At 37.0% G+C, this 288,358-nt stretch overlaps 1 pseudogene; it reads left to right on the top strand.

Annotated features, from left to right (window-relative positions):
• Nucleotides 1–285,590: 285,590 nt before the first annotated feature.
• On the top strand, nt 285,591–286,820 carry LOC136168831 (E3 ubiquitin-protein ligase makorin-1 pseudogene; annotated as a pseudogene).
• The last annotated feature ends 1,538 nt before the right edge of the window (nt 286,821–288,358 follow it).

A 288,358-nucleotide genomic window follows, 5' to 3' on the forward strand; every position in this document is an offset into this window, starting at 1 on the left:
ATCTATAAATTCAACAAATATGTGCTGATCCCTATTATGTACCAGTCACTATTATAGGGCCTAGGAGTGCATTGATAAATGTATCATAGAAAGTTCTTATCCTTTTGGAGTTAACATTCTATTAACAGAAACATAATAAATAATTTTTTAAAAATTCAATACTTTATAAAGGATTGAATAAGACAATATGGTAAATAATTAGGGAAGCCACTCGAGATATTTCATTTGTATACATATATGTATGAGTAATATATAAAAGTTTACTGAATATCTCAGTATAAATTTATTATATTTTTTAAACAAACAAGAGTGTAATAACTTTATTTTTAAGGAGTGTATAAGTAATTATGGGTTGTTCCATGTTTAGACATTTAAGAAGTCAAATATTTTAATTAACTCTAGTATAGTGAAAAAAATCAGATGATTGCCAAGTTCAGATTTTTCTAAAACTGAAGATGAAACTGCTATTAATGTGCTTTAGAAAGTCATCCCAAGTGTGACTTTGATAAGAATTATATGAGGTGTTTTTGTAAAATATGGATTCTGGTTGCCCATCTTAAGATATACATAATCATATTTTTGTGGATGAGAGCTGTGACTGTAAGTGCTTAAATGCTCCCAAGGTGATTATGATAACTGGCCAGATTTAAGATATGTTCATCTAAAATATTCAATGTATGCAAATTCAGAAAACATTCAATAAAGAGCTTTCCAAATTCAGAGAAATAAACATGTTCACTTGGTAAAAATGCAGCCTACAGTTTCCAGCCTAGAGATTTGGACTCACTAGGCAAAGCATGCTGTTTGTCCAGCTTTTATCAAACTCCCTAGAGAATTCTGATGTACAAATAAGTTTCTGGAAATCATTGTTTGGAATAAAATGTATTAGACAGGAAGAACTGCCTACAGGTACAAGTATGGTAATTCTTTGAACCAACCTGGGGCAGCCTACCAGCAAAATTTCAAATAACTTCTTCCTATGATGAAATGCTATACAGACCATGTCAACAACTACTATGGCCTCATAAGAAAATGTTGCTTTGGAAAAACACAGGAATAGATGTGTATTATATCTGAAAGTAAAGGATATTTGGCTGGTTTTCATGAGCATATTCTGGTTATTGCATCTAAGTGACAACAAGGTTTTTTATTTACAAATAAGGCGACTTAAGGATTTTTCTGACATGGTTCCTTATGATAATTATTGGGCATGAAGACCATAATCATAAACACAGCATTCATTCAGACATGAAAACAGCCTGCTTTGGGTTACTTTTCTCATGTTTATTTTCCTATTACTTGGAAAAATAATTCTGCTCTCCATCCCTTTTCCATATTCATCTAGCTTCATCTTCTAATGAATTTTTACTCCTCTCAACTAATGACTCACACCTATTAGAACAAGACATTCGTATCCTGATCTTGGAATTAGAGAGAAGGAAAGGGTTTGAAGAAGCATCAATGTTGGACCAGATGTAAGAAATAATGAAGGAGAAACGTGTAGATGGTCAAAGAGCATCTACAAAGCCACCAAACATGGCTTCCTCATAGCACTCAACTGGGAACTGTCTTAGTGGGAAAGTATATCACAGTGGCTTACTGTGAATCTAAGAGATTTGTCATGCCTTAGGTATCAGGATTTGGAAAAGGCAGGTGACTACAAGATGCTCAACGAAAAGGAAGAAAAGAAATAGAGTGTAGCACACCCTATAATCACTGAAAAGTAAACACATCATTAACCTACAGTGATTTAAACTGTATGGCACTAAGGATTTACCCACAACTTAATGAAAGGAATTAGAGCTTTTAGAAAAAGAAGCCACAACATGTAAAAATAAAGAAGTCATTTCAATTCAACTTAATATAGATTGCTATAAGAATCAGAAATTGGGTGAGTAAATCAGCATAATTCAACATGTTGCTATTGTTAAAAATGATATCAAACATAAGGAAATGTGTAACAACCCTGGGAGAGGAACATGGAGAAGAATTTGGAAACTGTAGGTCCTTATCCCATTCTTTCATCTTGGTTCGGGGACTATATATCTTGAACTCACCAAATAGTTCACACCTTTGATGGCAACTCCCTGCCATTATTGTTTATTGTTCAGGCTTTCTTCTTTCTCCAAAGCTCCATTCCAGGAAGCCAAGTCACTATTTTGAGAAGCACACTGGTTTCCCTGATGTAGAACCAAAGAATAGAAAAAGAGGTAAGGATTACTATACCCTTTCCCATTACACAGTCACTTTCAGAGGGAAAAAAAAAAATGCTTGCATTGACCTAAGGTCTACAATTATTAATTAAAAAAATCTCAGATTATTATTACATCATATATTTGGTTTAAAAAGCTTTTAAAAATTATCATGAACATGAAATAAATTATAAAAAGTCACTCCATAATACTACCTAATAACATATAGCGTGCTGCTTGATTTCTCTCAACCATACCATCTTTAGGTTTGCACTTACACTGAGCAACAAGTGAACTTGATGTTGCTTAGCTTAAAATAGTAGCAATTCTATCACATATTCAAGAATGCTGAGAATCATTGTGTTTCTTGGACACAAATTTGAAAAATGGCAAGAGCATGATGTTTCTAAGGAAGATGCCTTTAAGTGACTCTGAAGCAATCACCATTTCTAGTTTTGTACTGAAATGAAGCCAGAAATATAATTTTATTGTAGACGTTTGCCAAATAGTAGAAAATAATCCTCCGCAAAAAAATGAAAGAAAAAAAATCCTATTTGCTTACGTTCCTACAGCATCATATCAATGTATAAAGCCTCACACATTTATACATAATGTTTTTATCTGAGCACTTACTCATTCCAGGTACCTATAAACATGTACAAACAGATTAAAGAACAATATTTATCCCAAGTTGCCTATTTTCTGGCAGATGCAAACATAATAAGACTTTCTTCTTATATCCTACATTATTACATGATTTTAAAAACACACACTTTATGATTTGTTGCAGGAAACTGCTGTGAGCAATCCACAGTTAATTAAAAAAATTATTCAACCAGAACTTTTTAAAATGGTAATTATTAATGAATCTATAACTGATTTTTCCAAAATGGCTTAATGACAAAGAAGAATATATTTATAATTAAATAAATAGCTATTTTAAAATAGCATCCATTGTGTGGCCTCATTTCTCCAGTTCTAACAAAGATGTTTTCTCATGATAGTGTTTTTCACAATGAACATTAAACACATCATTCCAACATAATTTCATACTACAGTCCTGCTCTATTTAATCCTTTCACTTTTTCAAATATAAAAGCTGAATATACTAACCATATATATCTGTCCTTCTCTCTGACAGATTCAACAAGCAAAACAAACTTTCTGAAAACTTTCTTGTAAATGGGCCAAAGAACTAAACAGACATTTCTCCAAAGAAGACATACAGATGGCTAACAAACACATGAAAAGATGCTCCACATCGCTCATTATCAGAGAAATGCAAATCAAAACCACAATGAGGTACCATTACATGCCAGTCAGGATGGCTGCTATCCAAAAGTCTACAAGCAATAAATGCTGGAGAGGGTGTGGAGAAAAGGGAACCCTCTTACACTGTTGGTGGGAATGCAAACTAGTACAGCCACTATGGAAAACAGTGTGGAGACTTCTTAAAAAACTGGAAATAGAACTACCATATGACCCAGCAATACCACTTCTGGGCATACACACTGAGGAATCCAGATCTGAAAGAGACACGTGCACCCCAATGTTCATCGCAGCACTGTTTATAATAGCCAGGACATGGAAGCAACCTAGATGCCCATCAGCAGATGAATGGATAAGGAAGCTGTGGTACATATACACCATGGAATATTACTCAGCTGTTAAAAAGAATTCATTTGAATCAGTTCTAATGAGATGGATGAAACTGGAGCCCATTATACAGAGTGAGGTGAGCCAGAAAGATAAAGAACATTACAGTATACTAACACATATATACGGAATTTAGAAAGATGGTAACGATGGCCCTATATGCAGGGCAGAAGAAGAGACGCAGAAGAACAGAACAGACTTTTGAACTCTGTGGGAGAAGGGGAGGGTGGGATGTTTCGAAAGAACAGCATGTATATTATCTGTGGTGAAACAGACCACCAGCCCAGGTGGGAGGCATGAGTCAAGTGCTCGGGACTGTTGGGCTGGGAAGATCCAGGGGAATCGGGTGGAGAGGGAGGTGGGATGGGAGACCGGGATGGGGAATTTGTGTAACTCTATGGCTGATTCACATCAATGTATGACAAAACCCACTAAAAAATTTAAAGAAAAAAAAAATGAAAACTTTCTTACACATGAAAAAGAATTAAATCTTCTATTTAGTTTTCTAAAATATTTTTCAACTTCTGCTTGGAAAACTTTTGACAATTTTCAAAAACTTACTCTCTATGTGATTTTTTCTCACTCCTTCAAAGCTCCTAAAAGACTAAGGATAGAAAATGGAAATCTGCTGCATTAGCTTGTGTACATATCAGCTGGTGCTATCCATACTGGGGGACATTGTTTCATCTATTTTACCAGGTTTAGAGTGCATTGAAAGGTAATTGGAAAAGTATTTCATAAGAAGGATGGTGGCATAAGGTGAACCAGATTTCAAAGATATGAAGTTTCATACTTCTTAAAACTGAAATAGATACCCCATTAAAGAAACATTTGCTAGTTACTAAAGAACATAGGGAAAATTCTACCTATCTAAAAGCTGACTATAATGTGGAAAAATCTGCAGATCCACTTTATTGAGTAGGTTAAGAAGTATTTATGATTATAACCTTCAAGGTCCCTAGTACATGAGCTTGATCTTTAAAGTGCCCTTCACAACATTCTTTACTAATAAATTAGGACCTGCTGTATTCTTGCTTGTATTTTTCTCTCTGTGTATTTTCTCTTATTCCCCATCTCCACATTCTAACATGCTCCATATTCAAGGACATCATCTCAAAAACTTCCTCTCTCAGGTCACCTTCCCTGGCTGCCTAACTGGGTATTATATTTTCTTGCTGATACTTACAGCTTAATCTATATGTGATTATGCATACACTTGTCCTATGTATTCATCAATATTTTGAAATTTTGAAGTCATTGATATATCTGAGTTATATAGCTTTTATAGTACATTTTTTTTTTTCAAGTTCTAAGTCTAGCCCACCTTCAATGGAGCTAAGGAAGATGTAGTTCCAACAATAGATGAGGGAACATTTACGTATAATAAACTGAAAGTGAAAGTGAAGTCACTCAGTCATGTCTGACTCTTTGTGATCCCATGGACTGTGGCTACCGGGCTCCTTCATCCATGGGATTTTCCAGACAAGAGTACCAGAGTGGGTTGCCATTTCCTTCTCCATTATAGTACATTTATATGCACAAAATAAACATACTGTCTTAATGAATCCGAATATGATTCCTTAACCGGTGGAAAGAGAATGAAGTTATGACTAAATGTATTCTGTTCACCAATGAGAGCCAAACCTATTATGTGTGTACCTGCAGGCTTAAATGAAGCTCCAACTTGGAAAAAAAATATTCTCAGTTATTATGATTCGATCCAATGTTGAAGTGTTTCAAACTATTGTCAAATCTCTTTATAGGGTTAAAATTGAGTGACCAAGAAGAAACAAAGACAGAAGGAAAAAAATATCTGAAGTTCATGAAAATGTTTTAAGTGATCTTAAAAGTGAAAATGTACTAAAGTACATCTAGTACTATGAAGAAGCTATGAGACTATAAGTAATGACTATACCAATAGTTACTTTTCTGAGAGAAAGTAACAATGTAATTATTTCTTTAGTACTTGCTCTATAACAAATGTGCTAAGCAAATTAGATCTATAATTTCATTTGTTATATACTGGTCCTAAATTACTATATAGCACTAATTTGTAATAATCCTATGCATCATGGTGCACATACCTATTACAGAGATGAGAAGCTGAGAATGACAGAGAAATTGTATATTCACTGGATATGCCTCTCCCAATTCCCACTGTGCCTATAGGAAGCAAGGTGATGTGACTAGTTCTGGACCATGGACTTTGTATGGAATTGATGGGTGCTACTCCAAATAATTAGGATGGATGTGAGTTTGCATAGCTCTTTCTTCCCATGGAAGCTAGCTCTTGAGATGATGATGTGACAAGATTGAATCTTACGGGGTTGCCGAGTTTCACGTGGCATTCAGCTGCCCTGGAGTCACCAATCTGCAACAGATTAAATGAGCAAGAAACAAATCTTTATTATCCGTTCAGTCACTCAGTCATGTATGACTCTTTGCGACCCCATGAATAACAGCACGCCAGGCTTCCCTGTCCATCACCAACTCTCGGAGTTTACTCAATCTCATGTCCATTGAGTTGGTGATGCCATTCAGCCATCTTATCCTCTATCGTTCCCTTCTCCTCCTGCCTTCAATCTTTCCCAGCATCAGGGTCTTTTCCAATGAGTCAGTTCCTCATATCAGGTGGCCAAAGTACTGGAGTTTCAGCTTCAGCATCAGTTCTTCCAAAGAATATTCAGGGCTCATTTCCTTTAAGACTGACTTGTTAGGATCTCCTTGCAGTCCAAGGGACAATCAAGAGTCTTCTCCAACACTACAGTTCAAAAGCATCAATTCTTCGACACTCAGCTTTCTTTATAGTCCAACTCACACATCCATACATGACTACTGGAAAAACCATAGCTTTGACTAGATGGACCTTTGTTGGCAAAAGAATGTCTCTGCTTTTTAATATACTGTCCAGACTGGTCATAGCTTTTCTTCCAAGGAGCAAGCGTGTTTTAATTTCATGGCTCCAGTCACTATCTGCAGTGATTTTGGAGCCCAAGAAAATAAAGTCTGTTACTGTTTCCATTTTTTCCCCATCTATTTGCCATGAAGTTATGGGATGCCATGATCTTAGTTTTCTGAATGTTGAGCTTTAAGCCAACTTTTTCACTCTCCTCTTTCACTTTCATCAAGAGTCTCTTTAATTCCTCTTCACTTTCTGCCATAAGGGTGGTGTTATCTGCATATCTGAGGTTATTGATATTTCTCCTGGCAATCTTGATTCCATTGGATGGCAATGCTTCATCCAACCTGGATTTCGTATGATGTACTCTGAATATAAGTTAAATAAGCAGGGTGACAATATACAGCCTTGACGTACTCCTTTTCCTACTTGGAACCAGTCTGTTGTTTCATGTCCAATTCTAACTGTTGCTTCCTGACCTGCATACAGATTTCTCAGGAGGCAGGTCAAGTGGTCTGGTATTCCCATCTCTTTCAGAATTTTCCACAGTTTGTTGTAATCCACACAGTCAAAGACTCTGGCATAGTCAAGAAGGCAGAAGTAGATATTTTTCTGGAATTCTCTTGCTTTTTCAATGATCCAGCACATGTTGGCAATTTGATTTCTGGTTCCTCTGCCTTTTCTAATTCCAACTTGAACATCTAGAAGTTCATGGTTCATGTACTGTTGAAGCCTGGCTTGGAGAATTTTGAGCATTACTTAGCATGTAAGATGAGTACAATTAAACATCCTCTGGCATTGCCTTTCTTTGGGATTGGGATGATAACTGACCTTTTCCAGTCCTGTAGCCATTGCTGAGTTTCTAATTTTGCTGGCATATTGAGTGCAACACTTTCACAGCATCATCTTTCAGGATTTGAAATAGCTCAACTGGAATTCCATCACCTCCACTAGCTTTGTTCATGGCGATGCTTTCTAAGGTTCACTTGACTTCTCATTCCAGGATGTCTGGCTCTAGGTGAGTGATCACACTATTGTAGTTATCTGGGTCATGAAGATCTTTTTTGCATAGTTCTTATGTGTATTCCTGCCACCTCTTCTTAACATCTTCTGCTTCTGTTAGGTCCATAGCACTTCTGTCCTCTATTGTGCTCATCAACATGAAATGTTCCCTTGGTATCTCTAATTTTCTTGAAGAGATCTCTAGTCTTTCCCATTCTCTTGTTTTCCTTTATTTCTTTGCATTGATTGTTAAGAAAGGCTTTCTTGTCTCTCCTTGCTATTCTTTGGAACTCTGCATTCAAATGGGTATATCTTTCTTTTTTTCCTTTGCCTTCAACTTCTCTTCTTTTCTTAGTTATTTCTAAGGCCTCGTCAGACAACCCTTTTGCCTTTGTGCATTTCTTTTTCTTGGCAATGGTCTTGGTCACTGCCTCCTGTACAATGTCATGAACCTCCGTCCACAGTTCTTCAGGCACTCTGTCTATCAGATCTAATCTCTTGAATCTATTTTTCACTTCCACTGTAAGGGATTTGATTTAGGTCATATCTGAATGGTCTAGTGGTTTTCCCTATTCTCTTCAATGTAAGTCTGAATTTGACAAAACCACCAATCAGGGGCCTTGGGTCGGGAAGATTGCCTGGAGAAAGGAATGGCTACCCACTCCAGTATTCTTGCCTGGAGAATTCATTGGACAGAGAAGCCTGATGGGTTACAGTCCATAGGATCGCAAAGACTCAGACACGACTGAGCAACTTTCACTATTAGTTACTGCAACATAAGCTACCTACCCTGACTGATATGTGGACACTCCAAAATACAAGTTGGAATTTTGGGGAAAATGTTAATTAATTTTGAGGGAAGTTCAGAGTTTACAATCTTGCACAGTATGCTTCTTTGAAGAAAGCAGTTCCAAGTGGCTCCTCTTGGACAGGACTGCTCATGTCATATGCACATCAAAAAACATTTCCTGGTTTTCTTTGGTTGAACCAGTGAATAGTGCCTAAGCCAAAGTCACTCTGGGAACACTGGATATGAGGAGAGCCAATGCTCCCTGAGATGGCACACTACCCAGTGAGATTGACACTCTGGGAGATGTAAATTCCAGGGGCCCAGGAAGAAACAGACCACTGGCACTTGGATTGAATTCTTTGACCAACTCTGAGCTCAGCTTCCAGTTCTCCATGAAACCACCCATACTACCTGGGAAGTCTGAGATGAAAAAAAAAAAAAAGTTAAGGTGCTAAGGTGGTTTCCCCTCCTCCTTTTCTTTCTTTGTGTCCTCGTTATAAGTCCCTAGCAACAAAACAGTCTGGGTTTGACTCTCCTTGAAAATCGTAGAGTTTAAATTATGAATATACTATTCCGTTTCTAAACAACATGTTTTCAAAAGCTGGAATGATATTTGCATGTTCATTTAGTCTAGATGTCCTACAAAGTCATAGTCTAAGTACTCTGCACTTTTAAAGTGGTGTTTCACAATTACATTTCCTAGGGCGAATATCGATTTGCAGTTAGTTGCAAAAAGATAGGCTTTCCTGTGGCTCAGATGGTAAAGAATCTGCCTGCAATGCAGACTGACCGGGGTTCAATCTCCGAGTCAGAAGATCCCCTGGAGAGGGGAATGGCTAACAAATGATAATCTGGGGATTCAGAAATGTTATGTGTTGCTTTTCTAACTTCCAAGTTTGCCCCTGTGTGTGTGTGTGTTGTGTGTGTGTGTGTTTATATCAGAAACTAGAATGAATGCTGCTGTTTCTTTTCACAAGAAAGCTCAGTTTATCTTTAAAAAGACAGCTTTGCAACTAAAATGACCTAGAAGGACATGTGCTTCTTAGCATGCTAATTGCTTTTGCCTGAGGTGGGATAAATACTTTGTAGCTGGCTTTACATTTCCTAAGCTACATATGTAGACACTCTACATTCAGGAGGGAAATTCACTTAATGTGCTTTGTAACTTTTAGAACTGATTACACAGCTGACCTGTAGGTACCACTATGCTTTCAGCATGTAGTTTTGCAAATGCAGTAATTATTTTTAAAGATATGTGACTGCTCTGTTGAAAAATACTGAGAGAACGGAGAGGAATTCAAGGTGTATTGGGGCCATGGCAAACTGGAAAAGTGATTCCATTTTTTAAAAACTTTTAATTAACAGTATTTAGTTTCTTCAAATATTCAGATGAAAATCATAGATGCTAAATCCTCATTAAAACAATGAGTTTACAGGGATTGGAATAAAAGTTATACACAATGATAAAACCATTAAAAACCCAACAGCTTATATTTTCTTTTATAACAAAGTGAGTACCCACCTCAGGAAATTTTAAAACTCCCCCATACGTTATAATCAAGAGCATGGCAGGAGCTATCCTCTTCAAGTAACTGATTTACCATTTTTGTCCATCAGAATCCACTCCCACTGCTACTGGTAACAGAAGGAGTTTTATTTGAGAACCTTCTTCTCCACTCTCAGTTAATGTAACTTACTTTATCTGACTACCTCTTGTTCAAGGAGATAGTATATGACCAAGGCTTATAAATGACAGCATAATGATCCCCTACTATGAATGGTTAGTTCAAGCATAGAAACAATCCAACTCATACTAATGAAGTTCAAGACATTTGTTGCCATGAAGAAAAGAAACTCTATTGGAGAATGATTTGTCTCACTGAGAAGCCAACATAAAAGGAAGACAAAAGACAGAGAAATAGCTCTTGGTGTCACATGAGCCCCTAGATACAGATACTAATGGACCACCTGTAGTTTTTTAGTGACTAGAGGCAATAAATCCTATTTTTATTAACTCAGCTTGATGTCAGTTTTAGTCACTTTTATTTGTGTTTTGATTTGTGCAATTAAGAAAATCTGCAAGTAAAAGTACACTTGACTACCATGCTTTTTTGGATAGAATCTGAAATTCACTACTACATGTCAATCAACTTCTGAAAAAGCCCCACTGTTATTGATAAGACTGATCTCCTCTTGCTGTTTGCTGTTCAGTCACTCAATCATGTCTGACTCTTTGCGACACCATGGACTGCAGCATGCCTGGCTTCCGTGTCCTTCACCAACTCTGAGAGCTTGCCCAAACTCATGTCCATTGAGAATGTGATGCCATCCAACCATCTTGTCCTCTGTCATCCCCTTCTCCTCCTGTCTTCAATCTTTCTCAACATCGAGGTCTTTTCTAGTGAGTCAGCTCTTTGCATCAGGCGGCCAAAGTATTGGAGTTTCAGCTTCAGCATCAGTCCTTCCAATGAATATTCAGGACTGATTTCTTTAGGATTGACTGGTTTGATCTCTTTGCAGTCCAAGGGACTCTCAAGAGTCTTCTCCAATACTACAGTTCAAAAGCATCAATTCTTCGGCAACTCAACTTTCTTTATAGTCCAACTCTCACATTCACACATGACTACTGGAAAAACCATAGCTTTGATTAGATGGACCTTTGTTGGCAAAGTAATGTCTCTGATTTTAATATGTTGTCCAGGTTGGTCATAGCTTTTCTTCCAAGAAACAAGCGTCTTTTAATTTCATGACTGCAGTCACCATCTGCAGTGACTTTGGAGCCAAGAAAATAAAGTCTGTCACTGTTTCCATTGTTTCTCCATTTATTTGCCATGAAGTGATGGGACCAGATGACATGATCTTCATTTTTTGAATGTTGAGCTTTAAGCCAACTTTTTCACTCTCCTCATGACTTGCTATAAATGGTCCATCTCCTGTTGTTCTTTCCTTCATTCATTGAGGAAATAAATATTTGAAGTCCCCTACACACTAGGTACTTATACTGTCACAGGTAATAAAAGTCTGTGAACAATGCCTTAAAATCCAGCCCCTCACATAGTTTTATATTCAGTGAGGGAGGCAGAACATGCTTAATGATAAATAAGACTAGATAGAAAATGTTGTTGTGGAAGCATGGGAGCACATAGGAGAGTGCTCAGCAAAGGGACTGACATTTATACACTACCAAGATCGACAACTAATGAGAACATACTCTGTAGCACAGGGAACACTACTCAATGCTCTGTGGTGACCTAAGGGAAGGAAATCCAGAAAAGAGGGGATATATGTATACATATAGTTGATTCATTTTGCTGTACAGTAGAAGCTAACACAACATGGGAAAGTATATTCTAAAAAAGAATATAAAGAAAAAAGAATATAATGAAATATATTCTTTATAAAGAATATAAAGGAAAAAAAAAGTTCCAGGAGGAGGTACCACATAAGACCAAAGGATGTATACAAGCTGTCAGTAACCGTATGCATGAGACAGTTTTGAAAGAGAAAACATAAAAGAAACAGCAGGTTTGAGGGGGTTCCAGAAGCAGGGAAGAAATAATGATAGGGAAAGATATCCAAGAGTAAATACTGGATATTTAGCTCTAGAGCTCCAGAGATGAGAAGGGTGAATCATCAGCAAATCTTTGGAATCTGAGGCCATGAGAGTAAAGGAGTTTTCCTAGAGAGTGTAGAGACGGAGAAATGTAGAGTGTAGAGTCTCAAGATTGCAGACAAACACGATCAGAGGGTACTGAAAAGAAAGGATAGAATTATCCACAGAAGGAGATCCAAGAACAAGGAGCCTAGCATCACAGGGGTCAAGAGAACATGCTTCAAGGAAAAAGCAGTTGCTCTTAACAGTGACAAACAGTGTAGAGAAGTTAAATAAGTTAAGGCCTGAATAGTGGTCATTACATTTAATACCTAGAGAATGGTTCATATCTTGGATGAGATCAGTTTCAATGGAGTGGTGAGTACAGAAGACAAATTATCATGTGTTGAATGTTTGGTGAATAAGAGAAGAAGCAAAGATATTCTTTCAAGTAGTTTGATCCTAAAAGGGAAGAATAAGAGATTTTGGTGGCTTGATGGGAGGCAGTATTAGATTGGGAAAATTAAATATGAATACGTATTTGTTCAAGTTGATAGTTATTTGAGGATTTTTAAATTTTTCTTTAAAGAAGAAGTTGGCAGAAGGAGAGGTTTAAGATCTAGGAGAGGAAAAAAAATTGTTAGTGGATAATTAGGCATGAGAAACACCAGATGGAGACACACGGAAACTAGCTTACTTTTCCTTTGTACTGAAAAATAGCATGGCATTTCCATGAGCAGTACTGAGTCTTCACATATCTAAATATTCCAGCTCAACTCGGTAATCATCCCTTTGTTGTATGCTTTGTCTTCAAAATTCCTGAAGGCTTCAGGCATCAGACATTGGTCCATTATGCCCTGAGTGGTTTTATTTGTTCTCTTAAAAGAATAGAAGACAAAGAGAATCTAGGTAAGCAGAAATGCTACTTTCTTATCATACTTTCAGAATTTATACAGACAAGCCTCTTTTTTTTTTTTAAATAGAAAAATAAGTGAAGCAAGCGTTTCAAATTGCATGGTTCTTTTCAACTTAACCATACAAAACCCTTATTTCTTTGTTTTTATCTACTCTGTCTTTCTACCCTACCTATCATCTACATTTCCAGCTATCATCCATCTACCTTTACCCACTTATTTTCTGTTTCAGATGAGAAAATTTAACTCTATAATTGCCCCATATTTTATGGAGGAATTGTGTTTGCTCGGTAAATCTCTATTCAATATATTAAACATAAAAATGTGGAAATATTTCTTCAGTTAAAGAAAAGGACAATCAGGAATGAAACCTTTAACAGATCCTTAAAAATATATTTGAGGAAGTTACTCTATTAAAAACATAAACAGGCAGATGTCCTCTGTAAATACAAGTATCTGACTGATTTTAGAAATATCCTTTACTCTCTTGGCAAAAACATTTGGGTTCTGAATTAAAGCATTCAAGTACAGATGGATTAAATTCAGCAGATAATTAGCTCTTTATACAACTATCTCATATTCCTATCCACAAAAAATCATACAGGATGCAATATACATTTAATTTATGAGTATCTCATTAATTCCACTGTTGTTTTAACCAGTGCTCAAAAAGAATATTGAAGACTTTGCCACTATATGGCTTAAAACTAAAAATATCTTCCACATTCAATCTAAAAGACATTTCATGACAGATGGAAATAAAAAAATGACATGGAATGGCAACAATCTGAAAATGACCTTATATTTCAGTAAATTTATAAGCTTCTGCCATTTAAAGTAGTTTTTAAAAGTATCACGGACATTTTAAATTTCTTCATACATCTTTCTTTGGGCAGATGCAAGAAAGCCAAATAATCACTAACAATCCATCAACCATATAATGGAATTCATGTTTTAACAAATTGACTAAATAATGGCTCACATTTAGGAAAACGGACCTTTTAAATGGCCTAACTCTAGTCCTCATCTATATTTTAGAGCTCTTTCTTCTGAAGGCTTTAAACACTGTATAATTGGGTTGATAAGTAATGCATTATATCATGTGTTTGCTCTAGGGCAAACAAAACAAACTTACCAACTAGTCTAGAAAAACAACTCCCAAGAAGAGTGAGAGAGAAAGAAGCTGGGACACTTCCTAGAAACAAAATGAATTTGGCATATTCCAGCCTCAGGCAGCCAAGGAAGCCACAAGAAAATCAGAGAAGCTTAGGACAGGTGGAACTCAGTTGTATAATAACTACAATTTAGCCTACTTGGAGGGGAATGTAAATTAAATGTCACAGACTTTACAGGCAAAATTAAAAAGCATTGCAAAACCAGCAAACATTCTCTTCAGGCTAATTCATGTTACTGGAGTCTAGGAGGCACTATATACATGAGACTACCCACCCACAAAAATGGAGAAATGAGACTCAGTGCAGCAGGTAATGTGTTCCTTCAAAGGAAATCAGAACATATGGTGGTAGCCAACTCTACTAACATGAAAGTGATAGTTTCTTTTGATTGTAAGTTAATATAACCCTTGACTTTTATAGTCAGAGAAATATAACGACTTAGGTCTTATTTTATCCCTCATGACCCATTAAGACAGAGAAAACAAAGCACAAACCCCATATTGCAAGATAAGTCATATAAATTATTGCAATCATATTCCACTTTGCTTGGCCTTATTATGACAGATTTTGGTCTGGTTTTACTCTTAGCAGTTGCCTCTTTTTAAATAACCCACCAAGTTTACCACGTATGAGACAGTTGTTCAACAGTCTTGCCCTTGATTATCAACAATACAATTCAGTAGCCCATATAGTAATTTTTGAGGAAATTAAAGTCAACATCAACTAAGCTAAAAAATCATCAGCATCAGGTCAGCCAGATTCACAGATCAGCTAAAGAAAAGGATTATTTTTTCACAAATAGGTCACCTATCAGAATTAAAAAGCTTTGTGTGATCTTGCAAAAGTAATCCAACTGGACTCATTTAATAATTTTTCTTTTTTTTTGAGGCAAAAGAATTAAGAAACCAGTAATATTTTTCTTCATCATGGTTTTTATTTATGTACTGTAACTACATTTGGAAAGGGTTGTTGGGAAACTCTGAACAGAAAGCACCTCTACTGGGGTAAGTCAACTGACACTTCCCTGGTGGTCAAGCAGTTAAGAATCTGCCCTACAGGGCAGGGGACATGGGTTTGATCCCTGGCTGATTAACTAAGATCCCACATGCTGTGGAGCAAGCAAGTCTACAGACTGCAACTACTGAGCCTATACTCAGAACCTGGGCGACACGACTAGGCAGTCCATACACTACAACGAAAGATCCTGTGCAAAGATCCCAAAGACCACAACCGAGACCCCATGCAACCAAGTAAATCAATAACATTTTTAAAAAAGAAAAAAAAGTATGAGGCACCAGACTTCCAAAAGGGCAGATCCAAGAGAAGCTTGAGGAATCTAGGGAGCAGAAACAATTGGATAATGACCTTAGTCCATCCTTCCATGAATGACTCAAGATTCAATTTCTCAGGAGCAAAACCTGTACTTAGGTTTCATGTCCATCTCTTGGCTGGTTGAGCATGGGATACTTTGCTTTGGTTGAGCATGGGTGTACCTATGGCTGATTCTTGTTGATGTTTGAAAGAAAACAAAAAAATTCAATAAAGCAATTATCCTTCAATTAAAAAATAAGTAATTTTTTATAAAAGCACCCCAGAGATTATACATAATGAAGATAGGCAAAGGAGAGAATTTATAATCAAATATCTGGCCTATAACTTACACACATTCTTGGATAAATTAATTCTCTATAAAAGTCATCCACATTTTCTTTTCCTTGAAAATCTGAAGAGAGAATAATCAGCTTTCACACTAGTAAGCCAATATTGTACTTGCCTACAAAGTACCAGGTAATACATAATATAAATGGGGAACTGGAAATTAAGTCAAATTAGGTTTTGTGAAAATCAAGGCATTAATAATAAAAATAGGAAAGGCAACTAAGTTGACAGTACAATAAGATCTATGCTAGATGCATATGAATAATGGAATTTTTGATGAAGCAATTTGTGATTATTCTACAAGAAAGAGAAAACAGATCTTTAAACAGAGAAATGTTACAGGACCCACCATGCATGCCAGTGTGACACTTCATTGTTAGAAAGCAATGATAAGTGCTAGCAAATTGACTCTAAACTGAAATTTAAGGTTGCCTACCTTCTTTTGTCATAATATACCTGGTACACTAAGGGAATAGCAAAGCACTCCAGTATCCTTGCCTCAGGGAATCCATGAACAGTATGAAAAGGCAAAAAGACAAGACATCAGAAGAGCACATAAATAGATCCAGAAAGGATGAAGAGGTTCAACCAAAGCAGAAATGATGCTCAGTGTAGATGGGTTTGGAGGTGAAAGTAAAGTCTGATGCTGTAAAGAAAAATATTGCACAGAAACCTGGAATGCTAGGTCCTGTGGACTGTAGTCCGACAGACTCCTCTGCCCATGGGGTTCTCCAGGCAAGAATACTTGAGTGGACTGCCATCTCCTAAATTGAACCCTCATTTCTTATGTCTCCTGCACTGAAAGGTGGGTTCCTTACCACTAGCACCATCTGTGAAGCCCCACATGCAATGTACATCACGCAAAATGCCAGGCTGGATGAATCACAAGCTGGAATCAAAATTGCTGGGAGAAACATCAAGAACCTGAGATATGCTGATGAAACCACCCTAACGGCAGAAGGTGAAGAACTAAGAGCCTTTTGATGAGGGTTAGAGAGCAGAGTCAACTGCGTATCTGAGGTTACTGAGATTTCTCCCGGCAATCTGGACTCCAGCTTGTACTACACCCAGACTGGGACTTCACATGAGGTACTCTATATATAAGTTAAATAAACAGAGTGACAATATACAGCCTTGACGTACTCCTTTCCCAATTTGGAACCAATATCTTGTTCCATGTCCAACTCTAACTGTTGCTTCTTGACCTGCATACAGATTGCTCAGGAGGCACATCAGGTGGTCTGATAGTGTATCTCTTTAAGAATTTTTCACAGCTTGTGATCCACACAGTCAAAGGCTTTGGCATAGTCAATAAAGCAGAAGTAGATGTTTTTCTGGAACTCTCTTGCTTTTACAATGATCTAGTGGATATTGGAAGTTTGATCTCTGGTTGCTCTGTCTTTTCTAAATCAAGTTTGAACATCTGGAAGTTCAAGGTTCAAGTATTGTTGAAGTTTGGCTTGGAGAATTATGTGCATTACTTTGTTAGTGTGTGGGATGAGTGCAAACTTGCAAGTTTGAGAATTCTTTGCAATTGCCTTTCTTTGGGATTGGAATGAAAACTGATCTTTTCCAGTCTGAAAAGCAAAGAAGAACTAAAGACCTTCTTGATGAAAGTGAAACAGGAGAGTTAAAGTGTTGGCATAAAACTCAACATTCATAAAACTAAGATCATGGCATCTGGTCTCATCACTCCATGGCAAATAGATGGGGAAAAAATGAAAACAGTGAGAGACTCTACTTTTTTGGGCTCCAAAATCACTGCAGATGGTGACTGTAGCCATGATATTAAAAGAGGCTTGATCTTTGGAAGAAAAGCCATGACCAACCTGGACAGCATATTAAAAGGCAGAGACATTACTTTGCCAATAAAAGTCCATCTAGTCAAAGTTGTGGCATTTCCAGTAGTCATGTATGGATATGAGAGTTGAACTATAAAGAAAGCTGAGCACTGAAGAATTGAAGCTTTTGAACTGTGGTATTGGAAAAGATTCGTGAGCATCACTTTGACTGCAAGGAGATCAAACCAGTCAATCCTAAAGGAAATCAGTCCTGAATATTCATTAGAAGGACTGATACTGAAGTTGAAACTCCAGTACTCTGGCCACCTGATACAAAGAGCTGACTCATTGGAAAAGACCCTGATGCTGGGCAAGACTGAAGGTGGGAGAAGGAGACGACAGAGAATGTGATGGCTGGATGGCATCACTGAATCAATGGACATGAGTCTGAGCAAGCTCCAGGAGTTGGTGATGGGCAGGAAAGCCTGGCGTGCTGCAGTCCATGGGGTTGAAAAGAGTCAGTTAAGACTGAGCAACTTAACTAAACTGAACTGAACTGAAAGAGTAAAGTGAAAATGCTGGCTTAAAACTCAACGTTCAAAAAACTAAGATCATGGCATCTGGTCCCATCACGTCATTGCAAATCAGTTCACCTCAGTTCAGTCGCTCAGTCATGTCTGTCTCTTTGTGAACCCATGGAATGTAGTATGCCAGGCCTCTGTGTCCATCACCAACTCCCAGAGTTTACCCAAACTCATGTCCATTGAGTTGGTGATGCCATCCAACCATCTCATCCTCTGTTGTCCCCTTCTCCCCCCGCCTTCAATCTTCCCCAGTGTCAGGATCTTTTCAAACAAGTCAGGTTTTTGCATCAGGTGGCCAAAGTATTGAAGTTTCAACTTAAACATCAGTCCTTCCAATGAACACTCAGGACTGACTGATCTCCCTTACGATGGAATGGTTGCATCTCCTTGCAGTCCAAGAGACTCTCAAGAGTCTTCTCTAACACCACAGTTCAAAAGCATCAATTCTTCAGCACTCAGCTTTCTTTAGAGTCCAGCTCTCACATCCATACATGACCACTGGAAAAACCATAGCCTTGACTAGACAGACCTTTGTTGGCAAAGTAGTATTTCTGCTTTTTAATATGCTGTCTAGGTTGGTCATAACTTTCCTTCCAAGGAATAAGCGTCTTTTAATTTCACGGCCTCAGTCACCATCTGCAGTGATTTTGGAGCCCCCCAAAGTAAAGTCTGCCACTTTTTCCACTGTATCCCCATCTATTTGCCATGAAGTGATGGGACTGGAGGCCATGATCTTAGTTTTCTGAATGTTGAGCTTTAAGCCAACTTTTGCACTCTCCTCTTTCACTTTCATCAAAAAGCTCTTTAGTTCTTTACTTTCTGCCACAAGGGTGGTATCATCTTCATATCTGAGGTTATTGATATTTCTCTCAGCAATCTTGATTCCAGCTTGTGCTTCATCCAGCCTGCATTTCTTATGATGTACTCTGCATAGAAGGTAAATAAACAGGGTGACAATATATAGCCTTGACATACTCCTTTCCCTATTTGGGACCAACTTGTTGTTCCATGTCCAGTTCTAACTGTTGCTTCCTGACCTGCATACAGATTTCTCAGCAGGCAGGTCAGGTGGTCTGGTAATCCCATCTCCTAAAGAATTTTCCACAGTTTACTGTGATCCATACAGTCAAAACTTTAGTGGTGAAAAACTGGAAACATTGACAGACTTTATTTTCTTGGGCTCCAAAATCATTTTGGATGGTGACTGCAGCCATGAAATTAAAAGACGCCTGCTCCTTGGAAAAATAGGCATGACAAATCTAGACAGTATATTAAAAGCCAGAGACAAAGGTCCATATAGTCAAATCTACACTGTTTCCAGTAGTCATGTACGGATATGAGAATTGAACTATAAAAAAGACTGAGAGTAAAAGAACTGATGCTTTTGAACTGTGGTGCTGGAAGCTGGAGAGGACTTTTGAGAGTCCCTAGGAAAGTTAGGAGATCATACCAGTCAATCCCAAAGGAAATCGACCCTAAATATTCATTGGAAGGATGATGTTGAAACTGAAGCTACCATACTTGACCACCTGATGTGAAGAGCTGACTCACTGGAAAAGACTGATGCTGAGAACGACTGAAGGCAAGAAGAGAACGGGACAGCAGAGGAAAAGGTGGTTGGATGGCATCACCGACTCAATGGACCAGAATTTGAGCAAACTCTGGAAGACAATGAAGGACAAGGAAGAGTGGTGTCCTGCAATCCACTGGGTTCCAAACTGTTGGACACAACTTGGTGACTGAACAATAGCTAACTCTTCCCCTCTGTCAGGTTATTTCTCCATTTATTGCAGAAGAGATCACTTTATTGCTAAAACATGGAGAAAACAATGACAAAAACTCTCTTGAACTTTGAAGGACACTGAAGAATTCCCTATTGCACAATGGTATGTGTGGGTGTGTGTTGTGTGTGGTGTGTATGGGAATGACATTTCTCCTATGTAAATATACCCTCTGAGATTTATCTAAAATTATCTAGCTATGCAAAGCCTCTAAACATTTGCAAAACAAAGTCTGGATTACATACTAAAGAGGTAATATTTTAATACTTTCAGTGCAATAAAGGAACTCACAGTCTATTAAACTTCAAAACTTGCTCTAATCCAGGGCATCCCCTATGACTTTTTAAATAAATTTTAAGTATATATTTGTGTTTAAAAGTAATAACATAGCAGGGCATATTTAAAACACAATAAAAGGTTTATTATACATCAGTAAATTGCTTGGGATTCTTCAGGGAAAGTTCTTTTCCTTCTCCTGAACTAGTACTCTCCTCTGCAGAGTTTCATCAGCTTCACTCCCCTTGAATGGGATTAGAATTCCTGCTGCTACAGTAAAAAGCTTCTCTCAAGGTGTTTTTCCATAAATGGCTAGTGTCCCAATAGAATAAATTGAAAAGGTCACTGAGAAACCTTTGGAGTCCCAGCAGAAAAGGCAGCAGTGAGGCAACAGAATCCTAAGAAGAATCTGACCATTTTGGTTCACACTATTTTTCATCCATTCCATCAGGAAAGTTAACATAGCAACAATATTTTCTTTTTCTTGGAGGGTGTTACTACTCCTTCTCTAAAAAACACACACATTTTCCTCCTGATGAAGCCAGTTTGCTAATCAGCCAAGGTGCACTAAAAAGTCAAGTGCAATCAGGTATTAAGAGACAAGTGATTACAGAAAGTATTTAAGAATCAGAAGCAGAAGTCATATTAAATGTAAATGCTTCTGTTTCTAAACTTAGCAAGTTTTTCTTTGTGACATTTAATTTCTGTTCTCGCCTATATTACCCATCTGCTTTTCTACTTAACATTTTGCATTTAGTCCCAGCATCAGCTTCTCCTATTGGTTTATGTCAATATGAAGCTGGTTCCTCTCCAGCAAAGTTGGTCTTGAAGGAGTTCTAGTGAATCATAGCCGGGTAGAGATGAGTTATTTAGCCACTAGCCAATATGCTTTATGTTCAGTTCATTGATTAGAAAATGGAAATACCACTTTTTAAAATATGAATCTTTAATATGGTCAAATCAGGGTATATTTCATGGGAACCAATCTATGTTCAATAAGTCTTCAAGCTAACACTTGAAAATAATGATTGAGCCAGACATACTTAAAGACTATTCTAATATGGAACCTTGGGAACTACATGTGGATCATGTTCATAGGCTTATTCTCCCATACAAACAGCATGGGTTTAAGATAGGCATTCATCATACAGGGACTTCACACTACCTTGCCTCTGACAATGTATAGAGAAATAAAATTCATCAACATTTGGGAAAGTTTTAAGGATTTCAAAGCTAAATGAAAATTGTTTTTTCCTAAAACACTGTTTCTCAACCATAATAGAATATATATCGTTTTAAATGTGGAGGCTTTTTAACAGTACTCATATCCAGAGTACAACAAACAAACAAACCTAAAAGTTAAGGTTTTCTGGAGATAAGCCCCAGGTCCTGGTATTATTAATATCTCAAAGTCCACAGGAGTCACCAAAGTGCCACTAGGATTGAGATTCACTACCCTGGAAAGCACAGAAACACACTCAACATCCAAAGTAGTAATTTTAAGTTTCTGGTGAAGGGGGATTTAAATATTTTTCCCTGAGTTTCTAAGAATAATAGGCATAGATGTATCAAGAATTAATAACAGTGAACTTTCTCATCAACTTTTTGTTGAATAAGAAATGTTTACACATTTTCCAAGATGCATTAAGTGGCTAATATACAAAGATGAAAAAGTCCACATTTTCACAAAATATAGAGTAAGCACAAGCATTTGTCAGTTTAGAGCCATTAGGGGAAACCCAATATGTCCTCAAGAACCAAGGGATTTGTGTAGCAGAAACAGGTGGCACTAGTGGTAAAGAACCTGCCTGTCAATGCAAGCGACATAAAAGACGTGGGTTTTATCTCTGGGTCAGGAAGACCCCCTGGAGAAGGAAACGGCAACCCACTCCAGTACTCTTGCCTGGAGAATCCCGTGGACAGAGGAGCCTGGTGGGTTACAGTCCATAGAGTCGCAAAGAGTCACATAAAATTGAAGTGACTTAGTACACATGTGATATTATAGTTGCTTTCATTTTCTCTTAATACTTTCAGATATTTTCTAAATATTTCTCAAAATGCTACTTAAACACAGAGGATTATATTCTTGGAAGACATCTGAAATATGTTAAATAGTAAATTTATCCTACCATTAAAAGAAATTAGAATATTAACTTTTACTTGTTATTTCTGTCAGAGTTTTCTCCATCTATCTTGAATTTGTTATCAGAGGTGTTTTCTAGATGTGATTTTTCTATTAGCTGAATGAATTATTCACTTAGAATACTTCTTTTTCAGTTCTCTTTCCTCTCTCTTGATTCTCCTTCATAAAACACTGTCACTTATATCTGTTGTCCTCCTGTTCACTATTTCCAAAATTCTTTTATAGTATCTAAAGTCTTATCCCATTGGCCTGTGTTTGGATCTTTTGCGATTCCTGGTGTGGGTGAGGAAAGCAGGAATGGTTCAGATTATTTATGGCACATTTGCCAAAAATGAATGTCTAATGTCATTGGAATACTAACAAAGACAATGAGACCCAAGTGGCCCAGATTAGCCTAATTCACAATTAAGGAATCCACAGGTGTGAATGCAAAGATAAGGACACAACCCATTAATTGTAATACTTTTTTAAAAAAATTATCTTAATGTTCCCACATCCCATTAACTCTTGAACATATTGGGTTGGCCAAAAAGTTTGTTCAGGTTTTTCTGTTAAGATGTTACAGAAAAACCCAGAAGAACTTTTTGGCTAACCCAATGCTACCCAATTTTTGCTGGCTCCAGACCCCCTTTCCCATTCATGGGATACAGAATCCCTTGCAAAATCCAACCAAAATAATTTTGGATGTTTCCATGCACTTGTATTTACTTAAAAATAATTCTTGGATTTTAATGCTGCTGATGTACCTCATTTATGCTTCAATCCTTATATTCCATAATAATCCAACAATCTTTAATTAAACAAAGATTCCCTTCACTGGTTACCCACAGCAAAGTGCTCTGACATGTTGCAAAAGATTAAGATCTTTTAACTAACGAACTCTATTTCGCCCACAAGATGAAAAACTGTTTATCATTTTTCTTGATCAGAGTAGTGTTAGTCACCATAACACATCTAAAAATCTGCTTACTTTTGAAGATACTGTTCTGTTGTGAAATCTAGTTAAAACAGACCACATATTCTTTTAGTTTCCTTTGCCATATAAATGACACTGTCTCCCTTCTCCCCAGTCCACAGTACAATAGTTAAACCTGTATCTGTTTGTCACCGATAGAGTTTGAGTTATTATCCTTATGCAAGTCATTGCACGCAAATAACTATGAGAGTTGATAGGGGTTGCCTAGCTCTACCTTTGAGTTATATAAATCAAAATTATGATACCGGTAACGCTGCTACATGATTTTCTTTCATACACAATAGCAACTCCTTGAGAAGGACTGTACACCCAAAGTTTGACTCCTTACTATAGTTCAATAAAGATGTATGGGATAGTCATACAAATGAAATACCAGAGGATTATTAAGAACTAGGAAAAGGTTAGGTATATCTGAAATATACTTGTGTATGTTCCATAGCATTCTTTTTCACTGAGAACCTGGTTTCTCCCCTAGTCTAAAAAAATACAAAAGATATTAAAAAATTCATTACGTCCTCTTTTTTCTCCTCTACCTCAGCCAACACAGAGGGCACGGCTGCTCTTGTTTCCCTTGGAAGAGGATTTCCCTTAGATCCAGCTTATCAGAGCACTTCTTCCAGCAATAAAGGTTAAATTTATCTAATGCTAAGTCGCTTCAGTCGTGTCTGACTTTTTGTGACCCTATGGACCACAGCCCACCAGGCTCCTCTGTCTATGGGATTCTCTAGGCAAGAATACTGGAGTGGGTTGTCATGCCCTCTTGGGAAGGATTGAACCCTTGTCTCTTTATGGCTCCTGCATTGGCAGGCAGGTTCTGTACCACTAGCACCACCTGGGAAGCCCATCTATCTTGAGTACCATCAATTCTGCACAAGTAGGGTTCACTGTGCAACAGTGACCTGTTATCAAAAGAACATTGGAAAGGTTGATGTGATCATTTTGTTCAGTCTGATTTCTAGATGCTAAACCTGATAACCTGATATACAGCCTCTCTTCTGAGTAAAAGTATGACTGATGAAAGCATATTCAAGCTCCATTCAATCAGATTCATGCTCATATCCTTACTTTTCAGGAGGGAGGGGGAAATGATATTTTCTGACATTACAGCAAAGACGAAATTAGTTTTTCTCTTCCTAATTTGCTTTGCAGCTCCTGGTTTCCACTTCAAACTCAGCCAGAGTCGTTGATCTTTCAAAATATAGGCCTAACACAGTGTCCTGCACATTTACATTTTCTTTTCTTCAGTAAGTATTTATTGAGATTCTATTGATTGCTCAATAACTATTTATGACAGTCACATAACTCAAAGTTGGAAAGAAAGTAAATAAGACTCTAGTACAAACATAAGTACAAACATAAGGATAACATTACTCAGTACATGTGGAAATTTTCAAAGCAAGGACCATTTTTAAGCATCTAACAAGGTGACTGTACTCAAATCAATATTTGCAGAAGTGAATTGTGGATCAATCAGGAAATAAGATCTAAACTAAGAAACCAGAGCAAAATTGATTTTATCTGAAAATGAGTAATAAGGGTAGTTAAGTAAAAGAAACCTTTGAAGAAGAACATAGATATCCTATTTGTCTCCCATGCTTACACTTGGAATTCTGTAGGAACATGAGGAACTATGTCCATTTTCTTGCCCATATTACAGTCTTAGTCATAGAAGCAAGACGTAAGAAGGATTTGCTTTGGTTAAGCAGTGAGCACATTTGCATAGGGCGCTATTAGAGAATTCAGGGCTCAGTGTCAAATTAAATACTGCAGACATTGTAAAGTACATAGGACTGCAATATTACTGTTGGTTTCATAAATATGATAAGATTTGGGCTATTCTCATTCAATAAATTATCTAAGTGTTTCTCCTAAATATAGATCTCAACATATTTCCATCTCTAAAAATACAAATAAAATATTCCCCATGAATAACATGAACTCTATGTGTGTGTGTATTTCAGAAACACCAAATATATTTTATGTGTTGATCACAATCTGTCTGCCAACCTGTGAAAAGTTCTACAGGACATGTAATGCTTGTCCAAAATCACTGATTTAAATATTTTGACACAACTTGATTGGTAAAACAGTTGGTAACTCATAAAATAAGTTCTAAAATGTTAATTTCTCACATTTATTCCACATATGATTATTTTGTGATGACTGTAACATAAAATATCTGAATACTGGTAAAACTATTAGATATATTTTTGCTTACAAAGCAGTCTCTGGTATGATGCTTAGGAATCTACTAGTTTACATAAAGATATTAACTGTTGGACAATCTGAAGCTATCTAATCTGATTTCTAGGTAAGCAGATATTCAGGAACCTACCTGGAAAATTCCAAGAGTAGAAAAGGGAATATTTAGTTTTCTATACTTAAAATCTCAATGTTTTTCATAAGTTGACTCAAAAGATTCTAAAACTGCACAACTTCTGCTGACCTGGAAATCATGATAAAAAGATGAAAATAGGTATTACTATTCAGAATTTGGATGCTTGAAATTTATTAGATTATTTCACACTTTGCTCTTAGCAATTAGCTTTACAAATATTTAGAAAATTTAAACAATTGTAAGTATGATTTTTTTTAAGATTTAAATGTGACTGAAGCAATACTGAATTAATCTGCTTTACAACATTGGTAGAAAATAATTTTAAATAAAAGAGCTAGGATTAAGCACTAAAAGAGTAAATGAGTCACATGGGAGTTAGTCAAGTCAGCACAGAAGGCAAAATCGATTATGAAAAAATTGCCTTAAAATTACCTGGAAAATACAGTACACACAATCCTGTGTACTGAATGTAATCCAGAAAATTGTTTGCACACTAAAATTTGAGAAACATTGAACTAGAATAAATTCTACATATCACTCTGCTTTAAATAATGAAATCTGTAGAAATAAGCTGGTTAAGTGGGGATTGCAAAGTGTTTGACCTTGCACATCAATTCAACCAATTTTAACATTAAACCCTTATCTCAGTTTATTTTAAGAGATTTATTATGTGGTGTGAGAGGTTAGATTCTAAAGTTAGCATATCATGTAACTGTACCCTAGTCTATGACTCCACTGATCTAAAAGGACCTCCTGTCCCCAAATTGTTCCTGCTGCCGCTTCAGTGTTCCTGACTATCTCACAGGAAGAAGATGCTTGAAGATCAGAGGAAAGGCAAATGTTTTATAGACAAAGTAATTGCATCCTTTTTGGCTAGGTACCTAATCTCTCTGGATAGTTTAATTCATACTGTAGAGATCTCTATGTATCAGAGAGTCAGTTCAGTCACTCAGTTGAGTCCAACTCTGAGACCCCACGGACTGCAGCACACCAGGCCTCCCTGTCCATCACCAGCTCCTGGAGATTACTCAAGCTCATGTCCATTGAGTCAGTGATGCCATCCAACCATCTCATCCTCTGTCATCCCCTTCTCCTCCAACCCTCAATCTTTCCCAGCATCATGGTCTTTCAAATGAGTTAGTACTTCACGCCAGGTGACCAAAGTTTTGGAGTTTCAACTTCAGCATCAGTCCTTCCAATGAATATTCAGGACTGATTTCCTTTAGAATGGATTAGTTGGATCTTCTTGCACAGTCCAAGAAACTCTCAAGAGTCTTCTCCAACATCACATTTCAAAAGCATCAATTCTTTGGCACTCAGCTTTCTTTATAGTCTAACTCTCACATCCATACATGACTACTGAAAAAACCTATAGTTAGTTCCATTAAGGGTATTGTTAGGGCTTCCATGATAGCTCAGTTGGTAAAGAATCTGCCTGCAATGCAGGAGACCTCAGTTCAATTCCTGGGTCAGGAAGATCTGTGGAAAAAGGATAGGCTACCCATTCCAGTATTCTTGGGCTTCCCTTGTGGCTCAGCTGGTAAAGAATTTGCCTGTAATGCAGGAGACCTGGGTTCGATCCCTGGGCTGGGAAGATCCCCTGGAGAAGGAAAAGCTACCCACTCCAGTATTTGAGCCTGGAGAATTCCATGGACTGTATAGTCCATGGGATCACAAAGAATCAGACACGACTGAGTGAGTTTCACTTCGCAAGGGTAATGTTACCTACCTGTGCTGTCCAATATGAAAGCTACTAGCCACATGTGTCTACCTAAATAAAAATTATTAAAGAAAGTAAAACTTAAAATTCAGTTCCTCAGTCATACTAGCCACATTTCATGTGCTCAATAACCACATGTGTATTTTGGACAATACAGATTCAGAATATTTCCATCATCACTGAAACTTCTACTGGGTAGCACTGGTATACCATGGATATCAATGAAAGTGTTAGTCACTCAGTTGTGTCTGACTTTTTGCAGACCCCATGGACTGTAGCCTGCCAGGCTACTCTGTCCATGGAATTTTCCAGGCAAGAACACTGGAGTGGGTTGCCATTCCCTTCTCCAGAAGATCTTCCCAAGCCAGGGATCAAACCCTGGTCTCCCACATTGCAGGTGGATTCTTTACTGTCTGAGCCATCAGACAAGCCCCAAAGGTCTCACTGCCTCATGATATCATTTCTGGGGAAAATTCAACAAGTAATTGGGGGTAAATATCATACTATAACTAACAGACTAGTAATTTAATTACCTACAAGAATTCATTTACATATACTTTGAGTAATACCCATTTACAATCAATAATGTCATTTTGTTGATGAAAGAAATGTTTTATTTGTATTCCAGAAATAGAGAAATATTGTGCTCAAGGTTATGGAAATAAGAAGATACAATCCAGCACGTTAAACATTATAAAACATTTATTTCTCTCCTCTATATACTCTTTGGGGAGAGGGTATACTTTATATATAATGCATTGCTATAAACTGACCAGAGTAGTTGAGCCAAAAATAAAATTAAGTATAGTGTCTGCTATTGACAGAAATTGCACAACCCTTTATCCTTCACCCTTGGTGGTTGTTCATTTCTGGGAAAGGGAATTTGAGTACAAATGTCAAAAACATGCTAATCTCTACTGCAGGGAATTCATTTTCAAACACAAAGCTTTCTTGTTTGATTTTCATATTGAATCTGCGGGTTCAGAGAGATAGAACTACATAAGTATGACAGTCTATTGCCTTTTTCCCATCCAATAACACACCTACAGGGCATTGTGTCTCCCTCAGTTAACTGGTTTCCCACTTGTATCCAAAGCATAAAAGTAAATACACAAGGGCAGAGAAATAAATACTAGTAAAAGGACTTAAGTCAACTTTTCATGCTGGGTTCATTATTTTTTTTTGCAACTCTAGTTCATTCATTCAACTATTATTACTGGGCATACTGCATGTCAGACACTGTTGTATGCGTGGGAGAGAAACAGCTCCTGCCCCTCATGGGCCTTTAAGTTTATGGAGCTTGAGTAAGTGGAAGGTAAGGGAAACAAGATAAAAATGTAAATAAATGCATAAATAAGATAATTCCAGTTAATGAAACAAATTCTGTGAAGAAATTAAAACAGGCTAATGGGGAAAAGGGCTTCCTTCCTGGCTCAGATGGTAAAGAATCTACCTGCAATGCAGGAGACCTGGGTTCAATTCCTGGGTTGGGAAGATGCCCTGGAAAGGAAAACGGCAACTCACTCCAGTATTCTTGCCTGAATCCCATGGACAGAGGAACCGGGCGGGCCCCAGTCCTTGGGGCTGAAAGAGTCAGATACAACTTAAGAACTAAACAACAACAACGGGAAAAAAGTAACTAACACAAGGGACGACTTTAGGCAGGGTGCTCAAAAGGTCCCCCATAGTGGGTGATGGCAGATGACAACTGAGTTGATATCAGCTGTGCCGACACAGAGGCAGAGGACTTCAAGAAGACAAAACAGGATGTAAAATCCCTGGAGCAGAAATAGTCTCAGGGTGCTTAAAAAATAATATACTTTTATAAAGGCTAGGGTTGCTAAAGTGCAGGAGAAAAGACAATAGGGAATGAGTTTAGACATAGATAGAAGGAAGATATTAAACTCTTACTGGCTTGGTAATAAGCTAGGAATTTATTCTAATTGCAATACAGAGCCATTAGAAGCACTTTAAACATGGAATTGATACCTTTTGTTTGCTATTTTTAAAAGATCGTGATGACATCTTTGTGCAACTAACAGAAAATGGCAACATGACTAGAATGGTAACAGAGGAGATGGGAAAATATAGAACCAGGATGTATTTTGGATGTAAAGTAAACATAACTTTTTTAATAGTGAGGGGAATGAGGGAAAAAGGGTGGTTAAGGATGAACCCCAGTTCCTGTCCTGAGTAAATGTATGGATGGTGGTTCCAGTGAAAACAAATGCAGTTGTAATAAAATATGCTGCACAATCTTATGAATCTCTGTCCACAGTTCTACATGCACACTGTCTCTATCAGATCTAATCCTTCAAATCTACGTGTCACTTCCACAGTACAATTGTAAAGGATTTGATTTGGGTCCTACCTGAATAGTCTAGTGGTTTTCCCTACTTTCTTCAATTTAAGTCTGAATTTGGCAATAAGGAGTTCATGATCTGAGCCACAGTCAACTCCTGGTTTTTTTTTTTTTTTTTTTTGCTAACTATATAGAGCTTCTCCATCTTTAGTTGCAAAGACTATAATCAATCTGATTTCAGCTGGTGATGTCCATGTGTAGAGTCTTCTCTTGTGTCGTTGGAAGAGGGTATTTGCTATGAACAGTGCATTCTCTTGGCAAAATTCTATTAGCCTTTACCCTGCTTCATTTTGGACTCCAAGGCCAAGCTTTTCTGTTACTCTGGGTATCTCTTGACTTCCTACTTTCTCATTCCAGTCCCCTATGATGAAAAGGACATCTTTTTTTGGTGTTAGTTCTAGAAGGTCTTGTAGGTCTTCAAAAAACCATTCAACTTCAGCTTCTTCAGCATTAGTGGTTGGGGCATAGATTTGGATTACTGTGATATGAATGGTTTGCCTTGTAAATGAACAGAGATCACTGTCATTTTTGAGGCTGTACCCAAGTACTGCATTTCAGACCTTTTTGTTGACTATGAGGGCTACTACATTTCTTCTAAGGGATTCTTGCCCACAATAGTGGATATAATGTTCGTCTGAATTAAATTTGTCCATTCAGGTCCATTTTAGTTCACTGATTTCTAAATTGTCAGTGTTCACTCTTGCCATTTCCTATTTGACCACTTCCAATTTACCTTGATTCATGGACCCACATTCCAGGTTCCTATTGAATGTTGTTCCTTACAGCATTGGACTTTACTTTGGACTTACAGCATTGGACATCACTAGCCATATCCACAATAAGGCATTGTTTTCACTTTGGCTCAGCCTATTCATTCTTTCTGGAGCTATTTCTCCACTATTCTCCAGTAGCATATTGGGCACCTATTGACCAGGGGAATTCATCTTTCAGTGTCATATATTTTTGTCTTTTCATACTGTTCATGGGATTTTCAAAACTACTACATAATTGCACTCATCTCACATGCTTGCAAAATAATGCTCAAAATTGTCTAAGCTAGGCTTCAACAGTACATGAATCGAGAACTTCCAGATGTTCAAGTTGGAGTTAGAAAAGGCAGAGGAACAAGATATCAATTGCCAACATCCACTGGATCACCAAAAAAGTAAAGGAATTCCATAAAAATATTTACTTCGGCTTCACTGACTACACTAAAGCCTTTGACTATGTTCAGTTTTTCAGTTCAGTCACTCAGTCCGACTCTTTGTGAACCCATGGACTGTGTAGCATGCCAGGCCTCACTGTCCATCACCAACCCCTGGAGCTTGCTCAGACTCATGTCCATCAACTCGGTGATGCCATTCAACCATCTCATCATCTGCCATCCCCTTCTCCTCCTCCTTCTATCTTTCCCAGCATCAGGGTATTTTCCAATGAGTCAGTTCTTCGCATCAGGTGGCCAAAGTATTGGAGTTTCAGCTTCAACATCAGTCCTTCCAATGAATATTCAGGACTGATTTCCTTTAGGGATAACTGGTTGGATTTCCTTGCAGTCCAAAGGACTTTCAGGGGTCTTCTTCAACACCAAAACTCAAAAGCATCAATTCTTAGGCACTCAGATTTCTTTATGGTCCAATTCTCACATCCATATGTGACTACTGGAAAAACAATAACTTTGACCAGATGGGTCTTTGATGGTAAAGTAATGTCTCTGCTTTTTAATATGCTGTCTAGGTTGGTCATAGCTTTTCTTCCAAGGAGTAAGTGTCTTAATTTCATGGCTGCAGTCACCATCTGCAGTGATTTTGGAGCCCAGGAAAATCAAGTCTGTTACTGTTTCCCTTGTTTCCCTATCTATTTGCCATGAAGTGATGAGACCAGATGCCATGATCTTAGTTTTCTTAAAGTTGAGTTTTAAGCCAGCTTTTTCACTCTCCTCTTGCACTTTCATCAATAGGCTCTTTAGTTCTTATTCCCTTTCTGCCATAAGGGTGGTGTTATCTGCATGTCTGAGGTTATTGATATTTCTACTGGCAATCTTGATTCCAGCTTGTGCTTCATCCAGCCTGGCATTTCCCATGATGTTCTCTGCATATAAGTTAAATAAGCAAGGTGACAATATACAGCCTTGATGTACACTCCTTTACCAATTTGGAACCAGTCCATTTTTCCATGTCTGATTCTAACTAGTGCTTCTTGACCTGCATACAGATTTCTCAGGAGGCAGGCCAGGTAGTCTGGTATTCCCATCTCTTTCAGAATTTTCCACAGTTTGTTGTGATCCACACAGTCAAAGGCTTTGGCATAGTCAAGAAAGCAAAAGTAAATTATTTTCTGGAATTCTCTTGTTTTTTCAATGATTCAGCAGAGGTTGGCAATTTGATCTCTGGTTCCTCTGCTTTTTCTAAATCCACATTGAACATCTGAAAGTTCATGGTTCACATGCTCTTGAAGCCTGGCTTGGAGAATTTTGAGCATTACATTACTAGCATGTGAGATGAGTGCAACTGTGCTGTAGTTTGAACATTCTTTGACATTGTTTTTCTTTGGGATTGGAATGAAAACAAACCTTTTCCAGTCCTGTGGCCACTGCTGAGTTTTCCAAATTTGCTGGCATATTGAGTGCAGCACTTTCACAGCATTATCTTTTAGGATTTGAAATAGCTCAACTGGGATTCCATCACCTCTACTAGCTGTGCTCATAGTGATGCTTCCTAAGGCCCACTTGACTTTGCATTCCAGGATGTCTGGCATTAGGTGAGTGATCACTCCATCATGGTTATCTGGATCACAACAAACTGGAAAATTCTTCAGGAAATGGGAATACCAGACCACCCTACCTGTCTCCTGAAAAATCTGTATGCAGCTCAAGAAACAACAGTTAGAATCGGACATGGAATAATGGACTGGTTCCAAATTGGGAAAAAAGTATGTCAAGGCTGTATATTGTCACCCTGCTTATTTAACTTATATGCAGAGTACATCATGTGAAATCATGGGCTGGATGAAGCACAAGCCAGAATAAAGATAAGCTGGAGAACTATCAATAACCTCAGATATGTGGATGATACCACCCTTATGGCAGAAAGTGAAGAGGAACTAAAGAGCCTCTTGAGGAAGGTGAAAGAAGAGCACGAAAAATCTGGCTTAAAACTCAATATTCAAGAAACAAAATCGTGGCATCCAGTCTGATCACTTCACGGCAAATAGATGTGGAAATAAAGGAAATAATGAGAGACTTTATTTTAGGGGGCTCCAAAATCATAGCAGATGGTGACTACAATGATAATATTAAAAGACACTTGCTTCTTGGAAGGAAAGCTATGACCAAACTAGACAGCATATTAAAAAGCAGAGACATTACTGAAAAGGTCATATAGTCAAAACTATGGTTTCTCCATTAGTCATGTACGGATAAGAGGGTTAGATCATTAAGAAAGCTGAGCACTGAAAAATTGTTGCTTTTGAACTGTAGTGTTGGAGAAGACTCTTGAGAGTCCCTTAGGGTGCAAGGATATCAAACAAGTCAATCTTAAAGGAAATCAATCCTGAATATTCATGGAAGGACTGATGTTGCAGCTGAAGCTCCAATACTTTGTCCACCTGATGGGAAGAAATGACTCACTGGAAAAGTCCCTGATGCTGGGAAAGATTGAAGGTAGAAGGAGAAGGGGATGACAGAGGATGAGATGGCTGGATGACATCAACAATCCCCGATGAATGTGAGTTTGAGCAAGCTCCAGGAATTGGTGATGGCCATGGAAGCCTGGTGTGCTGCAGTCCATGGGGTCGCAAAGAATCAGACAAAACTAAGCAACTGAACTAAACTGGTATAGTGGGTTTAGTCACTAAGTTGTGTCCGGTCATTGCGACTTCATAGACTTTAGCCCTCCAGCTTCCTCTGTCATGAGATTTTCCAGGCAAGAGTACTGGAGTGGGTTGCCATTTCCTTCTCCAGTTGATCTTCTCAACCCAGGGATTGAACTCTCTTCTCCTCCATTGCAGGCAGATTCTTTACCAGCTGAGCTACTTGGAAAGCTCTAACTGAACTGAACTGAGCACAATCTCTCATGGAAAAAGACTATCAATGTCTATTTTTCTCAGCATACCACAGAAAGAGATGTTTCTTGGTCACCAATTTGGCCATGGCCAAAAAGATCCTCTGACCAGAGATTTGATTTCCTATCAGGATTGATGCAGTTGCTTTTTAGCAAAAAACCACTGTATCATAAATAATTTTATCTCAGCACATCATAATAACCTTAACATGTGCATAAACGTATGAAAGTATTAGTCATTCAGGCATGCCCAACTCTTTGCGACCCATGGACTGTAGCCCAACAGGCTCCTCTGTCCATGGAATTCTCTGAGCAAGAATACTGGAATGGGTTGCCATTTCCTATTTGAGGGAATCTTCCTGACCCAGGGATCAAACCCAGGTCTCCTGCATTGCAGGAGATTCTTTACCATCTGAGCCTCCATAAACTTATATGTATGATCTTAGGCTACCAGAACATTCAGATTGGAAGTAAATTGTAAATATAATCCATTTCAATATCTCACATACCTGAATTCAAAATCTTGCTTTGACACTGTGTAATCTTAGACAAGTTACTTAACCTCTTTAAGTCTCATCTGAAAATGAGGGAACTAACATTGGCTTTAGAGGATTTGTGTGAGATTACATGAGACACTCTATGTAAATCACCTTAAATACTGCCTTTGATATGAGAGATGTTTGATAAAGAAGAGAGCCCCCTTTTCATTTCTTCTTACTCCTCCACTTCTAGGAATTGCCAGGGTGTCCCTTAGCCTCATTCGTCCCATCAACTTAGCAAACTTAGCATAAAATAGTGTCTCCTTCCTGGTCGTTTCAGCAAAAGTTCTAGATTTGTCTTATTTTCATGTGTGCATCCCAGAACTAAATACTGAGAGTTGAGAGATAGAATATGGCCAGATATGGCTCACTTGACAACTCCTGGAGTAAGAGAATGGGCTGAGAATTCCCCAAACCATGTCTAGTGAACATGAGAGAAGGGTGGTTGCACAAAAGGAAATAAAATTGAGGATACAAAAAGAGAGCAATGAATGCTAATCAGAAGAAAAAACACATCCACTATGATGTATATACATTTATTTTTTGAAAATATTTATAAATAGTAATAATTTTTGCCCCAATTCTATTTTAAAAATGCAAATCTTTCAAGCCTCCTGTCACCACTGCACTGCTCAGAGGAGTCTATATCACGCTGTAGGATCGGTTCTAGAGGACAGGTTTGTTGGTCAGTTGCTAAGCTGTGGCTGACTCTTTGCAACCCCATGGGTTGCAGCACATCAGGCTTCCCTGTCGTTCACTATCTTCTGGAGTTTGCTCAAACTCATGTCCACTGAGTCAGTGATGCTCTCTAACCATTTCATCTTCTATTGTCCTCTTCTCCTTTTGCCTTCAATCTTTCCCAGCATCAGGGTCTTTTCCAGTGAGTTGGCTCTTTCAATCAGGTGGCCAAAGTACTGGCACTTCAAGTTCAGTATCAGTCCTTCCAAAGACCATTCAGGGTTGATTTCCTTTAGTATTGACTGATTTGATCTCCTCGCAATCCAAGAGACTCTCAAGAGTCTTGTCCAGCACCACAATTCAAACAGGTTACTAGTGCATTTCTATTACAATCATTGTTCCTATCAGCTCATAAAGTGGAGGCAATAGATGATTTTGTTTGCTACACTCTCAGGATGACAGAATAGCAAACTCAGTTTAAAGACAGACTCTTCTCAGACATCTTCCTTTCAAATAGAACAAGGCATAGGATTCTCATGCTTTATTCTACCTAGTACTAAGCTCACTTAGTATATCTTTAATTGGACCTCTCCCTTTTTTATTACCATTATTATTATATTGAGGGAATCAACTTTTTACAGGCAATGTGAACTGGAAATTCAAATGAATTCAGTTGAATTCATCCTTAAGTCTTCTCTTACACTGTTCTTTTAAAAGGATAGCTACCTGCTTTGACTGCTCAATGACATTTGAAAGAACATCCTTTAAAAATGGACCCAGATTCAACAGCTTGGAAGATTAGATTATATTTCTGTTCAGCTACTTACCGGTGCAACTTTAGGCAAGTCAGTTGACTCTTCTCTGCCTTGGTTTCATCAGCAGCAGATGGGAAATGATTCTTGAGCCTCAAGTATGATAGTTAGATGAGACTATATTTTGGAAAGTAATTTCTAAGCTTTAAAGATGTACACATGTGTGACAGATACTCTTATTCATCTACTCAACAGACATCCCACCTGTCTTCTTTGCTAAGAGAATTTTAATTATGTTCTGCAAGGCAATGTACCCAGCTCCTAAAAATAACTTCTTATTGATCTAATCTAGTCATGGATAGATACTAATTCCCAGCATTGCTTGCATTCAAGGGTTTCCATGTTACTCTCTTCTGGCTGAATGAACAGAACAGGAAGTCTGCTAGGATGTTAATAGGAAAAAAATCTCTGCTCTCTAATGTGAGGTGAGAGATGTAAGGTCCTTACTTTCCTAGTCAATCACTGCTTCCCTTCTTTGAATGAAGTCCTGCAGTCTGAAGTCAATACCCTTTCTAACAAAGGGAGAGAATTTAGTTGAAAGGGGTTGGGTCTTAGAAGAAGTCACTGAAGAACTAAAGAAATCCAGGCAACTTCCAAAATCTACAATTAGTTTTAAGTGAGAAAGACTAAACTATGTTGGCTAAGGACAGTATTACTCAAGATTTCTATTACCCACTGCCAAATGCATAAGACAGGTATTATTATAAGTAAACTTATCACTCATAAGAATGAGAAAACAGAAGCAAGGTAAGTGCTACATTTAAAACAGATTACCAACAAGAGCCTATTGTATAGCACAGGGAACTCTGCTCAATATCATGTGGCAGCCTGGATGGGAGGGGAATTTGGGGGAGAGTGGATATATGTATATGTATGGCTGAGTTGCTTTGCTGTCCACTTGAAACTACCACAGCATTGTTAATCGGTTATATTGCAATACACAATAAAAAGATTTTTTCTTTTTTAATGATAAGTAGTTAGAGAATTTTAATCAAGAGTACATGAATCTCTGGATTCTATGAACTCTGTGGAATTGTGTGCTAACCTCTGTGTGCAAATGTATCACTTTAGAAAATTGCTGAATTAATATTCAAAAAGGTATGTGATCCAACATATCTTCTCCCATCTGCTATATTGGTTGTGTCTGTACAAAGAAGGCTCTCAGTAAATATTTGATGATTAAATGAATGAATAAATGGATAATGTCAACATGTTGCAGTTTATGGGCTGGACAGTGTCTTTTAAATGCTTGCCTAAGGTTTCGAAAGTGTCAGCTCATGCTCCCTCTCCTGAAAAAGCTTATATTCTCAAAGAGAAACACGGAATAGAAATGGCTTTTTCTTAAGCTGATAAGGTAGATTTGTACAAAGATGGGGTCCAGGCAGAATCTGTGTACCCGCAAAAAAAGGACAATATACTTCATACACTCCAGATTATATCAGTGGTAAGAGGTAATCCACTCCAGAGAAATGACAAGAGTGTGAGTTTTGTTGAACTATGAAGAAGAATCCAATACATTGTGTAACAGGTTGCATAATACTACCTCCCCACCAAATTCATGAACACCAGGAATCTCAAAATGTGACCTTGCTTAATAGTTAAGATGAGATCATATTGGGTTAGACATACTCATTTCAATGAGCCGTATACTTACAAAGAGAATAGAGAACACACAGAGAAATGCACAGGAAAGAAGGGCATTAGAGTGGCAGGGATCAGAGTAATGCAGTCACAAGCCAAGCAATGCTAAGGATTACTGGCAACCACCAGAAGCTAGTTCCTCTGGTAGCTCATATAGTAAAGAGTCTGCCTGCAAAGCAAGAGACCCAGATTTGATCCCTGAGTCAGGAAGATACCTTGAAAAAGGGAATGACAACACATTCCAGTATCCTTTCTTGTAGAATTTCATGAGCAGAGGAGCCTGGTGGGCTACAGTCCATAAGGTCTAAGAGTTGGACACAACTGAATGGCTAACACTTTCACTTTTTTTTCCCCCACCAGAAGCTAGGCGAATGGAACATAACAGATTTTCAAAGGCTTTGGAAGGAACTAATCCTGCTGGCATCTTGATTTCAGACTTCTATACTCCTGAACTGTGAGAGAATAAATTTCTGTTGTTTGGGGCCGTTCAGTTTGTGTAATTTGTTATGGCAGCCCTAGGAAGTCAATACAGATGTAGGGCCAACAGGAAGGCTCAGCAGAGTCCTCATAAAGAAAAAAATATGAGCTCAATTTAGAAAGTATTTCACGACTTTTGCATAGGTTCATTCAAATTTAAAACAAAAAGAAATCCACAATACAATATCTCAAACCACTTCATATACTGTAGACTTTTTAATGGTCATAAGAAATCCACACTAGAATCAAAAAACAAATACTGCCAGAGTCTGAGCTTTGTTAAACTATAGGGAGAGCTGAATAACAAGTGTTTCCATTTTCTGCTGAAGTACGAATTCAATAGTCAAAGTGATAAAATTTATTAAAAAGCAAATTCTGTGCCTACTATTGTTCTTAATTTACTAAACCTTAAAACAAACCAATGAGGTAAAACAGCTAACATGACTTGGAAACTCATGGAAGAAAAATACATATCCTACTAAGGGAGTAATATGTTATATATTTCTAAATGAAAACAAAATTGTTTTCTACGTGGTTTTATTTTCTGTTAACAGCTAGGAACATCTCATTCTTGGTGACATGTACATTACTTTCCACATTAATTTTATTTTTAAATTTGCATACAAATAAGTTAATATATATAAAATTTTTCTATAAAATGGTTATAGAATAAACATAGGAAATATAATTATTGCACATTACATATTATACAGCATATTTTCAATAATAAGTGTCTGAATTATACATACTGAGAACTAGTTACATTCTGGTTTTTAAATTTAATAAGATATTTTAAAACAGTCACTAAAATGTAATTAAAAGCAGTTGTTCAGTTCAGTTAAGTTCAGTTACTCAGTCAAGTCCTATTCTTTGTGACCCCGTGGACTGCAGTATGCCAGGCTTCCCTGTCCATCACCAACTCCCAGAGCTTACTTAAACTCATGTCCATGGAGTTGGTGTTGCCATCCAACCATCTCATCCTCTGTCGTCCCCTTCTCCTCCTGCCTAAAAGCAATTGAGAAGCTTGCAAAGTAGTAACTCCAGAAGTTCAGTAAGTTTGGTAAGATTTTCAAAATGTTATTCATATCTGCCCTAAGTACTCTTCCCTAGGAGTTGGAGTAAGAAGCAAAGCCTAAAAAGCTATTCAAATACAGAAAGATGTCTGTATGTCATACCCTGATTTAGGAACTCATTCTACACACTGTGCATTAGTATCATTCTTATAATAATCATTGTTTTTTTTCTTTTCAATGAGGAATTTAAGGTCATTCAGGGCTCTGTTTCTCAACTGAAGGGAAGAAAACAACAGAAGCCCAATCTCTTGGACAAAGAATTTACCACTTGGAAACTGAAGGCCTTTTAACTATTCCTTCCTCCAGTTTATCTAGGTCCAGACTCCAGATCCAGCCTTTTCCTCTTATACCTTGTCAACCACTGTGTTACTGGCAAATAACCACTGGCAAATATGGAACATGACTGAAATATCATGGAGGAGAATACAAGAGATCATTAGCCCTGATCCTATTTTACTATGGCAGGTTCAGTTCAGTTCAGTTCAGTCGCTCAGTCGTGTCCAACTCTTTGCGACCCCATGAACCGCAGCACGCCAGGCCTCCCTGTCCATCACCAATTCCCAGAGTCCACCCAAACCCATGTCCATTGAATCTGTGATACCATTCAACCATCTCATCCTCTGTCATCCCCTTCTCCTCCTGCCCTCAATCTTTCCCAGCATCAGGGTCTTTTCAGATGAGATCGGGCACGTTCAGGGTGGTATGGCCGTAGACATCAGGGTCTTTTCAAATGAGTCAGCTCTTCGCATCAGGTGGCCAAAGTAATGGAGTTTCACCTTCAACATCAGTCCTTCCAATGAACACCCAGGACTGCTCTCCTTTAGGATGGACTGGTTGGATCTGCTTGCAGTCCAAGGGACTCTCAAGAGTCTTCTCCAACACCACAGTTCAAAACATCAATTCTTCTGTGCTCAGCTTTCTTTAGAGTCCAGCTCTCCCAACCACACATGACCACTAGAAAAATTATAGCCTTGATTAGACAGACCTTTGTTGACAAAGTAGTTTCTGCTTTTTAATATGCTGTCTAGGTTGGTCATAACTTTCCTTCCAAGGAGTAAGCGTCTTTTAATTTCATGGCTGTAATCACCATCTGCAGTGATTTTGGAGCCCAGAAAAATAAAGTCAGCCACTGTTTCCCCATCTATTTGCCATGAAGTGATGGGACTTAAGTAGTGTCAAAAGTCAAACATTTTTTGAGTGCTTATTCTGTGCCAGTCACCATGATAAACATTGGATTTTCAGTGCTTAAAACAGACATAATTCCCTATGGAAGACAGGGTTACTTCTCTTAGCACTGGGATGTTTCTATCACAAGTTCAACCTCTCCTATAAAGATTTCTTACTCCAGTGTTCACCATATTGGAACCTTTAATTTTGGAATGCTATGTAATTATTAGTACTGTAACTTCTGTTTTAATTTACATAGCTAATGAAACATTTTAATATTACTAGTATGTTTCCAAATTTAATGTTTTCCTTACCTTGGGGTGTTCTGAGTGTGTACTGTGGAAGGGTGACTGGAATTCTCCCATGACCTCTTGAGCTTCAGATGATGACTCATCTCTTCTATTTGTAGTTGGTCCAAAATCACTGTGAAAAGAGCAGTTTTAAGACACTTAACAGGCTACTTTTCCTCTAAGATTTTTTCATTCTGTCCTGAAAAGTTCAGTTTATTTCACTTCTATAATAGTTACAACCAAATGGCCAAATAGCCTACCTTTCTGCATTCTGATATGTAATTATCTATATAAAACTAAAATAAACAAAGCCTATGCAATAGCAAGAGCACTGAAACCCTCAATCCAGGAAGTGATCTTATACATGTTTTGGACATTTTTCCAGAAATGCTTATGTAATAAAAGGACTATGGCATATAAAATAGCCTTCAACGGGCTAAATCCTATAATCAAGATGAAGAAATCTAAATCTGTCAACATCAGAAGCTTTTATTATACTACTTTTCTCTTAATTCTTGCTATATTCATTTGCTGATGTAATGTGGTAGCTATGTCAAATTGCTCCAGTGTTACCCTTAGGGAACATAAATGAGCTGAGATGTTAAATATATGTGTTTCATACCCAATGATTATACCCACACACACTTTCTATGCTAATGACACTCATTTTTATTTTCCCTTGTTAGAAAGTTTAAAAAGTTTTCTGCCTTTTTCAAATTTAAGAAACTTAATTCAAATCTTCTAAAGTTTTTTGGCATATTTTTATTCATCTCTTATATACTTTATTTAATTAAAGTATCTTTTATACACAAGGCCAAGAAGTTCAGCCTTTAAATAAAAATTGTTAAAGAAATACAACTCTTATCCTGAAGATAAGGAGACATTAAAAGTTCGTAAGGAAATATTTTAAACCTGAATTTATAGGCAATTATCTTCCAGAAGATATCAATGAAAGTCTTTGAGTGATGTAAAACAATAGTAATAGGTAACTGTATTTATTAAAGCCATTTGTTTTGTTTATTGTCTGAAGTTAATTTTGTTCTGTCCAATACTATTTTAATTAAATTTACATTGCAAGGAGGTCAATGTTGTTAGATATTGGGTCAATATAGTTTATGAGTCAGTTTATAATGACTCTCTTGCTCCTTTCTAGCAAAATTTAATAAACTATAAATTAAACCAGCTGAATTGCCACTTGAAAATAGGACTAAGAATTATTTTCAAAAAATGAACATTCAAAGTAGGTTACCATCCCATGAGTGGAGTTGGGAACTGGTTTGCTTCACACATATATAGTATCTGTGTGGGTCTCTATGTACGTATGTGTTCATGTGTATATATGTGTTCAGTCGCTCATTCATGTCTCTTTGTAACCCCATGGACTGTAGCCCACCAGGCTCCTCTGTCCATGGGATTTCCAAGGCAAAAATACTGCAGTGGGTTGACATTTCCTCCTCCTCCAGTGGGTTGACATTGACATTTCCCCCTGCAGGGGATCTTCCTGACTGAGGGACTGAACCCAAGTCTCCTGCACTGGTAGGCGGATTCCTTACCACTGAGCCACCTGGCAGGCCCAGTATTCACACAACCAAGCTAACTTGAGTAAGAAAGGTCCCTTATCAGAAAAAAAAGTTATACAAAAGGCTTATGCTTTCTCACATCAAGAGAAAATATCACCAAAGGTGATAGGCACTTGGTGCTAATAATGAGTTTAAGATGGAAAACCTCAATGGATAAGGAAGTGTGGTACATATACACCATGGAATATTACTCAGCCATTAAAAAGAATACATTTGAATCAGTTCTAATGAGATGGATGAAACTGGAGCCCATTATACACAATGAAGTAAGCCAGAAAGATAAAGATCAATACAGTGTATTAACGCATATATATGGAATTTAGAAAGATGGTAATGATAACCCTATATGCAAAACAGAAAAAGAGACACAGATGTACAGAACAGAATTTTGGACTCTGTGGGAGAAGGCGAGGGTGGGATGTTTCGAGAGAACAACATTGAAACATGTATATTATCTAGGGTGAAACAGATCACCAGCCCAGGCTGGACGCATGAGACAAGTGCTCGGGCCTGGTGCACTGGGAAGACCCAGAGGAATCGGGTGGAGAGGGAGGTGGGAGGGGGGATCGGGATGGGGAATACATGTAAATCCATGGCTGATTCATGTCAATGTATGACAAAAACCACTACAATATTGTGAAGTAATTAGCCTCCAACTAGTAAAAATAAATGAGAAAAAAAAAAAAAGAAAAAAGAAGGAAAACCTCAGTAGCCTCCAAAATTGTAGATACAGAGTCTCAAATTATTATGTCACTTCATTGGCAAGAATCTGTTTTGATTCCTCTCATAGGTCCCATTATGGTATCTACAGCTAAAGCTTCCAAGTCCCACCAACTGGAAGGTCCCATTGACTCAATTATCATATTTTAACCACACAAACTGAGTGCTTGACAAACATATTGAAATATTCAACCACCTTATGACTTCATATCCCTTGATCATTCAGAAAAATAAAGTGCCCCTGAGGCATGGAAAAGGATGGTTTTCCCAATTGGGACATAGCCTGACAGTCTCTTTCATGGTCCCTTGTAATATGGGATTCTCAAATGACAAAAAAAAAAAAAAAAAAGATACTTTAGGTTTTAACACCAGTCTCTTCCTGATGTATAGAAAAAAATAAAGGATAGTCACTTCTTACATAAATCTTGTTTAATAAATGTAAAACTGACTTTTAGATCTACTGAATCATCTTTTTGCATTGTGGGTTTTTCTATTTGAATAAATGCAACTAGTATATCTAATGAATAAGTAAACCATCATCTAAAAGACATCAAGTTTAAAATTTTAGGAAATAGGTTTCCAGAAACTTGCTTAATTAATAAGTACTTTCTGCAGACCTACATTGTATCAGGTATTAAGAAGAACCACAGGGAATATAGTAGCAATATTGGATCAGTGCATTTGAAACAGAAATATCTTGCTTTCATGGAACTATCAATCTAGTAGAGAAGATAAGGAATGCATAACAATTATGATACAAAGATATAAATTTTCAGAACTGAGGGAAAGTGGTCCACTACAATACAAATTTAGGTCACAACAAAGGCATTTCTATTAGCTTTAAAACGCCCACATATGGCCCAAGCATCCATCACAAAATGTAAGATTTTGCACATTTGTATTTTAATATATAAGTCATATAGTTTTGAATTTGTGATGTGCAAATTTATAAATTGTCAATATTTTGACAAAGGAAGAGAATAATATGACAGGAAGGAAGAGTAAACCAGTTGTCTGTTCTTTACAGGCACCGACCCAGATAAAAAATTGACATTCTACAAATGTTAGTTACTGCTTTTATTAGCAATTATTACTACTTCTTAACCCGTGCCAAGGTATATTGAGATCTCTATATTCTGAATATAGGTCAACAATCCCCAAATTGCATTTCTCAAAATACTAACTGTGAAACATGGGTCTTAGTGCTATATTTTTAAAAAGAATCTTCTCTCAGTGTCAAACACACTCAGAAAATGCTTGGTTAGTCCTTCAGGGAGAATCTGCAGGACTCTTCTGAGCCTTTAACATGCTTCTCCAAGAGGACACAGCAGTTGCACAAATTATTTGAGCAGAGAAAATTCTTCTCTCTCAGTTCACTGAAAAATAATCTTTATAAAGTGTGCAATTTGAACCAAGGTGGTTGTTTTTCAGTCACCCAATCATGGCTTCCCTGTCCTTCACCATCTCCCGGAGCTTGCTCAAACTCATGTCCATCGAGTCAGTGATGCCATTCAACCATCTCATCCTCTGTCGTCCCCTTCTCCTTCTGCTTTCAATCCTTCCAAGCATCAGGGTCTTTTCTAATGAGTCACCTCTTCGCATCAGGTGGCCAAAGTATTGGAGCTTGAGCTTCAGCATCAGTCCTTCCAATGAATATTCAGGATTGATTTCTTTTAGGACTGACTGGTTTGATCTCCTTGTAGTCCAAGGGACTCTCAAGAGTTTTCTCCAGCACCACAGTTCAAAAGCACTGAACCAAAAGACTTCTGTTAAGTCCAAGACTGGCTAGAATTCACTCTTTTGCCATCCCTGGCCAAGTTCGTTTTAAATTGATTACTAATTCCTCACTTTTTGCTTCTTTCCCTCTTACCTTTTTCCATTTCTTATGTTGCTCTGTTTAAAAAGCATATGGAAAAAGTACCAGGTTGTACTTGGTAAAGTACCAAGTTGCTTGATGTTAGGGCAGTTAGAGTTTCTCCAGAAGATTTAGTATTTTGAGAACTATGTCAGTTTTCTTAGGATAAGCACATGTTTATCCTGTTTATGACGGTGAATCATGTTCTGCAAAGGAGAGAAGTGGACTAAGGAAGATATAAATTGTGGATGTTTTTGGGTTTCCCAGGTGGCTCAGTGGCAAAAGAATCCACCTGCCAATGCAGGAGATACAAGAGATGTGGGTTCAATCCCTGGGTCAGGAAGATCCCCTGGAAAAGAAAATGGCAACCCACTCTAGTATTCTTGCTTGAAAAATGCCATGCACAGAGGAGCCTGGAGGGCTACAGTCCATGGAATTGCAAAGAGTCAGACATAACTGAGCATGAGCACTTTAGATATGTTCCCTGTTAATTTGTTTTTCTCTCTGGAATAAGCAATTAAACCAGTTGCACTTTTACAAGTGCACTCTATAATATAGATATAAAGAAATACATGGTCAATGTAGCAGTGCCTACTTGTTCTTGAAGGATAGAGAGTGGCATTCCAAATATGCTGAAAACATAATTTATCAATATAAATTTCATTGTGTATCAGATTAAGAATCCTCCAAAGCAAGACACTTCACTTATGATAGTTTTTCTGAGATTTCCATTTCTCTTTCTATCATCCCATCTTATCCCAGTTTTTTCTTATGTTGCCGTGATACAACAGTATTTTTATTTGAGTAACTATCTGGGGGTATGATTAGGATATGAGGAACGAGATACTCATCTTAGGGACCAAAAACAAGGAGATGCCAAAAAAGAAAACACTAATCAAGGTAAATAATATTTTAGTGAATGTTTCTAAACTAAAATTAATATAAAAAATCCACAATGAACAAACCATAAAAATGCTAAATAGGGACAGGAGCATAATACTGATTTTTTTGCTATTGTTCTGTTAATTTAGTCTCCACATAGCTCAGCATGGTACTGGTAGAATGCCTCTTTAATCAGAATTTCCCTGAGTTTGCACTTTGTCACTTTCCACCTGAGGACACTTAGTTTGTAGGAGTTGATTTTTACATAACCCATGTGAAAAAGCACATTTTGAATACAAATGGTTTAATTCAACCACTTATTGTGTTATTTTTCTCAACTATCATACAGTACTTAGTAGCTAGATTAAACTGATTCCTTTTCTTTTTCTCTAAACTTGTGAACAGATACACCCTATGTGACAAGATCAGTGGACAACATAAATATCATTTATTAGAGCTCTGGTAGAAACTTCAAAGCCCAGGAAAGTTAACACAAGGTCAAAGAAAGAGTGCCAGATTCTGAACACTTCCACACTGCCTTATCTTCTCTCACACACACACAAAAACCCAAACAAACATTATTCTAGACAAATAAAAGCAAAACCATGACATTAACTTTTCTTCTTTGGTAAACATATCAGAACTATTTTGATCATTTTTCTAGAGGTTAGAATGAAGGATCTGGTTAGTTTTATCAAAAATAAATTTATGAACCATTATTCTACTGCCCTCTATTGTTAAAAAGTGAACAATAATGTCCTTGAACAGGGTGAAATATAGAGTGGAATGTCTTTTACCAAGGAGTCCTATATATATCTGTCTCCAAAGGATATTGATCACCTCCAGTATTCTTGGGAAGGGAAAACACATGTAGTTTTTCTTTGGAAATTCAAAATCCATTAGGAATAGTTTTTATTTTGGCATGTATACTTCAGTACATAATAAGACATTCTATTAAGCTTTACTAACTTATTTATTTCAATAAAAATACTACACACATTTAAATATAACTGTGCAATACAGAGAAGTTCAAAGAGACTAAAATACTTCCAAATCATATACTCAAAAACACTAGTGGCATTTGATGCTTGCTATACTTCCAGAGATTACTGTATACAATTTTACTTACAAAAAAAATCAGGAATATTCCTAGGAAAACTTGAGTTTTTGCTCAAAGTAAAAGGCATTTCATCTTTTCTTGATTGGTTCTTTCAGATATCTTAGGAATTCAATTGCTCAAGCAAATTGCCTCAAGCTAGGAGCAATGAGGACTATCCTGAAAACGACCCAATAACCTTGAGAAACACATGACAAGGACACAGGAAACAACAGTTACAGAACATCAATGACAGCATAATGTCATGAAAATAAGTTAAAAACTAAAGAAATGAAATAGAGAACAGCAAATGTATTTAGTGGAGCTCACATCTGCTATGAAGATAGGGAAAGTTTGCTGATTTTGGAAAAAGCAAGAATGAAGAGAAGGCATAATGACATTCCTGCATATGTCAAGTGAAGGCTGAGTACAGAGAATGGTGGGTTGTACCACAGTGAGGATAAACACGATTCTAACTCAGGACAGTGAAACACACCCATATACAAAACAAACAAAACAACAAATTGACTTGGCTCACTCTAGACTGTGGGCTCCTTCAGTACATTAACTATTCATAGCGTTTGTGGCATTTTCAGATCAAGATGTAGTAGATAATAAGCAATAAGAAATGTTAGAGAGAAAGAGGAATGATATAAAGGAAAGGAAAGGAGGAGGGCATGATAAATGTGGTATAGGAGGGAGGAGGGAGAGTGGCAAGGAAAACAGAAAAAAAAAAAGGACAAAGAAGAAGATGGATGGAAGGAAGGGGGAAGGATGGGAGGTAGAGGTATAATCACAGGGAATACTTAGAAGTACAAAATTCATATATTCAGATATATGTGCTGCTTTGTTGGATAAAGAACACAGTTAAAAATGCCATAAATGAAAAAGTAAATAAAACTTCAAATTCAATCATTAATATACCAAGGCAGACACTGAATTTTGAGCAGTTGAATGATAGAATGAAAATGTAATTTGCCCTTGAGTGGTAAGTGCAGGTGCACAACAAATCAATGTTGACATTACCTGATCATGCAGAATGATATTTATAATAACACATTATTGCTAATGATAATCTCCCTATAATTGTAATGTACGGGATAACATTTCCAAAACTCCCTAGTCTGCTTAATCTGTCTGCTATTCATTCAAACATTTATTTATAGAGGAAACATCTACTGTATATCTTATGTGAAAGGAGCATTGTTCCAGATCTAACAAGAAAGTGACGATTATTTCTTTGTATATGTACATGTGCTGCACCTTATTCCAAAAAGGATTTAGGGCAAGAAAATGTGATTAATAATGATTGCTTCTCTTAAGAAGGTTATAGTCTCAGTGGTGATTATATGCATGCATAATAAAGCAAAGCAAAATAATTAATCATCCTATAAAAACTCAAAGGAGGCTAAGTTGAATTCCAAGTTGCTGAACTGGGGAAGTCTTCAAGAAAGATATGGCGTAAGAGCAGAAACGTGAAGGAATCCAGAAACCTAACAGGCCCAGCAGACATACATATACTGGGCACTCCCACAGAAGGTGAAGAAGTTGACCAGAAATGGGCTGGTTTCAAGAAACAACAAAACCGAGAACGTGACTACAGTCAGGTGGCCCATGGTAAGCAGACAGTAGTGGTGATATATTCGAAGTGCTGGAGGATATTAGAGAAATTAAGGAGATTTAAATTATTGGCAGTTAAGAATATCAAATGAAGCTTGGATTTTATTTTCTATGAAAATAAGATTTCTATTCAAGTGGAGGAGAATTAAAAAGATTTTATGAAGCAACAAATGCTAACAAGAGTACAAAAGTGAATTACAGAAATAACATGTGGGAGTCAGACAGACCATAGAGAAGTATTATAACACTCCAAAGTAACTATGATTAAGGATTTAATTTGGGTTTCTGTGAGAGAAAAAATGCATAATTTAAAGAATCAACTAAATTTAGTGACCAGTTTATTGAGAGACAGTAAGCACAAGGAGGAGGTTAAAAATACAATATTTCTAGTTTTAGTAACCAAGAATTTAATGACTTCAGAGGAATCTTATACTTTAGAAGAGAAATTAATTAAATTTTTTGGAAAGTGATTTTTTTGGACTAGTGGGATATGTAAAAGAAGATAATACACAAACAGCTATAAATAGAGATTAAAAAGACATTGGGACTGCAGGTACAGATTTAGAAGTCATCTTCATCAAGGAGATTTTAAATCAAGCAACTGGACTGAAAGAGATTTCTCCAGGAGAGGATGTTAAACAAGAAGAAATTAAGATGAAGATACAACCTGGAGAATACCTATACTTTAAGAGCAAATAGAGGCATAAAGAAGATTTTTTTAAAAAAAGATATGGGTCAGTAAAATTTGATTTGTTGCTGATTTATACTGCAGGTTATTAAAATAGACATTTTTATTATATTAGACATATGTGTTATATTATACTGTCAGGAATAAATGTGGCCCTGAGCAACTAGCATGACTTTATCTATAGGAATTATTATATTTTTTGTTCAAAGGAGAACTCAGAGGCAAAATTGTAGCTTGGTTCTTCTAAACGTGTGTGTTCTTTTTTTTATTTTATTTACTAAATTATCATGTAATACAACTGACTTTTTGGTATGTATATCTATGTATTTTAAAATGAATATTTAAGTAAACATCACCATAATCAAGAGACTTAACAGTTTCATGATACGGAAAGCTTTCTCATGTTACCTCATTTTGCAATTGTATCCTTCTTCCACCCCAGCCTCTAGCAGCCACTAATCTATCTCCATCACTACAGTTTTGCTTTCTTCCAGAAAGTCTTCTAAATGAAATGAACCATTACAGACCTCTGAGGACCGGTTTCTTTCCCACATCTTCTTCTCCCACAGAGAACCTCTGTCCCACATCTAAAAGGAATTCCATGGGTAAGAGAATAGGCAGATGTGGAGAAGATATATTCAAAGAGATAATGTCTACAAAATTTCAGATTTTGTGAAAAATATAAATCCTCAGCATGATGCCTTTGAGATACATGCATGATTTTGTATGCATCAATAGTCCATTCCTCTTTATTTCTTAGTAGTATTCCACCGTATAGATATACCACAGTTTTATCTATTCACTCATTGAAGGACATCTGCATTTTTCCAATTTTTGGCAATCACAAATAGAGTTGCTATAACCATTCATATATGGTTTTGTGTGATTATAACCTCATTTATGTAAAGTAAACTCCAAGAAAGGAATTGCTGGGTCATAAAGTAAGAAACTGCCAAACTTTTTTTGGTGGCATTTTATATTCCCACCAGCATGTAAAAGTGCAAGTTGTTCCACATCCTCACAGATATCAGGTACTGGCTATTAGACACTTTAATCAGTATGAAATGGTATTGCATTGTGATTTTAATTTTTATTTCACTAATGGCTAACAGTGTTGAATATCATTTTATTTGTTTATTTGTCATATATGTATATTCTTTGGTGAAGTCGTGTGTAAGGCTAAAGGGCATTTATTTTACATAATATACTAACACTTGGCTCTACTTTTTTCCATATCTTTTTCTCAATTTTTGGCCTGGTTTTAGGTGTATCTATTCTTTATTATATGCCCTCTAATAAGCCACTTTAAATATTTGTGAAACAAGTTTCAGGAATTGGATGAGAGAGAGAAAAATTCATGGTTACATATAAATAGTTAAATATGCAAGAAATGGAATCCCTCCTGCAATTAAAAACTAGGGAAAATTAACTTAATTCTCTCAAGGGCATTTCTAGTTTACCAAATCAGACTTGTAATTATGTAGTCATATGAAGGGAACTTGGATAAGAGATGGGAACAGAAAGAGTCCTAATTTTCCTCACTATCTTTTTATAGAAAGAATTATTTTGATGGATAAAAAAAGACAAAATGGAATCTGGAACATGTTAATCAATGAAATCCACATTTGCACAAAAGTGCTATAAATTCCAACAGAATGCTTAGTTTTTCTTTTTAGGAGAACTGAAAGCCTTAGGGTAAGAGGTGCCTTGTAAATAAATATTATTATTTCCCTAGGCTCTGAACAGAGGTTCTGGAACATCAGCCATAGTTTAATTAAAGAGTCTCAGCGCTGTCTAACCTGTCTTGTGCAGCTTTCTCGGGCTGCTTGAGGAACTGTCCAGTAAATGAATTGTTGAAAACCAATGTGGCATTTATGCTGTAATTAGCACAAATAAACCTGTAATACTATGGCAGACCTTATGACTTCTACTTTACATTTGGTTGCAAATCACTGGGTAATGCAGAGCAGTGAAAATCTCCCAAAGAGATGAAAAATACTAAACCCAAAAAAAGCATATCTCTTTTATCTCCTCCAGTTGATATCACGTATCTTATATCCTAAAAATCAGGCATCACAATCTAATCACTACTTTCTACAGAGCCAATCAGATAATAGCTTTGGAAATTATACAAGAATAAATGCTATACCTTAGAGGAAAACAAAGTACAGGTCAGATAACTGGATTGGAATCATAAAACATATCTTATTCAAATTTTGAGAAGTTTTCAACACTTTACTGTGTAATTTAAGTAGTTATTTTCATCACAACTTCAACAGATCTTCTGCAGAGAGGCTTTCAAGAAAAAAAAAATATTTCAATGGAAATTTCAAATATAATGATAAGAATTTGTTTACAAATAAAAATAAAATGACATTTATTGTGCCTGTGTTTTTCTACGGAAAAATAATGCATTTTGTTGAATTTAATTAAATTGTCTTTATGGAGAGCAATGTTTCTGGCAGCTTCAAACCAAACTTTAACCTGACATCTATTAAAATACACATCTTAAAATTGTTTGCTGATATTAATTTTTCACATTGAGCAAATGCTTAATTTCCCTTTAAAATACCTTTTATATTAATCAGTATTTAAATTAAAATATCAGTTCACATTAATATCTTGCCTGTGGTAAAAATTCCAATCTTCATTACCCATGATTCTATTGGCTAGAGATAATTAAAGGAAGAATGAGATATCACATACCCCTTCTTAAAATTCACAATGCACTTTACAATGACGACTTCAATATTTTCCCATGCACTAGAAAGCTTATGCAGCAATTATTCAGTGTCCTCCATTTTCTGGTGATATTTCATGATTACAAAGTAGAAGGAAAAGAAAACATAATTTGAGCAACAAGGTAAGGCTTTGCATACTAAAAAAAAAAGAAAAAAGACAACAAGACAGGAAAGGGAAGTTCTGCTGTCTTTGAGCTATTCTGAAGGAAATCAAGCCAGGCATATCAGAGTGAATGATCTCAAAGTTCAGGCTTGATACTCACAAAATGTCAGGAGAAGGGAGTGAGCAAGGAACATGAAATGAGACTTACAAAGAGCCTGCCATGATGAGTGATAGCATTTCTTCCTTTTCCTCAAGGCAATGACAAGAAGGAAGAAAAGAATAAAAGAGGGACAGAGGGAGGGAATTATATATATTACATATATGTTATATACATATATAAAATTTAGATAATAAAATGAACAATGATCACACATGTATGACCTCTGTACTCACAATTGTTAGGTGAATACTGAAAACCAAACGGTAAGTGCAAAATTAGTAGGAAATTAGATAACTTGAATATTTCTTCAGAGATAGCATTAGCCTTTTAGCATAATCTTTTGAGACTGACTAGTAGTAAGTTTTTTTTAATGGAACTCTCTTGCTCTTTTGATGATCCAGTGGATGTTGGCAATTTGATCTCTGCTTCCTCTGTCTTTTCTAAAACCAGCTTGAATATCTGGAAGTTCACGGTTCACATATTGCTAAAGCCTCGCTTGGAGAATTTTGAGCATTACTTTACCAGCATGTGAGATGAGTGCAACTGTGCAGTAGTTTGAGCATTCTTTGGCATTGCCTTTCTTTGGGATTGGAATGAAAATGACTTCTTCTAGTCCTGTGGCAACTGTTGATTTGCTGGCATGTTGAGTGCAGCACTTTCACAGCATCACCTTTCAGGATTTGAAATAGCTCAGCTGGAATTCCATCACCTCCACTAGCTTTGTTAGTAGTGATGCTTCCTAAGGCCCACTTGACTTCACATTCCAGGATGTCTGGCTCTTAGTGAATGATCATACCATCGTGATTATCTGGGTCATGAAGATCTTTTTTGTATAGTTCTTCTGTGTATTCTTGCTACCTCTTCTTAATATCTTCTGCTTCTGTTAGTTAAGCCGCACAGTCATGTACAACTCTTTGCAACCCCATGGACTGTAGCCCACCAGGTTCCTCCATCCATGGAATTCTCCAGGCAAAAATAGTGGAGTGGGTTGCCATTTTCTTCTCTAAGAGATCTTCTCAACCCAGGGATCGAACCCAGGTCTCCTGCATTGCAGGCAGATGCTTTAACCTCTGAGCCAGTCTTCTTCCCTTCTGATTCTGTTAGGTCCATACTATTTCTGCCCTTTATTGAGCCCATCTTTGCATGAAATGTTCCGTTGGTATCTCTAATTTTCTTGAAGAGATCTCTAGTCTTTCCTGTTCTATTGTTTTCCACTATTTCTTGCACTGATCGCTGAGGAAGAATTTCTTATCTCTCCTTGCTATTCTTTGGAACTCTGCATTCAAATATGTATATCTTTCCTTTACTCCTTTGCTTTTCATGTTTCAGATCAGTAAGCAACAGGTAGAACTGGACATGGAACAACAGACTGGTTCCAAATAGGAAAAGGAGTACAAGGCTGTATATTGTCACCCTGCTTATTTAACTTATAAGCAGAGTACATCATGAGAACTGCTGGGCTGGAAGAAGCACAAGCTGGAATCTAGATTGCCAGGAGAAATATCAATAACCTCAGATATGCAGATGACACCACCCTTATGGCAGAAAGTGAAGAAGACCTGAAGAGCCTCTTGATGAAAGTAAAAGAGGAGAGTGAAAATGTTGGCTTAAAACTCAACATTCAGAAAACTAAGATCATGGCATCTGGTCCCATCACTTCATGGTAAATAGATGGGGAAACAGTGGAAACAGTGGCTGACTTTATTTTTTGGGGCTCCAAAACCACTACAGATGGTGATTGCAGCCATGAAATTAAAACATACTTACTCCTTGGAAGGAAAGTTATGACCAATACCTAGACAGCATATTAAATACCTAGACAGCATATTGAAAACAGAGACATTACTTTGTCAACAAAGGTCTGTCTAGTCAAGGTTATGGTTTTTCCATTCATCATATATGGACGTGAGAGTTAGACTATAAAGAAAGCTGAGCACAGAAGAATTGATGCTTTTGAACTGTGGTGTTGGAGAAGACTCTTGAGAGTCCCTTGGATTGTGAGGAGATCCAACCAGTCTATCCTAAAGGAAATCAGTCCTGGGTGTTCATTGGAGGGACTGATGTTGAATGTGAAACTACAATACTTTGGTCACCTGATGTGAAGAGCTGACTCATTGGAAAAGACCCTGATGCTGGGAAAGATTGAGGGCAGGAGAAGGGGATGACAGAGGATGAGATGGTTGGATGCCATCACCGACTCAATGGACATGGGTTTGGGTGGACTCTGGGAGTTGGTGATGGACAGGGAGACCTGGTGTGCTGCAGTTCATGGGGTTGCAAAGAGTTGGACACAACTGAGCGACTAATCTGAACTGAACTGAAACCACTTTTTAGGTGCAAATACTAACAAATTGACTATTTGAGCAGGCTTGTACAGGAGAACAAAATGATGAGGACAGGTGGCAGGTGTGGAGGGGTTGTTGGACTGAGTGGCAGAATTTAAACTCAAAGTTGTAGGATTTCAAAAAACTACTGAAACACAGTGTTTTCAAAGTCTTCCATTTTTTGTAATTTTATTGGATTTTGCTATACCTAAATGAGTGAAAATCACTTTGCATCATCCTTATAAAAGTTTGTATTGATAGAAAATGCACTAAAATAAATTAAACAAAATGTTGCTGTTGTTCCATTGCTAAGTCACTTCTGACTCTGCGTTCCCATGGACTGCAGCATGTCTGGCTTCCCTGTCTTTCACTATCTCCTGGAGTTTGCTCAAACTTTTGTTACTGGAGTTGGTGATGCCATCCAACCATCTCATCCTCTACTGCCCCCTTCTCCTCCCACTCTCAGTCTTTCAGAGCATCAGGGTGTTTTCCAGTGAGTTGGCTTTTCTCATCAGATAGCCAAAGTACTGGAGTTTCAGTCTCAGTACCAGTCCTTCTGATGAATATTTAGAGTTGTTCCCTAGGATTGACAGGTTTGATCTCCTTGCAGTTAAGTGATTCTCAAGAGTTTTCTCCAGCACTACAGTTTGAAAGCATCAATTCTTTGACGCTCAACCTTCTTTATGGTCCAACTGTCACATCTGTACATGACTATTGGAAAAACCATAGTTTGACTATACAGACCTTTGTCAGCAGTGATGTCTCTGCTTTTTAATACACTGTCTAGGTCAGACACGACTGAATGACTAAGCACAGCACAGCCCAGATTTGTCATAGCTTCCCTTTCAAAGAGCACGTATCTTAAATTCATGGCTGCAGTCACTGTCTACAGTGATTTTGGAGTCCAAGAAAATAAAATCTGTCACTAAACAAAATAAGGCTATGTAAATCTATCTAGGCACTGTTGTTTACCTGATACTGATGACCACAAATTCTGAGGACAACTCTACAAAATATAAATCTTGTGTTCAAGAAAGTGGAAGCGTTGATCACCAGAGTCATGCTTTCTTCTGGAGTTAATTCTGGCTGAGCAAGATTGAACAGGGAATAATTTTCTCACTCTCAATGTTATCTAATACCAATTCTATAAACCACTTAAACTCTCTTATATTGTCTGGGTCGTGTATCCCCTATGTTGATAATTATTAGATGATATCTTATATTCATATGTTGAAAAACCACATTCCTCACCAAATTTCAAGGAATATGCATACTATCCATCATACCATATATGAGCAGTATTACAGAGGTTAAGAATGGAATCCTGAGTTCAGTACTGCTCTGTCATGTGTTAGCTGGGAAACCATGAATAAATAACTAACTTAAGACATAGTTTCCTAAGGATAATTGGGATAATAAATGTACATAATTGATAGCATTTTGGGGGAGTTAAATGAATAAAAACAGGTAAGATTTAGTATGGTGACTTGCCTAGAGTAAATATCCAATGAATATCATCATAATAATAATTCTATTATCTGCTAACAGTAGGCTAACAGGCAGGAAGCAACAATTTTTTAAAAGTATGCTATTCCTCATATGAAAATTAAGCTATAAAATGACAAGTAAGGACATGTTTTCATTGCAGATTTTAAATATAATTTTCACCAGAAAGGTCATGGTATGCAAATAGGTTATTTGTATGATTATTTTAAAAATGCATGCTGCAATTTTGGAGTGAATTTGGAATCAAATAAGTTTCAATGATACTTGTATTTATTTGATTCTCTCAGCATAGGATACCATTTTATTATTTTGGTTTCTGCTACCAGCCTTCACAGTGCCTCTCTGCCATTGTCCTTAGAATGATACATTGATTTGGTTGATCGTCATGATGAAATGGCTCAAAATTTTTCAGTTGTATATTTAAATTTTTTTTCTAGTACTTCAGACCATGTCAGAAAACCAGAAGAGATTCATTTTAAAGAATCTCACAGATCTCCAAAAAAATGGATTGTTCTGTCATTCATAGGACTATATATAAGAACCACATTATATAAAAAATATCCTTACTAGATATGATTCAAATTGTAACCGTTCAAATGCATCTTTATTAACCCAAACAACACACTCTGTGCATTTGTCTGCTATGTTCCCAGCTCTAGTTATAGGAATAAATAACATATTTGGGGAATTTTTAATATATGGTACACATATCATGACATTAATAAAAATGGCAATATAAAGAATTACTTGTACCATTTCATTCAGTGATAGTTAATATTGAGTCAATACAGTGAACTTGGGTTCTGTTCTAAGCTATGTTATATGTATTAACTCATTTAATCCTCTCTGAAAGTCTATGAGGTAAGTAATCAGATTATCCCTTTTATAGATGAAACATAAAGAGAACAAAAAGCAAACAAAAAAAGAAATACAGCCAAAGTCACACAGCTTGTAAGAGATGGTATAAGGTTTAAACTCAGGCATTCAAACTCATAAATTATTATGACCTCATAATTTTAAAAAATGATATTAATAACACTTTTCAAGTTTTCCTATGTAAGCTAGATTATCAATTTTTACAAACTTCCCTGGACTTCCTTGGTAGCTCAGATGGTAAAGCATCTGCCTACAATGTGGGAGACCCGGGTTCAATCCCTGAGTCAGGCAGATCTCCTGGAGAAGGAAATGGTTACCCACTCCAGTATTCTTGCCTGGAAAATCCCATGGACGGAGGAGCCTGGTAGTCCATGGGGTCACAAAGAGTCAGACACAACTGAGAGACTTCACTTTCTTTCTTTCTTTTACAAACAACCTTCCTATTTATGTCCGAAGTCATGTACATTATAATGGATGGAAAAGCAGGACACAATAGATGTTTCTGAAATTTATTCTCCAAATTTATATACTCCAGTATTGAGTCTAGTCTACTTTCATTTTGATGAACCTTTTTTCTATCCAGAGTATTTAGCTTTTAGGACTCATATCCCTCAAAGCAAATTTCTTCTACATTCAGGCACCTAAGAGTAACCTTACTTAATTCTATACCCAAGACAAGTACCTTCTCTGAGATTCACTTAGATGTCTTCCCAAACTGAAACCCATTCATATTTCTTCATATGGGAGTTTCTGTGCTTTCTTCCTGACCATCTGCCAGACTAATACCAACCTGACTAATAATCATTATTTTTAATATTCACCACTAGTAAGAACTATGGGCTCTGGAACTTAATCATCAGTAACATCATACCTAAGTCATTTTTTTTTAAAATACATGAAAATATACCATATCATCACTTATCAGTAATATTCCATGAAGATGTCAATGCAAATGGCATAATTGTTGGGAATGATCAGAGCACTGATCTCCACTGCCCCCTTTTTCCTCCATGGACTATCCCTGCTACACTAGGTCTGTTACCTCATTCCTCTGCCAAAGTTCACTGATAATTTCAAAGATTCATGTATATTCCCATAAAATAACCTACTCTAACACAAAATATGAAAATAATTAAAAGTAGTGATGGAAAAATCAAGAAAACAAGAGGAAAATTAAAAGTATAACTTAAAAAAAGAGAGAAAATAAACTTTGACTATGTTCAGTATTTCCTATGTGCCAGTCATTAGGAAAAGTACTTTTCATGTATTATCTCACAAAGGCCTTGTGCCATGAATCCCATGAATCCAGTAGTGTGCTTATTCTACAAATAAGAAAACTGAAATTCAGAGTATTTAAGTTGCTTGCCTATTGTGATACATTTGTAAGTATCAAGACAGATATTTGAGTAAGTTGAAGTGAGGTGCATGAACCTGGAGTCTATCATACATGGTGAAGTAAGTCAGAAAAAGAAAAAGTAAATACTGTATATTAATGCATATATATGAAATCTAGAAAAATGGCACTGATGAACCTATTTTCGGGATAGAAATGGAGACACAGAGATAGAGAATGGACTGGTGGTCACGGCAGGGGAAGGAGAGAGAGTAGCCCTGATATATATGCATGTTGAAAATAGAAATACAGAATATACAGAATAATATATAGGGTAATACAGAATAAAAATACAGAATAAAATAGAAATACAGCACCTAGTGGGAAGCAGCTGTATAACACAGGGGAATCACCCAGTGCCCTGTGATGACCTAGGGGGATGGCACCGGGGGGCGAGGTGGGGAGGCAGACTCAAGAGGTAGGAGATATATTGTTTACTTATGGCTGATTCACATCCTTGTGTAGCAAAAACTACACATTTTGCTATATTTTCTTTTACCAAAAAAAAAAAAAAAAAAAAAAAAAACATTGTAAAGCAGTTCAGTTCAGTTCAGTCCCTCATCACATCTGACTCATTGCGACCCCATGAAGCACAACACGCCAGGCCTCCCTGTCCATCACCAACTCCCGTAGTCCACTCAAACCCAAGTCCATTGAGTCAGTAATGCCATCTAACCAGCTCATCCTCTGTTGTCCCCTTCTCCTCCTACCCCCAATCTTTCCCAGCATCAGGGTGTTTTCCAACAAGTCAGCTCTTCACATCAGGTGGCCAAAGTATTGGAGTTTTAGCTTTAACATCAGTCCTCCAATGAACACTCAGGACTGATCTCTTTTAGGACGGACTGGTTGGATCTCCTTGCAGTCCAAGGGACTCTCAAGAATCTTCTCCAACACCACAGTTCAAAAGCATCAAATCTTTGGCACCCAGCTTTCTTTATAGTCCAACTCTCACAACCATACATGACCGCTGGAAAAACCATAACTTTGACTAGATGGACCTTTCTTGGCAAAGTAATGTCTCTCTTTTTTAATATGCTGTTTAGGTTGGTCATAACTTTCCTTCCAAGGAGAAAGGGTCTTTGAATTTCATGGCTGCAATCACCATCTGCAGTGATTTTGGAGTACAGAAAAATAAAGTCAGCCACTGTTTCCACTGTTTCCCCATCTATTTGCCATGAAGTGATGGGACTGGATGCCATAATCTTAGTCTTCTGATTGTTGAGCTTTATGCCAACATTTTCACTCTCCTCTTTTACTTTCATCAAGAGGCTCTTCAGTTCTTCTTCACTTTCTGCCATAAGGGTGGTCTCATCTGCATATTTGAGGTTATTGATATTTCTCCCGGCAATCTTGATTCCAGCTTGTGCTTCCTCCAGCCCAGCGTTTCTCATGATGTACTCTGCATAGAAGTCAAGGGTGACAATATAAAGCCTTGACGTATTCCTTTTCCTATTTGGAACCAGTCTGTTGTTCAATGTTCAGTTCTAACTGTTGCTTCCCGACCTGCATACAGGTTTCTCAAGAGGCAGGTCAGGTGGTCTGGTATTCCCATCTCTTTCAGAATTTTCGGCAATTTATTGTGATCCACATAGTCAATGACTTTGGCATAGCCAATAAAGCAGAAATAGATGTTTTTCTGGAACTCTCTTGCTTTTTCAATGATCTAGCGGATGTTGGCAATTTGATCTCCGGTTCCTCTGCCTTTCCTAAAACCAGGTTGAAAATCTGGAAGTTCATGGTTCACATATTGCTGAAGCCTGGCTTGGAGAATTTTAAGCATCACTTTACTAGAGTGTGAGATCAGTGCAACTGTGTGGTAGTTTGAGCATTCTTTTTTTTCCCCCGTTTATTTTGATTAGTTGGAGGCTAATTACTTTACAATATTGTAGTGGTTTTTGCCATACATTGACATGAATCAGCCATGGATTTACATGTGTTCCCCATTCTGAACCCCCCTCCCACCTCCCTTCCCATCCCATCCCTCTGGGTCATCCCAGTGTACCAGCCCTGAGCACTTGTCTCATGCATTCTTTGGCATTGCCTTTCTTTGAAATTGGAATGAAAACTGTCCTTTTCCAGCCCTGTGGCCACTGATGAGTCTTCCAAATTTGCTGGCATATTGAGTGCAGCACTTTCATGGCATCATCTTCCAGGGTTTGAAATAACTCAACTGGAATTCCATCACCTCCATTAGCTTTGTTCATAGTGATGCTTCCTAAGGCCCACTTGACTTCACAATCCAGGAGGTCTGGCTCTAGCTGAGTGATCACACCATCATGATTATCTGGGTCATGAAGATCTTTTTTGTACAGTTCTTCTGTGTATTCTTGCCACCTCTTCTTAATATTGTCTGCTTCTGTTAGGGCCCTACCATTTCTGTCCTTTATTGAGCCCATCTTTGCATAAAATATTCCTTTGGTGTCTCTAATTTTCTTGAAGAGATCTCTAGTCTTTACCATTCTATTGTTTTCCTTCATTTCTTTGCATTGATAGCTGAGGAAGGCTTTCTAATCTCTCCTTGCTATTCTTTGGAACACTGCATTCAAATGGGTATATATCTCCTTTTCTCCTTTGCTTTTCGCTTCTCTTCTTTTCACAGCTATTTGTAAGGCCTCCTCAGACAGTCATTTTGCTTTTGAGCATTTCTTTTTCTTGGGGATGGTCTTGATTCCTGTCTCCTGTACAATGTTATCCTCCAGTTAAAAATAAATTTAAAAAAGTTAAAAAGAAAATTTAAAAAGATGGAGATATAAACAAAGGTCAGTCTGACTTGAGAAAAAATTATTTTAACTCTGCAGTTGCTAAATAATAGAACTGCATGCCTAGAAAAATAATAGTTCACAAGACTTAGAAATTTGGATTTTTTAAAATTATGCCATGTATTAAAATTAATAAAGTAATATCAGTAATATGTTCTATGTTGCAGTAAAGTAAATGGAAAATTACATTCGTGATCAGAAATTCAAGTTACACCTTGCAGAGTGATGTCTGGTTGAATGCAAATGAGCTTCACTTTGCAAAATGCCTATTGAAGAATTCAGTGTCAGCAAAAGTAAGACGCTCATCATTGATTAGAGAAGATCTTAACATTTGTTTTGGACAAAAATAAATTATCAACAGGAGATGAGTCAGTGCTATGAGGTGAGCTATTTTCTACTACTAGGGTGAGAAGTCAAAGTCACTTAAAAAGTTTGCTGAGCAAGTATGGAAAGTTCATCACATTTTTCACATTCTGCCTGATGATGGTTGGTGACTAAACCACACTTGGAAGAAGTATTTTATTAACAATGATTTAAAAATTCTGGCATTTATTAATGCAACTCTATTAGGTAAGTACCACAGTCTATGTATACATGACAGAACAATAAATTATGCATACACACATATACATGTAAGTTTGAATCACAGATTTATCTCTTTCTGACTGTTCACATGACCTCAGATAATTCATTCAGCTGTTCAAAACTTTGGTTTCTCGTCTTTCAAATTGGAATAATATAAGAACCTTTGCCATTGGGTGGTTGGTATTATGAAATAGAAACATATGCAAAGCACTTAGTACATTTTTCAGTAAGCACGAGCTATTAGCATTATCAATATTACTTCCCTATTTCCATTCAAAATAGTTTGGTGCTCTTTAGCAGACAACTTGAAAGGTGATTTGATTGTGCTTTTGATGAAGCTGACGTATCTAGCTGAATCTGTCAAAATAATTTGTGGCTGTAGATTTAGCCTAAGCTGCATATACCCTAATATTTGGTCTCAGTTATGCCAGATAATTAGATTTTTTTTTTTTTTTTGACAGCTGCTCCACTGGGTTATTTAAGATTAATGGCTTAACAACTTTATACCCAACTTAACACCTTTCTTCAGAAGAACTAACTAGTGAAGGGAACTCCAGTACCACTGTGTTAAATAAAAGCGATCTTTGTAAATTCTTCTAAGTAAAGGCCAAGTATAAGCAGCACTTTTTATTGCTACTGCATTTTTTTGTTTCCAGTTTCTATGAGGGTTTTAAAGTATCGCTGAACAACAAATGTTGTCAAAGCTTCAGGCCACCAGCACAGAACATTAATATCACATTACTACTGAACTTCAAACTATTTTCTTACTCTCATACCCTTATTCATCTGTCTGAGATATAATTATTAAAAACAGTCAAGCCGTAATCACAATGTTGCTATTTAAGTGATTATTCTCTGCAGGGAAGCTATAGTGGTTTTTGAGTGAAAAGGAAAAAAAAAAATTCAGGAGACATTTCAAGCAGTATACTTCCTGATTCTCTCAGTGAAGCACATGTAACACTTCAGTTCATAACTTATTTTAGTACGAAGAATTGCTCCTGCCTCAGAACAGAATTGCCCAAGGGAACTTCTTGAGGAGATTTTCTGGTATAGAAAAAATGTCAGTCATATTCATATTCAATTTATTTCTGTCTTGGGACAGAAACACAAAGAGGCCCACTCATAAAGTCAGAGGTCACTGTCTTCAAAGTCTGTAGGTTCAGAGAGGTAACAGCAACTTCTAACCTATAGCTGATGCCTGCCATGTAGGAACAGGGTCTGGTACTTCTGTATTTTGCCATTTTTTCCCCCACAGAAAGAAGGAAATCTTAGACTAACTGTGAATTTCTGGACTTACAGATGTCAGTAATGAATTCACATATTTAAGATATATTTTGTTTGTCACACTAAACTTTCAAGCCAGACCTACCTAATGAGCTGCTGGATTAAGACTTCTGCTTTAGTCCTGTATGACTGCCGAAATTCATTTATTCAGAGATCCTAATCTGAGCATAAAATAGTGCCAAATAGTGAGATACTACATCATTTCACAGCAACCAAAGGCAGGATCTGTGCAGCTAATTACAGTTCTGTTCTTTATTAACCACTGGCTTAACTGAATCCATCGTAGGGAGGCCACTGTGACCAGAGAAACTGAGCTATTTCTCCCTACTGGGTGAAAAGTGCACTGCTTGCTAATTCCATGACAATGAGTCAAAGAGCAATCATCTTTGAAAATCTTTTCTTGGTCTCTCTCTAATTGCTGATAATAAAACAATAATAATCCTCTTTGACTGGGTTCTACGTATCTCCTTCTATGACTCCACTTCATATTAATATTATTTTAGACCAGCAAGTATCTGAAAGAACTCTCAGTGATAATATATCTGAACCTTTATCATAGACCTATACTATTAGTTTTTTTTTTTTCTTATCCTGTGAATCAACTACCTGTTCCTAATGATTTTTCTAGAAACGATGAACCAAGAACAATGAACAATGGCTTTCCAATCACCTTCTGAACTGAATAAATTTTTTCAAAATAACTATTTTACTCAGAAACTAGGTATGTAAAAAGAAAGAACTACTCTTAATGAAGTGAGAACTCTCTTACTATCAACCATTCTGTTTCTTTGTTTTCCTTTCTCCTCTCTCTCCTTCCCAGTACATCTTTGGGTATTCATGGAGTTCTAGAGTACAAAAGAACTACTTGAACCTTGAACACCTCTATGAAGAACACAATGATATCACTTGCTTGAATCTGTGACTAAACTCAGAATGTAGAAATGTGTGTGTGTACCTTAAATTGACTACTGTATCTATGTAATAGTTTAACTGAATTGAGAAGCTACTCTTCCTATTGCTCATTTCTTCTTTATGCATCTTCCTTTAAGATCTACTTTTTATTTCTTGCTTAGAAATAAAAGTATTCTTCCTACTTTCTATCTCTTACAATTATCTCTGAGAACTTGATACATCAACTATTTACACTTCTATCTCCTTCACTCTTCACTTCATTTGAAAAAAAACTATCAATCTTGAATTTCTACAGAAAGAATTCTTAAATTTTAAGTTACTTGTTACCATTGCTTACCATGTTAACCAATTTCCGCAACATCTCTCTATGTTTATTGAGGTATGTTAGCAAATAACATTGTGTAAGTTTAAGCTTACAAATACAGTGATTTGAAATATGTATATGTTGTAAAAATGGTTACCAATGTAAGCTTAGTTAACACACACATCATTTCACATAGTCAAAATCTGGGAGGAAGTGTGATGGTCAGAACTTTAAAAATGTACTCTCTTAGTAACTTTCAAACACACAACACCATACTATTAACTACAACCACCACACTGTACAGTACATCCCCAGGACTCACTCATCTTATAACTAGAAGTTTGTATTCTTTGTTCATCTTCACCTATTTTGCCCTCCCATCCACTCCCGGAGAAAGGGAGAAAGTTTATTTCAACATTTTTAGACACATAAAATATCTTACAATACATTTACAGTGCTGACTAAAACGTTGTCATTTTACATTGTTCAGAATTAATTAATTATTTTTGTCAAGTCATAGTTCTACTTATTCTGTAAAAGCCATAATGTTAAAAGGAAGATGATAGCAAGATAGAATAGGATATATAATACGACATCCCTGGGCTTGAAGGAGGTAGACAACATAGTACACTGAGGCTCTTTGTTGTTGATTGAGCAATATTTATCTAGACATAAATGTGTTTTAGAAACAAATGGAAAGATTAGGGGCAGGCAGAAGAAAGAGAATGCAAAATTTATGAAATCTAGTGACTGTGTTCACGCTACCAAGATCTTGAGGAGAAACAAAAAAATCCTTCAGATTGCAGTGCAATGCATTATTGGAAACTTAAGAATGATGAACTAAAGAGCCTCTTGATGAAGGTGAAAGAGGAGACTGAAAAACTGGCTGAAAACTCAACATTCCTTTTTGAATGATCATGACACTTGGTCCCATCAATTCATGGCAAATAGATAAGGAAAAATGGAAACAGTGACAGGCTTTATTTTCTCGGGCTCCAAAATCACTACAGATGGTGACTACAGCCATGAAATTAAAAGACGCTTTCTCCTTGGAAGAAAAGCTATGACAAATCTAGACAGTGTATTAAAAAGCAGAGACATTACTTTGCCAACAAAGGTTTGTATTGTCAAAGCTATGGTTCTCCGGTAGTCACAAATGGATGTGAGAGTTGGACTATAAAGAAGGCTGAGTGCCAAAGAAGTGATGCTTTCAAACTGTGGTGTTGGAGAAGACTCTGGAGAGTGAAGAGATCAAATTAGTCAATCCTAAAGGAGATCAACCCTGAATATTCATTGGAAGGACTGATGCTGAAGCTGAAACTCCAATACTTTGGCCACCTGATGCAAAGAACTCACTCACTGGAAAAGACCCTGATGCTGGGTAAGACAGAAGGCAGAAGGAAAAGGGGACAGCAGATGATGAGATGGTTGGATGGCATCACTGACTCAATGGAAATGAGTTTGAAAGTCTGACGTGCTGCAGTCCATGTGGTTGGAAAGAGTCAGACACAAATAGCTACTGAACAGTACCAACAAGAATGAGATGCATATATACATTCACAGTTTCCTTGAAATACCCCAGTCAACACTCTCATCTAGTCATGGCAGTAAAGTTACAGAGACAAATGTAATCTAGACAGAATCATTTTGGGGGAAAATGTGGGGTAGAAAATGTGGAATAATTAGTTCCTCAAAGTGAGACTATGAGAGAAAGAAGGCTAAATAAGTAAGTAAATAAACAATTATTACAGTGAACACCTGTGGTGGTATCCAATTATCTGTGCCAGTGTGCTTGATCAAAGCAGTGGTTAAAATCATGCATTTACATTTCTTCATTGCCTCTTTCTTTCACCTGTCATCATCTCAGGAATACACATGAGAAAGAATGTATTCATCTGATGAGAGTCAGATGAAAGCTAATTTTATCATCACAAAAGATGATATTTAACTCCTTCACAGTATGTCAAATTATTATTTAACCTTATTGTCTCAATACATAGGCCAGAATTTTAAAAACAACATTCCATAATATATTAATAGTTCAGTTCAGTTGCTCACTTGTATCTCTCTTTGTGACCCCATGGACTGCAGCATGCCAGGCTTCCCTGTCCATCACCAATTTCCAGAGTTTACTCAAATTCATGTCCGTTGAGTCGGTGATGCCATCCAACCATCTCATCTTCTATCATCCCCTTCTCCTCCCGCCTTCAATCTTTTCCAGGATCAGGGTCTTTTCCAATGAGTCAGTTCTTTGCATCAGGTGGCCAAAGTATTGGAGTTTTAGCTTCAACATCAGTCCTTCCAATGAATATTCAGGATTGATTTCCTTTAGGGTTGACTGGTTGGATCTCCTTGCAGTCCAAAGAACTCTCAAGAGTCTTCTCCAACACCAAAACTCAAAAGCATCAATTCTTCAGTGCTCAGCTTTCTTTATGGTCCAACTCTCACATCCATACATGACTACTGGAAAAACCATAGCTTTGACTAGATGGACCTTTGTTGACAAAGTAATGTCTCTGCTTTTTAATATGCTATCTAGGTTGATCATAACTTTTCTTCCAAGGAGCAAGCATCTTTTAATTTGATAGCTGCAGTCACCATCTGCAGTGATTTTGGAGCCCCAAAAAATAAAGTCTGTCATTTTCCACTGTTTCCCCATCTATTTGCCATGAAGTGATAGGACTGGATGCCATGATCTTAGTTTTCTGAATGCTGAGTTTTAAGCCAACTTTTTCACTCATCTTTTACTTTCAGTAAGATGAAAGATAAAGAGGCTCTTTAGTGCTTCTTCATTTTCTGCCATAAATGTGGTGTTATCTGCATATCTGAGGTTATTGATATTTCTCCCGGCAATCTTGATTCCAGCTTGTGCTTCTTCCAGCCCAGCATTTCACGTGATGTACTCTGCATATAAGTTAAATAAGCAGGGTGACAAAGTATAGCTTTGATGTACTCCTTTCCTGATTTGGAACTAATCTGTTTTTCTATGTTCAGTTCTAACCGTTGCTTCCTGACCTGCATACAGATTTCTCAGGAGGCAGGTCAGGTGGTCTCGTACTCTCCGAATTTTCCACAGTTTACTGTGATCCACACAGTCAAAGGCTTTGGCATAGTCAAGAAAGCAAAAATGGATGTTTTTCTGGAACTCTCTTGCTTTTCGATGATCCAATGGATGTTGGCAATTTGATCTCTGGTTCCTCTGCCTTTTCTAAATCCAGTTTGAACATCTGGAAGTTCATGGTTCACAAACTGTTGAAGCCTGGCTTGGAGAATTTTCAGCATTACTTTGCTAGTGTGTGAGATGAGTGAAATTGTGTGGTAGTATGAGCATTCTTTGGTATTGCCTTTCTGTGGGACTGGAATGAAAACTGACCTTTTCCAGTAACTAATAGTAAGGATCTTCATTTAGTTTTTATGTTTGTAGAAAGATCTCTGGTGTTTCATTGTTACATTCAATATTTTCATTTAATTTAGCTATTAACCTTAAAAATCCTCCTGGAAAGATTTTAATATGTTTATGTGTATTTTAATATGTGAATGTGTATTTAATTTTCTCTAATGATATTTACTAACACCAAGATAGTTTTGTTCAGTTTATTGATGTGATTCAGCAGACAGATGTTAAACCAACCATATATTCCTGAGGTAAACCAACTAAGTTACAAAGACTTATACTATTAAATTACCTTTGAGAATAAATTATCCAGTATATTTATATGTATATTCAAAAGTGAGTTTATTCTACAATTTTATGTTTCAATGTTGCCTTGTTTATTTATTATTACACTTAATTTCTTCTTCCTCTTTTTTTTTTTTTTTTTTACTGTACTCTACTTCTAGAACATCATATCCTTTTTTTGGGAAAGCAAGACTGTCAGAGCGTTTTACAGCCAGAGAGAGAAAAAAATAAGATAGCAAAAATGATAGTCAAGAAATGAATTTCTAAGGACAGAAAATATTCTGTCACTGTAAGGAAATGTTCTTGTAAAGACACAGGAGAAATCTTTCATTATACCTCCAGAGTAATAATTATCCATTAGGCAGCATGGCCTGACAATATGTCTATTTTTATATTTATGTATTTTCAATTATGAAGTGAATGAGTGAATTAAAGATTAGGTGAACATTAAATTTAAATTCTACTTTATTTTTAAACTTGTGACCTGTCATTTTAGTGCATAGTTCCAAATATTTGAGAGACCTATGAGACTTTAAAGGGAAAAAATCCCAAAGTGAATTGTGAATTTTTTATCCTGACTACATGCATTTAATATATTTAGCAGTCTAAGCATGTTCACCCTAAAATCAATAGAAAGAAACTGAAAAATAGCTAATTTCTAAAAATTTGGGGCTTATTCCAATATTATACCTCTGAAGAATAGGAAAGTTAGAGAAGAAATTAAAGTTTCCTTTAAAGATCATAAATCTATTGAGAAATGTCAAAACATCTCATAAAGATTAATTGTTTAAGCTTCACTGCATCTCAATAAGGTGGAAATCTTTTTTTGTTTAAATAACTGCAGTTTGTCACTTTATAGACAAAGATAGTTGGAAATTACACAGTAATTTATAGTGCCAAACTTTAAAAAAATATAATCCAATTACTTGTATATGAATCAAAAATAATGCATATAAACCAACAGTACCTATTTAACAAGAATAAAATAAACCAAAATAAACTCATCAAACATGTAAGAAGGAATGTCTATCATGAAAGAGAAAGGGAGGTAGAATGTAAAGACAAAAGACAGAAAAAAAAAAAAAATCTTGTAAAAGCTTTTCATTATTAAGCTACCTTAAGTAAGTAAACTAGATATTTTTGAGTGTCACCATGAAGCTTTTAAAGTTTAATTAGATGTTGACTAAAACAGTTTTCTAGTTGTCCTAGAATGATACAGCCTCTACAATCTCCTGGTTAAAAATACAGGGAAAGATTAATATGTTTGAATAAGATGTCCCCTTTTTTTTTGTTTGATTAAGGATATTAGATGGTTCTGATTCAAAAATATATAAGATATGCATCATGGAAAAAACTCCTCAACCTCCTGTATTCACATTCTTTTCTCAAAGACAAACAAGAAGACAGCGAGAGTTCCCTTTCTACCTAAATAAATACATAGAATTTACCAATTGCCAAAGACTATGGATTCTGTTGGACCAATTTAAATAGAAAATAGAATTACTATACAATCCGGAAACCTCTTCTGGGTTTATTTCCAAAAGAACTGAAATCAGGTTCTCAAAGATATACATGCACTCATATGCTTATTTCAGCTTATTCATAATACCTGGAATGTGAAAACAACCCAAATACCCATCAACAAATGAATGGATAAAGACAATGTGCTATATACATACAAAGGAGTATTTTTCAGCCTTAACAAAGAAAATCCTGCCATTTGCAGCAAGAGCCTGAAGGACATTAGGTTAAGTGAAAATCAGTATCAGTTCAGTCACTCAGTTGTGTCTGACTCTTTGCGACCCCAAGGACTGCAGCATGCCAGGCTTCCCTGTCCATCACCAACTCCTTAAGTGAAACAAGCAAGTCACAAAAGAAAAAACAGTGAATGATTCCACTAATATGAAGTATTTAAAAGAGCCAAACTCACAGAACCAAGAGATAAATGGTGGTTGTTTGTGGCTGAAAGGAGGGAAGTAGGGAGTTGTTATTCATTGGGTGGAAAGTTTCAGCTATATAAGATGAACAAGATCTAGAGATCTGCTGTACAGATTATGTGTGTAGTTACAATATGGTAAATTTTTTACAGGGTAGATCTTGTATTAAGTGTCCCTACTACACACAAAAATTTGTTTTTTAACAAATTTAGTTGGAATATTGAATTTCTGATCTCTCTTTGTAAGGAAGAGCAGGAGCTAAAACACTGTCAACTTCACCTTCATACATGGCCAAGTTTAGTAGGTACTACTGGGAGGCTTCTCCCCACCTGTCAGGCCCCCTTCCTATAATCAAGACAATCAGCAGTTAAGTGGCTGCAATATCTCACTTCATGCTTTCTAAAACTGATATAGTCTGTTCATGGCTATCATCGTGCTTGCATTGTTGTTCTCCTTGAATCAGAAAGAATGGGCTATATTACTGTTCCCATGTCTCTGTCAAAAATAGAAAAATTAATGATAAACTGAAATGCCTACCTATTTCAGTATAACTGGAAGAAAAAAAATTTCTATATAGAAATGAAGATACCATTCAACCAGCTTCAATCAAGCTACCAACCTGGTCCACGAATTTATTCAAGTTTGGGATCCCTGCTGTATGAAACTGCGGTACAGCAGATAACTATAGTAACTACTAAAAGAATTAAGAATTTCTATTTTTTATGAAGAAATAGAGCATCAAAGACTATTTATTGAAGGTTCCTAAACTATAATACTACCCAATCTTAGTTTCTTCATAAATTGAATGAATTACCCAAGTTGGTCATAAAACTTTAGGAAAGAAATAACAGCAACTTTTATAGGCTGCTGCCCCACACCGCCAATTCAGAAACTCTTCTGACAGTCTTATTATCACCATGGCAGAAAAACATCTAGCAGGCCTAATAGTGTCTATTGCGTAAATCTAACATTCTTTTTTGTTGTTATTGTTGAAAATTTTCATAGATTAATTGGGAACATTATGTAGATCAGATTATCTCAAACTTTAGTTTGAATCAAAATCACCTGGAAGACTTATTAAAACACATATTTCTCAATCACATTCCCCAAATTTTCGACTTAGTCAATCTGGGATGGTGCCTGAGAATTTTCTTTCAAGTACTCAGGTGATGCCACTGGTCCATGGTTCATATAAGAAGAACCATTGAAGCCATAATGCAATTGAGAAGTAATATATAAAATTTTTTATAAAGAGGCTACTAATAGAATTTATGTCGTAAATATTTACAGCTTCAAATAACATTTTTATATGAAAGCAAGTAGCTTGACCTCTGTATTATCACTTCCTAATGGATAAAATCTTCCTCTAACTTCAATACTTTTATTTGTGTAAGTGGCCTCTGGATTGCATATAAAATGGACTTCCATAGCAAGTATCTTTTTTTTTTTTTTTTTGGTGTATCTCTAGGAAAAATATAGAGGAAAAAAAATTAACATCTTAGTACTCTGCCAGAAGGAAAGATATCTAGCTCAGAATTTTACAGTTTATTGATTTTTAAAACATATCTATATTCAGGATTGTAAAAAGCTTAAAAGGGATTATTTTTTTTTTAAGGTTGCAAAGGTAAAATGTCTTACTGAAAATAAACCTTCAAAAAATTATACACACACATATTTGTCACAGCTATGGTTTTTCTGGCAGTCATGTATGTATGTGAGAGTAGGACCATAAAGAAGGCTGAGTGCCAAAGAATTGATGCTTTTGAACTGTGGTGTTGGAGAAGACTCTTGAGAGTCCCTTAGACTGCAAGAAGATCAAACCAGTCCATTCTAAAGGAAATCAATCCTGAATATTCATTGGGAGAACTGATGCTGAAGCTGAAACTCCAATAATTTGGCCACCTGATACGAAGAACTGACTCATTTGAAAAGACCCTGATGCTGGGAAAGATTGAAGGCAGGAGGAGAAGGGGATGACAGAGGATGAGATGGTTGGATGGTATCACTGACTTCAATGGACATGAGTTTGAGCAAGCTCCGGAGATGGTGAAGGACAGGGAAGACTGGCATGCTGCAGTTCATGGGGTCACAAAGAATTAGACAGGATTGAGCAGCAACTGAACAACAAAATTCTCTAATATCCATCACTGTTCATATTCAAAATTACACATTTCATTCAAGTCATGATTCAAATATAATTCAAATATATATTTCATACATTAGGTAAATAATACTCTTGAAAAATTAATGTATATAAGATACATTTGAAAATATTCATGCACATTAACCCATTCATAAACTAAAACATAGTTTCTATGGGGTAAGAATAAACATTTTTAACTATTTTTAATGTAGCATATAAGCTCATTCCACAACAAAATTCATATTAAAGATGCCACTGATATTTACCTATTTAAACACCTCATATCTTTTACAAAAATTACAGTTAACAATAATTCTAAAAAACAAAATTAAGAGAACTGACTTTATTGGAATATTTCATTAAAATACCTTATATATGTAAGTTAATGCTTACTGGGCTCCATGATTATCATCCACATATACATTCTTATTAGTCACTCACATATGAAAATAAACAAAGACCACCCAACCAGAACAGAGGCTATTCAGAGCTTGTAATAGCAAGGAAGTCTAATCATCATCACTTGTATTAAATATAGAAACAAAGGCAGGGAGGGAAATGAGGCAGTTTTGTAATAAAAAGAAAGGAGGGCTTCAGGTATATTCAAACTGGAAGTTGTTGGCATGAAGCTGAAGGTAGGCTAACTGGAAGTCAAGCACCTTATGTGAATAGTTTGGGAAGTCTGTTTGACTTTTCTGGCTGGTCCTGAGCAGGAAGCAAGGGCAAAATATAGTGAAGTTGCAGCTATTGACTAAATCCCGACCATTCTGGGTTGATTGCTACAGAAGTTGTGGTTTGGCTCCCCAGGTCAGATACTGCAGTTTGGTGGTCAGAAATCTGTGCAAATATATGATCTGGTCATTGTTCATTTGCATATTCAATAACTAATCCATATTACATTCAAACAAGATCCTACATGTTAATGTAAGCCAGCTATCAGTAATAGAATAACAGAGCATGAACTCAGAGCAACTAAAATTAACTCTATTGATATTCCACAATATAAATTCTAATTAAATAAGATAAAGAGATGTCCAAATAATTATTTTTAATCTAGCATCATATGGTCACTATTGTATACACATAATATTGAAATGAAGTAAAAGTACTTGTTCACTCAACAAGTATTCATTGAACACTAAAGTGTTTGGTTGTCAAATCCCAGGAAACCTAAAACATTTCTGTAACATTTCCTTCACACTAACAGGTATCTAGATTTCTCTTGGGTCCCCTAAAGTCTCTGTATTGGTGGCTGTTTCAGCTACCATATCCCAGACCTAAAGTCACCCCTAGTGGGGTAACTGATCACCCTGTCTCACATTTCCACATTCAAATCACCATTACTTCTGTCTCCCTATTGAATCCCCCCCAGATCTTAGTGTCAGACTGCACCAGATTTCCCAACCTGTGGTGCCATCTGCAGACTGATCTCATTCCTTCAAGATTTTGGCACCCTGCTCAAATACTTTCTTGTATTTTCTATTCCTATCATTTTTATTTGTGATTTCACAATCCAAAGAAACAATAAAACCAAAGCTTAATTTTCTCATATCAAATGAAATTAAGTGATTCCCATGAGCAGGTAGGGGTGAAAACCAGGGTCATAAACCAATGCTTCTGCATATCAGTAGCATCTGGGAACCTTTTTTTTTTTTTTTTTTCAATTTCAGTATTCTGGTTCCACAGCCCAGACCAGCTAATGTACAATTTCAGGAATGAGGCCAGGTAACCGTTCTCTTTAAAATAAAGGAAGGAAGGCAGGCAGGCAAGAAGGAAAGAATACATAAATGGATGGCAAATAAACAAGACAATTTCCTGAGGGATTTTAACAATAAGTTAGAGTTGAAAAAGCAGCTCTACTCTATATGTTTTCATTACCAATAGTTCCCTTGCCTCTAAAATCTGTTTTTTTTTAACTAACTGAAAAAATTTTAATACCTCTGAAATCTCATTTCCCTCAAAGAGCCTGAAATCAACCACATAGAGACTTCTGATCTGTTGACTTTTCTCCCTTATATTCACATTTCCCTCCCTAATCAATTTAAATTCCAAATGTACTATGCTATTCACTCACTTACAGAAATGCTCAGATCACTTGTCCCACTCTTCCCCTGCTGTAACAGTGAACTGGTCTTATTCCATTCATCTGAACTATCCTTCTTGCTCACTGTAGGACTTTTTCCCTACAGCTGACTGCTCTATCTCATTCATCACTAATGTCTCTTTCACTGGATTATTTCTGTCATCAAAAAATTGTTATGATAATTCTGCATCTAACAATAAGCTCTTATTTTGCATTCCTTTTCCGGTAGCATCCCTTTAACTTCTCCTTTTCACAGCATATCTCTTTGAAATGCTGTCTCCATTTACTCTCTTTTCACTCTTTTCAACCTACTCCAATCATCAAATCCATTCTTGTCAAGGTCAGTAATGACTTCTACATGAAAAAGTACAATGGCCAATTTTTAGTTCTTATATTATTCTACCTATTAGCTAGCATCTAATGTAGACGGTCACTTCTTTCTTGTAGAAATACTGCCATTTGATCTATATCATACTGCAGTTTCTTCTTTCCTCCCACCCCACTCCTACTTCCTAGTTCAATGTCCTCTTTCCAGAGTGTTTATTTTCTTCCCAAACTCTAAATAACAGAGTGCACAAGGGTCTGTCCTTGGATATCTTATTTTACCTATGTACACTCAATTTCTAGGTGACCTTAGTCTGTCTCACTGTTTATATGCCATCTTTATGCTGATGACTCACAATTTAATTTCTTCGGCCTCGGCTTTCTTCTGAACTTAAGACTCCTATATCCCATCTGCCTCCTTAATTCAGCCTTGTGAATAGGAGCCTCAAATTAAACATGTCCAAAAACAAACACTTGATGCTTTTCCCCTACTTTTTTCTCAATATTCTCTGCCTCAATAAATGACGATAACATTCTTCTAATTCTCAGAATAAAATCTGGCATTTACTTTTGAGCTCTCTCTTTCTCTTATACCCCAATCCAAAAGCAAATCTTGCTCTTACTCCCTTCAGAATCCATCCCACCCCAACCTCCCATTATAGAGTCTACTGCTCCAACCATCCACTGGGGCCAATACCTCTCACCTGGGCCACCTCATGAGCCTTCTAATTAGCTCCCCTGTTTGACTCCTACACTCTTTGTGTCATTTTTATCTCCACATATTAGTCAGTGTGATTCTTATACAATACATGCCAAATCAACCATCACTTTCTCATGCTAAAGAGAAGTAAAAACCATTCTTTAGAAATACAATTTAAAAGTTTTACCCGGTCCCCAGATACCCTACCTCCTGTGATTTTATTTTATAATCACTTTCTCCAGGCTTAATAAACATTTTCCATTATCTGCACATGTCCCCAAATAATACTATTTCAGGGATTTTACACATGCTTCACCTTCTGCCTAGAAGGCTCTTCTCCCAGATATCTCAGTGACATGTTTCCTCACTTAATTCATCTCTGTTGCAATATCATCTCCTCAGGGAGGTTTTATCTGAGCACCATAACTAAAAGAGCACCTTTCATGGCTCTCTATTCTCTTCCTACAGTTTTAAATTTTTATTTAATATTTTTCTTATTCTTTTATTTATACACATACTACTTGTATTATTTGTCTTTCCTCATGAAAGTCTTAAGTTTAAAGAGCAAGGACTTTATGTTTTCACTATAGTATTTGGGGAGTCTAAACCATGCCTGGCACATAGTGAATGTTTACTGATAAGTCACTTCAGTTGTGTCCGACTCTGTGCAACCCCATCCCTGGGATTCTCCAGGCAAGAACACTGGAGAGGGTTGCCATTTCCTTCTCCAATGCATAAAAGTGAAAAGTGAAAGTGAAGTCGGTCAGTCATGTCCGACTCTTCGCGATCCCATGGACTGCAGCCTACCAGGCTCCTCCGTCCATGGGATTTTCCAGGCAAGAGTAATGGAGTGGGGTGCCATTGCCTTCTCCGAGTGAATGTTTAAATATACTTAAATGAAATTTTGAGTAACATTTACTGTAAGCCAGGCTTTTTTTCCTTATCCTACCCTCCTGCAGAAAATAAGCAAATAGAAAATAAACAAATAACCAAAACAAAAGTCAGATAATTACATATGGTAATAAGTACCCTGAGGGAAATGCATACAATGATGTGTTTTATGAGATTACCTTCAGTTGGCTGGGGCAGGCATTTCTGGGAAGTGCTATTTAGCTTGATGCATATAGGCTAAGCAGAAGCTAACCACTGTGGAAGGTAGAAGTAAAACACTCTCCTAGAAGGAACTACATATATTAACATTCATGTGCTTAGTCACTCAGTTGTGTTCGACTCTTTGCAATCCTATGGACTGTTGCTTACCATGTTCCGACTCTTTGCAATCCTATGGACTGTTGCTTACCAGGTTCCTCTACGGGATTATCCAGGCACGCGTACTACAGTAGGTTGCAATTTCCTCCACCGGGAGATCTTCCTAACGCAGTGATCAAACCTGCGTCTCCTCTGGCTCCCTGCATTGACAGTCAGATTCTTTACCCCTGAGCCACCTGGGAAGCCACAAATATTAAGATACTATATTAAAAGAAAAATCTAAATGCTATGTAATTGACAGGGGGACTAAGACTACCACAGGGGAGGTATCTGAATGAACACAGGAGTAAATCAATGAATCTAACAGCAGGAAAAGAGATGTCACTTGAGAGGATTTGTAACTACCTGGGTCCATGGTAAGATTTAATTTTACCATGATGACTTTCTGCATTACCAATGCCCTACGGCCTAAATATTACCCTGACTGTTTTCCCAGCAAGAGTTACTTCCCCTGTACCACATGGGCTAAGCTATTCCACACTCATTCTAACCAGCACCACACACATTGTCATTCTTCAAAAACACAAAATATACAGCTTGATTAGAGTATCTTGACATCTGTTTAAACAATGTTATGAGATTTTTTTTTAATGAATTACATCTCTGCAAAGACAGAAAAATAAATTCTAGTTCCAGTTAACAGCTTACAGTTGTTATCAATACATTACAGTGTTATCAATACATTAGTGACTTCAAGTTTCTGCATCTCAGGTTTTTTTTTATCTGCATAATAATGGAGTTTGGCTAGATCACTGGTTGTCAAATTGTGTGCAGAGGAACTGATATAGAGGTCTCCTTAGGGAAGAGCTAACCAGACCAAATGGACTTCTGGACATCAAACTCTAGTGTGATAAAAGCATCCTTGAATTAATTTTAGGAAATATTGGGGTCCCATGTAAGACTAAATTTTAAAATGTATGTTTCTGTACACATTGACAGACTTGTGATAAAATGTAGTTAAAATTTTAATATAACATGCTGTGAACATACTGTTCACTATGCAATTACTTCAAATTTTCTTTGCATTTGAATATTTTCTTAAAATATTGTCAAAAATGGATTTCACTATAAAAAATTTTGTTACAGAATCTTTTGGGCTTTATTTTAAAGCTTAATTCGCACTTACATTCTATGAATCAATGAAATTGTAACCTAGCCTTTGGATTTAAGGAACAATTTTTAACATACTAGTAATACACCATGTTTATATTGTAGAGAAATCATTAAATCTACATAATCTTTTGGAAGACTGTATGCAGCTTTTTAAGTTAATTAATTTATTTAAATTGGAGGATAATTACTTTACAATATTGTGGTGGTTTTGCCATACATCAACATGAATCAGCCACACGTGTGTAGGTGTCCCCTCGTCCTGAATCCCCTCCCACCTCCCGCCCCACTCCATCCCTCTGGGTTGTCCCAGAGCACTGGCTTTGAGTGCCCTGCTTCATGCATTGAACTGGCACTGGTCATCTATTTTACAAATGGCAGCATGCGTGTTTCAATGCTATTCTCTCAAATCATCCCACCCGAGCCTTCTCCCAGAGTCCAAAAGTCTGTTCTTTACATCTATGTCTCTTGCTGCCTTGTATATAGAACTGTCCTTACTGCCTTTCTAAATTTAGAAGACTGTATGCAGCTTTGAGGCAGAGGTACTCATTTCTTTCCATGCTTCTAGATACTAGAACAGGACAAGCTCATTCAGTTCAGTTCAGTTCAGTTCAGTTCAATCGCTCAGTCGTGTCCGACTCTTTGTGACCCCATGAATTGCAGCACGCCAGGCCTTCTTGTCCATCACAAGCTCATTAAAGGCTCATAAATATGCAGGTGTGAGGGAGATTTTTAACAAACTAATAAAGAGATGGCATAATAGCTCAGTACTCATTTTGTTAAATAATGTCATTTTATTTTATTAAGTGATAAAGCCTTCAAAATGAATTTGTATATTTGAGTTTACATGGTTGCTTTTGTACAGGTATAATATTCCTTTGTTTCCTTTCTTTGGCATATATGTTAAAAAATAGTACAAAGCAAAGAGAATAAAAAAGTCTGAGTTCAGTAAAAAGTACTTACCAAAAAAGGCCCTGAGTGCTTTTTAAGCCACCAGTACAGCAAGGGACAAAACTAACCAGCATCATAATGTCCCAAACACTGCAGCAATTAGCAAGCCCCTCTCCCTGACACCCAGTGAAGGGATAGCTTGTTTTCTTTCCTTTTTCAAACAGAATAAGATTTCGCTCAGCCTCACAATGGAGTAGCAAATGGAAACCCACTCCAATGTTCTGGCATGGAGAATCCCATCAGGAGAGGAGCCTGGCAGGCTACAGTCCATGGGGTTGCAAAGAGCTGGACATGACGGAGTGACTGAGCATGCACATAACCTTACAACGCCAATCCTTTGAAGATGGAATTGAGGTTGTTTAGTTTTTTTTTTTTACATTTTTTTTTTTAAATTTTTCAGTGGGTTTTGTCATACTTTGAAATGAATCAGCCGTAGAGTTACACGCATTCCCCATCCTGATCCCCCCTAGGTGAGGGTGAGATGTTTCGAAAGAACAGCATGTATATTATCTATGGTTGTTTAGTTTTGAACCTTTTTTGCAAACAACTGATTTCCTTGTGTTCACTTGGCACGGAGATTGGGATATTAACTCCTTCAAGGGTGTCTCTTAAGCACATTTTAGAGAAACCACTTACTGTAAAAATTATCAAAACAAAACAAGCAATTAATGAAAACCTGATGTTCCAGCAGTCATACAGGAGAAAACAAATAATAAAACATACAAAGGAGTTTCACGCCTGGCTCACAGGTTGTGACAATAAGCAGTCAGATATTTCAATTAACGTTGACTACATTTCATAATGATGGCAGCAGGAGGTTAGGAACAGTTTCATTCGTGATCTGCTGACACATTAGCAAGTAAGTACTTCTCCCCAAATGTAAATGTCTTCCACGAAGTGAGTAAACATGCAGAGAATGCTACTTGTGATCAAACGGAATTTTTCTCCCAAACTTTAATAAATTTTAAATGGCATGTGTTCATTTTACTTGTTAATTACAGTCATGTGCACGCTGAAGCTGATGAAAATCTAATTCACTCAAATTAGGACTGAGTGGTATATTTCCAAACGTCTTCACTAATGAGAAGGTCGTCCACTGACAGAGCAAATAAAAAAGTCACAAACAAGCAGCTGGGAAGGTTATGCCCCGAATCACTATGGTTGAGAAGTCATTCCTTGGTGTGTTCCAATAAGAAAATAAAGAATGACAAACTGAATGCTTATTTTGTACCAGGAACTGCAATGAATGTTCCAACTGCTTCATCTCATACAATCCTGACCATTTATGGAAGAAGATAATTTGATCTTAATTTCAAAGAAGAGGAAACTAACGACGGGTGAGGTAAATTGTTCAAGGTCACCCAGCTGGTAAGTAACAAAGCTGACTCAGCCCAGTTCTATTTGATTCTAAGGCATAAATGCTTAACCACCAATTTGATGGCCCCTGTTCTATCCTGCCTCACTGTAGCCCAGCACCCTGACTAGATTGGAGGAAACTAATTTTCACCCAGAGCTCTTTTGTTTGCATAACAGTTCTCGTCTGTGGATGCAGAATATCAAGGTGTCAACTCTTACAGACATGTCTTTCTGAATTCTCTTCTCAGTACAGGGAAAGTGAAAATTGAAATGTTAAAAAAAAAGAAAAAAAATCAAATCAAAGTTACCAGAACTTTACAGAGTATATTTTGACAAGAAATATATGTTTTGGAAATTAAGTGTAAAAATATGTAATGACCAGTAGAAATAAAAGATAGCAAATTAACCTTCCCTTTTAAACTTATTTTTCATTTGCCAATAAAAGTGAGGACATGACACTAATTAACCAATTGGTTAACAATCTTTATTTACAATCTTTAAAAGAATAATGGGCTCTGCAATACTATGATCAGTATTATTACTCAACAAGTATTTTCTATTTTGACATGTAAAATATGTATAGCTCATTAATATCCTGTGGTATTATTAACATATATTTCAAGGAAGCATATTTTCTCAAATTACTTTGTTCTCCCTTTTTCTCCTACAAATACATCAAAGAACACATGACTTTCTTTAAACTTAAAGGAATGATTTCATTGTTTGAGTATGCCCAGTATCTATTTTTCCCATCTGCTAGTTAATACCTTTATTTTCTTCTGGTGGGTCCCCCTAACTCATGCTCAGACAATGTGATTAAAGGGGTCTGAGACTAGTCCAAGGACTGAGAGATCAGCATACGGCCGGTCAGAGCTACATATCATGATTTAAATGTGCTCACATGACCTCATACAGGCCAAGCAACTCAAGCCTAGAATTTCTGTTGTTGTTTTTTGAATTGGGAAATAGAATATCTTTCCAAAAGGGTTACTAAGCTGAGAAAATGTGAGCCTGAATATCCTGGTGGTCCTTCTCCTACTTTATAGGACAGCTTGCCAGAGACTAAGGTCAACTTCTAGGACAGCAGATCCACAAAAAGGAACAAAAAGATTCTTGGAGACATTTTCAAACACCTGGATCCAACTGTGCCAGAAGCTTGGATCTTTCCAGGCAGATATTCATTTCCTAAGCTTCTAAATTCCTTATGTTGTGTAATCTGTGTGAGCTGAGTTTTTATAACTTATGCCCCAAGGAGTCTTGCTAGTATAGTTTGACCCAAAAGAAAGAAAAATAATTCACCAAGATGCTACAACACACAAAATTGAGAGGGTTATTTATTTCAGACTAAAACTAGCCTTCCTATAGGATTTCTCTTCTCTATGATATAAGGCAATTAGGTAAAGTATGGAAGTTTTATGAAACGGACTTTTAGGCTTAGTCCTCAGAATTGCTATATAAACCCAATATAACACAGCTAAATATATTCACTTATTCTAGAGTTAGGGGTGCTGCAGTCCATGGGGTCACAAAGAGTCGGACACGACTGAGTGACTAAACTGAACTGATTCTAGAGTTAATGCCAAAAATTCTATAAATTCTTTTGAATTGCAAAAGTGAAGAATTATTAACTTAAAAGCTTTCTTACAATACCAGGAGATAACTGTCAAATAAGAAGACAATACATAAAGGTGAAGTTGAATCAATAGACCTGGTTCTAAGCCCCAGTGACATTTCCCTCTCTGCTTATCAATTTCCTCATCTATATATAAAATGAAGATGATAAAATATTCTCTGTAGTAATAAAGCTCCTCAGCTTTATTGATAACACTACAGAGTATTTATATGTGATTAATTGGAAGACATGACCCACATAAATAGTGAAGCTTTGTCTGGATTCATTTAAAACCTATTTCACAACAGAAGGCTGACTTTATATCATAAATAGAGATCAGTTTTTACCGTCCCAACAGAAACATGTTATGACATTTTTCAAGGCATTTTACTTGCATTTTACATGCCTACTTATTTTCCCAGACAGTTGAGACAGAATAAAAGGGATAAAACTAAGCATGTCTATCTCCTGTGTGTTGGGAACCATGCCATTTCTGAGAATCTAGGAGATTCCCAGATTCTAGCCCTGAAGTTGATTACTAGTAGTTTTCCAATGGTCCCTACCATATTCTTATAGGGTATTAAGTTGTCTTTTGTAAATGTTATTGGCTATTCACCTCTATGCCCTGCCACACATGACCTTCTTCTGTTGTCCTGCTGATACGACAGAGGAGGAAATGGTTGCATGGCATCACCAACTCAGTGGACATGGATTTGGGTGGACTCTGGGAGTTGGTGATGGACAGGGAGGCCTGGCGTGCTGCGGTTCGTGGGGTCGCTAAGAGTCTGACACGACTGAGCGACTGAACTGAACTGAAACACATGTGCTTTAGCAGAGCTTGAACTGGCCACACCCTTTATCCCCAAATGACTCTGTAGCTACAGTCTGGGAAACTAAATGCCAAAAGGCATCCCATTGACCATCACAGGCTGCCTGTCTGAGCTTTTCAGGAAAAACTATGAAGAAAAACACTTGAGTTCACTGCCATCCACAAATCCCCATCATTCTCATACTTCCTGCTGTGTGGCTGCCTACACAAGGCGCCATGCTCATAAACTGGCATTAATTAGCAAATGTAACCAAGGATGATTGTAATTAATCACACAATTATGAACATTTCAAGTTTAATCCCCAGAAAATTACTTCATGAACTATGTCATGAGCCTGGCTCAAAGAAAATAGGTATGACTACTTTTAAGTTGCATTTGGGGCTTCCCAGTTGGTGCTAGTGGTAAAGAATCCATCTGCCAACGGAGGAAATCTAAGAGGCCCGAGTTTGATCCCTGGGTGGGGAAGATCTCCTGGAGAAGGGCATGGCAACTCACTCCAGTATTCTTGCCTGGAGAATACCATGGACAGAGGAGTTTGGTGGGCTACAGTCCATGGGGTCGCACAAAGTTGGACATGATTGAAGCAATTTAGCATGCATACAAGTTGCATTTAATAGTCATTTGTCAACAATCCACGCAGCCAGCTTAAATATACAGAATTCTGATTATGTATATGTTTACTGATACAATATTAGCATCTCTAATTCTGCACACATTTCCAAAGACATGGTTTGAACTTCATGCCAACTTTGGCATTTAGTACTGCTTTGTTAACTCAAATTAAGTCATGTCCTATGGTGGTACAAGTTGCTTTGTTTAAGTCAAAAGGAAGCTATCTTTCCACAAGATACGCTTCGTACCTCCTTGCCTCCTCATTTTTCTCTCTTTCTCTCTCTATTCCCTCCTTCTTTCCTATACTTCTTCCTTCATCAGTCCTAATTGAACTCCTTCTATATTTTGGATACCATACTAGCATGTAGAGAATATAATATTGAATAAGACAGAAGTTAATTTTCCTTCAAGGATATTAAAATACAGCTAAAAAGAGTAAACTGGAATAAAGAATAGATTGAGGGATGAATAGATGGACAGAAATGCTAATATGAATATACCAAAATATTAATTATGAAATTTAGGTGGTAGAATTAATATAAATGTTCAATCTGCAATTGTTTCAATTTTTCTGCACATTAGAAAATTTTCACAGTAGAACTATGGAGAAAAATTCAATAGAAGAGATAGAAAATAAAACAAGCAATTCTATAAAGTATAATAGTTGCTCTAAAGAGAGATGCACAAAGTATTAGGGGAGCAAGTCTTGTCTACCCTGGAGAAGGAAATGCCAACCCCCTCCAGTGTTCTTGCCTAGAGAATTCCGTGAACAAAGCCTGGCAGGCTATACAGTCCATGGGATCTCAAAGAGACGGTCATGACTGAGTGACTATCACTGAGTATTTTCTGGAGATTGAAATTTCTTTCCTTACATTTTTAAAAAATGATACAGAAGCCATTATGTTTCTCTTTTTGAATAGTGTGATATGGCTTGTTTGACAGCTAGGGCTGCTACATTCATTTTTCTATCATGACAAACAAGACTTAAGATGTGACTGACAATTGAGATCTTGATGACATCTTAGAACCAGTAATGCAGATCAAATCTAAGGCCACATCTAGATTTTCAAATTATGAGAGACAATAAAGTTCCTATATTTTTAAAATTACTTTGTGTTTTCAATTATTGCAACAGAAAATCCAAACTTGTATAGAGGATTATTTTTGTTGTTCATTTGTTTGTTTTATTTCTAGTTTCCAGTTTATCTATGGTTCCTGGTTTAATCAATATAAGGGACTAGATTTTCCAGCACTTTGCAGCCCTTGACATGTAGCCTCAGGTGATGAGTCAAAAGACACGAATATGAATGAAAATACATTATTATACCAATACTACCTCTAGATCAAGATATATATGGTAACAAACCTGGTATATTTTGACCCTCTCTCCCTGGTTCTAACTTGCTTAGCTGTTGTCAACCCCAGTCACCGTAATCTAACTTATCCTCAACATTCCAAAATTTTCAATTTAGTCATATATTAAAATGAACAATAAACCTTTTATTATTATAAGACAATAAACTTTTGAAAATGTAACATTCATTAGCCCAGAAGTCTTTGATTTCTTATCACAGGTTAAGTTTAAAAAAAAAAAAAAAAAAGAAAGGATCTGTTTGGAAATAACTCAATCCATCTGTAAGTATTTTGTTTCTATATTTAAACCAAAATCTTCTCATGTTTGTAATCACAGAAGAATAAACAAAAAACAAATGTTGGCACTGTTAAAAAAATAATTCAGTGTTTGGGAAATGAGGGATCTCTTTCTGTGTAAGTATTGAATATATGACATTGGCTTACTTTTTACACCTATGTCTGCATATTTGTTGAGAGGAAAATTTAAAAAAAAGTCCTGAGTATTTTTTGAGCTTTATTGGTCAGGCCAACATATTTTATCCCTACAACAATCAGTAGAAATTCCAACCTGTCCTCCATTTTTATTGGTCCTTCTTGCAGTTATAAAATAAGTATATTTTGATCTATAAATAGTGGTAGTATTCTATCGGGAGAGATATGTTTAGGGCAAAACCACTTAAGAGCAGGAACAGCCAATCAAACAAAGATCAACTGTGTCTTCAGTAGCCTTCAAATTGTTTTTTATGGTCCTCCTTTTCTCTCCCAACTCTTTCCCATTTCAATCGTTACACGTAACATACTTGGTACTGGGATGTGGTCTTTATCCATATGACTCATTTTTTTGTACCAGAAGTCCACTATCACTCTCTATTCCCATCTTTTCTTATTCCCTTGTATTAGCTTACTATTTCAAAACAAATCACTATATGCTTAGAGGCTTAAAACAACCCAAATTTATCACATCACAGTTCTGAATGTCAGAAGTCTGGGCTACCCCTGGTTCAGCTGGTTTTCTGCTCCCAGTTTCACCAGGCTAAATTAATAACATTTTACCGTATGTATATATCACATTATCCATTTATCTATAAATGGACATTTGGGTTATTTTCATATCATAGCTATTGTGAATAATGCTGCAGTGAACATGGGCGTACAGGTATCCCTTTGATATCCTGATTTCATCTCTTTTGGATATACTCCCCAAAATGGAATTCCTGGATCACGTAGCAAGTAGTTCTATTTTTAATTTCTTGAGGAATCTCCATACTGTTTCCTACAGTGGGCTGCAATTTTTTACATTCTCACAATAGTGTACAATGGCTCAATTTCTCCACATCCTCTCCAAAACTTGTTATTTTTTGCACTTTTGATAGTGTCCATCCTAACATGTATGTGGTGGTACTCACTGTGGTTTTGATTTGCATTTCTTGGATAATTAGCTATGTGGGGCATCTTTTCACCATACCGAGTAGTCATTTTATAGGTCTTCTTTGGATAAATGTGTTATCAGGCCCTTTGCCCACTTTTTGTGTTACTTGTTGGTTTTTTTGTTTTATGGCTATTGCATTGTAGGCACTACATAGATATTTTGGATGTTAGCCCTTTATCTTACAAGTGGTTTACAAGTATTCTCTCAGATTTTATAGGTTGTCTTTTGACTCTGTTAATTTTTCCTGGGAACCTTTTTGTTTGACATATTTCCACTTGTCTATTTTTGCTTTAAAGTAGGGTCAATAAGCTTGTCTCTGTATTTTCTTCCAGGAATTTTATAGTAGAGATCTTATGTTTAAGTCTTTAATTAGAGTTGATTTTTGTATGCAGTGTACAATAGAAACCAGTCTCATTCTTTTGCATAAAGATATATAGCTTCTTTAGAGTCATTTATTGAAATAATATTTTTCTCATTGTGTATTCCTGGCACCCTTGTCAAAGATCAGTTGACCATATATGCATGGGTTTATTTCTAGTCTCTCTGTTTTGTTCCATTGATCTGTGTCTCTGTCTTTATATAAGTACCATACTGTGGCTTTGTAATATATTTTTAAATCAGGCATTGTATTGCCTCCAGCTGTGATCTTCATTTTTTTAAAGAAGAAAGAGAGGCTTTCCTGGGTCTTTATGGTTCTACATAAATTTAAAATAATTTTTGCAAAAAAAATTATCGGATTTTGATGGGGATAGAATTAACTATATAAACCTTTTTAGGTAGTATGGACATTTTAACAATATTAAGTCTTTTGATTCATGAACATGGGATCTTTCCATTTATTTGTCTTTAACTTCTTGCATTAATGTTATGTAGTTTTCAGTACACATATCTTTTACCTTCTTGCTTATATTTACTCCTAAGTATTTTATTCTTTTTGATGTTATTTTAAATAGGATTGTTTTCTTAATTTCCTTTTCTGATAAGTTCTTGTTTGTACATAGAGTAGGGATCAATTTTAGTGTGTTGATTTTCCATTCTGTAACTACAAAATTTGTTTATTAATTTAAAGTTCTTGGTGAAATTTAGTGTTTTCTACATATAAGACCTGTCATTTGCAAAAAAGACAATTTTATGTTTTTCCTTTCCAATTTTAATGCCTTTTATTTAACTTTCTTGCCTAATTTCTCTGGCTATGACTTTGAGTACTGTATTAAATAGAAGTGGCAAGAGTTGACACCCTTGTTGTGTTTCTAATCTTGACAATCTTTTAGTTTTTTATTATTGAGTGTGATGTTAGCTGTGACTTTGTCATATATGACCTTTAATATGCTGAAATATATTCTTTCTATACCCAGAAAAGCACCAAAAAAGAGGGAAGAGTTTTTTTTTTAAGGATGTGTTGATTTTTTGAAAAGATAAATAAAATTGACAAACTTTTAGGTAAATTAAGGAAATTAGAAATAAAAATAAAATTAGAAATGAAAGAGAAAATATTACTGCTGATGTTATAGAAATGCAAAGAATCATAAGAAGCCATGAACAATACACCAAAAAACTGGATTATGTCAAAGAAATGAATAAATTCCTGAAAACATATAACCTACCGACAAAGAATCACGAAGAAGTAGAAAACCTGAACAAATCAAAATCAGTAAAGATATTGAATTGGTAAACAAAATGGCCATCATCAAAAAGTCTCCAAATAAGAAATGCTGAAGAGGGTGTGGAGAAAAAGGAACCCTCCTACACTGTTGGTGGGAATGTAAATTGATGCACACTCTGTGGAAAATGTTTTGAAGTTTCCTTTGGAAAAAATCTAAAAATAGAGTTCGTATATGATACTGCAATTCTACTCCTGGGCAGATATCTGGAGAAAACTCTAAAGATACACGCACCCTACTGTTCATAGCAGCACTGTTTACAACAACCAAGACATGGAAGCAACCCAAGTGTCCATCAACAGATGAATAAAGATGGGGTACATACACACAATGGATTATCACTTATATGTGGAATCTAAAAAATGACACAAATAAACGTATCTATAAATTAGAGATGGACTAAAGGACACAGAAAACACATTCATGGTTGCCAAAGGGAAAAGGGAGGGGGGGTTTGATTAGAAGTTTGGGATTAAAATATACACCTACTATATATAAAATTGATAACCAAAGAGGACCTACTGTAGAGCCCAGGGAACTATGTTCGGTCTCTTATAACAAAATATAATGGAAAATAATCTCCAAAAAAAATACTGTGTATTTAGCTGTCTACTCAGCTAAAGTCCGTTTTAGTTGCTTTCAATCAAGAACACTGACCAGTACAGAACATCAAATGTGCTAATGGAGACTCTGAAGGAGCTACTAGAACTTCACGGGGGAACTGATTTACTACAATCCCAGGCTCAGATTCTGAAAGAGAGGAATACAGCCTTGCCCCTGACGGAGTTTTGCCACCCATTCAGGGATTTTCACTTGAAAGAATTTAACTATGCATTTGGAAAATGCCAATTTAATTCTCACTTTGTTTTTGTTTTGCTATCATGTCTTTTTTTTTTCTATTTACATGACTAAGTGTTCAATGAGTTGTAAGCAAAATAAAAATTTTCAATTTTGACATATTTACATAAGAAATTAGTGTAATGATTTTTAATTGCATTTCAGTGAAATAAACTCACAAAGTAATTCAGATGGAAAACTATGCATATTTTTCCTTTAATGAAAAATGAAGTTTTTCATTTAGAAGACTAAAATTAACTCAGCTATATTCTTAAGAAAAGTCTTGAAAGTAATTTCAAACAAGAGTAGCAGAAACAGTAAAAGGTCAAAATTAAACGTTATACCTAGCTAACATCCTTCATTTGGCCACAAGATGCATTTTTAAAATTCTTTGTTTTCCCACTCTTTCTTCTTTTGCTGAAGATAATATGGAGATAAAGAGAACTAAATATCTAGTGGTGGCAACTTCATCAACAATTCGAATGATGGGTAAAATAGAAGACAGACATCTCTTACATGTGAATGCCAATTAAAATCAAATGTAAAAGAGAAGGAACATGAAAGTCACATATCAATATTTATTGATCAATGAAACCAGTTCCATTTAATTTCAGATATTGGCTCGAAAAGGAAACAGTCAAGTTACCCAGAATATATCTATGTATTCTTTATACTAGCTTTAAACAAATGCAGGTTCTGAGTCTGGACAGTGGGTATATTTGATTTGATTCTCTTTACATTTACTTGGTTTAATATGAGATACAGTTTTAAAGGTAATATTAATACTAACCAATTCTTTAAAGCATGAAATTTTGGTGAATTATAATTCTTTCCAGTCAAGCCTAAAGGAATCAACCCTGAATATTCATTGGAAGGACTGATGTTGAAACTGAAGCTTCAATACTTTGGTTCTCTGATGTGAAGAGCTAATTCACTGGAAAAGATCCTGATGCTGGCAAAGATTGAAGGCAGGAGGAGAAGGGGACAACAGAGGATGAGATGGTTAGACAGCATCACTGACTCAATGGACATGAATCTAAGCAAACTTTGGGAGATAGTGAAGGACAGGGGAGCCTGGCATGCTACAGTCCATGGGGCCACAGAGACTTGGACATGACTTAGTGACTGAACAACAGCAGCAACCAGTCTTATCCAAGAAACTTTTTACCAGAAACATTATTTTGTGCCAATTTAAAACTCATAGAATGCAGATTCCAAGACTTCCTCTCTCAGCAATGTCTAGCTTTAACAAATTTTTATTAGGAAGTCATTCCAGATCATTGTTTTACTACATTATTCAGTTTTATTAATCTCAATTGCAATAAACAAGTATTTTCTGAGCACTCAGTGTATATGTTTCAGGGTGTGTATGTACATTTCCGTGTGTGTGTGTGTGTGTCTGTGTGTGTCCATCCAATGCTCCATGCCCTTCTTCCTTGAAGGGAACCCTTCACTACAAATATGATTGGGGGGGATATTTTCCATCACACCCCCCTCTAGAAGGCAGGTCAGTGGAGAACTAAAGAATCTTTCATCCTTATTCTGCCCCCTTTGCTGGCAGTTGTATGCAAACGCATGGACTATGTCACCAATCACAAGTTTGCAAATCTCGTCTTATTCATTTGATTGTGAGGTAAAGAAGATGAGCACCTGCCTCTTTAAACATAGCGTATGCTTCCTACTATCAGATCAGCTTTCTTTCTACAGCTCTGCCGCACCCCCCCCCCCCCATATGCACACTTGACAAGTTTGGTTCTCCAGCCTTTATTTTCCTCTGTGAATTCCAAAAAGCTTTTTATTAAATTTCTTTCTTCTCAGGATAGCTAGAGATGGTTTTAGTTGCTTGCAATAAGGAAATTTAAAACTCAAGAGGCCTGATACACTATCAGATTTAGATGGAACTGACTACTCATACATGCCAGACATTCAGGAAATGTAACCGCACGTGTGGGTAAAAGGGATGGAAGAGAATATTGATTGATGCTAGGTTTGCAAATGCTGATTATCTTAAACCCCCTGCCTTTCCATCTCCTTTTTTTAACAACCTTAGAATTACTGAAGGAAAACCTCTCAGTATTCTCTTATCCAAGTAAGATTGTCCCACTTTTAAGGTTTAAAACTGTGTAGTTTAAAGCTTCATTTAGCAAATATGTACCCTTAAAATACCTGGAGAAGGAAATGGCAACCCACTCCGGTATTCTTGCCTGGAAAATTCCATGGACTGAGGAGCCTGGTAGGCTATAGTCCATGGGGTCGCAAAGAGTCGGACATGACTGAGCGACTTTACTTACACTTAAAATATTAGAAAACTAAACATTTAAAAAATAAACTTTGCCATCATCATTACATACAAAATTTTAGAAAACTAATTATGTTCACATCTCTACCTTCTACAGTTGAGCTTATGTACTGTCACTGTTTAAATTTTATTTGACATAAATGAAAAGGAAAGTAGCTTTAAAACAGATCTGCAACTAGCATCATTGTGTTAGAGTTGCAAGCAACCAAACTCAGGCTCATGAGCTTGCCTTCAGATTTAATTCTAGATGTCCTTTCTCTCCTGCACATGTGAATAAATATGGAAATGATTTCTGTTAGCTAGATCTCTGGTTTAAGCAGAAATGCAATCATCATGGTTCCTAAGTGTTGTGTGTACACTCTCTAACTCAATTTTCTCAACATTATTTAGACACGCTCACTGCTTAAACCTGATAGGAAGCCTTCCCGCCCATACCAATTAACCTAACCCTCCAATTTAGTTTTACCCAGTCGTCCTTGAATCCTCCCTTGTTCTCTTCTGTGCTGCCTATTTGAATTGGTTTGAATCCTTTCCCAGAAAGTGTTTCTAATCTAAAAATTGTCTTAATCTCTTTGGTCCAATTTTTTCCTGCTCTTAAATTTCCCACAGGACCCAAGTGGATTTCCAAACTGTTCCACACATCACATGGAACACTATTTTTTAAGTACAATTTTCTTTTTGTGTTGTGCCCACGGGAAATGGCACTCTAAAAACAGCAGTCAGCGGCCAAACCGCATGAAAGAGCGTCTCTTCCTCCAATTCTCCTGGGATTTCTAGATGTTTCTCTCACAAGACCCAGGAGGGTAAGAAGAGACAAAAATATGTCTTACCTGCCAAGCTAATGCCACTCTCGACAGGTTAGGCATTGGCAAATATAAATCAATTGAGTGCTATGGCGTCAACTGTGCCCTTGGAATGACTAATTCTATGGGTATTTGGGACCAGATTTACATAAATAAATGAAGCTTAGAGAAATCTTCAATTTGGCTCAAATGGGAAATTAATTATTAACCCCATATCACCTCTCATCATAAAAGCAAGATAAAAGCATCAGAGGAGATGAGCTCTCTGAACGTTTCATTTAAAACTTGGTTGTCTTTTAAGTCCTCACCTTTACATCTCCTATTATTACCCTCAAAGTGATGATATGGATTCATAGGTTTAATTGGCTTGAGTACATAAATTCATGACTTTCTGCAAAAACACTGACACATATTCATGTCACTCTTTTTGTGTTTACATTTTTCTTATATTAGGTGAGAATTTTATTTATTGATGTTCTCCATCCAATAAACAAATTGAGCCCTGTAATAATATGTTGTATAATAATGAACTGACTACCTTGGATCTTACCTCTCCAAAACACAGATTTTATATGGAAACAAAAACAAAGTAACATAAAATATGGTAACATATCTAATTTTTCTTTGGCTTTTTAATGATTTTAAATGGTGTCTCTAAAGAATTATGTAACAAAATTAGTTTAAATAAAGAAAATTTCCAGGGTGTTTTTTTTTTTTTTAACTGCCTCGATTTCTTCAAATCTTCTCGATTGTTTTCCTTCACAAAATATGGACCAAAGACTCTAATGATAACAACTTAAATGCTAGACATTATATTTGCATCATTTCAGTTTGTCCTCAAAATAAAATAAGTATACACATTATTTCAATTTTGGAAATGGCGTGACCAAGACTTAGAATTGTTACCTGCCCACAGTGACACACCCAGCAGCTTTTAGAGCTAGTTTTTGAACACAGGTCTATGTGGGTCTCTGTGTGTGTGTGTGTGTGTGTGTGTGTGTGTGTGTGTGTGTGTGTGTGTGTGTGTTAGTTGCTCAGTCATGTCTGACTCTTTGCGACCCCATGCACTGTAGCCTGCCAGGCTACTCTGTCCATGGGATTCTCCAGGCACTGGAGTGAGTTGCCATTTCCTTCTCCAGGGGATCTTCCTGACCCAGGGATTGAACCCAGGTCTCCTGCATTGTAGGCAGATTCTTCACCATCTAAGCCACCAGGGAAGCTCCTATGTGGCTACATAGTTCAAATTCTTAAACATATCTTATTTCCATGGAGAATCACAAATGTTTATATCATAAATGTAAATCACACAAACTACAATTTGAGATTAAATCTATGCTTGGTAGGAACAACTGTACTGTGCTATTTATCTTTGGCAGTGGGAGGAAAAATCTTTCTCAGATACACCAGAGTTTTCCATTTGTGCAATAATGATTTGCATTTCTCTCTGAAAGAGTAGAGAAGATTCAACATTTCCCCAAAGACAACCAATCTACTCAGAGCTTTTTGCTTAACCTGAAATTCTATTAAACTTTATGTCCAAAAGTTCCAACCACTAAGAACAAACCTACTTGTAAACAATGACCTGGTGATTCAGTATTTTTGAAGTATTATATAATGGACCAGGATAATATTAAATATGTATCCTAGATAAACAGGAGTACAGTTGCTCACGTGACTTTTAGTATACACATAAAAAATACATGTGGGAGTTTGCATATGGTGGGCATAGAGAAAAAAGAGAGTATTCAAAACTGTCTAGTCTCACAGATTTATTTTAGGAGCCATGAAATGATATATGTCTTCAGATCATTGGATGTTTTAATCACTTATCTAAAGAATCCCATGTATCCTGTAATTCATGCATTAGTTGAGTTTTCTTTAATATTTTGAAAGCTTTTATCCACTAAAAGTATGCAACCACAATTACACACTCTTGAAATTGTCTTTCTTGAGTTTGATTTACTGTTCTGATGCTTGCTAAATAGAAATATACCAGAAAAGGCTAAAATAAATAGCTATCCACATTACAGAACACAGTCCTAAGCTGTGATAAGCCTAAAACTGTATGTATTCTGCATTACCATATGTAAGTAGTTTTCAGATTAAAAACAATTTACAAAATATTTTTTTTCTCAAAATAGACATTTCACCTAGAAATACTATTTTTCTTTTTGTTCTGAAAGGGAATTTGTGAAACCTGATATGTTTGTGTGTGATAAGTCAGAGGCCACAAATTAGAGACCACAGGCTTTTGTTAGTTCACAGAAAGGTTTACTTCAGTATAAATCTGAACCACATGAAAATGGTTAGCACTCTCACGTCAGCACTCTCCTATGTAAAATGTAATTGTTAGACAAGGTGATCTCTGAGTGCTTCTTTTTTTCTACTGGAGCATATTTGCTTTACAATCTTGTGTTCATTTCTGCTGTACAATGAAGGGAGTCAGCCATATACATACATATGTGCCCTCCATCTTAAGCCTCCGCTCCACCCTCCCTACCCAGCCCTCGAGGCCATCACATAGCACCAAGCTGAGCTCCCTGTGTTATACGGCAGCTTCACACGAGCTATCTGTTCTACACACAACAGTGTATATATGTCAATCCTGCTCTCCCAGTTCATCTCACTCTCCCTGTTCCTGCTCTGGGTCCACATGTCCATTCTCTACATCTCTATCTCTATTCCTGCCCTGCAAACAGCCTCATCTATACCATCTGTCTAGATATACCCTGGAAAAAACTGTAATTCAAAAAGACACATGTACCACAACGTTCACTGCAGTATTATTTGTAACAGCCAGTACATGAAAGCAACCTAAGTGTCCACTGACAGATAAATGGATAAAGAAGATATGGTACATACGTACAATGGAATGTTACTCAGTCATAAAGAGGAATTACAAATTAGGTTATTTGTAGTGAGGTGGAAGGATCCAAAGTCTGTCAAACAGTGTGAAGTCAGAAAGAGAAAACCAAATATCATATATTAATGCATATATCTGAGCTTTTCTTGGTGGAAAAATTTTGACATGCTGAGTGCTGAAAATTGCTACCTCCTGATTTAAAATGGAAGAAGGACTGCCAGTTTCCACTAAAGTGCTATTTTCCCTCAGTAGAGTTGAGGAGGTAGTTGGTAGGAGTGGATAGTAATGTTGCTTGCAAGTCTGTAAGGTAGTACTTTTGAAAAGTTGGAGTGTAAAAGAATCACCTAAGAACCTGAGAAAATGCAAATTCTGAGGCCACAGCCCCAGAGATTCTGACTCAATAGTTTTGGAACAGAAATCTGAGTATTTGCATTTCTAACAAGCTTCCAGGTGATGCTGCTGTTGTTGGACCTCAGACACATGTTGAATAGCATCCACTGACCTGAACATGAATCTCAAAATTTAAAAGGCATTGAAATCACAGCATACACAAAAATGAGCTCAAAATGGAATAAAAAACCTAAAGATGAAAACTATCATAAAAAGCCGTAAAAATCTTATGTTATTAATAAATAAAATATACTAAATAAAACTTAGGCATGGATCTTCATCACCTTGAATTATGCACCAGCAACAACAAAAACAAAGATAGACAGTATCAAAAGTAAAACATTTTTGCTTCAAAGGACACAAATAAGAAAGTGAAAATGCAATTCATGGAATAGGAAAATCAATATTGCAAATCATGTATATGATAAGGGGTTCTTACAACTCAACACCATGTAGAAACTTGTGCATAAATGTTCATAGCATCCTTGGACACAATAGCCAAAAAAGTAGAAACAATCAAATATCCATCAATGAATAGATAAATAAAATATGTTGTATCCATACAATGGAGTACTAGGTGGCAATAAAAAAGAATGAAATACTGATATATGCTCTTGTATGGATAAACTTGTAAACGTTATGCTAAGTAATAGAACTCAGGTATATATGAGCACATAATGTATTGTTTCACTCATATAAAATATCCAAAATAAGTAAATCAATACTTTGGCCACCTAATGTGAAGAGCCAACTCATTGGAAAAGACCCTGATGCTTCAGAAAGATTGAGGACAAGAGGAGAAGGGGGGAACAGAGGATGAGATGGTTGGATGGCACCACTGATTCAGCAGACATGTGTTTGAGCAAACTCCAAGAGATAGTAAAGGACAGGGGAGGCTGATGCACTGTAGCTCACTAGGTCACAGACTCAGACAAAATTTAGCAAATTAACAACAACATAGAGTCAAAAAGTAGATTTATAGGTGCTGAGGGCTGGGGAAGGGAGAATATGAGGACTGTTGGGTTGTCTACTAACAGGTGTAGGGTTTTTTGGGATAATAATAAAAAGTTCTAAAATTGGTTTTTGTGATAGATGTACAACTCTGAGAATATATTAAAATCTATTGAACTCTATACGTGGATGAATTTCATGTAATGTGAATTATTTATCAATAAAGCTATTTTTAAAAACACATTATTCATTGAGCAACTAATTTGTTTTGAGCACTATCTTCTCTCTCTTTTTAACTTCCCATGTATTGGATTAAATAGCATCTCTCTGGGAAAGTTTTCTAACGTTCACCTTTCCCAGTGATTTGATCATTTTGATTAAGTGCTTTCAACACACCCTCTACCCAGGAGGCTCTAGTGGTAAAGAACCTGCCTGCCAATGAGTGAGACTTAAGAGACATGAATTCAGTTCCTGGGTTGGGAAGATCCCCTGCAGAAGGAAATGGCAACCCACTCCAGGATTCTTGCCTGGAGAATCCCATGGCCTGGCGGGCCACAGTCTATGGGGTTGCAAAGAGCCAGACATGACTGAGCACTCACACTATGCTACTCCCCCTGAAATTGTGTGTGACACTTTAACGTGACAGAGTGTTTAACATCCTCTCATGTTTCTCAAATTCCAAATGTCAGTGACCAGGAATGCTTTGTCTGTTTCCTCAGAACACAGTTTTGGGAAGGGTTATTGATTAATTTATTATTCTAAAAAATTAATGAAGGGTTTATGGTCTTATGAAACAATAAATTTCCTTCTTTATAGTTTCATAACACTCTAGTAGTAAAAGATGAAGAGAAAATCAACCACTTTTTAGGCTATCCATGGGCATACAAGCATAGTTACTATATAAACATGGTGACTTTTGGTTAAAATCAAAGAAGAAATCAACAAAATAGCTCAAAAAGGAGAATTGGATTACAGAAGATTTAGAATAAAATTCTGACCAGGTTTTTGCTATTGTTTTTGTTTTAAAGCCATGATGCTATGAGCAAGTTGTCTCAATCAACTGAACTTGTTTCCTCATCACTAGAACACCAGTAAAGATACTCACTTCTTTCCTCTCTGGGTAATTTTGAAGAACAAACAAGACAGCCCAGATATTAATTCCTTGCAAAGATATGAAACTATTTAAATATAATTTACTAAAGGTGTGCCATACTAGCAAAGAATTTACAATATGACAACTAAAGAAAGACATTTGTTCAGATCAGAACCAAATAGCAGACATTAATTGTCCTCAAAAGCTATTTCCCCTTCCTTCCTTGACAGCCAGGTATCCTCCCTAGGAAATGAATTATAATTGGCCCAAGCAAATCATTAAAATTATATTTCCCTTACCTACAATTGGTCTTGGGACAGACATTAATTCAATTCAGCCCAATGACAAGTGAGGTGGATCTATTTTGTATTCCAGGGAAAGAGTTTCCTTCATGAAAAGAGGCACACAAGAAAATCCTTTAGCCACCACACATCCTACTTCCTGTGTGAGGTTCTGACCTGTAAGTTCTTCGGGCAGAGCTCTGCTGCCTTCAACTTCCAACTGAGAAGGAGGGGACAAGATGATCACGGGGCTGCTGCACCAATGCTAGGCACTGACCCATCAACCTGGAAACCACCCCCCGCAGACGTTTCACCACGAGAGCAGAATAACTGAACCTAACATGGAAGCTGCTATTAGTAGGTTTTAAAATAGTTGGTTTGTTGGGGTTTTTGTCCTCCATTTATTGATTTCTTCTCTTAATTTTTTTTTCTTTTTTAAATTAAGGAAATATGATAACACATTTACAGGAGACTTGGAAAACACACAACAAAGTTACCCATAGTTCCACTATATATTACAATTATCTTTTAAGTAGATAAATTAAGATTGTTTAGTTGGGAGTTTCAATGTCAAATTCTCAAAAATTAATAGAATTAAAAGACAGAAAAGTAGAGGGATAGAGTAGACCTCAAAAGCACTATGAACCAGTTCAACATAATTAAGATTTGAACAATTGTCACACAACACCAGGATACAAATTCTATTCAAATTCCCATAGACTGTAAACCAGGAGATATTGGAGCATATTCAAGGACATGAAACAAGGTGCAAACATTTCATGCTCTAATGGTATTGAAATCATACCATATGAACAGAATCTGTTCTCTTCTTATTGTGGAATTATGTTAGATATCAATATCAAAAGATATTTCAAAATAGCTCACATATTTCGAAGTGCAATATGACAACATAAAATAGTTATTTTTTAAATCATTCTAACAAATCCTGAGTTCTCTGGGGACGTCCAATGGCCTGGTGACATGGGAAAGACTAGGAATCTATCCTAAGGGCGTCTCAGCTCTATAAAGCAGTGGAAGCCCAACATCTCCTTGTATTTTGCATGTTAGAGCTGTAACAATAGGCAATTAAATTTTTGAAAATTGGAAAACTTGCTCTTGCAGCTTAAGCAGATTAATTGAAATGATAAAAGGTATCTTTAAATGTTCATGTCTAAGTACTTGTCACACTAATTTTGATAAAAGAAGAGAAGACAAAACATAGCGAAAAGAGGATGAGCTTTTCAAGCCTGGAGGATGTGCTGATCTCTAACGCAGATCCCTATGGGTTCACAACACTGTTTTAAACAAGGTACAATGGATAGTTGAAGGCAAATTATGCAATTTTCTGTGTGGCTTTTTGTAGCCCTCCTGTCCCAGTCAGCATTTGTCTCTTGTATTAAACACATCAAAGCAGCTGTGAGGTTCAGGAATGCATAAGCAGAAACACACATACACACGATTATTTATGACAATTTTTTAAAGAAGAAACTTAGATTTAATTCCTGCCCACTTGGATTTGAGGGATACTTTTTGAAACTATACAAGTGATAACTCTTAGTTAAAAAAAAAAAAAAAAAAAAACACCTAGTGGGAAGGCAAACCAAGGATCTTAAAGTTTCTTAACACTGTGCCTAAAAGGAATGACTACTGACACATAGTTCTCAGTGAATTTTTTTCCTCTGCTCTTCAGAGATATACCCACAGCAGTCTCAGCCTTGGGACGCATGGATAAAGCTGAAAGATTCTAAGACAGAGTAACAAGCCATTTGTCTAACAAGGCTAACTCTAAGATCATCGATAGCAAGGCCTTTCCTTTGCCTTAGTCACTGTTGAGTTCCCAGTGCTGGGCAAAGTGCCTGGCATAGAGCAGTGGCTCAAAACATTTTTGAGGAATAAATGTTTAAATGAATGAGGGAATGGGTAAACGAGTAATTCCTCCTCAAATTTTACCACTATAATTCCCTTTTCATGTCTTTTCTAGATCATGGACACTGTTTTCTAATACCTCAGGGTTGTATTTCCCATATATCCTGAGAACAAGCATCTCTCTTCCCAAACCAAAGCAGAAACAAAGACTCAAAAAAGACACTGATATTGGTATATAGCAGAATATGTGAAGAACAACAAATCAGGGAGCTGGAAGATAAAATGATGGAAATAACTCGTGAAGAGCAGAATAAAGTAAAAATAATGAAAAGAGCTGAGGATAGTCTCAGACACCTCTGGGACCACATCAAATGCACCAACATTCGAATTATAGGGGGCCCAGAAGAAGAAGAGAAAAAGAAAGGATGTACAAAAATTTTTGAGGAGATTATAGTTGAAAATTTCCCCAACATGGAAAAGGGAATAGTCAGTCAAGTCCAAGAGGCACAGAGTCCCATATACAGGATAAACCCAAGGAGAAACATGCCAAGACACATTCTAATCAAACTAACAAAGGCTAAACACAAAGAAAGAATATTAAAAGCAGCAAGGGAGAAGCAACAAGTAACTTACAAGGGAAACCCCATACGCTTAACAGCTGATCTTTCAGCAGAAACTCTGCAGGCCAGAAGGGAATGGCAGAATATATTTAAAGTACTGAAAGAGAAAAATCTACAACTAAGATTACTGTATATGGCAAGTATCTCATTGAAAACTGATGGAGAAATCAAAAGCTTTTCAATCATGCAAAAATTAAGAGAATTTGGTACCACCAAACCAGCTTTACAACAACTGTTAAAGGGACTTATATAGTCAAGAAATACAAGAGAAGAAAAAGATCTACAAAATCAAACCCCAAACAATTAAGAAAATGGCAATAGGAACATGTGTATCAGTAATTACTTTAAATGTAAATGAATTAAATGCTCCAATGAAAAGACACAGATTGGCTGAATGGATTCTTAAACAATACCCATATATATGCTGTCTACAAGAAACCCACTTCAGACCTCAAAAAACATATAGACTGAAAGTGAGAGGATGCAAAAATATATTCCATGCAAATGGAAACAAAAGAAAGCTGGAGTAGCAATTCTCATATCAGACAAAAGAGACCTTAAAATAAAGAACATTACAAGGGATAAGGAAGGACACTATACAATGATCAAGGAATCAATCCAAGAGGAAGACAAAACAATTGTAAGTATCTATGCATCCGACATAGGAGCACCTCAATACATAAGAAACATTAACAAACTTAAAAGGAGAAATTGACAGTAACACAATAATAGTAGGAGACTTTAACACCCCACTCACACCAATGGACAGATCATCAAAACAGAAAATTAATAAGGAAACACGTCTTAAATGATACACTAGATGAGATGGATCTCACTGATATCTTCATGACATTCCATCCAAATGCAGAAGTATTCACCTTCTTCTCAAGTGCACAAGGAACATTCTTCAGGATAGATCATATCTTGGGTCACAAATCAAACTTCAGTAAATTTAAGAAAATTGAAATTGTATCAAGCATCTTCTCTGACCACAATGCTATAAGACTAGATATCAATTACAAGAAAAAACTGTAAGAAGCACAAACACATGGAGATTAAACAACACGTTTCTAAATAACCAACAGGTTACTGAAGAAATCAAAAGGGAAATCAAAAAAATTCTAGAAACAAGTGACAATGAAAACATGACAACTCAACACCTATGGGATGCAGCAAAAGCAGTACAATCCTACCTCAAGAAACAAGAAAAACATTGAATAGACAACCTAACTGTACACCTAAAGCAACTGGAAAAAGAAGAAGAAAGAAACCCCAAAATTAGTAGAAGGAAAGAAATCATAAAGATCCAAGCAGAAATAAATGAAAAAGAAATGAAAGAAACAATAGTAAAGATTAATAAAACTAAAAGCTGGTTCTTTGAGAAGATAAACAATATTGACAAACACTTAACCAGACTCAAGAAAAAAGAGAGAAAAGAATCAAATCAACAAAATTAGAAATGAAAAAGGAGAGGTTACAACAGACAATGCAGAAATACAAAGGATTATAAGAGACTATTATTAACAACTATATGGTAATAAAATAGATAACCCAGAAGAAATGGATAGATTCCTAGAAGAGTTCAGTCTTACAAGACTGAACCAGGAAGAAACAGAAATTACAAACAACCCAATTACAAGCAGTGAAATTGAAACTGTGATAAAAAAAAAAAATCTCCCAAAAAAACAAAAGCCCAGGACCAGATGGCTTCAGAGGAGAATTCTATCAAACATTTAGAGGAGTGAGTGCTAATGACTATCCTTCTAAACTCACTCAAAAAAATGCAGAGGAAGGAATACTTTCAAGTTCATTCTACAAGGCCAGCATCACCCTGATACAAAAACCAGAAAAATACAACACAAAAAAAGAAAACTACAGGTCAATATCACTAATGAACATAGATGCAAAAATCCTCAATAAATTTTAGCAAACAGAATTCAGCAACACATCAGAAAGCTCATACATCATGATTAAGCTGGGTTTATTCCAGGGATGCAAGGATTCTTCAATATATGCAAATCAATCAACGTGATACAACACATTTACAAATTGAAAGATAAAAACCATATATCATCTAAACAGATACAGAAAAAGCCTTTGACAAAATCCAGCACTTATTTATGATTAAAACTTCAAAATATGGGCATAGAAGGAACCTATCTCAACATAGTATAGGCCATATATGATAAGCCTACAGCAAACATTATTCTCAATGGTGAAAAACTGAAAGCATTCCCCCTAAGATCAGGAACAAGCCAAGGGTGTCCACTTTCACCATTATTATTCCACATATTTCTGAAAGTCCTAGCTACAGCAATCAGAGAAGAAAAAGAAATAAAGGGAATCCAGATTGGAAAAGAGGAATTAAAGCTCTCATTGTTTGCAGATGGCATGATACTGTACATAGAAAACCCTAAAGACAGTATCAGAAAATTACTCGAGCTAATCAGTGAATATAAAAAAGTTGCAAGATACAAAATCAATACACAGAAATCACTTGCATTTCTATATACTAACAATGAAAAATCAGAAAGAGCAATTAAGGAATCAATCCCATACACCATTGCAAAAAAAAATTAAATATCTTGGAATAAACTTACCTAAGGAGAGGAAAGAACTGTACACAGAAAATTATAAGACACTAATGAAAGGAATCAAAGATGACATAAACAGATGGAGAGATATTCCATGTTCTTGGGTAGGAAGAATCAATATTGTGAAAATGACCAATAGTACTACCAAATGCAATCTACAGATTTAATGCAATCCCTATCAAATTACTAATGACATTTTTCACAAAACTAGAACAAAAAATTTCACAATTCATATGGAAACACAAAAGACCCCGAATAGCCAAAGCAGTCTTGAGAAAGATGAATGGAGCTGGAGGAATAAACCTTCCTGACTTCAGGTTATACTGCAAAGCTACAGTCATCAAGACAGTATGTTACTGGCACAAAAACAGAAGTATAGACCAATGGAACATGACAGAAAGCCCAGAAATAAACCCATTCACCTCTGGGTACCTTATTTTTGATGAAGGAGGCAAGAATATACAATGAGCAAAGACAGCCTCTTCAATAAATGGTGCTGGGAAAACTGGACAACTACATGTAAAAGAATAAAATTAGGACACTTCCTAACACCATACACAAAGATAAGCTCAAAATAGATTAAAGACCAGAAACTATAATACTCTTAGAGGAAAACATAGGCAAAACACTGGATGACATAAATCAAAGCAAGATCCTCTATGACCCACCTCCTAGCGTAACAGAAATAAAATCAAAAGTAAACAAGTGGGATCTGATTAAACGTAAAAGCTTTTGCACAGCAAAGGAAGCTATAAGCAAGGTGAAAAGACAAGCCTCAGAATGGGAGAAAATAATAGCAAATGAAACAACTGACAAAGGATTAGTTTTCAATATATACAGAAGCTCATACAACTCAAAACCAGAAAAACAAACAACCCACTCCAAAAGTGGGAAAAAGACCTAAACAGACATCCCTCCAAAGAAGACATACACATGGCTAACAAACACATAAAAAGATGCTCAACATTGCTCATATTAGAGAAATGGATATCAAAACTACAATGAGATATCAATTCACCCCAGTCAGAATGGCCATCATCAGAAACTCTACAAACAATAAATGCTGAAGAGGGTGTAGAGAAAAGGGAACACTCTTGCACTGTTAGTGGGAATGTAAATTGTTACAGCCACTATGGAAGATGGTATGGAGGTTTCTTTAAAAACTAGGAATAAAATCACCATATGACCCAGCAATCCCACTCTTAGGCATATTCCCCGAGGTAACCAAAATTGAAAGAGACATATGTATCCCATTGTTCATTGCAGCACTATTTACAAAAGCTAGAACATGGAAGCAATCTAGATGTCCATTGACAGATAAATTGATAAAGAAGTGGTGGTTGATATACACAATGGAATATTACTCAGCCATAAAAAGTAATGCATTTGAGTCAGTTCTAACGATGTGGATGAACCTAGAACCTATTATACAGACTGAAGTGAGTCAGAAAGAGAAAAATAACTACCATATTCTAACACATATATACAGAATCTAGAAAAGTGGTACTGAAGAATTTATTTACAGGGCAACAGTGGAGAAAGAGACATAGAGAGCAGACTTGTGGACATGGAGAGAGGGGAAGAGAGGGTGAGATGTATGGAAAGAGTAACATGGAAAGTTACATTACCATACGTAAAATAGATAGCCAATGGGAATTTGCTGTATGGCTCAGGAAACTCAAACAGGGGCTCTGTATTAACCTAGAGGGGTAGGATGCAGGGGCAGGACTGGGAGGGAGTTTCAAAAGGGAGGGGATATATGTATACCTATGGCTGATTCATGTTGAGGTTGGACAGAAAACAGAAAAATTCTGTGAAGCAATTATCCTTCAATTAAAAAATTAATTTAAAAATGCAGGTAAAAAAAAAGTTACTGTGCCTCCCCATGAGTATTAGCAAAAATACTTATCCTTATGTTTTCTTTTTATTTTCTCTCTAGATCATGGATTCTGTACTTTTATAAAAGCAGGGTTTGCAGAAAGGCCAGCAGAAAACGGGGGAAAGACAGTAGAGATTTTTGTGAATAAAGAAAAAGAAATTCACATTCTGGAGGACCAGCAATTTGCATAGAAAGAACAACTCTCCCAACTGTTCTGGAAAAGGGCGGACCTATTATCTAAGGCAACTCGCTCTCCCAAAATTTCTGCTCACTTTTAAGTCCCTGAACTAAGTGTATCCAAGTTTATAAAATGTTATATAGTTTTTTCCACCTGCTCTGAATTAGGAAGCCTTGGTTTATATATTTGAAAGGATTTTGTAAAAAACTATCACCATATGTATATACCTTACAAATTCACGTCAATTATAAAGCTCTAAAGGTCAAGTGAAAGTGAAAACATTAGTTGTTTAGTCGTGTCAAACCCTTTGCGATGCCATGGACTGTAGCCTGCCAAGTTCCTTTGCCCATGGGATTTTCAAGGCAAGAATACTGGAGTGTGGTGCCATAGACTTCTCCAGGGGATCTTTCTGACCCAGGATCAAACCTGGGTCTCCTGCATTGCAGACAGTTTCTTTACCATCTGAGCCAACAGGGAAGCCCATAAGGGACAAAAATGCTATTCAATTTATCCCAAGGGCATAGTAATTACCCTATTAATCCATATATTCAATTACCAAGATGTCTTTTTCATTAAAACATACTTAATAACTGGAAACTCATTTAGATATAAGAAACCACAGGCTTCTGAAAGACCAGTAAATATCAAATGGCAATAAGATTAAGAAATGATTACAATCCATTTCTGTCCTCTACCACTCAAGCAAACATCAAACTCAAACTGCCATCTTTTGATCCTAAATCATATAAAATTTTAACAAGGCTAATGACTTTAAAAATGAAGCAAAGCACAAAGCATTTCTATTAGGGAATAAGATGCTCCCAGAAATTTAGGTCTTTGTTACTAGTTAATCAAAGAAGTGAAAAGCGACTTCTATCATTTTTATCCTTCCATCTGAAATGTAAGTACTAGTTAAGAAAGTTTTCAGGTTTGTCTACTGCATAATTTCTGACATCATTAATCAAGAAGAAATTGATTATTTTTACCAGCTAATTAGTGAAACAAACCTCCACTTAGCACCTTGTGCTGAAAACATGTCAGCACTTCATTACACAGATATTGGAAACTGCAATCTGGTTGCTATGGTAACAACAAGATCCAATGGGGATTTTTGTGTTTAGCTGACATATCTAGATCAAACAGAATACAATTAAAAGGAAAGAATCTAACTTAAAGCACTTTTGTACTCAAAACACCACAAAATTTGTTTTTGAAACTGCCAATTTCAAATAATATGATCACATAAGCCTCCATAGAAATTAAGAAAAAAAAAAAAACAACTTCTTTTTGTTTTAGCACTATACTTTTGTTTGTATTTGTATCCTTGGACCTGTATTTATTTTTTTTACTTTGAAAATGAAAATCATTATTGCAGAAACACTCAGACTATAACCCCCACTGTTTCAAGATTTTATTGATTATAATAATGTATAAATCATGTTAGAAGTCACAGTTAAGCCAAAGCAAAGAAGACAAAAAATGTGTGGCCTTAAAACAACAAATAAACCAGAAGCAGAGATCACTTTATGTTAATATGTTTTTGTGACAGTAATTGGCAGGGAAGCTTGTTAAAAAGGCAATTCATTAAAAGTTATAGCTTTGGTTGGCAGGATCCCAGATTTTCCCCATCTATCCTTTATGCCATGCCTCTGTCTTCATTGCAATACCTGATTTGTAGAATTTGACATAAACATAATGGAGTTTGTGGGTCAGTATTAAAATACAGAAAGTATTCTTGTCAGGAAATAATTACTGAGCCCTAACTCACGCCAAAATAAATATAACACACTATAACTTTTACACTTTAATTCACCTTTTAAAATTTCAGTTGATCTCAAAATAAGCAACGTCTGATTTGCACCATCTGATTCAGCACCTAAACAAAGAATAATGCTGCCTGTCAAGACTAAGGTGCCATTAGCAACAAAGCAGGCAAGACCCAAGAGAGGAAGCAAAGCCTAGGGTAACAAATAGAGAAGTGTAACAAATAGAGAAGTTGCTTGAGTGTGGAAACCCCAAATGGTCAGTACCCAGGAAAGGCTCTTAGCTGCAAAAAGGATTTGAGATTTAACTGCAGCAAAGATTTCACCATCGAAAAACATAAAATGTTGGGCAGGAAAGCAAGGTACCAGTGAACCTGCAGCCTAGTTTGGGGAGCTGTTTTAAGAAATAATTTCTGGTGATGCAGAGTCAACAGGAGCCAAGAAACCATTACTGAAGTCCCATATGACACGGAATAGTTAGATCTGGCACTGAACATGAAGTTTGAGCACTGGTAACTCTTTTGAGACTCTGACCATACAATATATTAGAATGTATTAGTGAACAATGACTCAAGAGAGCACTAACTACAAAAGTGTATTCATAGAAAATCTTTAAGCAGAAACCATTTTGCCAGTCTTAATAAAGAATCAGCAGGATTATAAAGACAGGGAGACCCTGTCCACACAATTTCAAGAATCATTACCAAAGCCTTTAGTATAAGTTATTTTGCTGACTTCAACTTCACTGAAAGTACAGAAGGTAAATCATCATCTAGAAAATAAAAATATGAAGCCAAACTTTGATAATGTAGATCCCATTTACTCAAGGAAAAATATATATCAAATTTTCTATATTTCTGTAGAATTCTTAATTAAGTCAGTAGTAGTCATGTGTATAGCATGTCTTCAGGGCTATTTGATGGCTTCAATTTTGTGGTGTCACTTTTAGCTGTCTTTATCATGAGAAACACTTGGCTGGAAGAAGCACAAGCTGGAATCAAGACTGCTGGGAGAAATATCAATAATCTCAGATATACAGATGACACCACCCTTATGGCAGAAAGTGAAGAGGAACTAAAAAGCCTCTTGATGAAAGTGAAAGAGGAGAGTGAAAAAGTTGGCTTAAAGTTCAACAATCAGAAAACTAAGACCATGGCATCTGGTCCCATCACTTCATGGGAAATAGATGGGGAGACAGTGGAAATAGTGTCAGAATTTATTTTTCTGGGCTCCAAAATCACTGCAGATGGTGATTGCAGCCATGAAATTAAGGAAGGAAAGTTATGAAAAACCTAGATAGGATATTAAACAGCAGAGACATTCCTTTGCCAACAAAGGTCCATCTAGTCAACGCTACGGTTTTTCCAGTGGTCATGTATGGATGTGAGTGTTGAACTGTGAAGAAAGCTGAGCATCGAAGAATTGATGCTTTTGAACTGGGGTGTTGGAGAAGACTCTTGAGAGTCCCTTGGACTGCAAGGAGATCCAACCAGTCCATCCTAAAGGAGATCAGTCCTGGGTGTTCATTGGAAGGACTGATGCTGAAACTCCAATACTTTGGCCACCTCACGCGAAGAGTTGACTCATTGGAAAAGACCCTGATGCTGGGAGGGATTGGGGGCAGGAGGAGAAGGGGACGACAGAGGATGAGATGGCTGGATGGCATCACCGACTCGACGGGCATGAGTTTGAGTAAACTCTGGGAGTTAGTGATGGGCAGGGAGGCCTGGTGTTCTGTGATTCATGGGGTCACAAAGAGTCAGACACGACTGAGCGACTGAGCTGAACTGAACTGAACTGATGCCACCCAAGCTTTCATCTCCATGGCTGGAATTGTAATACATAGTCTTATAGCTGTGGGGCAGATTTAAATTTTATGCATGATGTATAAATAACTACCTGAGCTTTAAACACGATTGTTAGGTCAATTTATTTCAATTTCTACTTATCACTTAAGAAGATGGATGACTATATTTTTTGAGCTACACAATAATACTTGAACATTAATTTCTAGACAAATGTGAAAGGATACACTATTTTTTCTGCTTGTTTTATAATTAAACCTCTTGTGTTGAGGTCAGTTTAGATCCAAATACAGTTTTAAGAAATACTGTAAGAAGGTCCTGCATATATTCAGTTTCACCCAGTGGTAACATCTTGTAATACTACAGTACAATATCGCAGTTAGGATATTTTAAGACATTGTACAGATACCATCAAGTCACAGAACAAGCCATCACCAAGTATTCTTCATGGTTGCCTTTTCACAACCACACCCACTTTAGTGACAGCCCCAGGTCTCTTCAGTCCCTGTAGCTCCTCACTCATCCAATGTGTCTGTAAGATTTCAAGAACATTACATAAAAGAGAATCACAGAGTGTGTAATCTTTTGCTTTTTTTACACAGCATAATTCTCTGAAGATTCATCGAGAAAACTGTTGCATTCATCTAGGGTTTTTTCCTTTTTTATTGCTGAGTATTATTTCAAGTTAATCATTCATTCATCTAAGGACATCTGGATTGTTTCCAGTCTTTAGATCTATGAATAAAGCTACTATAAATATTTATTTACAGTCCGGCTTTTCTGTGAATGTGCTTTCATTTTTCCATGACAAATGCCCAGGAATGCAATTAATAAGCCATATGGTAGTTGCTTGTTTAGCTATTCAAGAAACTGTTAAATTGTTTTCCAGAATAGGTGTACCATTTAACATTTTCAGAACTGCTGTGTAAGTAATCCAGTTTCTTAGCTTTCTTGCCAGCAATTGATATTATTACCTTTTTTTGGGAAGAGGGACATACTGATTAAGGTATAGTGAGATCTCATTGTGGGTTTGATTTCCCTAAAGAAAATGATATTGATTTTCTTTTCATTAATTTATTTGCCATCTGTATATATATTGTATCTTACTCACATATTTTGCTTATTTTGAAACTGGAATTTTTTTTTACCTTTGGGCTTTTTAATTGAGACACTGATTTATAATATTATGTGTCATATGTACACTATTCAGCTGTCAATAAAGATAGAATCTTGCCATTTTTGACAACATGGATGGACCCTGGGGGTATTATTCTAAGTTGTTTAGTGGCTAAGTTATGTCCAATTCTTTTGCAATCCCACGGACTATAGCCTGTCAAGCTCCTCTGTCCATGGGATTTCCCAGACAAGAATACTGGAGCAGGTTGCCATTTCCTTCTGCAGAGGATCTTCCCAACCCAGGGATTGAACCTGAGTCTCCTGCTTGGCAGACAGATTCTTTACTACTGAATCACCAGGGAAGCCCTAAATGAAATGTCAGATGAAGAGATAAATACTGTATGATTTCATCTGTATGTGGAATATAAAAAACAAACAAAAATACTGTTGGACTTTGAGATATCTTTATATACTCTAAATTCTAGTCCTTTGTCAGATGGATGGTTCACAAATATTTTCTCCCAGGCTGCAGCTAGTCTTTTTACCTTCTTCACAGAGAAAAAGTTTTAAATTTTGATCAAGTCCAATTAATCAATTTTTTATTTTATGTATTATGTCAAGTGATAGAATGTTTTGCCTGGCTCTGAACACTTTATCATAACTTTTATTTTAAAAGTTTTATGGTCTTATGTATTATATTTAAATTCATGACCATTATTAACTCAATGTTTTATAGTGTGTGAGGCTTAAGATGACACTTTTTTTTTTTTTTTTGTATGTTTATACTACATATTTGCTCTGGCACTGGTTTTTTCCCCATTGAATTAATTTACTCCCTTGCTGACAATTAGTTGGTCAAATTTGTGTGGCCCATTTCTCTGTTTTGGCGGGGGGGGGGGGGGGGGGGGGGGCGGGGTTTACGACCTTAGAGTGCAGGCTCCATAACTGTAGCACATGGGCTTAGTTGCTCTGCAGCATGCGGGATCTTCCTAGTGAAACTGAAAGTGTCATTCAGTCCCGTCCAATTCTTTGTGACCCCATGGACTATACACTCCATGGAAGTCTCCAGACCAGAATACTGGAGTGGGTAGCTGTTCCCTTCTCCAGGGGATCTTCCCAACCTAGGAATCAAACCGGGGTCTCCTGCATTGCAGGCAGATTCTTTACCACCTGAGCTATCAGGGAAGCCAGAATCTTCCCAGATCATGGATCAAACCAGCGTCCCCTGAAATGACAGGTGAATTCTTCTCTACCACACCAACAGGGAAGTCCCATTTCTCTGTATTATTCTGTTTAATTGCTCTATCTCTACCAGTATCATTTATTTTGGATTATAATATTCAAAAATAAGTAGATTGGTTCTTCCCACTTTATTCATCTTATTCAAAATTGTTTCAGCTTTTCTACATCCTTTGTCTTTCTATTAAATTTTAGAATAATTTTGTCTGTACAAAAACTGTTGCTGGGATTTTGATAGAAATTATGTTAAATTTATATATCCATTTAGGGAGAACTGATATCTTTATTAACTGAGTCTTATTGATGAACATGTTACATCTGTATATGTATTTAATTCTTCTTTGAATTCTTTTATTAATATTTTATGGTTTTCAGCAGACAAGTCTTGTACTGTTGGCGTACATTTAAGTATTTAAATTTGCTAATGATTATACGCAGCTTTTTATATTTCACTTCAGTGTCCCAAGTTCATTGCTAACATACTGAAATACAATTGATTTTTTTAGGTGCATCTTGTGATCTTGATGAATTGACTTATTAGTTCTAGGAAATTTTCTGAATACTTTGGATAGTTTATGTAGAAAACTATGTCATTTGCAGATAGGGAAATTCTGAGATCTTCATTTCCAATGTGTATACATTTTAATATATCCATTTTTTTGCCCATTGGACTGGCTAGAAATTCCAGCAATATGTTGAGTAGGAGTGTCAAGAATAGACATCTTTGTTATCAACTTTTAGATGAAAAGTATCTAGCTTTTCACCATTAAATAAAATATTATATATATTCTATGGGATTATTTTTAGATGCTCCTTACCAAGTTGAGGAAGTTCCCCTCTATTTCTGAGAGATTTTTATGATGAATGTGTGAAATTTTGTCAAATTTTGTCAAATACTTAAATTGTGCGATTTGTTATATGGTTGTTATTATGGTACACTGCATTGCTTTCTTAATATTGAACCAATCTTGCATGCATGGAATGAATCCAACTTGGTAATGGTATATAATCCTTTTTATGCCTTGCTCAACTCTGTCTGATAATACAATTTAGGGTTCTGCATCTTATTAATGAGGGATATTGGTCTACAGTCTATTTGTATTTTTTGCATTCTCTTTTTTGGGTACTGGCATCAGGGTGATAATTACTTTATAAATGACTTGAGAATTGTTCCTTCATTTATTTTTAGGAAGCACGTGTACAAAATTGGTGCTAATTCTTCTTTCAATGTTTGGGAGAATTCTCCACTGAAACCTTTTTTCCCTGGAGGATATCTTTTTGGGAAAGTTTTTACATACAAATTAAATTTTCTTCATAGATATCAGGCTATTCAAAATACTACCTCATATTGGATGATGTATATAGTTGTCAAATTTCCATGTGAAGAGTTTTTTGTTTGTTTTTGTTAACAGTATATGCTTACAGTCTTTGTGTGATTTGCAGGTCTGAAGTTACATCCCCTGCTTCATTCCTGCTATTGATAACTTGTACCTTCTTCCTTTTTTTAATATTTTCTCTGTCATTTTTGCTAGAATTTTGTCACCTTTACTGATTTTTCCTAAGAGATAAACCTATCTTTAATAGATGTATTCTATTGTTTCTATTTTCAACTTAACTGCTTTCTGCTCTTAGCCTTATCATTTTCTTCCTTCTGCTTATTTATCTGCCCTTCTTTTCCTATATTTTTGATGGAGAAGCATAAATTATTGAGTTTTTCTTCATTTCAAATGTATATTTTGTGCTATAAATTTTCCTGCCAGCACTGCTTTAACCATTTAGTCTCACCAAATTTTATATGCTGTAGTTTCCTTTTGATTCAGTTAAGTATTTTTTTTTTTTAATATTTCTCTTGATAGTTTCTCTTTTACTGATAGATTGTCTAGAGGTATGCTGTTTAATTTTCAAGGATCTGGAGGTTTTCCTGATATATTTTATTAGAATTTCTAGTCAGAGTTTCTTTTCTTAGGATTAGTCTGAGTACAATTTACATGATTTCAATAGCTTTTTACAAAAAGGAATGCATTTGAGTCAGTTCTAATGAGGTGGATGAAGCCGGAGCCTACTATACAGAGTGAAGTCAGTCAGAAAGAGAAAGACAAATACTGTATATTAATACACACATTTCGAATTTAGAAAGACTGTACTGATGATCCCGTATGCAGGGCAGCAAAGGAGACACTGATGTAAAGGACAGACTTTTGGGCTCAGTGGGAGAAGGTGAGAGTGGGAGGATTTGAGAGAATAGCATTGAAACATGTACACTGCCATATGCAAAATAGATAACTAGTGTGAGTGTGATGTATGAAGCAGGGCACCCAAAGCTCGTGCTTTGGGACAACTCAAAGGGAGAGAGTGGGGAGGGGGGTGGAGGGGTTCAGGATGGGGGGATACATGTATATCTGTATGTATGGCAAAAACCATCACGATATTATAAAATAATTATCCTACAATTAAAATAATTCAATTAAAAAAACAAAATTTAAAAAACATTTTCAGAATTTTTTATAAGGACACATTGGTCCACATTGGTTTACATTCCAACGGCACTTCTCCTACACCACAGTTCAAAAGCATCAGTTGTTTGACACTCAGCCTTCTTTATGGTCCAACTCTCACACCCATGCATGACTAATGGAAAAACCATAGCTTTGACCAGATGGACCTTTGCTGGCAAAGTAATGTCTCTGCTTTTTAATACATTGTCTAGGTTTGTCATAGCTTCTCTTCCAAGGAGAAAGTGTCTTTTAATTTCATAGTTACAGTCACCATCTGTGGTGATTTTAGAGTCCCAAAAAGTAAAGTCTCTCACTGTTTCCATTGTTTCCCCATCTATATGCCATGAAGTGTTGGGAACTGGATGCCATGATCTTAGGTTTCTGAATGTTGAGTTTTAAGCCCGCTTTTTCACTCTTCTCTTTCACTTTCATCAAGAGGCTCTTCAGTTCCTCTTTGCTTTCTGCCATAAGGGTGGTGTCATTGCCTGTCTGAGATGACTGATATTTCTCCCAGAAATCTTTATTCTGGCTTGTGCTTCTTCCAGCCCAGCATTTCACATGATGTACTCTACATATAAGTTAAATAAGCAGGGTGGCAGTATACAGAATTGATGTACTCCTTTCGCAATTTGGAACCAGTCTGTTGTTCCATGTCCAGTTCTAACCGTTGCTTCTTGACCTGCATACAGGTTTCTCAGGAGGTGGTCTGTTATTCCCATTTCTTTAAGAATTTTTGACAGTTTGTTGTGATCCATACAGTCAAAGATTTTAGCATAGTCGGTGAAGCAAACATAGTTTTTTTTGGAATTCTCTTGCTTTTTCTATGATCCAGGGGATCAACTGGACTATATCCTTACATTTAAGATGAGTTTCTTATAAACAACAAATAATTGGGTTATCTGTTATGCTGTGATGGCAGTGGTATTCTTTTAATCTATTCTTCTAATCTTGGTATTTTAACTGAGACCAAGGTTCAGTCCCTTGGTCAGGAAGATCCCCTGGAGAAGGAAATGGCAAACCACTCCAGTACTCTTGCCTGGAAAATCCCATGGACGCAGAAGCCTGGTAGGCTACAATCCATGGAATAGCAAAGAGTCAGACATGACTGAGTGACTTCACTTTCCTTCTTAAAGGACTTTCTTCATGACCTCTTATGATCTTTCAACTCCATTAATCTTCCCTTCTCTAGTTCCTCTTGTAACTACTGAAATGCCCAAGGTAAGGCTCTAGACCTATTTTCTTTCTACATTCCCTAAGCAATCTATTCCAGGTTTTAACATACTATAATATATATTGTCAATTCAATATACCCAGGTTAGACTTCATCCATAACTCAAGATTCTTATATTCTATCAGCTACTCAATGTCTTCATGTGATTGTCTAATAGACATTTCAACCAGAATCATAAATGGAGTTCTTGAGCTGTTCTCTCAAACCAGTGTTTCCTGTCATCTCCCATATTATATCAGTAAATGGCTATATATTCCTTCATTTGTTCAAACCAAAGTCCTAGAATCATTCTTAATTTTTTCTTTTTGAAAATATTTAATTTATATTTTATTAGAGTAAAATTGCTATACAATGTTGTGTCAGCTCATGTTGTACAATGAGGTGAATCAACCATATGCATACATATATCCCTTCCTCTAGAGCCTCCGTCTCACCCCACTCCCCCAACATAGCATCTTTAAATATGTCTACAAATTCTTTGACAATCTTTCCTTCAAAAGGTGGCAGTATATTCCCTTCCCCTTGAATGTGGGTTGGACATCACTGATTCATTTCTTAAAAAAACAAACAAACAAACACTCTTTTTATTTTATATTGGGGAATAGTCAATTAACAATGGTGTAATAATTTCAGGTGAATGACAAAGGGACTCAGCCATACATATACATGAAACCCTTTTACCCCAAACTGCCCTCTCATTCAGGCTGCCACATAATATTGAGCAGAATTCCATGTACTATACAGTAGGTCCTTGTTTGGTATGCATTTTACATACCCCAAACTCCTCAACTATTCCTTCCTCCCACTTTTCCCTCCTGGCAACCATAAACTTGTTCTTAAAGTCTGTAAGTCTGTTTCTGCTTTGCAAATATTAATAAGTTCATTTGTATCATTTCTTTTTAGATCCCACATATAAGGGATAGCATACAATATTTCTCCTTCTCTTATTTACTTCACTCAGTATGACAATTTCTAGGTCCATTCATGTTGCTGTAAGTGGCATTATTTCATTCTTTTTCATGGATGGGTAATATTCCATTGTATATACGTATCATCTCTTCTTTATTCATTCCTCTGTCGATGGAAAGCTGCTTCCACGTCTTGACTACTGTAAACAGAGCTGCATTGAACACTGGGGTGCATGTATCCTTTCGACTCATGTTTTTCTCCAGATATATGCCCAGGAATGGGATTGCAGGGTCATATGGTAGTATCTATTTTTAGTTTTTTAAGGAGCCTCTGTACCGTTCTCTGTAGTCACTGTGCCAGCTTACATTCCCACCAACAGTGTAGGAGAGTTCCCTTCTCTCCACACCCTCTCCAGCATTTATTGTTTGTGGATTTTTTGGTGATAGTCATTCTGACCAGGGTGAGGTGATACATCATGGTAGTTTTGATTTGCCTTTCTCTAATACTTGTGATGTTGGGCATCTTTTCATGTGCTTCTCTTGGCCATCTGTATGTCTTCTTTTGAGAAACATCTATTTAGGTCTTCTGCCCATTTGTTGATTGGGTTGTTTGTTTTGATGCATCATGAGCTGTTTGTAAATTTTGGAGACTAATCCCTTGTCAAACACATCATTTGCAAATATTTTCTCCCAATCTGTGGGTTGTCTTTTCACTTTGTTTACTGTTTTCTTTGCTGTGTAAAAGCTTTTGAGTTTAAATAGATCCCATTTGCTTATTTTTTCCCATTATTCTAGAATATAGATCAAAAATGATATTACTACATTTGTCAGAAAGTATTCTGCCTATTTTCCTCTAGGACTTTTATAGTATCTATTCTCACATTTAGGTCTTTAATCCATTTGGAGCTTATTTTTGCATATGGTGTTAAAGAATAATCTAATGTTTAATTTATTCTCTTACCTCATATTGAATTCATCAGAAAAAAAAAATCTTTTAGAATATACTTAAAATCTTATTAGTTCTGCAAACCATCACTGCTATTATTCTGGCCCAAATTATCATCGTTTCTCACCTGTTCTTCTTGCTTCAGTGCTTGTCTCCTTACAGATTAGTTTCTCTTCTACAGTAGAAACAGTGAAGGCAATGGCACCCCACTGCAGTTCTCTCACCTTGAGAATCCCGTGGACGGAGGAGCCTGGTGGGCTGCAGTCCATGGGGTCTCTATGAGTCGGACAAGACTGAGTGACTTCACTTTCACTTTTCACTTTCATGCATTGGAGAAGGCAATGGCAACCCACTCCAGTGTTCTTGCCTGGAGAATCCCAGGGGCAGCAGAGCCTGGTGGGCTGCTGTCTATGGGGTCGCACAGAGTCGGATATGACTGAAGCGACTTAGCAGCAGCAGCAGCTACAGTAGAAATAAGATTATATGACCCATCTGTTTAAAATATCCCAGTGTTTAATACATTTCATAGAACAGAATCACAAGGCCTTACCATAACATACTAAGCCTTGTATGATTTGGTCTTTTTGTGTTTTAACAATATGACACAATGGACAAAAAGTGGTAAAAGGAGCAAATCCTGTAGTAGCTACATCTATTGAACACTACCTTTATATCATCTTTTCTATTGTAAGTTAAATAAAATATTTGTTCATACTGTTTTAGGGGAGAAATTGAATTACTTAGGGCAGTGATGCCCAACCTGTTTGGTACCAGGGGGCGGTTTCATGGAAGAAAAATTTTCCATGAACCAGAAGTGGAGGTAATGGTTGCAATGATTCAAGGGCATAACATTTATTGTGCACTTACACTTTTATTTCTAATCTAATGTTCCTGCTGATCTCCAGGAGGTACTGGGCCTCAGCCCAGAGGCTGGGGACCCCTGACTTAGAAGGTTCCTAGCCAGTAATTTCTAAAATCAGATTTTATGGTGTTTTCTAAATTTAATGATCATCTTTATGAAATGGAAACCTTTCCATAGCATTCAATTAAAACAGAAATTGTGCTTAGAGTCTCACAATTCACTTTGAAATCTTAGTATATCATGTAAAACTCAGGAACTGTACTCTAAAAATCACTGTCCTATAATTGTCATGGCCCATCTTTCTGAATCCTCAAAAGATGTTTCATAACTCCTTTACTACTCTACCTTAAAATTTAAAAAAAAAAATTAAAAAACCAATAAACTTTGTTTCGTGTCAGAACATGGCATGGTATTCCATACTAAAATCTGTGAAGTACCCCACTTTAATTCAAAATAGCATACAGTTAAGAAAAGAGACATTTTATATTTGGAAAAAGTTATTGGGAAGATAATAGGGGAAAATTCTATTCTAGATAAAGAGCTTTCCAGGTTTTTTAGAGTCCTTTTAAGATTCTCTTTATCACAATCATCAACGGCCGGTCTATGATTGTTATGCATATATACACATCAAAGTTTAAGAATTGACAAAACCCACTGCAATGTTGTGAAGTAATTAGCCTCCAACTAATAAAAATAAATGAAAAAAAAAAAAAAAGAATTGCTAATATAAAGGATCCATGACACCTAAGCCTATTTTTATTTATTCTATAAACAAAAACTGAGCATCTACTATTATACAAAGAATTATATTTGACATTCTTATATTTGATGAATGTAAGCAATAAAAACTCTTAGTGACCTTCTCTGAATTCAGGCCCACACATTTAGTTATATAAACTGGGGATTTGAATGACATTTTGTAGCAGAAGATGATTTTCTCATTTAATCAGACGATCAATTTATTTTCTTAAGTGTAGAATTCAATTTCCTTCCTACATATATACATCCTGGGAGGCCTTTTACAACTTGCCTCCTGCTTTTAACATGATAGGTAGCTGTATTTACTGGTGTATGACATATTTATGTCATTTTAAATGTTTGTGGCATATTTTTTTGAACTTTGAGTTATATAACTGGCATTTGTCATTATCATGAGAACATCCAACTGTAAAAAAAGTTTTTTAATATTGTCAATACTCCTACCTCAGGCAAAATCCTTATTTGTTGTGAATAATGGTTAGGTACTGTAGCTTATGTCCTACTAATCATGTAGTTGAACATTTGTATTAAATGGGTCTATATGTTCAGAAGTTCTGTTCATTACCCCATGCTGACAGGCCAGTGTCATGCTGTGTTATAGATGTCTCATCAAACCATAGTGCACTGATCCATGTTTTAAACCAATAGTAATAACTTCACTGATAGATAAGAAATTATAGCAGAGATTATAGAGGAGTCTGTCATTTTTTTCTCATTTTACTTCTCCTAGAGAAATAAAAGGTGGGATACCTGGCCTCTTGTTTGCCCTGACTTCATACTGACACAGACTCTAATCAATAAGGCCTCCTGTTGCTCCTACCCTAGGATTTTCATTTGCTGTATCCTCTATCTGAAATGCTACTGCCTGAGCTATCAGCATGGCTTGTTGCTTCTTTGGGGTATTTACTCAAATTTCAAATCTTTGGGGAGGTCTTCTCTAATCACCTGATACAAAATATCCCTACCCCATCACTGTACTCTTTATAACTTTTCAGCGCTTGTAGTTAAACTATGTCAAATATTGCTGTTTGATCTTTCTAATGTCTTTGCCTTGAACTCAAATTTTTCTTATATAAATATCATCACCTCTGTTTCTATGTATTTTTATTTCTATAATATTTTCCCCATCCATTTATTTTCAGTCTTTATGTATTCCATATAACTGTCCTCTAAACAGATATAACTCAATGTGATCATCAACCAAAGGATCAATAGAAGGTTTTGCATAGCCCTTAATAGTAGGAAAAAGAAAAAGTTTCATAGAAATGTATTACTATTAGGGACTTGAGAGTCCCTTGTAAGTTACTCAAAGTTCCATTCACTGCCAGGGAGTATATTTGAGCAAACATGTCTCAGCAGAAAGGATCTTAAATGCTCAAAATTTTTATAATTTCTTTCTGGTTAATATAACTGCCTTCCCAACCTAGAAAACCAGCTTTTTTGTTTACTTTATAATTATACAGCTTGCCTACTTCCAAAATAAACTTTAGTTAATTTATCAAAAAAAACCCCACATATATAATAAAGCACAATAAAACATACACAGAAATAATGAACCATGAAAAATAAAGAAAACATATGGCAAAAATCTCAGCTAATATGGATTCTACATGTACTTGATTCTCATTTATATTTGTTTTAAGTTGCTTTATTTTCATAGCAAAATAGAAGAGGCATAAATAGGAGAGAAAGTGAAGGGGGAGAGGGAGAAGAATATGAGTTGCTATTTAAGTTGCTATTTCTTCATTAAGGAAAAAGTGAAAAGAATGGGCAAGAGGAAAATAAGAAACATTAAGAGTCAACTTTGTCATAGGAACTGTAGTAAGACATATGCACACATATATATTACCAAAAATACCTCATATAAATTCTCTGAGATATAAATATTAACTTTACAGTTAAAAAATTTAGCCCCAAAAAGATGAATAATTTTCCAAAGTTCACATGACTGGTAGGTAGCATAGCTGGCACTGAGTTTTGGTCTTGCTACACCAAAATAGTCTTCATATATCTTAATTAAGACATAGCAGCTAACTTCTCCCAGATTGTATGATCCAAGAGACAAAGCATAAAGAAAGTTCAAGTGTCATTTTCACTTACTCACTATCACTACTTCCATATTTCCATTTGTTAGAAGAAAGCCAGCAAGTTTCTAGGGACCTAGGGTGTTCATCTTTCAGTGCCCTATCTTTTTGCCTTTTCATGCTGTTCATGGGGTTCTCAAAGCAATCATACCAAACTGGTTTGTCATTCCCTTCTCAGCCATGGCCACAGGACTGGAAAAGGCCAGCTTTCATTCCAGTTCCAAAGGAAGCATGACAAAGAATGCTCAAACTACTACACAATTGCAGTCATCTCACATGCTAGCAAAGTAATGCTCAAAATTCTCCAAGCCAGGCTTCAACAGTATGTGAACCATGAACTTCAAGATGTTCAAGCTGGATTTAGAGAAGGAAAAGAGGAATCAGAGATCAAATTACCAACATCTGTTAGATCATCGAAAAAGCAAGAGAGTTCCAGAAAAACTTCTACTTCTGCTTTATTGACTATGCCAAAGCCTTTGACTGTGTGGATCACAATATACTGTGAAAAATTCTGAAAGAGGTGGGAATACCAGACCACCTGACCTGCCTTCTGAAAAATCTGTATGCAGGTCAAGAAGCAACAGTTAGAACTGGACATGGAACAACAAACTGGTTGCAAATAGGAAAAGGAGTACGTCAAGGCTGTATATTGTCACCCTGCTTATTTAACTTATATGCAGAGTACATCATGAGAAACGCTGGGCTGGAAGAAGCACAAGCTGGAATCATGATTGCTGGGAGAAATATCAATAACCTAAGATATGAACATGACACCACCCTTATGGCAGAAAGTGAAGAGGAACTAAAAAGTGTCTTGATGAAAGAGGAGAGTGAAAAATTTGGCTTAAAGCTCAACATTCAGAAAACTATATCATGGCATCTGGTCCCATCACTTGATGGGAAATAGATGGGGAAACAGTGGCTGATTTTATTTTTCTGGGCTCCAAAATCACTGCAGATGGTGATTGCAGCCATGAAATTAAAAGACGCTTGCTCCTTGGAAGAAAAGCTATGCCCAACCTAGACAGCATATTAAAAAGCAGAGACATTACTTTGCCAACAAAGGTCCGTCTAGTCAAGGCTATGGTTTTTCCACTGGTCATGTATGGATGTGGGAGTTGGACTGTGAAGAAAAGCTGAGCACCAAAGAATTGATGCTTTTGAACTGTGGTGTTGGAGAAGACTTGAGTGTCCCTTGGACTGCAAGGAGATCCAACCAGTCCATCCTAAAGGAGATCAGTCCTGGGTGTTCATTGGAAGGACTGATGCTGCAGCTGAAACTCCAATACTTTGGCCACCCCATGAGAAGAGTTGACTCATTGGAAAAGACCCTGATGCTGGGAGGGATTGGGGGCAGGAGGAAAAGGGGACGACAGAGGATGAAATGGTTGGATGGCATCACCAACTTGATGGACATGAGTTTGAGCAAACTCCAGGAGTTGGTGATGGACAGGGAGGCCTGACATGCTGTGAGTCATGGGGTCACAAAGAGTCAGACATAACTGAGAGACAGAACTGAACTGAACTGATACAGACAAAAAGTTCATTAGTGGTTTCTCGAGGCTGGAATCTGGGAGTACAGGAAGTTAGAAAGAAATGGAGATTGTCTGCTAATGGATATGAGGTTTCTTTAGGGAAGTGATGAAAAAAAATGTTCTAAAGTCATGTTGATTGTTGCAGAACTCTGTGAATATGCTAAAAACTATTGAAATTTACAGTTTAAATAGGTATATCTTAAAGCTACTGTTTTTTTTCTGTTGTGATTCCTTTGATATACTTTTTTAAAAATTGAAATATAGTTCATTTGCAATGTTGCATTAGTTTCAAGTATATAGAAAAGTGATTGCTATGTACATATTTTCTAGATTCTTTTCCATTATAGATTACTATAAGATATTCAAGAATATCTGTGATATACAGTAGGTTCTTGTTCTTTACCTATTTTTTAATACATTAGGTTGGCCCAAAAGTTTGTTTGGGTTTTTCTAAAATGTGCTAAAGAAAACCTGATCAAACTCTTTGGCCAACTCAATAGTTGTGTTTTATATGTTAATCTCAAATTCTAATTTGTCCCCTCCCCCTTAAAACCCCTTTGATAACCATAAACTTGGTTTTCAGAACTGTGAGTCATTTTCTATTTTGTAAATAAGCTCACTTGCATCATTTTTTTAGATTCCACCTATAATTGATATCATATCATATTTATCTTTTTCTGTCTGATTTATTTCGGTTAGTAAGATAATTTCTAACTCCATCCAGGTTGCTGCAGGTGGCATTATTTCATGCATTTTATGGTTAAGTAATATTCCATTTTACATCTGTCCCACATCTTCTTTATGCATTCTTCTGTCGATGGACATTTAGGTTGTCCATGTCTTGTGACAACGGTCACAGCAACGCCATTTTCAAAGTTATTATTTTTAAAAAGCCAGCTGCTGTCTATCATTTTAGGTGTCTATCTGCCAATACAATCCAATGAAATGTAAAAACAGGCATTAAAGTATAACAGCCATTACTGATATAAATTGATCAGGCAGATGAGCAGATTATGTTTTTATTCTTAAAAATTTTCAACAAGGTCATGGTTCAACACTAGCAAAGTCAGGTAGGAATGGCATTCTTTGAGCTCACAGAACAATGTTCTTTTCATTATATCACTGTGATAGAACCTTTTCTGGGGTGTCACACAACTTTAAAACACGCCCTCGACAAGACAGTGCAGCGAACGGCCCCCTCTTGGAGCTGGACATTGCACCACACGGACGGGGCACGCCGTGACCCTGACTGGGCCACTGCTCCAAAGAGCAATAAACGTCTGCTATTAAGTATTTGAACTTCCCCAAAGTAACATATGGGCTTCCCTGGTGGCTCAGTGGTAAGGAATCCGCCTGCAGTGCAGGAGCCAAAGGACACATTGGTTTGATCCCTCGGTCAGGGAGATCCCCCGAGTGGGGCATGGCAACCCTCTCTGGAGTTCCTGCCTGGAGAATACTGATGGGCAGAGGAGCCTGGGGGGCTACAGTCCATGGGGTCACAAAGAGTCGGACATGACTGAAGAAATTTAGCATGCAGGCACGCAAAGTAATACACCCTGCTTTATTTACTGAGATTTACGATGCACCTTGCCTTCTGTTATCCTTACCCAGAACCATGAAATCAGCATTAGGAAAAGCAAGGCATTTACCTACTGACATCTGCAAGGTACTGCTTGGAAAAGGAACCAGTATGCTGGTAGGAGTCACAGATGGCTGTCTGGGTGAACAAACTTGTCTCAGTGATTTTCTACAGTAAAGCAACCCCAAGCAACCTTCAAAACAAAATCTAAATCATTTTAGCTTTAGATGGATGTAGAAAAAGATTAACATAGGATAGAATTTGGCAATTTAATTTGTTTCCCTTAATTTAATTTTCACATGCCAAAAGTGCAGACTAAAGAGGTGTTAAAATGCAGGGGACAATTTTATAGAATTATCCTTGCTCCCTGTAAGAGGTTATGAAGATGACTTTGGTGAGCATTTCCCTGAACCATTCAATTTTAATGCATGGTTGACTTCGGTATTTTGAGATGAAGTGTGTAAAGGGCTGATTTCCTTGAGATTTTTCTGTGTACACAGATCATAAATGCACATCGTTGGCATTTCTCTAAGGTCCTTATGTTGTCCATTTAGAAGGCAGTGAATTACACTAGCGAAATACTGAAGTCATGTCCACTCTATGTAGTTAGCAAGTAAAACTCCTTCTGTAAAAGTTGATTTTGTGAATTGATTAATAAATAATTTTAAATGATAGACTGAAACAAATAAGTATGTTTAAAAAGTAATTTGAAGACAACCTAATAAAACCTTTCACAAACAATACTTATAGATAAAATGATAAAGAATGTTAAGAATATTACCTTTATTTTTCATTAGAAAAGCAATGCTTATTCCTTAAAGAAAACATTGAATATAGGGAATATTTTTAATACCTTAAGAAGCACCATCATATAAATATATATATATATCCATGAAATATCCTTGAAGATTTAAGATATGAAAAAAATAGGTATAATACTGTAAATTCGGCATGGTCATATGTTAGAAGTGGTTATGTCTTGAAAGTTGGATTACAGATGATTTGTTTTCCTAATTCTTTCCTCTATTTTCCAAACTGTCCATAGTAAATAAATTATACTGGACTTAAACAGAACAATGGATTTTAGTAAGAATAAATAACTAAATAAACTAACAGAAATATGAAGAACAGATAGACAAAAATGGAAATATCCTTAACTGAATATGTGGGGTTTACTTTAAAATCCTCCATCACACACCCCTAATGGTTGGGAGAAAGGTGAAAAATAATGGCAAAATGTTGAAAATCATTGAAGGTGAGTAATAGAAACCCAAGGTTTATTACACTATCCTTTTCACTTTTATGTTCAAAAATATCCAAAGAAACAGGTTACGAAGGGAAAAAAAAAACACTATCATAAAGCAATCAATGTTTTGCTTCACTGCCTTGTATTTTTCTCCCTCATGTATAATTTTTGTTTTACAAAGCATCAGGGACTTCCCTGGTGGTCTGAACAGTGGAGAGGAACCTGCCTGCCAGTGCAGGAGACATGGGTTGGATCCTTGGTCCTGAAGGATTCCACATGCCATAGAGCAACTGAGCCAGTGCGCCATCACTATTGAACCTGTGCTCTAGAGTCTGGAAGCCACAACTGCTGAGCCCACACGCTGCAACTCCTGAAGGCCATGCACCTAGAGCTTATGCTCCACAACAAGAGAAGCCACCACAATGAGAAGCCCATGCACCCCAACTAAGAGTAGCCCCTGCTCAGTGCAGTTAGAAAAAGCCTGCACACAGCAATGAAGACCCAAATCCAGCCCAGTCAAAATTTAAAAACAAACAAAATAGGATCAATCTTGGCTTGTAAGCCTACTGTTTATCTTTACAGTAGAAGCCAAGGACCAGACCATGTGCTATACACACACACACACACACACAACTTCACCTGCAACTCTCTCATCCAAGAGACAAGGCCTGTTCGCCCTTATGTCTTCACTTTTGCCAGAATATGTATGTACTTTGAAGATGAGAGTCCAGAATAACTACTATTGCTGATTAATGTGGTCCTAACAGTTTTCAAAAACAGATGCCTGGGGTTGAATTGAAAACTGGAGAAAGGCAGAGGGGCCACCGTGGATGTTGAAATATATCATAATCCCATTTGAATCATATGGAAGGCTGAGTGCCAAAGAACTGATACTTTCCAACTGTGCTGTTGGAGAAGACTCTTGAGAGCCCCTTGGACAGTAGGGAGATCAAACCAGTCAATTCTAAAGGAAATCAACCCTGAATATTCATTGGAAGGGCTGATGCTGAAGTTCCAATACTTTGGCCACCTGATGTGAGGAGCTGACTCTTTGGAAAAGACCCTGATGCCGGGAAAGATTGAAGGCAAAAGGAGAAGGGGGTGGCAGAATATAAGATGATTAGATAGCATCACCAACTTAATGGAGATGAATTTGGGCATACCCAGGGGCATATCCCTATGTCATTCATAGCTATAGCAGTCGTAGAACTCCACTCCCTTCTGACCTGGAGCTTTACAGCAATAAAGGGCCAACTGAATCATTCCGTACTTTTCTGTTTTTATTCATAGTTTCCCTCTGAAGTCATGTTGCTCTTGCCTGATCCCAGAACCTCACTCAGGACCCCCTCAGTCCAGTAGGCTTAGGAGAAAGGAGTTGAGTTTTTCTTCTTTCTCTTCAGAAAAGCTCTCTGGCACCTTATGTAAAAAAGCCCATTAATGCCAAGACAACCTTCAAGTCACACAATCAATGCTTTCGTCAAGCAGATAAAATAGAATTTTACCTCACCAGGCATAATCACTATATTTTACATTTAAGGCAACATCACCTGGCAGTTAAGAAAATAAGTTCTGAAGTGTCAACGCCTGGGTTCAAATATCATCTTTTGCATTTATTTTCTTTACGACCTTGATCAAAATAGTATAAGTTTTCTGTGCCTAGACTTCCTTATCTGTACAACAGAGACAATGTACCAGGATCTTCTTCACAGGAGTGTTATTCCAAGTTAACATGTGTAATGTATTCAGAAAAGCAGCTGAAATATAGCAAATGTTGAATACGTGCTAGCTAAACAGTATCCTAATTTTTTCATTCAACATTATGAATATTTTTCATCTTATTTTAAATAGTTGCCTATTTTCTATCAAATGAATATAAGCTTATCCAACAATCCTTATAACTGGACAGTTTCTTTTCAGTTTTATTATTACAAACTATATGGATATAAATATCTTTGTGCATGGATTTCCTTATGTTTAGTGTCAAATCTTTACCCTGAAGTTTCTAAAACAGAAATGACTAAATCAAAGAATAAACATTTAAAATTGCTGAATAACTTTTTTCAAAACATAGGATCAATCTGATTGTTTTCATTAATTTTGATGCCAGTTTAGTCCCAGACTTGAAAAGATAGAATCTGATAAATAAAAAAAAGATTCTCCCAAGAGTTGTAAAACAAATTTTCAAACACAACTTTCAGACATTATTTTGGGTATTATTTATCCTCATCTTTTGCTCTGAGAGCAATAATACTATGCTAAACCCACATGTAGATGTCTCTTTTCTTTGACTTTTCTGGGATTTGAATTTAAACTTGATAAAAATTCAAAAGTGGTTGCTGACCTGTAGTACAAACTCTCAGTTATATACCTGACTCTAAACATTGCTTCAATTTTCACTGTGTCCAAAGTCTTATAATGGAATCAGAGGAAATAAAGGGATGACTCAGAAACAAACACCACAGATACCTAAAATAACTGGGAACACATAAATTCAGCAAAGATGGAGAAAACTTAGAAAACCAAACCCTGCCATCAGAATGTTGCTATAGGATAGCAGTAACACAGTGGCTGCTGCAAACTCTGGGTTAGACTGCTTAGTATGAAGGTGAGGTCTATCACAAAGAATTTTTATTTTGAGTTAGTGTTAAAATTAGGTAAAATCCCATGGAATGATGAATGTCAGTTTTTATTTGTGGAGATTATTTTGCATGGTACAGGTATGAGTAAGTTTCAGTTGTTTGTGAATATTTAGTTTTTCCCTCCTCATAAAGTTTTATATGAGCATGTGGCCACCCAGCTAAACTAAATTTCCTGGAAAACTTTGCTTCTGGGTGTGGCCATATGCTAGAGTCCTGGTCATTGGAATATGAGAAGAAAATATGTGTGCAATGTCTGAATATTGTGTTTAAAAGGAGTAAGCATGTATCCTCTAGGCTTTGCTCTGTCTTATAATTTGACAGATGGTGGATGGCTGAACCGGACTCATGTATGAAAGTGTACCTTCTGTATGTACACTTCCTAATCTATGACTCCAACAGAAGTCAAGTGGTTTTGAATTGTTGAAAAGAATGAAAAAGTTGTCACCAGAAAAGCATATTCAATAATGACTTATATACTGTTCAGTGATCTTACCCCAACTGCTTGGCGTACTGTTGGCCCACCACCTTCATCTGTCAGTTCAGTTGGCAGACATTTGGTCCTGTATGAAACATCCATAAGACATCCGGGCCCTGCCAAAAGGTCCTTCCTTAATGTTTAGTCCAGTCCAAAACCAAGTGCATTATCCAAATATGCCCATAGACATTTTGGACAGGTGTGTGTGTTAGTCACTCAGTCGTGTCCTACTTTTTAACACCATGGACTGTAGCCCACCAGGCTCTTCTGTCCATGGGATTCTCCAGGCAAGAATACTGAGTGGGTTGCCATTTCCTCCTCCAGGGGATCTTCCTGACCCAGGGATGAAACCAAGGTCTCCCACATTGTGGGTAGATTCTTTACCATCTGAGCCACCAGATTTCAAATGGACCAAGAGTCTTATGAACTAAATGTCTTACAGGTGATTTGGACTGGGCCAAATGTCCTATGAGTGTCAGTTCTTCATAGTTTGCCTCAGCTACATAAAGCCACCTTGCCCAGGATCACACCCTAATAAATAGCCTTTACACTAAACCTATCTCATGGTCTAATTCCCAGAAGGTTCAACATGCAATAGTATGTACCAAGAGTGGTACAAAAATGGTAGGCAATAGAATGGATTTTGCAGATGGATTAACTGCCTAGCAATTAAGTCCCATCATTGGCTATAGATACAACATAAATAGATCTTGGTAAAATAAGATGCTCCAATTGCTATAACTTTCACTGGTAGTGAATTGTGACAATGTGCTAGTGTAAAGGAGGCAAGAGCTAACACATTTCATCAGGTATTTGAAAAATATGAGAAAGTAGTAACTATAATGATAATGGAGGTAAGTGGCTATAACTAAGCTCCACTGATGGAGTTAGAAAAAGACAATAAAAAGCTAAGAGCAATTAACAGGCAATTGAAAGCCACATGTTAGAGCCAGAGAGCCTCTTTGGTGGTATACAAATAAGCTATTATCTCCTGCAGCAGGTCAGAGAAAGTGAAGGACCAGGTCTAGGATTTAATTGCCACTTAAGGAACTTGTAATTTCTTTCCCCAAAACTCTAGGTTCCCCAGAATGAGAGGTTTTAGTAACCATATAAGGCATACTTCCACTAGGGGACCGAGCAAGAGTCCCTTCAAATCATAAACAGGCTGCTGCCTGAGCATTTGGGCTCCTTATGTCCAGAGAACAGGGAGCAAAGAGTCACCACCTTTACAGAGTTACTGTTACACAATTTTGGGGATTGGGGGGGGCAAGAAGGAATATTTTTGGCCTTATGGTGATCCACTTAGATGCCATTTGACACTCTCTTGCCAAGTTTTTATGGTAAATCAACAAGTGAAGTATTGATAACACTAATTTGAGAAGAGCATGGTGACCAAAGATGAGGTTCTGGGCCATGCCACCAGACATGGTGACCCTTGAAAACACCAGTGATGCTAACTGTTGTGGGAAATTTGGAATGTATAGCAAAGGAGAAAGAGAGTGAGCGTTAGTTGTGACCCAAAACCAATGGGAATCAGGGAGGGTTTGCTCTCTGAAATGAAATAAAACAAAAAACAAACACATACTTAATGATTAATTGTGGTAGGGCGTTAAAAGTTCAACCACTCAGCTTAACAAGGGAAGATTATGATGAGCCATTTTACTTCTGTGGGGTCAAACTAGGCTGTCATCACTTCACTGCAGCTCCATATATTTGCCCCACACTGATCCCTTCCTCTTCCTCCTACAGGTCTTCCTCCACCAGCATTCCCTAATAAACATGGCATATGTTGCAACTCATCTCAGAGTGTGCTGCCAGAGAACTCATCCTATTGTGACATACACTTTATTCCTCATACTCCTTGAAACATGTTATTCACTTAGATTATGAGACACAGTAGTCTGGTCTTTGATATACTTGACTGGCCATTATTTCTTCCTCTGTTTTGTCACTTCTTTAACTTAGCCTCAGGACTCCCTTTCCAGATTTTTTCCCTTCTTTTATCTCCCCATACTCTTGTTGATGTTACCAGTTTTGTTGCCTTAAATATCATGCAGTCTATTCTTATTTAAAGCAGCCTTTATGTTTAAACATCAAGTCATGTCACTTCTTTCCCAAAAACCATCCCATAATTTCTCAAACAGAAACCCAATTCTGTTCCAGTTGCTGTTTATTTTCTGCTACAAAGGACTAGAGGTGATACCAGAGTTTCTCAAATCTGGATATACATATTGCCTGAGGAGCTGAAATTCCAATTATGGGAAGAATAAATGCTTCGACTTTATGAACTAAAAAGAATTTTATAAAACAGATGTAAAAATAATTTGCCCTCTAAATCAAGTGCAAATAACATTACAGATAAACAAAAGCACATTTTTGAGTTAAAGTCAGGTTTCTACTATGTAAATTACCCCTCTCTACTAGCTGAAGCTCCAATACTTTGACCACCTGATGGGAAGAGCCAACTTATCAGAAAAGACCCTGATGCTGGGAAAGATTGAGGGCAGGAGGAGAAGGGGGTGACACAGAATAAGATGGTTTGATGGCACCATCAAGTCAATGGATATGAGTTTGAGCAAACTCCTGGAGATGGTGAAGGGAAGCCTGACAGGTTATACTCCATGGGGTCACAAAGAGTTGGACATGACTTAGAGACTCAACAGCAATAACAACCACAATAACCATTCCCCTAATTACACAGGTCAAGTCCTTTTTCCTCCCACCCTTCCAGTCTATCCATCACTAAAGCCTGTAGTTCTATTTTCAGAAGATTTCCCTTATAGAAGTAACTGTTAATGTCCAACATAGATCCCCATTCCCCTTCACGTTTCCAGTCCCCATGTGGTTAGGTTGAAACCATGGAATTAATTCAAGCCAAATAAGTTTGGATAGCAATGATGAGCATCACTTTGCTAAGTAGAGCTGGTGTAATTCCTCCAACTCTCTCTTCATCTGCTGTAGTGACTTTTGAAGGCCATGTGTTCCAGAGAGAAGCTTAAAGATGGAAAGTCTCCTCCATTTAGAGGAGACCTGCTGTGGAGAGCTGCCCAAACAGTGTCAGACAATGATTTTTATTGGGCTAAGACACAGTTTGGAGATCTGTTACTCTAAAAATTAACAAGATTCATACCATGAACGGGCAGGAGCTTCTCTAACAAAGACAAAAAGCAAAATAAGTGGCATTGGCTAAGGAATTGAGCGTTAGAGTAGCCAGGGAATGAAATTCTAAGTTGAAAAGATATTAAACCCTCTTATTAGTAGCTAAACATGTAATCACACTATTACCTACAGTCACTATGATCAGATCATTACTGAGCTAGCAACACTAGGAGAAGAAATGGGAAAAGAAGTAAGTGATGTTAATTGCATCTTCTAGGCTCTAAAAATGCCACATCATCACAGAAGACTTGATCTCCTCACTCCCTGCAAGTTAACCCTTCAGTACTCTCTATGTCAGTTCATTACTCATCATTATCCTAAAATATATTATTGTTTACTCAATACAGTAAAATCTCTCTAGAATAAAATCTCCATGAGAGAGGGAATTAGAGTCCCATGTTTACAACTTTATCATCAAAATATTAACAGTGTCTGCCATGTAATAACAAAAATAAATATTAAACAAATGAGGAAAAGAAAGAATAAACTCACTCTAATTGTTTGTTTGAAATGAAGACTCCTTAATTAATATGCATTGATATCTGTCTGCCTTTCTTTCTAATTCTTCTTCACCTTTGCATTCTAACACAGTCTCTCTTCTCCTTTTCCTTCTCCATCCATTTGCTCTATTCTTTTCTCCCTAAAGACTGGCTTCCTTGCTTTCAAGGTCACATAGCAGCCCCTCAGCTTCCAAATCAAGTTAGTTCCCTCACTACACAGTAATTTCAAAGTATCTTGAGAAATAATCTGATGGAACTGGTTTGGATTATTTATGACCATTCATTTACGAATATTGGTTGGGGAGAGGGAGTAGATATATACACAGTTGTCAGCGTACTAAGCAGAAATATGGAAAGGTGACTACTACAAATACTCTTGATCATGGACTAATTAATAGAGAGAAAGCTGCTGAATAAATTTTCAAATGACTCTTTATCAAGTGGGGCCTCCAAATACCAATAATAAAAAAGGTAATGAAAAAGTCCTAAAATTCACATTGTGAAAGGAAATAGATAGCTGAGTGATATTATTGATTAAAGAACAAGGAAATAATTTAAAGTTTAATTAAATTATACATAAAGCAATATTCCAAAATCTTTGGAGTTACTTGTTCACAATTACATGTTTGAAGCAAAACTCTCTTTATTGGTGGCATACTTAATGACAGTGTGACCAAAAAACAATGAAGTTTAAAAATAGAATCATACGTAATTTTCCTCCTTTAATTCTTTTATTCCCTCTGCCTTCCATTTAGCTATAGAAAAATTAAGTAGCTCAAACAACCAACTTTTAAGTAGATGATAAAGAATGTGTGCAATAGTTTACTCTGGCACTTTGCTGGCAAAGTCATAGATCAAACTAAAAGGTTCTGACAGTAAATATCCTGTGTATCAGTATGATTAATCCAGAGATATAGCTACTGATTTAAAGTAAAATTATGATTATATTTTATGAACTATGCTTTAAATATTACTCCAGTTATATAATCTATTCTAATCAAGCCTGTGGGCATTCTAATTTGGGAAAATAATTTTAATATATCATTTTATTATTGATAATTATATAGCATTCAAGTGATATACACAGTTGTATGATATATATGTTTATATTATATGATATATACACACACAGATAAATGACACAAATGTTTGTTGAAAACATTAAATTGAAATTATTTCTAAAACTATGTTGTGAGTGGAAATACTATTATATCTTTTAATTCTTCTCAAATTCTTCAGACCAATTATATTTGCTGCCCAGAAGCTGTCATATTTTATTCCAATACTAACATCTCTTTATTTTACTGCATAAAATGTCCCTTCTGTTTCTCTTCCCACATCAAGCAAAAGACATATTCCATAATATAATATAGATGATTATCTTATTATTTTACATTGTAAAAAAGTTTTAACACTCATCTTCATTCATTTAGGAACTATATATGTACACACACACATTTAAGTGTATAAATACGCACATAAACTGTCAATATGCTACATGCTGAAGAAACCATGATGAACAAGCCAATTTATTTCCCTCAAATTGCTTGGAGTCTAATAAATAAAAATTATTAAGCTCTTACTCTATGCCAACAGGTGATGAACAAAAAAGACAATAGCTAATTTTAATCTTTAAACCCTTTGTTCTAGGGTTAATACTATTTTAAAGATGTGATAAATTCAGACATCTGAATTAAAAACTAACAACCCCACAATTTCTTTCTCCAAACATTCTCTTCTTTTAGACAATTGCTGAGAAAGCTAAATACACATTTCACTAATAAATGGGAACCCAAAGCAGCACTTTAATATTAGATAGGTTAACAGTGATAATCAAATGTAAGACTTTCTTGTAACCTAGATCAAACACACAGCTCACACCCAAGCCATAAACAGGTTTCTCTATGTCAAAGAATGGAACCCAGTCAGGATGATTCCCTAAAGGTTTGGGGAATGCTATGAGCAGAAGCACAGAGATAATGGGATGGTAACTGGCCCTCCCCTTTAGTGTGGGCCTTGGTCTCACGTGGGTCCTAGAGACGAGGAGGAGAAAATAGGAAAAAGAGGTGCACTGTGACCCTAACTAACGATGGTGGTCCAACCACTGATCAAGATTCTGAGGAATCAGATTTCTCTCTTAAGAGAAACAGAAGAAAAGAAATGTTCTGGAGAGAATCGTGCCCTTCTCCTGTGAAATTAGTAAACACTGAAGTCAGAATATAATCCAGGTATTTCATTTCAAGAATTATTATTTTTTACTGGTTTACTTACAAAAAAGAATAATATTGCTATCTTTGTACTTTAAAAGGAGCTTTATTTACAAAAATGAACATCTAATTAATGGAATACTTGAAGTATTCATTTTTAAGCATAAATGATTCCTCTGCTTCTCTTTTTAGCAAATTGCCTCTTTTCACTACATCTACTTACACCACTCATTACTCACACACTTGTGTGTGAGTTTTACCAAAGTGGTTTTCTCAGGTTTCATCAACCCTTACTACCCTCCAAGCCAAGGAACAATTTAAAACTTTCCATTAGTGATATTTGATGAACACATGGAGATCAAAATAATTATTTAAATAAGTAAAGTTATGACAATTTTAGAAGAAAAATTAGCTAACCTTCCAAGAAATATATTTTTTCTTAATTTTTTAAACCTATAGTATTAAGAAAAGGAGAAAGTTATCTGGTTTACCAGATATTAACATTTGAGGAATACGGAGCACACAGCCCATGACATTCCACTATCCCTGTTAAGTAAGTTCTGTTGTGTTGTTTTAAAATTTTAAAATACTCATTTCTTTCTCCCACAACCAGATTTCAGGATAATATTGACTTCAAAGTTTCTGTGCCTTTGAAATGTGTTTTCCCTATTTCTGGAATTATTTTCCTCTCTCTCTGTTTTGTAAACCACAATTTGTCCCTCTTTAACACTCAGATCGATAAGGGCAGTGGCTCTCTACCTCATAGATTTATGTGCCAGTAGAATTGTACACTTCCCGATTTTAGAATTTGCAGCAATATTTTTGGTCCCATGACACTGTGGCATCCTTGAAGCAAGAGACCATATCCTATTCAACTCTGAAATCTTCCTCCCTCAGAGTCCATCAGTTTCTGTCTAAGAAATGAATGAATAGTTTTTGGAAGGGAGTGAGTACAGAAATTCATAAGTCTAAACTCTCAGAAAATTATTTCTCTCCCCTCAACTCTACATCTATTAATATCCATATGAATATAATAAGTAAGCTCTATTTTAACCTCTATATAGTTTGGGGAAGTCTATGTCTTACAGAAATGTTATAGCATAAAAAGACTGATTTATGATGATTCATTCTGATCCATGTCAAGCAGGACAACAAAATATGTAAAATCTTCACAATTTCAGAGGCTAGGTTCTACATGATTTACTGGAAGAGAGATATTATTTCTTACATGAAAAGTAAATTGACTGGCCAGCTCTTTCACTATTTAATAACTACACTTGCATAGGGAAATATTTTGATTCAGCCAGTCAACTTCATAACACAAATCTACATGTAAAAAAGAAATCGCTGGCAAAGAATTTTAAACTTAAAATAGTTAGACATAACAATATTCAGATGGGTGACCGATTTAAACTACCTACATCATTTTAGATTTAGAATCATTTTTACTTGATTTTCTAAAGGTCTTTGTTTCATTCCACAAAGCTATTTGACTACTTACTATTAATAAGTGCCAGTCACCCCTGCTCTAGGTAAGGAAGAAAGCCAAACACAGCATCATTTGCAGGAGCTTTTATTAGAAAATGTCTGACAGAAGGTTTTTAAGGAGTATTTAACTCATGTTATAGGGCATTAGCAAGAGGAGGCTGGCCAAAATTCAGCCATTTTCAGGAACAACAGATGAAAGATGGTTCTGGAAAAAAGGAAGAATTTTTCCTGTAAATTACCACTCACTGAATGGACAATGTGGATTTTATCAACAGGGATGCACAGGACCAGTAAGGGGACAAAGCTCTGTGCAAAAGGGAGTGGGAGAAACAGCTGCAAGGGACAAGGATATGCATTTTATTAAAATGTACAGTGAGAGAACACCCTGGTGGTTCAGTGTTTAAGACTCTTGAGCTTCCACTGCAGGAAGCGTGGATTCCATCCCTGGTTTAACCAAGATTCCACATGCTGCACAACCAAAAAGTGAAAAATAAAATCAAATTATAAATAAATGAGCAAACTGGGTCACAATATGAAGAAATGGGATAAAATAAAACGCATAGTGACACGGGGATGAGGTACCATTGAAGACACATACTGCCAGCAGCAATGCCACATCAGACGGCTCTTTTGAAAAAAATGCAAAGTACATAGATACCCTACTTCTGATCCTCACACATAAATAATAAAAGTTTAAGGCATCAAGTTGTATTTGCCATGTGGGGGCAGATTTTTTTCCTTGTATCTTACAATATGCAGAGGAAAAATCTTCACTCTTTTCATATATCCAGAAAAATGCTATTTCTTTTTGCGCTTATTATTTAAAAAGAAATTTATTATATGAAAATTAAATATGGAATTCATCAGCATTCCCTCTTCGTGCTGCTAATTACTAGAAAACTCAGGACCTAGTTTTAATGCAAACGTTCAGGCCTTATAGAGTGTAATTTTTTTATAGATACCATTTCTGTATTTGTCATATTTTTCTTGCTTTGCCTAGATATCTTGAGTATAATTTATAATAATTCATCATATACATATTTTTAATGACCTTAAATCATTTTTAGAAATTTGAGGAGTAGATGAATAATCTGACAAATGAAGAAGAGAAAGAATGAATCAGTAAATGAATAATAAATAAGATCTATCCCTCCAGAATAATTTTACAGGTAATGAACAAATGCAAGTTTAATATAACACTACATTAAGTTGAACACTAAAACCAAAATTGGTTATTATTTAATATTTGATGTTGGGCATTCTCTCAGCCCACATTTTCCATACGAGAAAGTTAGAGTTTGATTGGTCTTATTCCTGTCTCTAAACTCATTCCATATCCAAACAAGCTGTTTTATTCAATAAATATTTATAAAGCTCTCTCCTGACATGCATTCAAAGTTGTTCTGTCAAAGAGAAAAGGTTAGCGAAGCTCAATTAGACCAAATGGAATGCTTGAGAGAACAGAACTGTCTTTGGCATTTTTTGAACCTTAATACTGAGTTAGTCGATTCTGTGTCCTTGGACAAGGAATTTTGTAGCTCTGGGCTGGAATTGACAAGTTTGTCAGTAACACCTGCCTACACCAATCTCTATATGGGAATGGGTAATAAGCTATCACATGAGGGTTATACATGATAGTGTAAAGCAAAAAAATATATATATATATTTTCAGGTAAGCATTCCCCTGCTATTTCATGTCCTTAAAAGAGGGACTGCACTATTGCTCTGAGACTGATAAACAGATGCTCTATTTCACCTCAAAGGAATGTGCCATATAATACAAAAATATCTGCAGAAGAGACAAATAAACATACAGGGAATCTTATCGGAAAAAAAGGAGGGGCTACTCTCAAGTCACAGAAACTCTATTTTCTCCTCTTCTAATTGTGCCTCTTAAGTAAAAGCTAAAACGTGCATGCAGTAATTCCCAGCTTGGTCACCAGAGAATTCTCATTTAAACACTGGATACAAACAGTTGAAATGGAGATTCAAACCGAGCAAATGTTCAGTTTAGTAAGACAAGCACACGCCATAGCTGCAGATTTGGGAAGAACCATGTGGGTCTAAAATGCAATGCCCATAACTCTATAGGATAAAGCAAGATGCAGATCTTTTTGTTACATAACTGATTTGTGTAAACTGGACAAAGGAGACTTACTAATAATTTAGGAGGTACATAGGAACATGAAGAAATCTCTGATGGGAATGAAGTAAAAAGAGTAAAATGGATTAAATATCAGCAGTTTTACTTTTCTCAACTATGTGTTACCAACAGAGGTTAATACATAAATACATATTTAAGTCATTAGTCAATGCTGGACATTCTCTCACCACATCAAAAATGCATAAGTTCTGGTACTTAGCTTTACCACTAACTTGCTATTTGAGTTTAGGCAAGATTCTTTGTAAGACAATGTTTTTATTCATAAAAATGAAACTAATATAGTTCCTTCCTATCTTCCAAGATCATTGTAAGGTTAGAATGAGATGGTAGGTGAATGTACAGCCTGGCATCTAAGTTCAAAATAAATCAGCTGCCCAAATATAGGATAGGAAAAATATACTTAAAATTATATTGTTAAAATAAGATTACAATAAACTAAGAATGGGCATTTCAATTCACTGGTTGCTAAAAGATAATGAAATCCAAGACTACAAAAACAGAACTGTTGTCTAACTCAAGGGACAGAGAGGGTACTCTACTCTATACTGTCACATCAAGTGGACATTGCTCAGAACTTCGAGAGCCTCCTAAGAAGGGTTAAGTAAAGTATTTGGAAACACTGTCATAAGAACAAACTTTGAAACAATCAGGGATGATTACCCAGGACAAGAAAAGTTTCAGAAGCGTTGTCAATAGAACATTACATTAGAAAAAGAAATCTGAGTTGAAATATGCCTAGCAATTAGAGCTGTCCATAAATGAAAAGACAAAGCTGTAATGTAATGAACTTTCTGTCACTAGATGGGTTCAAGCATAGGCTAGGTAATCAATCAACTGTCAGTGCGCTATAAAGAAGACAGTACTAGATATGCTCCAAAGTCTCTTCCAACTAATTATTTTTAAATTGTGAACATATCCAGTGCTCTTTCCTACTGCATGAAATTGTTTTGAGTTAGGCATTTGAGAGCTAACCAGAAAGGAAAAATAGAATCATTGTCAGGACGTCAGCACATTGAGAAGAGATGGAAAGTGCTACACCTTTGTATGCAGGGCTGGGGGTGTGATTTGGACACATTAAAAGTTAGAATGTCAACAGTGTTGTCCTGATGGAAATACTGTATAATTATTAAGAAGGTGAATTCCACTATCCTTAAGCAATTGGATGGGGGGTGGGGAAGAACAATAGGAAGAGAAGGAAAGAATTGGTAGAGAGAAGAAAGAAAACTCAGTGCTGTAATTTCTCATTAATTATTGTATTTGTCTGAATTTTTTTTTTTCATCTGCAAGTGGAAGAAGCACAGACTGTCTTAAGAAAAAAAGGGAAATGTATTTACTCACATAACTGTCAGGTGCAAGGGTTCCAGCTGGCCTGCCTTGATCCCATGCCTGAACCAGTCACCACAGCTGGGAGATGTAGGACTCTCATTGGCTGTCCAGGGCCTTTGGGTCCACCTTTTCGTACCAGTTGGTAAAGTCAGTAAGTAGCTAGCCTCCTGGAATTAGCAGAAGGAGGGAAAGTGGGATCAATTACAAGAAGAAAGAAGGCTGGGCAGGGTAAATACACGCCTAACACACTCATCATATACAGCAATCGGACAGAAAGGGGCTGATGGTGACCCTCTTTTTCCCTTTTGAATGATAGTCTTTTATAAAAAAAAAAAAAATACAAAGAAAAAGAAGATGGATGGAAGCTCTGAGGCAGAAGATCCAAAGGACTTTGCGCTTTCCCATACATATGACGAGTGGGAAAGGACAAGAGGCAGGAGAAGGGCTGGAGGGGTTTGCCAGGGGTTCAGAGACAGGGCACAAGCAGCAGTTTGGGAGGTGAGCCAGGTTACCTGCGTGCTCAGTCATGCCCGACTTTTTGTGACCCCATGGACAGTAGCCTACCAGGCTCCTCTGTCCATAGGATTCTCCAGGCAAGAATACTGGAACAGTTAACCATTTCCTCCTTCAGGAGATCTTCCGAATCCAGGGGTCGAACCCATATCTCTTGCATCTCCTGCACTGGCAGGCAGATTCTTTATCACTGAACCACCTGGAAAGCTCTATTATGCTATGGCAGTTTCGCTAGATCTCGTGTTAACAGCCTCTCACTCTGGGAGTGAAGAGTCCCAACACTTATACAGATCTTGCCACTGCCCACAACACACCCCTTCCCATAGAGTCTCTCTCCTTTGTAACCACATGCCAGTGGCATATGACATCTCCCTGGTCATAGGCAGGGGGAGCAGAGTGAGATACATTCCAACAGAAGATAATGTAAAAAACAAGCAAAAATCTCCTTTTTCCATGGCTAAGTCAGAAAGGTTAGTCAAAGCAGAACATCCATGGATGCATTCATATGGCAGAGTGAAGACTGGCTCCCTTGTTCATGAGAGAAAATGTAAGCAGTATTTGGAAAAGCAACAATTTCTACAGCATTTTGTGTGAATTCTCTGCCTTGTATTGATTGTTTTCACTTTTGCACTGGCTTTCCCAACTATAGTTTTAACACCCATGGGACACTATCACTATCACATGCCTCATCTATTTGGAGCAGTGTACTTGGTAATCTGCAAACAGCACATGCTTAATAAATGTTTGTTTGCTGATAATAAAAAAAATGTGACTATAATGGTAATTTTGAAATTAACAATATTATGCAAAGGAGAGATATTGTCATCTTGTGGAAATACATTCTTCCAATGAAATATCATTGAGTAATACACTAATATGCCATTAATCTGAAGAGGCTGGTTCTGAATTGCAAAAAGAAGGGGAAAAAAGCAATTAGTTCTCATTCACCATTTATACTGCGAATGCTTATGACTTAGAAGCTACTGTCAAATGCATGATTAAAAACATACTTTTAACATGAATATGCAACTTATTCATCATTTTTGTTAACAGAAGAATAAATTGCTCTTGTTTTGAAAATAAACTTTATAAAAATTTCTTCTCGGAAACAACCTTAAAGGAGAAAAATTGATTTTATTTACAGTTACTACTAGGAAAACAATATTTAGATGTGTTATAAAAAGAAAATCTGTTTCATGAAATAAGTTATGGCCCAATAATTTGAGGGTCTTTTTTTATTTAAAACTCTGTAGCTCATTCAGACTGAACCTGATGACATATATCTAGATAAGTTCAGAACGCATGATTTCCCATGGGCTAGGCTGAAAACCTCTTGTGTACGTGTGTGTATGTATGTGTGTGTGTGTGTGTGTATACATATGCTGTGCTATGCTTAGTTGCTCAGTCATGTCTAATTCTTTGTGACCCACGGACTGTAGGCCATCAGGCTCCTCTGTTCATGGGGATTTTCCAGGCAAGAATACTGGAGAATCCCCTCCTTCAGGGGAATCTTCCCAACCCAGGGATCGAACCCAGGTCTCCTGCATCGCAGGCAGATTCTTTACCATCTAAGCCACCAGGGAAGCCCAAGAATACTGAAGTGGGTAGCCTAACCCTTCTCCAGGGAATCTTCCTGATCTAGGAATCAAACTGGGGTCTCCTGAATTGCAGGCAGATTCTTTACCGCGGAACCAACAGGGAAGCCCATATTTAACTATATGATCAAATTAAATGTATAATCGTCCCCCCCCCCCAATCTTCTTGCCATTCATTTATGTTAAATAAGGGAGTCTTCCCTGGTGGCTCAGATGGTAAAGAATTTGCCTGCAATGCAGGAGGCCCAGCTTCGGTCCTGGGATCGGGAAGAGCCCCTGGAGAAGGGAACGGCTGTCCACTCCAGTATTCTGGCCTGGAGAATCCCATAGACAGAGGAGCCTTGTGGGCTATAGTTCATGGGGTCTCAAAAGAATCTGACATCAGTGAGTAACACTTTCACTTTTCACTGTTAAATAAGCTCGAATAGAGTTAGTTAGCTCATTTCAAACCTACATAGAATCATAAGATTATGAGAACATAACTATCCTCAGGGAACATCTCCTAAAAGGAACACAAAATTAACTGTCTTCAAGGACCAGGCAGGTAATAGAAATGTAAGGCATCAGAGAATGATAGAGCCTGTGGAGTATTACAGACCATCTTCTGACAAGCTGCATCAGATTCAATTTATAAAATTACATGATGATGGAACAAACATTTCTTTGTACTGGATCTGACTCAGACCCAACTAGGTGAAACTCCAGGCCTAATGATCAGCTATGTTATTTCATAGACAGAAAATTGCTATGGCTGTTGTGTTAAATAAGTGAATTAAAGATGTTATAGAAAGTTGTGGCAAAGCTAGATCTAAATGTTAATTGTTCTGTCTTTTGGTTGCATGACTTTTACATTATATAACTGATTCTATTTCCAATATCCAGAGCCTATCATTCTGGCCTTTAAAATCTATTCATGTGTATAAAAATTGTGTTGAATTGTGCATTGATGTCTCTGTTCTTTTTGCTTTTTCCTATTAACAAAAGACTATTACATGAAGTAAAATACAGTGAAAAAAAACCTTATAAACCTTTATAAGTTACAAAGAACCAAAATTTTCTATTCTCAGAGGAGGGCTAAACTAGTAATAAAACCTGAGCCTACCATGTTCTTTATTCATATCTAGTTCTGCTACATTTGCATAGATATTTCCTTGGAGAGAATGATAGACCATTTTATAATCCCCTCTGCAGTTACCCTGGCATGGATCTTCATAGTTTGCTATTAATAAAAGAAAGTTTGTTAGGACCAACCAAAGAATAATAAATTTTTGGCTTTCTAGATTATTTGCAAATAGACTGTCATCCCATCTTTTTTCCCCCACACACTCTAACCATTTGTCATTGCACTTTAGGAAAGATTTGGTTTTGCTTAGATGAGACAAGGCAAGCAATAGGAATCTTCACTCTGATCATCAGCAAGGATGACATCATGCCAGGAATAATCACCATGTTTACATTGGTTATGTCCATGAGGACATAAGCAACTGTTGCTCCAATATAGTCCAGAGAAGACAAACAAAAAATCTAATGAGTATCATTACAGAAGTGGCTCCAACCCCTTCCGTTCAAATTACAATTATTATTTGCCTTGAAGGCTTCCAATTACATAGGAATTCTTCAGTAACAAGTTATCTCTTCTGGAAATTTGTTTTTCATTCTTAAAATAGAAGTATAGCTCTACCTTGAATACAATGACAAAAGATGAGAGAATACAGCCCAATCTGTTTGTATGAATGGTTTGGACTGATTTCCTTTTTGGCAACTGCATACTTAAAGCATTAGGAATAAATGTGTTCATTCAACAAAAATGTATCTTGTTTGATTGAATAACATTCTGGTCCAAGCAAGAGAGTCTCAGAAAAATGGAAAAGATTTGTGAGGAAGTGAATAAGATATTCATGGAGTAATGGAAATGAAACAACACACTGGAATTTGTTAAAGACATATCAATACATAGAATATAATAGACAATATAAACATATAATCTAGAATGTAACAATGATATATAGTTCTTCTCACCAACCCATAGTTGCTAAACAACTATAGTTATTCATTTATGCCCTAGTCCCAAGACTTCCAGTATTAATCCAGCTTCCAGTATAAATGCTGCCTGTGTAAGTTAGGATTTTGTTGGTTGTAATCAATAGAAATCAACATTTAATAACTACCGATATTAAGAATTTAGCTAAACAGTCGTTACATAGCACACAAATTTAAAGTTAATACTAGTAAGCCAGATTCAAAGAAAGACAGGAATCAGGGAAATTACTTGACTTCTCAGAGGAAAGTATCGAATGGTCTTATTTGGGACATTATGTCCAGAGAAGGCATGATTCTTTACTTGGTAATCCCAACAAAACTGCATAGGGGAAAGCTGATTCTTCAAAAGGAAAGAGGGATATTGTCAAATGGGAGTAAGGTGAATAAAACAAACTCCACTGGAGTTTCCCAGGTGGCTCAGTGTTAAAGAAGCGACCTGCCAATGTAGGAGATGTGGGTTCAATTCCACGTCTGGGTCGGGAAGATCCCCTGGATAAGGAAATGGCAACCTGCTCCAATATTCTTGCCTGGGAAATTCCATGGACAGAGGAGCCTGGTGGGCTACAGTTCACGGGGTTGCAAAAGAGTTGGACTAAATGAAATCCTTATCAATAGTAGTAATATAAAAAATAATAGTAATATCAGCAGCACCAATCAATAAAATTTGCTATTTCAGTCCTATAATGGGTGCTCTGCCAACAATAGTCACTGATGCTTACAACCACTTGTGATAAGAATGTTCTTATTCACATGTCATAGGTAAAGAAGAAAAAGTCTACAGTGGTTGAGTCTAACATCCTGTACTTAGAATCATATAGCTGGCAAATGCTTAGGACTGGTAGTTAAGGCTTCTTGGACCTCAGTTTTCAAGAGCAATATTTAAGAAAAATTAATCTAATTTTTTTCTTAATTGAATTGTCTTAGTCACAGATAGTGTCTATAAAATTTTATAAAATCTAAAGGAAGTAGAATTCAATGTGGGGGTTAAGAGCAACCATAATACATTTAACTCTAATGTTTATTAGAGAGTTACTTCTCTAATGAATTCTAATTCATTTTTTTAAAATGCCCATTATTCAGATGTTACTAGAGAGTAGGCATTAGTAGAGATTGAGTTTAGTTAATCATGGCTAACATCTATTGAGTAGTCACTATGTGATTAATATTAGATAGAAAAACATACCCACTTCTTACTCCATTCTATCCCTCTACTCTTGTCTTACACTGAATCTCTCTTCTTCTAAACATGGTTATTCATCATCAACATACTGACATTTTGAACTGAATAATTTTTTTTGTGGGGCCTGTCTTGTACCTTGTAGAGTGTTGAACAGCCTCCCTGCCCTCGACCTACTAGATGTCAATAGCACTGCTTTCCCAGGTAAGACAACAAAAGATATATCTAGAATCTCCCAAATGTCCCGGGGTGGTGGAAGGGGAGATTACACACAAAATCACTCTTGGTCAATAACAACGGCTCTAGAGTTATTCCTCTCTGGACCTCTTTCTTGTTCTCATCCCTGACATTTTTTGAAAATCTTACAAAATCATCTGTATAATCATCTTTCCAGAGTCTTTAAACTCTCTCTTTTAAATAGATTATTTCCATTTGCTTCAAATACAGAAGCAACCCCTCTTTAAGAATACTAATTAATTAAAAACTTCACCTGGCCCTTATGTTTGTCTCCAGCCTGTGCAGTCTCTCTTCTCCCCTTCATAAGCCAAATCTATGGGAGAGACACCCGTTCTTAGGTCTTCTATTCACTTTCCTTTTATTCCTTCCTCCACCGCAAACTGGTTTTCATCTCTTTCCTTGGCTTGTGCATAACAATCTCCCAATTTCCCTTCCTTTCTGGGAAATCTCTCCCCCTCTTCTTCTCTCTCCCCACTTCTCTCCTCCCTTCCTCCCTCTCTTCTCCACTATCTGGCCATAAAATGGTGGTGTTTCTCAAGGCAGATTTCTAATTAATTTTTTTCTTTTTGCTCAATATTCTATGCCTCAGAGACCCTATGGCTTTAACAGCCATGCGTATGGTGAGAGGTCAGAATTTCCCCTCCTCTCAGGCCTCTCCTCACAGACAAAACCACTGTGCCCAACTGATCATTTGACACTCCCTCTTCCAGATCCTAGAGCACCTCACATTCTACATGCCCAAATAAAACTTATGACCATGTCATCTCTAAATCTATCCTGGTCTATCTCTCTATACAGTCACAGACCCTTGACACATCTTGTTATACTACTGAGAAAACTAGAAGTTATTCTTGAAATCTCCATTTCTTTTGACCTTCATCTCCATTTAATCACACAACTATGTAAATTTTCCACTTAAACAATCTCTCATTCTATCCACTCTTGTCATATTCATCAATTCTAACCTAGTACATACTACTTTTTTCTCATATTATGACAACAGTTTCCCAGTAAGTCTGACCAAGTCCTCTCTAGCTTGCTCCAAGGAGAGTGATATATGTACTTTTAAGTCTTTAATGAATTTGTTTACAATATTGCTTCTGTTTTATGTTTTGGCTTTTTGGCCATGTAGCATGTGGGATCCTAGCACCTCAACCAGGGATCAAACCCACACTCCCTGGATGGGAAGGCAAAGTCTTAACCAATGGACCACCGGGGAACCCCCCAAGAGTTATACATTTTAGGCAGAGATCATTGATTTCACTATTCTCTATGCCTTTAAAAATTTTTAAGGGCTCCCTGAGGGTTTCTCAGGTAGCTCAGTGGAAAGAACCCGCCTGCCAATGCAGGAGATGTGACTTTGATCCCTGAGTTGAGAGGATCCCCTGAAGAAGGAAATGGCAACCCATTCCAGTATTCTTGCCTGGGAAATACCATGAACAGAGGAGCCTGGTGGGCTACAGTTCATGGAGTCACAAAAGAGACACAGCTTAGTGACTAAACAACAACAATAATGCCATGTGAAACACACATTATTCAAAGTTTATACTGGAAGCAAATGACTCTGTAAAGCACTGTAGCTAATTCCTCATCAAGCTATATAGCAGTGAAATCTACAAACACAATAGTAATAACAGCAACAGTAACAAAACAACAACCAAAACACAAAAACTTTGCTATGAACCATGTACTATCCTAAGCATTTTATATACATTAAATAATTTCATCCTAACGACATTCCAAAGAGGTAGATATTATTATCATGCCCATGTCATAGATGAAAATATGAACTCACAAACAGAAGTGATCTGAGGAGGTCATACAACTATGAATGGTCAGAGGCAGGATTCAAATCCAGACAATATGGTTTTGGGTTCACACCAGGTCCTGGACAATAACACTATATTTACTCTATAATGTGTAAGCTATAACTACCTCACAAAATATTCATCAGGGTTTTTGTTTAACTGAACTTTCCTTGCTCATTTTACAGTGATAATGGCTGTAAAACGGGAATAAAAAAAAGTATGCAATTGCTACCATTTAAGAAACATTTAGTGTTCTCAATCAAGTGTGTATTATAGCAATGCCCCCTTCCAATCAGCTTGGACATGAGAAGAAGTAGGATCCCCCAGCTAACTGAAAAAGAGAATATATCAGGGAAGAACATGACAGAACCATGCTAATGACATAAAACGCTATCCATGATACAAAAGTAGATTAAATGCATTACAACTTCTAAAGGAGAAGAGGGCATTAATCAGAAGGGAAGAGCGAATTCACAAACGTATACTTTTACCATCAACAACCACCAGCAAGAACACAGGGAAACCTGATATTTACTGAATGATTACAAAGGTTAAAAAAAATGAGTGGAGACTTTATGTGCAATAACTCATTTATCATAATAACTAATAAATATTACTACCTATAATTTACAGGTGAGTCAACTGAGACTCAAGACCAAAGAGCTAGAAAACCTTGAGGCTGGAATTTGAACCCAACCTAATCTAACAATAGTGAGCATAAAAACAACACTCTTATACAAAGAATAAAATCATAAAGCGTACTGATGCAAAACACAGGTAGAATCTTTCCAGGTTCTGGTCCAATGGAGAACCTGCCTTTCCAAGAAGTGACAGAGAAATGTATGAGAAAACCTTCAGAGGCTCAAGGAAAGGAACTGGGTTTCTTTATACAACCGTCCTTTTCTCCTGCTCTGCTTTTTGCTTCTGTTCTGCTCTGAGAGCTTAGTAATTGGTTTTTACAGTGAAAGTTGTTCTCTAGCAAAAGGCTTTTGGTCCAGTCTTTCAGTAGATTAATTTTTTAAGCTTTCACAACTCTTTCTTTAAAAGCTACTCTCTGGTGCTACGTGAGGACGGCAATCACTGAAGACCCTAGACACACAGCCAGTACTGGGGAATGTAACTAGCTGAACAACAGTGAAAAGGAAGAGATGATGAAATTCAAAGCTGAATTGAAAGTTTTCTCTGGAGGATTTGCCTGAAAATAACTTCCCTTAAACATGTATTTTACCTAGAGGGGTAGGATGGGGAGGGAGGTGGGCTGGGGGCGGTTCAAGGGGGAAGGGACATACATGTATCTTTGGCCGATTCATGTTGATGTATGGCCCAAAAATCACAATACTGTATAGTAGTAATTATCCTCTAACTTTTTTTAAAAAGGTAAAAAAAAAAAAAGACATGTATTCAAAATGGCTGAATCAGAGACTGCCCTTCTGATGTACACAAAGTATTAGTGAAAAAACTGAATATTATTCACAGACTTCTTTATGTGACAGACTCCTTAACACAGGTCTTCATGTAGAATTCTTTTCTTGATTTTCCTGACCATAAGCTTCTCTCTCAGAGGCATCTGTAGCAGTAAGATAACTTTTATGAATATGAAGAATTAAATTTCAAAGACCAATAGGAATTCAAAAGGAACAAAATTATCTGGTTGTGAAAAAATAGCTTACATAATACTAGGTGACATTTGTAAAAAAAAAAAAAAAAAAGTCTTTTCCTTTTTCCCTTCAGCTGGATCCACTAAAAAGCGTATCTCAGGCTCAGTGATTAAACATATGTCAAGACTTAAATAAACACCCATGCATTATGCTGTGGACATAATATTGATAAATATATAATATATGATAAACAAGCACAATAAAAATTTCTTCTGCATTTTGAAGCAGAAAGAAGTCTGACTTGAGGATGCAAGCCACAGTTCACAACCCAAACCTAAATCCACACCACAAAATAATATAAGATGTCAGGTAGCTTGCAAGAGCATCCAGGTGTCTTACAGAAGATAACATAAAACTGTATTTCACTATTACTATTATAAAATAAAACCAATTTTATTGATAATAGAAATGTTATCACTGTTAGACTAGAATACTTCAAAAACAAAAACAAAAACAAAACCTGCCCAAAACTCTGATATCTCAGACACAGTAGCTGTTTATTTCTTTCTTAGAGCAAAGCAGGTGACTCCTCTGCACAGTGACCTGGAGTGCATAGGTCTTCCATTCTGATATCTCCAGAACCTGGTTGGTGCCAGGAACCCAGTAGAGGAAAGGGATAAAGACCTATACCTTTTTTTTAAAGTCCATAACGCAGAAGAGGCACACAGCACTTTTACTCACATTTCATTAAAGGAAACTAGGCACGTGGTCCTGTATAGATACCAAAGGGGCAGGGAAGCATAATCTCTGTCTGGGTAGCCCGCATATGATGTTTCTACTGATTCACAGAAGAACAAAGGGTTTTGATAATCACCTAGTAATCTTCATCTCAACTCAACAAGAGTACAAGCAAGTTCAGCTTGACTGACAACAGAATTTCAAAGGCAGAATATTACAAGTTCAGATTCCAAGGACCACAAATTCAAAGTTCATGTAAATACATCAGGAAAAGAACAAATTTAAAAATAGAATCAAACTGTTGGAATAGCATTATACAGGAGAACTGAAAATTCAATCTTGAATCAATGGTCAATAGTTATGCTATTTTATATTGTTCTATTTCCCTGAAACAGTATGTAACAGGGTAATTAGACCTGATTTAAACTAAGGTTTTGAATATTTCTAGCTGTATGATCTCGGGAGAGTCAGTTAACAACTCTTTTTCTCAGTTTCCTATTCTCTAAAAGGAGTTAACACAATCTACTCTTAAAAATTTTAATCATTAATATATAAATATAACTTAGTAGAGTTTATGGTACAAATAAATGTTAAATAAGGTATTGCTATTGTTCAGTTGCTAAGTCAAGTCCAATTCTTTGTGACCGTATGGAGTGTAGCCCACCAGCCTCGTCTGTCCTCCATTATCTCCCAGAGTTTGCTCAAATTCATGTCCATTGAGTCAGTGATGCTATCTAGCCATCTCATCCTCTGCCACCCCCTTCTCCTATTGCCTTCAATCTTTCCCAGCATCGGGGCTTTCCCCAATGAGTTGGCTATTTTTATCAGGTGGCCAAATAAAGTGGCTAAATAAGCTACTACTATTATTATTATTAGTTGTGTGTTTTAATTTTAGAGGTTACTGTAACATATTCAAAACCAAGTTCATTATCTTCCCCTGTAACTCATTTTAAGTCCTTTGCCTGGCAGATACTTCTATTATTGGAAAAAACACTGGGCCTTGGTTCAAAACTTTGTAGCCAGCTTTGATTTCCTCTTATCTTTTTATCCAAATTCCAGCTAAATAAATATCCATCATGTTTCTACTCAATCTCCCTAATTCACATCTATGTCTTTTTATAGATTACTACAATATCAGCCCAGACTGCGTGGCCCATGGAAAACACCTTCAGGAAAACAGGAAGGGAGAAAAAGTGAAATTTAAATCTATGTGTTTAAAGTAAGAAAATAAAATGACTCTTTAGTATCCCTAGTTTGAAGCTGGAGACTGAAGTTGCGGAAGTGAGTAAGGATTTGTCACCAAGGGCATCAAATTCCCTTGACCAGGTTTCCAATTCAAGTGGGCTTTATAGATATCATCACTGTGATGGTATTGCTATTATACTAAAAGTAGGGCAATATTAATGAAAACCTCTTCAATTTCTTGTGCACTGAGACCATCAAAATATGCTAAAGACCTAATAGCACCACCTGCTTATCTTTTTACTGATTCCTGAACTAACATGTTCTATTCACTAAATAAGCATCTCATTGCTTAAATCATAAATTGATCTTTTTAACCACAGGTTATTATTTTTTTTTTGGAACTGCATGTTCCCATAAAACAATAAGGCGTATTTTCATTTTTACTGCATGACATGACACATTCAGCTTCAATGACTTGTGTTGAGTCACTCGAATCAAAAACAGCAGTTCCAAGGCAAAAATGCAAACTAGGTCTGGTCATGTTTTTGCAGTTTAAAATACAGGGGGAAATGGCAGTTGGAACAACCACTGTTCAGTGTCTTGCAGAGCATGTTCTTAGTCAATGCCACAAACCGAGTCACAGATTTCAGCATGGTTCCTCTAAAACCAAGTGATCAATAGCTTACCATAAAGATAGAGTGTTGGCTGACTTAGTAAGTATTATGAATTCTGATTTTCTGGTATCTCAGCACTTTTAGCTCTTTTTCACAGAAGTGACTTTAATATTCATCAAAGAAGGCAGCCCTGCAGTCTGCTCCTTCTTGAGTCTGTATTTATCAGAATATCAAACTGAACAGCAAAAACCAGAGCTGGAAAAAAGGCACTGTGAGAAACATGTCTGAGAAGAGGCAAAAGACAGGGTTGCTTGGGTTGATTTTCCTCCCTTCAGCTGTGATTCTTTGTAAGGCTAAAACAAGGGGCAAGAAGAGGAACTAAAGAGTCTCTTGATGAGGGTGGAGGAGAGTGAGAGAGTTGGCTTAAAATGAAATATTAAAAAACTAAGATCATGGCATTCAGCCCCATTACTTCATGGCATATAGAGCAGAGAAAGGTGGAAATAGTAACAGATGTCCTCTTTTTGGGCCCTAAAATCACTGCAGTTAGTGACTGCAGTTATGAAATCAGAAGACATTTGCTTCCTGGCAGGAAAGCTATGACAAACTTAGACAGTGTGCTGAAAAACAGAGACATTACTCTGCCAACAATGGTCCCTACAGTCAAAGCTATGGTCTTCCCAGTGGTTACACACAGTTGTGAGAACTGGACCATAAAGAAGGCAGAGTGCTGAAAAATTGATGCCTTCAAACTGGTGCTGGAGAAGACTCCTGAGAATCCCTTGGACAACAAGGAGATCCAATCAGTCAATCTAAAGGGGAATAAACCCTGAATACTCATTGGAAAGATTGATGCTGAAACTCCAGTATTTTGGTCATCTGATGCAAACAGCTGGCTCACTGGAAAAGTCCCAGATGCTGGGAAAGATGGAGGGCAGAAGGAGAAGAGGGCATGAGAGAATGAGATGGCTGGATGGCATTACCGATGCAATGGACATGAACTTGGGCAAACTTCAGGAGACGGTGAGGGACAGAGAACCCTGGCGTGCTGCAGTCCATCGGGTCGCAAAGAGTTGGACACAACTAGGTGTCTGAACAACAACAATCACTGAATCACGCTTATATGGTTAGGACTTTGAAATAATTATATTGTGTCAGATGGCCTGTAACACAGCCCCTGCTAGCACTGAATCACAGAGCTCAAATCTACAGAGGAAATCCAGGTTGCAGGAAATTATAGCAACAGCATCACATCCTTTATTGATGCAAATAACAGCTGCCTGGAAATCATTAAGGGAGGCATCAAAGTGAGTGGGGATGAAATATATTTATATAGATACGTCAGCTATAAAAATAAATAAATAAATCTTTGTAGTGTAATCCAGATGTCTCAAAGTCCTCTGGCCTCTGAGGGTCCATTTTCAATACATAGATAAGGTTTATCCATTTCATGCATAGTAGGAAAGCATCCAGTATCTTCATGATCTTCTAAGGGGCTCTCAGTCTTTTTGATTCATTTACAATATAGTCTAATTTCTAACTATTACTCTCATTCTCTCTTTCTCTTATAAGGATGGAGCAGGCATTATAGCACATGGGGAAAAGAAAGTTGAAAGAAGAACAGAATTCAAATAGCTGCTGTGTGACTTGTAACACAATTCAAAGGATTAAACGCTGATTAAAACTGATAAAGGTCTTAATGTCCTGACAAGACGTTCCTCATAATTTTGTATTAATAACTCTGTAATAGGATTTCTGAATTGCCTTGTCCAATTTTATCAAGCAAAAAATGCCACATTATTGCAATTTTTTATTTGTTTAATTCAAGAGTTACTTAAGAGGTAGCCAAAGTTTTCTGAAGGCCTCCAAGGAAGGATCAAAGTGTATACTTAAAAGTATTACCTGTTTTTCTAACCCTAGTAGTTAAGTTGTCCCCTTTTAGAAATGTGGAATCTAAGGACCAGACATGTTAAATATCAAGCTCAAAGTCACAGATGGAAGCAGGAATCCATTTTAAAAATACACTCTTTCTGACTGATATGTTGTTTTTTTGCTGGGCAGAGGGCCTGAGGTTTCCAAACCAGCTCTGAGATTTCCATCTTCCTCCTAGAATTTACTTTTTATTTGAAGCCAGCAGGTCTTTCAGATTCTTAATCTCTAGGGCACTGATTAAAGCCAGCAAGGGGACAAATGCAAAAGACTCTGTGGTGAAGAATGTTCTCATAATGCTTGGACACAACTGACTGCCATCTTGACTTGCAGCCACATGACCTTTCCATACAGAATTACATTCATGTGAAGATACTACAAGGAGAGAATGCTTCAAAGATGGTAGGGTTTCATACTGACAATTAGTTTTATGCAAAAAAAAAAAATTCTGAGGCTTCATTCTTTTACTGCTATAGGGGTAAAAAATAATACCTGGAAGCTTCCAGGTGCAAAGAAAATACATTTAACATTTTTGTTGTTACTACTGTTGTTATTATTTTAACATTCTCAAAGAAATAAAGTTGATTAATGCCCTCAGATCTGAATGGCACAAAGGTATTTTGAAAGAAATACATTACCTAGATAAGTCTAGAAGTCAATCTTCCCATCAGTTTTCCCTTTAGAAACCTTTCAATGCAAAATAAATAACAGGTATGGGATTAAGTAACAAAATGTCCTTGGTTCAATTAACTAATGGTGATGACAGTTATCTTTATTTGAGTGCTATGTGATAAATGGTGGGCTAAACACTTTGCATAAGTTTAATTACTACAGTTCTTTGAGAGATGAGCTTTACACAGCTGTCAGAATAAAAAACGTAACAGTGTCAGTCTAGCATGGTCCCTCCTTTCCTATAGCTCTTGGGCATCCTTCTCCTATCCTGTGTCCTTTGGGTATGTTCAGTCATGCTGTTATACCTTCTTCTACCAAAGGGATGGAGTACAAACCCTAGACTGGCCATGGGGAATATTGTCATTTGCTGACCACAGGTAGCAGATGCAATGACATCACTGCCTAGGCCTCTGGTAAGCAATAATTCCTACTGTGGGGATATATGTAGAGATTGGCAGAGGTCTCTTGCCTGGTCCAGAGAAACCATGAGATGGAACTGAGCAGAGAACACTCATGCCAAGAGGTGAAAAGAGAAACACTGTCTCAGCAACATCTTTTGAACCTCTGAACCAAAGGACTCCAAAATCGGAACTATCTTTGGATTTCACTGACATGACCAATCACTTTCCTTTCTTTTCTGGACAATGGAATTGGATTTGGATTTTTGACTTTCAGCAGACTAAACTCTATGAATAAAACCCATCTTACAGATGAGAGTTAAATGAGATATCAAATCAGTTACTCAAGGTCACTTGTGTGGTGAAGTCGAGGTTTAAAAATAGATCTGTGGGCCCTACAACACATGTGCGGAAGTTGGTATGGGAATCCAATGCTTGCTGTCCTTGCAGACATCATATGCTAAGAGACTTGTTTCCCTCTAGTTGGAAATCATCAACTCTAAATCTCAGTCTTCCTTATCACTCATAAAGCCCTGTGCTGAGACAATGACTGAGACCATCACAACAAAACTAAATGACTATCTGACATGCAATTTTTAGCATTGTATTCATCAATGGGCAGGAAGAGGGTGTGGGGATAATGATAGAAAAACCCTTCCCTCAAGAAGCACTGAATTAAAGTACAGACCAACAGATGAATAAGCAATTACAATATAATATAATAAGTACTAGACTTATTAATGCAGTGAGCTACAAGGATAAGAAAATAATTGTGAAAAGATAACAAGAGAATGTGAGACCTCCCAAAGGGATAACACTTAAACCAAGGATTAAAATAAGAATACAAACTTGACTATTAGAGAAAGTAGAATATTCCTGACCAACAACGTTTAATATAGCCAGTCAGATATAGTTAGAAAATGGATATGGATAAGTGTCAGATCCATGAGGCTAACTTCATTAGCGCTGTTCTTGCATTTCTTTTCTTTTCTTTTTAATGTATTTTTTATTGAAGGATAATTGCTTTACAGAATTTTTCTGTTTTCTGTCAAAACATGAATCAGCCATAGGTATACCCATATCCCCTCTCTTTTGAACCTCCCTCCCATCTCCCACCCCATCCCACCCCTCTAAATTGACACAGAGCCCTGTTTGAGTTTCCTGAGCCATAGGGCAAATTCCCACTGGCTATCTGTTTCACATATGGTAATGAAAGTTTCCATATTATTCTTTCCATACATCTAATCTTCCCCTCTCCCTATGTCCATAAGTCTGTTCTCTATGTCTATTTCTCCATTCCTGCCCTGTAAATAAATTCTTCAGTACCATTTTTCTAGATTCCATATATAAGTGTTAGAATACAATATTTATATTTCTCCTTCTGACTCACTTCACTCTGTATAATAGCTTTTAGGTTCATCCACCTCATGAGAACTGACTCAAAAATGCATTCCTTTCTATGGCTGAGTAATATTCCGTTGTGTATATGTACCACCACTTCTTTATCCATTCAACTGTTGATGGACATCTAGGTTGCTTCCATGTTCTAGCTACTGTAAATTGTGCTGCAATGAACAATGGGATACACATGTCATTTTCAGTTTTGGTTTCCTCAGGGTATATGCCTAGTTGTGAGATTGCTGGGTCATATGGTGGTTTTATTCCTAGTTTTTTAAGGAATCGCTATACCATCTTCCACAGTGGCTGTATTAATTTACATTCCCACCAAGAATACAAGAGTGTTCCCTTTTCTCCACACCCTCTCCAGCATTTATTGCTTGTAGACTTTCTGATGAGGGCCATTCTGACCAGTGTGAAGTGATATCTCATTGTAGTTCTGATTTTCATTCCTCTAATAATGAGCGATGTTGACCATCTTTTCATGTGTCTGTTAGCCATCTGTATGTCTTCTTTGGAGAAATGTCTGTTTATGTCTTTTCCACACTTTTTGTTTGGGTTGTTTGTTTTTCTGGCACTGAGCCGTATGAGCTGCTTCTATGTTTTAGAAACTAATCCTTTGTCAGTTGTTTCATTTGCTATTATTTTCTATCATTCTGTGGGTTGTTTTCTCACTTTGCTTGTAGTTTCCTTTGCTGTGCAAAAGCTTTTAAGTTTAATCAGGTCCCACTTGTTTATTTTTGTTTTTATTTCTGATAACCTAGGAGGTAGGCCATAGAGGATCTTGCTTTGATTTATGTCATCCAGTGTTCTGCCTATGTTTTACTCTAAGAGTTTTGTAGTTTCTGGTCTTACATTTAGATCTTTAATCCATTTTGAGTTTATCTTTGTGTATGGTGTTAGGAAGTTTTCTAATTTCATTCTCTTACATGCAGCTGTCCAGTTTTCCCTGCACCATTTATTGAAGAGACTGTTTTGCCCTATTGTATATTCTTGCCTCCTTTATCAAAAATAAGGTACCCATAGGTGCATGGGTTAATTTCTGGGCTTTCTATCTTGTTCTATTAGTCTATATATCTGTTTTTGTGCCAGTGCCATACTGTCTTGAAAACTGTAGCTTTGTAGTATAATCTGAAGTCAGGAAGGTTGATTCCTCCAGCTTCATTCATCTCTCTCAAGACTGCTTTGGTTATTCCGGGTCTTTTGTGTTTCCAAATGAATTGGGAAATTTTTTGCTCTAGTTTTGTGAAAAATGCCTTTGGTAATATGATAGGGATCACACTGAATCTGAAGACTGCATTTGGTGGTATAGTCATTTTCACAATATTGATTCTTCCTACCCAGGAACATGGTTATGTCATCTTTGATTTATTTCATTAAGTGTCTTATAACTTTCTGTGTACAATTCTTTCCTCTCCTTAGGTAAGTTATTTAATCCTTTTTGTCACAATGGTGAATGAGATTGATTCCTTAATTTCTCTTTCTGATTTTTCATTGTTAGTATATAAAAATGTAAGTGATTTCTGTGTATTGATTTTGTATCCTTCAACTTTGCTAAATTCACTGATTAGCTTTGTAATTTTCTGATGGTATCTTTAGGGTTTTCTATGTTTCATGTTATCTGCAAACAGTGAGAGCTTTACTTCTTCTTTTCCGATCTGGATTCCTTTTATTTCTTTTTCTTCTCTGATTGCTGTAGCTAGGACTTCCAGAACTATGCAGAATAATAATTGTGAAAGTGGACACCCTTGGCTTGTTTCTGATCTTAGGGGGAATGCTTTCAGTTTTTCGCCATTGAGAATAACATTTGCTGCAGGCTTATCATATATAGCTTTTACTATGTTGGGATAGGCTCCTTCTATGCCCATATTTTGAAGAGTTTTAATCATAAGTAGGTGTTGAATTTTATCAAAGGCTTTTTATGCATATATTGAGAATATCATATCATTTTTATATTTCAATTTGTTCATATGGTGTATCACATTGATTGATTTGTGTATATTGAACAATCTTGCATCCCTGGAATGAATCCACGTTGATCATGGTGTATGTGATTTTTGATGTGTTTCTGAATTCTGTTTGCTAAAATTTTGTCGAGCATTTTGGCATCTATGTTCATCAGTGATATTGGCCTGTAGTTTTCTTTTTTTGTGTTGTCTTTGTCTGGTTTTGGTATCAGGGTGGTGGTGGCCTCGTAGAATGAGTTTGGAAGCATTCCTTCCTCTGCAATTTTTTGAATGAGTTTTAGAAGGATAGTCATTAGCTCTTCTCAAATGTTTGATAGAATTCTGCTGTGAAGCCATCTGGTCCTGGGCTTTTATTTTTTTGGAAGATTTTTGATCACAGCTTCAATTTCAGTGCTTGTAATTGGGTTGTTCATAATTTCTATTTCTCCTGGTTCAGTCTTGGAAGATTGAACTTTTCTAGGAATCTGTCCATTTCTTCCAGGTTATTCATTTTATAGCCATATGGTTGCTCATAAGAGTCTCTTATAGCCCTTTGTATTTCTGCATTGTCTGTTGTAACCTCTCCTTTTTCATTTCTAATTATGTTGATTTGATTCTTCTCTCTTTTTTTCTTGATGAGTCTGGCTAAGGGTTTGTCAATTTTGTTTATCTTCTCAAAGAACCAGCTTTTAGTTGTATTAATGTTTACTATTGCTTCTTTCATTTCTTTTTTATTTATTTCTGCTTGGATCTTTAAGATTTCTTTCCTTCTGCTAATTTTGGGTTTTTTGTTTTTTCTTTTTCCAGTTACTTTAGGTATAAATTTAGATTGCCTATTTGATGTTTTTCTTGTTTCTTCCCTCAGAACTGCTTTTGCTGCTTCCCATATGTTTTGGGGGCAGGAGAAGAAAGGGATGACAGAGGATGAGATGGCTGGATGGCATCACCAGCTCGACAAACATGAATGTGAGTAACCAACTCCAGGAGTTGGTTGGTGGACAGGGAAGCCTGGCATGCTGCGATTCATGGGGTTGCAAAGAGTCGGACACGACTGAACAACTGAACTGAACTGAACTGATGTGTTTTGAGTTGTCATGTTTTCATTGTCATTTGTTTCTAGAATTTTTTGATTTCCCTTTTGATTTCTTCAGTAACTTGTTGATTATTTAGAAATGTGTTGTTTAATCTCTGAGTGTTTGTGTTTCTTACAGTTTTTTCCTTATAACTGATATCTAGTCTCATAGTGTTGTGGTCAGAGAAGATGCTTGATGCGATTTCAATCTTCTTAAATTTACTGAGGTTTGATTTGTGACCCAAGATGTGGTCTATCCTGGATAATGTTCCATATGCACTTAAAAAGAAGGTATTTTCTTCTGCATTTGAATGGAATGTCCTGAAGATATCAATAAGATCCATCTCATGTAATGTATCATTTAAAACTTTTGTTTCCTTATTAATTTTGTTTTGATGATCTGTCTTGCATTTCTTTTAGAACTGACCAAATCACTCCTTGAAGTCCAGAATTTTACTCTTCTAGAATGTTTTAAGATAAATCTATTTCATTCAGTTCAATAAATATTTACTGAGTTTTTTTTTTTTTTTTAAGTTTGTGCTGGGCTTGCAGGATCTCAGTTCCTCAACCAAGGATCAAAGTCAAGTCCTCCTTTAGCAGTGAAAGAACTGAGTCCTAACGGTTGGACTGTCAGGGAATTCTCATGGAGCACTTTTCATATCCAGGCTGTATGCTTAGAAATGAGTACATGCCTGTGGACTGAAGTGGGTCACAAGCAGAAGGAGTTACTGGGGAATAGAATTCTATTAAGGAGGGTGAGATGGCATTTCAGCTAGGAGTAAATACAAGCAAATACCCTACACAGGGTATGCAAATGATTCACAATAATATAGTATTATTATATCAGCAGCAAGTGGCTGAGAAGTAGATACAGACCAGGACACAGAAGACTGAAAGATCTAAAACATTAATCCATGTGCAGTGAGCAACCATCAAAATGAAGTACGACAATACTATTCTGGTTTTAGCTGCAATACAGTGAGTACAGCTAAGCAAGGGAGAAGTGAAGATCAAATTGTTAGTAAGAAGTTTAGTGTCAAATTTAAACATACCAGATGCATTTTAGAATCTAGTTTGGATAGTAGCTATAATTCAGGAACATTTAGCCTACATTCTCTATTAGCCAAGCAATTGGTGCAAAGCTGGCCCCTTTCATATTAGAAAAGCAAGGTAATCAAACAGTTGGCTGTGTAGGCAATAGATGAAAGCTATATTTAAGGTTAGCTGTTAAAGAAGCCTCTCCACTCTTTAAACATTTCTCTACTCAAAAAAGAGTTTTACTGGGTCCTCCCTTTGGCAAGCCTAATCAAACAAAATATTCTTGGCAGGGAAACAAATTCTATGGCTCACTGTGAAAACCAATGGAAGAACATCGACTTGTTTAGATGGCTTTTGTTTCTTTCAAAGTCACTCTGAAGCTCTTATTACAAAACCTCAAAGGTAAATTCCAAGTACAGATCATTTCAGAGTTAGACTGGAATAGGTTAAAAAAAAAAAAAAGTACATTTATCCATTAATCTCGGGCTTTTAAATATGACTTTTCCCCAAGAAGTGTGAAGTTTGAGCATGCAATCCATAATCACCACTACAGTAAACAAGAAAATTAATTTCAAGGACAGTATTTTTCACAGTTAAAATATGCAAACTAGCAGGAGTTTTCAGAGGTAGTGTAAACTAGGAGGTGGTGAGGAACTTGTTTTTGGAATGTTTTTGAAATGTTTAGAAATTGTCTAAGCAGCCCAATATAAATTCTGTATTTTGAAGGTATTCTATGCTCATGTGGCACTGTCATTTCCTGAGATTCTTCTACAATGCAGAGTTTATGAAATAGTGGGAACCATCAGTATTTATCATTACAGCATAATCATCTAAACTGATGAGTTTTAATTTGAGAATTCAGAGTTTTGACTTGGGTTACTTTGTCACATTGACCATAATTGAAAGTCAATTCAATTTTTCTCATGCAAGGCAAAAAACATGTTTGAAGACTACTGGTATATCTCATAAAATCCAAAGAAAATAGAGCTATGAAGGAACTAGATATAAATGAAGAGGATGATAGTAGATCAGATAGATCTCTATCTGATAGATAGATCCCTCCTCTATTCAACCACTTCTATTCTAAATATAATATTCATTATATTCTAAATATAATATTCATTAAATGCTATACTTGTGAAACCAACTCCATTCTTTCACCCCAAATTTGGTGATCTGATCAATATGTCATCTTCCAGCAAGTCCTGTGGCCTGTGCATGAATTACTCAAATTACTCAGCATATTATTCTTTTCACAGCAGTTATTTGTTCAAGGATGTAATTATGCCTTATAACAATTACAAACATAAAACTGACTTCTAGAAGTTTTTTTCAAACTGTTAGTGAAGCTGACTATCCATCAAGCTAGGATAGATCACACTCTATATCGCCAAGGGGCCTCTGCTTGATGGAGAGTTTCCAGAACTCAAACTGATGAGAGCACCATCTTGACACAGACTCTCATGATCACAGAGCCGGGAAGGAGAGAATTTGGCAAATTGTATATTTCCTTTTCCCTTATATTTTTCCATCAATTTTGAATGAGACGCTTGCCAGGTATAGTAATCTTGGTTGTAGATTTTTCCCTTTCAGTACCTTAAATATATCCTGCCATTCCCTTCTGGCCTGAAGAGTTTCTGCTGAAAGATCAGCTGTTAAGCGTATGGGGTTTCCCTTGTAAGTTACTTGCTGCTTCTTCCTTGCTGCTTTTAATATTCTTTCTTTGTGTTTAGTCTTCATCAGTGTGATTAGTATGTGTCTTGGCATGTTTCTCCTTGGGTTTATCCTGTATGGGACTCCGTGCCTCTTGGACTTGATTGACTATTTCCTTTTCCATGTTGGGGAAATTTTCAACTATAATCTCTTCAAAAATATTCTCATACACTTTCTTTTTCTCTTCTTCTTCTGGGACTTCTATAATTTGAATGTTGGTGCATTTGATATTGTCCAAGAGGTCTCTGAGACTATCCTCAGTTCTTTTCATTCTCTTTACTTTATTCTGCTCTTCACAAGTTATTTCCACCAATTTATCTTCAAGCTCACTGATTTGTTCTTCTGCTTAATATATTCTGCAATTGATTCCTTCTAGACCAGTTTTAATTTTAGTAATTGTGCTGTTTGTCTCTGAATGTTTATTCTTTAACTCTTCTAGGTCTTTGTTGATTGATTCTTGGATTTTCTCCATTTTGTTTTCAAGGTTTTTGATCATCTTTTCTATTATTATTCTGAATTCTTTTTCAGGTATTTTGCGTATTTCCTCTTCACTTATTTGGATGTCTAGGTGTCTAGTTTGTTCCTTCGTTTCTGTAGTATTTCTCTTCCTTTTCATTATTTTTTTAAAGTATTGTTTTTGAGGTCTCCTTTACCCAGGCTTCAAGGAAAGTTGAATTGTTTCCTTGAAGAAGGTTGAAATCTTTACTCATTTTGGTTTCTGCCCTCCTAAGGTTGTCCAGTAGTTTGTAAAGCTTCATACAGGGTGAGATTTGTGCTGAGTTATTATTTGGTTGTTTTTCTTCTGAGGGGCAAGGCTGAGTGAGATGATAATCCTATCTGCTTATGATTGGGTTTGTATTTTTGTTTTGTTTGTTGTTTAGATGAGGCTTCCTGCACAGGGTGCTACTGGTGGTTGGGTGATGCCAGGTCTTGTATTCAAGGGGTTTCATTTGTATGAGTTCTCGCCATTTGATACTCCCTAGGGTTAGTTCTCTGGTAGTCTAGGGTCTTGGAGTCAGTGTTCTCACTCCAAAGGCTCAGGGCTTGATCCCCGTTCAGGAACAAATATTCTACAAGTGGTTTGTTATGGCACTGCAACTTGCTATGTTTGAATTATTTTTAAAAGAAAATACATTTGCCATTTGAGAGTCTTTCTAGTTTTTAGAGATGAATAATATACAAGCATATTTATAGTATATACTATTAATTTAACCTATGAATTCAAACATGCACATGTGCATATATTTGTAGAAAGACAAAACCAAGATACTACAATGTCAAATTTTTAACAAAATTCTAAAAATTAACAAATTTATATTTTTTAAAGTGTTAGAATTTGTCATATAATGCAGTATTTTGCTATTAAGTTATTCTCCTGTGTGTTTCTAAAAGAACCATTATCACACATTTTGCTAGAGTGGAATCGTCTGTTTTGTCTTCTCCATTTCTTTCTGGTCAAAGTAATCTCAAAAATCTTATCTCAAGTAAGTCATCTAACCTACACTGAATACTTCTTTCTGATTTCAAGAGAGCTGTCAGGTTTAATGTTATTTACTCTCAGGAAAAGATTAGAAGAAATCTACTGAAAATCAAGAAGGACTAATAAACCATCAAAATATTAAAAGAAAAAAAAGTGAGATGAAAACAAATATCCAAAAATGAGAAACCAAAGATGAACCACAAATGACAGTTCCAAAATCAGGCAAATAACAATTAAAATAATGGAATATATACATTTACACCACTGAGCAAAGTCAAAACAGTCCAACAAAATTAAGTACAGTAGCTTGACCCAGTGAACAAATGAAATCAAAAGTTATATTTACCAGTTAAGAACAAAACTAACTAAAGCACAAACTGGAAAACAAAACTAAAGAAAGGTGCCAAGTGGGGAATTAAGCAATGAAAACAAAACTAAAAAATATGTTGAAAGGAACAAAAGATAGATATGCAAAGTTAAATAGAGGTAAATGAAGAAGATTTTTATATATTAAAGATTAACTGCAAGGGGAAAAGAACAGTAGGAAAAGCAAACAAAGGAATAAATGTATTAAAAAAATTATGTTTAAAAAATTTTAAAAAGAGAAAAGAAAAATAAAAGGAAAACTTAACAGAACTGCAAAAGCCCAACACAGAGGCAGAGGTTTATAACAACAATAAAAAATGTGACTGAGAAAAAAAATAAATAAAAAGCTCAAAAGCTTAATTGGGCCTCATAATGCCAATAAAATTGACAACTACAAAAGAGAAAAAGGGGAGGTGGGAGAAAAAATCCAAAAGTCAAAAAACAAGAATAATGGATGTTTTTCTTGAGTCACTGCTGCCAGAGCCCTTTCCCTCGCTGGGAGTCACAGTCCACCTCACCTCCCTAGGATGCCCTCCAGCACTGTGCTGATCTCTGGACCTGCTGTGGGGCAGCTCAGATTCTAACCTGGTCCTACTCCTGTGTGTTCCTCCCTCCAATGTCCACAGCTATCAGAACTAGTGTGTTTTTCTTTTGTGGGATCTCTCAATGACCTTTTATATATTCCATAGACACAGAGTCTGCCTAGTTGATCATGTGGATTTAATCTGCAGCTTGTACAGCTGGTGGGAAGGTTTTGGGTCTTCTTCCTTAGCCACACTGCCCCTGGGGTTTCAACTGTGGTTTTATTTCCTCCTCTGCATATGGGTCATCCAGTGGGATTTGCTCCTGATGCTGCCCTGGAGGACTTGGGTCTGCCCCTGTGAGGGCCAGGTGTGGAGGTGGTGCAGCTGCTTGGGTCGCAAGGGTTCTGGCAGCACCAGGTCCTCAGGGGAGTTGGCAACTAGGGCAGCAGGAGATATACCGCTCTAGAAGGGTACGGCAACCAGTATTGGTCAATATGCTCCAGAATTCTTGCCTGGAGAACCCCCTCCCTGACACAGAAGTCTGGCAGGCCACAGTCTACAGGGTCGCAAAGAGTAGGACACAACAGAAGTGACCCTGTGCGGATAGATGCAAGACTTTTTTTGCCTGCGGCAGCTCTGCCCCAATGAGAGTTGAGCGTGAAGGTCACGCAGGTGCTTAGCTTGAGGGGACCCTGGCGGCGCCATGTGTGCAGGGACATGGACTGCCTCTACCACAGGAGTTCTGGCCGGATCAGAGTCTTTTTTTGAGCCTCTTGTAGCTGGCGATCAGAAGGTCCCCTTGGCTAGTCTTTCTCCGTAGCTCCCCGCTGCCCCGTTCAGACATGTAGAGGGCTCCCTTGCCTGGGGCCTGGCTCTGTTGTTTGGAGCATCAGGCACATAGAGAGGCCCCCCTGGTTGGGGTCCTACTCTGTAGATTGGTGCGTCTGGCACTTAAATGGGCACCCTGGGTGGGGTCCTACTCTGCAGCTCAGTGCATCAGGCGTTTGTTGGGCCGGCCTCTCTATTGTTCAGCTGCCAACTGCTGGACTGTGGGGAGTCAGAAGTTACGGTGATGGCTCCACTCCCTCCCCATGACTCAGCAGTACCACCTTGCTTCCAAGGCTGCCTGGCTTTCCTCCACAGGCATTTCCCACCACAATCTCCTCCCTCACATCCCCTTGATCTGTCTCTCTGAAGTCAACAGCAGCGCTCATCCTGGGATTTCTCCACAACCCATTAACTCCAGCTCCCAGCTGCTGCGCCTTCCAGGGAACCAGCGTTCCTGTCCGGGGTATGTATGGCTGCAGCAAGGACTGTCCGTTTAGGCTGCCACAGATCAGCTGTTTCAGTCTCAGCCTTAAATGTTTCTCCTCTGACTCAGACAATTGACCCAATGTGGGAATGGGACCCCCACTTCAGTTCCCCCACCCACTGAGGACAGGTCCGGTCCTACTAACACTTCTGTTTTTCCCCCTAGTTCCTTCATCCTACTGAGTTTTGGATTGTTCTATATATTCTTTTCCATTGGTCAGGTAGCCCTGTCCACTGTCAGCTGGTATTCTGTATGCACTTCTGTATCTGAAGGTGCATTACTGATGTATCCATGGAAAGAGATGTACTCCACATCCACCTACTCCTCCGCCTTCTTGTTCTCTCCCCCTCTTACAGTTTTGACAGTAAGAACTCTGACACACATTTCAGTGAGTTAAAATCAAGGTGTCAGCAGTACTAGGTTCCTTTCTGGAATCTATCAGGGAGAATCTGTTTCCTTACCATTTCCAGCTTTTAGAGGCCACCCATACTACTTGTCCCATGGGTATCTTTAGAACCAGTAATACTAAATCTTTCTGGCTCCTGTTACATAATCATCTCTCCCTTTTACCACAGCAGAAGAATGATCTCTAAGCTTAAGGACTCATGATTAGTTTGAACTCATCCAGATAATCCAGGATATTCAATAATCTCAAGGCTTGTAATCACATCTACAAAACTCCCTTTTCCCATGTAAGTTAACACATTCATGGCTTTGAGGATGAAGAGTGACAGTTTATGGGCATTATCCTGCCTGCATTTTTTGGATGTTTCAAACCTTGTTAAGTAAACAAATATAAATACAAGTATCATACAAGTTAACACTGCACTTAGGTGTTGCATGCTTATGCTCAGCTGTGTGCAACTCTGTGCAACCCCAAGGACTGTAGCTTGCCAGGCTAACCTGTCCAAGGAATTTTCCAGGCAAGAATACTGGAGGGATTTGCTATTTCCTCCTCCAGGGGACACTTATACATTTTTTTTCTAAAAATAACACCAAAGGTTTAAGAAATTTGTGAACTATTTTTAAACTAGTTTTTTGTTATCCTAGAATAATAGATAGGCTTACTTTGACATGTCCATCAGGAAAATGACTGTGAAACCCAATGGTAAGGGTAAGATGGACTCAGAGTCCCCTTTTAAAGCTCGCATGATTCAATCCATTGTTCTGTCAGTTTACCATACTGACCTGATCCACTAGAATTATTTAATAATTGATGCATCCCTTATCAAGATAATACTGCAATTAGCAGGGCCATGTAGAGGTTTCATCTCTGAGGAAGTAAGAAATTGAGTCTAGTAGTTACCTGTCTTTTTTGAGAAATTTGCCTAATTTAATATCCAGAGACAGGCTGTGTAAATTTTTCTACTTGATAATTGTTAGGAACTTATCATTCCTTGCCATACAATAGAGCTCTCTGATTTCTAGGACTATTTGTCTCAATTTACAACTCCCTTGTGTTCATTCTTCACTGCTTATACAGTTAGAAAAATAATTTTGTTAGATGCAATATGGTGACAAATAATATTTTTTACAAATATATGTATAAGTATGTGTATATACTTATCCAAATCATGAAGATAAATTTGAAACAAAAATTAACAACTGGGAGTGTTCAAATGTCAATGTATCCAAAAAGATGCCAGCAGCCAAAGACTAAATAAATGCCAGCTATAAACAACCACTGGTACATCCATAAGAAATTATGCTATTGAACCTTTTTAACACTATGTAACTTCTTATACTTTAAGTATATAAGAAAATATACTATATTTTCCTTTTTAATAATCATTATGAGCATATTAACTTTAATACACTAAAATTATTTCAATGAGCCCTAATAGCCATGATAGTTTTTATTATTTTTACTAATACTGTGCTCAAATTTTTTGGTCAATTGGAATTGAATACTGAATATACTCCAATACCTATACAATAATCTCAAATATGTATACACATGTACATACTGGAGAAGATTTGGGGAAACCCATATCAATGGGTGAAATGCATGAGAACTGGTGGTCAAAACTGTCTCTCTAATTGGGCTACTTATGAAAGAGCTGTAAAAAAATATTTTAAAGTCACCAATTATTCCAAATATTCTAATATATACTGTGATGTTTTATCTTACTACTTTTAAAGAATAAAGTTCAATACTTTAAAAACTTTATACTACATAAACACCTCAAAACATATCTATATCAAACACTTTACTTCATTTCTTGAGGAAATAATTCCTCTTTTCTTCCCAACTTTTCAACAGCTGTGCAAATCTTTTAAACTTAAGAAAAATCTGAGGACTGTAAACTTAAGTATTGAAATACATTTTACTAGCACTTAAGATGTTTTGATAGCTGATTGGAGACACACCACAAAATGGGGTGAACTGCGATGAATACCTAGCCAAACTGATAGATAAGCCAAGACATTTATAAACACTAGAATTATCAAAATACCTACTTAAGTGAATTAACCACTTTTCCTGTTTTTCATGTTTTTTCTGGGGATTTATCTTGTTTCTTCATCTGGGACATAATCCTATGCCTTCTCATCTTGATTAGCTTTCTGTGATTGTGATTCTCCTTCTGGAGGCAGTGGGATTGTTTAATTCTTCTTGCCTCTTCTGCCTGCCCTCTGGTGAATGAGAGCAAGAGCTTGTGCAAGCTTCTTGATGGGAGGGACTGGCAGTTGGGAAAAATTGATCTTGCTCTGGGGGCAGGGCTGTGCCCAGTAAAACTTTAATCCAATTGTCTGCTGATGGGTGGGGCTGTGTTTCCCCTCCCTGTTAGTTGTTTGGCCTAAGGCAACCCAGCCCTGGAGTAGAGCTAATGGTGACCTCCAAGAAGGATCACTCCAAAGGGTACCTCCCAGGACTGCTGCTGCCAGGGCCATGGTCCATGCAGCAAGCCACTGCCAACCCACACCTCCGTAGGAGACCCTGCAACACTCACAGGGATGTCTGGCTCCGTTTCCTGGCTTACTACTCCTTCCCCCTGGGTCCTGGTGTGAACATGGTTTTCTTTGTGGCCTCTAAGAGTGGAGTCTCTATTTCCCCCATTCTGTAGAAGTCCCACAGTCCAAACCCACAAGTCTTCAGATTCCCTGGGGATTCCTAATCCCTTTGCCAATCCCCAGGCTGGGAAGCTTGATGTGGGACTCATGGCTTTCACAACAGTGTAAGAACTTCTTTGGAATTACTGTTTTCCAATTTGTGGATTGCCCACCTGGCAGCTATTGGATTTGATTTTAATCATGATTGTGTCCTTCCTATCATATAGTTGCAGCTTCTCCTTTGTCCTTGAGTATAGGGTATCTTTATTTGGTGGGTTCCGCTGTCCTCCTGTCAATGGTTATTCAACAGCTAGTTGAGATTTTGGTGTTTTCGCAGGAGAAGATGAGCACACATCCTTCTACACCAACATTTTGAATCAATCTCCCTAGAAGAGTTTAGTCTCTTCAATCTTGGGTTCTTAAAATTTACCTACCCATTTGTGCAATTATAATGTAGCTAACACTTATGGTTCTAAGCACCAGGAATAAAACAGTGAAGAACTCGCTAAACAAGAATTTGAGCAAGCTCTAGGGAATGGTGAAGGACAGGGAAGCCTGATGTGCTGTAGTCCATGAGGTCACAAAGAGCTGGATACGAATGAGCAACTGAACAACAACCACCACTATTTATTTTTCTAAGTACCAGAAATAAAACTGAAAAAAAGTAAATGCACTTTTCCTAAAATTATGTCTTGTCTTTTGCTATCACACCCTAGCTGCATCCTCCTGCATATTTCTTATTAACACTTAAGAATTCTGCTTAGGTGTCATATTTTCTGGAAAACTATCTTGATTCCCCAAGACTGAAAGATGTTCTTTCCCTACGCTTCCATAATACTCTCTCTTTAGTTCTTTGGTAACATTTTTATCTTGGACAGTCACAGGCTATTTTCTTATCCAGATTCTCCCTGTCCCTCAGTGTCCTACAAGCAAACACTGTGACATACACCATGGTGTTTCCATTGCCTAAAATATGCTTGAAACAATCAGATACCATAAATGTTTACAAATTAAACTAATGTGAGTTAATACACGGGTGGTATGCCTACTTATAGATACTGCTGCTGCTGCTGCTAAGTCACTTCAGTCGTGTCCGACTCTGTGCGACCCCATAGACGGCAGCCCACCAGGCTCCCCTGACCCTGGGACTCTCCAGGCAAGAACACTGGAGTGGGTTGCCATTTCCTCCTCCAATAATGAGAGCATGAAGGAGGGGCAATTAAGTGGGACTTGGTAAGGGACTGTCCTCTCAAGAAAGAGATGACAGCTCCTTGTCTGCATCTGAAGGGCGAAGGGTACATGGTCCCTGTGTATCCTGACTGCTCTGTTTGAACTTTACACAAACTATAAGTAACATTTTCCTGTTTATCCCCAAAAATATCATGGAATGCCCTACTCTGAAAGACAGATGAGAACAGAATGTCTCTCAATTTCAAGTTAATCACTGTTTTACTGTGAACTGAATCAGTAAGTAGATAAATATTCCACACCAAGGGCTAAATGACTGAAAGACAGAATCTTATCAATTGTCACTTCTGTCCAACCACCCCGATTTTACACTCTGGCACAATTCCTATTGTGGAAGGGGAAAGACACCAACTTGGAATAATAATCAAGAGAAATACAGACTGAAATGAAACTGGTTTTCATAATCTGTCATCTGACAGGTAACTAAAGGTAGTAATTAGAAAGTCACATTAAAATAGTGGAAGAATGACATCTACTGGTTGAGAGGACATGGCCTCCTGAGCAGTTGGTATTGGCTTCTCCCTTTAAAGTTTAAATGTTTCCCTTTCTTCTCACACAGAAAACTCCATTTAACAATACAGGGAATTATCTACATGCGAAGGGGGTTGAATGGACCTATTATCTGTACATGTATAATAATAATGAAAGAAAATTAATCCTCAACTGCCTTGCACTGAAATTGGAAATATTTTACAAATGCTTTTAAATGACTTTGACTTTATTTCTGCATGTTATGTAAGCAGTATTTCATAACCATCTCTGGTACAAAATTAAAAGCCATCATCTTTCTTATTAATAAAATATAGACATTTGGCTGAAAATTTTTAAAAAATCATTTCTTGTACTTATCACAGATGCTTCCTGCAGTAAAAAAATTTATTTGTACTCTGAAAAATAACCATCAGGAGAAAATGTGTGTGCCCTCAGGTTTAGTGATGAGTTCTTGGGCAGAGCACCAAGGCATAATTCCTGAAAAGTATTTGATAAGTTGGACTTCATTAAAATTAAACACTGTTCTGTTAAAGACACTGTTGAAAGAGTATAAAGACAAGCCACAAACTGAGAGAAAATATTTGAAAATCAAATATCTGATAAAGGGTGTTTATCTAAAACATGCATAGAAATCTTAAAACTCAACAATAAAACAAATTTTAAAATAGCCAAGACAATTTAAAAATAGCCAAAATTTCTGAACAGACATCGCCCCAGAGAAGATGCAGAGACAGTAAATAAGCATAAGAAAAAAGCATCCAGCATCCTTTTTCATTAGGAAAATGCAAAGTAAAACAACAATTTGATATCACTACACACCTATTATAATGACTAAAATCCAAAACACTTACTATACCAATTAGCATGGCATAATAGGAACTATTACTCATTGCTGGTGGGAAGGAAAATGGTATAGTCACTTTGGAAGCTTAACAGTTTCTTACAAACCTAAGTAAATCATTGCCATATAACCTAGCAATCAAGGTTTTAGGACTTAACCAAATGAGTCGAAATTTATGTCCACACAAAACCTTCACATGAATGTTTAAGCAGTTTTATTCATTATCATCAAAAACAGAAAGCAAGCAAGAAGTCCTTCAAAAGATGAAAGGATAGACAAACTTGATGTGTCCATACAATGAAATGCTATTCAGCAATAATAAGCAATGAGCTCATCAACCATGCAAAGACAACAATGAACCTTGCATACATATCACTAAATGAAACAAGTCCATCTGAAAAGGCTACATTCTGTACATTTCCATTTGTATGGCATTCTGGAAAAAGCAAAACTATAGAGATGATGAAAAAGGTCAGTATTTGACAGGTATTTCAATAGATGAAGCAAGGAGATTTTTTTAGGTCTGTGAAATTATTCTGTATAGCAATGTAATGTTAGATACAGAATGCTATACAGTCATCAATATTCATACATTCTTACAACACAAAAAAATGAACCTTAATATATACAAATAGAACAATCAACTAGGGGATTCAGGAGCCCAAGATGCAATGCAGACACCGGTAAAAGTATCTAACTGTGCAAAATTGTCTGACACACAACCTCTGAAGTGGGTAGAAGGTGCCCTGAGTAACATGGGAAGCAACGCTGGGCTATGAGACTAAAGACCAAAGGCACTGTAGGCCAGCACTCTGTCACAGTAGTTGCTAAAGCGGTTTCCCATATGGATATGGATTAATGATTCTAAAAATCACAGGACATGTGCACTGGGGTTGAACAAATAAGTAAATGGATACCAGATGGTAGAAGCCAGGTTTCTCACTGGTGGAGTGAAAGATTACAGATAAGTAAGGGAGGAAGACTAGAGTAATCCATGTGGTACTGGATAAATGTCAGAAACATTAGCACAAATTCATGTTTAGCTTAACATTGATACAGATGGACAGTGCATTGTACATAATTTTATATATATATGTATGTATATATATGCACACACATATAAATAAATACATACACATATATATATCAACCTGTGAATGCAGTTATGTAATTTTATATAAACTATATAAAAATTATGCACATACACACACTCAGATTGGTGTTCACACATATATTTCCTACCTCTATTTTCTGAAAACGCCTAGAAGCAATGACCTTCCATAGCAAAAAGGTCCTTTAGGCCCTAAATTCCACAGTACTTAGCATTATCATTTCACTGCATCCATTTAGTCATGTGTGAGTTTCACAATCTGCCCCTGACTTCAAGACTGTATAGAAGTGAAGTGAAGAAATGAAGTCACTCAGTCATGTCCAACTCTTTGCAACCCCATGGACTGTAGCCTACCACACTCCTCCATCCATGGGATTTTCCAGGCAAGAGTCCTGGAGTGGGTTGCCACTTCCTTCTCCAGGGGATCTTCCCAACCCCGGGATTGAACCTGAGTCTCCTGCATTGTAGACAGACGCTTTACCATCTAAGCCACCAGGAAAGGCCCACTGTATAAAGAGGATGGATATCTCTTCTAACTAGCAGCTCCAGTAGGATGGTAAAAACCACCATACATAGTTGTAACCAAGGGGGAAATTCCCCATGCCATTAAACTTAAGAAGTTAGGAGTTACATATACTTTTCATCTATTGAGTCCTTCACAAACTTTTAATGAGTGTCTATACATTCTGGTAACTTTAGTAAGTACTGGAGATACACAAAAGGACCAAAGAGTAAAACCTCTGTTATCATGGACATGAGGCTAGTGACAAGAGACAGAAAAGTCAGTACAAGTAAAATGTAATAAGACTAAGAATATTAAAATTGTGACAAATGTTACAAAGCACGTAAATCAGGGTGATGTGCTGATTTATGATAGAAATAATAGATAAAAAGAATCTGAGTAAAGAATCTGGGTTAGGCCTACTTTAGAATAGGAAAAGTCTCTCTCAGATTACATTTGGATTTGAAGTTGAAGGAGTTAAAAGATGAACATATATTCTCATATCAACATGTGAAAAAGTCTAGGAGAGCGCTTGACAGAAAGAAGGAAAAGTAGATCCAAAAAAAAAAAATCTGTTCAAAGAACAGAGAGGATGAATGGAACTTAAGAGTGAAATTAGTCAGAAAAAGAAAAACAAGTATTGTTTATTAATGCATATATGTGGAATCTAGAAAAATGGCACAGATGAACCAGGGCAAAAATAGAGACACAAATGTAGAAAACGGACCTATGGACACAAAGCGGGAGGGGAGGGTGGGATGGATTGGGAGACTGGACTTGACGTACATACACCATCATGTGTAAAATAGAGGGCTGGTGGCAAGCTGCCGTATAGTACAAGGAACACATCTCCGTGCTCTGTGATGACCTAGAGGGGTGGGATGCCAAGTGAATGGGAGGCTCAAGAGGAAGGGGTATATGTATGCATAGAACTGATTCAGAGACTAACACAACACTCTAAAGCAATTATACTCCAATAAAAACTAATTAATTAAGACAACAACAAAAGCAAAGAGCAGAGAGGCGCCTGTGTGGCTGGCGCATATAGTTTCGGAGAGGGAGCCAGAGTGGCCTCAGCTGTACCCGCAGGGGGAGGACGGCGCAGGGCCTGCAGACTGTGATAAGAGAAAACACTGGAGTATTTTGAAACAGGGTGATCTGACATATGTTGGGCTCCCCCGGTGGCTGAGACGGTTAAGAACCTACTGCAACGCAGGAGACCCAGGTTCAATTTCTAGGTCGGGAAGATCCCCTGGAGAAGGGAATGGCAACCCATTCCAGGACTCTTGCCTGGAGAATTCCATGGACAGAGGAGCCTGGTAGGCTACGGTCCACTGGTTCACAAAGAGCCGTACATGACTAAGTGACTTTCACTTTCACAGGCTAAAATATTACAGCTCTGGCTGCTCTGTGTAAAATGAATTGTGTCAGATTACAACTGGAAGGAAACAGAACAATTAGGATGATTACTTTAATAGATGAGAGATAACTACCCAAAGTTTGACTAGCAGAGGATTCCCCAAAAGCAGTCCCTGGCTTACATCAGCCCCTACTAGAAAGATACCACAAATAACTTTGTGTGTGTGTGTGTGGGGGGGGGGGGGGGGACTCTCAATTCTTCATTTCCCCTAGATAACTTTCTGGAAAAACCATCCCCAATTCATCTCAGCTCTATCAACACCGTTTGTACTTTGACAGATGTGAATGATAAAATATGTAGGAACAGACCCCTGCCCATAAGATCTCCCAGTCTAATAGAGGAGATGAAATAGGTACAAATAAAATCAGGAAGTCAGCCATTTCCTTCATGAAACAAAATTTCCATTTGTTTCCTTTAAATCTATCTCCTTCACACTTCATAGGATGTTTCTAGGACTGGATAGTCAAGTTCAACAGTTACGATTTTTGCGTCTCCTTTCTAAACCCTATCCACCTTTTTTCTTTCTTATGTGAAAACCTATTTTTACCTTCATTCCAAAGAGAATTGAGGCTTCCTATGGCATTGATATATACTTTTAAGAGGTTATAGCTGAAGGCAAGGATGAAATCTAAACAGGCTGTTTTGTTTGGTTTTACATATAAAAGCTTCAGATGAAAAGCAAAATGCTCAGAGATTAATATGTATTTTCACAGCTAGGACAAAGATGCAATGGAAGCAAATTAATTTGAGCAGATATCTTGCTTTAAACATTTCAGAGCAATTTCATCAAAAGCTAAAGTAGAATTATCCATATGCTGGAGATATTACAATCAACTTAATCATTTAATTTTAACCTTTCCAGCACTTGCTTTCTCTCATAAATAATACTTAAGGACACCATTTCAAATCAATAATACCATACTCACCTAAATAAATCTAAGTAAAGCATCATTGCTCTCCAACTAATCTCCACTTTCCCATATTTATTGTACATGTTTCAGGTATTAGAACTGCATTTCCTTAATACTGATTTTCTTCACAAATCAACTGGGAAAAATAAGGCAGTTTTTTTTTAATCTCAGCAGAATAAAAACATGTATAACAAATTAATTGAGCGTGGTTAGAAAAAGGGAGTTATGACCCACTCATAATCATATCTGCAAAATTCGACTTATGGAAAATGACAGAAATCCTTTTAATCAGCAGTATATTCATCTAAAAAATCTTTTTTTGAATTCAAATATGTAAAAAGGGAATAGATGAGAAAAGGACTAATTGGAAAAGCTAACTATATACCACAATAGATTTAGAATCTAGATTTCAAGCAAAAAGAGGAAAATTTAAGATACGAAATTTTTAATTAGTAACATGGAAGGTAAATAAAAGCTTCTCCCATCATAAAGGCTTGAGGGGCTTTCTGATCTCAATTTGTTTAGGGAGTAGTTTTCATGAATTGGTTTGAATCTAACATATAACTAAATCCTTGAAAAAATTAAAGGCATTTCCACATCAAGAGGAAAAGAGAGGAAGAGAATGTTGATATTTGAGAGCCACAAATAAAACAAGATCCAGTGGGAGGCAATGCCAATTCCAGGACAAATATAAGAAAACCAAGCATTAAGTTCAACAAGACAAAGGTACAGAATCAGAGTCTCCCTTTAAGAAAATTACGGTGGACCAAAGGTATTACAAGTTCCTGACAACCAGAAGAACAAATTCTCTTTGAAAATAAAAATTGTCCCTCATTTAGACACTTGGAATTCTCACATATTAAACTCAATATATAAGCTAACATTAAAAAATAATGTATAAGAAAACGAAAGTCTTTGCATGAGATTGACATCAAAACCAAAAAAAAAAAAAAAAAGAAGAGCCACAAGCTCCCAAGTATTTAAGATTTTAGAATTGTCAAACTAAATATATAATCAATAATATGGAAACAAATTTTGGAAAATTGAATAACAAGCAATAAGAGATTATTAAAAATGGCCAGTCATATCTAAAAAAATTCAAAAGAAATTTCTATCACTTAAATAATAATTGAAACAAAATAAACAAAAACAACTCATATCAGATAAAATAGACTTTCAAATAAAGGATGTGTAAAGAGACAAAGAAGGACACTACATAGTGATCAAAGGATCAATCCAAGAAGAAGATATAACAATTATAAATATATATGCACCCAACATAGGAGCACCGCAATATGTAAGGCAAACGCTAACGAGTATGAAAGAGGAAATTAATAGTAACACAATAATAGTGGGAGACTTTAATACCCCACTCACAACTATGGATAGATCAACTAAACAGAAAATCAACAAGGAAACACAAACCTTAAATGATACAATGGACCAGCTAGACCTAATTGATATCTATAGGACATTTCACCCCAAAACAATCAATTTCACCTTCTTCTCAAGTGCACACGGAAACTTCTCCAGAATAGATCACATCCTGGGCCATAAATCTGGTCTTGGAAAATTCAGAAAAGTTAAAATCATTCCAGTCATCTTTTCTGACCACAGTGCAGTAAGATTAGATCTCAATTACAGGAAAAAAATTGCTAAAAATTCCAACATATGGAGGCTAAATAACACGCTTCTGAATAACCAACAAATCATAGAAGAAATCAAAAAAGAAATCAAAATATGTATAGAAATGAATGAAAACGAAAACACAACAACCCAAAACTTATGGGACACTGTAAAAGCAGTGCTAAGGGGAAGGTTCATAGCATTACAGGCTTACATCAAGAAACAAGAAAAAAGCCAAATAAATAACCTAACTTTACACCTAAAGCAATTAGAGAAGGAAGAAATGAAGAACCCCAGGGTCAGCAGAAGAAAAGAAATCTTAAAAATTAGGGCAGAAATAAATGCAAAAGAAACTAAAGAGATCATAGCAAAAATCAACAAAGCTAAAAGCTGGTTTTTTGAAAAAATAAACAAAATTGACAAACCATTAGCAAGACTCATTAAGAAACAAAGAGAGAAGAACCAAATTAACAAAATAAGAAATGAAAAGGGTGAGATCACAACAGACAACACTGAAATCCAAAGGATCATAAGAGACTACTACCAGCAGCTCTATGCCAATAAAATGGATAACTTGGATGAAATGGACAAATTCTTAGAAAAGTATAACTTTCCAAAACTGAACCAGGAAGAAATAGAAGATCTTAATAGAACCATCACAAGCAAGGAAATCAAAACTGTAATCAAAAATCTTCCAGGAAACAAAAGCCCAGGACCAGATGGCTTCACAGCTGAATTCTACCAAAAATTTAGAGAAGAGCTAACACCTATCTTACTCAAACTCTTCCAGAAAATTGCAGAAGGTAAACTCCCAAACTCATTCTATGAGGCCACCATCACCCTAATTCCAAAACCAGACAAAGATGCCACAAAAAAAGAAAACTACAGGCCAATATCACTGATGAACATAGGTGCAAAAATCCTTAACAAAATTCTAGCAAACAGAATCCAACAACATGTTAAAAAAATCATACACCATGACCAAGTGGGCTTTATCCCAGGAATGCGAGGATTCTTTAATATCCGCAAGTCAATCAATGTAATACACCACATTAACAAATTGAAAGATAAAAACCATATGGTTATCTCAATAGATGCAGAGAAAGCCTTTGACAAAATTCAGCACTCATTTATGATTAAAACCCTCCAGAACGCAGGAATAGAGGGAACATACCTCAACATAATAAAAGCTATATATGACAAACCCACAGCAAACATCACCCTCAATGGTGAAAAATTGAAAGCATTTCCCCTGAAATCAGGAACAAGACAAGGGTGCCCACTCTCACCATTACTATTCAACATAGTCTTGGAAGTGTTGGCCACAGCAATCAGAGCATAAAAAGAAGTAAATGGAATCCAGATAGGAAAAGAAGAAGTGAAACTCTCGCTGTTTGCAGATGACATGATCCTCTACATAGAAAACCCTAAAGACTCTTCCAGAAAATTACTAGAGCTAATTAATGAATATAGTAAAGTTGCAGGATATAAAATTAACACACAGAAATCCCTTGCATTCCTATATACTAACAATGAAAAAACAGAAAGAGAAATTAAGGAAACAACACCATTCACCATTGCAACAAAAAGAATAAAATACTTAGGAGTATACCTACCTAAAGAAACAAAAGACCTGTACATAGAAAACTATAAAACACTGATGAAAGAAATCAAAGAGGACACAGATGGAGAAACATACCGTGTTCATGGATTGGAAGAATCAATATTGTCAAAATGGCTATTCTACCCAAAGCAATCTATAGATTCAATGCAATCCCTATCAAGCTACAAACAGGTATTTTTCACAGAACTAGAACAAATAATTTCACAATTTGTATGGAAATACAGAAAACCTCGAATAGCCAAAGTAATCTTGAGAAAGAAGAATGGAACTGGAGGAATCAACCTGCCTGACTTCAAACTCTACTACAAAGCCACAGTCATCAAGACAGTATGGTACTGGCACAAAGACAGAAATATAGATCAATAGAACAGAATAGAAAGCCCAGAGATAAATCCACGAACCTATGGAAACCTTATCTTTGACAAAGGAGGCAAGGATATACAATGGAAAAAAGACAACCTCTTTAACAAGTGGTGCTGGGAAAACTGGTCAACCACTTGTAAAAGAATGAAACTAGAACACTTTCTAACACCATACACAAAAATAAACTCAAAATGGATTAAAGATCTAAATGTAAGACCAGAAACTATAAAACTCCTAGAGGAGAACATAGGCAAAACACTCTCCGACATAAATCTCAGCGGGGTCCTCTATGACCCACCTCCCAGAATATTGGAAATAAAAGCAAAACTAAACAAATGGGACCTAATGAAACTTAAAAGCTTCTGCACGACAAAGGAAACTATAAGTAAGGTGAAAAGACAGCCCTCAGATTGGGAGAAAATAATAGCAAATGAAGAAACAGACAAAGGATTAATCTCAAAAATATACAAGCAACTCCTGAAGCTCAATTCCAGAAAAATAAATGACCCAATCAAAAAATGGGCCAAAGAACTGAACAGACATTTCTCCAAAGAAGACATACAGATGGCTAACAAACACATGAAAAGATGCTCAACATCACTCATTATTAGAGAAATGCAAATCAAAACCACAATGAGGTACCATTACACGCCAGTCAGAATGGCTGCTATCCAAAAGTCTACAAGCAATAAATGTTGGAGAGGGTGTGGAGAAAAGGGAACCCTCTTACACTGTTGGTGGGAATGCAAACTAGTACAGCCACTATGGAAAACAGTGTGGAGATTTCTTAAAAAACTGGAAATAGAACTGCCATATGACCCAGCAATACCACTTCTTGGCATACACACCGAGGAATCCAGATCTGAAAGAGACACGTGCACCCCAATGTTCATCGCAGCACTGTTTATAATAGCCAGGACATGGAAGCAACCTAGATGCCCATCAGCAGACAAATGGATGAGGAAGCTGTGGTACATATACACCATGGAATATTACTCAGCCATTAAAAAGAATTCATTTGAATCAGTTCTAATGAGATGGATGAAACCGGAGCCCATTATACAGAGTGAAGTAAGCCAGAAAGATAAAGAACATTACAGCATACTAACACTTATATATGGGATTTAGAAAGATGGTAATGATAACCCTATATGCAAAACAGAAAAAGAGACACAGATGCACAGAACAGACTTTTGAACTCTGTGGGAGAAGGTGAGGGTGGGATGTTTCAAAAGAACAGCATGTATATTATCTATGGTGAAACAGATCACTAGCCCGGGTGAGATGCAGGAGACGAGTGCTCGGGCTTGGTGCACTGGGAGGACCCAGAGGAGTCGGGTGGACGGGGGGGTGGGAGGGGAGATCGGGATGGGGAATACGTATAACTCTATGGCTGATTCATGTTAATGTATGACAAAACCCACTGTAATGTTGTGAAGTAATTGGGCTCCAACTAATAAAAATAAAATAAAATAAAATAAACAAAAACAATCAGCAGACAAAGAGTTCAGTTCAGTTCAGTTCAGTCACTCAGTCGTGTCTGACTCTTTGTGACTCCATGAACTGCAGCACGCCAGGTCTCCCTGTCCATCACCAACTCCCAGAGTTTACTCAAACTCATGTCCATTGAGTCGGTGATGCCATCCAGCCATCTCATCCTCTGTCATCCCCGTCTCTTCCTGCCCCCAATCCCTCCCAGCATCAAGGTCTTTTCCAATGAGTCAACTCTTAGCATGAGGTGGCCAAAGTACTGGAGTTTCAGCTTCAGCATCAGTCCTTTCAATGAACACCCAGGACTTATTTCCTTTAGGATGGACTGGTTGGATCTCCTTACAGTCCAAGGGACTCTCAAGAGTCTTCTCCAACACCACAGTTCAAAAGCATCAATTCTTTGGTGCTCAGCTTTCTTCATAGTCCAACTCTCACATCCATACATAACCACTGGAAAAACCATAGCCTTGACCAGATGGATCTTTGTTGGCAAAGGAATGTCTCTGCTTTTTAATATGCTATTAGCTTGGTCATAACTTTCCTTCCAAGGAGCAAGCGTCTTTTAATTTCATGGCTGCAGTCACCATCTGCAGTAATTTTGGAGCCCCAAAAAATAAAGTCTGACACTGCTTCCACTGTCTCCCCATCTATTTCCCATGAGGTGATGATTTTAGTTTTCTGAATGTTGAGCTTTAAGCCAACTTTTTCACTCTTCTCTTTCACTTTCATCAAGAGGCTTTTTAGTTCCTCTTCACTTTCTGCCATAAGGGTGGTGTCATGTGCATATCTGAAGTTATTGATATTTCTCCCGGCAATCTTAATTCCAGCTTGTGCTTCTTGTGACAAAGAGTAGACTAGAAATCAACTAGAGAAAATTATTGCACAAAATATATATCAAAATAAACTGATCAAAGTAAAGCATTGGGAGACAAGGTAGGAAATATGAAAGATTTGTTAAGAGAATATATAAAACAGAATAAGGTCGAACATATACAATCCATCAAGAAAGAATAGAGAGTGGAGGGGAAGATGTTTTGAAAAATAATGGCTAGGAACTTTTTAGAACCGAAGACAGACAAAAAAGTAAATCATATACTGAGCAATATAAACTAAATGAGACCCAGAATTAGTCCTAATGATACTAAAGAACACACACAAAAAAAAACATATTATATTAAACTTAAGCAAAAAAAAAAAAAGATTAACTGAGTAGGAGCAAAAGTAGAGTAACAGCAGAATTTTAAGGAGCAAAAATGAAAATAAGAAAACAATGGCATATGTCCAAACAGCTGAGGAGGGTAAGGAGTGGGGAAGTAATCTTAAAACTTTATTTCCCACAAAATTAGCTTTCAAGTACAAGGGTAAAATAAAAAAAATTTTCGGGTAAACAAAAATGTGATCAGTTTTACAGAATTTCACTGCATAAATTTCTATTAGTATTCTTTAAAAAGAAGGAAATGATCCAAGAAGAAAGTCTGTGATAGTAGAAGGAAAATGAGAATAAAAATATCCATGAATACATATGGCCACCTAAACTAGCTATTTTCAAATAGGACTGTCATAATAATTAGTGACTATGATATTAGCATTTTGCAGTAAGGCCAACAATACTAAATATCTGTAAAGAGAAATGACAAGATCACTTTCTATGCATGTTGATAAATGAAGCATTTCAGTTAATATTTCATTTTAGTATTATCCATATCACACTATCAGAATCCCATTTTCCCTGAAAACATTTACTTTTGTCTCTCTAAGCATAAAAGCTATTTATGTTATCACTTGGAAAATATCTAAGGCCCATATATTTTTTAAATTATGCATAATCTCACTACACCAAAAAGAAAGAATATCAGCATATTAACATTTTAAAGGATACCAATCCTAACATTTTCATTTTATGTGTATTGACATATTTGAAAAATTAAATTGTGGCTATTACAAATGCTATTTTTAATTCATTTTATATTGCTTTTTATTCAAAATATGTTTACAGTCCTAAATTTTCTCCCATATCAATATCATGCTTCCTGGTCTCTAAGGCCGCTTAGCATTTCAGCACTCAATGTAACACAATCAAGTCTTCAGGGTCCAATACCTGGGCTCTTTCTGATGTTCACTATCAAAAGTGATGTTGATATTTCTTAACTGTGGTGGTCTTTCGGCCATGTGAACTACATTTCCTTTGGTTATATCTTCTCCAAAATTGCAAAAGTCTTATTATAACTGGCTCAATTCTAATTGTGCGTATTTTTGCTTTTTTTTTTTTTTAGTAACTAACATATAATGGTTCATCCCACATATTTTTAATGAAAGATGCTGAAATACATATAGTATGACCTGTTATTAATAAATGACACATTTACTGAAATATACTTCACATATCATAAATTTCATGCTTTTAAAGTTCACAATTTGGGGGGGTTTAGTATATTTTACAAAGTTATACAACCATTACCATGATCTAATTTCAGAATATTACCATCATCCTCAAAAGAAACCCCATATACATGGGCAGTTATTCCCTCTGTCTCCTCCTGGCAGGTGGCCCTAAAAACCACTAATCTATTTTCTATTTCTTTGGTCTTTCTTATCTGAACATTTTACATACATTGAATCAACAAGCAATAAAATATATTTATTGAATAAACAATTTCAATATCATACAATAAGTATTTATTGAATTACTACATTGTGCACTTACTTATTAATATAATCCTAGTTTTCAACGAGGCCTCACAAACTATCAGCCTGTTTCAGGAGCAACCCTGATCTCCTGGTTTCTATTTAAAGTCTCCTTTTTCTATACTAGCTACATGCACCCTATACTGAGATCCCAAAAGACATACCAGAATACTGAAATATTCACCTAACTAGTTCCCTTGCTAGATAACACAAAATTCATCAGACAGTGGAGAAGTAGGGATATAGTAATGGGAGACATACATGCAAGTAAACCAACCAATGCTATTAAGAACGAAGACGGACTAATTCAACTTTTACTGGCAGCCATGAGCAATGTTTCTTTTTTATCCTTCTAAAAGTACTCATTAGTTTTTATTAGTATTATTTCTAAACATAATCTGGCTTGTTCTTTTTCTTCTCTTCTCATCCTTTCTGTTGTCTTTTCTTCCATGTTCTTAGCTTCCTTAATAATTAATTCTTATATCATTAAATATAGCAAAGCAAAGCAAGTGTTCACACATTGGGAGAAGAATGTGTTGGTCCAGAGACAGGCAGCCTGAGATGTCACTGTAAATGGAGGACCCCCAAGCAGAGGAGGGCTTCCCTGGTGGCTCAGATGGTAAAGAAACTGCCTGCAATGCAGGAGGCCCAGATTTGATCCCTGGGTGGGGAAGATCCCTGTAGAAGACAATAATGACCTATTAGAGTATTTTTGCTTGGAGAAGTCCATGGACAGAGGAGCCTGTGGGCTACAGTCCATGGTGTCACAAAGTCAGACATGACTGAGACATTAATACATACACACAAGCAGAGTATCAGAGTCTGCACAGGACAAGAAAGGTAAATCTGAAGAGAGGCCACCTGGTCTGGAGTGACAGAATTCACGTAGGATCACATGGGATGGGAAGGTCATCCACAAGGTGGAGGGAGGGAAGGTATAATAAGGAGCTTGAGGAGAGGAAAGGAAAGCACCCTCATGAGGGTGTGGTCCTGCAGGGTGGCAGGCGACACAGGGTGAGAAGCAGCGTGTCTCCACGGTGTGAGCAGGCATCTAGGAATGGGGAGTCAGAGCCAAGCAGGGTGAAGGGGGCATCATCATATAAAAGGGTGAAAATGGCAACAGAATATTGACTGTAGAGAGGGTATTGGTCATATAAGTAAATACATAAAGATGATGTAACCTGGTCTTCCTGTTAGAAAATGGAGCTGCAAATATACAAAACGAGAACTGTATTATGACCCGTGGTGGCGGACTGAAATTGGGAGTATGGTGTGAACGGTTCTCAACATATACAGATAGAAATACAAATAAACATGAAAGTGTATTAACACTTATGTGTGCAATGTTCACAGAGATAGTCCAGGACAAATGATACCCGAGCCATAAGTATACCTAAAGCCCAGCTCTTCACCAAATATCCTTTTTCACCAAAAGGAAGTAGGATTCTTTGTAAAAATGACTGTTTGCTGAGCTGAGGCAGGGAAAACAGAATGAGTAAGAGATAATTTGGGGGGTGCCTAATGCCACTCCAGTATTCTTGCCTGGAGAAACCCATGGACGGAGGAGCCTGGGGGGCTGCAGTCTGTGGGGTTACAAAGTGTTAGACATAACCAAAGCAACTTAGCACACATGCAAAGCAAATATGTATTCAAGAAATGGTTAGATCACAAAGGGACATAAAGAACAGCTTGGAGGGACTCTTGTAAACTTGAGTATCAAAACAAACAATCAAGGTAATGAATTATAAAGCACTGATAAAAAACCACAAGTCCATAATATGATAAGTAAAGGTAAAAAAGTAAGGTCCCACAAGATATTTATTAATTTAAAAACAGAAAACAGTGAATGGCAGATATCAGCTTAATTAAGCAATCAAGACAAACACCATTAGTAACACAACAGATAAAAATTGTGTGCCACCTGAGAGGATGCATGGGTGAAAGACACGCAGTCACCTCTACCATATGTTTCCTAAAACGCAGATTTTAATATAATCATGAGTAAGCAAAAGATAAACACAAATTGAAGAACTTTGAAAAAATAACCAGTCTCATCTTTAAATGGGTCAAGATCTTGAATATCAAGAACAAAATTGAAAAACACAATCTTCCAAGATTCAGGAGAATAAAGGTCCATGACAACAAAATTTATGAAAGTTTCTGAATTTGATTCTTTTTCTATAAAAGATATCAGGACAACTGGTATGACTTGAATAGGATTAAATGATGGTAATGTTATCTATGTCTATTTCCTAATTTTGGCAGTTTAGCATGATGATATAAGACAATTGGGAATGTACTGCATATACGCCAATGCTCTGGTGGATTCAAAAGGATAAAAGGCAAATTCCAAAACCACAGATATCATAGGAAAAATTCTAAAGTAGTATATTAAAAATACAGTATACGCACACTAAACCCGAAGATGTTAGGTCAGATCACTATCTCTGAAAAGCTATAGTGACAAAAAGTTATTCGTACTTTCCTGAAAGTTTGAGATTGCTTTGAAGTATTGTAGAATTCCAATAAAAAAGGGAATCTGAATTTTAGATAAACATTAATATTCAATGCTTTTCATCACATATAGAAGCCAACATATGACTTCAGGTATCACAAATATCTCTCTAGGCTCAGCAGGATTGTCATTTTTTACTTTTTCACACCTAATAGAAACAAAGCAGAATCACAGAAAAACTGTGTCTCTTTGTCAGCTGAATGGGATGGGAACACTCGCTGATCAGAGCACAGCTTTCTTCCTGCTTCTTGCATAGCTTTAAAAAAAAAATTGAAATATAGCTGCTTTACAACATTTTGTCTACTGTAGAGCAAAGTGAATCAGCTTATTACACACACATGCATCCCCTCTTTGGGGGGCTCCTTCCTGGTTAGGTCAGCACAGAGCATCAAGTAGAGTTCCCTTTGTCCTGCATCTTTGCCCTAAGTATCTCTTGAATTCAGAACCTAGCATAGTGTTTAGCATACACTATTAACAGAAATACTAGTAATCCTCTTGATAAACTCTTGAATATTGCTAAATATATACAAGCACTGTTCTCAGTGCATGACATTTCATTGATTCACTTAATTCACATGGCAAACCAGTAAGACTGTGCTAACATCATTACCATTTTATGAAAAAAGAAATCAACATACAAAAAATAAGCCAGTTATTCAAGGTCATACAGCTAGTAAATGTCAAAGCTAGAATTTAAAGGAGTATATCACTCCAGAGTCACATAAATATTTGCTTCACTAAAATTTAATAAATTTACTTCCCTGAATTAAATAATTTGTAAAGAAGAAAAAGCCTAGCTAGCCCACTGGATTGCATTTTTGAAATGACCCAATACATATAGCTCTGGTTTCTTTTTAAAAAATCAACATCTAAGACGAATATAAACCATATTATATTTACATTTATATAAGTGAATCATATCTCCACTAGACACACTCTTTTTCCGTTACGTTACAAAAGTCAGCAGTTTAAGATAAATAGAAATTCTGAAATTGAAATATTTTATGCATTTTCTCTTATAAGTACACCTCATACATTGAACTAAACCATTCAAAAGTAAATTTCAAAACTGCCATGGCATATTAATTTATTCCTTAACAAATACTGACCACACACCATATACCAACTCTATTCCAGGCGCTAGATAAATGATTCCTGAAAGGAAAAAGTAGCTAATCAAATTAACAAGACCATAGAGAGGTCTTGGAGAAGGAAATGGCAACCCAGTCCAGTATTCTTGCCTAGAGAATCCCAGGGACAGAGGAGCCTAGTGGGCTGCCATCTATGGAGTCGCGCAGAGTCGAACACGACTGAAGCGACTTAGCAGCAGCAGCCTAGAGGGGTCTCGCAAATAAATTGAGTTTTTAAAGTAAAATGCAAAATGTTTCATTCATTCATCCATTCAAAATATTCATCTCTACCATGTTCCAAAACATGGCTTTAGGTATGAAGACAAGGGCAACAAAAGCAAAGAAGAGAAAAAGCAGAAGAAAGTCACTAAGAAAAACACCCAAAATTTTGACACAAAATCAAAAAGCAAACAAACAGGTCCCATCAAAAAAAAAAAAAAAAAAAAAAAAAAAAACCCAAAACAGCAAATACATATAGGAATACTTAAAGTCCAAATAAGAAAAATAAGGGTATGGAACCATTCCATTTAGACAAAATAACAACAGCTAACATGTTTTCTATGTGTCAGCAAAAGTATATGTCATTATCCAATGACTTCACTTCCCCAAAAAAGTAAGGTAGGTATAGTATGATTCCTAAATATCAAAGAAAGTAGAAATATTCAACTCTGTGTCACTGTGAGCAGCAATTGAATCACAGCAGCATCACATAAAAATTAACTGAAGAAAAGAAAGGTGAAAAGAAATTTGCTTTTAAGTGGTTTGATTTCTCAGGTACAAAGAAATTACTTTTAAATATGGTTAAAGTTATTTACAAATAGCTGAAAAAAGAAGAGAAGCTAAAGCCAATGGAGAAAGGAAAGATAAACTCATCAGAATGCGGAGTTCCAAAGAATAGCAAGGAATGAGGAGAAAGCCTTCCTCAGTGATAATGCAAAAAAGAGAGAAAAACAATAGAATGGGAAAGACAAGAGATCTCTCCAAGAAAATTAGAGATACCAAGAGAATATTTCATACAAAGATAGGCATAATAAAAGACAAAAATGTCATCGATCTAACCAGGGAAGCCCTATATTAAGAAGAGGAGGCAAGAATACACAGAAGAACTATACAAAAAACATCTTCAAGACCCAGATAACCACGATGGTGTGATCACTCACCTAGAGACAGACATCCTGGAATGCAAAGTCAAGTGGGCCTTAGAAAGCATCACTACAAAAAAAGCTAGTGGAGATGATGGAATTCCAGTTAAGTTATTTCAAATCCTAAAAGATGATGCTGTGAAAGTGTTGCACTCAATATGCCAGCAAATTTGGAAAACTCAGCAGTGGCCACAGGACTGGAAAAGGTCAGTTTTCATTTCAATCCTAAAGAAAGGCAATGCCAATGAATGCTCAAACTACTGCACAATTGCACCCATCTCACATGCTAGCAAAGTAATGCTCAAAATTCTCCAAGCCAGGCTTCAACAGTATGTGAACCATGAACTTCCAGATGTTCAAGATGGATTTAGAAGACAGAGGAACTAGAGATCAAATTGCCAACATTCATTGGATCATCAAAAACACCAAGAGAGTTCTAGAAAAACATCCACTTCTGCTTTATTGACTATGCCAATGCCTTTGACTGTGTGGATCACAATAAAATGTGGAAAATTCTGAAAGAGACAGGAATATCAGACCACCTGACTGCCTCCTGAGAAATCTGGATGCAGGTCAAGAAGCAACAGTTAGAACTGGACATGGAACAACAGACTGGTTCCAAATAGGAAAAGGACTATGTCAAGACTATATTGTCACCCTACTTATTTAACTTAAATGCAGAGTACATCATGAGAAAAGCTGGGCAGGATGAAGCACAAGTTGGAACCAAGATTGCCAGGAGAAATATCAATAACCTCAGATATGCAGATGACACCACCCTTATGGAAGAAAGTGAAGAAGAACTAAAAAGCCTCTTGATGAGGGTGAAAGAGGACAGTGAAAAAGCTGTCTTAAAGCTCAACATTCAGAAAACTAAGATCATGGCATCCAGTCCCACTTCATGGCAAATAGATGGGGAAATGCAAACAGTGACAAATTTTATTTTGGGGGGCTCCAAAATCACTGCAGAGATGACTGCAGCCATGAAATTAAAACACGCTTGCTCCTTGGAAGAAAAGTTATGCCCAACCTAGACAGCATATTAAAAAGCAGAGACATTACTTTGCCAACAAAGGTCCGTCTAGTCAAGGCTATGGTTTGGCCAGTAGTCATGTATGGATGTAAGAGTTGAACTATAATGAAAGCTGATCACTGAGGAATGGATGCTTTCAAATTGTGGTGTTGAAGAGACTCTTGAGAGTCCCTTGTATTGCAGGGAGATCCAACCAGTCCACCCTAAAAGAAATCAGTCCTGGGTGTTCATTGGAAGGACTGATGCTGAAGCTGAAGCTCCAAAACTTTGACCATCTGATGTGAAGAACTGACTCATTGGGAAAGACCCTGATGCTGGGAAAGACTGAAGGTGGGAGAAGGGGATGGCAGAGGATGAGATGGTTGGATGGCATCACCACCTTGATGGACCTGAGTTTGAGTAAACTGGAGTTGGTGATGGACAGGGAAGCCTGCTGTGCAGCAGCCCATGGGGTCGCAAAGAGTTGGATACTACTGAGCAACTGAACTGACTGACTAAACATAGTCCAATGTTCTTATTATTTTCAGAGGAAAACACTTAATTTCAAAACAGACATGAAACCATGTGTCTAAGTAATTTGGTACACAGAAACTTTATAGGCATTTTAAACGTACATTAGTGGGTCGCCAAAATAGTCACACAAGGGTAGCTGACAATTACTGAGGACTTACATGCTAGGCACTATTCTAACTATGAGTGAGTGAGTGAAATCGTTCAGTCGTGTCCGACTTTTTGAGACCACATGGACTGTAGCCTACCATGCTCCTCCATCCATGGGATTGGCCAGGCAACAGTACTGGAGTGGGCTGCCATTTCCTTCTCAAATATGCTATGGGATAGTTATTATTAGTATCCTTATTTTACAGTGGGGCAACTGAGACTCAGGTAGATTCAGTATCTTCTCCAAATTCATAAAAGTAACAATTGGTAATCAGAATTTGAACTTGAGTGGTGTGATTCTAGAATGTGAACCTTAGATCTACTTTTGTTAGAAAAAGACACAATTGAAATGCTATTGGCAAAGTGTGGAGTCACTCAGGATGGGGGTGCCCAGCGCATCCTGACATGCAACAGATATATGCTGAGCGAATGCATGAACAGATTTGGAGCTTATTTCTGCCTCAACATTTTTACATATGACACTCCTTCCACCTAGAATGTTTTCCCTTTTTTTTTTTTTTAAAAAGGGGCTCTTTAAACTTTTTTTTAAATTTTATTTTGGAGCATAGTGATTAACAATATTGTATTAGTTTCAGGTGTACAATGAAGTTATTCAGTTATATATATATGTGTGTGTGTGTGTGTGTATATATATATATGATGTATGTATCTATTCCTTTCAAATTAAAAGGTAGCTCTTTTTCAACAATTGGACCTCAGCTTTACTATTTTCTCCACAAGGATAATTCCCTGACTGCCCTTTCAAAAATATTAACACAGATGTGAGCCATATATTCAGATATATATCTATATACATCCAGGTATATATCACTTTGAAACCATGGACTATATCTGCTTTATCTATTTACATGTAGCTTGTTTTTTTTTCTTCCCATTAGGATATCAGCCACAGTTGAGAACTGGGGTCCTTTCTGTCATATTCATCACTCTGTGTATCAACTAGGCTTTTGATGAATGTTGACGAATAACTGGACAGACAGATGGGTGCATGGATGAATAGATGGATGGATGGACAATGTAACTGGATTGCAGCCAGGTATTTGGTCATAATGCTTATGATGTCGAGATGGAAATATATATTTCCAGCTGGTTAAATGACTAGAATCTAAAACCTTTGATTTTACCATTACAGAATTTCTCTTTAATATTTTTCAAAAACTTTTATCAAAAGCATGAACATGAAACATAATATGTAAGCTATAACACAAGAGTTCAAAAATATTTTATATTTGATTATTTTATTTGGTGCTCCAATATTAATAACCAATACCTAGAATCATTTCCATGTTCAAAAATTATCACTATCATTTCAATGTACTACATAGTCAGGCTTCAGTTCAGTTCAGTCGTGTCCAACTCTCTGTGACCCCATGAAACGCACCATGCCAGGCCTCCCTGTCCATCACCAACTCCTGGAGTTTACTCAAACTCATGTCCATCGAGTCAGTGATACCATCCAGCCATCTCATCCTTTGTCATCCCCTTCTCCTCCTGCCCCCAATCCCTCCCAGCATCAGAGTCTTTTCCAATGAGTCAACTCCTAGCATGAGGTGGCCAAAGCATTGAAGTTTCAGCTTGAGCATCAGTCCTTCCAACGAACAACCAGGACTGATCTCCTTTACGATGGATTGGTTGCATCTTCTTACGGTCCAACGGACTCTCAAGAGTCTTCTCCAACTCCACAGCTGAAAAGCATCTATTCTTCGGCGCTCAGCTTTCTCTATAGTCCAACTCTCACATCCATACATGACCGCTGGAAAAACCATAGCTTTGACTAGATGGACCTTTGTTGGCAAAGTAATGTCTCTGCTTTTTAATATGCTGTCTAGGTCATAACTTTCCTTCCAAGGAGCAAGTGTCATTTAATTTCATGGCTGCAATCACCATCTGCAGTGATTATAGAGCCGAGAAAAATAAGTCAGCCACTGTTTCCACTGTTTCCCCATCTATTTGCCATGAAGTGATGGGACCAGATGCCATGATATAGTTTTCTGAATGTTGAGCTTTAAGCCAGCTTTTTCTCTCTCCTCTTTCACTTTCATCAAGAGGCTCTTTAGTTCCTCTTCACTTTCTGCCATAAGGGTGGTGTCATCTGCATATCTGAGGTTATTGATATTTCTCCCGGCAATCTTGATTCCAGCTTGTGCTTCTTCCAGCCCAGCATTTCACATGACGTACTCTGCATAGAAGTTAAATAAGCAGGGTGACAATATACAGCCTTGACGTATTCCTTTCCCTATTTGGAACCAGTCTGTTGCCTCATGTCCAGTTCTAACTGGTGCTTCCTGACCTGCATTCAGATTTCTCAAGAGGCAGGTCAAGTGGTCTGGTGTTCCCATCTCTTTCAGAATTTCCACAGTTTATTGTGATCTACATAGTCAAAGGCTTTGGCATAGTCAATAAAGCAGAAATAGATGTTTTTCTGGAATTCTCTTGCTTTTTCAGTGATCCAGCGGATGTTGGCAATTGCTTTAGCTATACTCTTATTGTTGGTGGGATGAGTCTGGGTGTGTGTGTATGTGTGTGTTGTGACTAAAAGTTAAGCAACAAAAAATATTACATCCAAGAAAATGTTTTATAATTTTGCAACAAATATGGAAGACTAAGTTGTTATTTTATTAATATACAAATCCAGAAATGTGATTTAGGAAAATATTGTGGTTTAATACCATTTTTAAATATTAGAGTTGAAGAGCAAACTTTGCTTTTTAAGTGTATACTAAGGATTAGAAGGTATGACAGCTCCTGCTTAATGGTACACATCAAACAGATAATTAAAAGAAAAATCATTCTTCCCCAAACATGAGCAGATTGGATCTTCTTAGGTACAGCTTCAGGCAATGTGAGTGTGAGGAAGCCTGAAAATGTAGATCCTTTCCTCTTTCCATTCCCTACTTTCACCATCTCTTGGTATCCTTACCCAAGGGCCCTGAATCCCAAATCTTCTATTCCCCAGTACACCCCACTGCAAGTTCCCTTTCTACATACAAGCAGTTGACATATCCTTTTCTGATACAAAACCATCCCTATGGCTCTAATGAATAGAACCATTTTTAAAAGACCCTTTCAGAGGAACAACTAACTGACCAGGTAATGTGAACACCTGTTCAAGAACAGATCCTAGCTTTAGTCAAAATGAAAAGACTGCCACCTACTGAGTTACAGGCAAAGACAACTAGAATCTTGAGGCACATTAAATTTAACCCATGGAGTTAGTCTTTCTGCGAGTGCAGGTACCACTTGTTCTGAGGCATCACAGGGAGAAGGTAAGAGGATGACTAGCATGTGGTGGTAACTGGTACTGATGGGGAATGATTTCTACAAAAGCCACTCCTTGACTGACAAAATAAAGTGATAATAAGGTAATTCTCAGGTCAAAAAGAATTCATAAAAGCAGGATAACAAGTTCCTTGGGATATTTCCTAATATAAATACTGCAGTTGTGTCTCCCTAGTCACCTTTTCTTCCTATTGAGGTTGTTAACAACCTTTCCCTTGTGAAAATAGTAAAATCAAAATGATCAGCTAAAGGCCCATAAAAACTATAAAATTAAAGGAGGACAAATCATAAACTTTCATGTCTTTCTGTGTTTGCATCTTCATTCAAAGCCATCTTAACCACTTGTTATCTACAACTTCACACATCTCACACCACAGATAAAAGTGAAGCATGTCTTCAAAATCCAGACTGCAGAAAGCAAGCAGCAGTCATATCACTGACAGTGACAGGGATTGGTTTTGTAGTCCACAAAGAAAAAATACGATTTTTTCCATTAACCATAATTACCTGAGGCTTAAAGAAAAATTAATGTTGAGAAATCAAATATTAACTCATTAGGAGAAAACAGTAGATCACTTTCAAATTCACTGCTCACGAATGTTGGCCTTCATTAGCTAAAACAGAAAAAGAACGGATGCAGAACCCACATAATTTACAGAAAGGTTACCTGAATGATGCCAAATATTCTCCAAATACAAATAAAAGCTTGATTAATGGTTTAACAGCCAATGAAGCTCATTTAAATTCACTCAGGGGAAAATGTAATTTTCAAACTAAGCTAATAAAAGTCTCACTGTATCTTGAATTAAATTAACTTATTAACTTCATTGTTAAAATTCATGATTGCTTAACATTTAAAATGTGTTTACTGTTACAAACAATAGTTTATTCCATTACTTTAATTATTCATTAATCAAATACTTTAAAAAAATCTAAATCATGTCTATCAATTGTTGTGTCAGTTTATTTGGAAACTGTCCTAATTCCTATAGACATATTAATATATACATCCTATGGACATGTATTTCACACACATACACACACACATACATATAATATATTGTCCATATACACATAATATATTATATTTCCTGCATATACATATATATATTTATTACTATCTTAAATTTTCAACAAGTACATACATTTCATAAGAATGGGAAAGCCTGGTGTGCTGTAGTTGATGGGGTTGCAAAGAGACAGACTCAATTTAGTGACTGGACAACAACAACAAATAAATCAGAGCTCTCAAATTGCATCTGAGGATCCAAAGTACTGTATTTGCTACAAAATCTCTAAGGATTCCACTTTCTCAGAAAACGAAATGCATGTGGACATGGAAGTTTTCTTTTTGAAAGAAATATTAAAGGTATCAGCACAAGCTATAGAGATCTAGTAACACTTTAGAGAATACTAAAGAATGTAAAGAGAAATAACTATGAATATTCAACCTACTTTTTAAAGATTTAGCAAGTGAGAGATACAAAGCAAATATGTCAGAATATTTGTTTAACCATCACAATAACTAAACAGTCCATGGAATTCTCTAGGCCAGAATACTGGAGTGGGTAGGTTTTCCCTTCTCCAGGGGATCTTCCCAACCCAGGGATCAAATCCAGGTTTCTTGCATTGCAGGCAGATTCTTTACCAGCTGAGTCACAAGGGAAGCCCAAGAATATTGGAGTGGGTAGCCTATTTCTCCTCCAGTGAATCTTCCCAACCTAGAAATTGAACCAGGGTCTCCTGCATTGCAGGTGGCTTCTTTACCAACTAAGCTATCAGGGAAGCCCTTAACAAATAACAATCATCCTTAACTCTAGATTTTATTGTACATATGGTCATTTAATATTCTTCCGACTATTCTGTATATTTGAAAATTCCGGTAACATATTTGGGGACATATAATAGCAGAAGGTCAAAAATAACAAAATTATGGTTTATATCTTTCAGCAATTCCCAGCCTACAAGATGCCATTGAGTGTTCCCATAAGTGCAAGTGTGTGTGTGTGTTCTCTCTTGTCTGAGTCTTTGTGACCCTGGGGACTATAGCCCTCCAGGCTCTGCTGTCCAAGGAATTTCCCAGGCAAGAGTAGTGGAGTGGGTTGCCATTTCCTTCTCCAGGGGGTTTTCCTGACCCATGGATTGAACCTGTGTCTCCTGCAGCATCAGGTGGATTCCTTACCACTGCAGCCACCTGCGAAGAGAATATAGATCAGTGTTTCCTAAACTTAGAGGTTGACCACAATTAATGGATGAGTACGTCCTTCAAACAACTATTTTTATCATCATGCTGAAACATCATAATGATGATACCTACAGGAGAGGCATATGTCAATAAAAAATTGCTATCCACAGGCATTCCAGAGTCATATTATTACTGGGAAACCCAAGCAGACTGAAAATCTGGTCAGTGTTACACAAAAAAGAACATCAAAATGAGTAAAGAAGTTTGAAGAACATATATTGAAATCATTAGCCAAAGAGTTGAGTAAACATGCTGCTACTAATAAAGCTTTCTCATCCCACTGAGTTCATTCTAATCAATAGAACCTCAGGACCAAACTCTAAAAATTAAATTACATAAATCCCTCAGCACATTAATGTGTATGTAAGCCATGTTGGACCAGATGATCATTTTAAATAGTGACCTTAATTCCCACTTGCAAAATGTAAAAGGGAGAAATTCCACCCAGATCTGCTCCTAAGGGAAACTGGAGAAACGTATTTTGAAAATATCACTTAAATTCTCATGAAACAGGTGCATCAGTAATTACAGCATCAGTAATCAACAGGGAAATCACAAGATATCACCTCTTACCTATCAGAATGTGAGTGAAGTCGCTCAGTCATGTCTGACTCTTTGTGACCCCATGAACACTTTGTAGCCCATCAGGCTCCTCCCTCCATGGGATTCTCCAGGCAAGAATACTGGAGTGGGTTGCCATTTCCTTCTCCAGGGGATCTTCCCGACCCAGGGATCGAACCCAGGTCTCCTGCATTGCAGGCAGATGCTCTAACCTCTGAGTCACCAGGGAAGCCCTTCTTTGAGCCCCTTTTTGGGGAGGCAAGAGTCCTGGAGTGGGTTGCCATTCCCTTCACCAGGAGATCTTCCCGACCCAGGGATTGAACCTGGATCTCCCACATTGTAGGCAGATGCTTTACCATCTGAGCCACCAGGGAATTCAACCTATCAGAATGGCTATTATCAAAAAAATAAGAGATAACAAGTATTGGTAAGGATGTGGAGTAAAGGGGAACTTCTGCACTGTTGGTGGGAATGTAAATAGTACACCCACTATGGAAAAGAGGCAGATCAGGTATCTGGTATTACCATCTCTTGAAGAATTTTCCACAGTTTATTGTGATCCACACAGTCAGAGTCTTTGGCATAGTCAATAAAGCAGAAAGAGATGTTTTTCTGGAAATCTCTTGCTTTTTCGATGATCCAGCATATGTTGGCAATTTGATCTCTGGTTCCTCTGCCTTTTCTAAAACCAGTTTGAACATCTGGAAGTTCACGGTTCATGTATTGCTGAAGCCTGGCTTGGAGATTTTTGAGCACTAATTTACTAGCGTGTGAGATGAGTGCAATTGTGCAGTAGTTTGAGCATTCTTTGGCATTGCCTTTCTTTGGGATTGGAATGAAAATGGACTTTCCATTCCTGTGGCCACTGCTGAGTTTTCCAAATCTGCTGACATACTGAGTGCAGCATTTTCACAGCATCATCTCTTACGATTTGAAATAGCTCAACTGGAATTCCATCACCTCCATTAGCTTTGTTCACAGTGATGCTTCCTAAGATCCACTTAACTTCACATTCCAGGATGTCTGGCTCTAGGTGAGTGATCATACCATCATGGCTATTTGGGTTGTGAAGATCTTTTTTGTACAGTTCTTCTGTGTATTCTTGCCACCTGTTCTTAATATCTTCTACTTCTGTTATGTCCATATCATTTCTGTACTTTATAGTGCCCATCCTTGCATGAAATGCATCCTTGGTATCTGTAATTTTCTTGAAGAGATCTCTAGTCTGTCCCACCCTACTGTTTTCCTGTATCTCTTTGCATTAATCACTGAGGAACGCTTTCTTATCTCCTTGCTATTCTTTGGAACTCTGCATTCAGATGGGTATATCTTTCCTTTTCTCCTTTGCTTTTCACTTTTCTTTTCACAGCTATTTGTAAGGCCTCCTCAGACAGCCAGTTTGCTTTTTTGCATTTCTTTCTTGGGGGATGATCTTGATCCCTGTCTCCTGTACAACGTCACAAACCTCCATTCATAGTTCATCAGGCACCCTGTCTATCAGATCTAGTCCCTAAAATCTATTTATCACTTCCACTATATAATTGTAAGGGATTTGATTTAGGTCATACCTGAATGGTCTAGTGGTTTTCCCCATTTTCTTCAATTTAAGTCTGAATTTGGCAATCAGGAGTTCATGATCTGAGTTACAGTCAGCTCCCGGTCTTGTTTTTGCTGACTATATAGAACTTCTCCATCTTGGCTGCAAAGAATATCATCAATCTGATTTCGGTGTTGACCATCTGGTGAAGTCCACGTGCAGAGTCTTCTTTTGTGTTGTTGGAAGAGGGTGTTTGCTATGACCAGTGCATTCTCTTGGCAAAACTCTATGAGCCTTTGCCCTGCTTCATTCTGTATTCCAAGGCCAAATTGGCCTGTCACTCCAGGTGTTTCTTGACTCCCTATGATGAAAAGGACATCTTTTATGGGTGTTAGTTCTAAATGGTCTTGTAGGTCTTCACACAATAATTCAACTTCAGCTTCTTCAGCATTAGTGGCCGGGGCATAGACTTGGATTACCGTGATATTGAATGGTTTGCCTTGGAAACGAACAGAGATCATTCTATTGTTTTTGAGATTGCATCCAACTACTGCATTTCGGACTCTTTTGTTGACTATGATGGCTACTCCATTTCTTCTAAGGAATTCATGCCCACAGTAGTAGATATAATGGTCATCTGAGTTAAATTCACCATCCCTGTTCATTTTAGTTCGCCAATTCCTAGAATGTTGATGTTCACTCTTGCCATCTCCTGTTTGACCACTTCCAATCTGGTTTGATTCATGGACCTAACATTCCAGGTTCCTATGCCATATTGCTCTTTACAGCATCGGACCTTGCTTCTATCACCAGTCACATCCAACACTGGGTGTTGTTTTTGCTTTGGCTCCATCCCTTCATTCTTTCTGGACATGAAAAAACAGACTGGTTCCAAAAAGGAAAAGGAGTATATCAAGGCTGTATATTGTCACCCTGCTTATTTAACTTATGTGCAGAGTACATCATGAGAAATGCTAGTCTGGGAGAAGCATAAGCTGGAATCAAGACTGCTGGGAGAAATATCAATAACCTCAGATATGCAGATGACACCACCCTTATGGCAGAAAGTGAAAAAACACTAAAGAGCCTCTTGATGAAAGTGAAAGAGGAGGGTGAAAAAGTTGGCTTAAAGCTCAACATTCAGAAAACTAAGATCATGGCATCCAGTCCCATCACTTCATGGCAAATAGATGGGGAAACAGTGGAAACAGAGGCTGACTATTTTGGGGGCTTGAAAATCACTGCAGATGGTGATTGCAGCCATGAAATTAAAAGATGCTTACTCCTTGAAAGGGAAGTTATGACCAACCTAGACAGCATATTAAAAAGCAGAGACAATAGTTTGTCAAGAAAAATCCATCTAGTCAAGGCTATAGTTCTTCCAGTGGTCATGTATGGATGTGAGAGTTGGACTATAAAGAAAGCTGAGCACCGAAGAATTGATGCTTTTGAACCATGGTGTTGGAGAAGACTCTTGAGAGTCCCTTGGACTGCAAGGAGATCCAACCAGTCCATCCTAAAGGAGATCAGTCCTGGGTGTTCATTGGAAGGACTGATGCTGCAGCTGAAACTCCAATACTTTGGCCACCTCATGCGAAGAGTTGACTCAGTGGAAAAGACCCTGATGCTGGGAGGAATTGGGGGCAGGAGGAGAAGGGGATGACAAAGGATGAGGTGGCTGGATGACATCACTGGCTCAATGGACATGGGTTTGGGTGGACTCCAGGAGTTGGTGATGGACAGGGAGGCCTGGAGTGCTGTGATACATGGGGTTGCAAAGGGTCAGACACAGCTGAGCAACTGAACTGAACTTAACTATGGAAAACAGTATGCCAGTTCCTCAAAAATAAATCTAAAAATAGAATTTCCATATGATTCAGCAGTTTCACTTCTGGGTATTTATCCATAGTAAATGAAAACACTAAGCTAAAGACATTTATATACCCCCATCATAATCACTTCAGCATTTTTATAATAGCTAAGGTATGGAAACAACCTGAGTGTCCATCAAGGGATGAAGGGATATAAAATATTAATTATATACAAAATGAAATATTATTCAGCCATAAAATAAGGAAATCTTGCTTTTGCAACAAAAGGATGGACCTGCAGAATATTATGCTAAGTGAAATGTCAGACAGAAAATAAAAGTCTTGCTCATAGATATAGAGAACATATTGATGGTTGCTAATTACAGATGGTTGCCAGGGAAGGGGGTGGGTTTGTGAGGTAATATGAGCAAAGAGTGTCAAAAAGTACAAACTTACAATTATAAAATAAGTAACAGGGTTATAACATACAGCATGTTGCCAGTAGTTAATAATAATGTGCTGCATATTTGAAAGCTGTTAGGAGAGTAAATCTTAAAAGTGCTGATCACAAGGAAAAATATTTCTGTAACTATGAACTATGTATGATGATGAATGTTAACTATACTTACTATAGTGATCATTTCATAATGTATACAAATAACAAATTATTATGCTGTACAATTGGAACTAATATGTTACAAGCCAGTTATACCTCATTAAAAAAATTCAAATTAGACAAATTTATAGAGACAGAAAATAGGTAAGTGGTTGCCTAGGGGTGAGACAGTTTATTGTGACTTACAGGTGTTGCTTATAGTGCCAGCAATTCATGAAGCACTAGGAAAATTTTTACTGGAGTTTATATTCAGTATCTCTGAAGTCACATTCTCTTAATATCAAATGCTCATCTTTTCTCTTCAAACCAAATCACCTGGCACCACTTTCTCTATAGGTCTTATCACTGTTATTTAAAAAAGTTTTTCTCCTCCCTGCTAAAACCACAATGAAAACGGAAAATCTTATCTTTCCTGTTCACTGCTTCATCTTCAGTTATAAGAACAAAACATGATAGGCACTCAATAAATATATGTAGAATGAATAAACATTGATTAATTTCCCAATTTCATTTATCTGTTTGAATCAAGAAATTCTGGGCATATCTTGAATCTACAAACATTTATAAATATTTCCCATGACTAAAGAGCAATTGGTGAGAAGGGAGGGGTTGGGAAAGGGTCAAGAAACTGTTCTTTTTCTCAAATCTTAGCTTTTTGAAAGATAGATATAATTTTTCTTGAGAAAGCTAAGAACATACAATAATTGTCTCTTTGGTTTAAAGAGTTCCATTAGTGTACTGACCTCTGGAACACATCAGATGTAAGCAATTTTCCCAGGTAAGCAAAAATTCAAAACTTCATCTAGATTTTCTTTTTTATTTTATAATATTTAGTTTTGAGAAATCTGAGTTACATGGTTGCCATAGAAATGAGCACAATGGTGAATCATGAAGCTTTTAGAAGGGCACTGCATACATGTAAGAAAGGGTTATTTTTTATTAACTTTTAAAAACTGATAAATCTTAGAGTAAGAGAGGTACTACAAAAAGAGAGAAATGTTGATTATTATAGCTCTCACCCAGGTTATGCTTTGTAAGTGCTGTGAAAAAAATACATTGTTGCAATGAATCAAAGCAAATGCAAGAACTTTTATATACTGATTTATTATTTTATAAATGAGTATATCATAAATCATAAGCCCTTTGAACCAATATAACAGCAATTCATTTACACATGTATATGGGTTCTCTTGTACAATCTCAGCCTTGTAAGACATGTTCCCTTTATTTTCTACTATAGCACTCACCTTTCTTTAAAACCCAAGAAGCAATAAAAAAAACAAATTAATTAAACTGTGAACTATGAAAATGAACTCGTTTTATCTTTTAAAGCAACCTTTGCTTCTGTTGCCTTATGATGTGTAAAGAGACAAGTACCGATCTGTGAACTCAACAAAGCAACTCTAGTGGGAGACAAGGTATGAGACACTTTTAAGAGTACTGCATGAGATGTTTATTGACCAGAATTTGCAGAATGATAAAGGGCTCCAGGCTATCATCAGATTTCCCAGATGGAAAATGGACACCAAGGAACAACAGCAATCACTTCAGTTCAGTTCAGTCACTCAGTCGTGTCTGACTCTTTGCCACCCCATGGACTGCAGCACACCAGGTTCCCTGTCCATCACCAACTCCTGGAGTTTACTCAAAATCATGTCCATTGCGTCAGTGATGCCATCCAACCATCTCATCCTCTGTCATCCCCTTCTCCTCACACTTTCAATCTTTCCCAGCATCAGGGTCTTTTCAAATGAGTCAGTTCTTCGCATCAGGTAGCCAAAGTATTGGAGTTTCAGCTTCAGCATCAGTCCTTCCAATGAATATTCAGGACTGATTTCCTTTAGGATGGACTGGCTGGATCTCCTTGCTGTCTAAGGGACTTGCAAGAGTCTTCTCCAACACCACAGTTCAAAGGCATCAATTCTTTGGCACTCAGGTTTCTTTATGGTCCAACTCTCACAACCATACATGACTACTGGAAAAACCACAGGTTTGACTAGATGGACTTTTCTTGACAAAGTAATGTTTCTGCTTTTAAATATGCTGTCTAGGTTGGTCATAGCTTTTCTTCCAAGGAGTAAGCGTCTTTTAACTTCAAGGCTGCAATCACCATCTGCAGTGATTTTGGAGCCGCTAAAAATAAAGTCTGTCACTGTTTCCATTGTGTTCCCTTCTATTTGCCATGAAGTGATGGGATCAGATGCCATGATCTTAGTTTTCTGAATGAATGAAACAGCAATACCCTCATCTTTTTGTAATGTATTTTTAACTACATGGTCATTATTTTGGGCTTATATAGAAAATTTTCTTATCAAATTAAATAATTTTAAATTTGTCTCATTCAGTGTATATATAATAGCTACAGTCAGTGGAATGATTTCCCACCAGGATTAGAAAGATAGTAGATTGTGCTTTTGCTGTTGCTTCTAATTTCAAACTGACTTACTTATTGCCTTTATGGCTATTGCCTTTTTTGAAGATGATTATTATATCTAAAGAGTATTTATAGAGCATGTATGCTTTCCTTTTCTGTTTCAAGCTAATATTTAGCATTCTTTTGTGATTTAGGAAATGGATGTAACCATGAGGACTGGTTAAAAAAAAGGTGAAGTCTAGCTACCATTTACTAGTTTCCCAGATATCAAGGTATATTTGCCAAAAGCCACACTCACATTTACGATGCTAAAGAGTATAAAATAAAAACTCATTTTCAATTTAAACTTGAAGTTCTGATACTGCTCTAGAAGTCCCTTCTATGAGAAGTGAATTTATTTTCTGCATGAAGTATAGGAAGATTATAGAGTTACCTTTAAGTTTCCTACAGTTGTAACTCATTTGAACCTAAGGAGTCTCATTTACCATCCCTAGAATATTATAAGATCAGTAAATAATACCAAATATATTTGCCTGGCATGGAAGGTCAAGAAAAGTAACTTTCTTCTAGTCATACAGAGAGATGTTAGGAGATGAATATAATCTTCAAAAGATTGTGCATGGTTTTGAAGTTATCTGCCATGATAGAATAATCAATAGCTAACTAGGAAGACCTTGATTTGATCATTCATGCCTCATCACTCATGAACATCATTAAATATTCTCTTGGTTTCTCAGCAGATTGTCTTTGAAGTTGCTACATGGAATATTTTCCTGCATGAAGAATTATAAGTCACAAAAATGCCGTGCTGATGTGTAGCTACAAGATAAAAAGAGATCTAAACTTGCACATAGCTCATCAATTGCTCACTGACCTTGGATCATAAGATTATTTTATTAAATACCATGTCTCCTACTGAGAAGTCAGTTTTGCCAAAAGGTCAACCATTCCTATGGACCAAGTGATCATGTTGGACACAAAAAAACATTTAAACCATAATTGTTACAGTATACCTATCAGAATTTCAGAGAAGCAAGTCATCTTTCTCATCCGCATACTTTTTGTCAAAAGTCATTAAAATCACTTTCCTCAGGTATATGGTATTTGCCAACAAACATGTTAATGAGAGCATTTGATGAGTCAAAATTAAATTTGGAAGCCCTGTGTCATTTGTGCTTTTTTTGAAATTCAAAATAAGCAGCAAACATGAAGCAAAACACAAGTGTTGGTTCACGAAGAGGAACTTTATGCAGAAACACAAAGGACACGTGGCCTAAAGCATTCAAATTATTTATGCTTATAAAATTCCCAAACACTAAAGAAAATTATGTTGTTTCTAAGGAGAACAAACCCTTAGGAGTCAATTTTGACTAGTATCATGCTCCTGTATGGGAAACACACATTCATTCTTTTGAAAATATCGAAGGCCCATTCTAAGAGTAAGAGTGAGATGAAGTATATGGCGAGAAGTTATTCCACAGTCCCTCAATAACAGCAAATCTTTCACTCTAAGACAGTGTTTCACAGTCCTAGTCAAAAGGCATTTATTAGAATTTATGGGTTAAAACATGCAAAAGGAGCTGAGGATACAAGGATAAATAAGCCACATTCCTTAATCTCACACAGTGGGGAAGCCAAGCACATATAGAAATCGAACAGTCCTATAACACAAACCATGCTCAGAGGAAGATGCCTGGTCTACCTAGGAATGCCAATGGAACGTCTATAGAAAAAGTGATATCTCACCTGTCTTGAGGAATAAGGTTTCAATACTGAGAAAATATAAGAAGACAATCTATGGAAAGAGCACAGACTGGAAAAAGGACTGGAGTTCTAAAACTCAGAGAACTGTGAAAAGTTCAGTGCTATAGGAGCATAGAATACAAAACATGAGGCAGTGAATAGAGCTAAAGAGGAATTTGTTAGAAAATTTTGATATTTTTTAATTGATAACACAAGAGATAGCAGTTTGAACAGTTACAATAGAGAAAACTTTAAGGGGACTAATCGATAAACTTTTTTTTCCATTTATTTTTATTAGTTGGAGGCTAATTACTTTACAATATTGTAGTGGTTTTTGCCATACATTGACATGAATCAGCCATGGATTTACATGTGTTCCCCATCACGATCCCCCCTCCCGCCTCCCTCCCCACCCCATCCCTCTGGGTCTTCCCAGCGCACCAGCCCTGAGCACTTGCCTCATGCATCTAACCTGGGCTGGCGATCTGTTTCACCCTTGATACTATACTTGTTTCGATTCTATTCTCTCAGAACATTCCACCCTCGCCTTCTCCCACAGAGTCCAAAAGTCTGTTCTGTACATCTGTGCCTCTTTTTCTGTTTTGCATATAGGGTTATTGTTACCATCTTATTAAATTCCATATATATGTGTTAGTATACTGTATTGGTCTTTATCTTTCTGACTTACTTCACTCTGTATAATGAGCTCCAGTTTCATCCATCACATTAGAACTGATTCAAATGAATTCTTTTTAACGGCTGAGTAATATTCCATAGTGTATACGTACCACAGCTTCCTCATCCATTCGTCTGCTGATGGGCATCTAGGTTGCTTCCATGTCCTGGCTGTTATAAACAGTGCTGCAATGAACATTGGGGTGCACATGTCTCTTTCAGATCTGGTTTCCTCAGTGTGTATGCTCAGGAGTGGGATTTCTGGGTCATATGGCAGTTCTATTTCCAGGTTTTAAGGAATCTCCACACTGTTCTCAATAGTGACTGTACTGGTTTGCATTCCCACCAACAGTGTAAGAGGGTTGCCTTTTCTCCACACCCTCTCCAGCATTTATTGCTTGTAGACTTCTGGATAGCAGCCACCGTGACTGGCATGTAATGGTACCTCATTGTGGTTTTGATTTGCATTTCTCTGATAATGAGTGATGTAGAGCATCTTTTCATGTGTTTGTTAGCCATCTGTATGACTTCTTTGGAGAAATGTCTGTTTAGTTCTTTGGCCCATTTTTTGATTGGGTCATTTATTTTTCTGGAATTGAGCTTCAGGAGTTGCTTGTATATTTTTGAGATTAATCCTTTGTCTGTTGCTTCGTTTGCTATTATTTTCTCCCAATCCGAGGGCTGTCTTTTCACCTTGCTTAGAGTTTCCTTTGTTGTGCAAAAGCTTTCAAGTTTCATTAGGTCCCATTTGTTTAGTTTTGCTTTTATTTCCAATATTCTGGGAGGTGGGTCATAGAAGATCCTGCTGTGATTTATGTCGGAGAGTGTTTTGCCTATGTTCTCCTCTAGGAATTTTATAGTTTCTGGTCTTACATTTAGATCTTTAACCCATTTTAAGTTTATTTTTGTGTATGGTGTTAGAAAGTGCTCTAGTTTCATTCTTTTACAAGTGGTTGACCAGTTTTCCCAGCACCACTTGTTAAAGAGGTTGTCTTTTTTCCATTGTATATCCTTGCCTCCTTTGTTGAAGATAAGGTGTCCATAGGTACGTGGATTTATCTCTGGGCTTTCTATTCTGTTCCATTGATCTATATTTCTGTCTTTGTGCCAGTACCATACTGTCTTGATGACTGTGGCTTTGTAGTAGAGTCTGAAGTCAGGCAGGTTGATTCCTCCAGTTCCATTCTTTCTCAAGATTGCTTTGGCTATTCGAGGTTTTTTGTATTTCCATACAAATTGTGAAATTATTTATTCTAGTTCTGTGAAAAATACCTGTTTGTAGCTTGATAGGGATTGCATTGAATCTATAGATTACTTTGGGTAGAATAGCCATTTTGACAGTATTGATTCTTCCAATCCATGAACACAATATATTTCTCCATCTATTTGTATCCTCTTTGATTTCTTTCATGAGTGTTTTATAGTTTTCTATATATAGGTCTTTCATTTCTTTATGTAGATATACTCCTAAGTATTTTATTCTTTTTGTTGCAATGGTGAATGGTATTGTTTCCTTAATTTCTCTTTCTGTTTTCTCATTGTTAGTGTATAGGAATGTGTGTTAATTTTATATCCTGCAACATTACTGTATCCATTGATTAGCTCTAGTAATTTTCTGGTAGAGTCTTTAGGGTTTTCTATGTAGAGGACCATGTTGTCTGCAAACAGTTAAAAGAGTTTTATTTCTTTTCCTATCTGGATTCCTTTTCTTTCTTTTTCTGCTCTGATTGTTGTGGTCAACACATTCAAAACTATGTTGAATAGTAGTGGTGAGAGTGGGCACACTTGTCTTGTTCCTGACTTTAAGGGAAATGCTTTCAATTTTTCACCATTGAGGGTGATGCTTGCTGTGGGTTTGTCATATATAGCTTTTATTATGTTGAGGTATGTTCCTTCTACTCCTGCTTTCTGGAGAGTTTTAATCATAAATGGATGCTAAATTTTGTCAAAGACTTTCTCTGCATCTATTGAGATAATCATATGACTTTTGTCATTCAATTTGTTAATGTGGTGTATTACACTGATTGGTTTGCGATATTAAAGAATCCTTGCATTCCTGGGATAAAGTCCACTTGGTCATGATGTATGATCTTTTTAATATGTTGTTCAATTCTGTTTGCTAGAATTTTGTTAAGGATTTTTGCATCTATGTTCATCAGTGATATTGGCCTGCATTTGTTTTTGTTTTTGTTTTTTTTGTCGCATCTTTGTCTGGTTTTGGTATTAGGGTGATGGTGGTCTCATAGAATGAGTTTGGAAGTTTGCCTTCTTCTGCAATTTTCTGGAAGAGTTTGAGTAAGATAGGTGTTAGCTCTTCTCTAAATTTTTGGTAGAATTCAGCTGTGAAGCCATCTGGTCCTGGGCTTTTGTTTGCTTGAAGGTTTCTGATTACAGTTTCAATTTCCATGCTTGTGATGGGTCTGTTAAGATCTTCTATTTCTTCCTGGTTCAGTTTTGGAAAGTTATACTTTTCTCAGAATTTGTCCATTTCTTCCAAGTTATCCATTTTATTGGCATATAGCTGCTGGTAGTAGTCTCTTATGATCCTTTGTATTTCAGAGTTGTCTGTTGTGATCTCTCCATTTTCATTTCTAATTTTGTTGATTTGGTTCTTCTCCCTTTGTTTCTTGATGAGTCTGGCTAACAGTTTGTCAATTTTATTTACCTTTTCAAAAATCCAGCTTTTAGCTTTGTTGATTTTTGCTATGATCTCTTTAGTTTCTTCTGCATTTATTTCTGCCCTAATTTTTAAGATTTCGTTCCTTCTACTAACACTGGGGTTCTTCATTTCTTCCTTCTCTAATTGCTTTAGGTGTAGTCTAATTGCTTTATTTATTTGACTTTTTTCTTGTTTCTTGAGGTATGCCTGTATTGCTATGATTATTCCCCTTTGCACTGCTTTTACAGTGTCCCATAGGTTTTGGGTTGTTGTGTTTTCATTTTCATTCATTTCTATGCATATTTTGATTTCTTTTTTGATTTCTTCTATGAATTGTTTGTTATTCAGAAGTGTGTTATTTAGCCTCCATATTTTGGAATTTTTAATAGTTTTCTTCCTTGTAATTGAGATCTAATCTTACTGCATTGTGGTCAGAAAAGAAGACTGGAATGATTTCAATATATTTGAATTTACCAAGGATAGATTTTTGGCCCAGGATGTGATCTATCCTGGAGAAGGTTCCATATGCACTTGAGAAAAAGGTGAAGTTGATTGTTTTGGGGTGAAATGCCCTATAGATATCAATTAGGTCTAGCTGGACCACTGTATCATTTAAAGTTTGTGTTTCCTTCTTAATTTTCTGGTTAGTTGATGTATTCATAGCTCTGAGTGGAGTATTAAAGTCTCCCACTGTTATTGTGTTATTGTTAATTTCCCCTTTCATTCTTGTTAGCATTTGCCTTACATATTGCAGTGCTCCTATGTTGGGTGCATATATATTTATAATTGTTATATCTTCTTCTTGGATTGATCCTTTGATCATTATGTAGTGTCCTTCTTTGTCTCTTTTCACAGCCTTTATTTTAAAGTTTATTTTATCTGATATGAGTATTGTGATTCCTGCTTTCTTTTAGTCTCCATTTGCATGAAATATTTTTTTCCAGTCCTTCACTTTCAGTCTGTATGTGTCCCTTGTTTTGATGTGGGTCTCTTGTAGACAGCATATATAGGGGTTTGATCACATTGTGAAATGAGGGAAAGAAAGAAGTTAAGAATGACACCAGTCTTTCTTGTAAAGATTTAAAGTCAATAGTAATGTCATTAACCAAGACAGGAAATAAAAGTAAGTACCTAATATTAAGAGAGTGAATCTATTTTGGACATTTCAAGTTTGAATTTCCTAAGAAACATTTTTTTGGAAATGTAAAGATTCTGTTACAAATACAGAAGAGGATCTCAGGAGAAAGATCAGGTCCAAAAGACATGAAGTTGAAAGTAAATTGCTCTACATGGTACATGAAATCTTGAGAGCAAATGTTAGCACCCAGGGAGAAGAGGAAGAAAAGGCAGAGAATCAAGGATAAACTCTCAGAGAACGTCAAAGTCTAATAAATGAAGTAAAGTGAGAAAGGGTCAAATTTTAGAGGAAATCTAAGGATACAGAAGTGGGGGAGTGGCTAATGGTAAAGTAGAACAATTTTCTGGAAGCCAAGACAAGATTATATCAAGGAAGAAAGGAAGAAGAACTTGGTCAAAAAAAACTGAAGAAAAGTCTAAGGACAAACTAAAATCGGTCATAGGATTTAGCAATTGAAAAACCCCTGGACTTTGCAAGAAAACTTTCTGAGTAGAAATACAAGTCAGAGTATAAGAAATATAAGTAGAAATACAAGCCAGGTGTCACCTGGCTGAAGAGTAGGAATGAGGTGATGATTTGGGAAGAATAATTATATGTTACTTGACCTAGAAATTCCAGAGGATGGAATAGAGTGACAATGAAGAGGCAGCTAAAAGCAATGATAAGCATAAGGGCAGGTTTTTTGTCTATGCTTCATTTTATTTTTGTTCAGAAATGGAGGAGCCATAGTGTACTTTTAACACAAGGGCTCTTAAATAAAGTGGATACACAGAGAGGCAAAAACTAATGCCCAAAATCCTAAACAATTTTGCACTAGATAAGAGGCCTAATTTTAAGGTAAAAGGTAAAATGCACTGCTTACTCTCAGATAAGACTGCTATAATGATACATAGACATTTATAGCTATATTAAGAAACAGAACAAAGAAAAGTGATAAATCTTGAAAATGAATAGATTTTATTTCCTTTGGACTGCAAGCTTCCCATCTTCTGAAAGGTGTATACCAGAAGGGGAAGATTCTACAAATTACATTGTAGTAATAATAGTTTTGTTAGTCTAGTAAATAGAAACATGGAAATAAACTGGTTGTGAAATCTATCACATTGAAAAATACACAAAGTGACAAAAGTTGAGGGTCAATAACAAATGTCATTTTCTACACCAGATGAGTGTTACCTTCCCACTACACATAGGCACACATACATTTAACTCATTTCTTAGCAATTGCTCAACAAAACCAATGTGTCTGGGTTAAGAATTCAGAACACAGCCTCTCAAACCAGAAATATAATTTGGTCTATCAAGACCATCAAGCATCCTGTTGCATTTGTATTGCATCACATGATGCTTAAAATAATGGACATATTTAACTAAAAATTCCTTGCTATTGGCTATGGAGATTTGAATATGGATTTAATGGTCTTTTAAAAAATATTGTCCCCTCATCATTTTTATTGTTCTACCTTAAGAAGCAAATCTAGAAAACTAGGTCATTTAGACTCTGTCCCTTCAAAATACAGTTAAATAACAAGTATCAGGAAAAACTGTACGAAACTTGGAAGTTGGTGAGAGATTACTGGGTCACTTTAAGGAATATGCTCCATATTTTCCAGTATGCCCTCTGGGAATTATTTGATTCCATTAGCTGAACAGAGAGAAAGTGATAGCAACCCACTCCAGTACTCTTGCCTGGAAAATCCCACGGACGGAGGAGCCTGGTAGGCTGCAGTCCATGGGGTCGCTAAGAGTCGGACACGAATGAGCAATTTCAATTTCACTTTTCACTTTCATGCATTGGAAAAGGCAATGGCAACCCACTCCAGTGTTCTTGCCTGGAGGATCCCAGGGACGGGGGAGCCTGGTGGGCTGCCATCTCTGGGGTCTCACGGAGTCGGACACGACTGAGGCGACTTAGCAGCAGCAGCAGCTGAACAACTTTGCCTGACTTTTTACTGAGTGGGTTATTTTACAATAATATCTCTCTAATGGCAGAAGATAACTTGAAGAATTCTGACAGGAATGCAAATTATCCATTAAAATTCAAATGAATATCATCAAGTAGAGAATCAATTGTTTAGGCCTTGTAAAATAGATCAACATAATGCTGTTTTATTGTCCTATATGATGTTATCCAGTTTCACATTGCTTAGCATTTTTCCATTCGTTTTTACATTCCTACATGTGCATGAACACACAGACAGAATCACACACAAATCAGGTCTTCAATTTTTTTTTCCTAACTGGTTTTAATATCTTATTGACTCCTTCACTAACTAGAGAATCAAATAAAAATTCTAATGTATTCACTTTATATTTTTAAGAGAACCATGGATTTACCATTTTTGTAAACTGAGCTTCAGCACAGAAAAATTAAGTGAACTAGATAACTACATTTAAGAACTATCTGTCTAGAAGCTTGTCCTCCAGATCTTAAGAGCCTTTATTATATCAACCTCACAGCATTAATAATTTTGAAATCACAGTCTCCCATTTACACCACTTAAATACATTCATTTCTGTCAACCACAAATAAAGTAAAATACTTCTAATAAAACTAGAACTGTACATATTTGTATAGTAAAAGTACATCTATTTTATTGAGAAAGAAATGCTTCACATAATGACTATTAGCCAGAATGTTGAAGAGTATATCCTTAGACACTGTGGAGCTATTTTTGCAATAAAACCTGCATTTTGTTTAACAAGTTCCCTTGGGAATTAAGAGAAAAACATGTTGAGATGGAGAAAAAAATGCAGCTGGAAAATTTCACCCTGACAAGTATATGGTCTAACTTCATACTTCAGGATAAACACTCACAAGATATTATTAAAGCCTTAAGTTTTCATGTAATGAAACAGAAAAAATTACTCAACATTTTAAACATATCTGTAAAATAAAATTTTTATAAAAATGTGCTATTTGAAAATATAGGTATAAATTAACAAATTGAGAAACATGGTCCTTTCAAGAAAATAAGTATGGATTTACTGATCTTAATACACTGATGCCATGGAAATTACTTCTCTTATTAGTTCCATTTACCTGAAAAATAAACCTTTGCATGACTCAGGGAATGCATTATTTTAACTACCTGTAAGTGTTCCTTATCTAGTTAGTGATTCATATAGACAGACTTACCTTCAAAACAAAGAAAAAGCCATTTGTATAGTGACCACATTAAAAGAAGCAAAAATACCAAGTCACACTATTATATTACTCTTAAAATGCATGACAGTGGAATTTTCTAATTCAATCTTGTGAGAGAAAATTCTAAGATCTATGTGCTCCATATTTTCTAACCCTTCAGATTTGGCCTCTAAATATGTTTTAATATGTTACTATAGGTTAAATATTTGTAGTTATGGAAAAGGAATCAGAATACAGTTGGAAATGAAGCATAGCATCACTTCATCCATAAAATCTACAATAGGAAAAGGTTAGTTTTCATTCCAATTCCAAAGAAGGGCAATGCCAATGAATGTTCAAACTATGTGTAATGGTGCTTATTTCACATGTTAGCAAGGTTATGCTCAAAATCCTTCAAGCTAAGCTTCAGTAGTATGTGAACTGATGTGCAAGCTGGGTTTAGAAAAGGCAGAAATCAAATTGCCAATATTTGTGGGATCATAGAAAAAGCAAGGGAATTCCAGAAAAACACCTACTTCTGCTTCATCAACCATGCTAAAGCCTTTGACTATGTGGATCACAACAAATTGGAAAATTCTTAAAGAGATAGGAATACCAGACAACCTTACCTGAGTCTTAAGAAATCTGTATGTGGCTCAAGAAGAAACAGTTAGAACCTTACATGGAAAAACTGATTTGTTCAAAATTGGGAAAGGATTACAACAAGGCTGTATATTATGTTGCTTATTTAATGTCTATGCAGAGTACATCATGTGAAATGTTGAGCTAGATAAATCACAAGTTGGAATCAAGATTGCCAGAAGAGATATCAACAACCTCAGATATGCACGTGATACCATTCTAATGGCAGAAAGTGAAGAGGAATTAAAGAGCCTTTTAATGAGGGTGAAATAGGGAGTGAAAAAGTTGGCTTAAAACTCAACATTCAAAAAACTAAGATCACGGGATCTGGTCCCATCACTTCAAGCAAATAGAAGGGGAAAAAGTAGAAGCAGTAATATTTATTTTCTCGGACTCCAATATCACTATGGACAGTGACCGCAACCATGAAATTAAAAGACACCTACTTGGAAGGAAAGTTATGACAAACCTAGATGGCATATTAGAAAGCAGAGATATCACTTTGCCGACAAAGGTCCATATAGTCAAAGCCATGGTTTTTCCAATAGTCATGTACAGATGTGAGAGTTAGACTTAGAGACGGCTGAGTGGCAAAGAATTGATATTTTTGATTTGCCATGCCGGAGAAGGCTCTTAAGAGTCCCGTGGATTGCAAGAAGATACAACCAGTCAATCCTAAAGGAAATAAACCCTGAATATTCATTGGAAATAGTGTGAGAAGGATAGATATTAGCTCACCTTTTTATGTTTGGTAGAATTCCTTTGTGAATTCATCTGGTCCTATACTTTTGTTTGCTATCAGTGTCCTCACTTTTTAAAATCTCTGTTAAAAAGTAATGAGAAATATTTGCAGAAATAAATTCCTATGTTATTGTGAATATGTACTAGTGCTGAAAAAGTGACACCAAATAGAACAAAAAGCAGAAGCTACTAGAAAAACATTTACTTCCTTGGTGAATTATATTAAATAATAAGCAAATTAAATTCTTCACAATTTTTTGCTTTCTGCACCCCTCCCATGCTTCCCCATAGGCTAATTATAGTTACCTGCCCCATCAATCTCAGGCTTGCTTCTGTGACTTGTTTAAGTCAAAGAAATGTGAATGGATGTGACTACGGCTGCTGCTAAGTCACTTCAGTCGTGTCCGACTCTATGCGACCCCATAGACGGCAGCCCACCAAGCTTCTCCGTCCTGCTGCAACTGGGCAAAAGTCTGAAAGGTAGTTATGTGATCTTGTGTTGAATTTCTTGTTATGAGATAATCACCATGAGAACTAAAAGCTCAGTGGTTGGCTATTCTTCCAGCATGGGTTCTAGAGTAGCCAGAACCAATATATGAAGCTCAAACAATCTAAACAGAATCAAAGACTTCATGCAGCCAATGACATAAATAAGAAATAAACACATATTGGTATATGAAACTATGGTATTGGGGTTGCTGTTGCTGCACCAAAAGATGAACAATACTACTAAGTATTTCAAAGTTTAGTATCTTTGGTAAAAGTAAAACTAATGGGTCTATGCTTTATTTACTTGCCACTGGATCCCAGTGACTAGAGCAATGCCTAGCACACAATAGGTACCCATGTGACAGCAGTGGTAAAAAGAACCCCCCTGCCAATGCAAGAGATGTAGGAGATGAGGGTTAGATCCTTAGGGGTGGGAAGATTCCCTGGAGGAAGGCAGGGGAACCCACTCCAGTATTCTTGCCTGAAGAATACCATGGACGAAGGAGCCTGGTGGGCTACAGTGCCTAGGGTCACAAAGAGTCAGACATAAATGAAGCAATAAAGTACACATACAATGAATAGTTGTTGAATACAAGGGACCACTTGTATATCCATTAAAATCACTCATGTATGAGCAAGATGAATCTGTAAACCATTTGCAAATACTTCACTGACAGTTTTACATTATGAAATAAAACAATGATGAATTCTTAGTGTGTAAAGTCTGTGTTTTCTAAGTTGAAGATCTTTCTTTTAATACCTCAGACTGAATTCGGCAATTAAGCTGACACCTTAATATGCATCTGAATGAGGATCTAAAGTTTGTTAGTATCACTGTATTCTTAAATTGGTAGTCAAAGTCAGTTTAATTTGAAGAAACTCTCCCTCCCAGATTTCAGAGTGGGTTCCCTTCAACATAACAACCAAATAATTGTTTGTCTATTTTAAATCAGTCTCTAAGCTTTCAGAATCACATAAATTCTTTTAGATATGCCTTCCTTAATAAATGCAACAAGAATAACAGAAGTGACTACCTTTAACATTGTATTTATATAACTGTGATTTAATAGATTAAGAAAAAATAATAAAAATAAGTATGCATGTGTAAAAAATGAGAATGTTCATGGCATATTCTTGAACAAAAGAAGTAAATGAAGGAAAGTGGTCATCACTAGAACTGTTCAAATATTTCTTAATTTCCATCTTCTAGACTCAATATAATTGCAGTTCCTGGCCTTTCACAGTTAAGTGGAAACAGATGACTAGTTCTAGACAATGGGTTGTGAATAGAAGTGACCTGAGTCACTTGGCAGAAAAATTTAATTGCTGGCTATAGACATTAAGAGTTCTATCTTTCTGGTACTGTGACTGGCAGTACTGGTACTATCTCTATTAGTCTGGGTTTCTGTGGCTACAAAGGGGAGATCTCTCCCAACCTATCATGGACATATCATCTGAATAAGAAAACCAAACCACTGTTTTAAGACTGTGAATTTTTGGAGTGCTTATTGCAATGCACTGCTTAGTGCAATCTAATTTAATAAAATAGAATACACACATACAATTGGATACATAGCTTCAGAATATATGTATATGCACAACATAATTGGTCTAGAAGAATAACATAGAACTAATAAGAAAGGCAATGCCAAAGAATGCTCAAACTACCGCACAATTGCACTCATCTCACACGCTAGTAAAGTAAAGTTCAAAATTCTCCAGGCCAGACTTCAGCAATACGTGAAGCGTGAACTTCCAGATGTTCAAACTGGTTTTAGAAAAGGAAGAGGAACCAGAGATCAAATTGTCAACATCCGCTGGATCGCTGATAAAGCAAGAGAGTTCCAAAAGAACATGTATTTCTGCTTTAATGACTATGCCAAAGCCTTTGACTATGCGGATCACCATAAACTGTGGAAAATTCTGAAAGAGATGGAATACCAGACCATTTGACCCACCTCTTGAGAAACCTATATGCAGGTCAGGAAGCAACAGTTAGAACTGGACATGGTCCAACAGACTGGTTCCAAATAGGAAAAGGAGTACATCAAGGCTGTATATTATCACCCTGCTTATTTAACTTATATGCAGAGTACATCATGAGAAATGCTGGGCTGGAAGAAGCACAAGCTGGAATCAAGATTGCTGGGAGAAATATCAATAACCTCAGATATGCAGATGACACCACCCTTATGGCAGAAAGTGAAGAGGAACTAAAGAACCTCTTGATGAAAGTGAAAGAGGAGAGTGAAAAAGTTGGTTTAAATCTCAACATTCAGAAAACTAAGATCATGGCATCCAGTCCCACCACTTCATGGCAAATAGATGGGGAAACGGTGGAAACAATGTCAGACTTTAGTTTTTTGGGCTCCAAAATCACGGCAGATGGTGACTATAGCCATGAAATTAGAAGGAAATTACTTCCACTTGCTTCTTGGAAGGAAAGTTATGACCAAGCTAATAGCATATTAAAAAAGAGAGATTCCTTTGCCAACCAAGGTTCGTCTGGTCAAGGTTATGGTTTTTCCAGTGGTCATGTATGGATGTGAGAGTTGGACTGTTAAGAAAGCTGAGTATCAAAGAATTGATGCTTTTGAACTGTGGTGTTGGAGAAGACTCTTGAGAGTCCCTTGGACTGCAAGGAGATCCAACCAGTCCATCCTAAAGAAGATCAGTCCTGGGTGTTCATTGGAAGGACTGATGCTGAAGCTGAAACTCCAATATTGGCCACCTCATGCAAAGAGTTGACTCATTGGAAAAGACCCTGATGCTGGGAGGGATTGGGGGCAGGAGGAAAAGGGGACGACAGGAGATGAGATGGTTGGATGGCATCACCAACTTGTTGGACAGGAGTTTGGGTAAAGTCCAGGAGTTGGTGATGGACAGGGAGGCCTGGAGTGCTGTGATTCATGGAGTCGCAAAGAGTCGGACATGACTGAGTGACTAAACTGAACTGAACTGAATTAGTAGTTATAATTATATAATAATTAATTTTAACTAACTGATTAAAATTTTAAAATATATTATTAACTCAAATAAAATTATATAATTAATATAATAAATGGAAAATTTTAACATTTATATTCTTGAATGCCTTTTTCTGCACTGTGTATGTAGTAGTGTTATAAATTTTCAAAATAATATATAAGAGTATATACAACCTCCTCACTCCTGATAAAAAAAAATCTTTTAGTAGAAAAGTATAGGACAAGTCTTCCCAGGTGGCACTAGTGGTAAAGAACCCGCCTGCCAATGCCGGTAGATGTGGAGACACAGGTTCAATCCCTGGGTTGGGAAGATACCCTAGAGCAGGGAATGGTAAGAATATTTGAGTAGGCTGCCTAAAGAATTCCATGGATAGAGGAGCTTGGCAGGCTGTAGTCCATAGGGTCGCACATGGTCAGATATGACTGAAGCAACTTAGCATACACAGGACAAGTCACAGGAGCTCTGTTTGGAATAATGAGCCTCAGAAAGGTAAAATATCAGCTTTGTGCCTACAATTTCACTTTTGTGTGATATCCAGCAGTAAACAGATAGCAAGGTTCATGTTCCATCAGCACAGAGCTCATATAAGCTGTTGAAACCTGTGGTGTTTAGGAGGAAATAATTTACAGTAGTAGAAACTTGGGTCCCTAATTCTGCTAGCTTCACACCAAATGTTAGTAATGTAAAGTAGAGGAACCGAGCAAATAAACTTGAATCAATTCAGAGTGTCAGAGGTAAAGTTTAACAACCTCATGTTACGAAGATACAGTACAGCCTAAAGCACTGTGCTTTTCTGCCTTTACTCATATTCTTTTCTTTCTCTTTGCATTAAATTTGATCCTCCAAAGCAGATTTTTAAAGGTATGTTTCTAAGTTACTGCCCTTCTCCATTTTTCTCTCTGATATACACTGGACTATTTCCATCATTTTTGTATTTCTTTATTGACTGCATTTTCCTCTATGATATGCATTTTATGAGGGCAGAGGCCATGTATAGCTCTTAAAACTTTATATCCAGATTTAGGCAGTGGTGGACAATCAATAAATATTTTTTCACAAACAAATGAGACATTAAATAAGTCATCATTCCTTCAATTGAATTGATACTTTAACAAACAGGGATAAAACACAAAAATACTGATAGTCTTAGTTATATTTCCCATTGCAACAACTGTCTCATATAAAATAGAATTCATTTTTAATGAACCCCATATTTCATTAGACTCTACACATGGACATCACCAGATGGTCATTACCAGAATCAGACTGATTATATTCTTTGCAGTCAAAGATGGAGAAGCTCTATACAGTCAGCAAAAACAAAACCAGGAGCTGACTGTGACTCAAATCAAGAACTCCTTATTGCCAAATTCACACTTAAATTGAAGAAAGTGGGGAAAACTAGTAGGCCATTCAGGTATAACCTAAATCAAATCCCTTAGAATTATACAGTAGAAGGGACAAATAGATTCAAGGGATTACATCTGACGAAGTGCCTGAAGAATTATGGACAGAGGTTCATAACATTGTACAGGAGGCAGTGATCAGAGCCATCGCTGAGAAAAAGAACTGCAAAAAGGCAAAACGGTTGTCTGAAGAGGCCTTACAAATAGCTGACAAAAGAAGAGAAACGAAAGACAAAGGAGAAAAGGAAAGATATACCCATTTGAATGCAGAGTTCCAAATAATAGCAAGGAGAGATAAGAAAGCCTTCCTCAGTGATTAATGCAAAGAAATAGAGGGAAACAATAGAATGGGAAAGACTAGAGATCTCTTCAAGAAAATTAGAGATACCAAGGAAAAATATCTTGCAAAGATGGGCACAATAAAGGACAGAAATGGTATGAACCTAACAGAAGCAGAAGATATTAAGAACAGGTGGCAAGAATACACAGAAGAACTGTACAAAAAAGATCTTAATGACCCAGAAAACCATGATGGTGTGATCACTCACCTAGAGCCAGACATCTTGGAGTGTAAAGTCAAGTGGGCCTTAGGAAACATCACAACAAACAAAGCTAGTGAAAGTGATGGAATTCCAGCTAAGTTATTTCAAATCCTAGAAGATGATTCTGCACTCAATATGCCAGAAAATTTGGAAAACTCAGCAGTGGCCACAGGACTGGAGAAGGTCAGTTTTCATTCCAATTCCAAATAAGGGCAATACCAAAGAATGTTCAAACTACCACACAATTGCACTCATTCCACATGCTAGCAAAGTAATGCTCAAAATTCTCCAAGCTAGGCTTCAATAGTACATGAACCAAGAACTTCCAGATGTTCACGCTGGATTTAGAAAAGGCAGAGGAACCAGAAATCAAATTGACAACATTCATCAGAAAATATATTCTGCCACTGTTTCCACATTTTTCCCATCTATTTGCCATAAAATCATAGGACCAGATGCCATGATCTTAGTTTTTTGAGTGTTGAGTTTTAAGCCAGCTTTTTCACTCTCCTCTTCCACCTTCCCCAATAGGCTCTTTAGTTTCTCTTTACTTTCTTCATTTAAAGTGGTATCATTTGCATATATGAGGTTGTTGATATTTCTCCCAGAAATTGATTCCAGTCTGTGATTTATCTAGCTCAACATTTTGCATGATGCACTCTGCATATAATTCAAATAAGCAGGGTGACAATAAATAACCTTGACATATTCCTTTCCTGATTTTGAACTGGTCTGTTGCTCCATGTCTGGTTCAAACTGTTACTACTTGTTTTGCATACACGTTTCTCAGGAGGCAGATAAGGTGGTCCAGTTTAAGAATATTACACAGATTGTTGTGACCCACACAGTCAAAGGCTTTAGCATAGTCAATGAAGCTGAAGTAGATGTTTTAACATTAGTGCTAAATAAACTTAACGCAGTCACCTTACTGATTTAGGGCTTCATCACTACCATATTCAATGCAGATCAAGAGATCAGGCCCTGTTTTGATAAACAAACAAAAAAACATTAAACTGGGCATTTAATATTACAATTATTGCTGCTTCTGTAAGTGCATTCAATGATTCACTGTAATAATGAATTCAATGACAAGTTGGTTGATCTTCAAAAGTTTCTGATGCATATCTATATTCATGAGAAAAAATTAGAAGAGTCTGCTACCTATATTCCTAAAAGCTATCATTGCTGTCATTATTTAGTCACTAAGTCATGTCCAATCCTTTGGGACTCCATGGATTGTAGCCCACCAGGCTCCTCTGTCCATGAGATTTCCCAGGCAAGAATACTGCAGTGGGTTGCCATTCCTTTCTCCAAAAAACTATCATAGCCAACAGCATTTCTAAATCCTACTCATCAAACTGTCTGTCTCTGCTTGTATAGAAAGAGAAGTGGGCTTCGGCCTGAGTTACCCAGATAAGTGCTTAATTCTGGTAAGACCAATTTGAATCTAATGTCTTTTCCCATAATGTACACATTACTTTTTATGGTTTATTCCTAGACAGTTTCTGGTATGCTATCCTCAGGTGGTGGATTTGATGGCAAGTGAGGGAGAAAAGTGAAAATCAGTCAATCATGAACCATGGATTTTAGTGTATAGTTTCTAGACCAGTAATATGAGTACTACCTGAGAACTTGATAGAAATGCTCTTCTCAGGCTTGCCTCAGATATACTAAATCAAAAATTTTAGTTCATGGTCCCAGTAAGTGAAAAAGCTGGCTTAAAGCTCAACATTCAGAAAACTAAGATCATGGCATCCAGCCCCATCGCTTCATGGCAAATGGATGAGGAAACAGTGGAAACACTGGCTGACTTTATTTTGCTGGGCTCCAAAATCACTGAAGGTAGTAATTACAGCCATGAAATTAAAAGATACTTACTCCTTGGAAGGAAATTTATGACCAACCTAGACAGCATATTAAAAAGCAGAGACATTACTTTGTCAACAAATGTCCATCTAGTCAAGGCTATGGTTTTTCCAGTGGTCATGTATGGATGTGAAAGGCAGACTATAAAGAAAGCTGAGCACAGAAGAATTGATGCTTTTGAACTGTGGTGTTGGAGAAGACTCTTGAGAGTCCCTTGGACTGCAAGGAGATCCAACCAGTCCATCCTAAAGGAGATCAGTGCTAGGTGTTCATTGGAAGGACTGATGTTGAAGCTGAAACTCCAATACTTTGGCCACCTGATGTGAAGAGCTGACTCATTGGAAAAGACCCCGATGCTGGGAAAGATTGAGGGCAGAAGAAGTGGATGACAGAGTGAGGGATGGTTGGATGGCATCACCCACTCAATGCACATGGGTTTGGATAGACTCTAGAAGTTGGTGATGGACAGGGAGGCCTGGCGTGCTGCAGTTAATGGGGTCGCAAAGAGTCGGACACGACTGAGCAACTGAACGGAACTGAACTGAATCTCTGCTTAAAAAGGCCTCCAGTTGATTCTGATGTGAAGTTTGAGAGCCAGTGCTTTAACATATTCTTCTACAGCAGTCAGTGGACTTGCATGCTGGCATCTCTCCTTGCAGTGAAATAGGCTCAGAGATCCTCTGCCCTGGAGAATTTCTACTCGAACTGGGCTTACTGACCTCTGAGTTTTGGCTCCCCTCCCCTAGGTATGAGGAGGGTGTTGGCTACTTGCACAGCTCCCTATGTTTCTATCCTTAACTACTGCATACATATCTGTGGCCATGTTCAGCTCCTGATTAAAAGTAAATTAAATGAAAGTCAGCAAGATCCTAACCAGAGTTAGCATCACCACCAATCTTCAAACGTAGGCCAACACTTCATGCCCAAGTCCAGCTCAGTGACAGTTGAAAAAAGACAAATGGAAAACAAATCTACTGTTAAACTGTCCTTCCTATATGAGTAATGGTCCAGGAGGATACTCTTGATAATTTTGATTTCTGAATAATGAGATTTACACTTTGTATCCTGATTTGAATAACTTGCTTTAAGTATTTAACAAAATGTGTAAGCTGCCCACTGATGTTTTCCAAAAAGAGCATTATTCTCAGTATTTATTTTGAAACATCAGAGGGTGTTGCTTTTATTCTGATCAGTAAATACAGATAGTGAATATATGGTTCACAGTATCCTTTGCCCTGCTGAACATGTCACTCAATAAAGTGAGAATTTCTACTTAAAATCAGCATGTATTCTAAACAGCATTGCCTACACATGTCTAAATTCAATTTCTGTGTCACCTTCTTCTAAAATAGCTACCTCCTTCAAATCATTACTAACCTTGTATAAATGTAATGTTCCAGAGGGTAAAAGGGTCATGCTGGGAAAATATCAGTGGTATTTTAAACTCTGAAAATATGTGAATAAATCCAAAATAAGGGACATTCAATACTGCCTCTAAGGGTCAAATTTAAATATGAGCCAAGAATGTAGCTGAAAGGAGAAATGGCAATTTCCATGAACCAGGGTCAAAAACAGAAAACAAAGCATTTTCCCCAAATTGCCCTCTTTCTCTATGTATAAATAAACTCCTGATAATTAGTCCTGTGTGATTATAATTCCCATGTGGCAGGCTTCCATGCCTAAGTGATAGGCTAACACATGGGTTTTAGGAGTGATTGCATTTTGATTACCAGTTGCTCTTTGACTATTTAAGTAGAATGTGACCCATTGTACATCTGGCAGAGTCTGAAAGGTAAGTTTAAATTTCAAAAACCTAAGGAAATTATCTAAGAAATTTAAAAATTTGAAGTTATTCTTTGCTGCTGCATTTGTCCCTAGTAACCATTACCATTCATCTTTTACATCTTTTTCACTGAAAAATATTATACTCTAAGCTTCAAGATTCATATAAGAAGTGAAACCAGTTTATCCTAATTTTTGACACAATTTATTTAATTGGTATGGTCTTAGGCAATGCTTCTCAAATATTTCATAGCCTACTTTAAAAATGGTAATTTTATGTATCACATGAGTCAAGTGACCAAGGATATTTTCAGCTATCCTAGCCTCTCCCACTGGAGAAGGCAATGGCACCCCACTCCCGTAGTCTTGCCTGGGAAATCCAACAGACCGAGGAGCCTGGTGGGCTGCAGTCCACGGGGTCGCTGAGTTGGACACGACTGAGCGATTTCACTTTCACTTTTCACTTTCATGCTGTGGAAAAGGAAATGGCAACCCACTCCAGTGTTCTTGCCTGGAGAATCCCAGGGACGGGGGAGCCTGGTGGGCTGCCATCTATGGGGTCACACAGAGTTGGACACGACTGAAGCGACTTAGCAGCAGCCTCTCCCACTACTGACTGCCTCTGAGTCACCCAAGCATATTTGTGGCCCATTCACTGAATACGAAAGTGCTTACACACTTCAGTTGTTAGACTCTGTCTTCAGTTTTTGACACTCTTTAATTCCTAGAATGAATTAGAGAAGAAGAAAAATGGAAGAAGGAAGGAAGGAGGGAAAGAAAGAAAGATGGGTTAGGAGGGGGGAGAGGAAGGGAAAAGGGTGAAGATAAATTTTAAAAAGAAAAGAAACAAAGATGGGAGAGAAAAAAATAATGATACTATGAAAAGAGAAACAATTAGAGAACAAAATTACTGGTCAAACTTGAAAGGTAAAAACTTAAAAAACAAAGAGCAAAGATACAAGCCAAGTGACAGAAGATAAAGTACAGATTAACAAAACAACTATTAATATAATAAGTAGAAAAACAGAAAAAAGTTTTAAGGAGTGTAACAGATAATTATGAGTAGTACAGAGACAGATATTAATAAGTAAATATGAGCATTATGCTCGCTTTTTCATTCTTATTCTCTGTCTTTTTCACCATAGGGGACTGGAATGCAAAAGTAGGAAGTCAAGAGATAACTGGGATAACAGGCAATTTGACCTTGGACTACAAAAGGAAGCAGGGCAAAGGCTAACAGTTTTGCCAACAGAAAACACTGTTCATAGCAAAACACCCTCTTCCAACAACACAAGAGAAGACTCTACACATGAACATCAACAGATGGTCAATACTGAAATCAGACTGATTATATTCTTTGCAGCCAAAGACGGAGGAGCTCTATACAGTTAAAAAAACAAGACTTGGAGCCGACTGTGGCTCAGGTCATGAACCCCTTATCGCCAAATTCAGACTTAAATTGAAGAAAGTGGGGAAAACCACTAGACCATTCAGGTATGACCTAAATGAAACCCCTTATGATTATACAGTGGGACTGACAAATAGATTCAAGGGATTGTATCTGACATGCAGAGTGCCTGAAAAACTATGGACGGAGGGACATAACACTGTACAGGAGGCAGGATCAGAACCATCCCTGAGAAAAAGAAATGCAAAAAGGCAAAATGGCTGTCTGAGGAGGCCTTACAAATAGCTAAGAAAAGAAGAGAAGCAAAAGGCAAGGGAGAAAAGGAAGGATATACCCATTTAAATGCAGAGTTCCAAAGAATAGCAAGGAGAGATAAGAAAGCCTTCCTCAGTGATTAATGCAAAGAAATAGAGGGAAACAATAGAATGGGAAAGACAAGAGATTTCTTCAAGAAAATGAGAGATACCAAGGGAACATTTCATGAAAAGAAGGGCACAATAAAGGACAGAAATGGTAGGGACCTAACAGAAGCAGAAGATATTAAGAAGAGATGGCAAGAATACACAGAAGAACTGTACAAAAAGATCTTCATGACCCAGAAAACTACGATGGTGTAATCGCTCACCTAGAGCCAGACAACCTGGAGTGTGAAGTCGAGTGGGCCTTAGGAAGCATCACTACAAACAAAGCTAGTGAAGGTGAAGGAATTCCAGTTGAGCTATTTCAAATCCTAAAAGATGATGCTGTGTAAGGGCTGCACTCAATATGCTAGCAAATTTGGAAAACTCAACAGTGGCCAGAGGACTGGAAAAGTTCAGTTTTCATTCCAATCCCAGAGAAAGGCAATGTCAATGAATGCTCAAACTACAACACAATTGCACTCATCTCACAAGCTCCCCTGGTGGCTCAGAGGTTAAAGCGTCTGCCTGCAATGCGGGAGACGCGGGTTCAATCCCTGGGTCGGGAAGATCCCCTGGAGAAGGAAATGGCAACCCACTCAGTACTCTTGTCTGGAAAATCCCATGGATGGAGGAGCCTGGTGGCCTACAGTCCATGGGGTCGCAAAGTATTGGGTAAAACCGAGCGATTTCACTTCACTTCACTCCACATGCTAGCAAAGTAATGTTCAAAATTCTCCAAGCCAGGCTTCAACAGTATGTGAACTGTGAACTTCCAGATGTTCAAGCTGGATTTAGATAAGGCAGAGAAACCAGAGATCAAATTGCCAAAATCCATTGGATCATCAAAAAAGCAGAGAGTTCCAGAAAAACAGCTACTTCTGCTGTACTGACTATGCCAAAGTCCTTTGACTATGTGGAAAACAACAAACTGTGGAAAATTCTTCAAGAGATAGGAGTACCGGACTGCCTTACCTGCCTCCTGAGAAACCTGCAAGCAGGTCAAGAAGCAAGAGCCAGAACAGGACACGGATCAACAGACTGGATAAAAATTGGGAAAGGAGTACATGAATCTAGATTGTCATCCTGTTTATTTAACTTATATGCAGAGCACATCATGCAAAATGTACTGGATGAAGGCTGGATGAAGCATAAATTGGAATCAAGATTGCTGGGAGAAATATCAATAATTTCAGATATGCAGATGACACCACCCTTATGGCAGAAGGCAAAGAAGAACTAAAGAGCCTCTTGATGAAAGTGAAAGAGGAGGGTGAAAAAGCTGACTTAAAGCTCAACACTCAGAAAATGAAGATCATGGCATCCAGTCCCATCACTTCATGGCAAATAGATGGGGAAACAATGGAAACAGTGAGAGGCTTTATTTTCTTGGACTGCAAAATTACTGTAGATGGTGACTGCAGCCATGAAATTAAAGGATGCTTGCTCCTTGGAAGAAAAACTATGATAAACCTAAACAGCATATTAAAAAGCAGAGATATTACTTTTCCAACAAAGGTCCATCTAGTCAAAGCTATGGTTTTTCTGTAGTCATGTATGGATGTGAGAGTTCGACCCTACAGAATACTGAGCACTGAAGAATTGATGCTTTTGAACTGTAGTGTTGGAGAAGACACTTGAGAGTCCCTTGGACTGCAAGGAGATCAAACCAGTCATTCCCAAAGGAAATCAACCCTGAATATTCAGTGGAAGGACTGAAGGTGAAACTGAAACTCCAATAATTTGGCCACCTGATGCGAAGAACTGACTCATTAGAAAAGACTCTGATGCTGGGAAAGATTGAAGTCAGGAGGAGAAGGGGATGACAGAGGATGAGATGGTTGGATGTCATCACAGATTCAATGGACATGAGTTTGAGCAAACTCTGGGAGTTGGTGATGGACAGGGAGGCCTGGCGCGCTGCAGTCCATGGAGCTGCAAAATGTCGGACATGACTGAGTGACTGAACAACAATTCTAGAAACTCTCATCAATGAATTCAGCAAAATAAAGGCCATAATGACTTTATGAAGGATTTCCCTGGGGGCATGATGGATAATAATCCACCTGCCAATGCAGGATACATGGGTTAGATCGCTGGTCCTGGAAGATCCCACATGAAATGGATAACTAAGCCCATGTACCGCAACCATTGAGTCTGTGCTCAGGAGCCCACATGCCTCCACCACTGAAGCTCGCACACCTAGACCACATGCTCTACCACAAGAGAAGCCACAGCAATGTGAAGCCCAGGCTCCTCAACTAGAAAATAGCCCCTGCTAGCCACAGCTAGAGAAAGCCTATGTGTAGGAATGAAGACACAGCACAGCCAAAAACAAATAATTATTATTTTTAAAAATTATATTAAAAATAAATTTTTTGTGGAAATCGTAATTTTTGTAAACTTTTTTCACCATTCTTTCCCTAATCGAGTCTATTCTAGTTTTCTGATTCATGTTGAATTATCTTTTATGCTAAATTTTCTAGAAAACAGTTCATTTCAGGGTTTTTGAAATATTTAACAGATATAACTGATGTATACTATCCTCATAAATTTCTGTTTTCTCTGGAATGCTAGTTACATTTCTAATGTTTAATTGTGTGTATTTGGAATGTACCCTTTATTTGGAATTAATGTATTATTTTTATTGTTTTTTGCTTTCTACTATGCGTTTCTCCTTTTAGATTTACTAACATCTTCTGATTATTTTACTATAGTTTTATTAATTTCTAAAATTCTGTTATTTAATAATAAGCAGCATTAAGAAATACATCCACCTGATTACAACTTTTGTGGCATGACATACAATTTTTATGTTAGTGATTTCTTTGTCATTGTCTAATAAATGGTATATAATTTGAGCTTGATTTTATCTTATTTTGAGGCTTTAAAATTTTTCTAATTTCAAATCTCTTAGTTCTTCCTATTTAAATATTCATATCTAGAATATGAAGATGGTATTGATACTGGTGAATGTAAACTGTATGGCTTCTACAAAATTTACTGAACTCAGTTTAGCATCCTAGAATCTAAAGAGTGTTAGGGCTCAGGGCAGGCCACCCCAAAATATGCCTCAATAACATATTATTTTAAATTAAAGTAACTTTAAAATAACTTTAAAAAAAGAGCTGTTAGAGGGACACTTTGAGACTCCTCTTCATTTCCCTGAAAGCAGGAAATAAATCTCCAGCATGAAAGGTACCTTTTCTGTGATAAGAGGTAGGAAGATGTCTCTACCACCAGAGACAGGGAATTCAGGGCCAAGAAGCCTGCATAAATCAACTTTGTTACTTCTTCACTAATTTGCTACTGAAGCCCAAACCTGGCTTAAATTCCTTCCTAATTAAGCACCCAAACTTATACTCTTTGGCCTGTCAACTTCTCTCAAATTTATTGTATCTTTGTCTAAAAAGTGTAAAAGACTCCTCTTTTGATCACTTCTTAGTTCCCATTTCTATTAGCATTCCCATTTCTGTTAGCATGAATTAAATTTGCTTCTGTTCTTCTTTTAATCAGTTTTGTGTCAATGATATCATTAGTATAGCCTTAAGAACCCAAGTGGAATTAATACACATTGAAGGAAAAGGAGAAGAGGGCGGCAAAGGACGAGACGGATAGATAGCATCACTAACTCAATAGACATGAACTTGAACAAACTTGGGAGATAGTGGAGGACATGGAAGCCTGACGTGCTGCACTCCATGTGAAAAGTTAGATGGGATATAGTGACTGAAAAACAACAAAAAGAACTCAAGATGGGTAGAGAGGAAAATTTCCTCCTCTCCAACGACAGTCAACATTTATTTTTAAATTTCTATACTCTCTGTAACACAAAAGTTTCATATTTAAATACTACATATAATCTAATAATTCACATTTCAAGTTCTCTAAATCCTTGCATTTATTTTCATTCTTTGCCAAAAGCCTGAGAGAGCATTTATCTTCATATTACAAAAGATTTGGACTTCTCAGGTGGCACTAGTAGTAAAGAACACACCTGCTAATGCATAAGACATAAGAGAGGTGGGTTCGATCACTGGGTTGGGACAATCTCCTGGAGGAGGGCATGGTAACCCACTACAGTTTTCTTGCCTGGAGAATCCCATGGACAGTGGAGCCTGGTGGGCTACTGTCCATAGTGTCGCAAGGAGCTGGACAAGACTGAAGCGACTTAGCACGCATATATGTACCAATGATTTTCCCAGTCCCACAGAAAGGATAATCTTATATCCCATGCTTGAGTAATTGAGTATGTTACACCAATTGTTACATCAATTCTGCTGGTAGCTATCCTGTAATCTAGAGGGAAGACAGCTTGAGAGAAAGCTAATACACAAAGTAGTCAATAAGAAAAATGAAAAAGAACTGGATACTTTAGCCATATTTCCTAAATTTTTATATAATATCCTTTCCCTGGTGTAGGATTCCATCTAATATACCGTATGAGATTTGATCTTCATCCCTATTAGTCTCCTCTTGGCTAAGATTTTTCTTATCTTTTAATGATCTTGAGAGTTTTCATTAGTATTGGTCAGGGAGTCTGTAGAATGTTCTCCAACTGGGATTTGTCTGGTATATTTCTTTTGATTGGACTACAGCAATGGAATTTAGAGAGAAGGTTACAGACGAAAAGTACCATTTTCATCATGTAACATTAAGAGTAGATGGCTTTTACTCAAACTAAAAATCTTTGACTTTTAATAAGTTAAATACATATATATATAAATACATATATATACATATTCTGAATTTTTATGGTTATCTTTATGTTCTCAAATATATATATTTCTATACATTTTTCTTTAAAAATATTGCTAAGAGAGGGTATTTAGTGAACATCTTTGGGAAGACTGAGGAATTTGGTATGCTTTTGCTTCATCTCTTTTCATCTTTCAAAGTTGTAGCTGTAATCTAGAACAGTGAATTTAAATCTTTTTAGTAGTGGAAACTTGTCTTCAGACAAATTGAACATGAAAATACAGTATATAAAGTGGCTAAACAGTACAGTTGCTCTAATTGATCATACAGTTATTCTTTCCTCAAGTCTTTTCAATCCTTCCAAGTAGACTCAGATATTCCCTTTGTTTTTAATAGTATTTCTTACTCATCTTGTTAAAATATGTCACACTCATCTCACAAAGGGTCAGCAGGCTTTTAGAACTGAAGTGTTTGCACTTTATTATTTTACTGTTTTTTTTTTTTAAATGGCAAATGATCCTAGTGTTTAATTCATCATAATGATGCAGGTCTCTTTCCTAGACTGATTTAAATTATAGAAATGAGTTGCTCTAAAGAAAATGACTATGTAAAACTTATGCAGACAATATTATTTACAAATATTTCAATGATGGGTAAAGGAATAATGCAGTCTTAGAAAACTCTGCTCTATAGTCAAGCCTCCTAGCAGAAGAAAAGGAGGGCCAAGGAGAAGCAGAAATTATTGTTCAAGACTATAATAGACTGAGGCTTTTTCAAGGATTTTGCTTGAACAACAAAATATTAGGGGAAATACAGTAAGATGAACAGATTTAGTGAGAAATTATATAAGGCAACAGACCAATGTTAGAGCCATAGACTGCTCCAGTTTGCACTAACCCCCTCCTTATTTTATGGAAGTAGCCAGCCTTCTTAAGCAGTAAACTGTAACCAGAAACAAACCATCACAAGATGTATACATGAAAATGCACAGAGAAAATGATAAATATGGAGGATATGCAATTCATACATGAAGAGTCCAAAATGCAAAAACATATATTCAAGATACAATAAAACTGTCTTTGAAATATAGAAAAGATAATGAGATATAGATTAAAAGATTATGCCATATAGTGACACAGTGTTCTAGTGATATGTATGATGAGACAACATCACTGAACATCAAAAATAAAGAATGAATCTCATAAGCATCTAAGCAAGAAAATTGAATAATGCCCTAAAGAAAAACTGATTTACCTCTGACTACTCTATGGCAATACTCAAAGCCAAAATATTACTAAAGTAGGTTGATGCATGTAGTAGGTTGAATAACGGTTACCCAAAAATAGCAAGTTCTAATTTATGAAATTTGTAAATGTTACTCTGTTTAGAAAAAAGGTGTTTGCAAGATTTGACTAAATTAAGACTTTGAGACAAGATTACCCAGGATTATCCAGGTGGGTTCTAAATGCCATCATAAGTGTCCTTGTAAAATAAGAGACAAAGGGAGCTTTCACAGACATACAGAAGAGACACTGGAGGCAGGTAATACCATGATGTTACGACAAACCCAAGAAGGCTAAGGCAGCCATCGGGAGCTGAAACAAGCAAGAAGCAGTCTTCTCTACACCCTGGAAGGAAAGCTGCCTCGATGGACTTCAGGCTTGTAGTCTCCAGATCTGTGAGAGAATGCATGTATGCTCAGGCACTCAGCTGTGTCTGACTCTGCGACCCCATGGACTGTAGACCACGAGGTTCCTCTGTCCATGGGATTCTCCAGGCAAAAGTACTGGAGTGGGTTGCCATTTTCTCCTCCAAGCGATCTTGGCGACCCAGGGATCTAATCCACGTCTTCTGCACTGGAAGTGGATTCTTTACTACTGAGCCACCTGGGAGGCTTATTTTATAGTGAACATTCTATTAAATAGCTATTATTAGTTTTAAATAATGTATATTTTTAAAGGGCATTCCTGGTGGCTCAGACGGTAAAGAATCCGCCTGCAATGCACAAGACCTGGGATCAATCCCTGTGTTGGGAAGATCCCCTGGGGGAGGGCATGGCAACCCACTCTAGTATTCTAGCCTGGAGAATCCCATGGACAGAGGAGCCTGGCAGGCAACAATCCATGGGGTCAAACAGTTGGTCACGACTGAGTGATTAAGTACAGCACATTAGTTTTAAAATATATATCCTTTAAAAATTAAATAATGTGGAATTACATGCACTGACACATTTTTTCACTGGTATTCTCTTTAATAAAATGTGATCAAAATTATATATTTTCTTATAACATTTTCAAAGGTAGCTTAAAATATGAATACTTATACACTATGTCTCTGAAAAGATTTAGTTTTGCTCTCATAGAAGATATAACTCTTTTAAGTATTTGCCTTTGAAGTATTAGAATAATAGCATGGGTTTGCAATTTAGGTTTTAACACAAAATTTTTAGTTCCACAGTTACAACAATCATCTCTCAATATCCACAGGAGACTGGTTCCAGCACCACCCCCCCACCCCCACTAAACACCAAAACTAGCTAAGGCTCAAGTTCGTTATATAACCTACACACACTCTCTCATATACTTTATCATCTATAGATTATGTATAATACTTAACATAATGTAAACACTACATAAGTAGTTGCAAATATAATGTAAAAGTTATGTAAATGGTTGCTTTGGGGAGTTTTCTAGATTTTTAAGTAATATTTTTGACCTGTGGTTGGCTGAATCCACAGATACAGAACTGCAGACATGGAAGGCCTCTTGTTGTATGACCCCAAGCAAGCACATGAAGTATGTATTACAGTGTTTGGAAAACAAAAAGGGCTCAGTAAAAATATAGCTATTAAGAAGCATATAAAGAAATTTTCAAAATTGTAATCTGTGAATAAAAAGTATGTCAGTAGAAGTACCAGAGCATAATAAAAGCAAATTCATACCACCAAAAATCATTTTATTGCCATTGTAAAATGTTCATTCATGTCTTCTGAAAATGAAATCCTTCTTGAATTACAAGCAATAATAATCTGAAGATTATTATTTCAACAGTAAGCAGAGGAAACTGATAGTCTCATTTGTGAATCTGCACTGTTATTATTTAAACTCACATCTGCACAGGGTGAATTCAGTTACTCAGTCATGTCTGACTTTTTGCAACCCCATGGACTGCAGCACACCAGGCTTCCCTGCCTTCACCATCTCCCAGAGCTCGCTCAAACTCATGTACATTGAGTCGGTGATACCATCCCACCATCACGTCCTCTGTCATCCCCTTCACCTCCTGCCTTCAATCTTTCTCAGCATCAGGGTCTTTTCTAATGAGTCGGCTCTTCACATCAGGTGGCCAAAATATTGGAGCTTCAGCTTCAGCATCAGTCCTTCCATTGAATATTCAGGGTTGATTTCCTTTAGGATTGACTGGTTTGATCTTGCTGTCCAAGAGACTCTCAAGAGTCTTCTTCAGCACCACAGTTCAAAAGCATCAATTCTCCAGCACTCAGGCTTCTTTATGGTCCAACTCTCACATCTGTGCATGACTCCTGGAAAAGCCATAGCTTTGACTATGTGGACCTTTGTCAGCAAAGTGATGTATAGGCTTTTTAATAAGCTGTCTAGGTTGGTCATAGCTTTCCTTCTAAGGAGCAAGCATCTTTTAATTTCATGGCTGCAGTCACCATCTGCAGTGATTTTAGAGGCCAAGAAAATAAAATCTGTCAGTGCTTCCACTTTTTCCCTTTCTATTTGCCATGAAGTGATGGGACCAGATGCCATGATATCAACTTTTGAATGCTAAATTTCAAGCCAGCCTTCTCATTCTCCTCTTTCACCCTCATCAAGAGATTCTTTGGTTCCTCTTCACTTTCTATCAGAGTGGTATCATCTGCATATCTGAGGTCATTGATATACTCCAGGCAATCTTGATTCTAGCTTGGGACTCATCCAGCCTGGCATTTAGCGTGATATATCTGCATAGTAGTTAAATAAGTAGGGTGACAATATATAGCCTTGCCGTACTCCTTTCCCAATTTGGAAGCAGTCTGCTGCTCCACACCCAGTTGCTTCTTGACTAGCATACAGGTTTCTCAGGAGACAGGAGGAGGTCTGGTATTCCCATCTCTTTTTAAGAATTTTCCACAGTTTGCTGTGATCCACACAGTCAAAGGCTTTGGCATAGTCAATAAAGCAGAAGTAGATGTTTTTCTAGAACTCTCTTGCTTTTTTCCCTTGCCTTATATATCTTTGGAATCTAAAAATTAAGGTAAAGGTGTCAATTGAGAGTAAATTTTTATGTTTTGAGTTGAACTTTACAAGTTCAAAGATTGACATAAAAGTCACAAACATAGAGTAAGACAAATCAATTTTCCTTTACCAAAAATAAATATTCTGCTGTTAGAAAAATTCTGTCAGTGCTCAAAATATGGATCTGTCTTCAACGTTTATTATAAATGGATATAATTATCAGCCATTTTAATTTCCTGCAGCCAACCTTAGAGCCTCTAGCACAAATATTTATTCAAACTCTTGGGAGTCTCTAGATGAAACTTGTAGATACAATACTAGCATTTATATAAAAAGCGCTTTAACAATCAAAACACTCTAGGCAATTTACAAATGATATCATCTCTATAGATCAAGATAACAATAATGGGCAAGATTTAAATAACAGAGATCTGTTTTGTTGCCAGCTCATTATAATAATTGCTGAATCCAGTTTCCCCCATAATACTTTCACTGAATCACTCGAACTGCATTAGTTTAATCTTTCTTTTCTCTATTTATATTCATCATCAGGGAGCATAAGAGATTAGCACTTAAATTCTGGGTGTGGTCTAGTCTGGTTTCTTAACCTGAGAAAAGTCCTTCCTTTATATGCATGGTATTTCCTGGCTCACTCTAATAAGAGCTTACCAAATGCCAAAAATTTTTCTAGGGAAATTTATGTATAGTGCCTCATTTGATTTGCACATCAACCCTGCAAGATGTGTGTTATCATATCCATTTTTCCAAAAGGGGAAACTGAATCACAATCAAACCAGAATTTTATCCTAAATCATCTGATTTCAGAATCTTCATTTCATTATTACATACAACGTCATAGTGGATGTCCAATGAGCACTCAGGAGCAGAAGGAAAAGGAAAGCAGATCTCAGATTCAGAAGTAGATCTCAGATTAGTATTCTAATAACTCAATTTTAATGTTTCCTTATTATAAAAAAATCAGTTCAGTTCAGTCACTCAGTTGTGTCCAACTCTTTGTGACCACATGGACTGCAGCATGCCAGGCCTCCCTGTCCATCACCAACTCCTGGAGTTTACTCAAACTCATGTCCACTGAGTCAGTGATGCCATCCTATCATCTCAGCCTCTGTTGTCCCCTTCTCTTCCTACCTTCAATCTTTCCCAGCATCAAGGCCTTTTCAAATGAGTCAATTCTTCCCATCAGGTGGCCAAAATATTGGAGTTTCAGCTTCAGTATCAGTCCCTCCAATGAATACTCAGTACTGGATTCCTTTAGGGTAGACTGGTTGGATCTCCTTGCTGTCCAAGGGACTCTCAAGAGTTTTCTCTAACACCATGGTTCAAAAGCATCAATTCTTTGGCGTTCAGCTTTCTAAAAAAATAATGCACGCATATGAAATAACTATAAACATATAGAAAGTAGTTAGATTAAACTAATCCTAGTCGTTTATTGAAGGTAATTTTAAAATTAAATTCTTCTGTCATTCATGCCTCTTAAAAAAAAAAACTTTGGGGGGATAATTTTAGATTCAGAACAAGTTGCAAATATAGTGTATGCATGCTCAGTCATGTCTGACTCCCTCCAACCCTATGCACCATAGTTCCCCAGGCTTCTTTGTCCATGGAATTTTCTAGGCAAGGATATTGGAGTGGGTTATCATTTCCTTCTCTAGGGGATCTTCCCAACCCAGGTATCAAATGCACATCTCTTATGTCTCCTGCATTGGTAGGCAGGTTCTTTACCAGCTGAGTCAATGAAAATAATCAATAAACAGTCTATAATAGGAATAGAAAAAAATGTTATTTGAGCCAAACTGAGGACTGTAACTGGGGAGATACAGATTCAAAAGCACTTAATTGTGCTCTGGTGGACTACAAAATGGGAATAAAAGCAAAAACTGAAAAATTACATAAGTTGTTTAAAACTGGAGCTGGCAAGAAGTAGGGGTACCAGGGCCACTTGGGATCTGAAATGGCTGCATAGTTTCAAGGGGAGAACTTGAGCCCATAATGTTGTAGCTGGTTGCAGCTAGCAGATATTATTTTGCAAATAGCTGATGGTGTCATTGAGTCTGATAGCGTTCAGAAAATCCAAGTTCTCAGTGATGTAGGAACATGTCTGAAAGCATTGTCCACAGTGGCCACCCAGCTCCATTCTAGATGCCTAAACTACACTACTCCATTTAGATTTTTGAATGCATTCTTTTCGTTAATAGTTAAAGCAGATGTACAAATACATGTTTAACAGACCATAAAATAGGCTACTCTAGATAGCATAAAGTTTAAGTCATGTATAAACCAGAATGACTTCCCCATACATTGATTTGTGAAATTTTCTTCCAAGAGAGTGCCTGCATAGCCTTCACTCAGTTTGCCCTAATGTTAATATCTTACCCAATCATAGTACATTATTAAGACCAGGAAAATGACATTCATACAACACCATGCTGTTTTTGGATGTTATGGTTTGTGGAAATGGATAGGCCCATTTTCTAAAATTTATCTGAAACTAATAGAAGTGCCAGGCTTTAGCTAGAGATTCATTTCTTATAACTACTAGTCAATTTCCTGCCAGAGAAAGAATAAGAGCCTAACAAATACATTTTTGTTTTTGTTTTTGTGATTAAGCAATTGAAAATGAAGAGTTGTGTGGTTGGGAAAAGATAATATTATATTCATGAATCTGCAGACATGGCAATGCTCTTAAAGAGCGCTGACTATAACCCTTCACTTTATCAAATAAGATTCTAGGAGAATTGCTCACCACCACACAGCAAGTCAGTGATTTAGTCTGGATGAGAATCCATGTGTTTCTAACTGGCACACTTTCCATTATGCCCTACAGTTCTCTTAAAAGTGTGAAAAAAGATATATACAATGACTTCTGAAGAGGGACAAAGAGCTCCACAGGAATCAAGCTTCAGAATCAGACCAGGTTGAGATTAAACAGGGACTGATAACATCTAAAGATTAGTGAGAGAGTTGCTTAATCACACACAATATTTAAAACTTCCCATTTTTCAATTAAGATGTGTCAACATTTAAATTAGCTATTTTTATTCAAAGTGTATTCTGATGAGTAAGATACATTGCATTAACTATATATATGTAGTCTAACAATATTTAAACAACAGGGAATCACCAAAATATGACAGGTGGATATACAACATAGTGAACAAATTATTTAAAGATTAATAAAAATTAAATTATACCTGCAAACTAAACTTACAAGAATCATTCCCTCTTACTCAAAAGCATTAATTCTTAGTCACTCAGTCATGTCCAACTCTTTGTAACCCCATAAACTGTAGCCAGCCAAACTCCTCTGTCCAGAATACTAGAATGGGTGGCCATTCCCTTCTCCAGGGGATCTTCCCAACCTAGGGATCAAACCTGGTTCTCCTGCATTGCAGGCGGATTCTTTACTGTCTGAGCCACCAGGGAAGCTCCGTTTCAATTTTGATTTTTCTCTCATGTCTTAACCAACCTAACTCATCTCCGACCTACCCAACCACTGCTTATAATCTGAATCGAACAGTTTAATATGTGATTAATTCCTTTCATATTCTTCTTCTCTATATGTTCTGTCACCATTATGAAGAGCCCTTGAGGAAGGAGCTTGTGTTTTAACAATTTTCTTGTCCAAGCTTTTCACAGAACTTATTCAATAAATAAGTCCAAGATAATTTTGACAAAAGTAATGCATAGAGGTTATGTGTTCTAGCATAAAGATCATTTTAGTCCGTATAAACTGAAAATCTTCTTCGTACCAAGTCTCATGTAAAAAGAAAATTAATATTCTGAGAAGGCTGATAAAATAGGACTAAATATCTGACAATGAGTCAGCAGTAATTCATGCACAGAATAGTTTTACAAAAGTTACCATGCATTGCACAGTGCTTATTACTCTAGAAGGTTGGGGAGGAAAGCTCTTGAGAAAACTTTAGAAAAGTTTCCAGCCTGGGCTCTTCTTCCAGCAAGCTACATGACCTTGGAGAAGATAACATAATTTCCTTGGGCCTCAACTAGGATTGATCTCTAAAATATTTCTAGCTCTAAAATATTATTATCTTATTTAAGTTCTAAAAGCACTCTTTACTTATACAGAGGTTAAGACGAATTTAACCTATAGCAGAGCTTAGAAAATCAAATGTTTTAGATTATCTCTGTTTTGATATCACATCATCGCTATTTTAAGTTAATTTGTGAAAACCAGCTTCACAGAGAAAAACTAAATAAGGAAAATTCTAAAGGTTTAAAAACATAGATACTGGTATCAGCAGACTTGAATTTAAGACCATGCTTAACCCTTAACATTTATTAGAAATTGAAGAAACTGCTTCACTCTGTCTTTGCTTATTTTCTCACCTATAAACAGGTGTGGGTGCTGGTGAGGGTGGGGCTGATATTATGACAAAAAATTCTTAAAGGACTTTCCCACATTTTGTATTATATCATAGGAAAATGGTGTGTTATTTCAATACCACTACTGTCTAAAGAAAGAAGGCTCAAGGAACAGAGAATTAAATAGTATAGTAATAGGAAAGAGTATCAGTTTGAGCCAGTCACAGCTCCAAAGGGGTAATTGTGGTGGGGTCCTATGCTAAGGGTAAAGCTGGACCTGAAGGAGAGCCAGGCCATAGGAAGGAGCTTAGAAAACACTCTGAGGAGGTAAATCTCTGTAAGTAAATGCCAACTTGGCCCTCACTATAAACTGAATGCTTGTGTACAGTAAAATTCATTTTTGAAGCCCTAATCCCTAAGGTGATGGTGTTCGGACAAGAATGTGGGGAGTAAATCAATAAGGTCTTGAGGGTAGAGTCCTCAGGATGCTCTCCTAAAAGAGATGAGAGAAACAGAAAGAGATTCCCTAGCCATGTAAGGATACAGCAAGAAGGCAGTTGTCTGCAAGAGACTTCTTCCTGGGAACCAAATCATTCACTCAGCCCTTGACCTTGCCAGCCTTCAGAACTCTGAGAAAAGTGCTGTTTTAAGCCCCACAGTCTATGGTATTTTGTTAAGGCAGGCAAGCTACCAAGACAGTCCTCCACTGAGGCAGTCAATCATTTCTTTTAATCTAATGCTTTCAGATCTAGTCCAGGTTTTCCTTCTGAAGTGTGGATCCATGTGCCTATTTTTCACTTTAGATACTTTACAGCCTTTTCTACCTCAACTTGTCCAAAATCATGGTGACTTGATTTTCCCCCCTCAAGTCTTTGCTTTTAGTGCCACAATTCATCCAGGTACTCAAACGAGAAAGTCCTGGTTCCTCCTTTTTCTACCCACCCTCAACATCCAACTGATAATTGTCACCACAGTCCACCTCGAAAATGTCTCGAATGCGTTCATTTTCCCCATCGTCACTGCTGTTACCTAGTCACAGTCACTGTCAGCTCCTGACTGGACTATTCCAGTAGACACTTTCCATCCCTTCTTTTTCTGAACTAGGATTCATACCGGTCAGAATAAATTTTTAAAAATATAAAGAAGATGGTCATTATTATGATTAAACCCTGCATCGGATTTCCAGGGCCCACTGTTTACTACACTCTGCAAAATCCTTTATGTTTTACCACAAGCCCCTCTCCATCTTCACCCTGGTTGGTTCTACTCCTTGATCACTTTTTTCTGGGAGACCTAACCCTGGAATAGACCAATCTAATTTTCCTCTTTGGGCTTTGCCAAGATTGTCTCTAATTTTATCTGTTTTCCCTTTCCCCTGCCTCTTATATCTCAGCTGATTTTCCTTCATGTGACCAGTTGGTTTTCATCCTTTAGGGTTTAATTTAATGACAGACAAAAAGAAGTTTCCCCTCACCACCCTGCCAAAAATAGCTCCTTTTTAATTATTACCTAAGTCCCCTGTTTCCTTCATGACTTTTACTAGAATGTGCAATTATTTAACTCATCTATCTCTTTATTTTTAACCTCTCTTCTCCTCCCTCCAGAATATTATTTTCCTGAAGGTGAAGAACAAACATCCCATTCACCACTGTTTCCTCAGCATTTACCACAATGCCTAGAATATGGTAGGAACATGGTAGGTATTTGTTAAATAAATACACTGTGTGTTGAGAAATTCACCTTTCAAGAGACACCAAATTTTCTTGTGAAAACTAATGATGAAATGAGAGTCATTTTCTCCAGTTTCTTCTTGGCCAGATTTATTCCACAAAGCAGGGGAAACACAGAATGAGAGAGCAGAGAAACTGCTGCTCATGTCTTATCACATTGTTTATTCGAACTTGTATTTTGAATTTAGATCTCATGACTCAGCAGTTTCTTAAAACTATTTCATCTAGATATAAGACCATACTTAAAACTTTTGAAGGATCCAACATTAGTTCCCTCAGTATTCCACATTAATATGTGTACTGGGGTTCAGTGTTGCTGATTAATGTCACCTATTATCCTGTGAAAACTCTCAGAATATTATTGGACACAAAGTGTTTGGTAATAAAAATGGCATCCCTGGGCATATATAGGGCTGCAGACCATTAACATCCCACAGCACTTATAACATGTCATATAATTTAGCTCTTTAGGATAAAAATCAGTTTTCTAGGGAGACTGTGCAATCAAATTAAACTTTCATTAATTTGAATCTCAAGTGATTTTATATAACTCAAAAGGATAATGTTTCTTGCAATAAAAACTGAAATTTTATTAAGCAGTGCTTTGAATAAAGCTGTATATGCATTTATAAGTTATCATAATCATATTTTAGATAATCATATTCACAGTGGGTCTGTTTCTGTATGAATTCTTAAAATTCAAAACTACTGGGGAAAAAGAGTGAAAAAAAAATTCACTTATGGTCAAAACAAGGAACCCATGAACAGACCTATTTACCTTCACTTAATCAATATTTCTTTTGTAGCAGGGTTTCAGACCAGTTAATTGGATTTATATAACACTTTGACCTGAATTAAAAGCAGATAGAACCACATAAAATTCTATTCCATGAATTCTCTTTCAAAAATACAACATTAAAAAAAATCTATCAGTTAAAACTAGTACTCAGAGTAAGCTGCAGAAAGCTTTTAAGGATTAATTAACTTCTATAATCTTAGGAGGAGCTGATTATGAACTGTAAAAACAGGGTAGAATCTGCAAAACTTGCCTGAGGCATCTCAAATAAAGAGCAGTAATAAGTAATCAGAGAAAGGTTTCTTAACTTAGTCAATTTACATTTGGATTTGGGGATGGGAAATTATAGTTTTCATTGTTCTGAGTGACTTCACTATTTTAAAACAGAAAGAACTCAACACATTTTTAACCATATATTGTGAAGTACCCAGAGGGAAAATTGATTCTAGATATACGCAAAACATTAGATACTGGACTGTAGCCTAAGACTGGATAGAATAGAAGGTAGAAGGTATTCTCAGCACCACAGCCAGAGTGATCCCTTTGAAATGGGAGGAAGATCCTGGCAACCCTCTGCTCAAAATCTTGCCAAGGCTCCTCCTCACTCAAGAGTCCAAGAAAACTCTTTAAAGGGAACTTCAAGACCTTCTGTGATCTGCTCCCTTGCAGCCTCTACAAAGTCATACAACCCCATCTTGCTTCTGACCTCACCTCATTGTATCTCTTCCTCCTTTACTCCCCACCAGCCTTGGTATTCTCCTTTGAATGTTTGAATGTTGCAGGTACATTTTCACCTGAAAAACCTTCATATCTTCTGTTTCCTCTGCCTGGAATGCTCTTCCCCAATATTTACAAAGTTAATCTCATTGTCTTCTTCACATCTTTGCTTGTACATCATCTTCTCAAGGAGGACCATCCCAACCACCACAAGTTGCCCCCCAAGCTCAATTCCCAGTTCTTGCTCTACTTTTTCCTTTTATCTCTGTGACACTTATCATCTTCCAATATACTATGTAATTTAGTTCTTTATTATATTTATTGTTTATATCGCTCTTCTATTGTAAGAATGTAAGCTTCATGAAGATAAGGATCTTCATCTCTTTTATTCCCTGACACCCAGAAGAGTGCCTAGTATGTGATAGGCACTCAGGACATAGGTATTGAATGAATGAAATAATAAGTCCATGATTTTTCTTTATAAGAAAATTAAGTCTCTGGGAGAAAAACATAGCCTGAACCAAAACCAAAGGCCAAGAAGAACTAGAAGGGATCTAGAACCCTGACAAAACCCAGAGTAGGAATAACTCAGCTTGGAGTGATTGGTCAAAGAAATTTTAAAATGAGGAAATTTAAAGACTGGCAATTAGCCAAAGTTGAGCTTTACCTACATCAGAAAGCCTGTAGTAATATTTTTGACACTAGGAAACATTTTTTCTGAAAGTATTTCAGATGGCATCATAGTAAAAGAACAAGAAGAAAGTGAGGCTATATGCACTTGGCCACAAACCAGCAATCCAAGTATTTCCAAGCGTTTCAGACCAGTTAATTACATTTATGTTAACATTTTGACCTGAATTAAAAGCAGATGGAGTCACATAAAATTCTATTGTATGAATTCTCTTTAAAAAATATATAACATTTTTAAAAAATCTATCATTTAAAACTAGTGCTCAGAGTAAGTTATAGAAAATTGTTAGTAGCAAGAGGCCCTAGAGCTAATGAACCATTGTGAATCTATACCAATACCCTGACTCTTAGAATTTCATTGACCATTAAAAACAATTTTTTTCATCCAAATTGGCATTTTATTGAGATTAGTAGTTTTTGCTTGAAGCTTTAAGATACTTTCTTTGTTATTTCTCTAATTAGAATTGCTACTCCAACCAAAAATAGACTTAAACTTTAAAATAGGATAGACTTAGAAACTGAGATCTATAGTATACTCTCAAGATAAAAATTATTCATTCTTTAATCTTTATCAATGGAGTTTAAGTTGCCTTTTATTAAATATTCTATAATAAAAATGAACTAAGGTCCCCAGAATTTCACGAATAGAGTAGGCAGGCAATAGGAGAAAGAAGAGAGCTGTGGACAGGCAAGATGCTACCACTGGTGACAAAAATGCAGCTATTCTGCTATTATGGTGAATTATAGTTCCCTTCACTCAAAATTCCATTCTGTCTTATCCTATCATTGCTAATCTATAAATCTGTATAATTTTTTGCTTATAAATTTATGTACTTACTGACTTTGGGCAAGAGGTCTCTGAGGGAAATTATATCCTATACATATTCCAGAAGCATTTTAGTCTTTAGATCCATGAATATGTCACTACCTAGGTCCAAATTAACCAAAAACATGCTAACATCAGTTCACACTTTCAACTAATTTTTATAAAAAATAAAACTGATATCTCAAGTATGTAAAAAATGATGTGCATTAATATAAACTATTCAATTGGATGGCTGCCTGCTAATCAGCAATTACTTGAGAAACTGGACATGAATTTACCATAAATACTTTATTGTAACCCTGACACTTTGAGAAGGCAGATGATATAAACTGTCTACTTTTTTTGGGGGGAATAATACCAAATGATGTCTTCAGATAGCATGCAATGTTTAATTTAGCCAGCTGGCTATTAATTCTCTACCCTTCAGACTTCATAATTGTTAGCAACCAAATGGGCTTATTGATAGACATTTTATATCTCTAATTTGGCACTAATGTTCAATAAGATATCATCTAAGCTGGAATGACAGTTTATTACATTCAGTCAGGTGGGTAGTGGACTCAGAGCCTCTAACTGGCAATAGCAAAGTTCTGAGGCTTGGTCTAAGGGGATTTCTCAATGATCTCAATCTAATAAGAAATAGTCAAACAACTTGAACAGAAATACAGATTAAAACTGAGAGAAACTTTCATCATTCGGGAAATCATGATAAATCCACCAATTAGAATATTCTGAAGCCACTTACAAAGAGAACTTTGATGTTTATATATTCACTTGGAAAGATTTCCATTAAATAGTCTAGTAAAATATTATAAATAAATAGCAATAGCCCATTAATACCAGTGGCTGTGTTGATTACCAAACACTTTTCATGTGCATTACCTCAGCGTTCATGTCCATTTACCTCACTAAACCCTTATAGCAAATCTGTTGAATCAGCACAGTTAGAAACTCTATTTTAAAAGTGAAAAAACTAAAGCTCAGAAAGATTAAATGATCTTTCTGTCTTCACTCAGTAACGCAATGGTAGAACTTGAGCTCTATCCTGGATCAGATCAAATTCAGACCTTGGATAAGAAAAACATGCTTGAAATGTGCCAAACACCAACAATTATTCTATCTGGGGAATATAATTAAGCAAGCAGTAGAGGAAAAGAAGCAATTTTCTATCATCTCAATTATTTTGTAATAAGTATGCATTATTTTTTAAATTAGAAGATAAATGTATCATATTTGAACATTAATATTAAGAGAAAAGCTCAGGTGAATTTTTTTAAATTGTTCTTTCTTTCCTGAAAAAGAGGGATTAGCAGCTTTTCAATCCCTAAAACCTGACTTCTTCTTCTAGGATTAACTTTGAGAATTCTTCTTAGAGGAAAAGCATCTGTCTCAAGCTACAGGCAAGCCTCTACTCTGAGTTGAAAATGAAATGACATATGTGGTCATGAGCAACATCAGATTGTGTGGAAGATCAGAAACAAACTGCAACCCAATGAAACAGATTGGTAGATAAAATACAAGATCAACAAAGATTCAAGGCATTTAGAAATTAAAATGGCAGAGACACACTGAGGCTGGAAAGAGGTCCAAAGTTTTTGTAATCAGCAGCTAGAAAGATCTTCAAATGAGTCCAAATTACCAGGCAAACTGGCTACTTAAAAATTCTGAGCAGCAATATTTAGAGACTATCAGATGCTTGGCACCCACAACAGGACAGCTTATTCAGTTCAGTTCAGTCGCTCAGTCGTGTCCGACTGCAGCACACCAGGCCTCCCTGTCCATCACCAATTCCCGGAGTTTACTCAAACCCATGTCCATTGAGTCGGTGATGCCATCCAGCCATCTCATCCTCTGTCGTCCCCTTGTCTTCCTGCCCTCAATCTTTCTCAGCATCAGGGTCTTTTCCAATGAGTCAGTTTTTCACATCAGGTGGCCAAACTACTGGTGTTTCAGCTTCAACATCAATCCTTCCAATGAATACCCAGGACTGACTTCCTTTAGGATGGACTGTTCAGATCTGCCTGCAGTCCAAGGGACTCTCAAGAGTCTTTTCCAATACCACAGTTCAAAAGCATCAATTCTTTGATGCTCAGCTTTCTTCACCATCCAATTCTCACATCCATACATGACTACTGGAAACCAGAGCCTTGCCTAGACAGACCTTTGTTGACAAAGTAATGTCTCTCCTTTTTAATATGCTGTCTAGGTTGGTCAAAACTTTTCTTCCACAGAGCAAACATCTTTTAATTTCATGGCTGCAGTCACCATTTTCAGTGACTTTGGAACCCAAGGAAATAAAGTCTCTAACTGTTTCCATTGTTTCCCCATCTATTTGCCATGAAGTGATGGGACCAGATGCCATGATCTTAGTTTTCTGAATGTTGAGCTTTAAGCCAACTTTTCCACTCTCCTCTTTCACTTTCATCAAGAGGCTCTTTAGTTCTTACTTGCTTTCTGCCATAAGAGTGGTATCACCTGCCTATCTGAGGTTATTGATATTTCTCCTGGCAATCTTGATTCCAGTTTATGCTTCATCCAAACCAGCATTTCTCATGATGTACTCTGCATATAAGTTAAATAAGCAGGGTAACAATATACAGCCTTAATGCACTCCTTTCCTGATTTGGAAGCAGTCTGTTCCATGCCCAGTTCTAAGTGTTGCTTCTTGCCCTGCATACAGGTTTCTCAGGAAGCAGGTCAGGTGCAGGTCAGTATTCCCATCTCTTTCACAATTTTCCACAGTTTGTTGTTATCCACACAGTCAAAAGTTTTGGCATAGTCAGTAAAGCAGAAGTAGATACTTTTATTATGGAACTCTCCTGCTTTTTCGATGATCCAACAAATGCTGGCAACTTGACCTCTGGTGCCTCTGCCTTTTCTAAATCCAGCTTGAACATTTGGACATTCATGGCTTATGTACTGTGGAAGCCTGGCTTGAAGATTTTTAGCATTACTTTGCTAACCTGTGAGATGAGTGCAATTGCACAGTAGTTTGAGCATTCAGTGACATTGCCTTTCTTTGGGATTGGAATGAAAACTGACCTTTTCCAGTCCTGTGGCCACTACTGAGTTTTCCAAATTTGCTGGCATATTGAGTGCAGAACTTTCACATCATCTTTTAGGATATGAAATAGCTCAACTGGAATTCCATCACCTCCACTAGCTTTGTTCGTAGTGATCCTTCCTAAGGCCCACTTGACTTTGCATTCCAGGATGTCTGGCTCTAGGTGAGTGATCACACCACTGTGATTATCTGGGTCATGAAGATCTTTTTTGTATAATTCTTCTGTGTATTCTTGCTACCTCTTCTTAATATCTTCTGCTTCTGTTAGATCCATACCATTTCTGCCCTTTATTGTGCCCATGAAATATTCCCTTGGTATCTCTGATTTTCTTGAAGAGATCTCTAGTCTTTCCCATCCCACTGTTTTCCTCTATTTCTTTGAATTAATCACTGAGAAAGGCTTTCTTATCTCTCCTTGCTCTTCTTTGGAACTCTGAATTCAAACGGGTACATCTTTCCTTTTCCCCTTTGCCTTTAGCTTCTCTTATTTTCATAGCTATTTGTAAGTTCTTCTCAGACAACCATTTTGCCCTTTTGTATTTCTTTCTCTTGGGGATGGTTTTGATCACTGCCTCCTGTACAATGTCACGAATCTCCGTCCATAGTTCTTCATGCACTATATCAGATCTAATCCGTTGAATCTACTTGTCACTTCCACTGTATAATTGTAAGGGATTTGATTTAGGTCATACTTGAGTGTTCTAGTAGTCTTCCCTATTTTCTTCAATTTAAGTCTGAATTTGGTGATAAGAAGTTCATGATGAGCCATAGTCAGCTCTCTTGTAGGCCACTGTTAATTACTTGTATTCCTTTCCTTTCCTGGCATCGTGTATGTGACTCTATCAGGCTGCCATTTAACAGGATATGGAACAGACTCAGTTCTTTGGCAAGGTGTTACTCTAATATGGATAGATGGAGGAAGTTGAATTCTTTCAAACTTCTTGAACAAATGGCTTCTGAATCATGCTTAGACTTAAATGTTTTGTTTATAATACTTTGCAATGTTAGGATTCAGAATGAGATATTGTCCACTCAATTCCACCCACACAAATGATAACTAATGAATACATCCTTCATTCAAGAAAGAATTATTGAAAGTTTGCAATAATATAAAATGGGGATCAAGACAGAGAGACTTGGCCATCAAAAAGCGGACATGTAAAAAAAAAAAAAAAAAAGCGGACATGTGTAGTGAAAAAGAGAGACCAAATTACTAAATAAACAAATATTAAATTTCAGCTATAGAACATAATGAAGTGGAGAGATACATGGGGTATGATGAGAATATGTAAGTGATGATTAAGTTTTATGGAAATTTCCCATTATGAGAACAAGAAGCATCTAAATATGTAGAGCTTTAGATTCTTTTAAAACTATTTCTCAGACAGATGTTTGTTTCATGGTTTAGACTTGTTTCATTCAGGTGCAAAATAATTCTATACCAAGGACAAGATTTATTTTATTTACTCTTTCTAAATAATTTAGTGCACTGTCCTCATATGTAGCAACTGCAATTAAATTTAAAATATTGGAGCAGTGCCTTTACTTGAATTCCACAGTAAAAACATTTGTCCAATATGGTTCAATAAATAGAAGAGGGAAATTCAATAGCAATGGAGGTTACAAGTGAAACTTGATAAAAGAAGTATATGCTGACATTTGTTCCTGAAAACTAATTTTGAAAAGGAAGGATCATATTTCTACAGCAATCAACTTCATTGGGGCCACTAAGCTCTATTAAAAATGAAGAAACAGAGAGAGATGGAAGTGAAGGACACAGAGTGTGGTCTGACATGAAATAGCATATTAGGCAAAAAATTAGGACTATGAGTCAAGGTCCTTGGTAGAAGGATGGAAAAATCCCCAAGCTGACTAGGAGTGCTCCTATTTAGTTCTGTCCCTTTTAATTTTCAGATCAGTGTCTGAAATACAAATGCCAAAAGGATAAATGAGCAAACCAGGTCAGGTGGTAACTTGCATAAATAAGAGTCCCAGGCTTTAGCCAAATGGGGCCTCTATTATTCAACTCTAATCCAGTGTGGCCAAACAAAAACTATACTTAAACACATAAATTTCTAAGTGAAATATTTGTGTTAGTTTACTTTCACTGCCATAAAAAAACTACCACAAATTTAGGGGCTTAAAACAATACTCTTTTAAGATCCCACAATTCTGGGGGTCAGAAATCCAGTTACAGCCTAACTCAACTGTGGCCTCTGCTTAGAGTTTCTTAAGGCTGAAATCAAAGTGTCAGCAAGTTCAAGTTATTTTCTAGTGGTGCCAGGCTCCCAAGCTCACCCAAATTTGACCAAAATCCATTTCTCCTGGTTGTAAAAGTGAAGTCCCTCATTTTTGATGGTCTTTACTGCTAGGGACTGCCCACCTTCCTTCTCATGCTTTTCTTCCTCCTGCAACAACGAGTTGAGTTTCTCCAAAGCTTTGACTGTCTCAGATATTCCCTGCTGCCACATCTCTCTGCCTTCTAGCTGGAGAAAGCTCTTTGTTTTTAAGGGTTCATGTAATTAGATAGGGCCAGCTGAGCAGTCTACCATAAACTCTTTATTTTCAGGCCTGGTCCATAACCTTAATTATATCTGTAAAGTCCCTTATGCTGTGTAATGAAACATACAAAGTCTAAGAAATAAGACATGAACATCTTTGGGGAGCCATTACTCTGCCTACCACAAGCTCAAGTTAAAAATATTGACAAGTATTGATAATTACTAACGCCACTTGGGCCAGACAAAACATGCCTATGGTGCACATCTTGACTTCATTTAGGGAAAAAACATGCGATCTCTTTTAGGAGACAGATGTTATCAATGAGATCAATATTGTGCTGCAGCTTTTAAATAAAATGTTTATAAGTGAACTGGCATGAGGATAAACATATCATTAAAAAGAAAATGGCTATTTGGTTATAGTTTTGTTCCTACATGCATTTGTTAAGTACTACATAGAGGTCAAGATCATTCAGAATGAACTTTGTTACTATTTGAATAATTAATAATCAATATTTTTTGATAATCTTTTTCCCTTTTGCAACACTATTAGAGTCATTACTATTGTGTACGCTGATTTGAAGAGAAAGGCAGAGCAACCCACTCCAATATTCTTGCCTGGAGAATCCCATGGACAGAGGAGCCTGGTGGGTTGCAGTCCATAGGGTCATAGAGTCAAACACGACTGAAGCGATTTAGCATGCAGCATACACGCATGCTGGTTTGAAGTCAGTTTAAATAAGTTGTTTTCTTACTGGGCTTGATTTATATAATCTAATAGATATTTTTCACTAGGTCAAGAGGCAGAATTAATAACCAAAAGAGTAATCTGTCACTTGTGCAGTCTCATTAATCCTATTGCAAAATGAACCATGGAACTATATTAAAGTATGTTTGCATTCAAAGTCTTCCTAAACATTTTAAATATTCAAACTAAATTTCAATGCAATTTCAAATGCTGGTAATTTAAAAAGGAAAACAGAGTAGGACTGGGGAAGCTCATGGCAAGAGTACTGCAACACCTCTTCACCAGTTCACCCTTACCATAGACAGTTGCCTCTTTTTCCACTTTATTTTGAAGTTTTACTTATTCTATTTTTTATTGAAGTATAGCTGATGTATAATAATATGTTAGTTTCAGGTATACAGCATTGCTTTAAATATCTCATTTAATGGGAGGCAAGGGCCTCGGCTTAGGAGATGGACCTGCATTGGAGTCCAGGATAAAGCACTACCTTGTAAGTAAACCCAGGAAAGACTGCCAAACAAACTGAATTTCAGTTTTCTTCTCTATAAAATGATTGGAAAAACTTTTACCTATCGTTCATAAGTTGTTCAAGGATTCAGTAAGATAACTCATAGAAAATGTTTATACAATGCACAATGCATAGTATACTCTCAGCAATATTAACGTAGTTCTGGTTGTAGATCTGATAATGTGTTTGGTTTATTCAGAGTCTACTACTCTACTAATTTCCTTCAGATAATTCTTTTTTAACTTCCCCTTAAAAACTCAACCAGATGTTATTATTAATTATTACCACCACTTTTTTGAAGACTAAAATTCTCATACACCGAGTTAAGGACTTTCATTATTACATTTAGGATTGCTTTAGGATTTCATTATTAGATTTAGGATTGATTATTACATTTAGGATTTATTTATTATTTATATAATAATACTCTATTTATAAAAAATAATCATTACAAATGCCAAATAGAATTGAGAAAATGTATTAAAATGTGAAATAAAAAATACAAAATTGCACATAAATGCAACTATGTAAAATATATACAAGAATATAGACATCCCAGAAAAACATCTAGTTATGCTTCACTGATTGTTCTCCTTTGACTATGTGGATTACAACAAACTGGAAAATTCTGAAAGAGGTGGGAATACCAGATCACCTTATTTGCCTCCTGAGAAACCTGCATCCAGGTCAAGATGCAATGGTTAGAATAAGACATGGAAAAAGGGACTGGTTCAAAATTGGGAAAGGAGTACAACAAGGCTGTGTATATTGTCATCCTGCTTATTTAACTTTTATCCAGAGTACATCGTGCCAAATGCTGGGCTGCATAAATCACAAGCTGGAATCACAACTGCCTGGAGAAATATCAACAACCTCAGACATGCAGATGATACCACTCTATTGGGACAAAGTGAAGAGGAAGTAAAAAATCATTGATGAGGGTGAAAGAGGAGATTGAAAAAGCTGGCTTGAAACTCGACATTCAAAAAACGAAGATCATCGCCTCTGGTCCTATCATTTCATGGCAAATAGAAGGAAGCAGTGACAGACTTTATTTTCTTGGGATTCAAGATCATTATAGACAGTGACTGCAGCCATAAAATTAAAGCTTGCTCCTTGGAAGGAAAGCTATGACAAACCTATACAGCATATTAAAAAGAAAAGACATCACTTTGCTAACAAAGGTCCATATACTCAAAGCAATGCTTTTTCCAGTAGTCATGTGTGATGTGAGAGTTGGACCATAAGCAAGGCTGAGTGTCAAAGAATTGATGCTTTCAAATTGTGGTACTAGAGATGACTCTTGAGAATCTCTGGGGCTGCAAGGAGATCAAATCAGTCAATCCTAAAGGAACAACTCTGAATTTTATTGAAAGTACTGGTGCTGAAGCTGAAACTCCAATACTTTGGTCACCTGATACAAAGAGACATCATTGGAAAAGAACCTGATGTCAGGAAAGATTGAGGGCAGGAGGAGAAGGGGACAACAGAGGATGAGATGGTTGGATGGCATCACTGACTCAATGGACATGAGTTTGAGCAAATTTCAGGAGATTGTGAAGGACAGGGAAGCCTGGTGTGTTGCAGTCCATGGGGACAAAAAGAGTCGTACATGACTTAGCAACTGAACAACGACAACAATACAGTTGTATAACAAATTTGAAGAAAAGTTCATTTGCAAATAGAATTTTAAAAGTTAAAAGTGACCTTAGAAACCAGCCAGCCAAGAAGTTTTCACACTGTGTGCAACAAAACCATCACAGGTCTGCAGAAGTGCCTTGGGTATAATTAAATTGCACAGTTGTTATAAAGTGTAAGACAAGCTGGCAGTAACCCAGGCCTCTCCAGTCCTGCTTCCATTAGTATGGTTTCACTCTTATTTGCTTTATATGTTTATGTATTTCATTTAAAGAAATACTTCCACTGGCTAAGAAAACAAAACAAAAAATCAAAATCACTTCATAAGGAAGACAAAGTCACACACAATGATATTTGATGAGTTCTCCTCTATTTCTCAGCTTTTTTTTTTTTTTACAGTTAGAGGGGACCAATGTTGATTCCTTACCAATGTTGATTCCTTACCAATGAAATACATCACCTCTAGGATGAGGCAGTTACAAGCTTATACACACTTTTCCACTGTCTGTCTTCTATTGATGAGATGAGATGGAAAATGGGTAGCACTCCTGTTCACAAAAGCTCAACTCCAAGAGAGCTGCTATCTCCTCACCCCTGAGTGACTCTGGAGCAGACTCGTCTGTTCACCCACATGGGACATGCAAAATAAGCGAATAGGTAACTTTGTTGTGCTACATTTTGAGTTAATAAGGCTACTTGTTACTTCTGAATAACTCAACCCATCCTTACTAATGCACTTCATTATAAAGATGAGGAAACAGAATTGCAGGTAATAGGAATTTTTCAAGGTTACTGAGATCTGGACTTATATCCAAGTTTCCTGACACTACATTGCAAAGATCTCAGTATACCAATTTAAAAGGCCTTAGAGCACAATGGAATGATAAGCCATGGTGTTAGGGGTGGGCTTAAAGATCACCTAATACAAACTTCTCTAAATTCAGGATGATAGAAGACCATCCAGTTGATCATGAAAACCAGTGGTGGTGATCTCACCACTTCCAGGGTTGGTTCATTCCCATCTGATGGTTAACATTATCAGCATTCCTTTTCTAAAGACATGGCACTGCAAATAACGAAACAAGGAGAGTGAAGATTGGTTCAAGGTCTGTTAAACAACTAATTTTTGAACATTTCTATGTGACAAACACTTTAGTTAAAGCATAAACAAATATGTAACCACTGATGAGTAAATACAGCCGTTTGATTCTCCATGATTCCTACTCTCATGGAACTTTCAGGCAAGTAAAGTTCCATGTGTATTTTTTTCCATGAAATAGTCACAAATATAAAAATGATCACAAACTTCAATAAATTCTAGGAAGCAAAAATCACAGGATTATGAAAGCACAAAAAAGAGATCCAACTTATTCTGAGTCATAAAGGATGGAAGAGGAAAGTTTAAAGGATAGCATACACATTTCTGGTTTGCCCACCTTGGCAGATTAGACTATTGCTTGCTAAAATGGAGACACTGGAAGACTTGGTTTTGCAGAGTGAAGTAAGTGAAGTGAAGAAACCACACGAATTTCAAAACATCCGAAATTAGAGGCATCAATCTGACTTCCACATACAAACAGTATACATGAGGATGCCAGGAACCTCTGAAGGAGTGACTATCTCTATAGAAAATCTAAAATAGGACGGAGCTGGGAATGACAGAATATTTACTCAGCTGGAAGCACCGACCCTGCCTGCCCATTCATTTTCAAGTCACTCAATATGAGGCAGATGGTTGCAGCTGAAGTCCAGCAGCTGTTCCTCCTGTCACCTCTCCTCTGACATTTGCCGGATGGTATCATTATGTGAGTGATCTTTATTAGAAAGCAACCCTGTTGGTGTGGACCTTAAAGGATGGCCCGAGTCAGGAGGTGGAAGTGGCTGACCTTTCAATTCTAACCCGTCTCCTGCCATCTCTTAGCCAGATGTGTTCCAGTGCTGAACAACGTGCTCCCCTCTGAAGTTAAGAATCCACTGAAGCATTATAATAACATCTCGCGGCCAGCCACAACACAGTTCAGTTCAGTCACTCAGTTGTGTCCGACTCTTTGCGACCCCAGGAACTGCAGCACACCAGGCATCCCTTTCCATCACCAACTCCCAGAGTTGTGCCAAAACACAACCTTAGCCTTTTCAAAGGTCCCAAGAAGACCTGCTTAGCTAGCATTACTTGTCAATCAATTATGATTCTTTTTTTTTTTTAAGAAAAAAGCTCACAAGAATTTACAGTTAGAAAACCCAGTGAACTATCATTGGCTTCTGGAATCTGGATCAATAGAAAGGCAAAAGCTTGAGATTCAAATGTGTTAACAATCTGAGTTACGGAACAGCCATCAGTAACTGGTTGTGAGCTTTGAGCAAGTGATGTAATCATTGTGGGTCTTGAATCTACTTTCTATAGAATTGGGCTAACACCCAATTTGCGGATGTTGGGATAACATTAATATAAGGGCTTATTTATATATTGTACTTGGAAGCTAAATGTGTTTATTATCCATATTACTTTAGACATTGTTTCTGCCTAATACTATAAAAAAAAATAGTAGTCACCATTTACTAAGTGCACACTAAGAAAGTGCCTGTGTGTCAGGCACTTTTTAAAATGCTTTATGAATATCAATTTATCTAATGTTAACAAAAATATGTGAGGTATTTGCTATTAATATCCTGAGGTTTTTTCCAAATGAGAACACTGCAACAGAGAGTTGCTTAGTCAAGGTCACAGAAATTACCAATGACGGCAGTGAGATCTGAACCTAAACAGTCAGACTTCAGAATCCACATTCCGATCCATTAAGTTAGGATACCAGGGATAACAGAATAGAGTGTAATTAAGCAGCAGACAGACAAATGTATTGCACACCTCTTCTTTAGGGGCACTATTAATACTTAAAAATGTTCCCATGAAATAGCAAGTGCATCCTTCCTCACCTGGCCTGGATAGGCAGAAAGCCCTATTATAGGGAAGATGGCAAATGTGAGGCAAGAATTTAGAGAGTAGCACTGAAACATACATACTATGTGTAAAATAGATACCTGGTGACCATTTGCAGTGTGATGCAGGGAGCTCAAACCCAGTGCTCTGTGACAACCTAAACGGGTAGGGTGGGATGGGAGGTGAGAAGGAGGTTCAAGAGAGAGGGGACATATGTATAGCTATGGCTGATTCGTGTTGATATATGGCAGAAAGCAACACAATATTATAAAGCAACTATCCTCCAATTAAAAATAAATAGAGAGTTTGTGGGGGATTAGCAGGCAAGATGAATATTTTGACTAAAGACATTCTGATGGCCTTCAGGTGTAGTTCAGTTCAGTTTAGTCGTTCAGTAGTGTCTGACTCTTTGTGACCCCATGGACTGCAGCATACCAGGCTTCCCTGTCCATCACCAACTCCTGGAGTTTACTCAAACTCATGTCCATCAAACTGGTGATGCCATCCAGCCATCTCATCCTCTGTCGTCCCCTTCTCCTCCTACCGTCAGTCTTTCAGGTCAGGGTCTTTTCCAATGAATCAGTTCTTCGCATGAGGTGGCCAAAGTATTGGAGCTTCAGATTCAGCATCAGTCCTTCCAATGAATATTCAGGACTGATTTCCTTTAGGACAGACTGGTTGGATCTCCTTGCAGTCCAAGGGACTCTCAAGAGTCTTCTCCAACACCACAGTTCAAAAGCATCAATTCTTTGGCACTCAGCTTTCTTTATAGTCTAACTCTCATAACCATACGTGACTACTGGAAAAACCATGGCTTTGACTAGATGGACCTTTGTTGACAAACTATGTCTCTGCTTTTTAATATGCTATCTAGGTTAGTCATAGCTTTTCTTCCAAGGAGCAAACATCTTTTAATTTCATGGCTGCATTCACCATCTGCAGTGATTTTGGAGCCCAAAAACTGATGTCTTTCACTGTTTCCATTGTTTCCCCATCTATTTGCCTTGAAGTGATGAGACCGGATGCCATGATCTTAGTTTTCTGAATGTTGAGCTTTAAGCCAACTTTTTCACTCTCCTCTTTCATTTTCATCAAGAGGCTCTTTAGTTCTTCTTCGCCTTCTACCATGTGTAAAGTAATAAAGTCAAGTTGCTCAGTCATGTTCAGCACTTTGAGACTCCATGGACTGTAGCCTACCAAGTTCCTCTGTCCATGGAATTTTCCAGTCAAGAGCACTGGAGTGGGTTGCTATTTCCTTCTCCAGGGGATCTTCCCAACCTAGGGATCAAACCTGGGTCTCCAGCATTGCAGACAGACACTTTACTGTCTGAGCCACCAGGAAAGCCCTTCTGCCATAAGGTTGGTGTTATCTGCATTTCTGAGTTCATTGATATTTCTCCCAGCAATCTTGACACTAAACCAGAATCCAGGAGATCTATGCTCTAGTCTCTGCCACTAGCAAGTGACTAGCATTTCACGTAACCTATTGCATTACTTTGGTGTCTTTATCTGAAATAAGGAGTTGGCTCTAGCTCTAGACCAAATTTATTTAGGCAGATAGTCTCTAAAGATCACTTCAGTTCTAATATCATTTTATTGCTGTATTAAAATCCAGAAACACCAAATTCAGCCACGAAGACCACCAGCAATATCTTTTAACCTTAGTAATAAGATGTTAAATTTAATTGTTCATTAAGCTTAATGAATGCATGTTATACTACTTGATTCAAGAAAATTGAATAGACACAATTTGGACTGAAGAATTGAGTACCCATGTGTCTGTCTGTGACATGTCAGTAGCTGCAGAACTCTTGGGCCAGTCCATACTTAACTCTAAAACTCAGCATCTTGACCAAAAGGGGTAATTTCCACATTTTTTCCTGATATTACATTATTCATAGTCCAGTTTCAACTAAGTTAATAAACTCTTGGAAACACATTTGTTATATCTATTTTACCATTTGTGAAAAGCACCTTATGTGGAGCAAAGGAAACCCTCCTATGGGAATGTATATTGATGTAGCCACTTTGGAAAATGTATGGAGGCTCCTCAAAAAACTAAAAATAGAGTTGCCATAAGGTCCAACAATCCCATTCCTGGGTGTATATCCAGATAAAACTGTAATTCAAAAGTATATATGTACCCCTATATCCACTGCAGTGCTATTTACAATAGCCAAGGCATGGAAACAGCCTGAATGCCCATCAATGAATGGATAAAGAAGATGTGATACATATAAACAGTGAAACAGTACTCAGCCATAAAAAAGAATGCAATAAAGCCCTTTGCAGCAACACGATGCCATTTGCAGCAGCACAGATGGACTTAGAGATTATCACACTAAGTAAGTCAGAAAGAGAAAGGCAAAATACCATATTATATCACTTATATGTAAAAGCTAAAATATGAAAGAAATGAACCTATTTATGAAACAGAAACAGACTCATAGGCATAGAGAACAGACGTAGTTGTCAAGGAGGAGGAATGGGAAAGAGACGGATTGGGAGTTTGGGGTTTAGCAGATGCAAGCCATGTTATATATATATATATATATATATATATATATATATATATATATACACACACATACATAATTGATAAAGATAAACAAGATTCTACTGTACATAGCACAAGGAACTATAATAACTATCCTGTGATAAGCCATATTGGAAAATACTATAAAAAGAATGTGTGTGTGTGTATCCATATCTATCTATATCTATCTATCTATCTATATATATATAACTAGCCTCCAACTAATAAAAAAAAAAACTAAAGCACTTTGCTATACAGCAAAAAATAACATAACATTGTAAATCAATTATACTTCAATTTTTTTAAAAAGAAAAACACCTTAAAAAACATGCATTGTTTTCTGAAGTATCAAAGTTCTGAGTATTCTCAGTTGGTAACATTATCTAGCACAAACCTGCCATAGACAGACAGAAAGCCTTGGAGTACTGCTTCTTTTCTGAAGGCACACAGTTAAGTGGTGGCTAAAAGTTCCAAGAGTCAGCCTCCTGACTTTCTGATTTGTTTGGGTAGCAAACTTTCCAATACTAGTAATTAGCACCCCCTTAGACATCTGTTTCCCTGGGGAAAAAAATAAATAAGCCACAGAAAGATTAAATCTAATTATTATGATTTCCATTTCAAGGGCAAGGCCTTTTCATAAATAATTATATCTTAGTGCAAAACTGGCAAATTTTAAGCACTGACCCTATCATTCATAAATAATGAGTAGATTTATAACCCTCAAACTCATTAGCTATGGAAGGCTAATGAGGACTTTAACCAAAAACACCACTATGTGAACTCCTCACTGAGGTAACTGTAGAAACTTGACTTTGAAAACACTCACTTCTTACCAAGTGAACCTCATATCCAGACCCCAGGGTAAAAGTGAAGTAGTGACTACAACTATGGGAAAAAGGAGTTCACGGTTCCTTGAGAAAACCTGCCTGCCAGTGCAGGAGACATAAGAGACTCAGGTTTGACCCTTGAGTCGGGAAGATTCCCTGCAAAGAGGGAATGATAACCCACTCCAGTACTCTTGCCTGGAGAATCCCATGGGCAAAGGAGTCTGGCAAGCTATTGTCCACTGGGTTGCAAAGAGTCGGACACGACTGAAGCAATTTAGCACACAGGCATGCAAGAAGTGACCCGCAGATAAAGGCAGGTTTCTGCATTCCTAAAGATGTATGTATTTAAAAGCATGTGTGAATGGAAATCATGACAGAATAAAATACTAGGAAGGGAACAGGAGATGCATGAGAAAGAGCTCAGGCCCAGTTCTGGCAGAAACTGCCTCCTCTCTTAGGTTCATTTTCTCTCATTTAATATGGGAACGCTGAAATAAATACACTCTAAAATCCATTTATACAAACAGAAAGAATTAAGGTAAAGGCATATTTTGCCCCCCCCCCCCAGTTCATAAGATACATTTATTTTATTAATTTTATTTTACTTTATACACACTCTACTTACATGCACCAGGCATCATTCTAAATTCTTTACAGACATCTCATTTAATCATCACAGAAATGCCTAAAATAGGGAGTATGATCCTATCTTAAAGATGAGAAAACTGGAACACAGAAAAAGGCTAAATAATCAGCCTAAGGTAACCCAGCTAGTGGTTCTCAATACAGGTGCCAGAGCACGCTGGTGCGTCACAGGTTCTACACAACCAAACGCTGCTCAAGGAAGTGATTTAATTGCAAGTGATATGTACTTTTACTGAAATGTTTGTCAGAAGTAGTTACCTCAGTATCTTCTGTGATACAGAGAATTTTCATTTTTAAAGATAACTATCAATACTGGAAATTTTATTTTTTATATATTTTTTGCTTCGTAATTTTCCACTTCTTGCCACTAAGTATAAATTCCAGAAAGACAGAATTTCTCTGTCTTGTCCAGCATTCTATCTCCAGAACCTAGGAATAAATGAATGAATGAGAATCTCCTTTCTCAGTGATTTAATAGTAGATTATATTTGAAGAAACATATCATGATGAAGAAAGTTTGGAAATAATATGAATAACACTGTCAAAATATCTGTATTATGAAAAGTCATAAAAACTCAGGCCACATCTCAAAGAAATCTACATATATGAATTAATTCTTATCAACCCTACCATTAATCATCTTCACTAATCAGAATTCACATACTCGAATACCTTTTTATTACTTTGATAAAATGTTATTTGCTATATTGCTTACTGTGTTTGACTACCCCATGTCAAATCCACCCCTGATCATTCCTCTAAGCCAACTATGATAAGATCATTCTTTTTTCAATAACTGACTCAAGAACAGATATGTACACAGTGCTCTTCATACACGAGTAGGAGTTTGTTGGATGAGACTATATGAAATATCTCCTCTTTTTTATTGATGACATAAAAAGATACACTGTACCTCCCTATGCTATCTAGATGTGGTGGAATTGCTGCCATCATTTTGCAGTGGGATTACAGAGACAGAAAGATGGAAAGAAAGGGATCCTGGATGATAACACTGAGTCTCTGAACAAACATCCCCTGCAGACTACCTTACCTCAGGATTTCTAGTTATGACAGGTAAGGAATTTCTTTATGGGTTAAGCAGTTGTAGTTGAGTTTTTTTTAATATGCAGAGAAACTTATTCAGACACCTGTACAAAAGAATATCCCTTTAATTCCCACTGCTATCCAACATACTCTTTCCTACAACAACAGTTGAGTTGAAATAACTGATACAACTGGTGGTAGGAGAAATAATTCCCTGTTGAGCTATCCTCTGTAGTTTTCACCATTAACTTTCACTTCGTGGAGGCAAGAGTCTTCCTCTGATATTGTCCCATCAAACACCAGGGAGTCTTGCTTCATTTTCATCAACCCAGTATTTGTAGATAGTCATTAAATCCTGATACTTTGAATTCTCTGTGACCAACTGATGCAACTCTCATCTTTACCAAATCAATATTGCTTCACTCACAATGATAGTGTTGTCATTTGAGGTTTGGCTGATAAGATCACAAACTTTATTTGTATATTGACTATATATTCTACAGTGGCTTCTCTGATGTTCTCAGTATGTTTTGGTAGCCCTAAATTGGACATGACAAGGAATTAGATGTGAAAAGGCAAGATGATATTGCACAATTAGGCTGAAAAAAGAGAAAAGAAGTTTAAAAATACTGTCTTTTTGTTAAATAAACTTCTGCACTCATCAGACTGATTTCAAACCAAACAACTTAGTAAAACTTAGCAATATGGCAGAAGCCAAACACTTCATTACAAACTTCAAGGCTTTCCACTAATAGTAATCTGTCTCTTCATTTCTTCTTCATAAGAAACTAACTTTTGATTACATGTCAAAATGTTTCTGGCTCTGCCAAGCCCAGCTCCCTGTTACCCCTTGTTACCTCCTAACTGTGTCATTTAACCTGCTTTTCTTTTCATTTAAAAAAATGTTCTCTTATCTCCGCACAAGTCCAGGATATATTCCTCTCTCTGTGGTTTGACATATATACACTACCATGTGTAAAGCAGCTCGTGGGAACCTGCTATGAAGCATACGGAGCTCAGCTCGGGACTCTGCGATGACCCAGATGGCTGGGGTGGAGGGTGGGGTGGGAGGGAGGTCCAAGAGGGAGGGAATGTGTGTGCATATATAGTTGGTTCACTTCATTGTCCAACAGAAAGCAACACAACATTGCAAAGTAGTTATACTACAATATTTTTTTTTAAGATAAAAAAAGGCATGTGAACAATACTGGGATACTGGAAACAAAGATATGTCCAACAAATGAGACTGGCTAACTATGGATTATGTGTATTGTGAACTAACATGCAACTAGCAACGATATACTGTCCAAGAGTACACATGATAGATCAGTATGTGGAAAAGAAAGATGCAAGCATCATAAATTCACCCCTGATAACATTTAATAGGCTCCATAGGGCCTTTCTGTGTATCACCTATTTGTCATATGATGATGAGCAAATCTCACCCTCTGCCCACCTTTCACAGTTTGGTGAGAGTGACAAATGTTAGTCAAAAAATCACATGATATAAAACACAGTTACACAGTCCTATTACTAAGTGTAATCAGGATACCTGACCCAACTGAAGGTCCAAAGACTAAGCAGAAATTTGAAGGATGACTTGAGGTTAACTTGGTAAAGAGAAGATGGAAGAATATTCCAGGAAGAAAAAGGAATAGGAGAAAAAGACCTTATGATTTTAAAAAAGTGGTGGGGGGGCGGGGTAGGATACACTGCAGAACAGAAAATAGGGCCAGTGGAGTGAGAGCAAAAGGAGTGGGGGAATCAGTGTTAGCACAGGTGGACGTATGAATCACGATACTGCAGAAGCTAAGGGATTTCTTCACACGGATAAAATGTGTCAAGTGCTTCCTGGCGTTGTACAGTATGCAACATACACAACTCTGCACAGCAAGCTTGAGACACAGCATGCTGCAAGATGTTGCTAAAAAAGTAAGATGCTGTGACGTCTTAAAATCTCCCATAAAGAGCTTTATCTTCATCTGAAGTGCAAAAGGAAGCCATTGAATGGTTAAAGGATCAAATGTGCAGTTCACAAAGATCACTACAGTGATGGGGAATAGTTTGGAGGGAGAAATGTGATTTGGGAGTTAGAACAATTGGAAGGTCATTATAGGAATCCAACTAAAAAGTGATGGTAAGGTGATCACTGATAGCCGCAGTTGTATAGCTGAAAATGATTCTCTGGATTTAGAAAATATTTTGGTAATAAAATCACCAGGGTTGGAGTAACTGGATATGAGGACAGTGGAAAAAGATGTTAAAAATGGATCAATGTTCCTGCTTATATAACCAGAATCTACTAGATGAAGGTACTACATTCACAGGGATGAGAAAGAGTTGAAGAGGAGCAGGTTGGGGTTGAGAAATTACACAGTGTCACCACATACTTGGATTCTATTTTTACAAAAAAATCAAGAACACATGCTCAGAGAGGGACAAGATTTTGTATAAAGCAAAGCTGAATATTAACGTTTGTTAAATGAGCAGAGGAATAACAAAGTCTAGCACATCATTGTGTGAGCAATATATTTAAAATACTTCATAGTTTTTTAAAAGACTTTGTAAAAATATGTCATTCCAGTCTTTGTGCTATACTAAGGCTGTCAATTACTACTCTGTAACTTCCCCTCTGATAATGGTGTGCTCTGCCTTAGAAGGATTTATCCACTCTACACTTTCTCACGCTTTGCTGCATCACTGGTGTCCTAAATGCGCTGCAAGTCCCTGCAGGGGAGAAACTAGTTTCTTCTGGCTTCTTGCAGTCTCCCCCACTGAGCCTATCTCAGAGCCTGTCATTCAGAAGCACTCCATGCGTATTACAAATTGACTTTTTATCTACTTCCACCATTATGTTGGGAACATTCATGAGGGATTGTTCAAGCTCCATCAAGGGAACAGCCAGTGCAGCCTAATTTAGCATATCATAAAGCACTCTGCAAAAACAACAGAGGAAGAGAGAGACTAACAAATGAGCCTTTGGCTGTGGAGAGGACAGGTTTATAATTTGTGATGCGCTCCCAACCAGAATTTACTCCCAGGAGGTATGGAATTGTTTACAAACCAATAAATCACCATTCATTCACTGCATCTTTCCCAGCTCAGAGCAGTCTGAAAATCTACCTCCGTTCATTCAACTCCCCAGTATAATTTGGTAAATTAGCAGTAAGGTCTGCCCTAACTGCATTGCACATGTAGTTAGCTATAATAATGCAAATGTTATGCTTCATTTACACAATCAGTTACATCTATTTCTATGGGTTGATTTTACCTTTTATTATTGGTTCAATGTTATTTCAAAAGCTAAGATGAATAGATGCCTTAGCAAATGCATCCATTGGCTCATAGACATCCTGTGCAGGTCTCCTTGAGCTTTTCTGAATTGCTGAAGGACCAAAGGAAGCAATCTCACCCTCCTAATGTGCGGCCTTGCAGTAATCATACTCACTAGACACAGCTCTACTAAAAAAAAATCCTCCAGGTGCTTTTTTGACTTTAAAGATAAAAAACTAAAATAAACCCAAAGGAAGAGTTAGAGATTCTGGATACTTCAAGATTCTGGAGTATTCCTAGATTGGCGGCATAATGCTAGCATTTTCCCTTCTGCTCAGTTCTAAAATATTAGCCTCTGTGCAGCTTAGGATTCTTACAGAAGTTAAGGCATGGCTCTTCCAAAAGGTGTTTTCTTCTAATATTATGTTCTGAGAAACTGGTAAAGTTTTATTGCAGAAAAGGCAGCTCCAGAAAAAAATGCAATCAGATGTGTTGCTACTAATTTTCAGGAGACCACATAGAAGAGCTAGTCTTAAATTTTTTGGTCTCACAATCCCTTTACACCCTTAGAAATTTTTGAAGACCCCTAAAGACCTTTGCTTATGTGGATTTTATCTAACTATATTCAGCAGATTTATAAACAAAACCCGAGAAATTTAAAAATCTTTGCTTATTTAATTCATTTAAATAGAAGCTATATAACATGTTCACATGAAGAACACATTTTCATAAAATATAATTTTAATGTAACTTAATCAGAAATGTACCATTATTTTCTATTTATGAAGAACTTATTGATGTCTGGCTTGATAGAAGACAGCAGAATTCTATTTTCTTCTGAATTCAATCTGTTGTGATTTCTTGTGTTGGTTAAGGTAGATATAAGGAAACAGACTCTCACAGATAAGAGAGTTGAAAAAACAGTACCTCATTTGAAAAAGAGCTAGTTATGCTGGTAGATCAACCAACCACCATACTTCAGTATGCAGTGGAAGTACGTTATATGTACATCTGATTTTGTCACCCAGAATGTTAAAAAGACAGGTACTCAAAGGTTGAGATTTATTAAAAATTGTTTTTATGGTTCCTTGTGAATGTGAAATCAGCCTTGTTTTTAATATTTCACTTTTTTAAGCAGCTTTAGATTCACAGTAAAATTGAGAGAAAGGTGGTGAGACTTCCTATATACTTCCTGCCCTAACTCATGCCTAGGGCTCCCTATCCACCATTCCCACCCCCATTATCAGCATACTGCATCAAGTGACATTTTTATTACCATTGATGAATCTACACTGATACATCAAAATGAATCAAAGTCCATAGTTTACCCTAGGATTTACTCTTGGCATTAATACAATCTCTGAATTTGAACAAATGCATAATGACATGTATCAATCATTATAGTAACATACAGAGTCTTTTCAATGCTATAAATAACCTCTGGGCTTCCCTGGTGGCTCAGTTTAGTAGAGTTCAGCCATGTAGTTGTGTCTCTTTGCGATCCCACGGACTGCAGCGCACCAGGCCTCCATGTAGATCACGAATTCCCAAAGATTACTCAGACTCATGTCCATTGAGTCGGTGATGCCATCCAACCATCTCATCCTCTGTCATCCCGTTCTCCCGCCTTCAAACTTTCCCAGCATCAGGGTGTTTTAAAATGAGTCAGTTCTTTGCATCAGATGGCCAAACTATTGGAATTTCAGTTTCAGCATCAGCCCTTCCAATGAATATTCAGGACTGATTTCCTTTAGGACAGACTGGTTGGATCTCCTTGCAGGCCAAGTGACTCTCAAGAGTGTTCACCAACACCACAGTTCAAAAGCATCAATTCTTCGGCCATCAGCTTTCTTTATACTCCAACTCTCACATCCATACATGACAACTGGAAAAACCATAGCTTTGCCTAGATGAACATTGGTGGCAAAGTAATGTCTCTGCTTTTCAATATGCTGTCTAGGTTGGTCATAATTTTTCTTCCAAGAAGCAAGTGTTTTTTAATTTCATGACTACTGTCACCATCTGCCGTGATCTTGGAGCCCAAAAAATAACTCTCTCACTGTTTCCACTGTTTCTCCATCTATTTGCCAGGAAGTGATGAGATCAGATGCCATGATCTTAGTTTTCTGAATACTGAGTTTTAAGCCAACTTTTTCACTCTTCTCATTCACTTTCATCAAGAAGCTCTTTAGTTCTTCACTTTCTGCCATAAGGGTGGTGTTATCTGCATATCTGACGTTATTGATATTCCTCCCAGCAATCTTGATTCCAGCTTGTGCTTCATCCAGTCCAGCATTTCTCATGATGTACTCTGCATATAAGTTAAATAAGCAGGGTGAAAATATACAGCCTTAACATACTCCTTTCCCTATTTGGAACCAGTCTGTTGTTCCATGTCAGTTCTAACTGTTGCTTCCTGACCTGCAAACAGCTGTCTTAAGAGGCAGGTCAGGCGGTCTAGTACTCCCATCTTTTAAAGAATTTTCCACAGTTTGTTGTGATCCATACAGTCAAAGGTTTTGGCATAGTCAATAAAGCAGCAGCAGATGTTTTTCTGGAACTCTCTTGCTTTTTTGATAACCCAACAGATGTTGGCAATTTGATCTCTGGTTTCTCTGCCTTTTCTAAATCCAGCTTGAACATCTGGAAGTTCACAGTTCATGTACTGTTGGAACCTTGCTTGGAGAATTTTGAGCATTAGTTTGCCAGCATGTGAGATGAGTGCAATTGCACTGTAGTTTGAGCATTCATTTGGCATTGCCTTTATTTAGGATTGAAATGAAAACTGACATTTTCCAGTCCTGTGGCCACTGCTGAGTTTTCCAAATTTGCTGGCATATTGAGTGCAGCACTTTCACAGCATCATCTTTTAGGATTTGGAATAGCTCAACTGGAATTCCAACATCTCCACTAGTTTTCTATAGTGATGCTTCCTAAGGTCCACTTGACTTTGCATTCCAGGATGTCTGGCTCTAGGTGAGTGATCACACCATTGTGGTTATCTGGGACATGAAAATCATTTTTATATAGTTCTTCTATGTATTCTTGCCATCTCTTCTTAACACAATTTCTCTTCTTTATTGTGCCCATCTTTGCATGAAATGTCCCCTTGGTATCTCTGATTTTCTCGAAGAGACCTCTAGTCTTTCCCATTCTGTTGTCTTCCTCTCTTTCTTTGCACTGACCACTGAGAAAGACTTTCTTATCTCTCCCTGCTATTCTTTGGAACTCTGCATTGAAATGGGAGTATCCTTCCTTTTCTCCTTTGCCTTTCACTTTTCCTCTTTTCTCAGCTATTTGTAAGGCCTCCTCAGACAACTGTTTTGCCTTTTTTGCATTTCTTTGGGGATGATCTTGATCACTGCCTCCTATATAATGTCATGAACCTCCGTCCATAGTTCTTCAGGTACTCCATCAGATCTAATCCCTTGAATCTATTTTTCACTTCCACTGTATAACCATAAGGGATTTGATTTAGGTCATATCTGAATGGTCTAGTGGGTTTCCCTACTTTCTTCAATTTAAGTCTGAATTTGACAATAAGGAGTTCATGATCTGAGCCACAGTCAGCTCCCGGTCTTGTTTTTGCTGATTGTCTACAGCTTCTCCATCTTTGGCTGCAAAGAATGTAATTAATCTGATTTCAGTGTTGACCATCTGTTGATGTCCATGTGTAGAGTCTTCTCTTGTTTTGTTGGAAGAGGGTGTTTGCTATGACCAGTGCCACCTCTTGGCAAAACTCCACTAGCTTTTGCCCTGCTTCTTTCTGTGCTCCAAAGCCAAATTTGCCTGTTACTCTTGACTTCCTACTTTTGCATTCCAGTACCTTATAATGAAAAGGATATCTTTTTTGGGTGGTAATTTTAAAAGGTCTTTTAGGTCTTCATAGAACCAATCAGGGCATAGACTTGGATTACCATGATATTGAATGATTTTCCTGTCGTTTTTGTGATTGCATCCCAGTACTGCATTGCAAACCCTTTTGTTGACTATGATGGCTAAGGGATTCTTGCCCACAGTAGTAGATATAATGGTCATCTAAGTTAAATTCACCCATTCCAGTCCATTTTAGTTCACTGATTCCTAAAACGTCATGTTCACTCTTGCCATCTCATTTGACCACTTCCAATTTGCTTTGATTCATGGACCTAACATTCGAGGTTCTTATGCAATATTGCTCTTTACAGAATCGGACTTTACTTCCATCACCAGTCACATCCAAAACTGGGTATTGTTTTTGCTTTGGCTCCGTCTCTTCATTCTTTCTGGAGTTATTTCTCCACTGATCTCCAGTAGCATATTGGCATATTGGGCACCTACTGACCTGGGGAGTTCATCTTTCAGTATCTTATCTTTTTGCCTTTTCATACAATTCATGGGGTTCTCAAGGTAAGAATACTGAAGTGGTTTGCCATTCCCTTCTCTAGTGGACCACATTTTGTCAGAACTCACCACCATGAACCGTCCATCTTGGGTGGCCCTACATGGCATGGCTCATAGTTTCATTGACTTAGACAAGGCTGTGGTCCATGTGATCCAATTGGGTAGTTTTCTGTGGTTATGGTTTTCAGTGGTGGCTCGGGTTTACCACTGGTGGTTCAGTGGTAAAGAATTCACCTGCAAATGTAGGAGACACTGGTTCAATCCTTGGGTTGGGAAGATCCCCTGCAGAGTAGAATGAAAACCCACTCAAGTATTCTTGCTTGGAAAATCCCATGGACAGAGGAACCTGATGGGCTACAGTCCATATTGTCACAACAGAGTCAGACACAACTTTGCAACTAAAATAACAAATACCCTCTATGTCCCACCAATTCCTTCTTCCCCACACAGTCAGGCTCTGGAAGTCATTGATCTTTTTACTATTTCCATAGTTTGCGCTTGTGTTAATGGGAGATACTGCTCTGCAATTTTCTTTTCTTGTAATGTTTTTGCCTAGTTTTGGTATTATGTAATATGGGTCTCAAAGAACAAGTTAAGAAGTACACCATTTGCTCCTTTCCTCTGATACTGTAGAGAACTGGTGTGATTTTTTCCTTAAATGTTTAGTAGAATTCACCAATAAACCCATGAGAGGTTGTTGCTGAACCATGAAAGACACTGGGATTCTTGGCCTTCAGAGGAGAAGAATTCAATCCAGGGCCGGTGTTGAGCCTTGATCACTGGAGCTTTTGTGTAATAAAGTTTTATTATATAAAAGAGACAGAGAAACATTCTGACTTAAGACATCAGAAGGGGGCAGAAAGAATGCCCACCTTGCTAGTCTCTAGCCAGATGTTATATAGCTACTAGCAGTCTGCTAATTAGAGAAAGGAACTATCTCAAAACTCAAGAGAATGGCACCAGGCCCCTCACCCACAACATGCATTGAGATAACATTGGCATCAGGTGAGTCATCCTGGACTATAGAACAATCGACATGAATCTTGAAGAAAAGGCAGATTTCCAAGCAAATATATAGTTTCATTAACATAGACTTGGAGAAAAATGCATGAGTATAACTTACTGGTTTGTCAATTCCATTCTGAGCCTTTAGACAGAACTGACTTGAAGACAGTCTAGGGTAAATACACAATACATTAACATAGCTTAAGACAAACATTTCCATAAGAAAAATGCATTGGTTAGCTCAAGATTTGAGAAAAGTTAAGTTCAGGTGGAACCAGGTGTCATTATGGCAACACAGAATTTTAAGACAAACCTCTTTTTAAATGTGTATGGAAAAGGGGAAAAAATAAAACACTAGTTTGTTCCCCCCTGCTGCTTAAGAGAGAGATAAAAATGTCCGACACCTGCAGCCTATTTCCTCCATTTGGAGACCCCTGGGCTTCCTGCCTGTTACCCTCTCACCCATCTGGGCCTAATGCTCTCTTGGAAAGTTGTTAGTTATTGATTTAATTTCCTTAATAGATATACATTCAGTTTGCCTATTTTGTCTTTTGTGACTTTTGGTAAATTGTGTTTTTCTAAGAATTGGTTCATTTTACCTAGGCTATCAAAATGTGAGCAAAGAGTTGTTCATAGAATTCATTTAATTATCCTTTTCATGTTCATAAGATCTGAAGAAATGTCCCTACTTCCATTTCTGTTTTATTAACTGGTATCATCTCTCTTTTTTCTTAGTTAGCCTGGCGGGAGGTTTAGCAATGTTGTCAGTCTTTTTGAAAAAACAAGATTTTGGTTTTATTTATTTTCTCTATTCATTTTCTGTGTTCAATTTTATTCATTTTTGTTCAAATACTTATTTCTTTTTATCTGCTTATTCTGGATTTAATTTATTCTTCTTCTAACACGTGGACTCACCAGATGGTCAACAGTGATATCAGATTGATTACATTCTTTGCAGCCAAAGATGGAGAAGCTCTAGACAGTCAGCAAAAAACAAGACTGGGAGCTGACTGTGGCTTGGATCATGAACTCCTTATCACCAAATTCAGACTGAAATTGAATAAAGTGGAGAAAACCACTAGACCATTCAGGTATGATCTAAATCAAATCCCTTATGACTATACAGTGGAAGTGAGAAATTGATTAAAGGGAATAGATCTGATAGACAGAATGTCTGATGAATTATGGATGGATGTTCGTGACATTGTACAGGAGACAGGAATCAAGACCACCCCCAAGAAAAAGAAATGCAAAAATGCAAAATGGCTGTCTGAGGAGGCCTTACAAATAGCTGTGAAAATAATGGAAGCAAAAAGCAAAGAAGAAAAGGAAAGATATACCCATTTGAATGCAGAGTTCCAAAGACCAGCAAGGAGAGATAAGAAAGCCTTCAGTGATCAATGGAAAGAAAGAGAAGAAAACAACAGAATGGGAAAGACTAGAGATCTCTTCGAGAAAATCAGAGATACCAAGGGAACATTTCATGCAAAGATGGACTCAATAAAGGACAGAAATGGTATGGAACTAACAGAAGAAGATAAGAAGAGGTGGCAAGAATACACAGAAAATCTGTACAAAAAAGATCCTCATGACCCAGATGATCACGATGGTGTGATCATTCACCTAGAGCCAGATATCCTGCAATGCAAAGTCAAGTGGGCCTTAGGAAGCATCACTACGAACAAAGCTAGTGGCAGTGATGGAATTCCAGTTGAGCTATTTTGAATCCTAAAAGATGATGCTGTGAAAGTGCTTCACTCAATATGCCAGCAAATTTAGACAACTCAGCAGTGGCCACAGGACTGGAAAAGGTCAGTTTTCATTCTAATCCCAAGGAAAGGCAATGCCAGAGAATGCTCAAACTACCACACAATTGCACTCTTCTCACACGTTAGTAAAGTAATGCTCAAAATTCTCCAAGCCAGGCTTCAACAGTTCGTGAACCACGAACTTCCAGATGTTCAAGCTGGTTTTAGAAAAGGCCGAGGAACCAGAGATCAAATTGCCAACATCCGCTGGATCATCAAAAAAGCAAGAGAGTTCCAGAAAAACATCCGCTGCTGCTTTATTGACTATGCCAAAGCCTTTGACTGTGTGGATCACAATAAACTGTGGAAAATTCTTCAAGAGATGGGAATACAGGACCACCTGACCTGCCTCTTGAGAAAACTGTATGCAGATCAGGAAGCAACAGTTAGAACTGGACATGGAACAACAGACTAGTTCCAAATAGGAAAAGGAGTACATCAAGGCTGTATATTGTCACCCTGCTTATTTAACTTACATACAGAGTACATCATGAGAAACGCTGGGCTGGAGAAAGCACAAGATGGAATCAAGATTACCAGGAGAAATATCAATAACTTCAGATATGCAGATGACACCACCCTTATGGCAGAAAGTGAAGAACTAAGGAGCCTCTTGATGAAAGTGAAAGAGGAGGGTGAAAAAGTTGGCTTAAAGCTCAACATTCAGAAAACTAAGATCATGGTATCTGGTCCCATCACTTCATGGCAAACAGATAGGGAAACAGTGGAAACAGTGGCTGATTTTATTTTTCTGGGCTCAAAAATCACTGCAGATGGTGACTGCAGCCATGAAATTAAAAGATGCTTACTCCTTGGAAGGAAAGTTTTGACCAGCCTAAGCAGCATATTAAAAAGCAGAGACATACTTTGTCAACAAAGGCCCATCTAGTCAAGGCTATGGTTTTTCCAGTGGTCATGTATGAACGTGAGAGTTGGACTATAAAGTGAGCTGAGCTCCGAAGAATTGATGCTTTTGAACTGTGGTGTTGGAGAAGACTCTTGAGAGTCCCTTGGACTGCAAAAAGATCCAACCAGTCCATCCTAAAGGAGATCAGTCCTGGGTATTCATTGGAACAACTGATGTTGAAGCTGAAACTCCAATACTTTGGCCACCTGATTCGAAGAGCTGACTCATTGGAAAAGATCCTGATGCTGGGAATGATTGAGGGCAGGGGGAGAAGGGGACGACAGAGGATGAGATGGTTGGATGGCATCACCGACTCAATGGACATGGCTTTGGGTGAACTCCAAGAGTTGGTGATGGACAGGGAGGCCTGGTGTGCTGCAGTTCACAGGGTCGCAAAGAGTCGAACACGACTGAGCAACTGAACTGAACTGAGTGTCTTAAGGTAGAATATTAGATTGTTGATTCTAAAAGATTTTTCTTCTTATATAATATATGCATCCAATGTTATAAATTTCTCTCAGCACTGCTTTCACTGCATTACACAAGGTTTGATAAGGTTTGTTTTCATTTTCATTCAGTTAAAAAAAAAATTTTTTTCTTGAGATTTCTTCTTTGAGATTCATGTGTTATTTAGAACTGCTTAATCTCCTTGTATTTTAAAAATTTCCAGTTATTTTTCAGTCATTGATTATGAATTTAGTCCCATTATAATTTGAAACCAGATACTTCATAGTTTCTATTCTCTTAAATTTATTAAGGTGTGTTTTATGGCACAGAATTTCATTTATTTGGATAAATATTTCCATCTGATTTTGAGTAGAATGTGTACTCTGCTGCTGCTGGACAAAGTACTGTATAGATGTCATTTGTATCCATTTGACTGCTGATGTTGTTAAGTTCAGTTATGTCCTTATTGATTTTCTGACTGCTGAATCTTTCCATTTATGGTAGAAGAATGTTGAAGTCTTCAACTACACAAATTCGATTACTTATGGTCTCATATACTTTGATGATCTGTTGTTAAGTGCATCTACATTATACATTGCTATGTTTTCTTGGAGAATTAATCCCTTTATAATTATACAGTGCCCTTCTTTATCCCTGATAACTTTCCTTGCTTAGAGGTCTTTTCTTTCTGGAATTAATAAGGGCATGTTTTGAAGATAATGCAGGTTCAGTTACAAATCACCACGATAAAGTAAGTCACATGAATTTTTCTGGTTTCCAAGTATGTATAAAAAGTATCCTTATACTATAGTGTACTCTATTATTATGCAATAGCATTATGACTTTTACAAGAACATATATTACTTTAAAATACTTTATTGCTAAAAAAAATTGCTAACCATGATCTGACGATGCAGGGTTTCCAGAATAGTTCAAATTGTAAAAAACAAAAAGCAAACAAAACCAAAAAAATGCAGTGTCTGTCAAATGTGATAAAGCAAGGTGCAAAAAAACAATGTATGCCTGTATAGTTACTCCTACTATGCTTTAATTTGTGTTGGCATATTATAATTTTCTCCATATCCTTGCTTTTAATGTTTATGTACTTTTATATTTATAGTTTTGTGGGTTTCTTGTAGGTAGTAAACAGTTGGTTCTTATTTTTTGATCAATGATCAAAAAATATTATTTAATGATAATAATGCAATAATGAAAATAAATAAAATTATTTAATGATAATAAAGCAATATTTAAAAAATAAGCAATAAATAAATAATCTTTTAATTAATACATTTAGATCACTGATGTTCAAAGTGACTACTGATATATTAATAGTTGGATTAACACCTACCAGACTTTGTTATTATTGTCTGCTTTTTGCCCTTGTTCTTTATTCTTATTTTTGTCTTTCACTCTTTTCCTACCTTTTGTATTGTTAATTGATAATTATGATTTAATTTTCTCTTTTCTCAGCATATCAATTATACTTTTTTCCTATATTTAATGCTTCCCCTAAGGTTTGTAACATATTTACCATCAGTCCAAATCCACTTTCAAATAACACTATACCACTTCACAGGTATATGATACCAGAATTAATCTATTTCTCCCTCTTGTCCCTTATATCACTGCTGTCACATGTCTTTCCTCTGGTTTCTTTAGGGATTTTCTATCTTTGATTTTCCATAATTGATAATGATATGTCTATGTGTTCATTTGTTTTGAGGGTGGCATTATGTACTTGATGTTATCTGAGCTTCCTGGATATGTTGTTTGATCTCGGATAGTAACTTGGAAACTTTGTCAGTCATTATTGCTTTAAATATTTCTATTTCTTCCAGTCTTTTTCTGGTATTCTCATTATACAAATGTTAAAACTTTTGTAGTTGTCTCACAGTATTTGAATATTCTATTCTACTTTTTTCAGTATTTATTTCCTTTGCTTTTCAATTTGCAAAGTTTCTAATGATATATGCTCAAGCTCAGTGATTCTTTTTTCATCTGTGTCCAGTCTATGTATAAACTCATCAAAGGCATTCTTCATATTATGTTGTTTCAGATCTCTAGCATTTCTTTTGGGTTATTTCTTAGGATTTCCACCTCTCTGCTTATACTTCATCTGTTCCTGTGTATCACCTACTTTATCCATGAGAGGCCTTAGCATATTAAGCACAGTTGTTTTAAATTCCTGGTCTAGTAATTCCAATATCCCTGCCATATCTGGTTTTGATGCTTGCTCTATCTCCTCAAATCATGGGTTTTACCTTTTAGTATACCTTGTAATTATTTTTCCTGTTGGCTGGACATAATGTACCAGGTAAAAGCAACTGCTATAAATAAACCTTTAGTAATGTGGCAATAAGGTGCTGGGAAGGAAAAGAAATCAATGATGTGATGATTAGGTCCCATTCTTTTACTGAGCCTATACTTCTGAAATACATTACTCGGGTATTTTTTGCTGTTAGGTGGGAAAGGATAACTAGAGTTGGCTGGAATTTGATATTTCCTTTCCTTCATCATGAAAAGCTTGAGGGGGCTGGAGTTGGGTTTTCCCTTCCTCAGGTCAGCTTCCCTGATAGCTCTGCTGGTAGAGAATCCACCTGCAATGTGGGAGACCTGGGTTCAATCCCTGGGTTGGGAAGATCCCCTGGAAAAGGGAAAGGTTATGCACTCCAGTATTCTGGCCTGGAGAATTCCATGGACTGTACAGTTGCAAAGAGGAGGACACGACTGAGCAACTTTTCACTTTCCCCAGGTCAGTTTGATCTTGTTGAGAGAGCCCTGTGTATTTCAAAACTGTTCTTTTTCCCCTCCTGCCTGAAGCATGAATAAATTTTTTTTTCTGATATTTAGCTGAGAACCTCTTTGAGCTTCTTGCGGTCACTTTCACAATACTGCAGGGCCTCTTTGTTGCGGGGTTCCCCTGGAATTTTTTCCCCACACTTTCAGAGTGATCCATACTGCTAAGTCGCTTCAGTCGTGTCCAACCTTTCGTGACCCATTGGACTGTAGCCTGCCAGGTTCCTCTGTCCATAGGATTTCCCAGGCAAGTATACTGGAGGCGGTTTGCATTTCCTTCACCAGGAGATTTTCCTGACCCAGGGATTGAACTGGCATCTCTTGCATCTCCCGCATTGGCAGGTGAGTTCTCTACCACTAGCACTACCTGGGAAACCCTGGTCCACACTGAACCTCTAGCAACGCATCAATTACAGTTCAGGTTTTCCTACCCCAGTTCTAATCTCTGCTCTTGAGCCTCTGCTCCAGTAGCTGTGACTCTTTGTATTTGTCTGTCTCTCCATCCTTGGGACCTGTAATTTGTCCTGTGTTCTCCCCTCTCTTAGAGATCCAAGAAGCGTTGCAGATACTTTACTTTGCTGATCTTTTTGCTTGTTGTTAAGATGAGTTGTGACTCAAAAATCTCCTTATGTGTGGACCCAGAAGTCTTTTTTTTTTTTTAAACCATGAGTGCTTTGTAAAGAATATAACAACTGCTAGTACAGTTTGCCGCCACTGAATTGATTTGTACTAAGGCAGCAGCAATTTTGTCTACTATTGCTTTTTGTATAATTATGGCAAATTTCAAACACTAAAATAGCAAATATGGTCTTAGTGTTATTACAAAAATGTTTTTGAGCTTCTGGATCCTTGAAAGAATCTCAGAATTCCCTAGGGGTCCTTAGATTCCACTTTGAGGACCACTGTCTTTAAATTTAAGAAATATAAAAGCTCTTTTTTGTAAGCTATATTAAAATTACACATAAAAATGGAATGGTTAATCATCTGTATCTCTTTGGCTCTAAAAATATCTTTGCTAAACAGCTTTCTCTTTCCTCTTAGAGCAAAAATCACCCTTCAGGACACCTATCTCTTCCAGCACTAGTCACCTTTTATTATCACATAAATGACACTAAAAGCAATCAGTACAGTTGCCTAATCTGGGCTTCTGCTTAGCAGCTCAGTCTTGTCCAACTCTTTGCGACCCCATAGACTGTAGCCCACTAGGCTCGTGTGTCCTTCGGGATTCTCCAGGCAAGAATACAAGAGTGGGTTGCTATTTCCTTAAATCTGGGTATCTACACATGAGGAAATTGATGCCAAGACAGGAAAACCCACAACTTCAGGCTGTTATTTTAAATCTCCTGATTTCGAGCCCAAATCATGTTTTTATTTTTGTGTATATGGCTTTATTCAACCATTGAATTCTCTCTCTATTATGTTTATTTTCTCTCTCCCTGTTTTCCTTCTTTTAATCAGACACACTTCTAATCATACATAGTAATGTTTCTCATTTATGTTTTGCTAGTTCAAGCTAAAAAATCTTTTAAATATCATCTCTGGGTGATTTGACTACATTTAGAAGCTGTGTTAAAGCCCAAAGCAATTAAAAATGGTGTAGTATAAATCTCTGAATGATAAAGTTTACAGAGAAAACAGAATGCATATAACTCCTAATTATCTTTGCATGAATTTGAAATCTTTCTAGAGGACAAAATATTGTTTAAACATAAATAATTGCAGTAGAGAAGAAATGAGTTCACCCTGGAATGTTGTCTCTGAAGATAGCAGTTACACCACCCCTCAGTGACTGTAACCTTGCCTAAATTAAACATAATGAGTAAGAAACTGTTAAAAAGGAAAGCAGAAAGTGCAAGAGGAGAAAAATGCAACCAATATTTTCAGTCCTAAATTGCAAGTTTACTAATCTAGCTGCACCATATTGCAGATGTTTCTTGATCCACCATAAGTGAACCTCAGCAAATTTCTTCCTACTCAGAATAAAATTATTAATCTAACTCCTCAAAAAAGATAATGTGAAATGATGTGAGCATCAAGCACTGTAACAACTTTGAAAATGTTCCCATCCAAAATCTATGATGCCTTTGCTATTAAAATCTGGTTGATAATTCTCATGTCAGTCATTTAAGGGCTATTTAGGTCTTGTTAATTGAATTTAAAAGGGGACTTTATCATAGACACTCTTGGCTTGAATATTTTTCTCAAAATAAACTGTTAAAGGGCCTTTCTATGTCCAATGTATGGAACAAGCTATTGGCTTGTATTTAAAACATAAATATCTTTAAAATTAGGGGCCATGTTGCTTTTAAGATCTCAATATGATGATCTGAGTGCAAATGATTCCACCAGAAGTCAATATTGTAAAGCTGAATTCTCTTATAAAGCTAAAAATGTAAGTTTTACATACTTATTTTTGAGAATTATACCTTAGCTCTTTCTAGGTTTTCTGAAATACAGATCTAAAGATGGCTCTAGGTTAACCAACTGAGCATATCACCCAACAAACAGCTCTACCTTGTAACAGACAAACAAGGTGAGATGCACACTTGCTGTCAATCTTTCACAGTCTATTATGGTTCAAATTTAGTGAGAACAGAGCTGTAGATTTGTTTGTTCTGTTAGAATGGCACATTAACAAGGCACCCATTGCTTAAATTTAATATATTGTCCAGTATTCAGATTTTAGTCATAAAAAAAGTTACAAATTAGAATTAATTTTTATACCATCTGTTATAAATCATAGTGTTAGTCACTCAGTTGTGTCTGACTCCTTAAGACCCCATGGATTGTAGGCCCCCAGACTCCTCTGCCCATGGAATTCTCCAGGCAAGAATACTGGTTGCCATTCCCTTCTCCAGGGGATCATCCTGGTCCAGGGATCAAACTTGGGTCTCCTGCATTGCAGGCAGATATTTTTCCATCTGAGCCACAAGGAAAGCCCAAAGTGAAAGTCATTCAGTCATGCCTGACTCTTTGTGACTCCAAGGACTATAGCCCACCAGGCTCCTCTGTCCATGGGATTCTCCACACAGGAATATTGGAGTGGGTAGCCATTCCCTTCTCCAGGGGATTTTCCCAATCCAGAGATCCAACCTAGGTCTCCTGCATTGCAGGTAGATTCTTTACCATCTGAGCCTGTTATAAATCATGAGATTATCTAAAATTTCAGCATATTTCTAAAGCATGGGTTCAAATACTTTTTGTGATATTGTCCTCTGATCCAACAACTTTATATACACTACATATCTAAAACTTAACATTCTAAAATGTACGAGAAGAAACTGAAACAGTGAATGTTGGCCTTGTGGGACTCAGCACACTAGTGTCACTTCAAGGCACTAAAACTAGACCTGAAATCTTTTCCTCCTACGGGTGATGGTCGCACAACTTTGAGTGAAATGTTAGAGGGACTGCTGGTGATTAATTCTCCCAGCTAGTTTTACTTCATTCCTTTTTTAACTGTAGATGGAACAGAACACTAGCAGGTGATTACCAGTGAGCTGTGGTAAGAGATCAATCAATGCCAAGTTTGAAGTGTCTGTATGCAGAGATGATCACTCCAAATCCAAGAGAAGGGCTGACCAAAACAAATATCAATGTTTGAATATTCCTTTTTGTGAGTGCAAACTGAGAACACCACCCTAGAAACACTATTCCACTCTCAGCTATAAACTTGGGGTGAAATTAAAAGTGGAAAAGATAAAACATGATGATTTACCTCTATTTTACAAAGAGAAAATCATCTTTGGTTCAACTGACACCCAAAGAGATAGAAGTCAGAGTATTTTGAGGTGAAACTGACTCAAAGAAACATAATAGTGAAAGGAAGAAGAGGAGTTTAAATTTACATTCCATGTCCTAGGTACTTTCTAGAACAGAAAGAGACTGGGAATGAAAACAAGAGTCATATGTATTGATCTTTTGCTATAAGCATGAGTCTGTCCTTCATGTGCCTAAATGAAACAAAAGCAAGGCAGATATTAAAATGTTAAGGGAAAGAAAAGAATAAACAGAGATGTAAGAATCCAATAATAAAAATCACTAGAGACAAAGTGCATTGTTTAACTCTATAATATTCCAAACTCAGACTTCACTTTGTGGGATACTTAACCAAATTGCCATCCTATGAAAGAATCAGAATTCTTATTTCTCTCTCTATATATAATAACACACACACACACACACAATGTAATATTTTATGTTAAATAAGTTTATATAGAGAGATATATAGATATAAAAGACATCAGTTTAGTTCAGTCGCTCAAGTTGTGTCTAACTCTTTGCGACCCCATGGACTGCAGCACACCAGGCCTCCCTGCCCATTGCCAACTCCTGGAGTTTACTCAAACCCATGTCCATTGAGTCGGTGATGCCATCCAACCATCTCATCCACTGTCATCCCTTTATCCTCCTGCCTTCAATCTTTCCCAGCATCAGGGTCTTGTCAAATGAGTCAGTTCTTCATATGAGGTGGCCAAAATATTGGAGTTTCAGCTTCAGCATCAGTCCTTCCAATGAATATTCAGGACTGATCTCCTTTAGGATGGGCTGGTTGGATCTCTTGCAGTTCAAGCAACTCTCAAGAGTCTTCTCCAACACCACAGTTCAAAAGCATCAATTCTTTGGCATTCAGCTTTCTTTATGGTCCAACTCTCACATCCATACATGACTACTATACATACATATAAATATGTGCATATTTATATAGCAACAAATAGATACCATATATATATTCATGTATATATTGCATATAGACAGAGACAGACGGACAGAGACAGAAAGAGACAGAGAGAAGAATATAAAAGAGTTAAGACTTTGTAAATCTTAAACTCATCCCACAGTTCCATGACCTGAGTCAGGGGAAAAGAAACTGGGCCACAGTTCCTTTCTATTAAAATTGCATTTGAACTATCATATTTGCCCTAACTGTGATTATCCTCTTTTCTCAAATGAATTTGGTCCTTGTGAAAAAAATATGGATTGTCAGCACTAGATCACAAACTTAAGCCCACCCTGAGCACACTTTATCCAAAAAAAAAAAGCAAAAACTTTTAACTATCTATAGGAATTTTAAAGATACAACATGCTTCCACAAATATAAAAATAAAACAAACAGAAGGGCAGCAAGGCGGGGAATGTGGTGATGTCTCTGTAACATCTAATTCTTCATCATTAAGGAATGTACATAGATAAAAAACAGGGCTATAGGGAACAAGATTGACCAGAGGTGTCATGTTTAAGCAAACAAAACCAGGCCCAAGTTACAACAAAATTGCAGAAGCAAAGCTGTATTTTTACCTCCAAAGGTATCTGTATATTTTATGATACATTTTAAATCACAGAAACATGTGCACACTTTAAATGCTATATTAAGGTGCTTTGATTCTAAGATTTCATTGTCTATTTATAGTTTTATATCTATCATGGATGTGTGTGTATGTGTTAGTTGCCCAGTCATGTCCAACTCTTTTTGCAACCCCATGGACTGTAGCCTGCTGGGCTCCTCTGTCCACGGGATTCTCCAGGCAAGAATACTGGAGTGGTTGCTAGTTCCTTCTCCAGGGGATCTTCCCGACCCAGGGAGGGAACCCCAGGTCTCCCACACTGTAGGCAGATTCTTTAGCATCTGAGCCACAACTTGTATAATGATCCTTAAAACAGTTTGAAGTGAAATAAATCAAATGTAGAAAGACAAATACTTTATGATCTCACTTATGTGTGAAACCAAACCAAAACAAAACAAAACAGATTCATAGAAACAGAGAACAGATAGCTGGTTGCCAGAGGCAAAGGGCTGGGGGCTGTAAGGTACAAGCCGGGTGACTATAATTAACAATACTGTATTATATGTTAGAAAGTTGCTGAAACAATAGACCTTAAAAGTTCCCACCATAATAAAAGTAACTAATTATGTGAGATGATAGATTTGCTTTTAGTAAATACGAATAAATGTATTTGCAATTACTTCATAATAGATACCTTTATCAAACTATGGGGGGGGGCGAATTAGAAAGTAGACCAGTGTAAACTTATACATTAGATTTTGCTCACTGAAATGAATTCAAATTCCCTATTGAAACTAATCTTTAAGATATCATCATTGAGTTTTTGTTTCTTTTTTTAAATTGCCGTATAATTGCTTTACAACGTTGCATTAGTTTCTGCTGCTGTTGTTGCGTTGTTTAGTTGCTAAGCTGTGTCCAACTCTTTTGCAACCCCATAGATTGTAGCCCACCAGGCTCCTCTGTCCATGAGATTTCCCAGGCAAAAATATTGGAGTGGGTTGCCATTTCCCTCTCCAGAGGATCCACCTGACCCAGGGCTCAAACCTGAGTCTCCTGCATTGGCAGGCGGATTCTTTACCACTGAGCCACCAGGGAAGCCTGATGCAGAATGAAGTAAATCAGCCATATGTAAACACACAGGCCCTCTTCGTTGGACCTCCATTCCCCCACCTGATTGTGCTCATCTAGGCCATCACAGAGAACCCAGCTGAACTTACCGTACTGAGAACTGATACAGTATGAAGGAAGAATATTCACAATTATTTGAAAGGACTATTAAAATACCTCTCCATATTTCAACTATTAAAAACAAAACAATTTAAACTCATATCAATTTGACGGAAAACAAGTATAAATGAACTGGAACTCATTTAATTGTTTGAGTCTTGTAAGACTTAGAAAGTCCTTGAAATAAGAAGAAAAGACATCTCTGACAGATGTTTAAACTAAAGTAGAAGGACCATGAAGACCCACCCAACTCTCATATCCACTAAATCTCTCACTATTAAACTGCACCCATGACCTCAGTGAGTCTAACATAATTATTCTGATCTTCCTGGGTGGTAAAGTAGATATGTAAGTCCCTGGATTGCATGGAATAATTTTAAACTAAAAATAACTACAGGTATAAAAGTAATTATATGTGTGATCATCTACTGTTCCATTGTAAGTACTTGTGGAGAGATTTTTTTGTTCTATTTTAACATATGTTCAAATTCATCAGAATATTATAATACTTAAAAATTTATATTTAAAATCAATCTACTTACATCCAATAATGTTAATATTTGAGATCAAGAAAATGTATAAGGGGAAAAAGCACATATCAAAATACAAAAAACTTATAAGGACCACATCCCAAGTAATTTTTCATTTTCATTTGAAATGAGGTAAAAGGAGTCTTTTTTCAAAGTCTTACCTCATCATTTGACAGCAAAATCCAGAGATACAAATACACCATGATCAAACTAAGCAATAAGGAATTTAGTCCAGGTTTCTAGGATGAGGCATAGTTGATAGAGTGCTGTGATATTAGTGCTTTAGACAAATAACATTGCATATAAGAGTAAACACGGATTGAAGAAATATTTTTAAATAGTAAAACATTGGAAATGTAGAGAAGTAAAGCTCAATACAAAGAATGACTTTGCCTCCCACTTGAGATAATACTGTTATAATGAACATTTTTAACACTCATTATAAACAAAGACCAACTATTTTAACACCTTCAAATTGTTGAATTCATTTGGGAAGATAAGTTATACTTCAAACAAAAATTATTTGTAAAATCAGAAGAAATATTGATCCGAAAAAATGGACTTTGGAAAGTTTAGACAATCTTTTAATGACAAACTGTGGGCTATTTTAGAGATGTTTTCTAAAAGCTAAATTCAGTGAGTTATTTTTATAATTTTGCTCTTGTGCCTATCCTTGCATGAAACAATAGATTGAAGAAACCATATGTGTAGCTCAATAAACTAATTTGTATCCACTTATTTACATTACAAATATTAGTACCAGCTATGTGTCAGGCATTTGAAGCTTCCTTCTGGGATTAAATAATACATAATATATGTTTAAATATGCAGGAGTTACTATATTGTTTTAAAAGTTGAAATAGTATTTAATATTATGCATCAAGTAGAACATACCCTTATAAGGGTAAAGAGTACAACATACAGTGGAGATGTAACTGTGGTTTATCTATGGGCAGATGACAATAGCAACAAAACACTTAGGGTCAAAATCTCTGGGTATCAAAAGTGACATAGAGAACTGAATAAAAGAAAATTAATAAGAACCAAAACTAAACACAGTACTGGGTAGGAGGAAGCATATTTTCTTTTCAAATATCCCTGAAACATTAATCAAATTTTGATCATATATATAGCCACAAGGAAAAAATTAACTTTTTAAAATGAAAAGCATACAAATGACATTCAATGACCATAAATCTGATTTTAAAAAGCAATAGAAACTAATTTACAAAACAGACAGACTCAGATACTGAAAACAAATTTATGGTTACCAAAGGGGAAAAGGTGGAGGGAGGCATAAATTAAGAGCTTTGGATTAACAGATATTTATATATATATATATAATACATAAACAATAAGGACCTCCTGATACATGTAACTGAAACACTTTACTGTACACCTGAAGACTAAAACAACATTATAAACCAAATGCAGTTTAAAAAATCAATAGAAATCAAGGGTGAAAACTGTACCTAGCCCCTCAGATATTAAAAACACTCTCCTCAACTTCTTTTGAAGCAAGAAGTAAATAAAAATCTCAGTTGCTGAAAAGAAATCACTAAGAAAAATCCTTGGTTCCACAATTCATGAAGTGAAATGAAAGTTGCTCAGTCATGTCCAGCTTTTTGCAACACCATGGACTATATAGTGCATGGAATTCTCCAGGACAGAATACTGGAGTGGGTAGCCTTTCCCTTCTCTAGGGGATCTTCCCAACCCAGGGATCAAACCCAGGTCTCCCACATTGCAGGTGGATTCTTTACCAGCTGAGCCACAAGGGAAGCCCACGAATACTGGAGTGGTTAAGCTATCCCTTCTCCAGGAGATATTCCTGACCCAGGAATCAAACCGGGGTCTTCTGCATTGCATGTGGATTCTTTACCAACTGAGCTATCAGGGAAGCAATGTACGGGATGTGATCAAAGGACACTAACTTGATAAAACAGAATAAGGGCAACCACTGTATGTTTTGTTGTCATCATCATCATTATTTAGGAGTGGTCCTCATGTGCTCAGTCATATCTGACTCTACTACCCCATGAACTGTAGCCCAACAGCCTCCTCTGTCCATGGGATTTCCCAGGCAAGAATACTGGAGCGGGTTGCCATTTCCTTCTCCAGGGGATCTTCCCGACTCAGGGATTGAACCCATATCTCCTGTGGCTCCTGCATTGTAAGGAAATATTTTACCTGCTGAGCCACTGGGGAAGCCCCTTAAGGAGAGCTGTGTGCTTAGTCTGACTCCTTATGACCTGATGGACTGTAGCCCGCCAGGCCCCTCTGTCCACGGGGACTCTCCAGGCAAGAATACTTTAGTGGGGTTGCCATGCCATCTCTAGGAGATCTTCCCAAACCAGGGATTGAACGCAGGTCTCTCACATTGCAGGCAGATTCTTTACCATCTGAAACACCAGGGAAGCTGGGGCAGATGGTCAAGCAGAACCAGTAAGCCAAGCTGACAAAAGGTCACAGAGAAGTGGTCTGCGAAGACCCTGGTCATTATCTCGTCACCATTTTAACAGTGATGAGAAGGTGTGCTCTGGACTCTGTGCCTGGAGTTAGATTCTTTTCCTCCCATGTTCTAGTTGAGAGACCATGGGCAAATTTCACCATCTTGCAAACGGGAAGAATAAACACTTTCATGAGGTTTTCACAACGAGTAAATAAGTATTCAAGGCTATACTAGTGCCCAGCAAAAAGGGAATTCTCAATAAACATTTGTAAATTTCCAGTGGCGAGAATCCAAAGAATAGGAGGAAGAAAACTATCAAATAATAAACACAAAAAGTCAAAGGGCCTAAGAGTTGAGAGAATATCATTGGATTTGACTAGCTAACTGATTGCCACTTGAAATTACAAGAATGCAACTAGAGAAGAGCAAGGAAGTTAAAGGTGACAGACTGCAGGAGCTCATTTTGTGCCCCTGTAACATTTTGGGGGAAAAAATCATCCAGGATGTCCAATAGGCGTTTCTTAAAGATTCAGCATATGTGAGTCACTTTGCAAAGCTATTTCAGTATGGAAAGAAACAGATCATTCCATTGGCTTTCTCTCCTGTATCCTCTGCTGGCAACCTAAAACCCCATGGGCATGACTCAGGCAATGGCAGTCACTTTGCATTCTTTGTTTAGGATAATCATTCCTTAATGTGTTTAACTATCTATTGAGCACCCATGACAGTGCCACCATTTACCTTAAAATTTGTAAATCAACACATCAGTCTTCGAAGGTAAAACTGATTTTTAAAGATGAACCAAAAATTCAAATATTCATATAAAATATTCTTCATCAGTCTTCGAAGGTAAAACTGATTTTTAAAGATGAACCAAAAATTCAAATATTCATATAAAATATTCTTAAGTGTTGGTGCAAAAATACTGAGACAATACAAATCAACAAAATAACAGGTTAATTAGGGTTCACGCTTGATCACTGTGACAGTTTAGTTCTTTATTTTCATTTCTTGACAATTTAGTTCTTGATATCCAATCTCTCATCTAGTCTCATTTTTAATCTCTTTCAACGTTTCCTGCAAAATTCATGTCTTTCTTTTGGGGGAAAAAAAAAGAAGCCTCTGAAGTACAAGAGATTCAGAAATAAAGGAAGTCGGGGAAGAGTACTGCATGCCCCTAGGGAATTTATTTCCTGTCCTTGGGTCATCCCATTTTATTTTCTTCTAGTTCTCAAAACACCATGCTGACTGGATTTTTGATTAAAAGTGGATTTGGGCTGAGCAGAAAGTTAGAGAACTATATATCAACTGACCAAAATCCTTTTCAGAAATGAAACTAAAGAAATTACACTTTCCTTTTACCTACAATTCTCAGAGAAGCGAAAGTATTTCCTCAGTATTTAGCAACTCCCCAATCTCTTTTAACCCCAAGAAATCCATCAAAGACTCCTTTTTATAATTATGTAATTGAGTAACTATTATATGTCAGGCATTAGGCTAAAGTGAATAATAGCATGAAAAAAGAACTATTATCCATCCTATTTTCAATTTTGAAATCAGGAACTCAAAGATTTACAATAGGTCACATAGTAGCTATAGCCAGAGGAGCTGAGATTCAAACCCATAATTACGTGATATTGTGTGATAACATATTCTGTGATATTATAATTATGTGATATTATATTCTGTAAGGACAAAAGAAGATAGCTAGATTGCAAACAAACAAACAAAAAAAATGTGGAGTAAAGGACAAAAGAGGAAAAAAAGGAGGAAAAGTAGCACATAGAAAGGGAGGCAGTGGGCAATAATAGATATAAAATCCCACAGCTAGTCTGCTTTTACAGAATGCCACTTAGCATTTCACACTGCACAGGAAACAGGAGAAATTTCAGAGGGTGCCTCTTCATAAGAATGATCTCTAACCCACGAAGGACAGCTGACAATAGAATCTAGAGATACTGAAAAATGCCTGATTGCTCCTGTTTTGTTCCCCCCACCCCCACCACTCACTGAGTAGGGAAAAAAATGCAGCAGGAAGAAAATGAGAATATGTGTGCCATCTTTTCATCTTTGCAGCAAAACGGGGGGTGGCGGGTGGGGAAGGGAGGGAGGGAACATTCATATGTCCATTGGTTACATCCTCATACTTACAAAACAGTTATGGAATTCTCTTTTTTTAGAAGGAATTATAGCATTGTTATTTTTTAATGAAATTCATATCAGAAATCTGCCAGAGAAAAATTTAGACAAAAAGCTGTGTGCCACAGTGAACGCTGGATGATTAGATAAGGAAATAAGCTACACTATCATTTATGAAAAAGGGATGAAGAGAGATGCTGACCATTTTTGTAATTATATTTCTTCATATTTAGAATTAAAGGTATAATCTTTGGATCTTAAAATATAAAAATCAATTAATCAGACTATTTCTTTGGAAATAAATGACATGCTGCATAAATCAATATCAGAGTTACAAGAAAGTCAGGAAATAAAAAGGCCAGAGTGGTTCTCTATGGTTTTATTATTAGGCCACAGCTAGAATATCAATCCATGACTTGCCAAGGTAGTCTAGAATTCATGTGAAAATATTCATAATAATGGAATCAGCTGTGGAAAGAAGTATCTGATGTCCACAGTATACCCTGCCAGGTGATTCTGCAAAGGGCAAAATGACTGATGCAAGGATTTCCTGTACTGCTGGAAAAAAATGTATCTCCAATCATTACAGATTTAATAGCAATTCTTATCTTTAGGCTGTAGAATTCATCTACTGCTGAGAAACGACTTTGCCATGTGTTTCTCAATCTTTTGACATTTAGTAATATTATGAAGATTGCCAAATTTACAATATATACTGAATTTCAAGAGAAGATTTAAGTCATTTCTTAGGTGCACAAACGTTATACAGAAAATAATTACGTACCTAACAGCGATAATAGGAGTAAAGGAAATGGCTAACTAGTTTTGTTACTTATTTACTTCAATATGGGTAATTTAAGAAAGATTTTTAGTCTAATGCCTTCAAATATAATTTCTAATATATTCTGCAGTCACATAGGTATAATAGAATCTGACCAAGGACTGTCAATACAAATGACTTTCAGAGACCAGACAGGTATAGTCAAGAAGTAAAGTGAACCCAGCTGGAGAACAATGACGTGGAAATCTTGGTCTATGTTTTGTCATCAATCTTTTGATAGAGATAGAGAGAAGATAAAAATGTATATACTATATAAGTATGATCATGAATAGCAAATGTTCAGTACTAGTGTCAGAAACAAGAGGAAAGCATTTGGACTTAGGCAAAATGAAGACCCAAAGGTGTCTCCAGTCCTATCTTACCATTGCCTTTGAGAATTTAGGTCTAGAGCTGCTCAATATTTTGACTTTTTTATATTTTTTGAAATTGCTTCTAAAATATCACATTACCCTGTAGCTCAGATGGTAAAGAAATTTGCCTGCAATGCAGGAGACCCAGGTTGGATCCCTGGGTTGGGAAAATCCTCTGGCGAAGGGAATGGCAATCCACTCCAGTATTCTTGTCTGGAGAAGTCCATGGAAAAGGAGCCTGGTGGGCTACAGTCCATGGGGCTGCAAACAGTCGGACACAACTGAGTGACTAACACTTCTGTTACTAACACAAACAGAATGCCTCTGTGAACTATGTAAGTCTTGAGCCTGGTGTAGGTCTGAGGAAGAACAGAGCATGGGTAAAACGAAACCATGCAGGTGTGTGTGTCTTGGTCAGGTTTGGGCAACATTCCCACTCCGGTTCTATCTTGATGCCTACTTCCTTCTCGAGTCCTTCCAGGCTGTGTGCTCAAGGCGGAGGGACAGGAGAGAAGAGGCTGCCGGAAGGTGTGCAGAACAGGAACACTGCAAGCAGCCATGTACACTTGGGCACCGGAGTCATTGCTTTTAACTGGCTTTATGACACTTGTCTGACTCATTTAACGTCTCTGTGCCAGCTTTCTCCTCCTTTGAACTGGAGAGAATTAGATTAGATAATGTCTAAAATCTCTTCTACTCAGAAAAATCTAGAAGTAGGCAAACTATTTCACAGCCTCTCTGTGGCAACTAAGGAAGTTGTCAGTCATACTGTATCAAGCCTATTGGTTATCTTTAAATCTTTCTTAATAATACTTTTCACTGAGGTAATTTTCCTTTTCAATGGTTACCTTTATTTTTGTACTTTTACACATTAAAAAAAGATTCTTTCTATGTGTGTGCTTTAGGAATAGGCTAACAGATTTCATCTTATGTATACAGTCTAATACTGGAGTAGCTTCCTAGAGGACTGTGTTCAAAAGAATTATGGGAGATCTAGAGGTGGTACACAGCATCATAATTGATTAGCAATGTCTGCATAGGTGAGGGAGAATGATTTTTACTTTTTATCAGAATTAGGTTTAGAAGTATTGATTCTGAATCCTAAGATTTCAAAATTGCCTGAACCTTATATTAAACATCCAAGATGCATGGCTACTTTTATATATGTCTTGCAGAACTTAAATAAAAATTTTTAGCCAAAGTATCAACCTCCCTTTTATTTTTTAGGAGAGTGGGGAGGACAGAGGGTGGCACTTTTTCTCAAATCACAAAATATATTATCAAAAATAACATTACTTTTAAGTTTTATTTCAAAATCTTGGAAATTCATTGGCAAAATATATAAAGTATATGTTGAACTGAAATTAAAATTAATTCTGCATATCTCACTTATATTCTCAGTTGTTGTTTTTGTTGTTTTTTACAAATCAGTAACATAGTTTATCTTACTCTTCACAACTTAGCTAAATATCAAAGAGAGGAGTGGTACAAAGCATATTTCTTTTGCAACCTCATGGGACTGTAGGCCACAGTCCATGGGATTCTCCAAGCAAAAATACTGGAGTGGGTTGTCATTTCCTTATCCAGGGGATCTGCCCAACCCAAGGATGAAATCTAAGTCTCCTATTTGGCAGGCAGATTCTTTAGAATTGAGTTACCTGGGAAACCCTATGAAGCATATACTAAGCCTGTCAGATTTTAGATTCTCATCAGGTCTTTTATTCAGGCACAAGGAACATAGAATCCAATTTCACCATCAAACAAAAAAAATTGAATGTTTCAGAAATTTTACATGAAAGTAAAATCTTGAAATACTTAAAGAAGGACAGAGACTGATTGCCCAGCAGATTTAACAGGGACTCACAGCTAAATACTTATTCAGGAAATAAACAAGAAAAGATAATTCTTCCAAATGCTAGGAATTCTAGAAAAACTTTTTTGAATAAAGTTGCTAAATTTGCTTCATAAAAAATATATTTCTATGAATAGTATGATGAAATTCTATTTCTCAAGTACTTTTTTAAAGTTCTGATTTTTAAATACACATATGTAGAATATTTTAAAATAATTACAGTTTTATTATTTGTGCTTACTCCAAAGTAGGATAGAAAAGAGCAATCTAATAGAGATCTTATCACTTCCTAGGTGAAGAAATATTAAAAATATTAAATTTGTTCTATTAATTTTCAGTAGATAAATGTGTGCCAATTTAGTTTTAAGATAGTGAACAAAATTATTCTCTAAGATGAAACATTATCTCCACAGTAATCTTCATAAGATAGCATTTTCTAAATTGAAGTAAATTCAAATTACCACTGGCTCTGAATTTCTGAATTAGTAAAGAATAAATTATCATGCAGTCATCCTACTGCTCAAGGTCTTATTATTGACAAATACATTTAAAAGAAATGCAGCAATTTGGGGGGTAAGAGACAACCACACTGAAAATCCAGATTCTTAAAAAACTTTCCTCACAAAGCTTACTCAGACGAACATTTCAGATCTCAATTAAATTTTTACCTGATATTCAAAACCTGTGTCCTAGATTTGTTTTTCTCCCAAGAGCCAGGGCGATAGCTTTTCCAGCTACAGTCATATTTGAAAATCCCTAAATCTTTAAATAAAGGTTTCTTTGGATTCTATGGAAAGAATGTCTGTGTGGATTACACAACATTAATAACTCTGACACAACAGTTAAGAGAATTATAATTCAGAGACAAAGACATCCATTTATTTTTCATGTCTGCTAAAGAAAATCACATTGTTCATGGGGTTCTCAAGGCAAGAATACTGAAGTGGTTTGCCATTCCCTTCTCCAGTGGACCACGTTTTGTCAGGCTGTATACTGTCACCCTGCTTATATAACATACATGCAGAGTACATCATGCAAAATGCAGGGCTGGAGGAAGCACAAGCTGGAATCAAGATTGCCAGGAGGACTGTCAATAACCTCAGATATGCAGATGACAACATCCTTATGGCAGAAAGTAAAGAGGAACTAAAGAGCCTCTTGGTGAAAGAGAAAGACGAGAGTGAAAAAGCTGACTTAAAACAACATTAGAGAATGGTGTTCCAGAGACCTAGCCTGCTATTACCTAGATCCACTGGTGAGACTTTCCTACTCATGGCCTCTAAACCTCATCTCTCAGTTTATCGGCCTGTCATCAGCAAGCAGATAGAGTTTGGACACTATGGAGAGGAAGGACACTAAGAGGTATTTCATGCATGGGCTTTGTAAGGAAGGCGATAACTGTCACTATTCACACGGTCTCGCTGACAGTCCATATGGTGTAGTGTGCAAGTATTTTCAATGAGGGTACTGTATTTACAGAGACCGCTGCAGATATGAACATAGCAAGCCACTGAAACGGGAAAAAGCAACCGCTACAGATCCAACTGCAAAGTCAGCCCTGCTGCTTCCATGAGTTTCTCATCAGCTGGACCGATTGCTGAAATGAACATGGGCGAGGCTGAGTCAAGAAATTAAAACTTGGTAACTGTCAGAGCCGCTTCAGCAGACTGGGTGAATGCCATAGAGTGTTCCGGGGCAGCCCTACTGTGGTCGGACTGCCCTTTCCTCCACTGAAGGCCCTCTTCAGGGCTCAGTGACCCAGGAAGAGGCAGCGGAGGAGCAAAGTGCGGTGGAGACCAAGCAGCAGCTCTGCCCCTACGCCGCGGTGGGGGAGCGCCGCTACGGGGAGAACTGCACGTGCCTGCACGGAGACGCCTGTGACACGTGCGGGCTGCAAGTCCTCCATCCCCTGGATGCTGCTCAGAGGTCAGAGCATATAAAATCCTGCATCGAGGCCCACGAGGACATGGAGCTCTCGTTCGCAGTGCAGCGCAGCAAGGACATGGTATATGCAGCAACTGCATGGAAGTGGTCTTTGAGAAAGCCAACCCCCGCGAGCACCGCTTCCGGATCCTCTCCAACTGCTGTCTCAAGTGCATTCGCAAGTGGAGGAGTGCTAAGCAACGTGAGAGCAAGATCATAAAGTCCTGCCCAGAATGCCTGATAATGTCTAACTTTGTCATTCCAAGTGAGTACTGGGTGGAGGAGAGAGAAGAGAAGCAGAAACTCATTCAGAAATACAAGGAGGCAATGAGCAATAGGCGTGCAGGTATTTTGATGAAGGCTGTGGGAGCTGCCCATTTGGAGGGAACTGTTTTTACAAGCATGCATACCCTGACGGCTGCAGAGAGGAGCCACAGAACAGAAAGTGGGAACATCAAGCAGATACCAGGTCCAATGAAGGAACCACTTCCGGGAGCTTATCGAGGCACCAGAGAAGGTCAACCCTTTTGACGAAGAAGGTTGTCACCTTTGAGCTGGGCAGATGCTGCTTATGCTTTTGGCTGCAGGTGGGGACAACGACCTGACAGACGCTGAAGATGAGTGGGACTTGTTTCACGATGAGTTGGAAGATTTTTATGACTTGGATCTATAGCAACTCGGCGGGGCACGTGAACTGGTCTGCCAAACAGAGGGCAGCAGGCCTCGGGGACTGCAGCGGTACCCGCCATTCTCCTAGGCAGGCCTCTCAACTCCAGGTGCTGTCATATCATTTTTACATAGGGCCTGTCTTCTCAACCCCTCACCTTTCCCCAAGGAGTATGTTATTTTCTCTGTTTAAGAAGTTAAAAAAAAATAAATCTGAAAGTTAGTTTTTCTGTAACACGAATTTAACTATCAGATAGTGTAGGTTTGTTGCGTCATGTTTTCCACCAGTTCAAGGGGAGTGTATCTGGATTTCCAGGGTTCATTTTTGAGGTCCCCGGGTTCAGAAGTTACAGCACTGGCCCTGCATTGGGGGTCCAGGAATCGGGGTGAAGGATCTGAACTGTAACAAGTAGCCTCCTCCTGCTCTAGACCTCGGCAGTGGGTACCTGGCTTCTGGTGAAATCTGCTTTACATCTGTATGTTCCGTCTGGTCCCTGTCCTGTCATCCCCACCCTGTGCACTCGTCCTGTAGCTTTGGTCTCTCGTTTCATTGCACACAAGTAACACTACTGGGTAACCAGAACCAGGTGTGAATGTATTTGAGATTTTTACCATCTTTAGCGTGATAGGAAAATTGTGAAAAAAACACATATAAAAAGATGTGAGTGGAAGAAAATAATGCAGAGTTGGAAGCTGACTCCCCAAGGCTGATGGACTTGGGGTGTGTGTGAGTGTGTGACAAGCTTCCCAACCCTGCAGAGATGCAGTGTTTGTAGTCTTAGCGCAAAAACTCGGTTTAGTGGTTTCAGCCTCATGTGGCAAAAAGATCTTAAAGGACAAAGCACTTTATTGGTAGTTGTTAACAGAGCAGTGTTAGCTCTGTCTGTATAAACAGAGAAATGGGCTTAGCCATAGAAGTGCAAACTATCCGGTTATCCCATGTATTAACACAACCTAGGACTTGGGTCCACAGCTGTGTTTAATGTTGTTTGATCTCCTGGACTTCTGAGTCCAGACATGTTTTGACAAAACTTTGTCCTCATTTGAGGCATTTCTTATCAGGTTTTTGCTTCCTTTTTTGTGGGTATTTGCCTCATTCCACCCCCAAGTTTGCAGTTAGACAGTGCCATTCAAAGCTATGTTCTAAGGTGTTTCCTGTGGTGGAGTCATTTTTTGGCAGTATAGTATGTCAGGCTTTTCCACTAAAAGGGGAAACAGAGGGTGGTAATCCAGAAGATAAGCTAAAAGCTAATGTTAAATTGTTAGAAGAATTCTTCGATTGGAAATTTTGGTGTTGTGTTTTGTTGCTCTATTTCCCAAAAATAACTTGGAGGTGCCCTGGGCGTGTCTACCTACTGCTGTGATGCCTCGGATATCACTCACTTTCAGAAGAGAAAAACAAAAAAAACCAGTAATTGTTGCAGAGGTCTCTGTATTTTGCAGCTTCCCTTTTTTAAGATGCACTTTTCTGAAATAAAACAATTTTTAAACACCCCCCCCTTGCAAAAAAAATAATAAAAAAAAAAACTCAACATTCAAAAAACA

This window comes from Muntiacus reevesi, chromosome 1 (genome assembly GCF_963930625.1).
Source record: "Muntiacus reevesi chromosome 1, mMunRee1.1, whole genome shotgun sequence".
Classification (NCBI taxonomy): Eukaryota; Metazoa; Chordata; class Mammalia; order Artiodactyla; family Cervidae; genus Muntiacus; species Muntiacus reevesi.